General features: G+C 38.6%; 5 protein-coding genes across 8 annotated transcripts; 3 read left to right on the top strand and 2 right to left on the bottom strand.

Annotated features, from left to right (window-relative positions):
• Nucleotides 1-1,903: 1,903 nt before the first annotated feature.
• Nucleotides 1,904-151,741, bottom strand: LOC117375487 (alpha-1,6-mannosylglycoprotein 6-beta-N-acetylglucosaminyltransferase B). Its single transcript, XM_055223459.1, has 17 exons — nt 151,505-151,741; nt 147,086-147,198; nt 121,121-121,268; nt 108,434-108,549; nt 101,705-101,778; nt 98,836-99,003; nt 94,667-94,831; nt 84,673-84,842; nt 42,414-42,545; nt 29,331-29,464; nt 26,678-26,808; nt 21,909-22,064; nt 20,794-20,940; nt 19,177-19,293; nt 16,300-16,374; nt 6,320-6,585; nt 1,904-5,378 (listed from the first exon to the last, which is right to left on the bottom strand). The coding sequence occupies exons 1-17, from the start codon at nt 151,579-151,581 to the stop codon at nt 5,180-5,182; spliced, it is 2,388 nt and encodes a 795-aa protein (XP_055079434.1). The 5' UTR covers nt 151,582-151,741; the 3' UTR covers nt 1,904-5,179.
• A 10,093-nt stretch (nt 151,742-161,834) lies between these two features.
• LOC129456427 (uncharacterized) lies at nt 161,835-169,927 on the top strand. Its single transcript, XM_055223462.1, has 3 exons — nt 161,835-162,002; nt 162,073-162,399; nt 168,235-169,927. The coding sequence occupies exons 1-3, from the start codon at nt 161,933-161,935 to the stop codon at nt 168,594-168,596; spliced, it is 759 nt and encodes a 252-aa protein (XP_055079437.1). The 5' UTR covers nt 161,835-161,932; the 3' UTR covers nt 168,597-169,927.
• A 3,745-nt stretch (nt 169,928-173,672) lies between these two features.
• LOC117375111 (immunoglobulin kappa light chain-like) lies at nt 173,673-178,551 on the top strand. The gene is made up of 4 exons (XM_033971367.2): nt 173,673-173,748; nt 176,183-176,264; nt 176,344-176,655; nt 178,043-178,551. Exons 2-4 carry the CDS (start codon nt 176,192-176,194, stop codon nt 178,411-178,413), a joined length of 756 nt encoding a protein of 251 aa, XP_033827258.1. The 5' UTR covers nt 173,673-173,748; nt 176,183-176,191; the 3' UTR covers nt 178,414-178,551.
• A 32,669-nt stretch (nt 178,552-211,220) lies between these two features.
• Nucleotides 211,221-212,310, top strand: rasd4 (rasd family member 4). The gene has a single exon (XM_033971171.2). The coding sequence runs from the start codon at nt 211,256-211,258 to the stop codon at nt 211,880-211,882; it is 627 nt and encodes a 208-aa protein (XP_033827062.1). The 5' UTR covers nt 211,221-211,255; the 3' UTR covers nt 211,883-212,310.
• Nucleotides 212,311-214,816: 2,506 nt separating this feature from the next.
• Nucleotides 214,817-228,923, bottom strand: prpsap1 (phosphoribosyl pyrophosphate synthetase-associated protein 1). 4 transcript variants are annotated; one of them, XM_055223460.1, is made up of 12 exons: nt 228,528-228,923; nt 227,926-227,978; nt 226,945-227,011; nt 226,695-226,867; nt 226,513-226,628; nt 226,391-226,446; nt 226,113-226,258; nt 225,274-225,315; nt 222,733-222,803; nt 220,121-220,267; nt 218,271-218,439; nt 214,817-215,524 (listed from the first exon to the last, which is right to left on the bottom strand). In XM_055223460.1, exons 1-11 carry the CDS (start codon nt 228,608-228,610, stop codon nt 218,281-218,283), a joined length of 1,113 nt encoding a protein of 370 aa, XP_055079435.1. In that variant the 5' UTR covers nt 228,611-228,923; the 3' UTR covers nt 214,817-215,524; nt 218,271-218,280. The 4 variants fall into 4 exon arrangements, with proteins under 4 accessions (XP_055079435.1, XP_033826592.1, XP_033826593.1 ...); XM_033970701.2 differs by having other exon boundaries at nt 214,817-215,021; XM_033970702.2 differs by lacking the exon at nt 225,274-225,315.
• Nucleotides 228,924-230,933: the final 2,010 nt, after the last annotated feature.

Raw genomic sequence — 230,933 nt, 5'->3', positions numbered from 1 at the left:
ACCACAGCCTCAGAACCAGAAAATAAGTTTGTGTTGTTTTTAGACGTACAGTGTGTTATTAAGTAGACAGAGAAAGAGAGAGACAGAGAGAGGGAAAGACCGAGAGAGAGAAAGAGAGACACAGAGGGACTGAATAAGAGAGAGAGAGAGACAGAAAGACTAAGAGACAGAGAAAGAGAGAGAGAACAGAGAGAGGGAAAGACCGAGAGAGAGAAAGAGAGACAGGAGGGACCGAAAGACTAAGAGACAGAGAAAGAGAGAGACAGAAAGACTAAGAGACAGAGAAAGAGAGAGAGAAACAGAGAGAGGGAAAGACCGAGAGAGAGAAAGAGAGACAGAGAGGGACTGAAAAAGAGAGAGAGAGAGACAGAAAGACTAAGAGACAGAGAAAGAGAGAGAGAACAGAGAGAGGGAAAGACCGAGAGAGAGAAAGAGAGACAGAGGGACCGAAAAAGAGAGAGAGACAGAAAGACTAAGAGACAGAGAAAGAGAGAGAGAACAGAGAGTGGAAGAAAGAGAAAGCGACAGCGGGAAAGACCGAGAGAGAGAAAGAGACAGAGAGGGACCGAAAAAGAGAGAGAGAGACAGAAAGGCTAAGAGACAGAGAAAGAGAGAGAGATACAGGCAGAGAAAGAGAGAGAGAACAGAGAGAGGGAGAAAGAGAAAGCGACAGAGGGAAAGACCGAGAGAGAAACAGAGAAAGGGAGAGACAGAGAGAGAGAAACAGAGAGAGGGAAAGACCGAGAGAGAGAAAGAGAGACAGAGAGGGACAGAGAGAGGGAGAAAGAGAGAGAGACACAGGGAGAAAGACAGACAGAGAGAGAGAGAGTAAGAGAGAGACTAAGAAAGAGAGACAGAGAGGGAAAGACCGAGAGATTAAGAGAGACTGAAAAAAGAGAGAGAAAGAGAAAGACAGACAGAGAGAGATTAATTTGTAAAGAAACAATCCCAAATGCTTTTTTTTTTTTTTTACTTGTAATGTTGTGAGTGATTTAGCCTGTACAGTGAACACAACATCTGCACATCACTGAGTACGTCTTGTTTTCTATATTTGATCAATTTCACATCATTTAAATAATAATAATAATAATAATAACAACAGTAAACATAACAGGCACAGGGATTTATAATAAAGTCTATTTGTCACAAACATCTGCACTGACCCTCATATCTGACATAAGAAGGTGAAAAGTAAAGCAGATTTCCAGATGTTGCAGAGTTAAAGTGAAATCTACACAATCTAATCTTTAAATGAACATCTGTGTCAGGTAAGAGTCTCTAATGTTTAAACAGATTAGTTTTGAGGTAAATCATTATCTACGATTTCATTTAAAGACAAAAACATTCCAAAAGTGGACGCAGTGCCAATCCACCTCTGCCAATACGGCGTCGGTCAAATTCACTGCAGCAACTCGAAAATGGCCACGTTCCTCTGCAATAAATATACAAGCATGTTCTTTCATAATTACTGCATAAATTACCAAATAGTATAATATCGGATTTAGGCTGAGTAATAATGTCTTTTTTAACAGAACATTTACACTTTTATTTACACATCAGTCAGTGCTCTACAGTCATCTACACAACAAATAAATCTACACAACGAGTAGAGTCATTAGCAGGATCCACACTGATTGTGCTGTGAGAGTGCACCTGAAGGGGGAGTGACTTAGCACGGAGAGCAAAGGAAGGGGAGACTCAGAGTACATCAAATGTCTCGTCTTTAATTAAGAGTTATGAGTTTGGCCATTAATAAATGAGTTACTAAGCCTGAATAATTCTTAATAAACAATTTGTTCATCATGAATTAAGTCTTTGTTCATGTTTTATTAAGGCTAATTAAGGTGTAGAAGTCTATGATAGAAAAAGAGTCTGAAAGCGCTTATATTTTTGTCGTATTTTATTAACCAACACATATAAATATTGCGACTACAGAACATGTAAAATAGTACATCTCGGACAAGGCGATAAAGGACTTTGGGTGCAGAATATCCACTATGATCCAAACATAAACATATTTACATCTTTATCCAAAAGGTTTAGATTGCTCTTGATTATCACAACTTGTGTCATGAGTTTAAAAAAGATAAACCCACTCCAAAAATCTCGTACAACAATCATGCAGTTTTCCCTGAGATAATGAAAGTGAACCTCCTTTGGCCCTGGTTTGCACTTATACGTTGAGTTCACACGATTGTAGACTTGACTAATTCCAAAACCACGATGATAAACATACTTTTTATTTAGACTTTTATGTTTTATACCTTTGTAAACCCTCAGTCGTCCATAGTCTCTGTGTCTTATGTGGTTCTGATGCAGCTAAAGATCATTTTAAAGGTATTTCTGTCCTGTAAATGTGACTTTTTTAGTATCAATACCTGCTCAAATAAATATCTAGTTTCCATATTAGTTGTAGTATCGATTAGCATTATTTACGATGCTTTTGGAGTACAGCACGTTGTAGTTTTGGCCTCTTCCGTCTGATGGTCTCTCATTATAAGTGAGAACATGCTGTGCACAGAGGAACATCAGATTTCAACTCCAGACTAGATTGTTTTTGATAAATATAAGATTAGGTGGAGCTGGCGTCTGGAGGGAGGTGGAGCATATGTTGGGCTCTGTGCACAGCAGCGTGTTAGCTGTTAGCTCACGGTGTCTCAGAGCTAACAGTCGCTTTAATAAAAAATCTGAACACATAAAATAAACCTATTAACATTCTAATTAATTAAAATAAAGACCAGCCAGTGATTTTTTATATGCAGAATACTTCAGTGTGTGGTTTATTTTAAGCTAAATTATTTTGTATTATTATTATTATTATTATTATTTTGTAGTATTATGTCGTCGTTGTATTATGTCATTGTTGTAGTATTATGTTGTTATTGCAGTATTATGTTGTAGTTGTAGCTGTATTATGTTGTTCTTGTTGTAGTATTATGTTGTCGTAGTTGTATTATGTTGCTGTTGCAGTATTATGTTGTCGTATTATGTTGTTGTTGTATTATGTAGTCGTAGTATTATGTTGTTGTATTATGTCGTTGTTGTAGTATTATGTTGTAGTAGTATTATGTTCTTGTTGTAGTTGTATTATGTTGTTGTTGTAGTATTATGTTGTTGTTGTATTATGTAGTTGTAGTATTATGTTATTGTTGTTGTATTATGTTGTTGTAGTTGTTGTTGTATATTAGAATTATGGCTCAAAATTAGCATTAGCATTAGCATTGAGACACAAACATGTCTCTTTCTAAACGCAGATTTATTTGTGTAGTGTTTAACATGTTGTCAATGACATCCATGCACAGCTCGCTGTCCACTGTCTCATCTTCTATTACTTAATCATTTTAGCGTGACTCAGAAAGAAAAAAAAAAAAGATAAAACTGAACAGGAAGTAGTGACGCTCACAGTGAGGTAGAGGGCGCTGTTGTGCACAGAGTCAAAGTTGAAGCATATTTCAATAAAAATGCCATTTAGGGACTTTTTATAGAGGAAAAATCAGGTGGAATTCCTATAAAAGTCAGAATAAAATTTGGGAAATTTTAGCCACACTTTTTAATCTCGGAGTTTGAAGTAAAATTAAGTAAAATTCTTCTCAGAAAGTTTGATTTGACTTAAAATAAGTGGGTTAAGTCTTTCCCTTTGCACAAGCGTCACAGTGTAAAGAAAATGGAAGAAAAAAAAAACACAAAGAAAAATCTGAACACTTTTAAAAGACATTTCTATGACAGGATTCTCATCTGCCCTCCACCTTCATTTTAAACAAAAGATTAGGATTCATTTAAATCAATTATTGGAAAAATTCACAGTTTGCCCCAAGAAGGTAAAACGTCCATAGAGATGAATTAAAAAACAAAACAATAAAATGTAAACAATAAAATAAGTGACACAAACTCAAACTTTACCCACATCTTCCCATGTTAAACCTAAATAAATATATTATCACTTTTTTGACTGAATTCTTTACAGCAGTGTCACTTCTTTGCAGTAGCTGTAACTGGATTGACTGTTTTTACAATATAAAGTACTATACTATACTATAAAGTACAATATAAAGTACTGGGAAAACCTTTTTGTAGTGGTAATATGTAAATAAATACACACAAATATCTCGTTGTGATCTGCCCTGACTCAATTACGCTGCATCCAGAACAGATAAATTGTAAAATCAGGTTAAATCATCAGACGTTCTGTGCTGTTCAGTCGTTGTGTTCTTTGGCAAGACACTTCACGCCTCGCCTCGTGTGAATATAGTGTGTGTGTGTGAGTGTGTGTTTGCTTCACTGTGACGCTAAAACTCTGCTCTTCTCTCTGAACGTTGTGAAAAACACTTCGCATAAGGTACGTGAGGAGTGACTGTGGACCCCTGCAGACCATTTAAAATAAACTAGTTCTGTTTTTCACACTTTTACGAGTTTTAACGTCACAAAAACCTTCATTAATTTGGACTCGACTGACTGAAAATCCTAAACGAGCCTGATCTCTATGGGCAATTTACAGTGTTCAGAGGTGGGGAGGTCTCAGTTACAGTAAGTTTTCGAATAAATTGCACTTTCCGAGGTTTCCAGTAGCATAATTTTACTCCTACTTATTATTTCTCTTGAAGTAACAGTACTCTTACTTGTGTACTCAGTTACTCTTCCCACTGTGAGTAAGTCAAGTGAAAAAAGATTCAGCCCTAATTTGAACATTTGTGTTTTTTGCACCACTCCTTCAGATATTCTTCTTTTTCTCTCAGTTTTTCTGCCTTATTTAATGGTTTGTCCCTCCAACTACATTAACTTTAAATTATAGATCAGATGTTACGTCCTGACAGTTACTTCTGCTCAAGTAATATCATTTTGAAGTAACATTACTCTTACTCAAATACAATGGCTTAGAGTTCAATTAAATTCATATGATTAACCGTGATTAAAAAAAAAAGATATGATTTTGTTTTTCTCATTTTTGTGCGTTATTTAATGTTTTGTCTCTCCAATTCCATTAACTTTAAATTATAAATCAGATGTTACGTCCTGACAGTTACTTACTTACTCTTACTATTTTGCTCAAGTAATATTCTTACTCGAGTACAATGTCTTGGCTTCTCTACCCACCTCTGAAGTTACAACACATGAACCCAACCTATAGTGAAGCCCCAGCGTCTTGTGTCTTCATTATTTCCTTCTGGACCTTAGTCTGTGGTCATAGACAGTCTTTGCACAGCGCCACCTGGCCCCTGCGATAGTCCCTACAGGGGCAGAGGCGCAGGTGCTCTGGGCTGGAGCCTGCGCAGCTGAACAGAAGAGGCTCCTGCTGGAGGTAACACTCTTTATGCTTCTCTAAAAAAGCAGGTAAAAGGTGGTTCCTCTCCGTTTCTTCGCCCTCACACTGGAAGTTCAACCTGTGAATGGAAAAAAAAGACAAATATTTCTTATCGTGCATGTTATAAGACAAGTGTGATGTATTATTTGTGTTGTTATCGGCCTTTAAACACACAAAGCGTTTGCGTTTTATGTTTTAGAACTTAAAATAATGACTAATTAAAGCTACAACCTGGATTTATATCTGTTTTTTCTCTCTTATGTCGGTGATGCACAATAACGACATTTTCAACAGATACGACGACCCATAATTTGAAGATGTTTGTCACAGATCGATAACGTGAAACCAGTAATAGATTTTTAAACAAACACGATTTTAAAAGGGCAAAACTTTTTATTAATCTGTTTGTTTTAGTTGGGTCTATATGTTGGTAAAGCCGTATAATCCACACGTATAAAGCTTTAACCATGACATTTACGAGCACATAAATGTCAGCCCACTCCATCTAAATTATACACGACCTATGTCCTCGTAATGCTTCATATCGGCACATTTTCTTCTTCCCGCCGCGTTGTAAAAGCTGATTTGCTGATTTATTTGTTGCGTTTGTTGCATTTCTTATTATTAACAATATGCTTCGTGTATTTATCATAAGAATCTGTGTATTTTGGGCTTCTAATTATCAGATTAAATTATCGAAAACATTTTAAAAAGTAAGAATTATCGCTGTGATGTGATAATTATGCCATTATAATCCAATATCGTCCAGTTATCAGTGACCGGGTTATTATATTATCCCGGGTTTGGTAACATTTTGGTGGTCAGATTGTTGAATGTGGTGTTGAACGAGGCAAGAGTCAGTTTTTTTCTACTTTTTTCATGAAATATCTAAAAAATAAATGCACAAAAGCTGAATCTGAATATTTTTATTAGTGACTAAACTCAAAAACTGACCGTATTACCAAAAAAACCCCCACGCTAAACACCAAACCATAAGAATAACAAACGTGCGCATCTTACGAGTGAAACGCCTCCTTTATGTTGATGTAGCGGTAGAAGGCTGGTTCACAAACGAGGCCGGCCCGTTGGCACGTCCTCACACAGGACTGGTTCAGAGCCGACGCCAGGACCCTGAGAGCCGAGAGAGGGGGCCAGGACGAGGGGGGGGTCGAGTCAGCCAGTGCCCACGACAGAGTGCTGGAGTTGGGCAGCAGACGAAAGGGGCTGGGGGGGTTTCCTGGCCAAGAGCTGGGAGAGTCCAAGGGCTTTTGAGGTGAACAGAAGTCCTGCAGGAGGAGAGAGGATGTGAGAGGGATCGTGATGACAGGGATTTTTTAAAATGTTCAGACCTGGTTTAGTCCTTTTTTTAGACATTAGTTTAGCTCTGATTCAAATCTGGTTCAGTTCCGGGGTTAAATCAGTTGTGTTTTAGATATTGTTTAGTCCTGTTCAATCATAATACACACTATAAATCAATAAAATCAAGTCAAATACATGATCAAAGCGGAGTAAAGCTTAACGCTACAGCAACAGAGCCAAATAGAACTTCATTTTGTACACAATTTGACCACAGCATGAGTCCAGTGATGGTTTATGAGGTTAAGGAGTTTTATCTGTGACGCAACAAAACTGGACATATTTAAACAGAGCATTTTTGAGTGCTCGAAGAGTAAAATTTAGCTTAATGAAACAAAAGTAGTAGTAGCATGCAAGTTGGTTCTCAAAAACTTTATGTACTCCACTTGTATATTGCAATTAATAAATATCTCACTGTAGAATCATAAACTCCCAGACAGAAAAATAATTGTTTTGTAATTATAGCTTGGGTTCTGTGCAACCAAAAATGAAAATACAAAAGTTGAATAAAAAAATAAAGAAGGGGGTGTGGCAAAAGCTTTCAAAACTTTTACGTGTTCTATGTATCTGAACCAAACTGCGCAGGAGTCCACGCAAAAACAACTATTTATGCAGAAAAAAGCACAAAAAATAATGTGTTTGTATAAAGAATCGTGTTTAACCTGCCTTTTTACATATAAGTACCAAAAAATACCAAATCTTCAGCTAAATCGCTCACTCACTGTCGTCTCCTTTCTGCTCTTGTCCCATATTAAACCTTATAATCTAAATAAAATACGTCAACACATTTAGTTTAATCAACACAGGGCTAAAGCTCTAAAGAAGCAGACGTTTGGCAGCCCCTGGATTTGATTCAACCCTCCAGCAGAGTTTATAACGCCAGGTAATAAGCTGGGTTCACATTCCAGAGTTTGATGATGATGATCCATAAACGAAACCAGGCATAAGGCAAAAGTAGAGCTGCACGATACATCGCAAAACACCGATATCGTAATACAGGCTGATGCAACAATCGATATCACGAAAATAAGCATCTCACAGCAACACCAAGTTCTCAACTTTATAGACATTTACTGTTTTTTCTGAAGTAAAGTGCAAAAAAGACATATTTTATTCATGATTTTTCAAACTTGGAGTCATCTTGGTTTAGCCTGTTAAGTTTTTACTGTATTTTCCAGACGATAATTCACTTTTTTCATAGTTTGTCCGGGAGTACGACTTATACTCAGATGCGACTTATATGTGAAATTAAAGTATATAATTTGACATCTTCGTTACTGTCGCACTGACAACTGCAGAAGTGGAGATTTGTAGTGAGATCCAGAGTAAACTTGTTGCTTGTTTTTATTCTTTATTTATCTGATTGACTGTTAATATCTGACGTTAACAAACCAGACACGTGTTCAGTTCTGTCTGTGCTTCATGTCGCTGAATAAATATAAATGTGTTACGTTAGCGTTAGCGTGCTGTACTGATATTCAGCCTGTTGTTCGATATTTTATTCTTATTATTATAACTTGCCTTTGAAGATAAAATGTCTGTTCTTGGTCTCGGTTTTTGTTAAATAAATTTTCCCAAAAATGCGACTTATATATGTTTTTTTCTTCATTATTATGCATTTTTTGGCTGGTGCGACTTATACTCCAGAGCGACGTATAGTCCGGATAATACTGTAATTTGAAAGCAGGTGCATTTTTAGTTTTAACACATCTGAAATTAAAGGTAAAATCGCAACACCAAACATAGTTCTCTAATATCGCAGCTTGTTCTCATACTGTGCAGCCCCGGCCAAAATCGCTTCGAGAGGCAGCACCTCCTCATCCATCTCCAAATAAAACAAATGCAGTTATATTGGCTAATAATAAAATGAGAGTCGCTCGGTAGAAGCAGACGTACGGCCGGCCCTTGGATTAGATTCTCCCTCCAGCGGGGCCTCTTATAAGACCAGGTAATGGCATTCCACTGACACGTCCCTATGGCCTCTAGACCCCCTTTATTAAACAGCCTCCCTCCCAGAGCCCGCAGGCAATAACCCAGCCCCAATCTCTCCATCACGAAGCACTTCCACTGTACAAGCTCACGGGCCGAGACACGAATGCACGGATAAGAGCGGAACAAAAGAGGGAAGAGCTGGAGGGAGGGTTAAATAGTGAACAAAGAGGGGGATGGTTTAGGGTGAAACTATGCCGGTGTGTATATTGTACTGGATTTGAGATGTACGTTTTAATTGTATTGCAATTTTTCAACCTTTTTTTTTAAATTTGCAATTTTACACCACAAAAAAACTAATATAATAATAAAAAAAATACTTGTGGTTTAAATTCTTAGTTGACATATTAGTTGATTTAATTGACATATTATGCGATAAAAACAACATAAAAAATCACATTTCATCTTGTTTTTCTTTGTTTAAAGGTGTAATATTATTCTTTTCTTTTCTATTTTTACTTTATCTGGGATTTTCCACGATACGGCATTGAACTTTATCACAAATTTTGTAAATGACAAGTGTTTTATTCCACAAAATATCTTGAAAAACATGCATTTTTAGTCTAAACACCATCAAATTTCCACAGACCTGACCAGTGACTTAACGCCATAGTGTGAAACATTCCAGAAAAAGCAATAACATTTCCATGGAGCGAAGCAGGTGGCGGACTCTGCACCTTTAAATGACACTAAATCAGGCGAGTGTTTGAAAGAAAAACAGGTGATTCGAAGTGAAATAAAAAATATTTGAAGACTGGAAAACGCTCGATAAAAGCGTATATTTGAAGACAAAGCAAAATGACCAAAATGACCAAACTGAAAGGAAAAAAAATCCAAACACCTTTACCTGAAATGTCACTCTTAAAATCGAGTTTATTGCGCAGCTTCACACGGTTTTGTTTCACCGTGATTGTGCTCTACAGCTTCATATATAAGAGCTGGTGTGATCATAATGTGCTGAGTTGGACGTTCGTTTTGCTGTACTTTGATCAATGTTAAAGGAATACTTGGCGCTTATGTAATTAGATTCTGACATCGCCCGAGCTCCGTGAAGCATTGGCAACACTCCTGGTTTCAGCAGAAGAGAAAATGCAACTAGAAAAAAAAAAAGACTGCACTGTAAGAGAAATAAAAGCACGATATTTCACACCACTAGAACACGACACAGTATTTTCAATTAAAAAGTCCTACATTATGTTAAATTGTTTTTGAGCTTTTATCATATTAGAATCAAAAACACACCTGGAATTGTGTTTTCTTTGATTTGTGCGTGTTTGAGTAATCCTGCTTAAATTGCTCAGTTTCACCCGCTGATGTCATGAGGTGGGAATCCAGGAAGAGGTTTTTCATGTCTTAAAGTCCGTTCAGCTTAAGCACATTCATTCTAAACATTTCTGCACTGAAATACTTCTGACAGTACTCCACAGAATTGAATTGTACTTCAAACAGCTTGACCAGCAGATGGCTTCCTTGTAACTTCTGCTAGTACTTATTAATTTTGCATAATCGAGCAGAGGCACTTTCAGCTGTTTTCCATACTATATAAAGTTATAAAGCTTAAAATATGAATCAAAATAACTCTTTGTACTTGTCAAACTGTGTCAAAACAATCTGAGCTTTAATTAGAGATGGGATGATATACAATAATATCTTTAATCACGATAAAAAAAGGTCTGCAATTAATCGTTCGTGGCCTTTTTTAATACTTGTGATCATCGTACATGATCATAAACGCTTTTACGGCACCACACTGCCTCATGTTTCCGGTTTCAATACAATGTTTAAGATGTAGTTCTGGTGTTTGTCCACAAGGGGGCTCTCCGTTATAGCAGTGAAACTTGTTCGCTTCTGTGCCTGTTCTGAATTGGGGCTAAAGGGCAGTGGATCTGAATCCCAGTGACGCCACACATTTACATCCTCCGCTCAAGAAGGTGAAGTCTGATATGTGGAATTATTATGGATTTGAAAAACAAGACCAATAAGATGAGCCACCGATCTGCAGACGAGCCTGACGAAAAAAAGATACGGCTACGAGGGCAAAGACCAGCGACTTACACGCACATTTACGAGACAAACATCCTGCATCGCTTGACAAACTTGAGCTGAAAATATCCATCGTAAGTAACACGCCACGAGAAATAAACTATTGAATGTAGTTTGTGTTAGAATCCGTGTTAGTCTCGACTTTGTATCCTTAGGTTAGCACGAGCTGAGCAGCATTTAGCACAGCTGATTGCACATCTTGCTAGCAGCGACGCGTGGTTTTGCAACAACCATGAATGGATCTGAACCTATAACCTCCGAGGACCTGGCATTTTAGGTTGTCTAGGCCACAATACAATGTTTTACTCTACAACACATTTTCACCGAGGGCCACATCAGCAATTACATCTGCTCTCAAAGGGCCAGATGTAAAACAAACGTAACTTCTTTTATAACTTTTTAATTAACTGTTTCGGTATTTATTTCTTATTCAGCTTACAAATGTTGCATATTTATTTGCATAGATGTAAAAATAGAGCTGTTTAACGGTGTATTGCTTGATAAAATAACATGTTAAGACCGTCATACCTTTTAATTTATTCTGTTGAGGGCCACATAAAATGACGTGGAGGGCCGCATTTGGCACATGGGCCTTGAGTTTGACACATGTGCTCTACAAGGTCCTGGTGTCACATATGAGGATGTTATACTGCCTTGGTTTAATAATTATCATGATGTAATATTGTTAATTGTGATTATTTTGGTCACAATAATCATGAGTCTAAATTGTAATATCGTCCCATTTCTAGCTGTAATACAGGATTCACACAGGTTACTTGAAATAATGTTCCAGGTCATTTTTAGTCCCCGTTTTTTATACAGTTTCATAGTAAAGATGCAGTATAAGGTCCACAGTTATAACAAATTAATTATATACCAAGACAAACACAATATTTAGTTGTGCAGATGCTCCAAATATATTTTCTGGTGGAAGTGAAATTAGACGGAGAACATGTGAACCCAATCATATCAACTTAGAATAAATGAGCACATAAGTGTTCATGAGCACGAGTTCAAGTGCTCACGACTCTCTGTGTGTGAAAAGAACATTGTGGGCGGCAGTAAAAGTCTTCATTTGATTTGAATAACACGGTAAAAGACAAAGAACCAAATCTATATTTTGGAGGACGTCTGGCCTTTTTTCCTCAATTATCTTCCAGGTTTTCCAGGACATGTAGAAAACCCTGTGATATTTTGTTACTCAATGTTGAAAGAGCCATAATTTCATAGGTAGTAATTAGAAAAACCTGAAAATCTTTAACGTTAAAGCTCTCTGGGCCTGCTACACTTGTGTTTCTACAACTCACTCCACTATAAAAGTCCCCAACACTTGACATAAACATAAATCATTGTTCTCGTTTGTCATATCCGTAATACCGGTCATGTAAGAACCCCGGCGCGCTTGAATACATAATTAAGTCTACTTCCTTACCTCCTATGGTTCGCAATCACACTAAAACAAAAGCAGCGTATTTGTTCCTTCCCGTCTTAATGTTGTTGTGCAGCCAACGAGCTGATTTAAAGCAATGAAATTACCTCTATTTGAAATTATAAAACGTCAATCAAGTTTGCCATTTGAATACTGTCTGGGAAATAATTGCTTACAACAAAAATAGGATGCGTGGGAGTGAAATCTGATCGCCTATCTGGCAGAGTGAGTTGTATTGAAGCGGACTTGGGTTGCACTGGGAGGATAGATTCAGCATTGTGGAGGAAGAAAAGAATAAATTATGGTAAATGTGATGGTCAAGCAGGGTTGCCAGATTTTCAGACAGAAACAAGCAACAAAGTTTGAGGAAAATAGACCAAAACAAGCAGCAACCATCACACAAAAAGACGTAAAAAGAAGCAAGTAGTAGAATGTTGTGTGCCAAAGAGATGTGTACGATAATATTTTTAAAAACTCAACTATGACATGAAAGTGCAGGTGATTTTCTCCCAAAAAAATCTGAAGTTAGTGAAGTTTAGTGCCATTTACAAAGTTACTGCCTTCATTTTGTCAACGTCAAATGTCAAATCCCATTGTCCAGACACCAGTTTTACAACATCAACTCCAACAGACAGGTACTTTTAGATGGGGTTCCACAGGGCTCAGTTTTGGGTCGTTAATTATTTATTATGTGAGGCAATGGATAAACCGAGCTGTATTCTGTATTCACAAAAGAACCAACAAAGTATCACATGTACACGACTCAAGCTAAGGTTCAGATTTGAGATTTTCAAGATTCAAGATTTTCATGAAGCCCTATATATATATTTTTTAAATTCAAAAGTATTCTGAAAGAACAACTAAAGAGAAAAAAATACACCTTATTTTCCGGACTATAAGTCGTACTTTTTTTTCATAGTTTGGTGGGGGGTACAACTTATACTCGGATATGATTTATGTGTGACATACATGTTTTTTCTTCATTATTATGCATTTTTGGCTTGTGCGACGTATACTCCCGTGCGACTTGTACGGTACATGCGACGAAAATACAGTACATGTTTTTAAAAATAAATAACAACCAGGAAGTTTTAAAAAAGTAATAAAAAGTATTGAACATTTATCTTTGCTTCCTGTTTCCTTATTAAATGTTTTGATTTGCTTTTGGGCCATAACAGACCCTCTACCAGAAAAGCTGCACAGCACATTTTTAAGTTTGGAAACTGAAACTTGGAAATGGTTTTACTGTAGAGCAACCTGAACGCAGCACAGATGAGCAGGCATGTGGAATAAGTGAAGTGAAGAGACACTGACAATGTGACCTTGTGTGGAGACAGTTTGTACCAGCCCAGACACAGCGAGCGCGGAGCAGGGAGCACTTTCATTCTACATTACTCTGTATTATGGCGTTTTTTATTACATTTGAATATATTTGCATTGTGTTTTATTACAAAAAACAACAGTAAGAATGAACTGCTTCAAGTCAGGTTTGGATGAGGAGACAATGTCATTTGCATTTCTATTGTGAAAGTTGTCATAGTCCAGTGAAAGAAGCAATTTGGGTGCGTTAGGTTTCAAACGTTTAGTCTGTTCATGGACAACTTTTGGACTGGTTATTGTTCAGTTTGGTCTGCATAATTTCAATGTACCCTGACCCTAACTCTCACAAAATCCCTGCTTATACAACAACCTTTCAATGGCTTATCAGAAAAGAACACGCCCGACTTTGCTGGAACTACAGACGCTGTACCCCCCGCCTTAAAGTCTCATCTTATCCAACCACCATGAGCTGATCGTGTCATCACTCTCCTGCCTCGCTGCTCCACCTGCCTCACTGCTCCACCTGTCGGCTCCTGGCCTCTGACTTCCTGCCTCTTGCTCTGCACATTCCCCTTCATCACTCCATCATCAGTCTCACGTAACAAAGGCGTTTTGATCCACTTTTTGTTGTTTCGATGCGTTTCTACCTTGTGAAACACACAGTTACGTTGATTACGAGTAAAAAAAAACAGAAAATAAAAAAATAAATAAAGTAAAAAGCCTGAGGAGGACGTACATTAAGGCTGAACGATTTGGGAAAAGTATCTAATTGCTATTTTCCTGACAAAGTTTGGAATAACAGATTTAGGATTTGTTTTAATACTAGGCTTTTTGTTCAAAGTTCATATTTTAAATGTTGTAAAGATTGATCGTCAGTTCATATTTCGACGAGAATCACATTTAAACTAAAGCGTGAGCCATTTTTACGCGATTTAAGACGGGGTATTTTTGTTGTTTGTGGAGAAAATCACGACACTTTTGCGAGTTGCCAGTTGCATCCATTTAAATTGCGATTAATCTTGCGGCCGCGTTTTAAATGTACTTTAGATTGGTGTTTAGGATTACACATTCAGCAGCGTTCAGCATTCTCTTTAAACACTTCATAAACACGCACACACACACACGCCGGTCCAATTAGAGCCTCGTCTCCTGTCAACAAAGATGCTGAGACAACTGAGTGCAGACAGCTTTGTACTTCCTGCATACCTTAAATCCACTGTTAGACTACTGCATGTTTCTGCCTTGAATGTTAAATTAGAGTTCAGGTCAGAAAAAAGACAAGAAATATACTGTTACGCGCTTTTAGAACGAGGCAGTGATTCGTATTATTACTGACACTTGACAGTTTTTATGTGAGAACTCTTTACTGGAGCTTCATTCTCACGTATAACACTAATAACTTTTAACACTAACAACATTTTAAACTGAAATCTGAAAAGTATATATTCTTTTCCTTGCGCTTTTTACTAAATACTACTGTAAACTTATTATTTGTGGTTAATTCAGTTGGCATGACATGTTGAAATTTTAGTAAGCAACATTTAAAATATAAAAAAATAAGAAAAAGTACAAACATATTTTATTACTGTCATATTTTTGAGTATTTTTCCATGTCAAAATTGAAATTTATTAGACGCATAATATGTTACTGACACACACTTAAGTCAAAGTATCAGCTGGTATCAGAATATCTCTAGTAGTAGTAGTAGTAGTAGTAGTTAAACATATCTTTAATAAGTACTTCCTCAGCTGCAGACTTCCACCTCTGTGCAATAATTTACTTTTCCAATTAACTTGGACACAGCTCATAAATCAGTTACAGGAGCAGGAGCTTGAGTGGGTCCAGATCTCCTGCTGTGGCACCATATGCACTGACTAATACTGTGTACTTCAAACCACGGGGCTGGTACTGCAGTAATAGTACACACATCGCACTGGTGATGGTGAGCTGTTTGTTCAACCATTCAACTATTCATGCTCATGAGGGGGGTAGTACTTACATTTGCTCAAGTACATTGACTTGAGTAACTTTTTAATAAAAAGGCCCTTTCTGAATAGTTTTTAGACGCCATACTTTTACTCCAAGTTGAGAAATATATTTGATGGTGTAACAGTATTCTTACTTAAATAGGGGTTTTTGTGACTGTGACTAAATCTACAAGTGACAAAAGCTCTGTGCTGAAAATACTATGTGATTTGTGCATTATTTATATTACATTACCTTAAAATGATAAATCTGATGTTAGGGTCAGAGTATTACTCCTAAAATTCACTTTGCTTGAGTAGTTCCTGCATTACATTTTCACTCTTACTTGAGCAATTTCTTGAACCACTGCTTTGTGCTTCTACTTGTGTAATATTATGTTGAAGTAACGGTAACGGACGGACCAGTAGTTGAAACATCTTCTCGTTGTAACAATTACTAGTGGATACTTAAGCATCTGTTTGAATCTTTGCCTTTGGAATCAAATCAAAAACTGAGTTGGCGCAATTATCAAATCACAGAGTGCAATTATTTGTTCCTAGTCATTTTTGGTAACATTAATGCAAACTAGACAAATCTTCTGTTAAAAATGCATAAATCTAAGTTTGCGCTGTGTCCAGTGGCCTCTGTAGTTTTCAGTAGATGGTGACATTACACAAGACTGCCGTGATTCCAGCCAGGCGTTTCTGATCACAAACACCTGGCTGCAGAGGCGGAGTTTGACGTGCGGAGACCCGTTAGTCCAATCACAGTGTTACTTATGTCCAGACCACGCTCTTCTTCGCCCCCTCACTCTTTTCTTCAGTCCTCCAGGTACTTCCCGGTTTATTTGCTGTATTTAAAATGTGGTTGTGGGCGGAGTTCAGGTGTTGCGCTTACCTGGTTCTGTATGTAGGCGTGTACTCTCTCCAGCATGCCCTGACAGGTGTACTCATGTGGCACGAACGGCTCCACCTGCACAAAACCCAAAGACATATTCACACTCGAGAAAAAAATGTAGTTCCTGTAATTTACGACCCAGGCCACTAGGAGTAAATCAGGTCTGACGTGTTCATTAGTGAAACTGCAGAAGGCCCATATCACGTGAGCCTAATAAAGCTAATAGAGCCGATGCATCACGTATGACGGCTTTGGAAATTGATCTCCTCATTTTTAGCACCATCAATGTTAATGTCGGACAAAAGGGCAAGTGCTGGTTAGCGAAATACTGGAATTAAATGGCGGTGACAAGTTATTGTAAATTCTGTTGGAATTCAGAGTTTAATTGGGGCGGCGGGGCAGGTGAAATCACTTTTCTTAAGATGCTGGTTTTGTGGTTTGGTTGGATTTTTGCCGCAGGAAAATTTGAGAAAAGTGACATTGTACAATATGAAAACAATCAATGCATTTATTCAGTCGTCTTTCATGTTTGAGATTTAACCTAATTAAAGTAACTGCTTACGATGTAAATAAATAAATAAATAAATAAAACTATAGAAAATCATAGTAGAAAATGATCTTATATATAGCATGGAAATATATTTTTGCAATAAAGTGAGCCTTTGTTCAGGCTGTTTAAAGTGTTATTTTTGAGTTTTTTTTAGAGAATTAAAGAAATCCAATTGGCCTAATTATAGTTGTTGTCGTTGTTATTTTACTTTTTTATGCAAGTTTATTTATAGAGCACAGTAATTCAGTGTCTTCTTAAGAAAGGTCCATTAAAATCACAATACAAACAAATAAAAAAACATAAATAATCATTTTAAAAAGAGATTTTAAAAGAGAAGAGTACAGATTTCCTTTCAGTTCTACGCACAGCAAAATGAAACTGTTTTGAGGCGGGATTTGAAGTTTATAAAGACCTGTCTCATTTTAAGTATTGCCTCAAATTGTATTATATTTAACACAAAAAATAAACATTTAAATTGTTGAGTTACGAGCTTCATACAGGCCCAGTTTTCACTTCATATGAGTTAACATGTTACCCAGATACTGTTTCTATAGGACATTTAAATTGACAAATGGCTCGTGTTAAAGCTGTGTTCCTTTTAGCGGTGTTATTACTTTATTTCATTTGAGTTTAATGAAATGTATCTGACACTTCATCAGTTACTGCGCCACGCTATTTGCCTTTTGGCCATCTTTGTATAATCGAGACGGAGCGTGAGAAAGAATAGACTCCAAGTGAAAATTCAGTTATGGGAAACACTTTCGGTGATTGTTTTGTGCATTTGCCATGATTGTTTTTAGAGGTAGTCACAAAATGTATGTTCACATATCGTTTATCAAGGCTTCAGGCTAAAGGCTAGGTGTGCGTGGGGCTAACCGTTTATACTAGTTAGCTAAACGTATTAACCAAAGCCAAAGATGTGATTTTATTTGGTTTTACTTTGGTTATAATTGTATTTTTGTCAGGAATTGTGGGAAGAACATGTGGAGTTTTATAATGTGACACATATGAGGTTTGTACGGCTTAATTTGAGCCAGCTATAAAGGAGTATTTAAAGAGATGTTTTTGCTATTGGAATGTTACACAGTATGGCATTAAACTCATTTACCTCCATGGAGACAAACAGATGACGCCACCAGGCCAAATTACATGTCAGATCTGTGGAGAGGACATCTTTTAGCAATAAAACTTTACTGAATAAATGCAGGTTTGATAAGTTTAATGCCACACTGAAACATTCCCGACAAAGCAATAACATCTCCGCAAGACAAGCTGGTGATGAACCCCCCCCCCCGAAAAGTCACATAATGCAGCTTTAATTACTGTTTATGATAAATAACAAAATCTTTACCAAAATATTTGTCAACAGCACTCACGCTGCTCTCATCCCTCTCGTTGTATTCTTGTTTTGCATAATGTTTGCGACAGATTGAGAGCAGCTTGATAAATGATGATGTACTGTTGACAATGCGTCACCGCTGGAAGGGCTAGCCTGTGGAAAAACGCCATGTAAAAACAGCTGCGGCGAAGGCGTATTCACACTCTAGCAATTAGCGACAGGCTGCAGAGAGCTAGCTAAGCAGTCTGCTACATCCCTCCGCCGTGATTTAGAGCCCCATTAGTCGCCGAGGGCTTCAAAAATGGGTCAGAGTTTCAAGTGTGCAAATTAGGTCCGCACCTCGGCTGTGAAAAGTGGTAAATTTGAGCTCATTATTATGAGGGCTTGACATTAACACTACAACCAGCTAGCGAGATGTGAGGTTAGCTAGCCACTTAGCCAGCTGGATTCTGTGTATAATTTTACATCTATTTCTATCTTACTTTAGTTTAGCTTTAGACTATGAACAGTGTCATAAAAATGTTGTTTTTTTTTTTTATTATTGACAGATTAATACAACTTCATCCCAGCAGTTATTATGTTGATGGCCCATTACCATTGCCAAATTTTAAGAAATAAAAATAATAAAACTGACAAACTGGAAAACATGTGTCTTTACTCTGAGCGGGCTTGCATCTCCACAAACCTGACTGTCATTTGGTCTTGATTAGGGCTCATTTCCATGGAAACCTTTTAATGTTTATGTTGTTTAACTTTATGTTTCCACTGAATCATGCATAACTCCAGAAAGTTATCCGGTGTTGTTTAACTGTGTAACTATAATGTAATCTACGTTGTGTTTTAATTTACTTTATTATATCTTATGTTTGAAGCAACATTCAACAAATCTGGCTCTAGTGAAAATGATAAAAGGCTAAGACCTCTACCCTGGCCAGTGAATAAAAATACCATTCCTCGCCCGCTTTTCTTAAACGCAAAATAAACTTACATCAAGGTCCATAATTTCGTGGATGGTTTCGTTGAAGGTCTTCCAGTTCCCAAAGTCGATGGTGATGACATGTGGTCTCCCGATGAACTGCTCTGCGTACGGGTGCTGCGAGGTCACCTGGCAAACAAAAACAAGATCTTTAATGTGACTGTGCGTAACATTTTGATTTTAAATGACATAAATCTAATTGTGAGGTCAGCATGTTCAAATCAAACACAGCTTTTTCTGATAACAATTCTAATGCTGATTTATTCTTGATTACAAAAACACTGCACATGAACGTCAGCTTGTTTAAGTTATACATTGGTCCCTTGTTTATCGTGGGGGTTACGTTCTAAAAATAACCCGCAATAGGCAAAATCTGCGAAGTATCAGCTTTATTTTTAACAATTCTATATGTTTTTGTCTGTAAAACCCCTCACCACACACTTTATACACTTTTCTCACACAGGCGTTCACATTTTCTCACATTTCTCTCTCGTTTAAACTCTCTCAAAGTTCAAACCTTCGTAGGCGTCTTTGTCGGTGCAGAACGTTTCATCGACATTGTGGGTTTTGTCGGGGAGAAAACAAATTGCAAACGTACAGCACTTCAGAGTCACACTGCGATCCAACGTTTATGTAAATTTGTCTGAACACATTCTGTACTGGACAGGAGACACGGCACGGAGGAGACTGATGGACAATGGTCTACAGTCCAACAGCCAATCAGGACGCAGAACACAATGGTCTACAGTCCAACAGCCAATCAGGACGCAGAACACAATGCACGTTCAGACGATGTAAAAAAGCATGTAAGATTGCACTAAAATAACCCACGAAACAACGAAAGGTGAACCGCGACATAGCGAGGGACAACTGTAACGTGTTGTTTTGACCCTCATGATGATTATCCAATCAATCAAACAATAAATATCACTTTATTTGCCACAGAGGTGCAATTTAAAAGCACTCCCTCTGTTCTGAATCCTCACTACCTAAACCCCAGCACCTGCAGACGATCATGACTCAGTGCCTCTGCTGCAGTGTAAACATATCCACATCCATACACTGAGAATGAGAAAAACCTGTATATGTCCTTTATCTGCAGGTTAAAGCTCTGGCAACACAGGCTCAGTTGTGATTGTAGTATCTGTTTTAAAATAGTAAAAGCACAGGCTAGCTGCAGTTCCTAGTTAAAAAAAAGACTGGAGACAAATACAGACCCATAAATAAAACATGTGACTGCAACACTGATGTTACTGGAGACATGCTTTATTCTGACTTTTAAAAAAAATGCTGAATATTTAGAGAAAACGTGTGTGCACCAATTTTTGTCTTTGAGTTGAAATTAAATATTAGTTGCTTGGTTATAACATGACACAAAAGAATAGATGCTTTTTTTTTTTTAAGTTAAGGTAATTTATACACGACATTTAGCAGAACGAGCCAAAGATTCATTAAAAAAACACAGAAACACTTCCAGGTTTACTCCTACAGCTTTGGTAAACTGGATAACCAACATGTACGGATCTAACAAACCTATGTCAGATGTTATTTCGAGGCGCTAGCTGCATGAAACCATTTACAAGCGCCAAATGTAGATTGAGCATATGTTATCGTGTGTAGGACGTGTACCTTCCTGGAGGTGGGCTTCCCTTTGAAGAAGTCGTGGTTATAGGAGCTGTGTGGGGGGTTGAACATGGGCTGCAGGAAGATGCATCCATTGGCTATAGCCTCCAGTGGAGCGGGGCCTTCGTATGGGAAGCCAAATCCTATAAAAAGCTTGACAGGAAAAAAAAGCAGAAGGAGAATGGATGGGGTGTTGTGGGGGCGGGCATACATTAAGCTGCCCGTGTGCTTGTTAACGTGCCAGTTTAGGGCTGCAAGATTAATCGCAATTCAAGTAAAATTGCTATCGGAATGGACGCAATTAGCAAATCGCGAAGGTTGCAGTGTTTTTGGAGTATTTCCTCTGCAGACAACAAAATATCTGCTTATATTGTGCATAAAAGCTGCTCATCCTGTAGTTTAGATCTGTACAAACATATTCTGAAATGTCATCTTTGTATTATCGGTAGTTTGTCAGTTCATATTTCAGTCATTTTGTCAAATCTTCTGGACACAGTTAAAGCTTATGTTAAGTATTGTGCTGTATCTGCTGTATCATTATGATCTATGACACCCGGAGATCATTATGTTATATATTATACATTTTAAATACTGATCTAAAATGACTTAAAGAAACGGTCTGCGTTAGAAAACCGTGCTGCCCAATGGGAGCTGACGCCGCCGTAAACGTCCTCTCAACAAAGAGCTGCACAGCTGTCGGCGCCTCTGATGGATAACTGCACATCACTCTAAAGAGCAACGGATTAAAAAAAAGAAAAAAGGACTATGCGACGCTGCTAAATCCTACACGTATTGAGAAAATTAAACTGGAGAATGAAGTAAGTACAGATCAGTGGGTGTGTTCCAGTGGTGAAAACGGGCTTGATCAGAATAATAATGTCTTCAATATAAAAGAAAGAAAACACTAAACACAAATTTGAGTAGAGAAATGAGAAGGGCAAACAACTATGACCTTGTTAAAAGCTCTAAAAAGTCAAATTTGCATAATAGGTCCGCTTTAAACATAAACTGTAAACCAATCCTGATATTGAAACACAAATAAAAATCACAATGCTTGTCAGAAAAATCACAGTTAGATATTTTTTCCAAATCATTCAGCCCGATGCCAGTTTTCTGTGTACCTTGGCTTTCCTGAGGAGTTGCTGTAGCTCGTGCTGAGGCAGTAGCCCGTGGTTCTTGACAAAGGCGGGCACCTGTGGGGGGCGCTGTGAGTCGTAGTACACGGTGCCGTGGATCTCCATGTGGTGGTGTAACAGCTCCAGGAACTTATCTTTGCCCTTTTGAGAAACAGCTTTGATTACCATCACTATAGTAATCCATCTTGTTGGCATGTGGCTTTTACCGCTCTAATTACTCTATGGAAAATATCCAGTATCAAACAACAGCAGAATGAGTTATTAACCTGCGCTGTGAGAAGCAGCGACCTGTATCAGCTTTTGCTCATATTTTGTGCTTCATTTTGAATCTGAATTGTGTCTTGTAAGACCAATATGCAAGTATTAATTCAACAGTATGGATTTCCCGTCAGGCAATTCCAGGGATAATGGACAGATCGTTATTAATTCAACTGGGGGAGTTGTGGGCTAAGTATTCACCCACAAACCAAACAGAAAGTGGTTCAGATTTCACCTGAGCACATGCTGTAATTTTGCCTTCAACACTTCACACATATTAGCTTCATGTTAGCTTCATGTTAGCTTCATATTAGCTTCATGTTAGCTTCATGTTAGCTTCATGTTAGCTTCATATTAGCTTCATGTTAGCTTCATATTAGCTTCATGTTAGCTCTGCTTGTGTAAAAGTTTCTCTGTGGACCAGCACTAAAGAACATCTCCCACATGTAGAGCCACATGAACCATCTCACACTCTGAGGACTTCAGGGACCGGCCTCCTGCTGGTCCCAGAGTCAGGACTAAACATGGAGAATCAGTGTTTCAGTTTTGTGCAGCTAAAACCTGGAACATTCTTCCTGAAGATGTGACTCAGGCCTCGACTTTAACAATGTTTAAATCCAGTCTCAAAACAGTTCTGTTTATCTGTGCATACGACTGAAAGGGTTTTATCCTGCACTTTTCTCCTTTAATATTGATTTTATGATGATTATTTGTGATTATTTATGTTTTGATTTGTTGTATTGTCATTTTAATGTCTTTTTTTATTCTGTAAAGCACTTGCGTACAAATTGTGCTTTACAAATAAACTTGCCTTGGCTTCTGACTGTGACAGGTAGGGCATCTGGTTAAAAATACCACACAACCATGCAAAATGCTTTGTATGGAAACCACAAGCAGATAATGAGTAACCCTTTTATTTATTTATTTTTTAATACTTGCATATGACAGGTTAATTACAGGCTCATTTCACTAAAACATAGGTAACATAGGTTTAAAATTATACTATAAAATCTTGCCTATTTGCCTTTTACTTTATCTTACTACGGTGAAGTTTATAATTTTACTTCCTGGTTGGACACAGACAGCAGACGTGACAAACAGAGGCAATTCCATAACTGTTACCTAACAATCATAGCGTTAAACAAATCCAAAAGTTGTCGAAATTATACAAAAGTTACACAAAAAACACCTTTATTTTGTTATTTTGTTTGTTTCCACTGCCAGGAAAACACCATCCTTATGCGTAAACCGTCTGCATTTTCAATAGAATTTTCAGTGTTGGTGACATAAAGATATTCTGTTTTATAACTCGCAGCTACTTCCTGTATTTTTGTACCTTCTTCTTCTCAACTTTTTCCACAAACTGCCACTTGACCGATGTAAAATGTGATAAATATTTACCAGGTACTATCCCAAGAAACCAAGTAATAATTAGAAAAGCATGAAAACAACTTGAACACAACTTTTACAGTACATCACAGACATGTCGCTGTACTTACTTCCAGCTGGGTGTATCCATTCGGTGCATGACAAACAAATAAGAAGAAGAAGAAGAAGAAGAAGGAAGGAGCAGAGATTTCAACAGTAACGCAATGCACCCTGACAGAAAGCCACAACAAAAAGTGAATGAGATGCGATTCACAGCTCTCACGAGGCCAGTCAAATGTTCAAACTGTTTAAAATCTCCATGCAGAATTTTTAGCTCCAGTTTTGAGAGCGAGTTGTTTATCTGACAATGTTTGTCTGCACTGGGACATGTCCTGGGCTATGGGATGAAGAAGAAAGGCTCAGCTGGATCCAAGTGACTGTGAGCTAAACCTTAAGGGAGAGAGCGTGCACTTCAAAGTCAGAGTGGTGTCTGCAGAGAAGAGGGACAATGGCTGTAAACAATGACTAATGCGCTATAACAACGCACTGTGTATGCTAGGTGTGTTCTCAAATGTTCAAATCATTTAATACTGTCAACATAAAGCATTTGCCTCTTGTAGACGTGCTCACAGTGGGAAGAGGAACACTTTAAAATTATTGCTCAAGTGCTGCTAAAAAAAGCACTTGGAACAGTATAATTTCTTTAAAAAGTTGGTCAAGTAAATGTAGCTGAGTAAATTTAACCTCTTCTCGCAATTTAACTATTAACCATCTGATATTATAATGGACTAATCAGGGTAAAGTAATGGCCACATGCTTTTAATTATAATGTGACTTGTTAAAAAAGACGCATTACGCTTTTAGTATTATTAAAGTATAACATACATAGATCCTTATTTTACATTATGTTCATTGTAAATCTCAATATTGATTTAAAATGTCCTGTTCACAGTAAAATTTCACCGTAGCCAGCAGCAAATTCTCACTTATTTGATTTTTATTACTGGAAAATGGGTATGTGATGATTTTTAACCAAACGTATATGAACTGGAGTGTGAATTGTTTGAATATTTGCAAGAAAGTACAGAGAAGTAGGTGGAGATAGGGGATAGGTGAAGACTGACGCAGGACTATAGAGGATTACTGAAATATGCATGAACCAATCGAAATACAACTTTGAGTGAGCTAATGATGACGGACCGCCATTGTATCATAGTTAAAAGCTTTGAACCCTTCAAGATTAGTTACTGGTGATCTAACAATATTAACATCTCACAGAATTTACATCATGACCAGATATTAAACCATTTTGATTCTTAAAATCTGCTGAATTTCTGTGTTGAAGTGTCCTCAGAAGATTCTTGGTCTTTTTTTAGAAGAAATTTACTAAATGTCAACATTATCCCAGCGACATTTGATCCCACACACGCTCGAAACAAGCGAATACTTGTGTCCAAACTTATGTATGAACCTATGTACAAATGCAATATGGATTTAACTTGATGCAACAATCCTGGGAAATTTCAAACTGTATATTTTCTGCAGCTCAGAGGCAAAGGGCTTTTTACAGACTTTTACTGAAACTAGTGTGAATGATGCAAGATACAATGACAGTTTTTTGGCACGGTTAAAAGCTCAAAAGAGTAAATTTGACATAATACAGTGGGAAAAAAAAGTATTTAGTCAACCACCAATTGTGCAAGTTCTCCCACTTAAAAAGATGAGAGAGACCTGTAATTTTCGCCATAGTTACACTTCTATGAGAGACAGAATCCAGGAAATAACATTGTAGGATTTTTAATGAATTAGTTGGTAAATTCCTCTGTAAAATAAGTATTTGGTCAAGATTTCTGGCTCTCACAGACCTGTAACTTCTTCTTTAAGAGGCTCCTCTGTCCTCCTTCGTTACCTGTATCAATGGCACCTGTTTGAACTCATAATCAGTATAAAAGACACATGTCCACAACCTCAAATAGTCAGACTCCAAACTCCACTATGGCCAAGACCAAAGAGCTGTCAAAGGAACCACAAACAAATCTGTAGACCTGAATCTGCACGAGGTAAGGAACTCAGTGTGAAGAAATCAACTGTGGGAGCAATTATTAGAAAATGGAAGACATATAAGAGCACTGATAATCTCCCTCGGTCTGGGGCTCCACGCAAGATCTCACACCGTGGGGTCAAAATGATCATAAGAACGGTGAGAAAAAATTCCAGAACCACACGGGGGGGGGGGGGGCTAGTGAATGACCTGCAGAGAGTTGAGACCAAAGTAACAAAGAAAAGGAGAAACAGTAACACACTACGTCAACAAACTACCTTACAGAAAGTGGAGACCAACAAAGGGTATTGAGATGAACTTTTGTTATTGACCAAATACTAATTTTCCACCATCCTACAATGTGATTTTCTGAACTTTTTTTTTTAATCATTCTGTCTCATAGTTGAAGTGTAACTATGATGAAAATTACAGGCCTTTTTAAGTGTGAGAACTTGCACAATTGGTGGCTGAATAAATACGTTTTTGCCCCACTGTATGTGTTTTTAAAGGTGCACTGTGCAACTTTTCCGGTCCACTACCTGCTTGTCTAGATCAGGGGTCTCAAACTCAAATTATCCAAGACCCGCAGGAGGTAGAGTTTGGGTGAACCTGGGTATTCCACAAAAAAAGATTAGTTAAAATCTTCTCAAACGTCATCGCTGTTTTCAACTTACGCGAGGAAATACGCCAATTCTTGTGGATTTCATGGATGTGCATCGTTATTTGTTGAATCTTTTGCGACGGGAGTACACAGCGCGAGTGACACGTGCGTTTGGGGTTTACAGATCTGGCGGAACCTTCTACACGCAACATGGTAAAAGCCACACTAACATTAAACTTTCATATCATTTTGCGGGCCACAAAATATCGTCTTGCGGGCCACAATTGGCCCCCAGGCCGCAAGTTTGAGACTCCTGATTTAGATGTTATTGCTTTGTCAGAAAAGTTTCACGGTGCACCTTTAATTCCATACATTTTATACAATTTTATTCAGTTCAGCGGGCATGATGTAGTCCCTGATTGGTTTATAAATCACTTAAACACATATTTTCTCTTTTACATGAAGTACGTGTGTGTATATACTGACCTTCCACATACTGGCGTCTTTACCGTACACCACCGCCATGTTGTGCACCTTGTTCCTCTGAATAGTGAGTCGCTCCGTCTCGTTGACCTCCTCCACCACGAAGCCCATGAAGGAGTTGTCGGGAGTATGGGCTGCCAAGGACAAAGCAAATTACACAGTGCGGAAGATGTTAAGACGTCCAGTTTATCGCACGGGACAAAAATGCTATTAAGAAGCTGTGGACGAACAGTAAATTCTAGTCAAGGTGAACGTGTAGAATGTTCAGGAATGTTGTTAAAAAGTTGGTTTATTTTATGAGGTCTCGGGAAATGGAAAGTTAAAACTAGGGCTGCAAAATGAACGTCCACAAACAACAAAATATCCTCTTACTCTGCAGAACAAACACTGTCATGGTTCATATTTCAGTGCATGGGTCAATTGGTCAAACAAATGAACTTTTTCAGACAATCTAGAATATAATGAAAAGCGAAGATGACATGAATAAATATTTGTATAATTCTGAGGTTCTGATGTAACACTCAGAAGATAATTAAGTCTTAGATAAGAAAAATAACACAATGGCCCCAGATTAACACTAAATAAACCTCAAGAAACTGTCACGATTATCCTTTATTACGCAACGTTAAGATTTTATGATGTTACTTTAAAAACATACCTGGAGTTGTGTTTTTTATTCATTGACAAGTTTGAATAACTCTTATTATTCGTCCGTCTGCATCTCAAAAGTTCAAAATGATCCGTTCCACCTTTTGTTGTCTTAAAGTGGTAGTTTTAACAGCTCCTTTTACCTTTAGTTCAGTAGAGATTTAGCAATTCCAGGGCTGAAATGATCCAAATGATTCTAGTGAAGGTGTGTGGAGTTTAAAAACACAGCGGAGCACTTCCTGTATTACCACTTGATGACATCACAAGGTAGAACAGAGCGTTTTGAGGGAAGAACACAGCTTAAATCTGCAGGGTTTGTGTGTTAAACATGTGTGAATGAAACAAAACACAACTCCAGGTGTGTTTGTGATGAGGAAACAACATTAGAACATAGAAAACAGCGTAACATGGGTCTTTAAATAAACAAAAAAATATATTCTATTTATGACTTTTGAAATGTTGAATGAAAATGAAGAGAAAACAACAAATATACAGCATTTTTCTGCTATTTAAAAAAAAAAAAGTGTTTTCCTTACATAATTGATTTTTCTGGTGGAGGGTCTACCACCTACAGGTCAGATCTGTGGAGCGGCAAGCCCACTCACAATTATGAAGACATTGTGTTCAAGGTAAATAGCAATGAAAACACCTATAGTTGAATAAATGAGAGAATTCACCCACCAACCAAGCAGAAGATGGACATAAAAAAGCTAAAGCTGTACTGTGGAACATATCAAACAAAGCAATTAGAGGCAAATGCAATATTCACCATTATTTAAAGTAATATTTTCTCTATTTTTCTCAAAACATCACACACTTTGCCGTGACAGGCCTGTTTCAAGAGCTAAAACAATGACTGACTGTGTAAACAAGTCATCTCAGTTTTTCTTTTTTAAATAAAAATGTAAAATCGTATCTAAGCGCATTTTAACGTGGAAAAAAAAAAAAGTCTTTATTCGAGTTGGAGATACAAAAATTGACTGGTGAGAACGTGCTGCTTTTTTAATCTGTTGTTATCACAGCTACTGCAACACTGTTATTTTGTAGAGCCACAAAAATACCATGTACCAGAAAATATCTGCGTGTGGGATGCCAAAGGGTGGCATTATTTTTTTTTCCAATTTTCCAAACTGAAATGAAATCTGACAAGTTTCATTCCAGCTCCTTTCAGTTTGTAATTACAGTGTTTCAAACTGTCTGTTCATGTGTATTGATGTGTTTGAGAGACGCAAAAACAGGCAGAATTTGAGCTGTCAGAGAAGTGATACGCTTCAATTTGTCAGTGAATTCTCTAAAAGCTGTAAATGTAAGGGAAATTCAATGTTATGTACTACTCCTACTATTATACTATACTATACTTTACTGCTTCTAGTGGTACTGTTGTTACTACTACAGTCACTACAGATACTACTTAATCTGCTAATAACATCGTGTGATTAAAATTTCAAGTCTATAGCTCGGAATCAGTATTTTTTTTCCATTTTTCCACAAAGAGAGGAAAAGAGGAAGTTATTACCTTACCTGGGATGTTCCTCAGTATGGCATTAAATAGTCTTATCTTACATTTTTGAGTATATATGGACAAATATGGCAGTTAAACGAACGATGGATTTCAGGTTTCACTTTGGAAGATTTTCTTATTCATGAGTTCAAATCACGTAATTTCTTTCCGTTTTGAAGGACTTGAAGAAGAATTTTGCTGGTTCAAACGGTTGATTTTGATTTGAATTGTTAATCGTTATGGCAACAGTATCAAACATTCATGTCTCTAAAATGTGCATGTAAAAAAATACCAAATAATCAACACAAAAATGACACATCTCATCATCTTTATACACACTCTACATGTAAAATCTGACGTGTGTGTGTGTTCTGGCTGTATGGGTTTCAGAATGAGGAAAAATGAAGGCCGTTGCCATAGCGATTAACACTTTAAATCAAGATAATGAGGAAGCTGAAGCTCATAAATAGACGTTTCTAGTAAAAAAAAGTGTAAACATATACTTACGGAACATGGTCATGTACTGGCGAGCGTTGAGGTTCCAGTAGCCCCAGTTGGTCCTGTAGTTGTGCTGCGTGGCGTACTCCTCGTGGTTATAGGCCGGCTCTGTGCCAAACGTGTCAATCACCCGGATGTTGCACCTATAACAAGAACGGAAATAATTAACACGTTGCACATTTGTAATTCCTTTTATTGAGGGTGGGAAGAGACACGAGATGTGAGACTGGGTCAACACGAATGAGACAAGACGAGATTTTGACATAATTCGTTATAAATAAACTGCGCTATAGTTACATTTTAGATTTATTTAATATTTTCACTGTTGTTGTACCACTGCTTTTTGGAACTACAGCTTCTCAAGAGGTGTAACAAACCAGCGCTTAACCCTTTATGTCCAAGCCAAAGTGAACAAAAACAATCTCAGGAGATCTTGTACCTGCAGCTCGATGTAATGAATAAACAATGAGATGATGCAGAGTCGACTTACCTGAATTCACTCTACACTTATTTACCTATAAAGTCTTTTTAATTTCACTCTCCACGGGGAGGTTACTGCTTAGCACTGAATGTTCCATATTGTGCCATTACACAGTTAAGAAAAACAATGACATCTCCACTGAGACAAGCAGGTGGTGGTAGCAGAAATATTACATGGTGCATCTTTAAAGTAGATCTATTATGCAAAATCAACTTTTCAGAGCTTTTAACCATGTCGTAGTTGTTGTTTCTTTTTTAATTTAGTCTCATGAAGTTGTATTTGAAGTGATTCGTGTTTGAGCATCGTTTTCAAGACGCCATATTGTCGATCAACCCCCGTTTTCACCGCCACCGGCCCACGCCCACTGCGACGTACTAACCTCGAACTTCAATTTTATTTTTTTGATCGATGATACGGACAGGATTCTACAGTGTTGCTTAGTCATTTTAGTACAAATAAAAAAAATATCTGCTACTCTCTAGTGTGCACGTGTCAAACTCAAGGCCCATGGGTCAAATCTGGCCCTCTACATCATTTTATTTGGCCCCGACAGGGTTAATTAAAAGGCATGATGGTCTTAAAATGTCATTTTATCAGGAGATACGCAGTTACACAGCCATATTTTTACATCTAGGCAAATGCATATGCAATATTTGTAACTTGAATAAGCAATACATACAGAAACAGTCAATTAACAAGTTTAAAAAGTAGTTATAGTTATTTTACATCTGGCCCCTCGAAGGCAGCCATTTTGCGGACATGGCCCTCGGTGAAAATGTGTTGCGAGCGGCCGACAGCTCCACGGCTTTGTTGTTACGGCTTTGTTACAATGACGTCATCTCCCACTGGACACCACAGTTTTAGGCACGTGGAAGTCAGCGGGCTTGTTTCTTTTATTAAGTTGCTTTAGATTAATATTGCGATTTAATGTGTAAATTATAACATAAAGATCCACGGGTGTCATAGATTATAACAATATAGCAGAGAGAACAGGTCTTCTTTAAATATAATGATTTAGACAGAGTAAATACAAACATATTTTCATAATTTATGGTATTTATGGTTTTGTTTCTTTTATGCTAATTGTTCAAAATGTTTATAAATTAAATAGAACAAAGATTGAAATTTTGACATCATGACATTTCAATACCTATAAATTCTCGAAAAATCCCAACTTTTACCAGCGGAATGTTAAGAGTTTTCCTGACCCAAACGTCGCAGTGTGAGAGCAGAGGTCTGTGTGTGACCTGTAGCTCAGAGCCATCAGTGTAAATCACAGCCTGTGTCAGTCTGTGTCTGTGGCTGAGGGCGCGCTGACCCTCCTCATGGTCATTTAAGAAGAATCACTCAGCCCTCTGCTCTGACAGCGGCAAACACAGCTCCTGCTACACGACATCTCCAGTCTGGATGGAACGAGACGATTTTCACAAGACGAGACGAGACTGAGTCCATGAGAACGAGACAAAACACGACTGTGACTCTTAATCTCGATGGGAATACTTATCGCACATATTTTTATCTTAAATCGTTACTGCATTTACAATTTGAATTCAAACTGCATTATTTTTTGTTAAAGCTCCCAGTCAATAAATTGATTAAAATAAATACTTTTTAAATTATGGGTATTTTTATGTTCAAAACAACCTTGTAAACATGCATCTCACATACTTCATTGGTTGAAATGTTACGCTGTGGGACTTTAAGTAATCATCAACATGTGACTAGTCAGAAGAACACACATGTCAAACTCAGGCCCAGGGGCCAAATCTGGCTCGTGGTGTAATTATATTTGGCCCGTGAGGACATATAAAATGTGCATTAGAGCTGGCCCGCCGGTATATAGCACATGCACCACTAATACTTCAAATCCCAGAATGCTTTGGGAGTACGCTGCAGTCGAGACCAGCAAGTGCCCCTCCTTTTCTGTTGACACTCATTAGCGAACAAGCTACTGGTCAACTCGGCCAAATTAATTGCTACAGAGAGAGACATAATTTATTTTATTTATTTAAAGAAGAAATTAATACTGATGTGTCTTTTATTTCACATTTAATTTCTAATGTGTTTGTAATGAGTTGTTACAGATTTTGTGTTTAAACAAAAGTAAAGTTTGTTTCCATATGAAAAGGTTACACATTACATATCAAGTGCAGTAAATTTTTGAATAAATATTGAGTTTGGACCATGAATTTGTCTTTTTAATTTGAGTTTGACACCCCTGGTATAAAACAAAATACAAAAAACTACTGTAAAACAACTCACAGTTTTGACAAGATTAAAAGGCAGTATTGTCTGTTTAGGAATTACAAGACGAGCTTATTCTTGTCAAAAGTGTTTTATCGAGTAGCTCTGCGTTTATTAATGTGACGACTCAAAGCATTTTAGTCTGACAGTGTGTGATCAGCGGAAAAACCTCCGAGGAAAACATGCTACATACACAACAGCTAACAAGGAGACGCGTACTTCAACAAGCAAGAATGAAACTACTACAACTCCAGGTAAGGGTGGAAGATAACGATTATATTGAACCGCGGCCTTGTTACGCTCTGACAATGCGTTTTATCTCGGCTCGGTGCTCCTGTGTTTAATGCAGCTCAGACATAGACACATGCAGTCGACTTTTCCCAAACAGCTCCTCCTCTGAGTGACTGACAGACGGATTAAACCAAGTGTGAAGTACAAGACTGACTGTAGCTTTAGTTTCCACTTAGAGGCAGGATCGTTTGAGGTATATTGTTGAGTCTAAAATGCACCAGGGGTTGTGTTTTGCTTCGTTTCTACCTTTCAGTAATCCAGCACGTTTAGTCTGTGTAGCTGTCAAAATGCAGGCTCGTTAAGCACATCGAAAACAAACTACTTTCGTTTTCATTGTGCCAGTCGACAGAACTATACATATAACAAGGATAAAAATTTACCGTTACGCCTAAACTCCTCTTAAAAGCCGCGGTGCCTTTGTCTTTAAAACGTGAAAAACAAAATGAGTTTATTTGAAACAGTTTGCAGTGGTCCAAAGTTATTCCTCTTACCTTACGCATTCAGAGCATCCTAATTACTCACTGTGATGAGTTTATAAATGCGTCACAACTTTCAAAGAGTGTAGTTTCATCACGGTAAAGCTAACAACTAGCGTGCTAACTGTACACGTCCTGTTAATTAGAAGCTGACACCACGTAACGGGCTTAATTTGACTTTAACAGCTGCTTATACGGTATATTTGTACTGGGGCAAGACAAATTTAGCTAAAATACATCGAAAAAATCATGTACAAGGCCTTTAAGTCACACTGATAGAAATACAAGTTGTCCCTCGTTATATCACGGTTCACTTTTCGCGGTGTCGATGTTTCGCGGATTTTTTAAGCGCAATTTTACATGCTTTTTTTTTTTTACATCGTCTGAACGTGCATTGTGTTCTGCGTCCTGATTGGCTAAGGGACTGTAGACCATTGTCCATCAGTCTATTTGGGTCTTTAATATTTTTCTTATTATTTTGTACTTATTTTATTAACAATGAATATTACTTATCATGTTATGTTGGATATACTATTTACTTTCTTCATAATAATATTGGTTCCTACTTATTGTTTTGGTACAGCGCATTTGAGGAGCGCACCGATAAAAATGAAACAAGAGTGAACGTGAACAGGTGATGAGACGAGATGAGTGAAGTTGATGAGTAAAGACGAGCTGTAACTGTCCTGTCGTGTTGGTTTATTTAAGCAAAGAAGAAGCAAGAAAATACATCAGATTAAATCAAACTGTGACCCGCCAAAGAGACTGAACAGAACAATATATCAGAGTCAAATTTACATAAATGTTGGATCGCAGTGTGACTCTGAAGTGCTGTACGTTTGCAATTTGTTTTCTCCCCGACAAAACCCACAATGTCGATGAAACGTTCTGCACCGACAAAGACGCCTACGAAGGTTTGAACTGTGAGAGAGTTTAAACGAGAGAGAAATGTGAGAAAATGTTAAAGCCTGTGTGAGAAAAGTGTATAAAGTGTGTGGTGAGGGGTTTTACAGACAAAAACATAGAGAATAACTGTAAAAAATAAAGCTGATATTTCACAGATTTCGTCTATTTTTAGAACGTAACCCCCGCGATAAACGAGGGACCACTGTACTGCACCAAGGTAGAATATAAAGACAAAAAATAGGCTAATACCGGGATTATAGAGCAATAGACGTACAGGAATTATTCATTTTATGACTTAGAGTATTTTTTATGAGGAAATACTGTTATGATACAAAAATGTCAAACCTAATTTTGATATTAAAGGACACGCTGCCATTACAAAATTAAATATCGGTAGTTTCTTTAATGTTATCACTTGGTTTACACAATTTCTGCTATAAATCAAGACAACTCTAAAAAACATTCATAAAAGATCCAACATTTTTCCTGCTGAAATGAGTCTGTAGTTTTCATAATAGTTTCAGCAGAGGTTAGTTTAAGGTTACGGTGCACTTTAATGTCCGCGTAGTGAAATTTGTCCTCCGCATTTGAGCCGCAGAGCGAGGTTAAGTCAGGACGACATTAGCTAAAGGATTTTACCCACTGTTTTTGGGATTAGATTAGATTAGATTAGATAATACTTTATTGTCAGATCAGAGATCTGAAATTTGTCTTGCACATAAAAACAGTGGCTCCGTTGCTACACATTAACATCACACATGCGACACAGACACGATACAAACATTAATTCAAGTCACTTTCTAGCACTTTGATAGCTATGGATTAAGCTCCTTGTTTATTTTAAGGATTGACTGATGAACAAAAGAATGCTTCAGCCTAACCTTATTAAATCGTGGAACACTGAACCGTCGCCCAGATGGAAGCAATGAATATTCACAGTTCAAAACATGGTTAGAGTCAGAAATGATGTTTCTTGCCAGTCGTATTGTGTTATTGTGATAGGCAGCCTCATACTGACCTTCTAATGGCTGACCCACAGTCTTGGAACAGATCTTGATCAGGTGTTTAAGTCCAGACTTTACTGATGTGGACAAGCAGCTGTACCACACAGCATTACAGTACTGCAGCACACTGAGGATAACAGCCGTATAGAACAGTAGGAGGATCTGACGAGTGGCTCCAAAAGATCGTAGGCGACGGAGAAAGTACAGTCTTTGTTTAGTTTTTTTACAGATGTAGTCTATATGATGTTTCCATGATAAGGTGGCATCAATCATAACACCAAGATATTTGTACGATTCTACCCGTTTGATAATTTCGTTGTTGATAATGGTGGGATTTGCAACTGTCAGTTTTGGGCTAAACACAATTTCTTCAGTTTTCTTTGTGTTTATTTCCAGAGAGTTGTTTTTACTCCATGTGACTATTCTGTTAACTCCCTGTTGGTGCAGGTCAGGGCTATCCGAATCATGCAATAAGGTTAACAGTACAGTGTCGTCTGAGTATTTTAGAACGTATTGATTGTTTGAAGTTGCTCGGCAGTCATCTGTGTATATTGTGAACAGCAGAGCAGAACTAACGCAGCCTTGAGGTGCACCGACATTAGTCAAAATGGCAGAAGAAAGTGCCCTATTCACTTTGACCAGCTGGACTCTGTTTGTAAGAAAAGAGGCATACCAGTGAATCAAGTAGGGGTTGACTCCCAGGCGAGACATTTTAGAAAGTAAAATGTCAGGTTGTATTGTATTGAAGGCTGATGAATAATCTAGAAAGAGTGCTCGTGCATAGCTATGAGATTTATCTAGATGTTTAGTGATAATGTGAACTAATGAGGCAACAGCATCTTCAGTGCCACAACCAGTTTTATATGCAAACTGGGATGAATCCAGTTTGGTATTAGTTGTGGTTTGTAAATGTTTGAGCAAAAGTCTCTCTAGAGCCTTCATGATCACTGAGGTCAAAGCTATGGGTCTGAAGTCTTTATATTCTTTCGGACTTCGAGATTTGGGAAGTGGTTTTATGTGTGAAGTTTTCCATGTTATTGGAACTGTATGTATGTCAATTGAGAGTTGAAACACTGGTTGCCATGCTGGTGCAAGCTCTGTTGCAAAGTTTTTTAAAATGAAAGGACTGCACTTATCTGGCCCTTCAGCTTTTTTGGTGTTTGTAGCTTTAAATGTTTTTCTGACTTCATCGACAGTGATTTTAATTCTGTCTGAAAGTCCTGGTTGAATATTTGTGAGAATTAAATTACATTTCTCAAAGCTATCAGATAATTCAAATCTTGTAAAGTAAGTGTTTAAGTCATTGGCAAAACTATGGTCATTATCTGTTGCAATAGGTTTAATGGAAGATAGCATGCCTGTCATTGATTTCATGGTGTCCCAAACCTTTTTGGAGTTATTAGTTTTGAAAGTGTTTTCTAGGTCTTGTCTATGTTTTAATTTTGCTTCTCTTAATTTAAGCCTTAATTCTTTTTCTGTCTGTTTTAGTGTTACGGTGTCTTTGTTGTTAAAGGCCAATTTCCTTTTGTTTATGACTCCTTTAATGTCCTTAGTTACATATGATTTGTTATTTGGGTATATTTTAATTTCTTTTGTGGGGACGACCAACTGTACACAAAAGTTAATATAGTCATTAATGACAGTTGCCCTTTCGTCCAAGGAGCCCTCATAAAAAGTGCTCCAGTCAGTCCAGTCAAAACAAGCTCTAAGCTGTTCCTTACTCTCATTTGTCCAAATTCTTATAACTTTCTTTTCAGGCTTACTTTTCTTAAATTTTGTCTTATAAATTGGAATCATATGAATCACATTATGATCCGAGTTTAAGATAGGTGGTCTACATTTGGAGGTGTAAGCATTCTTAATATTTACAAAACACTTGTCCAGAATGTTGTTTTTTCTGGTTTGATTTTTCACATATTGCTCAAAACCAGGCAACACAGAGTCCAGGTGACACTGATTCATGTCTCCTAGTACTATGGCTGGGGCATCAGGATACTGAAGCTGTAACTCATGAACACAGTCAGCAATGATGTTGGCTGCTTTAGCAGCTTTACCACTGGGAGGGGCATATACCACAAAAAGTAAAATACATCCAAACTCTCTGGGTAAATAAAAAGGTCGTAATGTTATTCCCAGTATCTCCACGTTTGGGTCGCATATCTGGTATTTTACTGAGTGCTGCCTGCACCAAAGATCGTTTATGTACACGCAGATGCCTCCTCCTCGCGTTTTCCCCGAGTCTGCGTCCCTGTCTGCCCGGACGAGCGTGAACCCGAAGATTTCATACAACGAGTCGCACATCGTCGGCTGTAACCAGCTTTCGGTATAGCATAACAGAGACGCTTCACGGAATTCATTACAGTACCTGCTGTATGCGCGTAATGTGTCCACTTTGTTGCTCAGAGAGCGCAGGTTTGACAGGATAATGGAAGGAAGCGGTGGGCGATTGGGTCTCCGCCGCAACCGGTTCTTAATCCCCCCTCTCCTTCCACGTCTTGTGCTCCGCTTAGTTCTAATCAACTCCCTTGGGACGGTATCCAGGGTCAGAGTGTCGGGGGCAAAGCCGCACACAGTCCGCTCTCGCAACTCCAACAAGGTCTCTCGGCTGTAGGAGCGGCCCGTTTGGATTAACTCCCCGCACCCGCCCATGCTGCTGTCACCCAGGTGAGCCAGTGTTAGCGGTAGCAGTGACAGCCACAGCCAGGATCCACACAGGCCAATAATCCACACAATCAAAAACATCAGTGACGAAGTTGTTCTCTCATCTGAGAGGTCAGTGACCACCGGATGCCGGAGAACGAGCAAAACAGTGATCAGACATCATTTAGTGCCACAAAAACATAAAACAAGGACATAAGCAAACGGAGCATACTGATGTGCAGTGCGCAGCCGAGCAGCGCACCTGAATGAAGGTGTATTGACGTTTTGGGGGGAAATCAACATCGTAACGTGGGTAAAACCTTCGAGAAGTAGCTTTAGCATTGAAAAACAAGCCTCGTCCCAAGCCATTTCGCAAAATAACTCGGATTTAACCTGTCTCACGGTCTCCTAACACATTACCCCGTGGCCTGTCAATCACCGAGCGTTGTTAAGAGCTCGTCGATCAGCTGCAACCTTGGACCGGTGTCAATTCATTTCACTTGAGGCAGTTTATTTTTCACTGAGAAATACGCGACTAGCATGCTAAGCTCTGTTAATGACTGCACGCGGTGGTAAGCTAGCGGACTAATAAATCAGTAGGTGTACAGCGTTGTTTCCTTATTGATAATACAACCCAATTTGCATCCCAAACATTGCACGCCGCACTCGACATAATTATCCCGGTAGCAACATCATATTAATCTTCTGAAGTTCCGTTGTGTTCATCTTAATATTTACCTCCCAGAGTGGTACGTTTGTTGTTGTGTGTGGGATTTTTTCGCTTCCGTTTGGATAAAAGGGCCTCATTTGCATGTACACTCAGAGTTGCCCACCTGGAACCAAACAAAATGATGGCAGATGTATTTATTTTCAAAGAGCGCAGCTTGTAGCCAATTAGCGCGGAGGAAATCTGTTACAGGGAACATTTGGTGGGAGAACAGTGGTACAGCGCTGCTAACGATACACTTGAGCACATGTAACTGGAGAATAAAAGAAAGTAAGAGACTGACAAAGAGGCACGCTTGTCCTTGTATTGATTGCTATAGTTGGAACGATTTGTTTTTGGGGTCAGTACTATTTTTCTTCGTACTGTTGGAGAATCTTTTGTTATTTTTCTGTACTACATTAAGATTCAAGCTCCTTCTGACTCATTATAGATGCAAAGTAATTACTAATGTGTTTAATTCAAGACTGAAGTCATCATCTTTGGCCCACAGAAACATAGAGAAAGTGTCAGCAGTCACCTCCAGTCTCTCTCTCTAAAACCTTCAAATCAGGCGAGAAATCTAGGGGTAACAATGGACACAGACTTGAACTTTAACAGCCAAATCAAATCAATAACATCTGCAGCTTTTTACCACCTAAAAAACATTGCAAAAATCAAAGGTAAACTGTCAAAGCCAGACTTAGAGAGACTTATCCTGCGTTTGTGTCCAGTAGATTAGACGACTGTAACGTCCTGCTCACTGGCCTCTCCAAACGAGCCTTAACACAGAACAGAACATCCAGAACACTGCTGCTCAGGTCCTGACTAGAACCAGGAAGTATGAGCACATAAGTCCTGTGCTCAGGTCTCTGCACTGGCTCCTGTAGCTCAAAGAATAGACTTTAAAGCAGCTCTGCTTGTGTATAAGTCTCTCCATGGCCTAGGTCCAAAGTACATCTCCGACATGTTGGTGCCACATGAACCATCTCGCAATTTGAGGACTTCAGGGACCGGCCTCCTGCTGGTGCCCAGAGTCAGGACTAAACATGGAGAATCAGCATTTCAGTTTTATGCAGCTAAAACTTGGAACAGTCTTCCTGAAGATGTGAGACAGGCATCTACTTTGACAATGTTTAAATCCAGGCTCAAAACGGTTCTGTTTAGCTGTGCATACGACTGAAAGGTTTTCATTCTGCACTCTTCTCCTGTAATTTTATGATGACAAAAGAAACATGGACTGATGGACTTTTATTAGACATAGTAAAGTGACAGGAAAGTATTTGAGAAGTGACAGGAAAGTTTTTTTGTAAAGTAATGGAAAGACAGTGACAGACAAGACAGTGTTTAAAGAGTGAGAGAGAGTTTTTAAAGCCTTTAATTCTGTTATTTATGTATTGCAGCTCATGTTTTGTACATTTACATTACTTTTTTGTGGGGTAATCCTGGTTTAGGGTTACGGTGTTGTGCAATATTATCGTTTATCGTCTATATTTTTCATCAGCAATACTGTTTATCAAACATCAAAATGTGACGGGCCTACGACACAGACTAGTATACGCCCATGAAATACAACGGAACATCCCCGTACGACGCAGATTTAAGGCCACATGATTGTTAAGTAAAAGAAAGTACTGTATTTTCCGGACTATAATTTGCACTTTTTTTCATAGTTTGGGGGTGCGACTTATACTCAGATGCGATTTATATGTGAAATATATGTTTTTTTCTTCATTATTATGTATTTTTTGGCTGGTGTGACTTATACTCCAGTGCGACTTATACTCCAGGAAATACGGTACTATGATTTAATGTTGAAAATGACATCCTATTGTCTACATAAAGTGTGTTTTTTGGTGTTTTTCAAGTGTTGAGTCTATTCCTTACTTTTGAAATCTTAATATTGTGACAAAACTATGACAGAAAACATCATAAGCGAAGAAAATGAGTGACGTCAACTTGCAGAATCTACTTCGAAGGGGTCGAACTATGGTCCAGTGGCCAAATGCAGCCCTCAGACAAACCTGTATTACTGCAACCTGAAGTAATTCTACTACTATAACCTCAACTGGTGGTTTCCAGAGACTCCCAGATTTTCCAATTGATCACACTGCACTTTCCAATACAGTTGTCCCTCACTATATCGTGGTTCAGCTTTGTCACTGTTTCACTTATTTTTTTAAAGTGCAATTTCACATGTTTTTCACAGCGTCTGAACGTGCATTGTGATCTGCGTCCTGATTGGCTGTTGGACTGTAGACCATTGTCCATCAGTCTCCTCCGTGCCGTGTCTCCTGTTCAGTACAGAATGTGTTCAGACAAATTTACATAAACGTTGGATCGCAGTGTGACTCTGAAGTGCTGTATCTTTGCACGATGTCGACGAAACGTTCTGCACCGACAAAGACGCCTACGAAGGTTTGAACTTTGAGAGAGTTTAAACGAGAGAAATGTGAGAAAATGTTAACGCCTGTGTGAGAAAAGTGTATAAAGTGTGTGGTGAGGGGTTTTACAGACAAAAACATAGAGAATAACTGTAAAAATAAAGCTGATACTTCAGAGATTTCGCTTATTGCGGGTTATTTTTAGAACGTAACCCCCACGATAAACGAGGGACCACTGTACATCCAAAATATCCATATTCAGACTAGACCCTTGAGCTTTTTTTCTCAATTAATTTTAGCTTCCACTCGTCTGTATTGGATCTCACATCACAGGCCTAATGTAAACCAAGAAACAAAAATTGAAAACGCTTTTTTTTTTCAACGTAATCTTCATTTGTGGACCTGTTTGGACGCCTCCGCTCCAGCTGAAACTGCTTTCCTTATGTATGCTGCTGAATCAAATATCCAAACGATTTCAATATAAATTTCCATGCAACAGCCAGTGCCATTTCAATTCCAATTTATTCATCCAAAATTTGCACTTTTCTCCAAACTGCAAACTGCTTTTACTGCCTCAGGATTGGCTGAACAAAGTCAAGTCAAGCTCAGCGCACGAGTTTGATTCAAATTGGATTAATCGCGGCTCTATAAAAACAAATAGTCATAAAAAACAGGTGGATGGTTATTTGGAAAATATGCTAAATTGGAATATTGAGTATATAAATTCAAACTGTGATGAAAACAGAGATTTGCTACTAAATCGTAAATTCTGTAGCTGGTTTATAGTTTGCTGTAAAAAGCCCAAACTGGAACGTTACCAAGCGTGATTTGCTGATTCGAGGTACAGTTACAGGTCACGTGTCAGTAAGGATAAGTTTTTCATCGCAAATCCACTGAGCTAACGGAGAAAAAAGGAGGAAAACGGAGCATCCAGGGACATTGTGTCAAAAAAATTAAAATAATGAGGTCGTGAAACTTGTCTAGGGTCAATATTTCGAAAAAAAATCCTCGAAAGTCCATGTAAACAGTCATATAAAATGTGAATAAAGTGAATATTTATGCATCTTTCCTGGTGGATGGTCTGACAGCGGCTTGTCTCCATGGAGATGTTCCACAGAAAGGCATTAAAGTTATACAACATAGTAGCTATATGTTGTTATGGCTAACTCTTTGCGTGCTAACATGTTTTAACGCATTTGTTCTGTAATTGCACCAGATTTTACTGTCTTGGAAACATGAAAACAAATCATTTTAAAGAGTTTGCAGCTGTTCAAACTTATTCCGCACTTTCCTAGCATCCTAATTATTTACAGTGATGAGTTTATAAGCTATCTTCACAACTTCCAGAGGCCAGAGCGGTAACTAGCATGTGCACAAGTGTTAATTTACTGGTTTGTGGATGAAAAAAACACTTTATAATTAGATGCAGACAGAGCACAGGACTCATTTTTATACATCTGTACTGGGACAAAACAAATGAAACTTTATTAAAGGGTCTATTTTCTGATCTGTGTTATAACGTTCTTTCCTCATCGTAAACGTAGCTCTGTTTTGTTTCACATTTTTTACGCGCAAATCCTGCATATTTAGGCTCAGTTCTTCTTTCAAACATCTTCACTAGAATTATTTGGGTCGTTTCAGTCCTGGAATTGCTAATCTCTAATGAACTAAAGGTAAAAATGAGCTGTTAACGTGAAAACTACCGATTCGTGACATCATAAGGTGGAACAGAGCATTTTGAGCTTGACAGACAATAATCAAGCGTCAGTCAAATGTGTGAATGAAACAAAACACAAGCCCAGGTCTGTTTTTGAGGAGATAACAGCAGCATAACATGTCTTAAAGCTCATAAGTGTCGTTTTTTGTGTAATATATGACCTTTAAATGAAAGATGCTTACTGTGCAATGTTCCCAAATATTGTTCGTGTTCACATTTCTGAATATTTTGACTGCCGGTACTGACTTGTGCTTCTTGAGTGTGAGGCTCATATGCTTCTTCATCTGCTTGAGGCCGTGGTAGTCTGTGTAGACAAGGTCAAAGGGCAGAGGTCCAGTGACGGGGCAGTTTCCATGACCGGGGGGTGCACCCAAAAACCTAAAACACACAAACAGAACAGCTGGATTTACACGTCTTATGGAGACATTACAACGACAGACACTGATCCCAACTTTTAAAATAGTACAACTCGTCTAACCTTAATCTATACCTTAAACTTAAAGGCGCTGTCCCTGATTTTTATCGCCTTGCAAATGTAAATAACACAATTAGTTCATTTTAAACAGTTTGCAGTGGTCCAAAGTTATTTCGAACATCCTAATATTCACCGTGAACTTTCAGAGACCAGTACAAACCGAGCACTTCCTGATGATTTGACAATAAAATGCTTCGTAAGAAGATGTAGAAAGTGTCCAACAGATTTATTATTATGACCTCAAGAGCTGCTTATGCAATATATCTGTACTGGAACAAGACAAATTTAGCAAAAACACATGGAAAGAAACTGGATTCAGGGAGTTTAACTCATTATAAGCCACATCTGAACTTTATTATTAGATCAACAACATAATTTAAAGGATTTACATCATGGGAACCTGAATTTTGTTCCCATGAGTGTGAGATTTTAGTCCTCCACAGTGTGACAAATACTCATCTACAATAAAAATGTGTAATACCATAATGTTTAAATGATACTTGTTTTGTTTCGGTCCTGGTTTGATCCTGAGGTGGACATGGTTTGGTCCGGCTCAAATCCTTGTTTAGTCCCGATTTAGTCCCTAATTTGATGTTACGTGTCAACACAACTCACAACTTCGTCAGGTTGTTTGTAAAAATGAGCACTTAAAATGAGCGCGGTGTGAAATCAGCCGAGCTTGTAAAGATTACAGAGGAAAAACAGGACCGGAGTGTGGAGCGGCATTTTCAATAGTACGCCCCCTGACCCGAGCCTCTCTGATACCATCTCCACAAACGGCAGGGAAGAAAGAAAGAGCCAATTGATTTTAGTTGTATTTAGAGAGCTGTGTGTGCTTCTATAGGGGATGCAGACGCCGCATGTGGGAGTGAAGGTAAACACTGAATAGAGCTGAGAATGGCCACGTATTCACCAACGGCAACACAAAAGGCTCAAAAGACACACACATGGTCACTCAGAACTACTCGAACCACAAAAGGCTCAAAAGACACACACATGCTCACTCAGAACTACTCAAACCACTTTTTACCAGGCGCACAACTGGCTTTTAACTCATTGAATATGGTTAAAGTTGGTTAAAAGCGGCACTATGTAACATTTCTGGTGAAGGGGCAGTCACTTGCTTGTCTCTGTAGCGTTAAACTTGGAGGATACAGCAATTTACAGGTCAGATCAGTGGAGACGTGACCCCGCTAACAGTAAGAATGCATGCGTATTTTAAGTATTTGCTGCTCAACCTTAAAATATAGAAAGGTTTCCAGACTGATCAATGTTCAGGAGAGCTGGTTCACTCAGACATATTTGTTGTCTTTGAAGCCGCATCCTGTTCTAATAATAGTTCTTAAGCACACAATCATAAATATAATAAAAGAGATCTGTTAAGTATATAAATAAAAGAATACATCTACATTTAGAAGTAATTAGTTGCATACAGACACTGCTTAACACAATAAACAAACACATAAACAAACATGTGTCATTCATGTAGATATTTTACTGCACATCCATGAATCTGCTGTGTGACATTTTCCATATACAGTGTTGCATTTAGCACCTTTTGAGCACTTTGGCCTTTCTTGACAAATCCTTGGAAATATAAAGTGCAAATAAAAAGCCTCTTTTGTACAGCCTGCTTTCAGAAGAAGTCTGAAAGCACAAAAAGTTATATATATAAAAAAAAAGACAACTTATGATCACCTTTGTCACCTGTTTTGTAGAAAAAAACAACTCCAAAACAATAGTACTTTTAGCAGAAAAAGTCCAGGTATTTTATGCCAATCAACATCCCAGTCTGTGCCAGGTGCTTTGGGTGAAAAAGGATTAAACGGTAACTAAAAGTAAAAAAAAAAAATTTCAACAACAAGAATTAGGAAATGAATCACTCAAGTCAAGTGTGATGATGTAAAAAATATCTGAAGTCGTAGTTTATTGTAATCAAATAAAATGGGTCAAATACTGAGGGGGGACTCAGAGTGTCATTATCAAATAAAACATGTTTTCAGCAAATAAAACATTTTCAAAACAATAACAAGTAACATGGTGATCTAAATACATGGTGTGTTAGCAATTAATACCCCATAGAAGTAAAATACTCCCTCTTTAATAATTAGTATTAATAATGAATATTAATTTGGGCTGCAATTAATGCTTTAAATTTATATATATATGCATGCATATACACTCACCTAAAGGATTATTACGAACACCTGTTCATTTTCTCCTTAATGCAATTATCTAATCAACCAATCACATGGCAGTTGCTTCAATGCATTTAGGGGTGTGGTCCTGGTCAAGACAATCTCCTGAACTCCAAACTGAATGTCAGAATGGGAAAGAAAGGTGATTTAAGCAATTTTGAGCGTGGCATGGTTGTTGGTGCCAGACGGGCCAGTCTGAGTATTTCACAATCTGCTCAGTTACTGTGATTTTCACGCACAACCATTTCTAGGGTTTACACAGAATGGTGTGAAAAGGGAAAAACATCCAGTATGCGGCAGTCCTGTGGGCAAAAATGCCTTGTTGATGCTAGAGGTCAGAGGAGAATGGGCCGAGTGATTCAAGCTGATAGAAGAGCAACGTTGACTGAAATAACCACTCGTTACAACCAAGGAATGCAGCAAAGCATTTGTGAAGCCACAACACGCACAACCTTGAGGCGAATGGGCTACAACAGCAGAAGACCCCACCGGGTACCACTCGTCTCCACTACAAATAGGAAAAAGAGGCTACAATTTGCACGAGCTCACCAAAACTGGACAGTTGAAGACTGGAAAAATGTTGCCTGGTCTGATGAGTCTCGATTTCTGTTGAGACATTCAAATGGTAGAGTCAGAATTTGGCGTAAACAGAATGAGAACATGGATCCATCATGCCTTGTTCCCACTGTGCAGGCTGGTGGTGGTGTAATGGTGTGGGGGATGTTTTCTTGGCACATTTTAGGTCCCTTAGAGCCAACTGGGCATCGTTTAAATGCCACGGGCGACTTGAACATTGTTTCTGACCATGTCCATCCCTTCATGACCACCATGTACCATCCTCTGATGGCTACTTCCAGCAGGATAATGCACCATGTCATAAAGCTCCAATCATTTCAAATTGGTTTCTTGAACATGACAATGAGTTCACTGTACTACAATGGCCCCCACAGTCACCAGATCCTATCAATATGGGCCAACATTTCTAAAGAATGCTTTCAGCACCTTGTTGAATCAATGCCATGTAGAATTAAGGCAGTTCTGAAGGCGAAAGGGGGTCAAACACCGTATTAGTGTGGTGTTCCTAATAATCCTTCAGGTGAGTAATGGTAAATGGTAAATTGTGCCAAAATCTTGTGTCTTGTCTTCTGTTTTGTGCTTTAAGCCTCAGTCACAAGCCCTATTGTTTATGTTACTTACTCTATGTGATAGTAAGTAAGTAAGTATTTCATTTGATTTTTTTAAGCATATCTTTTTAACTTTGTGCATGCCCTTATTTGTATTTGTATTTATTCAGTGTGTTTATATTGCACTTTTTCACCGTATCAAGTTCCTAGTTTGTGAACTGTGTTCACAGACTATGGCAATAAAAGTCTTCTGATTCTGATTCTGATTATGTACATTAATAAACACAATTCTAATTCTAATCATTTTAATTCTCCATGACAATGTCATGTACATGACGTCATTTCCGCTGCTTGTCCGCCATCTTCTGACCAAATTTCAGATCACACGATACAACTGTACTCTCCTGAGCAAAGCAGCACACGTTTGACAAACTCTACAACACTTTTAGAGAATGGAAGATCTCAAAATTTTCAACCGTGGAAATATTCACCGGACTACGGTAAGAACAAGACCATTTCAAGCCCAAGACTGAGCTGACACAAGACACCGCACCCATAAATACCTCAGCAAAACAGTGAACACGTCAACTAAGTAACGTGACTTCTATTTATGGTTTAAGAAAGTATAAAATGAGTCCCACAACACGTGACTGTGTAAATGTTTCACGTATGCTATGCTGAACTGGAAAGAGCTGAGGTTTACCATTGCATTGTTTTTATTTACACTAGTTTCACTTCCGGCCTTGTTTAGATCTCTTCACAAAGAGGAAGAGTCGCCATATTGGATGTATATGAGCCCGATCTACTCCTAGGTTTTTCATCCAAATGAGCTCAAACTCCAGATACCTCATCTACAGATACTGATTATCAATAATCATTCACATTTTGGTGATATGAATTATGTTTTTTGTGTAGCACGCCGTCAGATTAATTTCCTCTTTATTTGATTTCCGCTCATGGCGACAGAGCAGGCACATGATCACGTGGCCAGTGGCGTCTGTAGCATAAAATATCCAACATTGTCAGAATGGCACGAAACTTGGCTAATACATTCCATACCTCAGAAAATGTAAAAAAAAAGTTAATTAGACCACAGATGTATTATGCACAAGGATGCTGGTTCAAAGCCACATACACCACCAGTATAATGCATATAAGTGCTTTGCTGATAGAGCTCAAAATGTAACCACGGGTGCAGAATTGAAACAAGAACAAAACTATGACGGCCCTATGATGGCCACTTGCAGCTTTAATTCAATTTGAGGATAGTTCTGGTTTCATGTTGAATTAGTCCTAGTTTAATTGTGAAAAATCTTCCCCTCAAGAAAATAATGTTAGCCCTGCCTTAACCTATATATTAAGTACCTGATACTTACCTGATAGGAGTAGTACTAGTGATACATACAAACTATTTTAAATACGATTTGATGAGCTCAGACTGTGGCCTTTGTACTACAGTTGTGTTGTATCATTACTAAACTGCTCATATATATATATATATATATATATATATATATATATATATATATATATATATATATATATATATATATATATATATATGGTAAACTGTGCCAAAATCTTGTGTCTTGTCTTCTGTTTTGTGCTTTAAGCCTCAGTCACAAGCCCTGTCTATGTTATTATGAACATTAATACACACACAATTCTACACAATTCTACACAATTCTACACAAAAAACACAATTCTAATCATTTTAATTCTCCATGACAATGTCACATCCATGACGTAAGAATATCATTTTCGCCGCATGTCCGCCATCTTCTGACCAAATTTCAGATCACACGATACAACTGTACACTCCTGAGCAAAGCAGCACACTTTTGACAAACTCTACAACACTTTTAGAGAATGGAAGATCTCAAAATTTTCAACCGTGGAAATATTCACCGGACTACGGTAAGAACAAGACCATTTCAAGCCCAAGACTGAGCTGACACAAGACACCGCACCCATAACAGGGACGTGCGGTCAGGGGAGGCAGGGGAGGCAGAGCCTCACCTGTCATCATGACAAGTAAAAAAAATAAATAATTATAACATCAAATTTATATTAATATTTGTCTACTGATTTTTATGTACAACTCATTTCGAACATTTTTTATTGTCAAAATCGCCGAATTTCCCTATTACCTGTTTAAATACAGTGATGAAACGAGAGGTGCGGCAGCAACGAGTCAAGCCTCACCTCTGAATGCGCCATCCATTACAAACTGGGTTGATACATGCAATTGGCCCGTGCTGCTTGCCATATATCTGCATGTTTCCAATATAATGTTTGCAGATACGTTTATTTGACCTGATTTTCCACTCTGGCTAATGTCTTTATTAACCATTAAAGTTTAATGTTTGTTAGTGACATATTTGGTTTTGCTGATGGAAAATAAAACCGCGGTGAAAAGGCGCAGGGTGAGGCAGATAGTTCTCTGCCGCACTGAAGAGGGCGTACGTGAGCCAACGGGTACGTGTGCTGTTCTTCTACGCAGAGGCGCCAGGCCCAGGCGAGTCAAGTGCGATCCGTTTTATATTTGGCTAGCTACGCCGGACTGCCAAAATGGAAGAGGATTATATATCGAAGCTTAAAAATTTCTCAAAACTGGACTTTCAGTCAAAAGTGGACGTGATTAACACGGGTAGACCAACACCGGAGCTAAAAGGTTTGCTTCAAACTTCGGGACAGAAGATAACGCGCTCTTTTCAAACGGAGTGGTACACCCGAAAAGAGTGGCTGTGGCTGTCCTTCGAAAAAACGTCTTTACTGCTTCCCCTGCCTTCTGTAATCAACTTGTGACAATGTCTGGACTAACACGGGATATTGTGACATGAAAAATTACCACGAAGCCTCAGCAAACATGAGAGATCGACCACTCACATCCAAAGCCAAATTGCTTTAAAAACTTTTGGAAACTCAAGGATCGATTTGGCTTTAAACGAACAGCGGAGGCTCAACGTTAGCATCCACAATGCCAAGGTAAAGGAAAACCGGCAGATTTTATGTTGAAATTCTCAATTCTCATTTGATCTCGGTTCAGGTTGGGGCTGATCAGTTTTTTTCCCACGAAATGCAGGTTGAAATAATGCTGCTTATTATGAATATTATTTCTGTGCATCGTGTCGAGGCGGGTTCGAAAAATAGAGGCAGCTGCGCGGGGCGGGTAATATTTTGCCGTACATGCGGGGCCCCCGCGGGTTGAAAATATCCTGACCCGAGCATCACTACAACACAGGGAGGGTGTAGAGCAAATGCACGTTTTTTTACCTTTACATATCTGTAATATGTACCGTGTGTGTGCGTGCGTGTTTTGTGAAGAATGCTGATGAGATATGAAATACCCAGCAGCCAATTCAATAAGCGACCCTTTTTGGTTTATATATTTGTAAATCTGACACTAAAGGAGTCAGTGCCTCACCAACCATGAACCTCACCGCACGTCACTGACCCATAAATACCTCAGCAAAACAGTGAACACGTCAACTAAGTAACGTGACTTCTATTTATGGATTAAGAAAGTATAAAATGAGTCCCACAACACGTGACTGTGTAAATGTTTTACGTATGCTATGCTGAACTGGAAAGAGCTGAGGTTTACCATTGCATTGTTTTTATTTACACTAGTTTCACTTCCGGCCTTGTTTAGATCTCTTCACAAAGAGGAAGAGTCGCCATATTGGATGTATATGAGCCCGATCTACTCCTAGGTTTTTCATCCAAATGAGCTCAAACTCCAGATACCTCATCTACAGATGCTGATTATCAATAATCATTCACATTTTGGTGATATGAATTATGTTTTTTGTGTAGCACGCCGTCAGATTAATTTCCTCTTTATTTGATTTCCGCTCATGGCGACAGAGCAGGCACATGATCACGTGGCCAGTGGCGTCTGTAGCATAAAATATCCAACATTGTCAGAATGGCACGAAACTTGGCTAATACATTCCATACCTCAGAAAATGTAAAAAAAAAGTTAATTAGACCACAGATGTATTATGCACAAGGATGCTGGTTCAAAGCCACATACACCACCAGTATAATGCATATAAGTGCTTTGCTGATAGAGCTCAAAATGTAACCACGGGTGCAGAATTGAAACAAGAACAAAACTATGACGGCCCTATGATGGCCACTTGCAGCTTTAATTCAATTTGAGGATAGTTCTGGTTTCATGTTGAATTAGTCCTAGTTTAATTGTGAAAAATCTTCCCCTCAAGAAAATTATGTTAGCCCTGCCTTAACCTATATATTAAGTACCTGATACTTACCTGATAGGAGTAGTACTAGTGATACACACAAACTATTTTAAATACGATTTGATGAGCTCAGACTGTGGCCTTTGTACTACAGTTGTGTTGTACCATTACTAAACTGCTCATATGTATAAAAAATATGTATTAAAATGTCTTTTTAGGATGCCATGGACAGGTTCATGATCCCAATTCCTCGGGATCCTAATGAACTCCACGAGTACATGATAACTTGGATCGATCTATGTGCACGGATCGACAAATGGAGACAATATTACAATCTGACTGATGTTGTGATGGTAAGAATATATTAAGTACAGTTAAGAAAATATGTCATGCAGGCTCTATTTTGAACAAAATTGTGGTTTAAATATGTGAAGTCCTAGTAAATAGTAGAAGTAGTGGTGCAGTTAGTTGTAGTAGCAGCAGTTTGAACAACTTTTAAGGAGCACTTTGAAACTTTTCTGGTGGGGGGTCAGCTACGTGGCTGCCCCCAAGAAGATGCTGTTAACAACTCAATGGGAAAGCAGAAGGTGGACCCTCCACAAAAATTACAAATATATGTTTAATGTTCTAACAAAGAAATGTTACTGATTTTGCAGATACATCCAGACGAGTTAGAGGTCGTCCCTGATCATGTGTTCACTGACTTGATCAGATATGTGCCCAAACTCAAATCTCAGTGGGAACGTCAGGAAATGGATGACCTGGTAAACAGCTTTGCAGGTCTGTCCATCTCTGAGCCTCAGAAACCACAGGACAGCTTTGGGATTCTGAGCTACTTGGAGAGTATGGTAAGGACAACGTCCTCCCAGTCAAACAGAAACAAACGAACAATACAGACTACAGATCGGTCTGAAAGACATCGATACATGACAATCCAGTCCAGGGTCCAAGATGTGTGGTAGTTCAAGTCCAAAGTGGCTGCCCATTTGAGTCTATTTGACACTTAAGTCCGATTGCTTCCAGTGGCTTCTTCTATTTGTCTATGAAGAGCTGAGAGTTTCCATCAATATAATGTCCAAGTTTGATCATAGTCAAGAGGTCAGACATCAGTGACTTCCACAAGGAAACAGAGGGAGGATCATCACCACTTTACCATAATACTCTTCCTAGTCATCATTAAAAATGACTGAACAATATGCTCATTTTGTGCCAGTGAAGGTGGAATATGTCCCAGTAAACACATCACTGGGTTTCCTACTGCCTGCTGACCTACGGCTTTACTAATATTGGCACAGACCTTATTCCAAAATGTTTGAATATGAACACATTCACATAAGCAATGGTACCTATCACTTTAGATTTTTAATAATTGAATCTTATGTAAAACTCTGAATTCTTTGTGCCACAGAAAACAGACCAGTCACAGTCCTCAGGCGTGGACAGCCCAGTAGAGCAGTCACACTCGAGACCAGACCAGGGCATTCTCACAAAAGTCCCTTACTACCTCCTCCATGGTACTTTACAATGGGTTAACATGCATCTAAGGAAAGAAGAGGAAAGGAAAGTGGATAAGCTCATCAAAATATTTGAACATCTGTCCATTTCTGAGCCACAAAAACCAGAGGAGAGATCTGGGATTCTAGACTACTTGAACAGCATGGTAAGGATTTTGAATTATACCAAATGGATTGCATAAGTAGCAAGAGTGATAAAACACTGCATGTGAGCTGAATCACATTTAAAACTCTGAAATCTTTGTCCCATAGGAATGTGACTAATGAAAAAAAAACTCCTGGAATGTGGACAGACCTGTACAGGATAATTAAAGTTGTACCTCAGATCCAGCGCTCAAACTGAAGACGACTGAGAAACCAGAGCAGGGTGTTCGAACACAAGTCCCTCACTGCCTCCTCTGTTCTTCTGCACAATATAATGACACATTTGTAAGAAAAAAGAGGAGAGGAAACTGGATGCTCTGGTCCAAAGCTTTGACCGACTGCTGATCTCTGAGCCGGACCCAGAGGAGAGGTCCATGAGCTCAGAGCCACACTACTACTTTTAGACAACTTCTTCTTTCAACAAAAAATTGGAAGTGGATTTTGTTTGTTCCAGCCAGCATTTTTCAAAAGACTTCCTGATTTCTGTGCGTGTACATGTGTGTGCGTGCGTGTACATGTGTGTGCGGGTGTGTACATGTGTGTGCGTGTGTGTACGTGTGTGTGTGCATGTATCACATCATAGGTAATAAAATCTGTAGACACTTCCGCACTCACATTTGTCCCTATAAGTGTAGAACAATCTCAGTAACACATTTTGAAGCAAGGTATACTGATATAGAGAAATCCTGTGATAAACAATAATACTGAAACTACCAGTACTTTAAGCCACATACAAAAAACATTTCTAAATAGACGGTGTCATTGAAAAGGCCTGAGCTGTAACAAATAACAGAATGAACTGATAATTAGCCATAAGACACATGTATTCAACCTTTTACAGATTAAATCTGATCCTACAGCAACTAAAACACCCCAAGTCTCCCCACTTTTGCAAATAAAATGTACACATAATAAATACTGAGCCCCAAAACATATTGTTCCAGCTTTCATATACTGAACGATAAGCTGATAGAGTAATTATCGTACATAAAGGTCAGTCTGTCTCTTCACAGTAGGTCATACACCTGTTAGACTTAGTGCTGGGCGATATGGAAAAAAATCACATATCACGGTATGGATTATTTTATATCACGATATACCACAATACTGTATGTTTTCAGTTATTCTCTGAAAAGTTTTGTAAATGCTGGTGTGAGAGCTTTAAGAGCAGGAGTGTCAAACTCAAATTCATGCAGGACAAAAACTAAAAACTAGGACTAAGTCGAGGATCAAACTAAATATTTACTGAAACATTGCATGTTTATCAGGAGGGGTGGATTAAATTTGAGTGAGGCGACAGGTAGCAGATGCTAATGTCAACAGAAGTGGTGGGGCTGGCACCAATGTATTTGAAAAGCATTCTGGGATTTGTAGTATTAGCAGTGCACGTGCTATACTAGCGCGGCGGCCGGAGGGGCAGCTCTAATACATGTTTGATATGATCTTGAGCGCCAAATATAATTATATCGAGGGCCAGATTTGGCCCACGGGCCAGAGTCTGGCATGTCTGTTTTAGACCGTTCTGTGATGAAATAAAACGAATATGTATGTAATGTAATAACATATTTTGACAGCAATTTTATTTTTATCATCATGTATCACTTAAATGATTTATGGATTGATTTAATAATTGGATACTGTGGGCAACTAGTATCACAATTCATTCTTTACCATGACAGGCAAAATAATAAATAAAATGGAGAGAATAAGTTGTTTGTTGTTGTAAATGTTTTGTACAAAGGCTCATCAAACATAACACAGGAGAAACAAACTCATTTCAATTCACTAATATTTTTGTTGCTTCTATAATATTCTCATTGCAATATTACATAGACATTTTTAGATTGTTTTACTCTTACCAGAGTCTGTAGACGGTGACCAAAGCTTTGTATCCGTTCTCACTCAGGCCTTTATAAACGTAAGATGATGTGGCACATGTGTGTTAATGATGCTGGGATGTTTTAATCCCATGTCTTGTGCTTTATTTTCTGGGGGCTGTAGTTTTTCTTTTCACAACTTGCCCCCACTGTTCCACTGTTCCACAACTCTTATTTTCTGATTCTTCTTCATTCCTTTTCGTGGTCCTTCTTTAGGTGATAGAAGAGGTTTGTTTTGTGTCATCGCTGGAAAGGACTTGCAGCAGTTTGCAGTTGTCCGTCTTCTGCTCTGTGTCGGATTCTTGAACCCAGAATATAACCAAGACACAGATGAACCTCCTCTTTACTATAAAAGTGCTTCTTCTTGGGCTGCCCGTGTAGCTTTCTGTCTGCAGCGACTCTGGGCACAAAACCTCCACCTGTTGCACATCCATCGTTGCACGCTCATAGTGATGTGTCCAGCAGCCCTGACGTGCACGTGTCTCATAGAGCGCGGCCCCGTGTCGATGCGCGTGCAGCGTTAAGAAAAAGTCACGTGACCGACGGCCAAACTGTGTTTAAAAGGTACAGTACCTGCATCACCGTGAAAAGAAGAAAATCACCCTTCCAAAGATAAAAAAAGACCTTCCCCGTCTACATCAACAAAATGGAGCCCGAGAGAAAAAACATTCCGTTGTTGTGGGATCATTTTGATCTTTTAACAGCAAATAAGCTAACTTATCCATTCCATCTATCAGAATAAAAAAAAAACCAAACCACAAAACACACACACACACAGCAATGTGACCATGTGACTCTCAGTATAAATTTGTATTTCATTTTATGCACACTAAATGTCACATCTGTTCAACAGGTCTGTAATATCTATAAAATAAATCAATACAATCATATCAATAAAAGCACCTCCTCAGTGCTAAAGCATTACACAGCAAAGCATGAAAATGTGGAGGTGACAAATACACCCAAAATGAAGGTATACAGACACTGAACAGCTTCCTCATGGGTGCTACATTAATATCTGTTTTATTATTTTATTATTTTTGAACATCAAGCATCTAGGACCAGGCAGTCCTGAATGTTATAAAGGAATGTGACACACATTAATATGTTCACATAGTGTTTTGTGTGTGTGTGTGTGTGTGTGTGTAATGGTAAAGTTCCATTTCAGAAAATAGCTTTTGTTGTAATTACACCCTCACGCCAGTCGGTGGCGCTTTGTTCTGTGAGACGGTTTTGTGGGGTCAGAGGTCATTCTTCTCCAATATGGCAGAAGCAGCAAAGAGAAAACTTCACTGTTGTCTGTCTCATCATTTCCCTGTGTTTTACAGGAACATTTAATCTGCCCAACAGGCCCAGAACCTGGATCAGTTACACCAACCCCTCAGCAGTGTGGAGAGTGAGGGGTTCAGGGAGCTGATTCACCGTGACCCATCATACGTTTTGCCAACCAGAAAGGTTTGTCTAGAAAATGTAGCTGATATTTCTCATGTAATATTTAATTGAAGTATGGTGCTTAACAAATTTATCACACCATCACCTGACTTTTTATATACCTACATACAGTGTTATTAACTTCCTAAATAGAAAAAAAAAAAGTTTCAATTTTCAAATATCATGCCTGAATAATTTTTGTCCAGTGTGTCAGTTCACATTTGGTTATAAAAACTGAATTTCAAATTGGCAAAATACAGAACTTCATAATGCTGGATGTTTTCTTGCTTTAATGACAGGTGGTCTAATACATTTGTTAAGCCCTGTATATTGATTTGATTTAGTTTCGTTTTCAGACTGTCAAAGAAATGAGGGCAAAAAACATGCAGAGGAACTGAAACGAGTAAAAATGGAAGTACAGCAAACTGTGGTAGTGAGTATAACAGCTGACATGTGGACCATTGAACATGGAGGCTTACTTGGCTCTTACCTGTCACTACATTAATGATAATATGCAGTTGTGTACATCTGTGTTGGGAGTGAAACACTTTCCACAAAGTCACACTGCTGACAATTTGGCCCAATTCAAAAGGTGCATAGTGGATGACTGGGCCATAACAAATAAGGTAAGGTGTGTTGTGACCAATGTAGCACCAAATATGAGTGCAGCAACAAGAACTCTCCAAATTCGGCATTCAGTTTGCATTTTGCTTGTGTGCAATACACAAGCAAAATTTAATAGTTAAGAAATCATGTTATCAAATCTCTGAACTTTCATCCATCAGACTCATCCAGACAAATCGTATCCTCCTTCCGATCCAGCACCACAGCCAAAGAAAAGCTTGGTCATGTGCAGCAACAGATGGGACGGCCCGCCCTGAAACTTATCAACGAGGTACGTAGGAACAGCACATATCAGATTCACAGCTACATGATGAGAAAGAACCAGTGTGGGTATCTCTCGCCTCTCTTCAAACAGACTTGACTCCATTTACGGCTGATGAGTTTAACATCTTAAGAGAAGCACTTCTTGTGCTGGCCCCTTTCCATCAGGCCACAGTCTAGTTGTCTGAGGAGAGGAGGGTTACAAGATCAAAGGTCATCCCCATGATGAAAATACTATATTGTGCACTTGAGCGTAACTCTTCACATTTACACACAAGCAGCCACACATCTCCATGACCAACTTAGGCGTCGTGTCACAGACACGACTTCTGATCTGGAGACATTAAGTGTGTTGACCCTATCAACACTTCTAGACCTCAGATTTAAAACACTTGGATTTTGCAGTTCCTCCAAGTGCAGTGAGGCAACTAACCGACTAAAAATGGAGTGTGCTGCAGTATTTGCTCACACAACATCTGAGCCACAGCCTGGACCTTCAGAGCAGTCACCCACTTCAGGCATGTTGTTCAGTCTTATCAGCTTATTTGTGCATTTATTTTGTTGCCAGTATGTACTAATTTAGAGGGGATGACAAAAACTAAAATTCCAACGTATTTTTCATTATTTCAGATTGTGGCAGCAGTTCGATGATGAAGTTGGCAGACAATCCAACACAACAGCTGACTCCATCATTGATCCATCGCTACTTGGGACAGGGAAACTTCTCAAGATCAGAGAATCCATTAAAATACTGGGGGACGAAAACATATCCAAACCTTTTCCAGCTATCTTTGCATTTTTTATGTACCCCAGCTTCATCTGTGCCCTGTGAGCGTGTATTTTTAAAAGCTGGGGAAATAGTGTCAAAAAACGCAATCGACTGACACCAAAACATTGGAACAACTTATTTTTTTCAAGTCAATGACATTTAAATTGGTAAATTACATTCACAACACTTTCACTTTAATTTTCACATAAGATATAAAATAATGCCATACGAAATACAATAACATTATATAATATAGGTCTATTCGCCAAATGCATTTGAAGTGCCCTTTAAAGTGCCCTTTGAACGGTGCATTTAAGGTTACATTGAATAAAGGAATGTGCAGTTATTCCCAGACAATAAGAATAATAATAATAGATTATTATCATTAGAAATTATTATTGCAAACAGCGCCCTCTACTGGTGTTAAAGAGGTTTAGCCACAGATCAAATTAAACCTTGCCCAAATACCGAACAGTTAAACTATGCAATTATTTAAAAAATCAGTGTTCTGTGACTATGAATGCAAAAATGATATTGGTTTCCTCTGTCTGTTTAAACAAGGTATATTTCACCTGTCCTATAACGTTATATTTGACTATTGATATTTAAAGAGAATCATTAATTCCTTACTTTATTCAATCTAAACAGAAATAAACAGCCACGACAATGACACCTTGCCTCTTCTTCTATGAAATAATAAAGAATTAAAAATAAAACTAATTCAGCGACGTAACGTAAGCTACATAAGGAAAGTGCGCAGACAGTGTTTGAAGTACGTGTCCCATTTCAGCACAAATGCGGCTACACGAAAGAGTCCCCTTCGTTGGACGGGTACTTCGAACGGTACTTCGGACAGTACTTTGAAGGGTACTTTGAACTGTGCATGTGGTGAACTGGGACATGGCCAACATTAAGTATCATAAAGCATGTCACAAACCCGCTTGAAAATCAAAGAACATAAAGTAGCATCATGTCGCAAAACAGAGGGTTTTTTTTGCGAAAAATCTTTTTATTCTTCTTTATTTTCACTTATATAAACTTAGAGTATAAATAGTGACAAGACAACACTAATACAATCATCATATGCTATTTAATGATATATTTGCTGTAATAACTGATCAAATTAGGTTAGAAGTGACAGAAACGATAGAAGAGAAATGACACTATAGACACTTTTCTATCCCCATGAAATGATTTGTCATATCGCCCAGCACTAATTAGACTGACGCTCCTTCTTAACCTTATGCAGTCTCACAGAGTACACAGATATAATGGCATGGAGTATCTTGTCTTTTCTCTGCACAAAATTCACCAAAACTGTTTGTTTAATTGGATACATGCAAATCCAGGCAAACTTTAAGGCAAGCATAAAAGGATTAGATAGTGTTAACTCGCACCAGTGACAATTTAACAACGCTACATGAAAACACAAAACGAAACACGCACCACTAAACTCTCTGTGAATCTACACGCAGAGATTAAAGAACAGGGTACATGATATAAGATTTGAAACAAAAACTGGCACAAAGTTCAACATAAATAACTATACAGCTCAGCATATGTGGGTTTTTTGATTGGATAATTCTTTCGGAAATGTAAATCTGCCATAGAGTTCTATAAACCCCTCCACCATCTGAAATTAAATCTCTAAAATGTCAAAATTATATTGTTACAAATTCTATCCAGTCACACATTTAGAGCTCAAAATTAAAGCCCCATCATGCAACTTATAAGCCAATATTTTCGTTTTATTGCACTCAACATATGTCCTAACTATGACATATAACTTTGCATCTCCACAAACCTGACATGTCCATGGAAATGTTGTTCCTTTGGCTGTAATATCCCACACTATGGCATAAATCTTATCTATAGATAGACCGATACATGGTTTATTATTCCGCAAAGGGGGAAACGAAAATGCCATAGACTCACATACAAACTACAGGGTCAGACAAAGTGCTTGTTATAAAAATCCACAGCAGCTGATATATTCACTTAAAATGCTGTGGAGAGGAGGGTCCGAAAGAGAAACAACAGTTCGAAATTTGGGTCTCATCCTTTTGTCGTTTTGTCCTCATCCAGGCCCTGTCCCACCACTGCTGCAGCCTTTTTAATCAGCATAAAACAACACACTGGCCACAATGCTCTTATAGGAGACTTTAAGGAGGCTCCAGCTCACGTCAAAGGATCTGAGTTTCCCCAAAAAGAACAGTCTGGACTGAGCCTTTTTTTAAAACAGCATCACTGTTCCTCATTCAGTTCAGCTCACTGTCCAGATGCACTCACAGGTATTTAGAAGTTTCAACTCTTTCAATAGCTGCCCTTTTTTTTTTTAAATAAGTCAATAATTAGTTCCTATGTTTTGTCTACATGAAGCTGTACAAAGTGGGAATCACACTAGCTAATGAAGCAGCTAATTTCATTCTTTTAGGTCAGGTTTTCACCCTTGGAAATTAGGCCTAAAAGGGCAGCATCATCCAAGAATTTCTGCATATGACAAGAATCAAATCTGTGTCCATGAACGGCCGTGTGCAAAGTCAATAAAAAGGCCAATTAAACACTGCCCTGTGGAGCTCCAATGTTTGTCGACATGGTCTCAGAATATCTGTCAAGTCTCAGTTCGTTTTCACACATGTTAGTGCACTGAGACCGACCCCAGTGCACGCTAGAGATTTAGTTCTGTTTACTCCACTTTTGGGTCGGCCTTGTTCACACACACTGCGTATCATTCACCCCAAACACCACACCAGAGTCCGACTGTGGGGTTCACATCGGCCTGAGCTCTCAGAGAGAATGCTCTTTTACATGAACTAGTGACAGTGTAAAAACAAACCTAAAACCCAAGTAACTTCTACTGTAACTTAAAGCTCATTCATTTAATTGCTAAAATATGTAGTTGAATTGTGTTAAAAACAGTACAAAAATCAAAAAGCATAATGCAGATAGAGCTGCCTCTTCTCCACGGAGAATATTCCAAAGTAGGGTTTTAACTTTCTGTTTCAGTCAGACCAAGTCAAACCATTTGAATATTGATGTTTTTTTACCAGGCACACTGCTGCCTTTTCACTCTGAATACGGTTCTGGTGGAGGAGAAACTTGCTCGTCTCTGTAACATTAAACTTTGAGGACAAGCAGGTGACGCCACCAAGCAAGTTACAGGTCAGATCTGCGGAGAGGTGACCCCGCTCACAGTAAGAACGCATGCATATTTAGGTCCTTTTAAGTAATATAAATCTGTAACTGAATAAAGGCGAGATTCCAGTCATCTTCATGGACACAGCTGGTGCACTGGGTCTGTCTGTGTTTTGTTTATTCAATATTGTTGCACAGAAAAATACGTGTCTCTTTAATGGTACGAGTTTGGAATGGGAATAAAATGATGACTACTGTAATTAAATGGAGCATTCAGTTTTGTTACAGCTGCTCAACCTTAAAATATAAAAAGGTTTGTTCTTTCCAGACTGATCAATGTTCAGGAGAGCTGGTTCACTCAGACATATTTGTTGTCTTTGAAGCTGCATCCTGTTCTAATAATAGTTCTTAAGCACACAATCATAAATATAATGAAAGAGATCTGTTAAGTATATAAATAAAAGGACACAGATTTAGAAGTATTTAGTTCCATACAGACACAATAAACATATAAACAAACATGTGTCATTTATGTTTAGTCCACATCTAAGAATCTGCTGTGTGAAAACCATACATTTTTCATATAAAGTGAAGCATTATTTAGCACCTTTTGAGCACTTTGGCCTTTTCTGACAAATCCTTGGAAGTAAAAAGTGCAAATAAAAAGCTTCTTTCCAGTCTGCTTTCAGAAGAAGTATGAAAGCACAAAAAGTTCACAATTATGATCAACTTTGCCACCAGTTTTCTAGGAAAAATAACCACAAAACAATACTGGTAAAATTGGATTTGGGTGAAAAACTATTAAATGATAACTAAAAGTAAAAAAAAAAAAAACTAACTAACTAAATACTTGTTTTTTGTTTTGTTTTTTTGCAGATTTATGCAACAATATAATTAGGAAATGAATCACAGATGCCCAGTGTGATGATGTGCATAATATCATTTGAAGTAGTAGTACATCAGTAATAATCAGATAAACTGTCTATTCAATGTGCAATTTATCATCGTGGAACATTTGCGCAAACAAGTATTGAACATCGCTTAGTTTATGCCAAGCGGAGCTGAGAGGGGCCTCGGGTTAAGCAGGTGTATGTTGTGGAGGAGTCTCTGAACCCACACGTTTGGTTTAGAAGCAACCCAAAGCAAAGTACGAATAAACGTGAATGTTGTTGAATGGATGGACTTTGTAGGCTCTTAAATGTTTCATAAATGTGTCAGTGAATAATCTATCATCGGTTTAAAGCTTTGAGTTTGACTGCGTTGCTTATCATGGAGCGATGAGATGATGTGAGTCTGTTCGGATCTAGTTTGGAGGCGCTGTGCTTTGCTGCCGCTGAAGGATTGTTAGGGATTTAGGGAATTTGATGATGTCGGCTTTTAAGTTTTCATGTAAATACAACGCGGAGCAATAAAAGGATCATTAGGCAAAATGTGGAATCTTTCTGTAATTGGAAGCAGCTCCAAACGTGAGACGTGCCTCCCCTCTGCTCCGCTCCGTCGCAGACCTGAGCTGTCGATGAAAGCAGGCCTGATTCAGCTCGCTGCCCCGTCTGTGGGGTTCACGCCCGGTGTACACTGACTGCGGTGCGGTTCAGGACTCGCACAGGTAAAATCAATGCACCCTGCCACAATGACCTTGGCGGAGTCCGTGTGCGGTGTCTTTAACCCTCTGATGCAGAAATTACTAAAGCCTTGGTCAAGATTTTTTTTCTGAAGTGTTTTTATTCTTCTCAGGACATGAAACAACATTGTGAACTGCCTGTAAAAATGAATTAACTTGTGTTTTATTGTAAATATACAAACACATGCTTCTTTTTATGCTTTGAAAAACATTTCAACATTTTTTGGGGGAAATTTCAACACTGTTTAGGTGCAATGTTTAGGCCTGAATAAGAAAACCAGAGGACATTTACTTGCAGTTACACCGACTGACCACTGAATTGACCTCAATGGAGTGTGGCAGCAGAGAGCACTCTAGAGGCTGATGTGCAGCTCCACCACACAAACCAATGCATTAAAGAGAAAGTTCTGTTTTAGTAGCTGTCCACTGCAGTGACCGCTGTGCACCAGAGGGTTAATTGTACTTATTGTGCTTTACGTATCATTTCATATATTTATTTGAGAAATGTCCCTTTTCCATCAACAAAATGTGCACACTTTGTTTTCTAGGTCAGGAGTGTTCAGCAGGTCTGCATTTATCTAAATAATCCTCAGTGCATCACAACTCAATAAAACATACCGTTACTGTCATTGAATTCATTTGTCTGGCTTCTTTTCAAGTCATACACGTATTCTCTTTGTTCATTTATTTATTATTTAGAATGATTTGCGTGCCAAATTCAACTTTATTAAATGGTATGGACATGAAAACATTTTATTATTTTAATATTTGTCATTTCATTAAGTTGTTTGGCTCCTTCTCAATTAATTTATTCTCTTTAATATTGCTTAATTTTTTATTTTTTTTATTTTTTTGACACTAAATGTAAATGTTTTCCAGGTTCAAACTGAGGCAGCCAACTCCTGGTTTCCCGTTTTGTCACCTTTTTTTTTTAAGTGTTCATCCAGGTCTGCATTTATCTTAATAATCTTCACTTCATCACACTCAAATCAAATGGTATCGACACAAAACATATTGATTATGATGTGACATTTATTGTTTGTAATTGATAGTTTGGCTTTAACAATATACCACTGCTCCCTCTCATCATTTAAGTTTAATCGAATATCTTTGCTTTGTCATTTTTTACTTATTTATTTATTTATTTTTTAATGTGTTTTAGGTTGAAACTGCAGCGTCTAACTCCTCCTTTCCAGTTTTCACCCTCACATCTGTTGGGGTTTACATTTATCTTCACTTTTAGAACTGAATGTTAGGGACGTGCAAACATATTGATTATGCTGAATTGAAATGTCATTTAATAATCGGTCTGGTTTTCCTGATGTCTGCGCGTGCCAGTTTGCGTGGAAGCGTATTTATCACGTCGTAGGGAGTAAAATCTACGCACACACTCTCACATCTGTCCCTATAAGACTCAATCTATCTCTTCCTAGTCCAGATAATACACCTGTTAGACTGATGATCCTTCTTAACCTTATGCAGTCCCACAGAGCAGCGGCGGACACAATGACGGAGTATCTCGTCTTTCCTCCGCACAAAATTCACTAAAGCTGTTCGTTTAATTGGATATATGCAAATCCGGGCAAACTTTAAGGCAAGCATAAAAGGATTAGGTAGTATTAACTAGCACCGGTGACAATTTAGGAACGCTACACGAATAAAACATGCACCACTAAACTCTGAGTGAATCTACACGGGGAGATAAAAGAACAGGAGAAGTGATATAAGAGCCGAAACTGCCATTATGTGAAAAGTGTACCGTGTAACTTTTCTAGTACAGGGTCCGCCACCTTCTTGTCTCCATGGAAATATTATCGCTTAATGTTTTGGCCTGGTTTATGGTTAAAAATCTGTAATTACTGCGTGTATCAACATGAAATAAAACTGGCACAAAGTTCAACATCTTTTGTGGACCCAATCCCGAACATAAATAATTATACAGTTCAACATGTTTGGATTTTTCTTAAAAAAAAATAGAGTTATCAAGCAACTCCCGACCATCTGAAATTAAACGTCTAAAACTCAATTTCACCAAGGGCCACATCAGCAAAATGACTGTGTAACTGCGTATCTCTTAATAAACTGACATTTTAAGACAGTCATACGTTTTTATTTACCTTGTCACGGGCCACATAAAATGATGTGGCGGGTCAGATTTGGCCCCGGGGCCTTGAGTTTGACACACTCTAGAATGTCATGGTCGCAAAAAAAAATTATACTGTTACAAATTCTATCCAGTCACACATTTAGAGCTCAAAAATAAGCCGGCATTTTTGCTTTATTGCACTGAACATATGTCCTAACTCTGAGTGGGCTTGCATCTCCACAGACTTAGAAATGCTGTTCCTTTGGCTTTAATATCCCACAGTATGACATGAGCGTCATCTGTCTTCATGGAGAATATTCCGAAGTAGCATTTTAACTCTCTATTTCTATGGAATCCTGCCATTTCCAGAAAGTTACAGTGTTGATTTAAAGGCACTATCTGATTTTTAGTGTCTTAAAAACATGAAAAACAGAATAAGTTCATTTTAAAACACAGTCCAAACTTATTCCTCACTTACTTGATCCATTTCGTGCATCCTAATCATTTACCGCAATGAGTTAATAACAATAAGCGCTTTTCAGAACTCATACCCCAAGGCGGAGTTTTGCCATGACGCTAACGCTAACAACAGCTAGCATGCTTATGTGCACTTTCTAATTATCAAACAGTAAAATGCACAATAAAATGCTTTCTAATTAGATCTAGAAAACATGCAGCACTTATTTTGACCTCAACAACTCCTTCTACGACATCTCGGTGCTGGGGCAATACATATTTTGCTCAGATACACTGGAAATAATTATGTACAGACCATATTAGTAACGTTTTATTGTAAACATGGCAAAGAAATAGACCCTCTGTGAAATCCACGCATGATATTACTCCACATTAAATCATACTTTTTAACGAGAGGGCGTCAAACCACGGCGCTTTATATCTTAATGACTTTTAATGGGTTTTAGAATACAGTGCTGGCAGAGGCGCACAACAGCCATAAAAACTCGTCCAGATGAACATTAGTTATACGTCGGGGTCGTACGTTCTGCGCCTTCGAGGGATTCCGAGATTATTTCACGAGGAATAATGTCCACGGCGTTAAAGGACATGTACAGTACACAATTTGTTTACATGTATTCGTGCAAAATTTGTCTTAAGCATCTAATTATAACGTTTCTTATTGTCTGAGAACCAGGAAACGTGTGGTTAGCATGCTACTTGTTGTCTGCGTAATCCCTCAGTCGTCCAGGTCTGATCCGTAGCAAAAGGCGAACTGTCAGACATTTCGCTGCTCATCCGAGGACTGAAGTAGCGGCTTCTTGGACGAGCAGCGAAACATCTTCACTCCTACGACGATTTGTCCATTTGACAGATTTAAATGTCGCCTTTTGCTAGCGCTAGATGCCGCAGTAAAACTCCCATCTGGCCTCTGAAAGTTGTGAAAAGTGTTTATAAACTCATAGCTGTGAATAATTGGCTCTGCGTTCAACAGTAGCCGGCTAATTCCAAGCAGAGACAGTTAGCATGACTATTTCCGGCGTAATGTCTATGAAGGTTTTGCTAAGAGACACAAAAATCAATAAATTCAGACAGATCAGGAAGTGGACTGAGAGCTGTGGGTGGATGTCACTGACAACATTAAGAAAAGAAAAAGAAAAAAACTTGTCGTACGAAAACTTCTGCTTTTAGAAATACACGTCCTTCCATGTCAACACTAACGCTAACGCTAATGCTAATGCTGACTTATTAGAACGTTAAATGCAACATAACAAAATTAAATTAGTTGTAAGGACGACCCAATTATTTTTAGGTGTAGTTTATTTCAGTTTTTATTTCAGTGGCATTATTTAAACATGTATTAGCACTAGCATTAGCATTAGCATTAGCCACGACCCACAAAGATGTACGTTTGTAAACACAGAAGAGTCCTCCAGTGAAGTTTTCCTTGTATTTGTAGAGTTTTTAACATGTTGTGAGTGACATCCACCTGCAGCTCTCCGTCCACCGCCCGATCTGTCAGGATTTATTGATTTTAGCGCGATTTGGCTAAAACCTCACGGACATTACGCCGGAAATGTTCGTGCGGACTGTCCCACTGATTGGAACTAGCAAGTACCACTGCGCACGGAGACAATTAGGATGTTCAGAATGCGTGAGGAAAGAGAGGAATACCTTTGGACCGCTGTAAAACCATTTAAATGAACTAGATTTAGACTATTTAGCTTTATAAAATATAGAAGAGAAACAGTTGCGTTTAACAGATACTACCAATCATGTAGGAGGACGGCCTGCGGGGGTATAGATTTTAGTTCAAAATCAAATTACGTAAGAAAAAAATACCAAAAAATCCCACACAATCCGGCGCAGAGGAGACATCAGTGCATCAGTTCTCATCCAGGCAGTGAACTGAACCTGGAAACTTTGGGTTATGGGGCTAAAGCTGTTTATTGACTTTGTTTTTGTTCTAGTTTAAGAAAATTCTTTTTTGTACAAGCCGCTCCTGAATAAATAAATCAGGTCGTTTTCACACTGCCGCCAAGAAGAAGCAACTTTCAGGGAGGGTATTGACTAAAACGATATTTTTCTACATTTTTAAGGTGATCAAAAGATGGGAATCCAACAGAAATATTCCAAAACACGTCTTTAAATGTATTTGTTGAGGTTTAAGTAACAGACAAATGTGGAATTATTAATATCACCCCCCAAAAGTCCAGAAATATCACTTGAACCTCTTGTTTGAGCTCTATTTGTAGCACTTTTTTTGCAACACTTTTACAGCCAGACTATTTAAAGAGTATGAAGTGTGAGAACCATATGGAAACAACTGCCTCGGAGAATTGTTTTTTTTTCTCTCATGGTTCAACTTCTATTAGGAAAATTAAGTTACTGCCTCCCACTCATTTGGTACTTTTCCAGGCCACATTTAATAAAGTTTAGCTGAAGATAATGGAGGCAGCGAGGTGAAGATGCTGTGAGCTGAAAATGTGACAGTTGGAGCAAAGAGAAAACAACACGAGTTATTTTTAATGTTTAACCAGGTTCATTTTCATAATAACGTCACAGTGAACTTTACTCTGCAGGTTCTTCACTCAGGGTTCAAAATCTGCTCCATGGACCTTCTGTCACGAATAAGAGAAGCCCATGGAAAGTCTGGATGAAATGGTCCAGAGCTGCAGAGTGCAACTTCAGGTCACACTCAGGTCACATCCTTCTCCTGTGTCCTCTGTCACTCAGGTCACATCCTTCTCCTGTGTCCTCTGTCACTCAGGTCACACTCAGGTCACATCCTTCTCCTGTGTCCTCTGTCACACTCAGGTCACATCCTTCTCCTGTGTCCTCTGTCACTCAGGTCACACTCAGGTCACATCCTTCTCCTGTGTCCTCTGTCCTCTGTCACACTCAGGTCACGTCCTTCTCCTGTGTCCTCTGTCACTCAGGTCACACTCAGGTCACATCCTTCTCCTGTGTCCTCTGTCCTCTGTCACACTCAGGTCACGTCCTTCTCCTGTGTCCTCTGTCACTCATGTCACACTCAGGTCACATCTTTCTCTTGTGTCCTCTGTCACACTCAGGTCACACTCAGGTCATACTCAGGTCACACTCAGGTCACATCCTTCTCTTGTGTCCTCTGTCACACTCAGGTCACACTCAGGTCACACTCAGGTCATACTCAGGTCATACTCAGGTCACATCCTTCTCATGTGTCCTCATAAAAAACGCATATTACATAATATACACTTCAATAATTGTTTTAATTGATAACAAAAATAAAAGTGTTAATCACCTTTGACCAGACTGCTAAAGCAAGTTGGAGCTGCTGAGGCTGATGTGCTCAGGTCACATTCAGGTCACGCTCAGGTCACACTCAGGTCACACTCAGGTCACATTCAGGTCACGCTCAGGTCACACTCAAATCATTTTCTGTTGCATCCAATTGAAAATCTTAAGCATTATTAGCCAATAAAAATATGAAGAGAAACTTTTAGTTACCAGTAAAAATATATTAACAAAAAGCAATATATTAAGCCTACGTAACAAATGTAACTCAACATTTGTAACATTTTCTCATATCAGTTCAGAAAAAACGATCCTAAAGTTACTTTTTTAATACATTTACCACTGAAACTGATGTAACGTCAGTAAAACCTCAAGGCAAGATTCAGGAAGATTTCTACATCAAAAAAAGTAAAAAACATTTGTCAAAAACAGCTCTCAGTTCAATTTATTTATTTTTTACAATGGTCAACATGATATGAGGCACAAACATACACACACACAACATACACACATACACATTTACACACTCACGCTTCATACAAACACACACATAACATACACACATGCACATTTACACACTCACGCTTCATACAAACACACACATAACATACACACACTCACATTTACACACTCACGCTTCATACAAACACACACATAACATACACACATGCACATTTACACACTCACGCTTCATACAAACACGCACATAACATACACACACTCACAGGAAAGGGGCGACAGATAAGAAACGTGGCCTTAACCAAAATGACCGGAACATCGCTGTTATCTTCCCTTAAGCGATGTATTATATTTGTATAATGTCCACACGTCCTAAGAAGCTCTGGACGCTTATGGAGTGGGGGGCGTCGCTTATGGAGTGGGGGGCGTCGCTTATGGAGTGGGGGGCGTCGCTTATGGAGTGGGGGGCGTCGCTTATGGAGTGGGGGGCGTCGCTTATGGAGTGGGGGGCGTCGCTTATGGAGAGGGGGGCGTCGCTTATGGAGAGGGGGGCGTCGCTTATGGAGTGGGGGGCGTCGCTTATGGAGAGGGGGGCGTCGCTTATGGAGTGGGGGGCGTCGCTTATGGAGAGGGGGGCGTCGCTTATGGAGAGGGGGGCGTCGCTTATGGAGTGGGGGGCGTCGCTTATGGAGTGGGGGGCGTCGCTTATGGAATGAGCTCTCCCCATTTTCTGCAACAATGAAAAACCGTTATCTCGCCAAAGTAACACTACAGAATTCTGAAAAATCTAAAAGAACAACATACAAAAAAAGAAAAAGGTGCACACTCGCAGCTGACAACCACCAACCGGAGCAATTTCTCCTTTTCACAGCTGGTCACGGGCGCCATGGCAACCCCACTGTCAGGCAAATAAAGCGCGAGACAATCGATCTGGCTGTGGCCATGATTATTTCGGAGGAGAAGGGTGAAAGTGTCCAGTGGAAAGGGGAATTGGCCGGGGCACGTGTGAAGGGTCCGCGGCCCGAGGAAACCACTTTATAGAGGGAGAAGGGATATGGGGTAGGGGGCAGGGGACGTGATGTACCACTGTGTAGGAGTGTACTAAGAGAAAGTGTGGACTGGCATTCTAATCGAAGTGGAAGATGGTGGAGACGCAAAAACTGGTTTGACAAAATGTAGGGTTTTTAATGATTTAATATATACTTAAAAGGTAATAAATATTGCAAAAAATGACATCCGTAAGCTTTTAAAATATAATTGAAGAGAGTTGATTTTTGCTTCATTTATGCTTGTTTCACTTGACAAGCCAACTAATAAAAAAAATATTAAAGACTAACTAGCCCACTACTAAAATAATCATTAGTTGCAGGCCTAGTTTCAGCCCAAAAAACATCATCGGTCTTGTATTTCTGCACTAAAATGACTTTCACTGCAAACACTTGGAAACATTTGCATTGACCGGAGAATTATTTTGGTCGAAGAGTCCCAGCTCGTCTCATATAGTCCGTCTATCTCCAATAAGCATCGTGTTCCTGTTGCTAAATGTCTGCTAAAACATTATTCTGCATGGTTTATGATTATTGCTGCCAGCAGAGGGAGCTCTAATGCAAAACCATTGGCTTAGAATGTTGGGGCTTTGGTTTTAAAATGCGTTTTCCTCTCAAAGGCATTAAGTTCTAAAACATGGAATACAAACACCAAGATAACAAAAAAACATGTTTAAAAGCCAAAAGAAGGGCAAAATAATCCATGATTTGACTTTAAAGCAGAGGTTCACCTTCATTTTTCATTGATTTGACAGAAACGGCTCAATTGCCACCAAACTGTTTGCCAAAGATGGAAGATGGAAAGTAGCAGTAGCTAAATCTGGTGCAAATCATCTTTTCTTTGTAAGATTAATGAATTTGTACATGGTCCCTGTCAAATAAAGAAGAAAGAAAGAAAGAAAGTCATGTACTTAAGGCTAATTTGCAGCTCTTGTTCCTGCAGACTTTTAAAGATAGTAATAGACACAGAAAACACTGTACAAAAAAAAGTTGGTAAAAGGTTCAACTTTTCCAGTGCAAAGTAAAACTCAACCAACCCTGAAAAACAAACAACTCAAACAGTCCTTTGATTCATTCAGGCAAGTTCGTTTTTTAATCGTTCAGGTATGAAAAGCTGTTTTCTGTTCCTAAACGCTGTGGTATAGTCTTAAAGTGGAACTAAACACCTGAAGTCCTCCCACAACCACATTTCAAACAGAGCAGCTAAACTGGACAGTGCCTGGAGGACAAAAGAACAAGCTGCAAATGCACCGAGTTTGCACTAATGTTGCCAAAAATGACTAGGAACCGTAGATAATGCCTTTAAAACACCACATACACAGTTTAGTAACGGAACAAGTGGATTTAATGATTAGTCTCACTTTAAGCGCTGCACTATAAGAATGTTTAGTGAGAGTTTTTCACTTCGATGGCCTCATTTATGCCCATGTTTGATTCATTGGGTTTATCAATAAACTCTGCGCTGCACTTTGAGAATCCAGCACACGAGTTACACGATTAAAGTGAAGATCCGTGTCTGTACTCTCAAGTTATGTGCTCTTTATGGAAAGTATAAATCTGGAGTTTATCACTGCCCTGTCCTGAAGATGATCTGGTTAAAGATGAGCTTTTTTTTCTTACTTTTGTTTTCTTCATTCTCAAAGTCAGACTTCTACGGCTTCTGAGCAGGACACTCAGTAATGACCCTCATTCACACACACGCTTGTCCTAGAATATATTAAAATATTCAAATAAAATGATATTTCCCTGACTCCGACATGAACATGAAGAAATCTGCATGTGGAGTCGATCTTCAGAGCTATGTTAAACACAAACAGAGCTCAGGCCTCACAGACGACAGCTACAGTCCTGCATCAAGATGAAAGTGACGCAGACGCTGTGCAGAGGTTCAAGAGCAGAAGTCCCATTAAGCAGGTCAAATAAATATTTATGTAGATATTCTGCAAATATTTATTTTTCATTGTGTAGTGACATAGTGCTTTTTTTTCCTATTATTTTTTTTTTATTCAGGTCAAGGCTCCACTACACGCTCCAAAAGCCCAAAGGTGAAACAAGGAGGACGCCTCACGGCCTTTTCTGTTTGCTACATGGATCATTTAAGTTCAGCTTTTTAATTCATTTGAAACACTTTAGTTGTTTATAGAAAGCGTAAAAGGTAAGAAACCCAAAAACAAACAAACAAACAAACAATATATACAGTGTTTTCTTCATTTTAGACGTGAAAAAGTATTCGCAGCTCCCAGTGTTTTCTTTTCTGTGGAAAGGTCCAAATGTCTCTACCTCTGTCCTAGGACATTACCGGCTCTGCTCGGTTCAGACTCTGTATCAAAAACACCTCTAGTTCGGAGTCTTTGCATTTGAGGGCGTAAACTTGAAACTCATTGACACAAGGCAAATTTCAACAAAAGCTTAAAGCCAAAAATGTTTCATGACAAAAGCCTCAAACATTAAACAAAGGAGAGCTAAAGTTAACAGTACCTACAGTTTGAAAAGATACTGGGGTCACAAACGCGTCCACAGCCCTGTACACGGTCCCACTCTGGCTCTTGTCCTTCATATAGACTGAGCACATTCTCATCGTGAGCTGCATTCGTGCATTGGGGAATAACTTGGAACATCTTAATATACATTCTCTGCATATTCCCGGTAATTTGCCCAGGAAATTGCCAGATCAAAAATGCTGGGAAATCAGTTCTAACTCTGTTCACACATGACCCTGTTCTGGAAAAATGCAGGTAAATTCCCAGGTCTGCGTGTGTGAACAGTATACTGCACAATCATTACTTTATCAGACACTGCCCTGCACTGGGAAGTATCTTTGTACATAAACTTCAAAGGCTATTTTTAACTACAGTCGCTACAGTTTGAGCTTTTCATGTGGAAAAAGCAGAAAGAAAAAAAACAAAGGCACATCACTCACCAGGCTGCGGGGTGAGAGAGGGAGTGAGGGATGAGAGAGAAAGAGGAAGAGAGAGGAAGAGGGTGAGAGGGGGTTAAGAGAGAGAGATAAAGAGCATCACTATGGGGCCATAACCTGATATCAGCATGTATTATGGCTGTGTCAGGTACAGTTTGATTTCAACCTCTCTGCTCCCGCTGATGAGTTTATAAGTGCACTTTCTGGTTAGTGGATGATAAAAATGCTTTGTAATTTGACACAGATAGAAACCAGCAGTGTCCTGTTGACCTTAACAGAGCTGCACCGGGTTTGTACTGTCCAAAAAAATTAGAAAAACAAAACACAAAACGGAATTAGTTCATTTTAAACGGTTTGCAGTGGTCCAAAGTTGTTCCTCACTGACTTTATGCATCTCAAAATATTTTCACAACGTTTGGAGACAAGAGCGGAGCTGTCACGGTAATGCTAACGACAACTAGCATGCTAACAGCGCACTTCCAGGTTCACGGATTATTAAAAAATTGAAATGGAATAAGACAGAATGCTGCAGACTCATTTTTAACCTAAGAGCAGTTTTTAAAATATATCTACTCGGGCAAAATAAATTTAGCTTTAATTAAAAAAATAATAATAATAATAAAATATAAATAATAATAATAAAATATAAATAAATAAAATAAAAAATTGAATAAATAAATAAATAAATACAAATTAAAATAATAAATAAATAAATACAAATTAAAATAATAAATAAATAAAATAAAATAAAAAATATATAAATCAAATAAAATGGATACAGCCTCTTTAAAATACTTCAACTTGAGCATCTGAAAATATCACCATTCATAATCTGTGTATAGCAACCCAACCAATACATATTTTCTAATTATTCTTCTGGATGAATAAACGATCCTCTCTACATACAGATCTATAAAAACCTCATTTGCAACTCACTGGTTTCTGTTTACTTTTTTGCATCGTTTGGTATGCCAACTTTTTTGCATTTAACATAGAAAAACCTCAGGCAAAACAGTTTCACACGCCAACCTTGAGAACGGGAGTAGTCAGAGCTGTAATAGCGGTGTTGAGCAGTGAATTATCCAGGGCCTAGCGAAGCTGCAGTCAAGCGTGAAAACACACCGAAAATGATATTGCTTCATATTATCCGCAGATGACAATGCTAATAGGTGCTAGCTTTCTTCTTCTCTACACTGTCAGAAGGATGTAGTAAACCTGACAGGCGCGTTGTGTGCCGGTGACACAGATCGTCGCTCCCTTCAGGTGTTCGGTCGTCGCGCTCCATTGCCGTCAGCTAATTACGCTCGTCGCCGTGGAGACCAGATGAGCAGGGCATCCCCGAGTCCGGTGACAGCTGTCGGAGAATTAGCATAGCTCTCCAAGGTACTGAATGCTGTTTTTCATTCAGGGACTCACTCAACAGTTGTGTGACTATACCTTTTATCAGCTCAGTAGGAGATGGTTTGGTTTCCTTTTTTTGGAGTTAAATTGTAAACGAATATTAATAATGCATTGGATTTATATAGTGTCGTTCAAGAAACCTAAAGCACGGTTACCAATCTGCGCCATCAGCCTCTCCGACCACCACTAACACTCACATATCTCATTTTTACTAAGGCAATGTGAGTGAAGTGTCCTGCCTAAGTACACAACAACAGTACTGACTAGAGCAGGGGTGTCCAAACTAAGGCCCCGGGGCCAAATGCGGCCCTCAGACCAGTTTTTATTGGCCCTCAAACCTCCTGCTGAACTGACCTAATTGATCATAAGTAGTACTTTTAACAGCAAATTCAATTATTTCTAACAGTATAACCTCAAACATCACATTGCAGTGAGATACAGATCTAAAATGAATGTGTTTCGAGCTTTATTAATACACAGTGGCTACGTCAAAGCTGTGTTTAAAGTACCAATCTTGTTCAAATCACACAGCATCGGACATTGGCTAGAGGGTAAGGACTTTAAACATTTCATAAACATTACTGAAATCGAATTTACTGATAATAAATACAGTAAAATCTCCTCAGTTTGGGTTGCCAGATTCTAAAACTAGATATAATAAACACAAAATGCTTCAACCACACGGCAGTTTGTTGCAGCTTTAACTCGTAAGTAAACATCAGACTAAGCCAATATTTTGAACTAAATCTAATAAAAATGAAATCTGGAAACCTCTGGCCAGTTCATTTTTAACACATTTTCATCACAAATCATCCTGTAAATGTGTTATTTGTTCCTTAGCATGTCTGTCATAATATTATACATGTATTTTATAGATAAGACTCATGCAGCAACACACGGAGCTACAGGTTTAAAACTATTTGCTTCCTTATCTGCATTATTTCCATAACACAACAGGTCAAAATACATTATTCAAATATTTTACTCTGCAGAGATAAGACAGCGTCATCGCAAATGTGCACTGACATTTGTGCAACTGGAATTTAAATATACATACTAAATAGAGAAAAACAAAACAAACTCAACTCTATTCGTAAAAATATCATATGATTTCCAGTGTAATCCTTCTTTACAGGGTTTATAGCTAGTTTGAAAGCAGTTATAGAATACAAATGTGGTAACTCTTTCTATTCTAACCTTACAATAGAAACTGGAGATGCCGGAATGAAAAAAAATGTAACGATTATTGTGAGAAGAGCCACGGTTTTCGTCTATTTACACCATTCTTCAAGGACGTGAGCGACTTATGAACTTAAACTTTCTTAATAAAAGTGTGACCTGCAGGATTAAAAAAGTACTTTCCTCTAAAGAAGGGGCATTAAACTTCTATTTATCGCTCAAACATAACATATTTAGATCACACTGTCACCTTTTCTCATGCTGACGTTGCTATATTTGCTTTAGTTTAATCCCCGTGCTCCTCGTGCTCACTCCTCCTTCAGAACACTTTTGTGAGCGGTGTCGTACAGCAGGTTCACGGTCATTGTGCGTGCCTTCAGTGTCTCCTGTATCGCTAGCTAACTGCGCCCTAGAGTAGCTTGTTCAGAGTGGAGTGAATCGCCCCACTACAGTTATGACAGTGACTGCAGGAGAGAGCGAGTGAGAGGTCGGGAGAAGGCAACGCACTCCTCCAAAATATGTTTGAGAGCCACGAGTAAAAAGGGCTGAACGATTTGGAGAAAAGATGGAATTGCAATTTTTCTGGCGAGTATTGTGACTGGATGTGATTTTATTGTAATATTAGGATTTAGTTCAAAGTTCTCCTGTCGTTGGACCAAACCAAACCCCTCCGCCTTAACGTAGTGGAGGGGTTTGAGCACCCGAATGGAGCTTTGTTGGTAGAGTCACCCATGGCAAATAGGTCCCCGGTGGCTGGTGAGACTAAGTGCGGTTTAAAAGACCTTTATGATGAGCACCGAATCAAGGCTAGTTATGTCACTCGGACTGGAGTCACCGAGGCCCCACCCTAGAGCCACGCCAGGCAACATGGGGCCGTTCCTCCCGTGGACCCACCACCCGCAGGAGGATCAGTAAAGGGGCGGTGCAGAGGGATCTGGGTGGCGGGGGCCTCAACAACAGGATCTCCACAAACAGAAATTGGCTATTGGTCTATTGCCCCACAACTTTGTCACCACATGATGGAGTCCACCCCGGTGAACGAGAGGGTTGCGTCCCTGTTGTGTCGGACTATGGGTTGAACAACAGTGCAGAGTACCCGGCCTTCTTGGAGTCCCTGGGAGGGGTCCTGAACAGTGTACCGAACCTGAGCGATATTCTGTTATTGGACTTCTGTTCTAGTCCAAAACGAACACCAGGTTCAAGCACAGGGTTGCCCGGTGCATGTAGCACTGACGGACAGTCCGTACAGTGCTCGTTTCACTGTAGATAATGACAAACTCTTACCAGCTTCAGCAGCATCTTCACAAGGTCTTTTGCTTTTGTTCTTGGGTTGATTTGCACATTTTGGACCAAAGCACGTTCAAATCTGGGACACAGAACGCGTCTCCTTCCTGAGTGGTCAGATGGCTGGGCGTTCCCATCGAGTTTATACTTGTGTATAATTGTTTGAACAGATGAACGTGGCACCTTCAGGCATCTGGAAATTGCACCAAGGATGAACCAGACTTGTGCAAGTCCACATTTCATTTCCTGATATCTTGGCTGATTTCTTTTGACTTTCCCATGATGTTACACAAAGAAGCAGTGTGTTTCAGGTGAGCTTCAAATACATCCACAGATGTCTCTAATGAACTCAAATGTCAATAAACCAGAAGCTTCCAAAGACATGACATCATCATCTGGGTTTTCCCAAATTGTTTAAATGCAGAGTAATCTTACTGTAAACTTTTGGCTTTGAAGAAAGTAATCTCTCATTATTCAGGCATTTAGCAAATGGAAATAATTTTGGTAATCCTAATTGAAGTAAAACAGGAAAAGTTTAGTCTGATTTCATTTCAGACGGTGAGGAAAAAAAAGTGTGTGTCCTTTTATACAGTGTATGTAAACTTCCGGTTTCAACTGTTTGTCTGCGGAGGAACGTTCAACAGTTTCCATGGTGACACAAATGCACACAATAGGAGATAACTTTTAAGATCTTCTTGATTGTTTGACTTTCAACAATGTGAGAGTGACTAACTTAAAAAGTGAAGGTTGTAGTTACATTTAAGTCAGTTGTTCATGGTCAGATTTTGCTCAGATCAAAGTCTAACAGAGCCTCAGACAGAGCAGTGCCTCGAGTTGGGTTCATCCCCCAGTGAATGTTGACGACATCAGCTGCAAAATATCAATACACGCACTTCCTCTTTCTTTCTACAATCCATTCATAACCTTGTGCTACAAACTGGACTGTCAGGATTTTTTTGTGCGATTTCACACTCACAGAAAAATCAATTTTATGATGCTTCCATTAATCAGTTTGGGACAGAGCTAAGCGTAGATTTTACAGAAGAAACATTTTATCAATACTGGACCCACACCACAGCAGCAGAGCCATCAGCCTCCTCAGCCTTTCCTGCTCTTCACCACCAGCCTTGTGCCTCGTGACAGCCAGAGCCATTTTCTGATGTTATTCCAAATATTCAGCCTGGTGCAGTTTGAATTATCTGAACAAAAACATTCAAAATGGCAACTGCACTGCTCTTTTGTCTATTAAGAGCAAAGCAGGACCAGACATAATTTCTAACAAAAAAAACAAAAACAAAACTGATCTGCATGTCAATTTAAAATGCATATGACAGATTTCCATGTTTTATTACCTGGTTTGGTGGGATAGTACCTGTACTAAATATTTATCATAGTTTTACATCATTTAAATGGCTGTTTCTGGAAAAAAAAATGAAAGGAAAAGTAGTAAAAGTCAAAGTTAAATCTGTCAACTGGACACAAAGTTGTAGGAGTGAAGTTGTTTCACTGCCCGTCCAAGCCACTTCTTCAGTTCTGGCCAGATTCCCGCTGGACACTGCCTTATATCTGTCTGAAGGGAGGAGCTAACTACACTGTGACTGTTCTCTTTGTTTCCTTTGTTTGCTTTGGGTCTGGGGGTGGAGTTATAGGTGGGGGACAGGTGATGTCTAAGGCCCCATTCCTGCTCAAAGAAGGATCGTCTTTCCTCACAAAAAATAGCTTCTTTAACTCCTCTCTCAATCCCTTTCTTTTCTCTGGCTAAGAAAGAAAGAGTGCAAAAATACAGGAAGTAGCGGTGAGTGTTATGTTGGGATACTTCTAACTACAACAATATAAATTCAAGTAGTCGGTGACATCACGTAAGACTGGCCTGATTATAAACCTCTGGCTGCCGAGGTGAAGCTTGAAGTGTGGATACCTGTTAGACCAGACGGGTCAAACTCAAATTCACACTGGGGCAAAATTTAAAACTGAGACAAATTCACGGCCCAAACTCGACATTTATTAAAAATTGACTGCACCTGATATGCAGAGTTTAACCTTTTCACGTGAAGTTTTTTCATATGTAGCTCAATTTGCTACATTCAGATTTACTCTGCGCACCATCGTACAAGCAAAGCATTCTGGGATTTGTAGTATTAGTGGTGCGATATACCGGCGGGTCAGCACTAATTCACATTTGATATGATCTCACAGGCTAAATATAATTACACCGTGTGCCAGCTTTGGTCTCTGGGCCTGAGTTTGACATATGTGTGTTAGACCAATCACACTACAGACGCCCTTCTCCACAATCACTCTCTTCTTTAGTCTTTAGGTACTACAGCTCTATCCGAAATGTGGTTCTGGGCGGAGTTTATGTATTTAGTCCCACTTTAATAACGTTTTAGTGAAATTAGTCGTCTAACCTGCCATATGCGCTTTACATCAACACATGATTAATCAAGCTGAAAACTATTTTGGAGTGAACGCAGAGTAATACGGTGAGAATTCCTCTTTTTGGCTCACCGTACTGAATATTTTCCATACAACAAATCCATACTGAATCAATTTGCTTCAATCCACCTCGCTCTCTTCTATCTGAATTGACCTAAGATCTTGGTTCTTTACATAACTTAGCTCCTGGCATCTCTAATGTAAAAAACCATAAGATCACTCAAAAGTCAGCAGTCCACATACACCGCACAGCAGGCTATCCAGTAATATGCACAACCGTCTCATCGGGGCCTGTTGTGGAGTGGAGGAATGTACATAGAAACAAGCCTGAGGGGCTACAGAGTCTATACTAGCCTTAAAAATGTGAAAAAACAAGTTATTCCTCACTTATCTAATGCATTCCGAACATCTAATTATGCACCGTGATGAATTTACAAGAGTTTCTCACAACTTTCACACCAGAACGGACTTCAGAACTAGCACGCTAACGGCCATTTCCTGATTATCGGACAATAAAACGCTTTCCAAACAGATGCAGACAGCACGCAGCGGACTCATTTTGACCTCAAGAACTGATTATACAATATTTACGCACACAAATACATGAAAAAATTGAGTGCAGAGCTTTTAACGGCATGTGAGAACGAGAGAAAAGGATGCACTTACTGTTCATTAGTAGTCACGCATTGATAATTTATATAAGTAAAACATTTGCTATTAAGTGTAAGGCCTATAAAATAAACGGAATGTGAGATGTGACGCTTCCAGGGTTATAGATAATACGGCGGAACTTGATTATCTGATTAATAGCGCGCTTTTAATTTTGGAATTACACCCGACATTAATCAACAACTACGCGTAACAAATATACTCCGGTGTCAGGAAAAACAGCTTCGTCACGTCGACAACTTAGCATCTCCGTCGAGACAAGCAGATGGCCAGAAAAGTGACTTAACGCACCTTTAAGTTTGACAGTAACGCGCAAAAAAAAATAAAAAAGTCGATCAATAAATATGTGTCACAAACAGGAAATAAACAACTTTTCCACATTGACAACTTGCAAACTCCGTGGAGACAGGCAGGTGGCGCCCTCTCCGTCAGAAAACTTTCATCGTGCGCTTATACGTTTGAAAGTTACACCCATCATTCAACAACTATGCCTGATAAATATACCCGTCTGGCAGGAAAAACACGACTGAATAACCTCTACTGACTAAGTGCAATTAAATTATAAATAGCCCAGACGCACTTGCTGTAGAACAGACAGTAGTGGTGCATTCAGGGGCCTGTCGGAACTTTTCCACTCCGGCGAACATTGGCGAGGGTGATTCAATGCTCCGTGACACCAATTAGTGGGGTAAATAACAGCCCAGGCAGTAGAGTCAGTCCCGCAAGTGGTATAGTGTTATCAAAGTGATTTATTTTCACCGTTTCAGCTGTGGAATCAGAGGAGCACGTTCAGAGTATCAATGGTCTGGCTCCTCCTCTTCTTCTTCTTCTTCTTCTTCTTCTTCTTCTTCCTCCTCCTCCACGCTCCAGTAACAAGTAGGTATCATAAAAACATAAAGCCGTGACTTAACTTTCAGGTTATCAATGGTCTGGCTCCTCCTCCTCCACGCTTCAGTAACCAGCAGGCATCATAAAAACATAAAACCGCCGACTAACCGCAGCGAAGGAAGAGGAGACTTAATAATTATAATGTGCACTTTTGCTATAGCGGCGTAAAGGAAAGTGCAACAAAACAGAGCTGCAAGATTAATCGCGCTCCAACGAATGCAATTAGAAAACTGTAAAGGTTGGGATTTTTTAAGATAAATTATTTCCTCAAAATACCCTGTGTACGGCGTAAAAAAAACCAAAAAAAAAACAAACTGCAAACCCTGTACTTTAAATCCGCACAAAAATGCTCAGAAATGTGATTTTTGTATTTGTTTGTCGGGTTATGTGTCAGTGTTTTGTCAATTTCACTGGACATTAAAACAAAAATTGCAAATCTAATCACAATTTCAAAACCACAACGGTAATAAAATACTTTAACACACAAATATTAAGGAGTAACTAAGTGTGAAATAAGTATGAGTAACTATACACAACACAATCGCTAATTAAGTGTTATTTAAGGTCACAATTATGTAGTTATTACGCCTGAATCATTATGAATTAAGCGTTTGTTCATTATTAATTAAGTCTTTGTTTATGCTTTATTAAGGCTAAATAGGGTATAGTTATTATAAAGTTCTAAAATACTAGTACTTTCTCTAGTACTGCCTAGTTCTGATATAGATAAAGCTCTAAAAGTTTTCAGGAAATTGTCATATTTGGGATTTTATTTAAGGAGTAACTAAGTGTGAAATAAGTATGAGTAACTAGACACAACGCAGGCCAATTCATCGCTAATTAAGTGTTATTTAAGGTTGCAATTAAGTAGTTATTAAGCCTGAATCATTAATTGTCTGTTCATTATTAATTAAGTCTTTGTTCATTATTAATTCAGTCTTTGTTTATGCTTTATTAAGGCTAAATAAGGTATAGTTATTATAAATTGTTACTTAAAACACTTTTCAGGAACTTGTCATATTTGGGATTTTATTTCAATATAAACGTAGCCGAGTCAAATATTTAAAAAAATTACGTAACAAGAAGCAGTTGCAATTTTCTGCCTAGCCAATAGATGTCACTGTAGTACACGGGTGATGCAGTAGTCGCTTGACGTCGCACGCGTGATGTCATAAAAGCGCGACAGCCAAGCGCCTCAGTGAGAAACGGACAGAGAACAGTGCTGAAGTAGGAAAAATGTTAGTTTGAATGGGTTTTGAGCACAAAAATAATCTTTAATATTGATAACCAATGCTGTAATGAGCGTCTCGTTTTGAGATTATTCATTTAGTTTGTAGAACCGAGGATTGACTCAGATTGACTCAGATTGATTCAGATTAACCATCATGTGAACGTAACAGAAAGACGGAGCTGCGTGACGGCGCGAGGGTTAAACTCAAATTGGATGTAATTGCTCAGAATGTTTCAGAATGTTTTATTATTTTGTGATCTTGTACGTGTGTGATTGATTCAGACGGGAGATCGCACTGTCCAGGGATCTTTCGTGCGCTGGGTTTTTTTCTGTCCGCCATTTTAAAGCGAGCTGAAGTTCACCGTTAACCGTAATTCCATTTCTAAGTAGCGTTTATTCCATGTTTTGTTATATGTCTTCTATCTTTAGTCTTTATTAATGCTGTTCTCCTGATGGGAACAATCGGGAAATTAAAGATCCACATTATTTTTTGGAGTTGCTGGTGTCTGGTCTATTCATTTTACACCTGACCACATATATAATTACTCAAAAATACTCAAAAAAAGCCTCAATAGTAGTTTCCATTCATGCCTGGTAGCATTTTTGACAAATCTATACTGCGAACATACAGCTACTACTCATTTTACTCATCTACAAGTACAAAAACTTCAATAACTTCACAAGTAAAACCTATTTCCAACCTCAAAGTACTGGAAATACAACATATGCAGTAAGCACCTAGAACTTTGAATACAATTACACGTTCAGACATAGATTCTCTTATGTACGTGATTGTTTTGGGTGTACAGGGCGTGACCGGAGCAGCGGGTGTTGGTGATCTTACACCGGGGACAGAGGAGATGCGTTTAAGCCCTGGGCAGGAGCGGCGAGCGGTGGAAACGCCGATAGCTTATCTGTGATCAGGAAGTTATCGGAGCATTCGCTGGACGGCCGCGGGCTGCTCGGTCTTTTTCAACAAATATCACGTGTAGGGCTGACGTGGGACAAATTTAGTCGACAAGATGTTATCAGAATGGAAGTCGTTTTTGAGACATGCAAAATTAGATCATCAAGTATAATATAAAATGTGTAAAATAGAACAAAACTAATGAAAAAAGTGAAATATTATCGTGATCATTTGGAACTTTGTGTTTAATTTTACACATTTACTAGCATGTTTTAGCGCATTTCCAGTCAAATTAAATCAGATTTGACCAGAAAAATAAAAACTCTATATCCTGACATATTAAAAACCGTGCACTTGCGACGTTTTTGAGCAAATTTTGTCTTGCCCCAGATACAGATATATTGTACACGCAGCTCTTCAGGTCAAAATAAGTCCGTTGTGTACTGTCTGCATCCAATTATAAAGCGTTTTATTGTGCGAGAATCAGGAAGTGCACTGTTTTCATGCTAGTTTTGACAGCTATCGTCTCTGAAAGTTGTAAAAAGTGTGGTGAAAAAGTGTAGGATTGTCAGAGGAGGAAGAACTCTGGACCTCTGCTAAACTGTTTTTCACGTTTTTAATAAAGTTAAAATCTGGTACAGCTCCTTTATTTTTTTTTCATATCGTTTACTTCTAATATAGTGATGTCATATTGTCAAATTTGAGTTATATTGCTACTAAATGGTCACATCACATTGCTAGCTACTGATGTGAAGATTGGGATTAGTTCATACCGTTGACTGTTGTGTCCTTGAGCAAGACACTTTGACCCCCACTTTCAATAGTTTAAATGTCGTGTCCTCATCACAAACAGGCCCGGAGTCGTGTTTTGTTTCATCCGCACATGTTAAAACACACAAACCCTGCATATTAAGGCATTTATCAAACAGAAAACACTCTGTTCCACCTTGTGATGTCATCATGTGTTAATACAGGAAGTGCTCCACTGTGTTTTTAAACTCCACACACCTTCATTTCTAGAGTCATTTGGATGATTTCAGCTCTGGAATTGCCAAACTCTACTCGACTAAAGGTAAAACGTAGCTGCTAACTTGAAAACCACCACTTCATGACATCACAAAGTGGAACAGAGTGTTGTGAGCTTCGGAGATGTTACAGACTAATAATAAAATGTTACTCAAACACAACTCCACGTCTGTTTTTGAGGAGTTAACAGCACAAAAACATGGCTGGTGGTTTTGTGTAATATAAAACCTTTAACTGTTACACTTTTTCATCAGCTTTTTTCAAAATGTACATACAATTACATACTCAGTAGTTGAATAAAGTACATAGTAAAAATATTATTTCCAATGTTTTATCCAGGCTTTTCCAACGAGCGGCAGTGAACTACAAATGACTAACTGCTAAAGCTATATTTAGAAGACGAGACTAAACGATCCAACACGTACAGTACTTGTGAAACTGTGTGAATCCCATTTATAAACGTGAACAGACTGCCCTGAGATGAGACCCCGCCCACTGGTTAAGCTGTAAAATCGACTCCGAGAACTGCACGGTGACATTAAAAGCAGATACAGCGCAAAATGTATAAAAAATAAAACATCTACTGCACATTTTACATAGTTTTTTAACTAGCGTGACGACTAGCTTAGACATTCGCAACCACTTAGGCCTGTAAAAATCACAGAATTTTGACACGTGACGCGCAGCTGAAGTAAATATAGATGATAAACAACACTGAAACGAATTTATGCCACTGACACAAAAACCCAAGAGCAGATTTAAACCACAAAAACTATTCTAAATCTACAATATTGTTAAAAAAAATTATGAGCTGCAATAAATAAACAGCAGAATGAAACACTTTTAGTATTTAGTTTGCATCTGTAATGAGTCGCTGAAGTCGTTAATTCAACCTGTTACGGCTTAAATCTTGTCATATAGTCAAAAAATAATCCAAAATGTCCCAATATTGCAGGGAAATTGTGCACAGGATAAATACTGACGCTCAAAAATGCGGTTCCAGCTTCCATATACTGAATGATAAGATGATGAACTTACACAGTATCACAATATCAAACGCAGCACAAAGCGAGCAGACAAAACGTTTAGAAACTACAACAGGTAATACAGAATATGGCAACCAGGGACTAAACAACTGACGAACAATGTCTTATTTAACTATCAACGAAAATCTCTTCTACAACGGGGACTGAATAAGGGAAACAGACTGGGAAAATGAACTCAGGAACAGGGATAAATGATAAATGCAAGTTCAGGATTTCAGATATAGGGCTTGAGAGTTGCTTTTGACTGTTCAACAATCGAGCACGAAGCGACAGAAGAGAAGCAGGATATATAGACGACCCTGAGCTCAACAAAACGAGAGGCAGCTGCAGGGAAAACAGGGAGGCAACAAAAGAAGGGCCGGAGCAGGCTGAAAAACGGAGCCGGAACTAGGGAAAAAACATGCAAACAGGCAGGATTGTGACACAGAGTATTTATCTTTTGACAAATAAAAATATATTGTCGTACCTATATTTTACTAATTGAATGTTAAAACTGTCAGTGTGTGTTTTTTTTCACATAGTTTGTCTTTGCATTTTGGACTGAATTGTGTGTATTGATGACACAAATAGAGAGAGATTCCTTTCCAGAACTTATGACCAACCAGTTAGTAAAATAATTATAAAATTCACCAAAATAAAAATAAAACCCTTGAAAAAAACGAGGCAAGATTTTTAGTAAAACCTTAAATATAATTATGTTTTTGTGAAAATTTAACTGGTCATATACACTTTATAAATTCTACAATGTCGTGACCACAGCCTTTGGGACATTTCTGCAATTCCTCCAAAAAACTAATTAAAAAGCTTTACTCACTGCTGCAGTTCTTTGAGGGACACCGAGATCTTGAGGTCGTGTCCGAGCACGTGCAGAGTGGCCAGGATGTCGGCCCATTGCACCATCTCCCCCAGAGGACCCCCTTTGAGCACCTTCGGGCTGAACACGTCCCCCGACTCCTCCGTCAGAAAGCCCACGTGCACCAGGATCTGAGGGACGCCAAGAGAAAACGAATTTAAATTTCACTTCTATATGTTACTGCGAGATACATCATAGGACAGGGTTTTAAAAAATGATAACGTGTGGATTGATTTAAAGAAGCGTAGGGTCTTTCATCTGACTTCCATCGCTACGCCCGTCACAATAATGGCTATATCGACTTATATCGTTGAATATGTGGAAGCTGGAACAATATTTTTGGGGTCAGTATTTATCGTGTGCACATATTCTTTGCATTACTAGGAAACTTTTGGTTATTTTTTGGCAATATGGCGAGATTTGAGCTGAAGACGGTTGAATTAATAACTTCTACGACAGTGTTTCATTCTGCTGTTTATGTATTTTAGCTTTTTTTGTAACAATACTGTACATTTAGGATAGTTTTTTGTGGTTTAAATGCGCTCTTGGGTTATTACTTTAGACTTTACTTTATTGTGACAGGTCTAGTTATTGGTCGCTGTATCGGTCCGTTGTGGTAAAGAAGGAGCTGAGTCGAAAGGTAAAGCTCTCGATTTAAAGGTCAGTCTTACGTTCCCGTCCTCACCTATGGTCATGAGCGCTGGGTAATGACCGAAAGGACAAGATCGCGGATACAAGCGGCCGAAATGAGCTTCCTCCTCAGGGTGGTTGGCCTCGGGGTCCCACCGGAGGAGCTGGAGGACGTGTCTAAGCAGGGACTCCCCAGACGTCCCTCACCCCCCGACTGCTGCCCCCCGCGACCCGGCCCCGGATAAGAGGAAGAAAATGGGGCTAGTTATTGCTTTTTTTCTAAAATGTTACACAATACGGCATTAAATTGATCAGCTCTGCAGCTAGTGCCACCAGACCAAGGTCCCACGGCTCCAACGACGCGAACTTGGAAAAAAGAATGAGATCACCGGAGATAGATGGAGAAATTAAACTTTTTGTCCTGGAATATACTGTAGACAGACAGACAGATAGAATGATAGACAGACAGATAGAATGATAGACGGATAGACAGACAGACAGATAGAATGATAGACAGATAGAATGATAGACAGATAGAATAATAGAAAGATAGAATGATAGACAGACAGAAAGATAGACAGACAGATAGAATGATAGACAGATAGAATGATAGATAGAATGATAAACAGATAGAATGATAGACAGATAGAATGATAGACAGACAGACAGATAGAATGATAGACAGATAGAATGATAGAATAATAGACAGACAGATAAAATGATAGAATGATAGACAGACAGACAGATAGAATGATAGACAGATGGAATGATAGACAGACAGATAGAATGATAGACAGACAGACAGAGATAGAATGATAGACAGATAGAATGATAGACAGATAGAATGATAGACAGATAGAATGATAGACAGATAGAATGATAGACAGAATGATAGAATGACAGATAGACAGATAGAATGATAGACAGATAGAATGATAGACAGAATGATAGAATGATAGACAGATAGAATGATAGACAGACAGATAGACAGATAGAATGATAGACAGAATGATAGATAGAATGATAGACAGACAGATAGAATGATAGACGGATAGACAGACAGACAGATAGAATGATAGACAGATAGAATGATAGATAGAATGATAAACAGATAGAATGATAGACAGATAGAATGATAGACAGATAGAATAATAGAAAGATAGAATGATAGACAGACAGAAAGATAGACAGACAGATAGAATGATAGACAGATAGAATGATAGATAGAATGATAAACAGATAGAATGATAGACAGATAGAATGATAGACAGACAGACAGATAGAATGATAGACAGATAGAATGATAGAATAATAGACAGACAGATAAAATGATAGAATGATAGACAGACAGACAGATAGAATGATAGACAGATGGAATGATAGACAGACAGATAGAATGATAGACAGACAGACAGAGATAGAATGATAGACAGATAGAATGATAGACAGATAGAATGATAGACAGATAGAATGATAGACAGATAGAATGATAGACAGAATGATAGAATGACAGATAGACAGATAGAATGATAGACAGATAGAATGATAGACAGAATGATAGAATGATAGACAGATAGAATGATAGACAGACAGATAGACAGATAGAATGATAGACAGAATGATAGATAGAATGATAGACAGATAGAATGATAGACAGACAGATAGACAGATAGAATGATAGACAGACAGATAGACAGATAGAATGATAGACAGATAGAATGATAGACAGAATGATAGAATGATAGACAGATAGAATGATAGACAGACAGATAGACAGATAGAATGATAGACAGACAGATAGACAGATAGAATGATAGACAGACAGATAGACAGATAGAATGATAGACAGACAGATAGACAGATAGAATGATAGACAGACAGATAGACAGATAGAATGATAGACAGATAGAATGATAGACAGAATGATAGAATGATAGACAGATAGAATGATAGACAGACAGATAGACAGATAGAATGATAGACAGAATGATAGATAGAATGATAGACAGATAGAATGATAGACAGACAGATAGACAGATAGAATGATAGACAGATAGAATGATAGACAGAATGATAGAATGATAGACAGATAGAATGATAGACAGACAGATAGACAGATAGAATGATAGACAGACAGATAGACAGATAGAATGATAGACAGATAGAATGATAGACAGAATGATAGAATGATAGACAGATAGAATGATAGACAGACAGATAGACAGATAGAATGATAGACAGAATGATAGATAGAATGATAGACAGATAGAATGATAGACAGAATGATAGAATGATAGACAGATAGAATGATAGACAGACAGAATGATAGACAGATAGATTGATAGACAGATAGAATGATAGATAGAATGACAGATAGATAGAATGATAGATAGATAGAATGATAGACAGATAGACAGACAGATAGAGATGGATATTTTTTATTGCAGACTCGTGGTTCAGAGTAAAAACATTGCAGTTAAAATTGTAGTACAAATAAATTGATAAATTTCGTGTAGATTTCAACTCAAACTCAACCATCAAGTTGTAATTTTATGTGAAAATAAAAAAGGTCTGGTTATAAACTAGGGCATTAAAGACTCCGCTCTATAGAACATGATTTGGGGGTTTCTAGGAGCAACTCTGTGAAAACCATTTGAATATTCACTTTGATTAACACAAGTTGATGTTTTGGAAGGTTCAAAGACTCAAAACAAAACTTTAAATGAAATCCACACAGCACGGATCCAGCTCCAACGAAATACAATCACAAACTAAAAACAAAACTGGAAAGGAACTCGGCTATGGAATAATTGATATGCATAAGGCTACACGACACCAGCGTTTTAACGGCTTACGGCGAGACTAATTTGTATGCTGTTAAACCTCTAATGAAATTAACTTTATTTTAACAGATGGTGGCGTTTATTTTTGCATTCTATTTCTTCTGGCTCTGAAACTTCAAAGATAGGTCGACTCTCTGGCCATGCACCCCGCCAGGCAACGCTTTGATTCAGCTTTGACTCTTACCAAACTCGCTGGAGGTGAAAACATACTTTGTGCCTGTCAAAATGTTTCTCCCAAGCTAAGAGTAAGCAGCGGCAGATTTCAATATTTATATCATTAAAGGGGGTGTACCCGATTTTTTTCATGCATTTAAAGAGTTGTATTACACTTAACTGTAACATATAACATATTTAGATCAGCATGTTAGCTTTTATTCTTTTGAAAATGCCGTATTTGCTGTATTTTTAAAACAAAGTATGGTGTTAGCATGTTAATGTTTGTTAGCTTTGATGTAGCTCATGGGCAGCTCCCTGTTGAGTCAGCAGTGAATTCATTTGTTTATGGAATTTGTGAATAATCTGTCATACTGTCAGTACATGGACTGAAAGAGTCACCTGACTTTTACACGGGTGCCCAGATTTGACTCCTCCCCCAAGGCACAAGTCCTTGGGCAAGACCTGCTACTGCCTCAGTACATCTCAATGAGGAGAGCGAATCAAACTTAAAAGATGCCAACTCAGACGTCGCTCGGCCAAACGAGGTCTGCGTCAGGTGCTGAGGAACCGAGGACCTTGACGAGGAATGGGCAACTGGTACAAGACAGAAATGAGAATGTGAGAACAAGGCTCTGTTGGAATCCTACTACTCTGTGCTAAAATGGATACTTCGTGGTGGATAAACAACAGAGCAAAGCCGCTGTGGTGGACACTGCAGTACCAAGTGATGGGAACATGAGAAACTAGAGAAATACCAGGGGCTCAAAGAAGAGCTGGAGAAGGTCTGGAAGGTGAAGGTCTGGAAGGTGAAGGTATCCATGGAGCCCGTGGTCATCAGAGCACACGGGGCAGTGACCCCCAGACTGGAGGAGTCGCTACAGCAGATCCCAGGAAAAAACATCAGACATCTCAGTCCAGAAAAGTGCAGAACAGGAACAACAAAGATACTGTAGAACCCTCAAGCTCCCAGGTCCCTGGCAGAGGACCCGAGTGTGGAAATATGATGAGACCACCTGCAGAAGGTGGGGGTGAGATATATATATATATATATATATATATATATATATATATATATATATATATATATATATATATATATATATATATATATATATATATTAACATGTCAATTTAGCTGATTGTATTGTAAGATGTGATGTCTTTTTGTTAGATAATGATTGAAAAATGCATTTAAAACTTAATTATATAGTTCTCACTGTGAGGTCAGAGTGTCTGCGGTTCTATCCCTCATATTATTGTCTTGGGTTCTAGAGCAAAACACCAACATTGAACCTTGGAGTGGCCAAGTGGAGGGAGAAAAGTATTCCATAGATGTGACTTACAGTATATTCTATCTATCTCCATAGAGACACCGCCAAGGCCAAGCCACAGATCTGATCTGTGGAGAGGCAGCCCCACTCACAGTAAGAATGCATCAGGTGTTTTTGAAACATAGAAAACACTTGATACTGGCAAGAATAAAGACCAGGGATGAACCGATACTGGTATCAAATAATGGTGCTGATACAGACACATTTGCCGGATCAGGTACTGCTCTGCCTTTAATTGGACATACAGCACTAGGACGACTTACAGGTTGATTCTGACATCTCATAATGTTTGAACTTTTATTCATATGAAGATGTTCAGTAATTATCTGAAGGTTAAATATATAATAGAATTGGATCTCATAGTTCAGTAATAACTGAACCATGTTTTAAGGAAATAAGTGCAATTTTCTATTAATCCTATTAATGACATAGTGTGGAACATTACAGGAAAAGCAATAACGTTTCCACAGAAACAAGCAACTGGAAAAAGAAAAGCACAACTCACATAGCAACAGGCTAATTCAGATCGCTAACAAAATGCCTGGAAGACAAATGCATTCCCGTTCGAGTGTTGTTTAAGTTTCAAGCCTCTCAGGAGTTTTCGAATTTTCTGAACCACATCTTTTTTGAGTGACATTTACAACAGCTCCATCACATATATTCCAACAACAGTGCAGAAATGTACGGGGGCACTTAAGGACGCTTTTCTAAGTTAGAGTGTGCAGTGTGCAATTCAAAACCCAGTTATTTTTTTTCTACAGTGATTGAGCCAAAAATCTAGTACAAGGCGATATGAGAATGCTTGGCACCCTGCAGAATAAGTAAGAATAACTATGGACATGTTCAAAGAGGAAAGTAGACCTGGTTTAGAACATTTATGCCAGGAGAATTTTGCAATGTACAAGGACGAGTTCAAAGGGCTGTTATAATGTGTTCTTCAGGGTTTTTTTTTACCCTTTATACTTTTAAACTCATTGGAATATGTGTTTTATGTTGATGAATGAATGCAAGTAGAATGTGACTGAAAGATGAGAGCTAAAGAGCCTTCCAGGAGAGACATGTGTATACTAGTGTGCACAAAGCCTGGTGCCGATATATGTTTTATCCCATTCAAAACAGGAATAGTATCATTTGTAGCAGCGCAGAACTCTGGTGTCATTTGCCAAAAACAGCCCTGGTTAGCTAACGGCAACTCTCCCACTGAAAATGCATTAGAGCTAATGTATGAAACAGTACCAGCCTTTACAATGCAAACACTGGAAGGAGCTATTCTTGGGATTTAGGCATATGGATCCATTCCTGATTTGAAGGATTTGGCAAAGCAACAGCCCTCTGTTGTTACAGCAATAATACAATCCAAAGTGCTGGGGTGGGCTGGGTGCCACTTCTTACATTTACCTACACTTGTCTTACTTACTGTCTTATCAGTTTTATGGTTTGTGTTTAGCAAAATAAGACAAAGTAATCACACACAGAGCGCTCCTACATTCTGTCAACAAGTGATCTGATCTAATAAGATTTTCATCTACGGTTGCCAACTACACCAGATAAAAATACAGAACACACGCATATATGTTATAATGATGCATATAAAAGGCCCTAAAATTGCCTATAATTACATATTACTGTTTTATTGTGCTGAATGAATTGTACAGTATATTGTTTATGAACTATTGGTCATATTGTTAATGAAATGAAAGACTCTGGTTGGTTTCACACTCAATCCCTGCACTCTCCTCCCTTCACCTGCGTCTTGTATCGGCTCAGTCTAATGCAGCACTTCTACAGTTTGGCACAGATGTGGATCTGTACTAACGCTGCTCATTCACATGAGCCTTTTTCCAACACGAGCCTCAAACGTGTGACTTTCTTACCTGCAGACCAATGCTACAATGTCAGATTTCCTCACACCCTGGTCCGATTATTCTGTCATCAGCTCCATTTAATTTTGTGACCAAATGAATCCCATTATGACGCTTTGGTTAGTTTATAAAGACAGCTGTCAGTAAGTAGGCGACCATCAGAACCATAGACAACTCTGCACAGACCGAGCGCTAACGGTACAAAGAAGCAATGACAATAACCCCCAATAAAAGTAGTTTAAAAAAAAACAAAAAAAAACAAACAAACATCAAAAAGCACTTTCTGGAGTAGGCAGGACATCACTTTGAATAGAGTGTTTCAAGCTTTTGAGAAAGAGAGGACTAAATATACAGGATCCTCATTGTGCACTATTACCCAACATAATGAATGAAACAAAACACAACTCACAATTTTAACATGATCACAAAAGTAAGTAAGTCTAGCACAGTATTGACCCGTTAAAAATTAGTAATTCGATGTACGTGGTCTGAAAAAAGTAGAAGACTCTGCAGGAGAGAGGCGGGCTGCTGGGCACTTTGCAAAAATGTCCCTGTAAATGTCATCCGCCGAGGTATAATCGATGCCTTCTAAGAGTTAGCCCTATCATTATCTGCTTATGTGGGAACAAACTGTGCACCACGCTGAGAGGCTGAGGAGAGAAACAGCTAAAGTGTAAGTCCAACAAAATGTCACGGCAGATTCGCTGACATAAAAGCAACAACTACGGCGTCTGATCCCAAAACATCCTGCACTTTCAAAACAGAGGGACGCCTATCAAACCAAAGGAGATGAAACCGTCTTTTTGGAGGAGCGGATAGCTTTCAGCGAACGTTTTTACTCTTTTCATGCACTAGAGTTGGGTTTTTATACTTTTATGCAGCGTGGGAACTATAGGGTTGTAAAAAGTATGGAAAATCAGACACTAATGGATACTAAAACAATAACAAAGAGCGGATTTAAACGACAAAATATACTCTAAATGTGCAATATAGTTTAAAAAAATCATGAGCTAAAACCAATAAATATCAGAATGAAACACTTAAGTACTTAGTTTGCATCTGTAATGAGTCACTGAAGTTGTTAATTCAATGTTCTTTATCTCTGTTAGGATAAATAACTATGCTTAACTACAGTGGTCCCTCATTTTTCACAGGGGTTATGTTCTAAAAATAACCCGCAACAAAAATCTGTGAAGTATCAGCTTTAGTTTTACAATTATTCTATATCTATATATCTATTGCAGCTGTAAAACCCCTCACCACACACTTTATACACTTTTCTCACATTTCTCTGTCGTTTAAACTCTCTCAAAGTTCAAACCTTCGTAGGCGTCTTTGTCGGTGCAGAATGTTTCATCGACATTGTGGGTTTTGTCAGGGAGAAAACAAATCGCAAACGTACAGCACTTCAGAGTCACACTGAGATCCAACGTTTATGTAAATTTGTCTGAACACATTCTGTACTGTACAGGAGACACGGCACGGAGGAGACTGATGGACAATGGTCTACAGTCCAACAGCCAATCAGCACGCAGAACACAATGCACGTTCAGACAATGTAAAAAAGCATGAAAAATTGCACTAAATAAATCCGCAAAACAGCGAGACCACGAAAGGTGAACCACGATAGAGCGAAGGACAACTGTATTCTGCATAACCACTGCTATAGTTTATTATTGTATTTCTATAGTTTATTATTGTATTTCTGTAGTTTATTATTGTACAGTGCTCATGTGAAGATGAGGACTACATTACAGCTGCGTGATACAGATATATGTTCAGCACATATAAAGAATATTCTATATCTATCTATACAGCTAATCAAATAACAAAGTAGGACAGTGACTTCCTGATAGGCATGAGCTGACTCATGACTCGTCACCATGGTCAAGGCAGCAAAATACGCTTCAGCAATTGGAGCAAGAGACAACTCCCCCGAGGATGCTCGTCGCAGTCTGATAAGACTGTGCCAAGAGGCCTGGCCCGTGCGCCAACGAAGAGGCGCTAAGTCTAAACCACGGTGGCCTCTCACTATAGTAGGCATATAAAAGTCACTGTACAGGTGGAAACATTCAGTCTGTGTCTGGGAATGTCAGCTGCACAGACCTTCTACAAGTATTGCTCTTCACTGGTTGATTAACTAAATTCTTCTTTACAGAGAATTTCATCTCTGGGTCAAGGTTATTTTTCTCTAAACAGAAACGAAGAAACACGAGAGGAAAGGTCTCAAATCTCATCATATAGTCAAAAAACATTATTGTTCCAGCTTCCATATATCGAACAATAAGTCAATATAGTAACTACGGTGATGATACCAAAAAAGTCACATCAACAGGACAGAAATTAACCTTTTCTGAACAGCTTTAGAATGATGTTGAGCTGTATCAGAACAAGTATAAGTCTAGTTTATAACCAAGGACCACTATGAACATACCTAAACCACTGAGGGATTACACAGATGCAACACCACATGGGAATATAAAAGAAAGTGCTATGATTTAATGCTGAAAATCACATTCTATTGTCTAGAGAAAGTGAGTTTTATTATCATTGTGGTATCAGAATTGGTATAGAGTAATGAGTCTATTCCTTAGTTTCGAAATCGAGTTTGAAATTTCATTATCGAGACAACAATCCTAACGCTCCAGTGATGTGACTTTAATGACCAAAACTAACATTTTTCTTTTTCAAGCGCTTAGTTTGGATTGTAACATATTTAGTAGATCATCACTTTACATTTTGTCAATTGTAAACTGCATTATTGATATAAAATGACTTATAATAACACGTACTCAAGCCTCAAATGTAGGTTCATACAGAATTACTGAAATATGAAAAACTCAGTCGATGCGAGTGATCCATAATTAGAAATGACTGAATCTCTCTCTTGATTAAAATTTGACTGAAGTGGCTATACACTTTTTTCCCATAGAGTTGAACTAATAGATGGATAAATACGTTGTTAAAGCATCTATTATTGTCAAAATGAGACTGATGTGTGCTGTGTAATATGGTTTTTGTTGTTAGTTGTGGTGCGACAGTTGTAAAAAAGCGCTAAAAAACCCATTGTGGTGAATAATTAGGATGCTCCGAATGCAAAAGGTAAATTAGTCAGTTTAAGTTTCAGTTTTACCCTCTTTTTGTCTCTCCACCGGTTGCGCAGTTTGTCGTCGAATCGTCTCGCGGCCGACGCCCACTGCGCAGCTAGCATCTGGATCCTCCTCTTCATGAAGTTCAGAGATTCCTTCCGGGTGCCCACCTGCTCCAGAAGAGGTCCCACGTCAAACTGGAACTGGGCCTGAGAGGACGGGAAGAACAAGGAGAGGTCAGGGAAAATGTGCGGAGTGAAAGGTCAGATCATGTTCAGAGTTTAAATAATACAAATAGCAACTCGACCTGCAGACGGTGGGAAAGGTTAATAAGAAAATGTATGAAATAACATTGTGAAGGTGAGATAATTCATTACACTGTCTCGTCACGTATTACCATTAGTCCAGTAGGTTATGTGCCCAAATTAAACATTTTCAATGATAAAATGACTTTAGTGTGACAAAAACAGACAGATAAAAAAGCTAAACATTTAAGGAATGTGTTGCTTAGGGACCAGGCTGTGCAATTAAGTGAATTTCAATAAACATCCAGAATTTGGAGGGATAAACGTGACTATTCAAATGTCCTAAATGGTGCTAAATGGATTAATCGCAATCAAATCAAAACAGCAATTTGAATGGATGCAATTAGCAAATCACAAAGGCTGCAATTTTTGAAGTACCATCATTTCCTTCACAAACAACAAAATATCCAGTTTTATTCTAACCTGTTTAACTGCTAACCTTGTAGTTTAGATTTGTACAAACATGTTCAGATCTGTGTTTTTGCCAATTCTTCTGGACAAAATGCAGTTAAGATATTTTTCCCAAATCTTTCAGCTATCATGTATGTATTTGAGCGTGTTCAGGAGGTCTTTGTGTTCCTTAAAATATATAAATTGTAAGTTAAGTTGTTTTTTTTATTGAGGAAAAAAAGATAATACAGAAAACTAGGGAAAAATAAATATATAAAATCGTGTAGCTATTATTGTAAGTGAGAAAACCATTATAAAAAGCCTAGGGGCCAGTCTCCATGCCTGAGGAGAACCCTGCCTGTTTGTATTTTTATATTTACCTCTCACATACAGCCCCTCATCATCATCACTGCGCTACTCCAAGTATCCAGTGACCCAACTATCTTTAGTGCACACTCTGCTAAAACCAGACCAGAACCAGGGACTCAATCAATATGCAGCCATCTCGTAACACAGGTGAATTATTGCTTTCGAGCGCAACTCCCATATAGCACGGCGCTACGCAGAGCCCCCCGGGGGACCCTGTGGGATTAGAGTGAACAGACGCTCGCAATTAGACCCGGACCGCACAGTCGATGCATCGAGGAAGAGGAGAAACAGGTTCCGCAATATACGTAAATTGTTCCGTCACGAGACATGTACATGACTCAGTGCTGGAATTTTTGTGAGATTTGCAACTCGAGCCGTTACCTGAATTGCGAAGAGCTTAAACAATACTACAAAAAAAAAAAAAAAAACATTTAAGGTGCACTATGTAACTTTTCTGATGGAGAGATGGTGTTGCTTTGCCTGGAACGTTCAATAATATGACATTATTCATCCAGACGAGCACCAAACAAAGTTACAGGTCAGATCTGTGGAGAAGAAAAGCAGAATGTATTTTTTAGCCTTATAGCTTTACTCTGCTGTGTTTGATTTTACGCCAGCTGTTAAGTTTATTAGTTCTATAGCTAATTTCTATATAAATATGTCATTAATGTAGTAATCATTTAACATAATATCGGATTATCAGTGTGTATATGTTAGCTTAGCCTAGCCTAGCGTCTCATTTTAGTCTTGTACACTTTCTGTCACAATCATAACCTTGCTAGCATTAAACAACTGCAATTCCTTTTTAATGTGAGATGTGTTGCCTTATATCGGTCTGAAGGGAGGAGCTAACTGCACTGAAACTGTAAACAGCTGTTGTCTCCGGTTTGTCTCTCGTTTTCAATCAGCTGTTGCCCCTTGGACCCAAAAGTGACACAGAAAAACCCTATTTCCCCTGCAGCTCCATAGTAACACTATAATTTCCTCATTACAGGACAAACCTGTCACGATCCGCACTTTTCCTGCTCCATGTTTTGTCTCCTGCCCTGTTCCTTCCCATTCCGTTCCTGGAACCTGGCCCGCACCTCGCCTCCTGCTCACCGCCAGATCAACCCTCGTTACTGTACTATTTGTCACTTCTGTAAAAAAAAAAACACTGTAAACCTTCCCTGAGTTCTGCATCTTTTGGTCCAATCTGCCTGCCATTACAACAAAACCGGTTTATTTTATCTCTTATCTCCTTCCCCAAATAGAAGGAAAAATACATTTGAATAAACAAAATATTAGAACCAGGAAGTGTCAAACATCGATGCAAATCTATACGCCGTGCAGACAAAGCGCTAGTGAAACAGCAGCAGACAGACTCGGACATGACAGGCGGCGAGGATTTAGATTTGCATTCTCCCCGAGGTCATTGATCAACTGCACTGAGCTGCGCATTTATTTGAGTGGAAGTGATGGATTCGCTGTTCTCACTGTAAATACGATGTGGACATAGCCCGCAGCGAAAAGTATTTCAAATCTCTTAAAGAAAGTTATGCTTTTTCTTAAAGTGGAAGGAGTCGCGCTGTGTTGCTGTGTTGCTAGTCTGTTTTCTTCCTTCCTTTCCTTCCTCTTCTTATTCCTGTCCTATTTCTGTGCTGTTCAACCTCTCATTTTTCTTTTATTTTAATCTCCTGGGTCATTGGTTGGAGATTTGTGGTCAAACTGTGGCCTCTTCACTATGTAACTTTTCACCTGGTTGTCTCCATGGAGATGTTTTGCTTGGAACGTTCATAGAGTGATTCGTTCATGTTTGTGGATGTCAAGATGAAGTGTTTTTCAATTACCATGAATATTTATAGGTTAACAGCAGGAGTTTAGTACCTACATTATACTGTAAAAACGTGTCTTCATTTGCAGCACTGAGCGCAGCACGAGTCACTCACACCGTCTCCTCCTCGAAAAGCTGCAGCCAAAGTCTCTATATGATCCAACGAGGCTATATCTTCGTGATGATGATCTATCGTAGTTTGTCCAAGTACAGGTAAAAAGTAGTGTCCATTCCTCAAAATAAAGTGGTCGAAAAAGCGTCACAAGGCTCACGGGCCATGGAACAAAACAAATGTGCTTTAAGAGCTCTATGTTTGATGTAAACTGTGATCTGAAAGTGAAAGTATTAAGTGAAGCATGAAGCTGTGATGGAAATATAAGTGAACTCATGGTGAAGCTCTGTTTCCATCCTCCAGGAAAGTCTTTGTTGTCTTATCTGTCCTCAGGTGTAAAAGTTCATTATCTCATGGGTGTGAAACAAAAGTCACTGCTTTGAAATGTATGTAGCTTTGTCATTCTGGTATAAACACTCAGAGCTCAGATGTTCGGGACGGACAGAGGGAGACTAAGGACCAGGGGGACAGATGCTTTAGAAGAGAGACTTGGGACGCTGAAAGACGACCAGTCTGTGTCCAAGGGAGGACTCTGCCGTAACAGAGAATAAACCTTTTTTGTATTTCAAAACTCACTGGGCTTCACAAATTGATTACTTTTCATCTATAATTATAATTTCTCCACAACACAGTCATGAGTCAAAAAATTGATATCATGACATCCCTGTGCATGTTTGAGTAATCGTTATTCTCCTGCCTTCAAGACATCATTTTTCCTGTGGTTTTCAACTGTGGTTTTCATTGTCAGGTTACACGGCCACAGCTCTGTACGTACATACTAATCCAATTTTATTTGGTTAAAAAAAAATCACTGGAGCAGCCGACAGCGTGTAGCACTTTGAGACGATGTTTACGGCGATGTACCATAAAGGGAATCATCTCGCAATTTTCTAAATCAGCAAACTCTTTCTTTTCTTAATTTGTTTTAGATCAATTTGCAACTTAAAAAGTCCAAAATGATCCACAGGTATCATAGATTATAGCTACATAGAGACAAAAGCACACACAACATGTCTTCTTTAATTCCATATTGAAAAACACTAAAGGTAAAGTAAAATATAATACGGGCGTCTTTAAGTTACGACTGGAAAGAAAAATAAAACTACTGGATTTGCCCAAATAAGTATTTTGTCTGTTATGAATAGTACTATCATCGTGGTGCACTGATTACCACCATCTCTCCTCTTCCCTCGTCTCTCATCCATGTCGATAAATGAGTTGTACCTTTTGTTTGGGGTGAGGCTTGGCGGTGGGAGGAGCGCTCACGTTCCTCCCGGGCAGTAGGGGGCAGAACCACTCCACTTCGCTGAGGTAAATCAGGAAGGAGCAGTCCGAGCCGTCCACTCCGTAGAAGGCGTAGCACGGGTCAGAGGTCCAGCGAGCGCGCATCCACTGCAACAAAACCACAACAAAAACATAATAAACGTTGAGATTTATTAGAGTTCGGTGCAAGTTATTGTTTTTTTTTAAGCTGCACTATGGAACTTTTCTGATGGAGAGTCTACCACCTCCTTGTCTCCTTGAATGTTCCACAATATGTCATGAAAACAAGTCTCCAATGTGGCACAACAAGTTTACACGTGATTTATTTGCGCGAAAAACATTCTGAGCGGTGTCATTTCATCGCGGATCTGATCTGTGACTTGGCCTGGCGGTGTCACCTGCTCGTCTCCATGGGGATAAGTTTAATGCCATACTGTAGGACATTCTAAGCAAAGCGGTAACATCTCCACGGAGACAAGCGGGTGGCAGATGTGCTTCTTATTTCTTGACAAATATTCCAAATCTAAATAACTATGGAGATGGTAGAAAAAGTCCAATAAAATCATAGCATTATTAAAGATGCACTATGTAACTTTTCAGGCAGATGTGTCATTGCTTTGTCTGGAAAGTTCCACAGTACTGTATGTCGTTGAAATCGTCAGTCTTGCATTTATTCAAACACAGGTTTTTATCGTCGAAAAAAAATAAAAAAAACACCGGGGTGACGTCAACCGCTTGTTTCCATGGAGATCGATGAAGGTCAATGCCGTATTGTGAAACATTCTACGGAAAGCGACGACATCTAAATGGAGAAAAGTGAGTGGAACTGAGAGACCCTCCACCAGAAAAGTTGCATAGTGGATCTTTAACTGCCTAGTCACACTAAATACTGATTCAACTTATCGTTCAGGAAATGACAGATGGAACAATCAGTTTATCGTTTTATCGCGGGAAAATGTTGGTTATTTTTCTGTTGTAGGATTAGTTTTGCGATGTAGAAAGCTGAATTACGACGACGGGGGGCGTGGCTCGTTGTGCTAAAAGAGGCACATCTGTTTTCAGTTGGACTATCCTCACCCCGTCTATATAAGCCCGACTCTCACTCCACTGCACTGCCAGATAATTCAGCGTAACGTGTTTGTGTTTTTTCCAACTCTGCTACTATATCAATGTCATTTTTATACTTTTTGTCCTGTGCTCAGGTCATCGCTGCTCGCTCGTCCGCTCTTTGTCTCCACACCCCGCCTTTTGTTAAATACTAGGACTGTCACAATAATTACTACATCAACTTATCATTTAATATATTATAAATGGAACTATAATTTTTGGAGGTCAATATTTATCGTGGGTACTTTTTCTTTCCAGTAGTGGGACATTTTTTGTTATTTTTCTGCAATATGATAAAATTTAAGCTGTAGAAGGTTGAATTATGAAAAAAATTACACAAACTAATACTTAAGTTGTACATTCTGCTGTTTATTTATAAAGCTCAATAATATCCAACAATATTGTATCGTATTTTCCGGACAATAGGTCGCACTTTTTTCATAGTTAGTCCAGGGGTGCGACTTAAACTGATTTAAAATATATTTGAGAAAGACTGAACGAAAGTGAAAGATTCATCTACCTCTAGAGTTGGTGGAGTTGTTCAGACGCGACACTGAGGATAAACAATTCAATGTATTTATTGATTTGTAGTGAGATCCAGAGTAAACTTGTTGCTTGTTTTTTCTGCTTTATTTATCTGATTAACTGTTAATATCTGACGTTAACAAACCAGACACGTGTTCAGTTCTGTCTGTGCTTCATGTACCTGAATAAATATAAATGTGTTACGTTAGCGTTAGCGTGATGTACTGATATTCAACCTGTTGTTCCACATTTTATTGTTTTTATTATAACTTGCCTTTAAAGATAAAATGTCTGTTGTTGGTCTTTGATTTTGTAAATAAACTTCCCCAAAAAACGCGACTTATAGTCCAGTGCGACTTACTGTACATCTTCATAATTATGCATTTTTTGTCCGATGTGACTTATACTTATAAATACAATATTTTCACACGTATAGGCCAGAAAATATCGTACATTTGGAGTACTTTTTGTGAGAAAATTTGCTTTAAGGCTTGGTTTATTATTACCGTTTACCGTCTATATCACGTTTGTCAAACTCAAGGCCCGGGGGCCAAATCCGGCCCGCCATGTCATCTTATGTGACCCGCGACAAGGTAAATTTAAATGCATGACTGTCTTGAAATGTCAGTTTATCAGGAGTTACGCAGTTAGACATATTTTTTTATACCTTTGCAAATTTGAGACGGACTAACTCACCTTTTAACATCAACTTACGACTCCATTTGCAAAACTTTTAACTCTTTTAACTGTCAAAATGTCAGATAGCCTGGTTTATTAACAGCTCTGCAACTTGAACTATCTTCATAAAAACAAAAAAAATCAATGTATAGCTTTCTTCACACACAGGCAAAGACCTCATACATAAACATACAATAACATTAACATATGAAAGAGTCGTGTTGCAGGCGTTCATCCTATAGCTTCAAGCACAATTACTTTACACCGTCTATTGTTAATCTTCACCTACCACAGTTCAGTACCCTACTTTCCGCCAACTCGTGCGCTCCTCCTACCGTATTTTCAAGAACGCTCCGATAAAAACGCTACCATTTCTCTTCGCTTTCCATTCGTAGACGTTTACGCTACGATAACAAAGCCGTTTTTTTAGATAGAGAGTTTATGTAGCACCAAGGTTAGCGATAAAAAGGGTAAAGATAGGAGGAGGACGAGGAAGAGGAGAAGGAGGAAGAGGGCTTACATCCATTTTGGTGGAACAGTCGGGGAAGAGGGGGTCTTTGGGAGTCTCGCACTGCTTCGATGGCGCGTCAACGTCTGGAGGAGAGAGAAGAAGAAGAAATATATTATAAATCACAGGCTAAATATAAACGAAATATTGTGACGACTCAACAAAAGGTCGAAGAAATGGAAAGGAAAGGTTAGATTTACATAAAAACACTGGTAGAAAACAAACGGAAACTTTGAAATATGACTCAGTACAAATTATAGCAACGGATTTATGTACGGTTAGAAAAAAAATGAACCGCAAGCAGGGATTAAGGGCCCTTACGCTCCTCGTGTCACAATGACAGCGTACTTTATTTTAATGTTTAACTTAACAAAATCAGCAGTAATAAAAAGTGAAAGAGTGAAGAAGAAGACAAAGGAGAAGACGAAGAAGATGAAGAAGATGAAGAAGAAGACGAAGAAGAAAAAGAAGACAAAGAAGAAGACGAAGAAAAAGAAGACAAAGAAGATGAAGAAGAAAAAGAAGACAAAGAAGATGAAGAAGACGAAGAAGAAAAAGAAGACGAAGAAAAAGAAGAAGAAGAAAAAGAAGAAGACGACGAAGATGAACACAAAGACGAAGAAGAAGATGAAGAAGAAAAAGAAGACAAACAAGGAGACGAAGAAAAAGAAGAAGAAAAAGAAGAAGACGACGAAGATGAACACAAAGACAAAGAAGACGAAGAAGAAAAAGAAGACAAACAAGAAGACGAAGAAAAAGAAGAAGATGACGAAGACGAACACAAAGACGAAGAAAAAGAAAAAAATGACAAAGAAGAAGACGAAGAAGAAAAAGAAGACAAAGAAAAAGAAGATGACAAAGATGAACACAAAGACGAAGAAGAAGGCAAAGAAGAAGACGAAGAAAAAGAAGAAAAAGAAGAAGACGACGAAGACGAACACAAAGACGAAGAAGAAGACGAAGAAGAAATCTAAACTAGTCACGACAACCATCAAGAAAAAAAGTTATGTAAAATTTCTATCTCGGCGCACAGGACAAGTTACGAGTCAGGTTTGTGGAGACTGAACAAGTCAGTCACTGGAAGGAAAAGAAATTAAATACAGTATATCATGGTTCACCTTTCTCGGACTCGCTGTTTCGTGGATTTTTTTGTGTGCAGTTTTTGATGTTTTTTTACAGTGTATGAACGTGCATTGTGTCCTGCGTCCTGATTGGCTGTTGGACTGTAGACCATTGTCCATCAGTCTCCTCTGTGCCGTGTCTCCTGTTCAGTACAGAATGTGTTCAGACAAATTTACATAAACGTTGGATCGCAGTGTGACTCTGAAGTGCTGTATGTTTGCAATTTGTTTTCTCCCCGACAAAACCCACAATGTCGATGAAACGTTCTGCACCGACAAAGACGCCTACGAAGGTTTGAACTTTGAGAGAGTTTAAACGAGAGAAATGTGAGAAAATGTTAACGCCTGTGTGAGAAAAGTGTATAAAGTGTGTGGTGAGGGGTTTTACAGACAAAAACATAGAGAATAACTGTAAAAATAAAGCTGATACTTCAGAGATTTCGCTTATTGCGGGTTATTTTTAGAGCGAAAAACGAGGAACCACTGTGCTTTAAACTACAAAATCAAAAATAAAACGTGAAATAAATCTAAACTAGTCACAACAACCGTCAAGAAAAAAAGTTAATTATAAAATTTCAATCTCACCGCACAGGAAAAGTTATGAGTCAGAAAGTCGAAAGAAATTAAATAAAAGGCTTTTTGTAGTACGAATATTCTCTGTATTTGCTGAAATGTTACACAGTGGGCTTTAACGCTGTGATTTCAATCCATTTTAACCAAGACAATATGAATAACTGTAGAGGAATGACATAATAAAAGTAAAGTCAAATCTGTCAACTGGATTTTAGATTTTACTTTTGGCGTTTACTTTGGATCAGACCTGGACGACTGAGGGACGACACCGACGTTGTACAGGGATTACATAAGTTTGTCCGGAGTTATACGGCACTTGTAGCAATAAACGAGTGAGATTTTCCACAGCCTTGGATCTCCTAATTAGCCTTGAGCCTAAATGGGAGGTATTGATTAGCCGGGACGTGTCTCCTGTCCTGGGCCCCCGCCTGCCCCCCGGCCCCTGGATAAACACGGATAAATTAGCGGAGAGGAAAGATGCTAGCGGCTAACGAGCTCCTGCATAATATATCCTCACTGCTCCGAGGTCCAGTTCCCGTTCAGAATCAGATTAGTGTCAATCATCTCCTCTTCTCATCCTTCCCATTCCCTCTTATTCCTTCTCTCCATTCTCTCCCTATCACTCGTCTTCCTTCCGCCTCTGCTTTGTTCCTCTTTCATTTTCTTCACCCCCTCTTCCTCATCTTTCTCTACTCTTACTATTCTCGTATCCTCTCCTTCATCCTCTCCTTTCTTTCCTCTATCTCTCCCCTCTTGCGTTCTCTTTAATCTTTCTTCCCCTCCCCCCTTCTTCCTCCTCTGCTTTACTCTCCTTCCTCCTCCTTCTATCTCCTCCTTTTTGCTTCTCCCTATCCTTCATCTCACTTTTTTTTCTTCCTCTTTCACTCTTCTTTTGCTCTACACCCTTCCATTTATACTCCTCATCTTTCTCTCTCTCCTTCCTTCCCTTCCTCCTCTCCTTTCTCTTCTTCCTCTTTCCTACCTCCATTTTGACCTCTCACCTCTTCTTTTTCCTTTCTTCCCTTCCGCCTCTCCTCCCTGTCTCTTTTCACTCTCTTCTCTTCTTCCTCCTTCCTCTTCTCTCTTTCCATCTGTCACATCCCTCCTCCCTCATTTCTGTCGCTTGTTACCTTTGTTCTATTCCTCCTCTCCTTTCTCTTTCTTCTTTCTCTTCTTCCTCTTTTTCATTCCTTTCCACTATTCTCCTTTTTGTTTATTACTTTCCCCTTCTCCATCCCTCTTCCTCTTACTTGTTTATTCCTTCTCTCCTCTTTCTCCTTTTCTTCATCTCTTCTTTTGTCTTCCTCCTCTGCTCCGCTCTTTCTCTTCTCCTCTTGTATCTCCCTCATCTTTCTCTCTCTCTTACCTTCCTTCTTTTCTTCCCCTTCTTTCTCCTGTTCCTCCTTTTCATCCCTTTTCACTATTTCTCCTCCTTTCTTAATACCTTCGTCTTCTCATCCCTCTTTCTCTTACTTGTTTCTTCCTACTCTTTCTCTTTCTTCTCTTTTATTCCTCCTTTTACTCTTCCTTTCTCCATTCTTCCTCTTCTCGTTCTCTCTTCCTGTTCACTTCCCTTCCCCCTCGAACTTTTTTTCCCTCTTTCACTCTCTTCTTCTTTCCATGTTTCTTTTTGTTTCTTTCCTCTTCTTATCTCCTCCTCTTATCTTCCTCTTCCCATTCTTTTCTTTTTTGCTTTCTTCATATTTTCATCCACTATACTTCTCTCACCTCTTACTTTTCTCTTCCCCCCTTCCTCTTCTTCACTTCCTCTCCTCTGTCTTCACTCATGTATTCTCATAATCACTTTTCTCTCTCTTCCTCTTCATCACCACCTCCCATGTCCTTTTTACTGTCCTCCTAATTTTCTCTCTCTTGCTCTTCCTCTCCATCTCTCCTCTATTTCCTATCTTCCTCTCCATCTCTACTTTCTTCTTCTCGTTCTCTCTTCACCGTCTGTTTCCTCTCCTTCCTCTCTCTCCCTCTCCATTTCTCCTTTCCTCCCTCTATCCCTCCGTCCATCTCTCCTCTCCTTCCTCTCCCCCTTCTTTCTCTCCTCTCTCTTCCTCTCCCTTTCCATCTCTCCTCTCCCCTCCATTTCTCCTCACTCTTCCACTCTCCCTCCATCTCTCTTCTCCTTCCTCTCTCTCTCCCCCTCTGTCTCTCCTTCCTCTCTCTTGCACTCCCCCTTTCTCTCCCTACCTCTCCATCTTTCCTCTCTCTTCAACTTCCCCTTCTATCTCTCCTCTGTTCTTCTCCCCCTTCGTCTCTCCTCTCCTCCTCCCTCTTCCTCTCTCCTCTCCTCCCTTTCTCCCTCTGTCTCTCCATCTCTCCTCTCTCTCTCCCTCCCTATCTGTCTCTCTCCTCTCCCTCTCTGTCTCTCCTCACTCCCTCTCTTCTCTCACTCTCTCTCCGTCTCTCTTCTCTCTCTCGCCCTCCGTCCTCTCCCTCTCTCCCTCCGTCTCTCCTCTCTCTCCCTATCTCCCTCCGTCTCTCTCCGTCTCTCCTCTCTCTCCCTCCATCTCTCCTCTCCTCCCTCTCTCCTCTCCCTCCCTCTCTCCCTCCCTCTCTCCTCCGTCTCTCCTCTCCTCCATCTCTCCTCTCCCTCCCTCCCTCTCTCCTCCGTCTCTCCCTCCCTCGTCTCTCCCTCCCTCTCTCCTCCGTCTCTCCCTCCCTCTCTCCCCCGTCTCTCCTCTCCTCCTTCTCTCCTCTCCCTCCGTCTCTCCTCTCCTCCCTCCCCCTCTCCTCCGTGTCTCTCCCTCCCTCTCTCCTCTCCTCCCTCTCTCCTCTCCTCCGTCTCTCCCTCCGTCTCTCCCTCCGTCTCTCCCTCCGTCTCTCCCTCCCTCTTGTCCTCTCAGACCCACAATATGGCGTCTAATTAAGGCTCTTTTCCAGTGGACGAGCTTCCTGCCAGGCCTCATAGAGCACAATCACACACAAAGAATTGGAGGATTTTTTTTTCTTTTTCTTTCTTTTTTTTCTGATTAGAATGATAACCACAAGCCGCTTTTCCTGTTGTCTGTTCTCGTCTCTTTTAAATTAAATCAAGCACAACCTAGCAACAGGCAGAGGAACCGAGGATCATTTGGTACAGTTAAAAAAAATATCGACCTGATTTTTACTGTGGCCAAAAACTACACCTCACTCACCTTATGCACTCGGAGCATCCTAATCACTCACCACAATGAGTTTATAAGCACATGTATGAACGTAAAGCTGCACTATGTCACTTTTCTGATATAAAAATGTACCGCTTGACCAAGAACGTGATGACATTAAACATTATTATCTTCCATTTCCTATTCAATTACTGGTGTTTATATCACTGTGATGGATCACTTCTCCACAGATCTAACCTGTAACATGGCGTATTGACAACCTATTTGACTCCGTGGAAACAGACGCCTTTAGCAGAGGGCAGAATGTCCAGTAAAGTTACTCAGTGCACATTAAGACACACACTTGTTGTATATAAGGCCGTCAGCTCCTGGTTGATCTTTTCTCTTCCATATTTCGTTTATTTATTTGTCTTGATCAAAGCGACGAGTCAAAACCTACATGTGTTGGTCGATATATTGGGCCAATATCTGCATTTTTAACTACCTTAACCTCCTGGCGTCCTCATATGTGGACAACACGTTTTTGGTTTGTCTAGGCCACAGTGCAAATTATTAGATGAAGAATAACAGCAACAATAACAGCAACAATGTAAATATATTAGATTTTATTTTATTTAGAATATTTTATTTAATTTTTTTTGTTTTTCTTCCTGCTCCTGTCTGCAGCTCTTCACACGAGACACATTGTTCCAAGAGACACAATTGTTGTTTCTCATTTTGTTTTTACTCAGGACAAATGTTGCTGTGTTCAGGGTCATAATAAATAGTTTTTGCAAATCATTATTCAAATGTTTTATCAAAATAATGTCACATATGAGGACATTTGATTTGCATAATTTTTTCTCAGAAACTACATAATGTAAAAAGATAATTCTTTGTGTTTAGACTCATCAGGTCCCAGTCAGAACAAATAACAAAGAGAAATGAATAAAGCCATGAAAGAGCTCGGGTCTCAGGAGGTTAAATCTGTGTCTTGTTCTAAGTACAGCTGACATCCTGACATACTGAACAAACTCCCCGATCCACTGAACAAACTGTCTGATCCACTGAGAACAAACTCTCCAAACCGCTGAAAAAACTACACAATTCACTGAGAACAAACTCCACAATCCACTGAACAATCTCCCCAATCAACTGAACAAACTCCCCGATCTGCTGAATAAACTCCCTGATCCACTGAGGACAAACTCTCCAAACCACTGAAAAAAAGCTCTCCGATCCACCGAACAAACTCCACAATCCACTGAAAAATCTCCCCAATCAATCCACTGAGAACAAACTCCCCGATCCATTCACTCCTCTGTGAACCGAAATTGCAAAGTACCAAAAAGATCCTCGACCTTTACTCAGTCGCCTTTTCTTTTGAAACACCAGACAGAGAATCAGCTCCAGACTCTGAAACCGTCTGTACATTTGAATAATTTTACCAGAAATCTGAAAAAGTACATTTTAGATAATCAAATGTGTCACATCAGTCTAGTTCATTTGTTATGTTCTGTTTCACTGTAAAAAACCTGGGCATAATTATATTTTTTATATTGGTTTGGACTCGAGGAAACATCATGTACTGGACATTGGGACATTTTATTGTATTTTCCTGTTAATGCTGATGATGAACTGCACAGAGAAAGAAGCAGTAGCTAAATCTGGTACAAATCATCTTTTCTTTTGTAAGATGAATGAATCTGTACATGGACCCTGACACATAAACAATAAAGAAAAAAGAAGGAAAGAAAGGAGTATTGAGAAGAGGGCACTACGCAAAATGTGACTCCACAGGTCACTTAGGAACTTGTGAGTAAATTCAGCAAATTCAAATGATAAAATTTGGGGGAAATGATCAAAATCCACTCCACAAATCGACCTGAAAAACATCGGCATCGTCTGCTCTGGGAAAAGACTCATGGTTGACTTGTTCTAACGCCCCTCACCTTTGCTGCTGACCACGTTGCGTTGCTGGAGGATCTTCTCCACCTTCACCGTTGTGTCCGTCATGGTCTGAGCTATGGACTTGATCCGCTCCATCATGGGCTCTATCAGTTGGACCCTGCACGGAGCGAGAAAAACTCAGAGAATTAAGATAGAATTTCAAAAATATTAGGAAAATACAAGATTGAAACTTGTCCTGAATTTTCAAAATATCAGTTTTTCTCCATCTTGGGCGTCTTATTAAAGAACAACAAAATAATCTAGCATAATGGAATAGTCATTTATTGTTTTTTTTATTGACGTTATCAAAATTGTATACGGTATGACATATTACTTTTACTCGGATAGACAGTTCAGCGCAGTTTTTAGACTTAAGACAAATGTTACTGACGCAAAACTGAAATTAAATGGACACAGAAGCTCAAAAAAACATTAAAAAAATTATCTTCTTCTATTATCTCTTATTACCGTAAATTTTGGACTATAAGCCGCTACTTTTTTCCCACGCTTTCAACCACAGCCTATACAACGGTGCGGCTAATTTATAAATTTTTACTGGCTAACGGCCATTGGGGGGCGCTCTCAAGGGAAAAGATTATGCGCTGAAGAATACGCTAGTTTTGATTTTGAACTGTCATTTTCTGCATCACATGAAGAACACATGAAGAAATGTGTATGATGCAGCTTTTAAGATAAAGGCAATGTATCTGTGCATCGAAGAAGGAAATAGAGCCACTGCACGTAAGCTTGACCATGGAAGAAGGAAATAGAGCCACTGCACGCAAGCTTGACCATGGAAGAAGGAAATAGAGCCACTGCACGTAAGATCTGCATCAAAGAAGGAAATAGAGCCACTGCACGTGAGCTCAGTATCAAAGGAAATAGAGCCACTGCACGCAAGCTTGGTATTAAAGAAGGAAATAGAGCCACTGCACGTAAGTTTGACCATGGAAGAAGGAAATAGAGCCACTGTACGTAAACTTGACCATCAAAGAAGGAAATAGAGCCACTGCACATGAGCTTGGTATTAAAGAAGGAAATAGAGCCACTGCACGTAAACTTGGCATTAATGAATCGATGGTGCGACGCTGGAGGGGGTAGCGGGACTTAGTCAATGTAAAAAAACGAGATGGCCCGTGTTGGTGCGGTTTAATTTTCTAAACCTGCAGGTATGTTCATCCTGTATCGATGCCGTGTCGGTGCCGATTTTCAGTCACAGTTTGAAAAAAGCGTGTTTTAAATTAAAACTCAAAAAAACTCCTTGTACCGTCTTTCTGTGTAAATATCTGTATAAGTAGTAGGTAGCAGCAGTAGTAGTAGTAGTAGTTTGAGTAGTATACATGGAAAAGCAACAGTGTAAGACAGTCAAAAGTAAGTTTATTTTGGGTATCTTGTTTTAGAATAGAATAGAAGTTTTACCACAGCGGTATTGAAAAATGGATCAAATGCAGACAGGAAATGTATCTTAACTTACAACGTATTCACAATTTTTACACACGATAAATCAGCTAATACAGATAATGATCTAAACACAAACAGATTTTAGCGCGGATGCACATTTTCAGAAGCTTTTTCAATAATATTCACCATTCTGTTGTATTGACCCATAGCCTCTACAGCTCAAATTAGCGAGCTAGCTGCAGTATTTGTATTTGTTTGCCCTGCACTCGGAGCGTAAACGAGAGGATGAAAGGCTAATTGCCTAAAACATGAAGCGTGAAATTAAAACCACAAAACAGACAAATAAACAGATAAAAAGTCCAGTCGCTGACAGTTGGAGTAAGTGTCCAAGAAAGACTTTCAATAATCCACGCTATAAAACATGCTAGAACTCAAGAAGGTAATGTGGTGACGTGTCTTGCTCAAGGATACAAAACAAGCATTAGATTGTGCAGGATTTGTATTGCCATTTTATTTTACACTACCAGTCAAATATTTTTCAATGTATTTCAATGTAGAAAAAAAAAAAAAAAAAAGAAAAAGAAAAAGGTTAAATAACTCAATTCAATATATTTTTTAAATATTTTTGCAATTCAAATCTCCAAAGCAGCTGCCCTTTGCTTTGTTGAGAGAGCTGCAAACTCTTGGCCTTCTCTCATTGATATTCTTGATGAATTCACATGAAATGGTTTTCATATCTCAGCTGCGCCTTTTCAGGGTCAAGAAATGCCAAAAGTGCAAAGCAGAGTTCAAAGCAAAGGGCGGCTCGTTTTACAATGTGCAAACGTGCACATGTAAGATTTTATTTATGTTTTTCTAAGAGTCTTTGCACCAACTGTGAAAAATGCCTCGTGTCCATAAGAGATTTTTTTTTTCTTCGTCTTATGATTTATCTTGTACAAAACTGAATTCCCCAGTTTCATACAAGATAAAGTTGACGTTTTATGTACCGGGTAAAGGGCACGGTCGTATTATATAATTATTAGTCCTTTACATTCAGGCTGGATTCAGAGTGATTCATCACTGCTCCGATTTCTGAGTTTATGCCAAAGTTTTCTTTGTTATCGTGAGGTGTGTCTTATCATTTATCTGGGAGTGTACGTATTTGTTTCTCTAAAAGGTGGAGTGCCTGATATGGATATGATAAAATAATGAGTTTATAAGAGCTTTTGATAAAATTTCTGAAACCAAAGCAGAGTTCTGCCATCAGGGCAATGCACTTCCTGGTTCTTGAACAGTAAAACACTTTATAATTAGCCCCCCAAATAAAACAGGAAACTATGTTCACGTCAGTTTCAAATGTCAAATGTCATATTTAGAACAACATTTACAATCTATTTACTTACGTTGCCCTAAACCGACCGTCTCGTTACGCTGTTCTCAGCCTCATTTAAAAGTGCCAGGTGTGGGCTGGGTGCACCAATTTGTCTAACAATGCAGTGTTTCCCTGAGATTCTGGTTTGGCAGGAGTTTGGTGGTGTGTGTTAGAGGAGACAAATATAGACCTATATAATAAATAGGCTGTCATTTATCTTACTGTTATATGTAAATTATCATGTATTTAATATCGTTTAAAACAATTAATGGCTGTAAAACACCTTATAAACACCTTAAATGAGCTTATAGTGTGTTTAATTTTACTTTAAGGCCTTAATCATTTGTAGTAATGAATTCTTAAGTTCTGACTTCATACAGTTATTTACTGTGTACTTCTGAATAAAAGAAGTAGGAGCCAAAATCTGTCACACTGCAGCAAACCTCACTTTCATCCACTCAGAGCTTTATAACCCATGCACAGCACACACTTCAACGTATCTGTCAAACAAATGACGCAAACTGACTTATTTATACGACCAGGTTTGCCTTGTATTTTGTTTACTTACAAAGTGCCGCTAAGCATTATTGTGCATTTTATTATCATCTACAAACTTTAGTCTAACTTACTCCTGAACTGGGACAATTTCTGCACCTGTCTCTGTCGAACTTGCTGCAGAATCAGCGCTGCTCATGACCTGAGAGCGGAGCCAAGCAAACTATGGCGTAGCAAAACCCGGAATGGACTGGATTAGACGGGCAAAGTAAACTACGGACTGGACTTCTATGAATACAGTAGTTTCTTATGAAGCAGTGGAACAGATTTGGTAAAGACCTGCATTTTGACGATACGTGGTTAGCGCCGCATAATTTGATTGACAGAGTGAGAGCAGCCGAGTAGGGTGCGCTCTATAAACGCCTTTATCTGCCAATATAATGGTAGGGGAAACACTGCAGAGTATAGTTTTCCGTTGCCAGCCTGAAGGAAACTACAGTACAATTTGATATTGTAACTAAGACGACCAAAGCATATATCTTCCCTGTTTTCAGTCCGAGCCGCACAGAGAAATAGCAGTTTATATGTGTTTAAAATGTGTTTAAAATGTGTTTAAAATGTGCAAGAAGTTCATTAACTGGTGTTATAAAGTGGCAGGTGTTGCAGAGTGTTCATGCGTCCAACGGCAGAGGGGAAGAAACTTAATCTTCTTCTGAGAGGTTCTTGTCCAAATGGAAAATTAACAACCAAATCTCGATACACAAAAATAAATAAAACAATCCCCAAATTGTGGAACCTTAAAGGACATGTCACAGAATCTCACAAGTCTTAGCATATTGTGGCAAAAAGTTGCTCTAAAAACAGCTACGCTTTGTCACCTTCTATAGTATTTTAGAAGTAGTCCCAAAGTGGCCAATTACAGGATACACTTCATGACTGAGGTAGAAGCTGGAGGTAGAAGCTGGAGGTACATCAAAAAATAAAGTTGGTGATATTTGGACCAAGACGATGTGCACAAGAAGTGAAAGAAAATGCTTTACCAGAAGGTGAGTTTGTGAAATATATATATAAAAAGACTGATATTCTGCAGAAAAAAGATCACAAAAGCATTTATTTATTTATTTTTCTTTCACCTATGCTATAAGATAAGATATAAGCTATTTGATATAAGATAACATAATTAATAACTAACCCTAACCCAGAAATGAGCAGAATTTATTAATTTGTTTTATTACTGCAGTTTAAAATGTCTAAAACAGGGGTGTCAAACTCAAATTCACAGGGGGCCAAATTAAAAAGTAAGACACATTTTTGGGCCAAACTCAACATTTATTGAAAAATTGACTGCACCTTTTCATCTGGAAACAAACTTTAGTTTTGCTTAAACACAAAATTTGGAACAACTCAAGCTTGATATTACAAACATATTAGCGCACTAGCAAAGCATTCTGGGATTTGTAGTATTAGTGGTGCATGCATTATATACCCACGGCCAGCTCTAATGCACGTTTGATATGATCTCACGGGCCAAATATAATTACACCACGGGCCAGATTTGGTCTCCGGGCCTGAGTTTGACATGTACGGTCTAAAATACATTATAACATTATGATCCACTGGTATTTAGCAGACAAAATTACGACATGTGTACTTCAAGTCTTTGTGACGCCAGCTCTTTACTAACTGATTTTATGGATGTCTGTCAATCAAAACTGAAACATTTCACGTTTGATTAAAGTCTGCATAACTTTATATTGATTTTCGCTGACCTCACAGACACTATATTAGCCCGTTTGTCAGATCCAAGATGGGGGGTAATCGAACTGACACTTTTCAGCCTTGTTGCAGCGTTTTGAGTATTCTCTTCAGGGCCATGACTCTGTCACAAAGAGTTTATGCACTGTATGACCTTAAATATAATATCGCACTTTGGGGAGCGGACTCTACAGGAACTGCTTTAAAAATGTGAACACTCTCAACCGCCAGGCGTAAACTTCTGTGACTAGGAACTTTTCTGGCAAAACAAGGCAAGTTTATGTGTACAGCACAATTCATAAACAAAGTACTGGTAATTCAAAGTACTTTAAAGAATAAGAAAGTACCGGTTTAGTCTGTTTAGTCCATGTTTAGTCCATGTTTAGTCCTGGTTTAGTCCTGGTTTAGTCCTGGTTTAGTCCTGGTTTAGTCCTGGATTAGTCCTGGATTAGTCCTGGTTTAGTCCTGGTTTAGTCCTGGTTTAGCCCTGGTTTAGTCCTGGATTAATCCTGGTTTAGTCTATGTTTAGTCCCGGATTAGTCCAGGTTTAGTCCAGGTTTAGTCCAGGTTTAGTCCATGTTTAGTCCTCGTTTAGTCCTGGTTTAGTCCATGTTTAGTCCATGTTTAGTCCATGTTTAGTCCCGGATTAGTCCCGGATTAGTCCCGGATTAGTCCAGGTTTAGTCCAGGTTTAGTCCATGTTTAGTCCAGGTTTAGTCCATGTTTAGTCCATGTTTAGTCCCGTTTTAGTCCCGTTTTAGTCCATGTTTAGTCCAGGTTTAGTCCAGGTTTAGTCCATGTTTAGTCCAGGTTTAGTCCATGTTTAGTCCATGTTTAGTCCATGTTTAGTCCATGTTTAGTCCCGTTTTAGTCCATGTTTAGTCCAGGTTTAGTCCAGGTTTAGTCCAGGTTTAGTCCATGTTTAGTCCATGTTTAGTCCAGGTTTAGTCCCGTTTTAGTCCCGTTTTAGTCCATGTTTAGTCCAGGTTTAGTCCAGGTTTAGTCCAGGTTTAGTCCATGTTTAGTCCAGGTTTAGTCCAGGTTTAGTCCCGTTTTAGTCCCGTTTTAGTCCATGTTTAGTCCTGCCTCTGACCAGCAGGAGGCCGGTCCCTAAAGTCCTCAGAGTGCGAGATGGTTCTACAACAATACAGTTCCGGTTCATATGACGTCATATGGTAACTGTACTATACTAACTATATCGAAATTTACACCTGAGGCATTAGAACTGAACACCTAAGTTTCGGTTTCTGCCCCTCAAACTTTCCCCTTTCTTAAGTTGCGCGGTTCATATGACGTCATATGGAAACTAGCCAAAGGGAAGTTTATACCTGAAATTTACACCAGGACGAGTTGCAGATAAAGCTACATACACGAGTACATTTCAAAAACAATTTACACCTGAGGCATCACAACTGAACACCAAAGTTTCGGTTTCTGCACCTCAAGCTTTCCCCATTTTTAAGTTGTCTTTGTATAACTAATGTCTGTTTGCGTATTATCTTCACCCCCCCACAATAATACACTTTCTGTAGCTTACGGTAAGTCATTCCTGGAACTTATTTTGAAAGGCCATCGGTTGTTCCCAAGTCTCTCTGCTGAAAAGTCTTGAGACGCACTGGTGAAAAATTAGTACTCCACATGTGGCATAGCGTATTTCCTCCCGTTAGACGCATGTCAGGTGTTGCTGATGTAGATTGTCTGACCAATTAATGATAATGCACTTATGCGTATGCTGATGCACTTAAATAAAAATTTGGGGGTGAGGGCTGCACGATTTTGGAAGAGTCTAATTGTAAGTAATCCCACGAGCTGTTCCGATTAGATTTGTGATGTATGTTTAAAAAGAAGGATTCTGTCTGCCACGTCATTTTATGTGGCCCGTGAGAAGGTAAATTAAATGGCATGACTATCATTTTAAAATAAATCTGTGCTGCTTTAATGTGTACATGAACCATAAACTAATTAGATTTTCCCAACAAGTGGAAATGAGAAATATTTGCAAATAATCATCCCAAAATGTTCAGGGAGAGGAAAATTGTAGGAATTTAAAGCAGTTTCTAGAAAGGTGAAGGTGAATACAAGTTTGTGCTTCATGGAGAAAAACCTGTACGTTTTTTGTGTTTTGTGTTGTGAAAGAGAAACAAACTACGTCGGAATTTGGACTCCAAACACAGAGCCAGGTATGCAAAAGTCAGCCTTCAAGAAAAACAACTTTACCATAATTAAAAGTCTGTTTTTGAAGCAGCGCTGAAGGTCTGTGAGCAGGTGTGCCCCGATACACACTTTTAAAAATGTCTGTGTAACTGCGTATCCCCTGATAAACCGACATGTAATATTTCCAACTTGAATAACTAATAAATACAGAAAGTGTTATTTAACAAGTTGAAAAGTATTTACATTTATTTTACATGACATTTGTTTACATTTAGTGACATTTACACTGCCTCACAGTTACATCTGGCCCTCGATGGCGGCCATTTTGCTGATGTGGCCCTTGGTGAAAATGTGTTTGACGCCCCTGTTTTAACCTCCTGAGACCTGGCGTCCTCATATGTGGACAACATGTTTTTGGTTTGTCTAGGCCACAGTGCAAATTATTAGATGAAGAATAACAGTATACAATAACAGCAACAATGTAAATATATTATATATATTCATTTTTAACAGTTTTAGAATTTTTAGAATATTTTATTTAATTTTTTTTGTTGTTCTTCCTGCTCCTGTCTGCAGCTCTTCACATGAGACACATTGTTCCAAGAGACACTATTGTTGTTTCTCATTTTGTTTTTACTCAGGACAAATGTTGCTGTGTTCAGGGTCATAATAAATAGTTTTTGCAAATCATTATTCAAATGTTTTATCAAAATGAGTAAAATGTCCACATATGAGGACATTTGATTTGCATAATTCTTTCTCAGAAACTACATAATGTAAAAAGATAATTCTTTGTGTTTAGACTCATCAGGTCCAATCAGCCCAAATAACAAAGAGAAATGAATAAAACCTGTCATGCAAGAGCTCAGGTCTCAGGAGGCTAATGCAACCTTTGCGATTTGTGATTTCGATTTGACGGTGATATACTGTGCAGCCTCATACGTAGCGCTGCAGACTTTGGGAATTGGTTGGTTTGCTGGTTTAGATATCTCCTTCCACAGTTTTAATAAGAACCAAATAAACCGGCAGCTAGTGTGTTTGTTTAGTTTTTCTCTTCTTATCATTATTGTTTTATTAATATGCGCCGCAGCAGGTAGGTAAGACTCCCCCGTGGGTTTGAGAACAGGTTTTCTTCAGCCTGTCTGCTTCGGCAACAGGCTGATGTCCACTTGGGGCACTCCGGGCTTGTATGAGAAAAGACATGTTGCTATGGCGATGGCCGCACACCTGACAGTTCGCTGCCAGCGCTCTCTCGCTCGCTCTCTCCAGCCAGACCTCCCCATTCAGACAAACTGTTTTAAGCTCCCCACGAGAAGAGTATAGGCATCCAAAATAGTTTCAGGGTAAGTGTAAGTCTTTCCAACGCAGAATGATTAATATTATATGAATACTGTACGTGTCTGAATGATTTGTGGGGTGTTTTTGTGTGAGTTCTCTAACTCCAAGTGAACAAAAATAATCTAGACTGTAATGAACTGCAAAAATCTGGGTTACGCCTCTACAAACATGTTCTGAAATGCATGTATTTTCCAGAGTACAAGTCAGACCGGTCAAAAAATGCGTAATAATAAAGAAAAAAACATATGTAAGTCGCGCTGGACTATAAGTCGCATTTTTTGGGGGAATTTATTTTACAAAATCCGAGACCAAGAACAGACATTTTATCTTTAAAGGCAAGTTATAATAAAATGTCGAACAACAGGCTGAATATCAGTACATCACGCTAACATAACACATTTGTATTTATTCAGCGACATGAAGCACAGACAGAACTGAACACGTGTCTGGTTTGTTAACGTCAGATATTAACAGTTAATCAGATAAATAAAGTATAAAAACAAGCAACAAGTTTAGTCTGGATCTCACTTCAAATCAATAAATCCATTGAATTCTTCGTCCTTGGTGTCGCTTCTGAACAACTCCACCAACTCTGAACAAAAGCTCCAGTCTTTCTCAGACTCTTAAATTAACATAATGTTGAAATTTTAAATGGTCAATGGTACAGGAGCAGTTGTTAGTGTGACAATAACAAAGACAATAACAAAGAAATTATATCCGTTAATAATTTCACATATAAGTCGTACCTGAGTATAAGTCGCACCCACGGACAAACTATGAAAAAAAGGCCACTTATAGTCCAGAAAATATGGTAGACCTCCACAAACATGTTCTGAAATGTATGGGATTCTTGTATTAGTTTGTCAGTTCAGATTTCAGTCTTCGCTCCAATAAGGATTCTCTTGGAGTGGTCAAAATATCAAAACAAATATGGCCGGGACTTTCTTGCTGTGAGTCGAGAGAACGTTTTACATTCAACTTCGATATTAAGGAATTGATTCAATACTCAACGCCAATTACAACACCACAATGGAGATAAAACATGCTCCTTTTTCAGTGATATCATTTAGTTATTTTAGTTATTATAGAAGTTATTTTCAGCACAAAAAACAGTGCTTTCTATAAGTTACCGAGTGGTTCAAGATTACTCTCAACTAAAAGGTCAAATTTTGTCACGTTTATGGGATTTTTTCAGTATCAATTCTTCGATACTGGTTTTAGTATTGATTCGTATCTGATTTTCGATACGTTTCACAACCCTACGTGCTTCCCATCGTACCAACATTGGACATCTACTTGTGGCTTTTGCAGACAGTCAAAAGGATATCTGCATAGCCAAGAGACATCCTATCACACAGATTTAATTACCAAAGTCAATTATTATTTAAAAAAAAACGCCGAAATGTTCATTGGAGCTCATTATGAACCAAACTAATTGATATTTTACAGCTGCATTAACTTCATAAGCCCCTTGAGCCGTGCTCGCTCTTCACTCACAGAACAGGCAATAAAATACAGTTTAATGCGTCGACCGCCCACGTTGTACTACACATGTGCTCACTGCAGAGAGGGAGTAAAAAACTAGAGACGAATGCAGACCCCATCTCACCACAAAAAGGATCAAACTAATTCTAAAAGTCACAGTAAAAAGTGGGATATTGTAATACATATTTACTGAAATGCGTAGATAAATTTTGACCCTATTAACCTAATGTGTTTTATAATTTGTTCTTTACTTTTTTACTTGTACTTTTCTTGTTTTTTTGTATTATACTGTAGAGCAGGGGCGTCAAACTCATTGTCACTGAGGGCCACGTCAACAAATTGCCGCCGTCAAGGGCCAGATTTAACTGTGCGGCAGGATAAATGTCACTAAATACAACCAAATGTCATGTAAAATAAGCTCAAAAATAGCTCTTTCTGTTGTTAAATAACTCACATGTCAGTTTATCAGGGGATACGCAGTTACAGACGTTTTTAAAAGTGTACACACCTGCTCACAAACCTTCAGCACTGCTTCAAAAACAGTCTTTTAATTATTGGACAATCTGTTGTTTTTCTCGAATGCTCACGTTTGCAAACTCGCCTCCGTGTTTGGTGTCAAAATGCCGACGTAGATTGTACTTTTTCACAACCGACTCCGCCTCATAACACAAAAAAACATACAGGTTTTTCTCTTTGAAGCACAAACTTATATTAAACTTTCTCGAAACTGCCTTCCATGTCTACAATTATCACCTTCCTGAACATTTTGGGATCATTATTTGCAAATATTTCTCGTTAGTTTATGGCCAATGCACACATAAAAGCAGCATGGATTTATCTGAAAATGACAGTCACGCCTTTTAATTTACCGTCTCGCAGGCCACATAAAATGACGTGGCGGGCCGCGTTTAGCCCCCGGGCCTTGAGTTTGACACACATACTGTAGAGTTTATACTTTTTTCTGATGACACAGTGATTAGAAGGATCAGCCATCATTCCTCAAGGTCAGTACTGCAGTTCAAGCCCCGCTCCGACTCGTGCATGTGGTCACTGTGCCATCGGGTAAACTCCTGCACTCAGACACGACACGTATGTTTTTGTACGTTTTGTGTGATTTGTGGTGATCTGAGGGGTTGTAGGTACAGATTAGCAGCTCCTTAGTCTACCTTATGTCTTTAAAATACACTGCTCAGCCAAAAAAAACAACTAAGAACTGGATTTAACTAAGCAAATAGGTCCGAGCCTCCTGCAGTTGGTCCGGTCGAGGTTCAGCAACAGTCTGTGACCAGGTTATTCCATCAGTGGCATATTCCAAGATGACAATGCCAGGATTTATCGGGCTCAAATTGTGAAAGAGTGGTTCAGGGAGCATGAGACATCATTTTCACACATGGATTGTCCACCACAGAGTCCAGACCTTAACCCACGTGTCAAACTCAAGGCCCGTGAGAAGGTAAATTAAACGGCTTGACTGTCATTTTAAAATAAGTCCATGCTGCTTTAATGTTTGCATTGACCATGAACTAATGACATTTTCCCAACAAGTGGAAATGAGAAATATTTGCAAATAATGATCCCAAAATGTTCAGGAAGAGGAAAACTGTCGGCGTGAAAGGCAGTTTCAAGAAAGGTGAATGTGAAAACAGGAGAAAAACCTGTATGTCAGCATTTTGACACCAAACACGGAGGTAAGTATGCAAAAGTTAGCCTTCAAGAAAAACAACAAATTGACCAATAATTAAAAGGCTGTAAAAGTTTTTTTTGAAGCAGAGCTGAAGGTCTGTGAGCAGGTGTGTCCCGACCAGATACAGACTTTTAAAAATGTCAGTTTGAGGGGATACGCAGTTACACAGACATGTCATATTTGCAACTCGAATAAGTAATAAAAACAGAAACAGTTATTTAACAAGTAAAAAAGTAGTTACATTTATTTTACATGACATTTGGTTATATTTAGTGACATTTATACTGCCGCACAGTTACATCTGGCCCTCTTGATGGCGACCAATCTGCCTGACATTGAGAATCTTAGGGATGTGCTGGAGAAGCTTTGTGCAGCGTCAGACTTGGCCATCATCAATGCAACATCTTGGTGAAAAATTAATAAAATATGAAATAAATGAAATAAATCTCGTGACATTGCAGAAGCGAAATCGAAACAATGCCACAGCAAATGTGTGACGTAATCAAAGCTAAAGGCGGAACAACCAAATATTAGAGTGTGTGACCTTTTTTTTGGTGGCGACTTATTTTTTGGCCAGGCAGTGTCTTGCAGCTCGCCACTGTAAGGACTTTTGGCATCTGGACAAGCCCTTATCACTAATGTGTTGTCATCATTAGAACCTCCCACCGTAGGTTAGAGAAAATTGTTAGAGAAATTCGATTTTTGTGCTGTACTGAGGCACTCACTGCCAGTCCAATCCTTGTTATCTTGGCCTACCCCATCAGACATATAATACTCCCTACAATGAAAGTAGAGCCAGACTGGACTGGACACGACTATCACAGTGTCTTGTGTGTTCATGTCTCTCGGTGCTGGGTCCTGTACTTCTCCTACGTTACAACTCCAGTGTCACGCGTGTTCTCTTCAACTCTCGGGCTACTCATTTATTCAACACGGATCAACACATTCAAGCGCACAAATTGCCTCGCTGTGTGTTATCTCTTCACGTAAACATACAAGTGTGCAGTGAAAGTGTATCTCGCACCTGTCTAGAGCCGCGCTGAGTTCCTGCAGTTTGTGGGAGGTGTCGCTCCTGTTACCGAGCCCGGTCAGAACGTCTAACTTCCTCAAAATGACCTCCATCATGTCCGAGATCTTCTTCAGACCTTCTCGAGACTCCTGCCCCGCCGGGTCTGAGGAAAAACACACAACCAGCACAAACTCAGTCCCAGACACAAAGAGAGGCAATATAAAGAGAGAATCTGAAAAGCAAAATTGAGTTGAACGTAGGAAATGGAAAATAAAATGAGCAATGTTCAAAATAATACAAAAAGAAGTGCTGCACGGTGTAGCTTCTCTGCAGGGAGATGTTAGTGCTTTTGCTTGGAATATCGCACAGTAGGGCAAACGTAAACTTCTTTATCTTCATGGAGACGAGCAGGTGTCACCGCCAGGCCAAACGACAGATCAGATCAGCGGAGGGTGAGAACTCAGAGGGTAAATTTAACGCCAAACTACATTCAAGCAAAGCGATGTATTCCCCCGCGGACAAGCAGACAGTCAATCCCTCTCCAGAGAAGTGACATAGTGCATCATAAATAAACCAATTGACGTTTGAAAATTGCTAGTGGACCATTTAGAAATATCTTTGACAACATGAAAAGGTCTGAAAGCTTTTCTTTTCATAATGCATTTCTTCAGGCATTTCCTGCTGGATTCACCGCAGCAAACTGTCCATCAAAGTAATATTGATTTAGATGTCAGTTTTACGTGAGATGCCCTTCCCTTTGTCAACTTTCTAATACTTCTTGGTACAGCAACAGTGCAGTTATGTCAAAACAGGATTAGTAAAGTAGAAGTACAAATAGTGGTCTAGGAAATGATCACGTAGGAGCATAAGAGCATTTGGAGAAACACATCGTTGTAACAGTAACTGGATGTAGTTTTCCTCCTCTCCAATAAATTCTTGACATTTTTTATGCACCGATCCAGCTTTTTCAGTTCAGATTCCTACGTTGATACTTTAAATTTTAGGATTCTATACCCGATTTTGACCGATACCCCTGTAGGGATTGCAAAAGGCACGTTTTTCCAGTTAAAAACACAGTTACAAAATATCCCATTGTGTTACGCAGTTGTTATTTATCCTTCAAGTAACTACTGAACAACTTTGTGTGAATAAAAGTTCAAACATTTAGAGACGCACTGGGTCAAAATCATCCTGTAATTAGTCTTATCGGGTTCAATTAAAGGCCTGGCCAATGTATCGGCTCAAGTGATATCACGGAACTGATATTTTTTCAGTATTTGCACCGATACTCAATACTGGTGACTTTTACTTTGACTTTTTTACTTTAAATTTTAAAGTAGAACTAAACTGCGCAATTCTCCATTCTCTTCACCCACCAGGTTTTCTTTTTTTTTTTCTTTTTTTTAAATCAGCCACAAGAACAGCCACCTTTCTTGGCAAAAACTATTCAAATGTATCACAACTAAATCAAATAAAGGTTGAAAAGAAATGCCACCGGTACGCAATCCTTTGGAAAATGATTTTGTAGCGTGGGTTTTTTAACGAGAGAAGAATAGCACTTGTGAATGGCTGGCACATGTTAAGAAAACGTTTTAAAATAGCTTGATAAGTTTTTAAATCCTTTCCTTCCTCCCTTCCTTGTGTTTTTTTTCCTTTTTTTCTTCTTTTTCGATACGTGTCAAGCTGACAGTTTTCTACAATCCAACTTTGCCAGCAATGTCTCCTTTTGAATAATTCAAGGCTGAGGCAACAATGTGTCTTACCCCAGAAAGAAAGAAAGATCAGATTTGCAGCCTGACAGCGGCGTTTCAAGACATTAGAATTGGATACGTTTAGTGAGTGTTACTAAGACACCCAACAGCAACAAAAGGTCCTTCAAGTACTAATGATAAAGTGGCATCAAAGTTCAGCTGTTACTTCATCAGAAATCGCACTGAAAAACAACGACCTAACTAATTTAAACAATGATAATTAACTAAAAACAATATATTTAGCCTATGTCTAGTGTAATTAATGTGAATATAAGGATTAGATTTCACCAGGACTCTAAACCAGGTCTAAACTGCGACTACGCCACTTATAACAAGTCATAACGAGGATTAAACCAGAACTAAACCAGGACTAAGTTAAGTACTACACGACTTTACTCGATTAGTTTAACTACACTTGGACTAAATCAGAACTAAACCAGAACTGAACTAGAACTAACACAATATCAACACGATTCACTTTATAATTTTCTGGGTGGGATATCCGCTATTTGCTTGTCTCCATGGTGATGTTGCTATGCTTGGAATATCCGCAGTATGGCATTAAACCTGGGCTAACTCACATTCACAAGTGTTTTTATTACTAACAATAAAACATAAATACAGTTTTCCCTTGCTATATCTCAGTTTTGCGATGTTTTTAGTGCAATTTTACATGCTTTTTTTTTTTTTTACATCGTCTGAAAGCGCATTGTGTTCTGCGTCCTGATTGGCTGTTGGACTGTAGACCATTGTGTTGTGCGTCCTGATTGGCTGTTGGACTGTAGATCATTGTGTTCTTTGTCCTGATTGGCTGTTGGACTGTAGACCATTGTCCATCAGTCTCCTCCGTGCCGTGTCTCCTGTCCAGTACAGAATGTGTTCAGACAAATTTACATAAACGTTGGATCGCAGTGTGACTCTGAAGTGCTGTACGTTTGCAATTTGTTTTCTCCCCGACAAAACCCACAATGTCGATGAAACGTTCTGCACCGACAAAGACGCCTACGAAGGTTTGAACTTTGAGAGAGTTTAAACGAGAGAGAAATGTGAGAAAATGTTAACGCCTGTGTGAGAAAAGTGTATAAAGTGTGTGGTGAGGGGTTTAACAGCCAAAAACATAGAGAATAATTGTAAAAAATAAAGCTGATACTGCGCGGATTTCGCCTGTTGCGGGTTATTTTTGGAACGTAACCCCCGCGATAAACGAGGGACCACTGTATATAAAAGTAAAATACAGTTTCTTGCTGTGCGTTTGCTTCTCTACAGATTGGACGATACCAAAACTTGAACGTCGGCACTGATACTGAAACGTTTGCTGGACCGAGTATGTGCTCCATGATATCGCTTAAACCGTGGTTGTGCCTTTAAATGGATGTAATAAAACTATTTTCAGCCTGATTTTCTCCTAGAACGTCTCATATTGTTTGAACTTGTTTTCATACAAAGCTGTTGAGTAGTTATTTGAAGAAAAAATAACAGTTGCGTAACCCAGCTGGATCTGTTGTGTAACGGTTAACTGCGTCTTTCTGTCTCAACAGTTAATATCGAGTGATCGGTAAAACTTGACCTGCTCGTCTCCGCGGAGCTAGTCAATCGTAAAGCCATACTGCGAAACGTTCTTGGCAAAGCGATAACAACAACAACAACAACAAGCCGGTAGCAAATCCACCGTGCCCCTTTAAACTTGTATTCAAATCCCCTTAAAACCTACAAAACAAGCTAACCATCCAGTATCCAGTGCAATACGATCTATAAATGATTTCACTTGCAGTTTCAGGATGTTTTTTTTCCTTTTCCCTGAGTTTTGCTTGCAGTGCCTTTGCCGCAGTAAATCTAAACAGAGCCTGAGGGTAGAATGTGGGTAGCAACAACTCGTATTTCTCAGCAATACTCCTGCTAACCCACTCGCATCCATACATCACCATTACCCAGGGCTAGCGCGTCCTACACGCTCCATTTTTAGACTTTTATATATGTCCGCAATCAACTCCTCATCAGCTAGCTTTTCTTTTGCCTCGCGGGATTTGTTGGCTAGCTAATGTGTTTTGCTAACACGCGGACTGCGGCGTCTAAGCGTGACGCCTCTATCTCTCACCTGCTGGTTAATAATGGGCTCGCTTAAACCGTGGATAATTTCCTGTAATGACTTCCGTTTCTAAACTGCCACTGTCCGGTCGATAGTTAACGGATACAAATTGGATCTCGGTTTGTAGAGGCGAGCTACGAGGGCGAGGGACATGGAGCACTTGGAAGACGACGTTATAAGGGATGGTTAGCTAGTGTGTTATTTCGTTGTTTTTTTTAATTTATAGTCGCCCATGTTAGAGGTAATATTGGACTGGTGCTACGGAAGTTTTATCGCTAAAAAGTCATACACCTTTAGCGATAAGACACATTTTGGACACACCCTCTTGTTTTTTTCATGTTTACTACTTGCTACATTCTAGATACAAACAGAAAAAGTCTCAAATGTTCAAAGTATCCGCGCTTTGCTTTGTTGACAGAGCTGCAAACCTCTGGCCTTGTCTCACTGAGCCTCTGGATGAGAGAGTTTTCACTTCACACTTGGACTGTGTCAGGGTCAAGACATGCCAAAAGTGCAAACAAGGGTTCAAAGCAAAGAGTGTCTATTTTTTATCAAAAAAATTAACTCAAACAAGTTATTTTGAGTTATTTTTAGTTTGCTACATACAATCAATGCATCCAAACTTTTAACTGGTCATGGAATGTTTGTTGGAATTATAAAAGTAAATTAGAAAGTTATAATAAAAAAAACAATTAATTATCTATTCTGAAAAATATTCGAGCTACGTGTCAATCAAAACCTGGAGCGAAGCAACTTGTCTAATCACCATAACCATAAAACATTAGCCAACTATTAAAAGATACTAATAAAGTGTATATTTCTCCTGCACTACCACTGAACAGCGCTGCTCCGAGGTGAGATTGAACCGCTGACCTTTTGGCAAATTGCTCTGACAATATTTACACGCTGATTTTGTCCTAGAACTTTGCATAATGTTTTTATTCACACAAAGCTGTCCAGTAGTTATTTGAAGGAAAAACGACAGTCGTATAACCCCGTTGGTTCTATTGTGTAATGGCTAACGAAGGAAATAAGTGTCATTTTCTGTCCCTGCACTAATATTAGTTATAATCGGGTGATCAGTAACTGGGAATGGTGATGTCCCCGGTTTGTCTCCATGCAAAGATATGAGCACTATCTGTCACTCAAAACCTCGTCCAGTCCACTCGGCTTATGAACATGAACCACAAAAACACGAGCCTGCTATTAAATGATACTAATAAAGTGTATTTCTCCTCTACTACCACTGAACAGCGCTGCTCTGAGGTAGAACTGAACTGCTGACTTTTGGGTGAGTGGGCAAATTGTTCTGACAACTGAGCCACTGCCTCTGGTCCACATGTGTCAAACTCAAGGCCCGGGGGACAAATGCGGCCCGCCATGTCATTTTATGTGGCCCGCGACAAGGTAATTTAAATGTATGACTGTCTTAAAATGTCAGTTTATCAGGAGTTACACAATTACACAGACATATTTTTTATATCTTTGCAAATTTGAGCCATTTTGCTGATGTGGCCCTCGGGGAAATTGAGTTTGACGCCCCTGGTCTGGTCTGATGCTGATTTCTTTTAGGGATGGTCCCATCGATGTAATAAAAATATTTAAAGGCTGATTTTGTCCAAGAACTTTGCATAATGTTTTTATTCATACAAAGCTGTTCAATAGTTACTTGAAGGAAAAACAACAGTTGCATAACCCAACTGGATCTATTGTGTAATGGTTAACTAAGTAAATAAGTGTCATTTTTGTCCCTACACAAATATTGGTTATAATTGTTTGATCAGTAACTTGGCGGGGCGGTGGAAGGATATGGCCATTATTATCTGTCACTCAAAACTTGAAGCGAAGCCACGCGTCCAGTCCACTCGGCTTATGAACATGAACCACAAAATATTAGCCTACTATTAAATAATACTAATAAAGTGTACAGTTTTCCTCTGAACTGATGACCTTAAGTTAGTGGGATTTCCTTTAGGGATGATCCGATGTGGATTTTTATTTAGTCGATACCAGGATCTATATTTCTTATTATTCATATTTATATTTGCGTTTTAACATTTTACAGCCCTCCCACCCCTCACCTCTGGGCACTGGGTAAACGCAGAAACAGAAAAAAAGTACATATACATACACACATACATCACTATATATGCACACATATACACATATACACATACGGGTATATAAAAAAGGAAAATATATCAAATAAAAAATAAATGATCATTATTATTATTATTATTATTACTATTATAGCCAAGTATGGTAAAATAAGTGGTAAAATTAATGGAAAGAAATACTACGGGCACAAAAGTTGACCAGAAAACAAAACACAAACCACACAGCCCACAAAAAAAATTATAAACAAATAAACAGAAAGAGATATTTGACTTGCCGTTGTGGCCAATACCACGAAACAAATATTTGCAGATGTTTATGTCAGTATTTTTTAAATGACAGAGAAGTAAAGTTGTAGTTCCTTTTTGTACAATATAGAATAAATTTATTGGGTGTAATCCAAATCCGTTTTTGTGATGATTGTGTAAATGTGAAGCCACCTTTTTTGCATCATTACTTTTTTATTTCCATTAGAAATATTCCGTAGAAAAAATCTCTACCCTATATATCAGGAAATGTTACAGACATATGGATTTAGACTTGTACCTAGTTTAGTCTGGGCAGGATTCAGGTTTAGTCCTGACATTCACAGATTTATATCACCCTGTGTTAGTTTCCTCTTTGTGCTCCCGCTCCAGTTCCCCATCATTATTAAGCAGAACTGCAAGAGGAATCACATTTCACTGAGACAAAAGGTGACAATTTGAAAAAACACAATTAGCTAATCGTGGAGTCTTCCATTTTTAACAAACATTAAACTATCCTTTCTTATTCTTAGGGCTGAACAGTTTTGGAAAGATTAGAGTTTCCATTTATGTTTATTTATCGGATTCTGCTCTAAATTGACAAAAAGACTGAAATATGAAGTGACAACTAATACAAGAATCACATTTCACAACATCTAAACTACAGGATTAACACATTTTTATGCAGAAATGTTTGTGGTGGAAATGATGGTACTTCAAAAACTGCACTTCTTGCGATTTGCTAATTGGCTCCATTTAAATTGCAGCCCTACTTAGTCTGCATAACAACTGCTGACCCTGGACTTGAAATCTCATGTTCTGAAATACCGTAAATTTCGGACTACAGAGCGCACCTTGATATAAGCCGCACCAGCTAAATTTGAAGAGAAAATCAATTTTGTCCATATATAAGCCGCACCTGAATGTAAGCCGCAGGTTTTCATATTGTAACATGAGATATTTACACAGAAAGACGGTGCACTGACACGCTTTTTTTTAAAACTGTGCCTGAAAATTGGAACCAACACAACATCAACACGGGATGAACACATCTGCAGGTTTAGAAAATAAAACTGCACCAAAACGGAAAATCTGCTTTTATTTCCTCTGAAAACTTTTGTCGTCTTTTACATTGACCAAGTTGGATTCATTGATGTCGAGCTCACGTGCAGTGGCTCTATTTCAGGGGTCGGCAACTCGCGGCTCCGGAGCCGCATGCGCCTCTTTCAGCCTCATACTGCGGTTCTGCGTGGCTTGGGAACTAACACAGACACAGCTCACAGTCCTGCGTAAAGAGCCCTGATTTTCAGACGTTGTGCGCACAGGGGTCAGGAGCAACTTTCGCCCGTCCCTAATGACACACTAATAAGCTCGTCCGTAGATGTATCATGAAAATCCTGCTGGAAATCGCCACAGAAATCTATTTGATGTAGTAGCAAGTTTATTATCTGCTCTTGTCTCCGCGGTGACGTATCACGTATAACACATCAGACATGTCGCCCAAAAGTAGAGCCACAAGTGAGTGAAAATGAGCCAAAACAAAAGTCTTTGGAGATCTTTTTAACAAAGGGGAAAAGGACAACTGAGGAGCCAGAAGAGGAGACTACGACCTCCAAGAAAAAGAAAGATAAATTTAACAGACAATGCCTACTTAAAATCTGGGTTTGTCGCTGCAGGTGACTCACGCGCACAGAGTCCGCTCTGCGTAACATACGGGAAAAGCAAATAAGGCAATGAAACCTTCAAAACTGCTTTGGCACATGGAGAATAAGCACCTGGGATAAAATGATACGCTACGAGTTTTTTTGTTGTTGTTTTTTTAAAGAAACTGCGGAGTAGAGTAGACATAATCACATAATCAGCGGGATGCATGATGCAGCGGTTTGGTGAGTTGTATTTTTTTAATGCACTTAAGTTGTTTTTGCCATATTTATCTGCCACGTGTAGAAGGCTTGTCCGTGAAAGTAAAACCTACATTATTGTTGTTATACAGTGTTATCTTCATTTTAGATGTCAAAAAGTATTTGCGGCTCCCAGTGTTTTATTTTACGTGGAAAGTGGGTCCAAATGGCTCTTTGCGTGTTAAAGGCCGACCCCTGCTCTGTTTCCTTTCTGTTTCTTTATCTTAAAAACGGCATCATATCCATTTCATGATGCGCAAAATGATCGTTCAAAATCAAAACTAGTGAATTCTTCAGAGCAGAATCTTTCCCCACGTCTGTCTCACTTTTACGTTTACAGCTAGAGAGCGCCCCCCAGGGGCCGTTATCCAGTAAAATTCCATATATAAGCCGCACTGCTGTAAAAGCCGCAGGGCTCAAAGCGTGGAAAAAAAGTAGCGGCTTATAATCCGAAATTTACGGTACATGTAATTACAATCAGAATGCTTGTTAGAGTAATTGCAATTAGAGCAAGTTAGAGAAAACCTAGCTAAATATGTGGAGGATACCATGTCAGGTTAAACACGCGCCCAAGGGATCCACGTCTCGGGTACTTCCTGATCACGACTAAGTACCTACCAAGCCTATTGTGCATGTTCTGGGTTAATTTCACTCTTATCTCCCAAACCCCTGCACATGTACAACCCTCACACTTGCTGACATTACACATTGAACATGTAATTCATCACATTTTGGCATTACGCATCATATCACGGTGATTTATCCGTCAATGGCGACGCTTGGATTACTGGCGAGTCATGCTTCATTTGAGTTTAATAAGTCCCACTGCACTACATCCAGAGCCGATAAATATATTCTGTCATGGTCGATGTGAAACGCGGAGGTAGTTTTCTTTGGGGTCAGAATCTCGCTGTCGCACCTGTCAAATGCAAAGGCCGTTTTAATTTTCACTACTTTGCACGGCTTACTTACTTCATCACTCTTAATTAAAGTATTCATTATGGAAAATAAATTAATAATAATAATAATAATAATAATAATAATAATAATAATAATAACAATAACAATAATAATAATAATAACAATAATAATAATAATAATAAATAATAATAATTAAATAATAAAAAATAAGAATATAAAAATAAAAAACACGGAGGTAGTACTCTAAAAGATAAAAAAAATAAAATAAATAATAATAAAATAATAAAAAAAATAGTCATAAATAAAATATAAAATATAAAATAATAATAAAATCGTTTAAAAAATAAAAAAGGCAGAAGTAGTTTTCTTGGGGGTCATAATCTCGCTAATTTTCACTACTTTGCACTGCGTAGTTAATTTGTCACTCTTATTTAAAGTATTCGTTATGGAGAAAATAATAATAATACAAAATAATAATAAAAAATAAATAAAATAATAATAATAATATCATCATCTTGTCACTTTTTTCCTGAATTCTCCTTTATGGTGTCTGACAGCCTAAAGAGGGAAAACAGAGGGAGAGTTTTACAAGATTCAATTAAAAATTCAATACAGAGTTTGCATTGATTTTTGTCTACGTTGCGCAGACAGATCGCTCCAGCTTATTTACTGATGTCGTTGTCGCAATACTAAAATTTCAATACCGAGGAAAAGCCTAGATTCTCATTATGAATGTTGATACCAAAATGACGACACTTCTTAGAGCAGACAACTATTTATATTTATGTTTTTTTGTTGTTTTTTTTTCAGTACTGATACCTGCTGAAATGAACATCTAGTTTTGATACTAGTTTTAGTATCAATTAAAATCTGGTCAGTTTTATGATTTATCGTAACAACAGTGAAAGTACTTGGGAACAGGGCTGACAGATATTGATATTTCAACCTACGATAATTATGTATGATTACTTAAATTGAAACATTTACAATCAAACTACCGTATTTTCTGGACTATAAGTTGCACTTTTTTGTCATAGTTTGGCCGGGAGTGCGACTTATACTCAGATGTGATTTATATGCGAAATATATATATTTTTCTTTATTATTATGCATTTTTTGGCTGGTGCGGCTTATACTAAGGTGCGACTTATACTCAGGTGCGGCTTATACTCAGGTGCGGCTTATACTCAGGTGCGGCTTATACTCAGGTGCGACTTATACTCAGGTGCGGCTTATACTCAGGTGCGGCTTATACCCTGACAAATACGGTACTTGATTTACTTCTGTTGGAATAAACTGAAAGAAAAAAAATCTAAATCTAAAAAAGGAAGAAAGGAAAAGGAAACAATAAAAGAGAATGGAGACTCAACCTTGAAACTGAATATCAAAACTAGTTGTAACTTCATCACTAAACTCCCCCAACCCGCCCCACGCTCTGATCATTGTTTTATTTGTTTCTTGTCCTTTACTTTGTACCAGGTTTATCTTTTTCTTGTCTGTTTCTTTGTCTCCTCTTCATGTTTCAATCTTTTGTCAAGTCCTGTTATGTTTTGTACTGCACTGTTTTCTTCTTCATAAAAAAAAAAAAAAAAAAAAAAATTCTAAAACAAGACATATTTTAAGACAAAATAAAGAAAATCTAACAAATGTACATTTTAATTCTGAAAAAAAAATCTCTGTCAAATGGAGAATCTTGGCGCAACTAGGATTTTTAGCAAGAAGGATGTGACATTAACCAATCGCAATATTATTATTTTCCTAAAGACAATATTTTAGTTAATGTCCAGGGGGATTATCGTTAGTTTGGTGAAGCGAATATCAGGCTCAAGGGTCCGTGTAGTAAGGTCACAGTCGGAGTTGTAAAGTTAGTAAATGAAAGGGAAAAGGGGAGAGAGGGTCCCGTTCACGCCTGAACTCTGACGGAGCGCTTGTGTTTACCGTTGGTCGCCTCGTGGAGAAAGATTGATCGCCTTCGCAGCGAGAGAACAGCTCACTCTGAGATCTAGATTTCAAAACATAAGACACGCTTCATATCAGCTGCAGCTCGCGTTTGGCCGTTTGACGATTCTGAGTTTAATATCAGTTTATCCCCGTTTCTGTGAGTCCCAATATTTCTCCCACAATCCAATCTTTTATCACATATGGAGAAAATTGTGCGGTGTAGAGGCTTAAGAGGCTTTAGCAGGTTAGTAAAACATCAAAGTGAAAGACATTTTACCATTCGCTGAAAACAATAAATCATCTAATTAACGGCAGCCTTTGAAATGTGCTAATTATGACCATTCAATTTGCAGTTTCGAAAGTCAATTTATCATTCAGCTCTACTGGCGGCACACATTTGGACTGCACGCTGTTCTTGCAAATATGTGTAGAACAGTCTGTGGGCTATAAAAAGGCTTGCTGGGTTCGTGATAGATGATAATTCTATGCAAAACAACAAAATGCAACTTCCTGACCCAATTTACGCTCGTTCTACACGCGCTGGAATGAGCCCTGTCTCGCACAAACGTCGCACTTTCATCAGACTTTTCTATAAACTCTCATCTTGTCTGATCAGAGGCATCGTGTTAAACTGTCCCAAATCATTTCAAAGGGGACATATCGTACTGTCCCTTATTCTTTCAATAGACTGTATATCGATGGACGTAGCCAGCCCGTTAGCCGCCGCGTTCCAAACAGGAAATGAGCGCGGCTTCTCATTCTTCCCTTATGTTTAATAATGTTCGTATTAAACCGCTCTGCGTGATCCTGGTGTTCTGATTTCACCATTTTGTCCATGAATCAAGATATTATCATTAAAACAGACCAATCGTAAGCATTAGCAACAGATTTGATTGAAAGCTACTGCCTTGTTGCTAAGCTAACCTGATTGGCTCTATGGTTGACGCGCTCGGAATTACAAACGTAGAATCGTGCTCCAAATTAGCCGCTATAACTGCTAGCGTCGACTGGATTCATTTGGTTGGAGCTGAACGCTACGGATGACGTCACAGTGAACTTCTAGACCTACGTAAGTTTAGGTTCTTCTTATCAAAATATATTCATTGTTGTAAATTTTCTAACCAGAAACCGAAATTCAGCGTATTTCATTCCCTTTTGTCCTTTTATATAACTTCTCTAAACTATAGTACAAACCCAAAAGTCCCGAAAACAAAAGCACTTTGCACAGATTTTGAAATATAAAAAGATAAGATAATATCTGCCTTTATTAGTCCCACAGTGGGGAAATTCCAGTGTTGCACCTCACAGTTCAAAAACAACAGGAAAATGGTAACATGCAATAAAACAAGATAATAGATAATAGCTTAAAATAATTAAAAAATAGACTTAAAAAATAAAATATAAATAGACTCTAATGTAGCACACTGTTTCGATGGAGCAAAATACAAAATACAAAAAAATATATATATATTATGTACAATAAAAGTAACAAGTAACAAGTTGTTTTTTTTATTCAGTCATGTTTTATTTGTGTAAACTGACAAAATGATTATTTGAAATGACTGAATCTCAATTTGATCAAAATATTTTAAACAAAACCACAATTGTATCTAGCTACTTTTGATAGTTCGTTGTATTTAGAGTATCAAAAACTAAACTGTTACCCTGCTTAGATTACAGATCACATCTGTGGAGAGGCAAACCCATTCAGAGTTTAAATAAACGCTAGGTACGCAGGTAAAGCAATAACATCTCCCCAGAGACAAACACTTGGGGGACCTCCCATCAGAAATAAATAAATACAACAACTAATAAACGAATACAACAACCCCAAGTATTTTACAATGTTTGGCGAAATTACAGGTTGGAAATTTGTGAAAGTGAGAAAAGGATTATATCATTGCTCAGTTGAGTCAAGCTTGTGTGAACTTTGTGACAATCTTCCCTGCAGTATCGTATCGTACATGCACAGGAGCAGTTAGTGGGGGTCGGAGAGTTGAAACACAGAAACAGAGTTAGACTCCCTAAAGTGTAAAAGTGAACTTCTTCAGTCGGGAAGGATCCTCGCTGTTTCCTACTTTTATTCGGGAGTATTTCAGAAGTTGGACCACAGCTTCTTTGGCAGGAAGAAAATGAGCGGAGACAGACTAAATTTCAGGCCGAGATACATTCACTGTCTGTTAGGCGACTTGTCAATGCTTTACTTTTGGTGAAAACTCAGGAAATGCAGATTGTTCCCTGAAAAATAAAGCAATAACATCTCCATGGAGACAAGCTGGAAGCAGACCCTTCACCAGTAGGGCGGCGGCAGATATTTTAGGTTGGAGGAGCTATGGGGACGCCAAGTTCCTCAATGGGGGTGCGCACGTAACATGTTAATTTAAGTATTTTATGGACGCGAGAACAGCCCCTCCTCCATGTTTGAGTCGCCGTTTTAGACCAGTTTCCGTAGCGTATTTTCCGGAATATAAGTCGCACTTTTTTCATAGTTCGGCCGGGGATGCGACTTATACTCAGATGTGATTTATATGTGAAATATGTTTTTTTCTTCATTATTATGCATTTTTTAGCTTGTGCGACTTATACTGCAGTGCGATTTATACTCCAGTGCGACTTATACTCCAGCGCGACTTATACTCCAGTTAGCGCTTGTAGTGATTCATAAAAACGTAATATGGATTTTTTTGTATTATTGTAGTGTAATTTTGAACAGTCTGTAATTTCCATTTGAACTTTTTCGTGTAGCAAAAAGCACCAGCCCTGTTCAACACAAAAGTATCAGTACATAATATTTCATCGTTAAGATATAGTTTGCAGCTCGTCTTTGGTCGGACAATGGTTTCACGTTTGATCTTTATCCCCGTCTCATTGTGGGATCACATTTTTAAGCTAAAACACAATATTTATTTTCCTCACAATCCAATCTTTCATCTCAGATAGCCAAAATTATGCATTGGCAATTTAGTTTTTTTCTGAAAATAAATCATCTAAATGACCGCAGCCTTTGAAATGTGCCAACTACAACCATTCACGCTGCAGTTTCAAAGTTGATTTATCATTGAGTTTTACTGGTGACACATATTTGGACATGGTGAGTGGGGTCACCTCTCCGCAGACCTGACTTATAGAGGTAGAGAAGTTTAATATGCTGTGGAATATTCCAGGCAATGCAATAACTAAACTGATATACCATCAAAAGTCCATATTTAACGCAAAATAGGATCTTTAATTACTGTCACTGTCTTGTTACTGTCAAGTCCAGATAACGATTAATCAAAATACAGTTAGATTTTCATCATCGACTAATCACAAATCACGATTATTCTGATAAATCGTTTTCCCCTAGTTACTAACCAATGTAAAAGCGTTTGGCTGGCTTGTTCAAATGTCAACTAGCTTCACAGGACTGAAATGAGCAGTGCATTATTTACACTCCGGCTCTGATGGATCATGGAGCTCACGCCTTGACAATGAACCATGTCAGAAAAGGTTCATTCAAATGCATCATGTGCCCACATTCAGCCAGGCATGAAATCCAAAACGTCCCACCGCTGTCAGAGAGATTTCAGCTGCAGAGCTCTGTGTACGGGCCCTCACTCAACACCGCTAACGCGCTAAAAGCAGGAGACAAGGCTGAGACGAACTGATAGATTATAGATAGACAGATTCATCTATAGGTTAGGTTAGTTTATTTGGCATTTGTTAAAGAGTTAAAAAACACATTGGAAAACAAGCGTAAGAAGCTCAAAGTGCACCATGAGTCATTAAAAACTTTAAAAAGGTACTGTATTTTACTTCTATGGGGTATTAAAAGGTTGTGGGTCAAGAGAGTCTGTTTTCTTTCATGAAAGTAGAATATATTTTACTCAACAAGACCTGCTTTGCTGCTACTTTTTTTTTTAAATCTATTTTTCAGGCAAACACCACAGCCATGAACCAACAGTACGCCGTAGATTTTGACCGCAAACCAATCAGCGCGCATCAACACAAACATCACAGCGGCTGGAGATAAGATTCATATGAGAATAATGTGTTAGAAGATGATGAACAGTTACAGACAATTGAGACATAATCTTTAGCGTTAACACAAAGCCACCACAGAGCTGTATGTTTTTAGATTAGTTTAAGATTTCCTGTGGACGGTTTTGGTCTTGGTCATTATGTCAGTAAAGTTGCTGTGACAGACGGGTACATTGTAGAGAACTTATAGTAGATCCATGGTAAAGTTGCTGTAAATGACGAGCTTTAAACTGCGCCCCGTGGAGCACATGTCGAAGAATATTTAGGCGGAGTGTGAGTCGGCGTGAGAATATTTCCAGACGTACTATTGGCTGATAGCAGAGTCGAGCATTGCGATGGCTGTCCGCTAAAAGTTACAGATGTGACACGTGCGCCGTATACGTACACTCTCTACGTTCACTCAATGCGTAAAAGTGAACACACCAATAAAACGCCTTGTAAAAAGTATTGTGTAATTTTAAAAAACAGAATGAATGATCCAATCACACTTTTAATTACGATGTTATTACAATCCAATAATCATCATTTTACTGTCTGGCTCAGTCTGGTCATTTGAGATTCTTCCTGCCTTTACCGTAGCCGGAAGATCTAAATGCAAACTAACAGTAACATTTGCACCGGTGGGCCTATTTCTTTGCTCCGCCTGAGCTACAACTGTACTTCTTGTTTAGTTCATTGTGACATTATATCCCTGAGGTAAGAAGACCACACTACTGGGGGTCTTCACCGTGCTCATTATAAAGCCCCAGTACACCTCTGGAGCCTTAAAGATACGCGGGATCAAAAGCCTCCGCCTGCTGTGTCTTCAGTTTGGGCAGAAAGACATCTCGACTGTAGCCCTTTCAAACCTGTTCACATCATTAGTGTCCTGGACTAGGGCTGTCACGGTAACCGAAAAATTGCAACACCACGGCACGATCAGCCACACCGCACAAGGGCTGAAGTGACCAGAGTAACCACATTTTGCGTTTTAATGTAGCGCCCTACCCACCCTCGTCTTTTTTACTACTCAACTATGAACCAATTCTTGTTTACACGACTCTAAGCTGCAGAGACACTGAACATATGTATCAGGAGAGAGTGGTGAGAGAGGAAAAGGTAACTCTGCCCCTTTAAGAAAAGCTGCGTTGATGCTAGCGCTAAATGCTAGTGTGCGGACTAGAATGCAAATCCTCTCACCAGGCAGTTAAAAAACTCTGAAGTACAACCCCAGTGTACATGTATTTTTATGGGCCTATGTGCAGGACTGGGCTGATCCTTTAAGGGGCCCTCGCCACTTCAGTGCCACATGTTCATATTTGACTAAATGAAGACATCATCACCACCACTGATAAAAAGACTGCACATTCTAGAGGCTCACAACAGCAACAACCACAAGTATAACAGTATAAACATTTAAGGAAGAGGGATCTGCCCAAGAAAATTTTAATTCTGGACATTTTTTTCTTGGTTTCTGGTGCATTTTAAATGTGTTCCACTTGACTAAATTGGGCTTACATTTATCAGTTCTTTATGTCATAAAATGCAAAATGGGATAGAGGAGCCAAACGATGTACTTAAGAAAGAGTACACTTACTTCAAAATCATATCACTCAAGAAGTACAAAGTAGTGATCCAAGTTAAGAGTTGCATAAGAGAAACAGCCTGAACTTGACATCAGATTTATAATTAGATCATTTGGACTGAACATTAAAAAGAGGATTTTAGGATCAAATTATTTTTATGTTTGTCAGATTTTGGATGCTGTGATTTCATATAAATGCACATATTAATGAGCAGGATGCACAGATACCGATACCGGTATCGGGTGCCAGTACTGTACTCATCAAGGCGCTGTCGATGCCAAGAGCCGATACCACTGTGTCTGTGCTGCCTCTTGTTTGACTCACAGCTCACCTCTCCACAGAGCCGCTCTGGACATAAAGCTGCACATTAAACACAGCTGTGATCATATGTCACATGAAATACACAAATATTTAGGACTCTAAAGGTTTTTCTAGTTTCCGGAGGACATCAGCTCCTGTGTTTACAATAGTAGCATGCTAACGTTGGCGCTAGCGTTAATTTGCTTGTGCTGCAGTGTAACTTATTGTAATTTACAAACACATTCAGCGACTGAACAGAGCGAGTTCAGAGCTTTAAAAAGACGAAAAGCATCAACATATGAGTCAAAGTGTGACCATGGGAAAAGTAACAAAACACTCACTGCTATGCTAACAGTGGCGTATAGCAGTTAGCTCGTTAGCGGTTAGCTTGTTAGCAGTCAGTTAGCTCGTTAGCAGTTAGCTCGTTAGCAGTTAGCTCGTTAGCAGTTAGCTCGTTAGCAGTTAGCTCGGAGCGCAGTCTGCAAAGAGGAAGTGATAAATATTAAAGCCAAATGCTTCAGTGATTTCAGCGGATGAGAATTCTAAGATGAAAAAGTGGCTTTACTATAAAAATCCTATGAAATGAATTAGATTTACTGTTATAATGAAACACCAGTAAAAATAATGTCTGGAAACGGTACTTTTACTCAGTATCGGCGAGTACTCAAAATGAAGTACTTGTACTCGTTTTGCTCAAAGTGGTATCGGTGCATCTATAAGAGCACAGGTCGTTTTGTGTCATAATCAGCGTCGTCTGACACAGGAGCAGAGACGCTTTAACTTCACTCACATCATCTGAGACACAGACAAAACACGAGCCACAACTAAAAAATAGCCAGTGTCATAAACAGACTCACCTATGTCCTCTGTCCCTCTGAGCTGTGTCCTCTGTCCTCTGAGCTGTGTCCTGTCTGTCCTCTGTCCCTCTGAGCTGTGTCCTCTGTCCCTCTGAGCTGTGTCCTGTCTGTCCTCTGTCCCTCTGAGCTGAGTCCTGTCTGTCCTCTGTCCCTCTGAGCTGTGTCCCTCTGAGCTGTGTCCTCTGTCCCTCTGAGCTGTGTCCTGTCTGCAGACATATACATGTCCAGCCTCTGTTTTCTCTGCAGGTCCACTGATGTAAAATGAAAAGACATATTTTGAGTCTTCTCTGAAAAGTTCCTCTTACCCCAAAACAATCTTCCTCTGGGCTCCTCATGCCTTGTGCTGTACTTTAGATAAACTTAACTTCACTAACTTTTAGTCTTTTAGTCTGTAAAACACTCACTCAAATGTCCCTCTGCTGCCTCAGTCTCCCAGAATGCACCTGGAGGGAGTGTCCCTTCACACTGGTGTAAACATGTAGCTGTCCACACCACTGCCCGACTCAAAAACTATAGGCAGCACATTTCTAGTTACTGGAAATAAAACACGTCTAATCGTTTAAAATGGACATGTAGAATAGTATAAACACACAAGTGCCATTTAGTTTTTAGAAAAAAATCCCAATCATTATTATCAATATAAATGTATGGGCTCTTGGGGGCCCTCTGGTGGCTTTGGGGTCTGCTTATAGGCCGGTGTGCGAGACCACATACACCGAGGCGCCGAGGCATGTAATGTTACCACAGAGGAAATTCTTCAACTGCAACAGTCCTATTTTACACCTTCACAGACTGATGGAGGAGAGGCTGCACTGGAAATTCTGTTTCACATAATATTCTGTTTGTTTACAGGTTAATGACAAGAGATGCCAGCGAGGGATGCACCAATAACAAATATCTGTGCTGATACTGAAAACTTTGTTGGACTGTGTATCAGTTACATGATATCAGTTAAGCCGATATCCCGGTTGTGCTTTTAATCGCATGTAATAAGACTTTATTTATTTATTGGCTGATTTGAGCTGAGAATGTCATAATCTTTTGGTCATACAAAACTGTTCAGTAGTTATTGGAAGTATAAATAACAGTTGCGTAACATAATTGGATCCCCTGTGTAATACCTTAACTGTGTCAAATAATCGATATCGGTATGTGAGCTAGAATGAAAATGTTTTGAATTTCCAAATCAGAAATACATGTTGCTGTGTGTGAGATATAACTTTTTTCACTGATGCCTGTCTCTGATATGTATCTTTCCTGCTGTGGTGAGAAGTATCAGGGGGGCTTTAATACTTCATCTATCATACAGCTATCACAACATTAGTGTTCAAATCATTTTAAATATGAGTTTGCGTTTGGCTCGACTCTGCAGCCAATAACAGACCTCCAGAGTGCAGCCACACTCTCTTGATTGTGGCTGATGTCAATATAGATTTTGAAAAATCTTTGAGATCAAATAAACTGTTTATTTGTCCAGGAATTTAGTTGTGTGCTCATTTTGCAAAATGGAAGGAGCCGCTGCCCAGTCTGAGCAGCATGTGTGCTGTGGTGTGTCTGTCCTCAACTGCATCCAAGTTTATTATTCACAAAACGAATATGAACGCTATGTGTACAGTCTGCTACTGGATATTTTTGTTTTATTTTTAGCACACGGTGATATCAAAGAAAGTAGTGTTTTTAATGATCGTGGTATCAGAATATCAAGTCTGCTCCTTAGTAACTAAATTGTAATTAGTATCTTGGCAACACTAAAATGAACTACTGTAAACTGGCTGACTATATCATTTAATACTCTATATATTAAGTTATATTAAGTTTATACATTTCAATAACAGGATTTGGTTGTAAAAATTGTTCAAACTTCATGACGTGTTTCAGATTCACTGCTGTAACATGAAGCACCATCATGTATGTGCACATCTTAAAGCAGAAAGCAGAAAGTTAAAACCATACTTCGGAACATTTTACATGGAGATAGATATGTAATCTGGGATATGGCAAAAGGATTTCCATGGAAACAAGCAGCTGGACCCCAAGTTAGCGTCAGGTTTGTGGAGAGGCAAGTCCACTCACAATAAAGACATGTTTTTCTATGCAATTTTTAAAAAAAGCTTACGTTTTAGCTTATGTTTTGGTTAAAATGTTACTTTAAAATAGTATAACTCCCAATAATTCACTAAATATGAGCTGTCCTGCTAGAATACAGACACTATTTAAAACACGACCTCCAGCGTGGACGTGTTACACCTTTTAACTTTAGTAACACGGAGTTAGCATAGCCGTCCTTCTAATCCTCTGCATGTAAATAAGTACTATCAAGGTGCTGCTTCAGTGAACTACTCATCCCAGCTTATTTATTAAGTCAACTCCCCGAGCTGCTAATCCTTTTCTGAGCACGTACTACACACAAAACAGACACATATAGACAAACATGGCGGCGCGCACACATGAGGCGTAGTAATTTACATAGCACTGGTCTTGCGCTTAACGTCAAGGCACGACTTAATGAGCTCGAGGGCCGTATCCTTCCACCCAGCGGCAGCTCGAGGGCGCTTAATTAATCAGATGGCACTCTGGTTTATTTTTAATGTATATATCCTCGCAATCTTACTGTAAAGGCTCGTGCTGTGCGTGAAAATGTGAAAATCAAGCTCGTGGTCTATATTATTCCTCATTTGCCTTATACATTACGAGTGTCCTAATTATTCACTATGATGAGTGTATAAGCTCTTTTTTTCACAAGTCTCGTTAGAACAAGGAAGAGTTTTGCCCGTGACGGTTAAGCTAACAGTCCCTCCGGCGTGTCCTCGGTTTGGGAGCGCCTTGGGGTCCCGATGGAGGAGCTGGAGGACGTGTCTGGGGTGAGGGAAGTCTGGGAGTCCCTGCTTAGACTGCTGCCTCGGGTTAAACAGAAGAAAATGGATGGATGGTTAAGCTAACAACAACAAGCTGTCAAACAAATTTAACTACACTTGCATAATTATTGGGAGGAACTGTTTTGCCGATGTGACACGTAGCTCCCTGATGTTGTCACACAATAGAAAAACGTACTTTGAAACAATGACATAATATATCATTAGGTAGGAGTTAGAGACACGCCTTGAAGACACGTTTGACCAGGTAACCGACTGATTGGTAACTATAAAGAAAGCCACGGAGAACAGGATATGTTGCGATCACAAGACCAAACAAGCCCCACCCATGAATACTTCAAAATATCACAACAACAAGGAGTCTGTCAAATGCAGAGGGTAAATTTCCTGACGTGGACTATTAAATGTTGAACAACTATGATTGTTCCATATATGACATATTGCATTGAAGTGTGGGGAAGTGCTTGTAAAACATACATTGAACCAGTTTTTCTTTTACAGAAGCGTGCTATTAGAATTATCAATGGAAGTGGTTATAGAGCACATACAAATCAAATTTTTATTCAGTTAGAAATGTTGAAATTTAACGAATTGGTGGAATATAGCATTCTCAAAGCCATGTACAAAGCTCATCTAAAAGTATTACCAGAGAAGTTGCAAAATAAATTTCTAAAGAGAGAAAGTAGATATCAATTAAGAGGAACTGATTTATTTTCTAAGCCAGAGTTTAGAACAAAACTAAAGGAAAGATGTATTTCAATCAAGGGAGTCAGTCTTTGGAACAGTCTTGAAAGTAATATTAAAGAATCCAAGTCCAATTATATGTTTAAGAAAAGCTTGAAATTATCATTATTAAGAAAGTATATAACTGCTATGTGACAGGATGATTTTGTGGGGTTTTTTGTTTGTTTTTTTGTTTTGTAAAGTAGCCGCACATCTAAGTTTGATTTTGTATAATGTAACAGTGCAATACACTGGAAGGAATAAGAGTTAGAGTTGATAAGGGGCAGATATTATAAGCTTTTGCTTCTTTCTGTGCCCTTTCATTCATCTATTATAATTGTACAAAAGCTGAAATACTGTATGCAGATATGCTGCATTGATTTGTTTTGTTTTAATGAATGAAATAAATATAAAAAGAAAGAAAGAAATGTACCTCAAAGTCTCTATTTGTAACTATATCGGCCGACCTCTTCTGTATTCTCACATACCACCACTAGGGGCTGTCTGCTTTACTGCGGTCTGATAATGTGCCAGTTTTGACCTGACAGAAGAACAGCAGACAGCACAGGTGAAGCGAGGGCACGACAGGTTTCACATCTGCCATCTACTAGTGAAAAAAAAACAAAAAAAACAACAACAATCAAATAAACTTAAAGACGGCATCTTTAACCTTAACATTATTTATAGTTTCTCTAATAATTATGACAAGTAAACTATTAAAATAACTGTAATAATTAACTTTATTCATAAATATTCTGTATCTAAAAGCCCTCAGTCTCCATATTTCAATCTTTATTTGGTCAAAAAATGTATCTAAATCTCAAAGTGCAACAGAAATATTCGTTTTATGAGTCGATTAATAAAAAATAACAGCTGATTACGCTCAAATAATCGACAGTTTCAGCCTTAGTCTAAATCAAACTTTTGCTAATTCCTCCATAAAGACGCACTGCTTTGCTCATGGGACAGTTTACTTGAAGTTTACTGTTAGATTTCTCTACCAGTAGTACTTTGATTTCCCATAGGACTGACTCGGCCACTGTCAAAACCAGTTTGTCAAATACTTTTTTCTGTGCAAAAGTAGCCATGCTGGGTAACAGGTTTGAAGACAAAACGTATGAGCAACCTTGTCTAAATGAGCCGAAAGGGAGCAAAACTGATCAAAATATACTCAATTTTGCTTTAAGAATACAAATAATGTGTCAGTGTGTGAAAATGTGTGAGTGTTTTTGCGCCTGTAGCAGCTATTTGGCAAAAAAGTTGTTGTAAATATCTTAAATCTTCTATAAAGTGCAATATTAAAGGGACATATTGTGCAAAATCTACACCTTAGAGCTTTTACCATGTTGTAAATAATAATAATAATTAATAATAAATAAACGCCATTGCTTGAATCTACCGGTATGCGCCCTCTGCTCTGTCCTCACCTCGTGCAGTACTATGTGATAACGTTTACGATGTACTTTATGGAGCAGGTGGGAATCAGTTCAGCGGTTTTCCAGAATAACATATCGATCCACAGGTGTCACGGATTATAACTATACAAAAGCACAATATATCTTCTTTAAGGCTTTTAAATCTGCGCGTTAGCCTTGGTTTTTCACGGTAGGGCTGTGCGATATGGCGGGAAAAAAAAGAACAATTATTTATTTCATCTTATCCAGACTGGACATGTGGGATTTGGGATTGTTTTTAACGGATTATAAAGCACCGTGTGACCTCTTTGTGTATGTTTTAGAGCTTTATAAATTGTTTTTATTGATTGATTGGCCGCTAAATGCATCAAGAGGCAGAAGTGGGCGTTTTCAAGGACAAGACGATCTAAATATGTGGGAATGTACAAATTAAGGATCCAGCTTTTTCAGTTCTGATACCGATGTTAGTACTTTCAGTTTAAATATTCGCCGATACCAGTGAAGGAACGGCAAAAGACACTTATTTCTTAACCTCCTAGGACAGCGTACAAGAAGAACAACAATGCAAACATGGTCAATTTAGAATACTTATAATATTTATAATGTTCAGAATACATAATTTTTTGTAAAGGCATATATCTTCCTGCTCCTGTCTGCAGATCTCCACATGAGACACTTTGTTCCAAGAGGCTCAATTGCTGTTTCTCATTTTGTTTTTACTCAGGACAAATGTTGCTGTGTTCAGGGTCTTAATAAATAGTTTTTGCAAATCCTTATTCAAACGTTTTATCAAAATAATTAAAATATCCACATATGAGGACATTTGTTTTACATCACTTTTTGTAAATGTAAAAAGATTCTTTGTTTTTACATCATCAGGTCCCAATCAGCACAAATAACAAAGAGAAATTAATAAATCGTGTCATGCAAGAGCTCGGGTCTCAGGAGGTTAAAACACATTTAACTTATTACACAAGAGATCCAACTGGTCCAGCAATTTTTTTCAGTATTTGTGCTGATATTTGGTTTATTGACTTTCCATCTAAACCTGCAGACTGAAAGGCCCCACCTCTTTTCAGTTTCTAGTGTTAAAAAATGGCAAAGTGTCATTTTTTTTAACCCTACACATGTGACCTGGACTTATATTTTTTTTAAATATTCACAGTGATCAGAGGAGAGAACCTTTCTAAGCGTCCAATTCTCAAACACGGGACGGTGCAGGATTAGTCAAACAAGCATAAATCAACCGAAAAACAACTTTGAGTAAGTTTATGACGAGGAAACTCTGTTGTGTCATGGTTAAAATAAAAAAAAACTTGATTCTACATAATTTGCAGGTGGGTAAGAGTAAGAGTAACGTTACTTAAAAATAATATTACTCAAGTTAAGCGCAGAGTAGTGGCCTCAGAAATTACTCAAGAGTAAAAAGGTATTTGGGAAAAGTACTGCTCAAGTAAGAGTAACTTGGGAAGAGTAACCCAAACTTTCACTCAAGTAAGAGTACTGTTACTTCAATAAAAATATTACTCAAATAGTATGCTACAAGAAGAGTACTTTAGAAAGATACTCAAGTAAATCAGCAGACTGTGGTCCTGAGCTGCTCTCTCGACGGTGTTCGTACATTCTCTTATGAAGTGGCTCTTTAGTTTCTCCAGTGTAACGCTCACTGCTTCTTCACTGAATGGAGTCGACACATTACTTTGTTTGTGACTCGCGGTTTTGTCATTTGGGTGAACCAGTTTTTGTCTTAAAGTGATTGTAGGTTTGAAATACACAGGAATCTCAAACTGTCTGAAAATTCTCTGACGTTTTTCAGACACACCCGCAGTGTAAGGGATGGTAACACCTCTCCTTCTAGGTTCAGATTCCCTGTTGTCGTGTTTTTTTTTAGCTCTCTTAGATCTATTGAAGGCCCATTTTGGATATCCACAAGCAGAGAGGGCTTTCTCCACGTGTTGCTCCTCCTTCACTTTTCCCTCAGTGAGCTCTGTGTTTGTGCTGCAGTGGATGGTGTGAATCAAACAGCAGATATTGGTCAGTGTGTGTGGGCTTCCTGAAAACTTCTACCTAGACAAAAGACAGTGTCCAGCAGTAATCTGACCTGTGCAACTCTTTACACTGAGTTAAAAGCCAAGTTAAAAAAAAAGAGTTTCAGAAGAGATTTAAAAACAGGAAGTGAGTCGTCCAGTCTAACATTCAGTGGAAGTGCCGTCCAGAGTCTTGGAGCAGCCACTGAAAAAGCCCGATTACCCCTAAGTTTCCTTTTTGGCTTAGGGACCACGAGGAGAACCCAACCTGCAGACCTGAGAGAGCGGGAGTGTGAGGCACCAGCAGCTCAGACAGATACAGAGGGGCCAGGCCATGCAGACAATTAAAAACAAATAGAAGAATCTTAAAATCAATGCGAAACTGAACAGGTAGAGATTTGAGAATGGGAGTTATGTGATCAAATTTCCGAGATTTAACTTCGCCTTTTCTACGGATCAGACCTGGACGACTGAGGGATTACACAGATATGTTCAAAATATAAAGCACAGATTTGATTTAGAACATCAGGAATTCTATATGTACCTTCAAGTGAGAGGCTGTTATCAAAAAGTGATCAGCCCAGAGCTTCAGAGTGAATTAAATACAATCACTGTGATACTTTGGGATGCGTATAAGAACAAAAGTACAAAAGTGATATCTAAATGGTGAAAAGGTTTAGGGGTCAACAGGAAAAATACATCGTTATAAATTAGGGATAAATGGATGAAAGAATTTAAAGAAGAAATAAGTGATGATAACTGGTATAAAATGTTGGAGACAATGTGGGGAGTATAATGTGTTTTGGCAGTGCAGTAAAATATCACAATTTTGGGATACTTTGGGCAAAAAAATGGGGAAAATATTTGGTTACACACTACCAAAAACATGCATAACGACGTATTTTGTATTTTGGGCAAACCACTGACGCACAATTGACTATTATATAATCAAGATATTATTGGCAGCATCAAAAAAAAAAGGCATTACACGCAACTGACATAAGGAAGACGCCCCCTATGCTTCGCAACTGGAAGGACATCGTGGAAGAAATTCACGTTATGGACAGACTTACACATATTCTAAGGTTACAAAAAGAAAAAAAATGAAGAACACTGGGAAAAATGGACAGATTATTCATTGTTCTATTGGCATGTCTTTTGAAAACAATAAAATATAAGACAAAAACAAGTTAGCTTTGTGTGTGTGTGTGTGTGTGTGTGTGTGTGCTAGCATACGTACCTTCTGCCTGGACGACGAAAGGGGAGGGGGACAGTCGCTTGCCGGAGAGCTCGCCCCCTAGAGACGTCATTAGGAAGAACAAGCTGAAGACGCCGATGCCCAGAACAAAGAGCCTATGGCGAGAGGAGAGACGAGGGACAAAAAGACACAGTGAGACGAGTAGCATCGATTTAACGTGACGCTGGGGGCCGAGGACGGACGGTGGACGTAATATGTATGATTAGTGCGGTGATTAGGCGCACGGTGTACGTCTGGATGGGAGTTATCCGCTTATCCGTCGACGTGAGGGTGCTATTGCTTTGCTTGGAATGTTTCAGAGTAAGGCATTGAACTTATATATCTCCATGGAAACCAACAAGAGACGGTCCCAGGCGAGTTGGTAGTTTTCAGATCGTAGAATGTGATGATGTCTCAGAAGGGCCAGTTTTTCTGTTAATTATATTGTAGTTTGCCATGAAATATTGTGAACCTGATCGTTTCTATCAGTGACTAGAACCACAAACCCGCTATATTACGACAAAAATCGCAATTTTAACTAAACTTTATATACAAACTTTATATTACAAAAGCCTTGGTCAAGATTTTTTTTCTGAAGTGTTTTTATTCTTCTCAGGACATGAAACAACATTGTGAACTGCCTGTAAAAATGAATTAACTTGTGTTCTACTGTAAATATGCAAACACATGTTTCTTTTTATGCTTTGAAAAACATTTCAACAATTTTTGGGGGAAATTTCAACACTGTTTAGGTGCAATGTTTAGGCCTGAATAAGAAAACCAGAGGACATTTACTTGTAGTTACACCGACTGACCACTGAATTGACCTCAATGGAGTGTGGCAGCAGAGAGCACTCTAGAGGCTGATGTGCAGCTCCACCACATAAACCAATGCATTAAAGAGAAAGTTATGTTTTAGTAGCTGTGCACCAGAGGGTTAACTTAATTTTACCTGCCCCCATCTCTATTAAATATTATCGTCCTACAGAATGTCGAGATGTTGCGATGATGTCTGTGAAAGTTTCCGACGGAGACCAGGCTCTATCGATACTTTCCACGGTGACGCGACGCAAACTCATCCAAAAGAGCCCGAGAACTCGCAACGCTGATTTAAACAAGACATTTTCAGAAGCCTAACGTCAACATAGTTCACGGTCATGTTTAGGTGTTTGATGTTCAACGGGAAAAGTCAGAGTGACGACCTGTAAAACCGTTGGCTAATGCTTGCTAGCTTCTGTCTGTCATGTTATTAGAGAGGGACTTTTTACAGCACAAATCAGCTCATTTGTTGTGCGTCAGTTATCAGTCCAGGCGCTAAACTTACAGGCGTAAACTGATGGACTATGGCAGGGGTGTCAAACTCAATTTCACCGCATCAGCAAAATGGTTCGTCTCAAATTTGCAAAGATATAAAAAAAATATCTCTGTCTAAATGTGTAACTCCTGATAAACTGACATTTTAACACAGTCAAACATTTAAATTTACCTTGTCGCGGCCACATAAAATGACATGGCGGGCCGCATTTGTCCCCCGGGCCTTGAGTTTGACACATGTGGACTATGGGCTCTGATGTTCTGCTCGCGATCTGAAAAAGCCCGGTTCTGCGTATTCATTCACTCATAGAAGCAAAACTACGCTGCGTCTTCTTCTGTGTATCTCAGAGAAATTGTGTCGTGCTTTTCGTTCCACTTTTAGCGTCGTTAGCACAAGAGCAAATCCTTGATAAATGAGGGAAAGATAGATAGATGGGTAGATAGATAGATAGATAGATGGTCAGATAGATAGATAGATAGATAGATGGACGGACGTTCAGATAGATAGATAATAGATAGATAATAGATAGATAGATGGACGGACGGACGGACAGATAGATAATAGATAGATAGATAGATGATGGATAGATAGATAGATAGATGGACGGACAGATAGATAGACAGATAGATGGATGGATGGACAGATATATAATAGATAGATAGATGGATGATGGATAGATAGATAGATGGATGATGGATAGATAGATAGATGGATGGACGGACAGATAGATAGATAGATAGATAGATAGATAGATAGATAGATAGATAGATAGATAGATAGATAGATAGATAGATAGATAGATAGATAGATAGATAGATAGATAGATAGATAGATAGATAGATAGATAGATAGATAGATAGATAGATAGATGGATGGATAGATGGACGGACAGATAGATAATAGATAGATAGATGGATGATGGATAGATAGATAGATGGATGGACGGACAGATAGATAATAGATAGATAGATAGATAGCAAAAGTCAAAGTTAAATCTGACAACTGGACAAATCGTTGTAGGTATGAAGACATTTGGCCGTTTCTTCAGTTCTGGTCAGATTACTGCTGGACACTGACTTAAATCTGTCTGAGGGGCGGAGCTAACGACACTGAAACTGAAACTGGAAACAGCAAGTGTGTCTGAAAAACTTCATAGAATTTTCAGACAGATTGAGATTCCTGTCTTTTTCAAACCTACACTCACTTTAAGACAAAAACTGGTTCACCCAAATGACAAAACCCCGAGTCACAAACAAAGTAATGTGTCGACTCCATTCAGTGAAGAAGCAGAAACTAAACACAAACCTCCTCAAACCTACAACGATTTGTCCAGTCACACATTTAAACTTTGTCTTTTGCTACGGATCAGATCTGGACGACTGAGGGATTACACAGACAGACAGATAGATAGACAGATAGATAGACAGATAGACAGATAGACAGATAGATAGACAGATAGACAGATAGATAGATAGATAGATAGATAGATAGATAGATAGATAGATAGATAGATAGATAGATAGATAGATAGATAGATAGATAGATAGATAGATAGATAGATAGATGATAGATAGACGGATGGTCAGATAGATAATAGATAGATAGATAGATAGATAGATAGATAGATAGATAGATAGATGGACGGACGGATGGACGGACAGATAGATAGATACATAGATACATAGATACATAGATACATAGATACATAGATAGACGGATGGATAGATGGATGGACGGACAGATAGATAGACGGATGGACGGACAGATAGATAGATGGATAGATGGACAGATAGATGGATGGACGGACAGACAGACAGATAGATAGACAGATAGACAGACAGACAGACAGATAGATAGACAGATAGACAGACAGACAGATAGATAATAGATAGATAGACAGATAGACAGACAGACAGATAGATAATAGATAGATAGACAGACAGACAGACAGACAGATAGATAATAGATAGATAATAGATAGATAGACAGACAGACAGACAGACAGACAGATAGATAATAGATAGATAATAGATAGATAATGATGACACCATCAGACAAAGTTACAAGTCATATCTGTGGAGAGGAAAGCGTGCTCGTGGTAAGAAGTGGGTTTTTCAATGTTTTTTGGTGTTCAATAAAAATTAAATAAAAAACGCCTTCATTTGACATAATTGGGGATTATTTTTGATTGTTGTTCCTTTTTATTTTATGTCACTTTGTCTCTGTGCAGCACTTTGGAAACAATTTGTTTATGAAATGTGCTGTATAAATAAAGTGGATTGGATTGGATTGGGGAAAAATACAGTATAGGAAGGTTTAATGCCGTACTGTGGAGCATTCCAGGTAAGGAAATAACATAGTAATCGTGCCCAGCCTAACATTGTAAGGCAAAGCGAGGCGAGGTAAGTTTATTTGTACAGCCCGATTCGTAATTCAAAGTGTTTTACAGAACACAAAAGACATTAAAATCACAATACGACAAATCAAAACATAAATAATCATCATAAAATTAACGTTAAAGGAGAAAAACGCAGAATAAAAACCTTTTAGTCATATGCACAGCTAAAAAGAACTGTTCTGAATGTGGATTTGAACATTTATGTGGCCCAAACCTTGTGGCCCAAATCGTATAGAACCTACATGAACCCCATGGACAACTGGACCATTTTGGCCCATTTATGAAGCCCACAGGCCCAAAGATGGACCTCACTATGCAATGATGACTGGAAATGTTACATAGTGCACCTTTAAAATAGAAATGGAGGATATGTTTGGGTTTTTTTTGTTTTGTTTTTGTCAATATGTCCAAATGGCTTATGGTTTATGATTAGTATCTAGGTAATTTCTGGGCCACGTGACTTTCCACCAAAACTTGCAGGAAGAAACATGAAAATCAATCAATTTATTCAGTTTGGAGAAATGATTGCATCGCTATGTGAAAAGTGGAATCTTATTGTATATATTTTTTTACATTTATTCAATTAAACCAGGTTAGTTTAGTTGGAGAGACTTTAAGCCACAACCCAACTCCAAACCAAAATATTAGATCATTCATTCATTATTTCACGTGGTTCCTCTCTCACGGGGTAATTGAAGCTTCATCTTACCTGAACGGTTTGAAAGTGAGCAGACTTCTCCTCAACATCATGCAAATCTCTCCACAGCTGCTGGTCGCGTTGGTCATTTTGCGCTGGGAGGAAAACCGTTCCTCCTCAACATCTCTGCGCCACTCCTCCTTTTTTTAAACCTCACACCCAACAGCGTCGTTACCATAACTTTCGACCCAACCCAAACGATCCTGCAGCAGACCCTGGAGAAGAAAAGCACCGACAACCCCAACTTCCCGCGCTCACAGTCTGCAATTTATGCGCACATGTCCGGAGAACTTGTGCGTAAAATCCCCTTCTGAGCTGCGCGCGTGGAGCATTTACGAGCCAAAGCAGAAGTCCAAGAGTGAGCCACGTGTCCAGAGTCCAGAGAGTGTCCCTGATGTGAGAGGATGTGCTGGATGTGCTCCGTGTTTGGTGAAGAGGAGAATGAGCAGAACCGGGCAGCGGCGCGTCCTCGTGTCACACAGAGAGAGAAAGACGCGGGTGATTCAGCGACACACAGCGCCATCTAACGACGCACAGGGGACTAGAGCTGCGTTTCAGTTTAGAGATTTAGAAAGGGACAGAACTTTTAAAAGAAGGAAAGAAAATAGTCCATGAAGTTTATGTTTTTTGAGAGTTTATTTATGTGTCATTGTAGTTGGCTGCAAAGTCTTAAATTAAACTCAAGGTAAACCATCCATAGAATAAATCACTAAATAATAAAACAAAAAGCATTTAAATTCTTGCATTCTTCATATTACTTTAGGCTTACTTATAAAATAGGCCTGAAGAGCTACAAAAACAGAATAAAGATAAAGTGGTGCCTTTAAAAATCTGTGCACGTGTGAAACATTTTACTGTGGAAAGTGTTATATTTGGTAAGAGAATTTCAAACTTCTAATGTAAACTTGTTCTAGTCCTGGTCTAGTCCTGGTTTAGCCCCAGTGTCTAACGTGTTGTGTGTGTGTGTGTGTGTGTGTGTGTGTGTGTGTGTGTGTGTGTGTGTGTGTGTGTGTGTGTGTGTGTGTGTGTGTAGGGGTGTGTGTGTGTGTGTGTGTGTGCCTGAATCTAACACATAAGTTGTATTTTTCAGGACCACGGGCAGCGCCCAACAGATTTAATCAGCTCAATAGCTACATCTAGTGGTGAAATTCTAGACTACTCTTATCCATTATGAAGAAGTGGAGCTATAAAAATTGGGATAAGCTACATAAAAAAAAGCAATTGCCTTTATAAGAATCTGCAGAAATAACCTAATATTCAGATAAGATGAGATCCATTCAATAGACTTTTCATGGGTGTCAGACAAACAAGTCCTTCCTGATTTGAAGCCGGGACGTCACGAGACTCACTCTGGGGCACAGCGCATCAGAATGAAAAGACCGAGCCCATGCTGTGCACAGGAGATAAGTGACATATGCACAAAACAACACGAGAAGCGCCCTGTGATGCTGACAGTATGAGCTGCACTAAACACATGTGTTTTTTTAGTTAACAGTTATGTCAGAGTGAGGAGTGGATCCACCTGTAACCAGCGGGTCAGGGATTAAAAATCTATTAGTCCTGCAGACACTTGGCTTTTGCATCTGTGTGTGTTTAGTTCAGCACAGAAGACAAGCCTTTAAGTGCAAATGGATTCACACCCCAAATGAAAAAAAAGAGAGAAAAGTGCATCATGTTCTGTGCACCTGGAGCAGAAATGTTATTGCTATAGTTACAAACACATAGGCCTAACTATAAAAATGATGTTCCAGCGTGAAAAAGGAAGTCACGTGTGCCTAGTGCAACACCACCGGGGTGACCTGCGCGCTGTTTCTCAGACTGAACGGTCCTCACTGGCGTAAAGTGAGTAATGAAAAGCAGTGGGAACAGTTTAGAGTGAATAAAGATGTTCTACAATGTCCAATTTTTTACTCACTTATTTTTATTTCAAAATCTGCCTCACATTCACACAGTTAAACAGAAAATAAACAACTATGATCGCACGTGTTGCATGTATATTCTATGGCGTCAGGTACCGCGATCAAAAGCAACATAAGACAAAAGGACAAGCCCGGTGTGAAGCTGCAGAAAAATACATGTTAAGTTTAATAAGAGCAGCCTGTCTGATAATAATAACAAAGGTAAAAGTCTGTCTTGGAAGATCATTTTCAGTTTGGCTGCTGCATGTCTGTGGAATCCCTCAGTCGTCCAGGTCTGATCCACAGTAAAAGCCAAAGTTAAATCTGTCAGCTGGACTCAACAGAACTGAAGAAGCGGCTCAGACGTGCAGCGAAACGTCTTCACTCCTACAACTTTTTGTTCAGTTGACAGATTTAACTTTGCTTTCGCTTAGACTGCTGTATGCATTTATTAATCTCCACAAGATGACAGGAAATCACATCTGTTTTGTGCACAAATTCCTTTCCTCATTGAAAAGATCTAATATTTTGACTTGAATTGCTTAATTGCTATGACGACGGAGACAGCTGCCTAAAAATGACCTATATAAACATGTATTTTCAGTTTGTTTTTTGTGTTTTTTTCTCTTTTTGACCTGTTTTTTTTTGTGTGTAGGAGTTTTCATGTTTCAAGTAAAAAGAAAAACAGGATTCTAAAAACTACCACAAAGCAACAACAGCATCCACAGTTGCTATAGAAACAATATTGGCTTTTTCCCAGTTAGTTTCAGCAGCGAGTGTGATGGAGGAATACAGTTTGTTGCAGACTGTGCCAATAGACATTTAGCAATAAATAAATAACTTGATACATACACAGACTGCATTAAAGTTGCTATGGTTTGTATTATTTGAATTATGGAATAGTATCAGATTGGAAACGTGTGTGTGACTCGGGTTTTACTCAAATTTTGCTCAAATACAAAGGAAAGAATCAGGTACGGGACACTCAAAGGAGACATATTGTGCTTGTAAATGCTGTTTAGTTATAATCTATGACGACCGTGGATCATTCTGGTATAATTTGGGCATTTCGAATCACAATATTGACCTAAAATGACTAATAGAATCAACAAGTCTGCTGCATTCTGCATTAAAAACTGCGTTACCTGCTATGAATGAGCCACCAATTTTTTTACCGAATGACTACGCAACGCTGCTGAACCCTACTTGTATCACGATTAAGAAAATAAAACTGGAGAACGAAGCAAGTACAGAGCAGTGAAAACAGAGCTGATCAGCAAAATGGCGTCTTAAAAAAAGAAATTAAAGATTGCTCCAACGTGTATAAATCATTCCTAACACAACGTATGGTGAGTAAATAAGAAAAAACAACTATAATATGGTTAAAACCCCTGAAAACGTTGCATAATCGGTCGCTTTAAGTCGTGGTTTAGTCCTGGTTCGTCCTCGTTTAGTCCTGCATGGTCACATACACAGCCTATTTGTGAGTATTGCCATGAACACAATCGTAATAAAAGTCAAATATTATCCATTACTCACTATTTTATCTAGAATTCCAGTTTGAATCTGACCTCTCTGCTCCTGCATTATTCATATCGCTCCATGGAGGTTTTTGTTTTTGTTCTTTGGTTCAATATCGCTCGATTTTGCAAGCGTGTGACTCTAGTATCCGCACGCCGCCATCCTCCCACTATTTGAACTGTACTCCCCGAGCTAAGTTAACTTCACTGCACATTTACAAAAAATACGTAGCGCTCAAGGACAAAATTGTTGTTGGGAGTTTTTGTTTTCCTCGTGTTTTAAAGCGTAACTAAGTCAAACTCCAAAACAGACGATTTGCGGTCAACTCTCGGGGTTTGTTCTCGTTCTCGCGATAGATAAAGTACTTCACGACGCGCGGGTATAAACACAGGTGACGGAGCTAAGACACACCCTTTACACTGTCCACAGCTCACTACAAGAATAAAAGCCCAGTGTTCATTTGTGAGGCATTAATCAGGGCACGACCAGCTAAAAACAGAGGAAATGTTTGTCTAAGGACGAAAGGAAAAGAAAAACGTGAATGAGACAAGGTCAGAGCGCACACGAGTCAACCTGGGGAAGGCGTTTGAGGAGTGACGAGAGCTCAAGGAAACAGATCTCTTAAGTTTTACACGCATTACTCGTGGCATCATTGTTCTAGCTGTGTAAATGTAAATATGTGCAGCTAGTGTCGCTTATTGTCGGTGCGTAAACAAGAGCAAAAGTATCTCTGATGTGTTATTTATGGTTAAGTTCATTCTTAGCATCAAACGGGGATCAAACCGCTGACTGATTTTCCAATGTGAGCGATTAACTAAGAAGTGGAGGAGGTGAAGAGTGTGGAGCGATTACAGTGCATTCTCACAAAAAACCCGTAGGGGGAGCACTACTGTTGAAGTTACTTAGTTCTGTTTTCAAATAAATAAAGCTGAATATAATATAATATATAGATGATGAAAATAAAGGTTAGCAAAAGTTGTAGTAAAAGCTAAAAAGCTCACACCTGCGGACGCTCCACCCGGCCTGGGATTCTCTGGCAAATAACAGCATAGGAGAGGAGTCAACCCGTCACCAGACTAGGATCTGAAAACAAAAAACAACAAAAAGTAGTAGTAGTTGCAGTAGTAGTAGTGAGCATCATCTTACAACATGAGAGAACACCCCAAATTCGTGAATCCATGCTACTTCTACTATGTTAAAATAAGTTAAAGTTAAATATAATATACGTCAGACACATTGGGGCGTAGGTTATGTTCATATTCTAAAATTTGATGATATCATGTCTCGACATGAACGAGCGTACGAGCGATGTGAACGAGCCGAAGTCACGAACAAGCCAGAAACTCTGGGGAAGCATAAACATTATCATTTATCATTTATTTATTATTCCCTTCCCTCCTTTGCAACCGTTCCTCCTGGTTGCGACGCCGTCATTGCACAAAGTCTCATAGGGCGGTTCCTCAGTTGCGCGTGGTCGATGGGCAGGTCAATGGGCAGGGCAGGACCTATGTACCCTGCCGCTAAAGGCTAAACTAATGACATGCTCCGTTGAGCTCGGTCTATTGACTTCAATGGGCGGCCATGTTTAGGCCCCGGGGCTTGTGGAGGGCGTGCCATCTGGTTCATTTAAAACATTTTTACACCAAATATTCTTTCGCTTTTCATGTAATGTTCCACAGTATGACATTCTCTATCTTGCTTTTATTCGTTTACAGATGTGTGACAGTTAAAAAAAAAAAAATAATAATGGCACAGAAACACAATACACCATGTTTAGAATTATTTTATTTGCTTCTATAGTGTAATTAGGAGTGCATTTTGGGTAAGTTAAAGCATTATAAATATGTCAAGCAGATCTAAGTATCATATGAACCCCCGATGCCCCGCCTCTAGGTCACGACCCCCACGTTGAAGACCCCTGATTTAAAGCCCACTATTTGTCTACACTGTGCAAACTTGAACTTCTCTCTGGCTACACTGGTCTGACTTTGTGTGGTCATCTCCTGCTTTCCTGAAATACGGGGCAGGTCTCACTCCAACAATACCTCCCACTCTCCATTGGTCCTCACAGGCAGCTATGTCGACTACTGCCTCTGGTTGATGCTCTTGGCTTTCGGGACTACAGTACTCTTTCTGATGATCCTGTGGAATGTGCAAGATGGCAGTCTGCAGCCCACGGTGAGCAGTGTGCAGGCCGAGGTGAGAAGTCTGCAGGAAGCTAGAGGTCGAGAGTAACCACGGCAACGAAGCGTACACCTGCCTGTACAACTTCAGGGTTCATGGACAGATCCCTGAAGGTGTGTAAGGCCAACCAGCTTTTCCTCTGCGGGCCTGTGCTTTGAGTCCACCCTGGGCACAGTCCCTCTAAAACCTTCCTTCTACCCAGCCTGACTCATGGAGCTCATGAGTCAGGCTGAGTAGGGCTGGGTCATGGTCACCAGCATCTGGTCTCAAGACCAGGTGAGGGCGACCGAGAAGGGACAGTAGAATGTGCAGGGAGTGGAGCTAAAAAAAAAAACAAAAAAAAAAAAAACAACAAAGCTTAATCTGTCAACTGGACAGATCTTGTAGGAGTGAAGATGTTTCGCAGTGGCCACCAGCATTCGGACCAGAACTGAAGAAGCAGCTTGGACGAGCAGCGAAACATCTTCACCCCTACAAGATTTGTCCAGTTGACAGATTTAACTTCGTTGTTTGCTGTGGATCAGACCTGGACGACTGAGGGTCTACACAGACAACAAAAAAAACAAAAAAAATTTCTCTGACATGATATATTTTACTGTAGTTTGAGTCGGACCAGGATTGAATTCATTTGCATCCAGGTCAGGCTTGAAAAAATAAATGATCATGTGATGTCAGAGAGATGGGACAGGCACACAAACAAACAAACAAACAAACAAAAAAGAAGCAGACTTTATTTAATAAAAATTAAAAAATAAAAAGAATGTTGTGTTTTGTGTTTCACAGTAAACTAATATACACAAATTAAATGTATAATTTTAAGTGCAAGAAAAGTTTTCATGTTTTCAGTTAAAACAGTTATAGTTTAAAGGTTTTGTAATAGATTTTTATATTATTGAAAAGTGTAAAAAACTAAACAAGTTCATTTAAATGATTAGCAGTGGACCAAAGTTATTTCTTGCTTCCCTAATCCATTTCGAGCATTTTAATTATTCCTCATTAGTAATTAAAGAGCTTTTCACAACAAAGAGAGATAGAGTTAGCCGTCACGGTAAAGCTAACAACAGCTAGCATACTAACCATGTAATTCCTGATTACTGGACAGTAAAATGCTTTATTATAAGGTTATGGTTAAGGTTAACGTGCACTTTATTGTCCAAGAAGGTAATTTGTCCTCTGCATTTGACCCATCTATCAGTGCCACTGGAGCAGGAGCGGCGGGCGACGCAGTGACTCGCCCGGGACACGTCTCACATCTCCATGACCTTGTTGCTAGACTTGGTCAAATCTGCTTTAGCTGGAGGATTGGACCTTTGATGCATGTTTTGGGTTGATGGGAGAAACGAGACGGCCCAGACACAGGGAGAACGTGCAAACTCAGCATAGAAAGGCCCGGGCGACCTGGGAACGCAACGCAGAACAGCAAACTGGGTCTAGACTTGTGCCAGAGCTTGTGAAATGTTGTGATTTTGCCTCAACAGTGTGAGCCGGTATAGGCATGACATCTCCAGTTAAATTGTGGCATGTTTCTTCTTTTTTTTTTATGACATTACACTTTAACTCTTGCCTTAGGCCCATAGTGAAATGGAAGTGTTTGGCAATTCAAAATATCTTCTATGAGAAAAAGGTCGCTTGGCAAATCCAGAATAATATCTCTTTGAGTTTTTTATGCAGATGGATATCAGTCTGGTCACATCTCGAGCCAGAACAAAACACGTTGATGCATTAGATTAACTTTTTTATTCTGTCCAGTGATACACGTGAAACAAAGGAGCTCATTGGTCACTCATGACTTTGAACTAAATCTACTTTCTCTCACCTCAGATTAATTGCTGATGTTTTTTTCAGAATGAATGAATGAATAAATACACTTCGCTGCCTCTTGTGGCGTTTTCTGGGTCGGCGTATAACTGTCACATTCCAGGTCAAGTCCCAACACAACCACACACACCGCGCCGGACCAGCTAAACCAGCGAACGAAAACAGATGATCACGTTCTCTTCTGGTTAATCTTACATGTTGTACAGCACTGTTGCAATAGGATCACACTTAAGCTGAGTCATCTGTGTGTACATGAAGATTCCCTAAGGCTCAGTTGTTTTAAGTGGTTGTGTTGACTCAGTTTGTTGACTTACTCGGCACACCTGTTATTTCAGTGGGAACGACATAGGAACATGCAATTTACCACGTGTCACGAACGCAGCATTAGAACATTGTTAACGTAAATTCATGGCTTCACTGTTGGAGTCTATCAGTTCCACTAAAGTGTGTAAACAAGTCTACTATATGCTATACTTTGAACGGTACATGTGTATATTAAATGTACTTTTGTAGCTTTTTTCCTCATGTACATTTTAGCAACAGTAAAACTTCACATTGACCTCTCAGACTTGCTTATAAACTCATTTTGGTGAATAATTAGGATGCTCAGAATGCATCAGTTAAGTGCAGAATAACTTTGGGTCGCTGCAAACTGTTTAAAATGAACTTGTTCTGTTGTTGTTGTTTCTTTGCTTTTATTGTACTCTCCATGAGGGGAAGTTTCTGCTGACAGTTGCCGTGGGGCAGACTGATGGAAACAAGGCTGATAATCTGCACCATCAGGCCCTCCAACCAACGATGCACACTAGTCTTCACAGAGTCATTCAGATTAGGAAGGATCAGCGTCATTTGCTTGAAACCTGTTGCTCTAGTTTCTCTCTCTAAATCCTTTAAATCAGGTGAGAAATCTAGAGGTAATAATGGACTCAGACTTGAACTTTAACAGCCACATCAAATCAATAACATCTGCAGCTTTTTACCACCTAAAAACATCGCAAAAGTCAAAGGTTTACTGTCGAAATCAGACTCAGAGAGACTTATCCTGCATTTGTGTCCAGTAGATTAGACCAGTGGTCCCCAACCTTTTTGTCACCGCGGACCGGGGGGCTAATGCTAATGCTAATGCTAATGATTACACATGATACACATTTGACCCACAATTAAGTCAATAGCAGAATAAACCACGCTTACCGATCAGGAACAGCATCCAGTCCATCAAAACATCAGGTCCTCTGCTCCTGAGTCCACCATGAGATCTTCATCTCCGGGTCCGAGATGCCTCTAGTTTAACTTGTACAAACATCCACAGTGTCCTCGGTCGTGTACTTCCTTTGTTTTGTCCGTTTCGTCATGTTTAAAACGCAAAACTGCTGCGTAAAATTACGCAATACGCGCGGATCTTTATATCCAGTCTCGTGTTTTTACGCGGAGAAGTGACGGAACAGATTTCACTTTCCTGCAGCAGATTGGACATGGAGGCTCTAACTTCCTTTGTGGACATAATTTCTTGACTGGATTATATTCTCTGGACCTTTACGGAACGAATGAGACCAACTTTGTGTGAATATGTTGATGTTTGACAGAACCAGAGCCTCAATGGTAAGTGAAGTCCAGATTCACACTTTGTGACTTCTCTGTAAAAATGTCTTTCCTGTCAGCACTGTGGAGATTCGAGGTGTAAATAGTTTAGATATTCAGAAAGATGAATGCCGTAGCTTTCATTTGATGTGTAGATTGTTCGTGTGGGTGACGCAGAAATACACGTACATTGCTGTAAAGTTGTAACGTGTAACGCGGGCGGGCCGTCGGAACGATAAGTGGTTAAATTGTCGGCGCTCAAGTGACGGAAATGTAACCGAGAGAATCCGGTCATTTTTCAAAATAAAAGATTTTTCAAAATAAACAATTGTTCAGACTCTGATAATAAATACAACAGAAATAATTAATTATTTCTTGGACGGCCCGCGGCCCGGTACCAATTGATCCACGGACCGGTACCGGTCCGCGGCCCGGTGGTTGGGGACCACTGTATTAGACGACTGTAACGTCCTGCTCACTGGCCTCTCCAAACGAGCCTTAAGACAGAACAGAACATCCAGAACACTGCTGCTCGGGTCAGGATTAGAACCGGGAAGTACTTCATACATGTGTCCTGTGGCTCAGGTCTAGAACCAGGAACCAGGCTCAGAGAATAGACTTTAAAGCAGCTCTGAGTGAACAAGTCTCTCCATGGACCAGCACCAAAGAACATCTCCCACATGAGCCACATGAGCCATCTACACTCTGAGGACTTCAGGGACCGGCCTCCTGCTGGTCCCAGAGTCAGGACTAAACATGGAGAATCAGATTTTCAGTTTTGTGCAGCTAAAACCTGGAACATTTTTCCTGAAGATGTGAAACAGGCCTCTACTTTGACAATGTTTAAATCCAGGCTCAAAATGGTTCTGTTTATCTGTGCGTATGACTGAAAGGTTTTATTCTGCACTTTTCTGTTTTAATAGTAATTTTATGATGATTATTTGTGATTATGTTTTGATTTGTGTGATTTTTACGTCTTTCTTATTCTGTAAAGCACTTTGAATTACCTTTTGTACGAATTGTGCTATACAAATAAACTTGCCTTCCCTAAATTCAAACAAAATGAAAAAAACAGAGAAATTAAAAGTACTACTATGACACAAATTGTTTAAAAAATATATGTATTTAACTGATTATGTATTTATTTATGTTTATGTTTACGTTAGCGCAGCATCCTCCTCCTTCCTCACACATCTTTGGTCTAAATCGCACCATTAAGTCTGTACTTCACATTCCAGGACATGTCTCTCCTTGTACAAAATCTGCAAGTTCCACACAGGTTTTTTACGGTCCAGGTTGTCTGGGGGGGGGAAATGCTTGAGTAATCACTTTGTACTTGGTTATCCTCCCTCAAGTACAATGTGACTGAGAGCGAACGAGAGAAAGTGGAGTACGCAAACACATTATATTTGGTCATTTTAGTTTACTGCAGGTCTGAGCGATGGCTTCTGTACGGATTCAGCGTGGCGTGTTTGGGATCTTCTGTCTACTTTCTACTCTGAGTATCGCAGGTACATTTAAATAATTTACCTTCTGCTGTATTGCTCAAGAAATACTGAAATGAGCACTTTTTCTTTTCAGATGCCATGGAAATGCACACCATTCCTAAAATCCTGACACAGTGCGGACGAAATTTGACTCTAAACTGCGATGTAACTGCAAAAAGCGATTTGAACATTAAAAAGTTTTACTGGATGGAGAAGAAAGACATTTGCGAGTACACGGAGGAAAACCAAACCAGCAGTGATTTTGAATGTAAAGGTTTAAGTTACACCAACCCCGCTGGAAGAATCTACAACTATTCACTGACTATTATCAACATACAACCGAAGCACAAGGGGACGTACCACTGCAAGCTGCGCTCCAATGAAGGCGTGCTCAATGACAAGACCATAGTACGAGTCCAAAGTAAGTACAGAATTGAGTCTATGACAATATTTAGCCAATCGGAAGTAACTAGATACTTAAAGGAACTCTGTAGTTTTAAAAAAAAGTACTACAATCACAACTAACTTGCAGATTGAGGACACATACACGTTTTTTGTTTCTTTGTTTGCTTTTTTTTGCAGTGGTGTGATTGTGAAGGAAGCGATTGCAGACCGGGTAGAGAGTAGAAAGACGTTTTAGATAAATGAAGAAGCACATACAAAGGAGTCATCCAGCACTTATACCCCCCAAGAAAGTTAATATCTATAGAAGCCTGGTCCTATTTACATACTGTCCGTGCAAGGTCAGGTCATAAATGGATGTACCGCTGTTAGGTGTTTACGTGAAGGTAGAATATGTCACTAAAAAGACGCTCGCAGTCGCTGAAAAGATGGATTACAGCCACGTCATGTCAGCTGAAACATGAATACCTGGATTACATAACTGAAGTAGTAGATTCCAGATTCTTAATATAAGCACGTGTCGGGTTCTTAAAGAGGAACAAGTTTAACTCAATGTTTAAGACACAGTATTCAACACAAGATTTAAGAGTAAAAAACAAAAAAAAATCATGCTTTAAGTGGCACAGTGACACGTTCATGATCGTCTGCAGGTCCTGGGGTTTAGGTGACGATTCAGATCTGAGTATTGAAACTGGCAACCCAAATTAGAGGCTGTCATGTTCAATGTTTTTGTAATTAATCCACTGGCTTTGCTTAAAAAAAAAATCATGTTTGTACCATTACGCGCAAAAAATGTGCATATTTGGACATTCATTACTATTATTATTTTGTTTGTCACTATATTTTACTTTCTTTGGGCGCATTATTTCCAGACACTTCTGCTTTAAATACTGGTATAAACATATTTGGATTTTTTTTAACCCTTTAAATGCCATTTGTTTTTAATAAAAGGACCAAATTATTTTCAAATGTACAAATTATTAGTTATTTTTCCATTATGATAAAAGATAGCAGATACTTTTGTGCTGTTTTCTGGGGCAGGTCAATAACTGGCAGCAGCAGTAGTTTTTGTGCATTGTTATTTTTTGTGTATCAATTATTCACATTTGTATCATTCAACGCTTAACATCCCCTCATGAAGTTTTCTCCCGTGGAAAAATGAATGTATATATGAACATTTAACTGAGCTTCTGATTGAAAAGTGATAATTTTACTGCTCTCCTCCAGATTATAAACCTGTTTCTCTGAGCTGCACCACGCGCTCTCTCTCTGCTGCTCTGGGCTGTGTGTGATGGACCTGAACCTGGAGTGTGGAGAGCAGCAAATACACAACTGCAGCACAGGGTCAGTGAGGAAGGCAGTGTGTTGTGATCGTTTGTGGCATAAGGCTTTTATTTGACAAGAGGGATCAATGCTTGTCCAAACAATAAAGAAACAAAGAAACATAAAGAAACACATGTCCTAACCTCCAGCAGAGTTTGAGAGACCATCTTTTCCTTGTTGAGTTTCACTAACTCTCTGGAGTCTACAGCGCAAAAGGAAATACTAAAGACAAATGTGAGTTTACGTATTCACCAGTGCGTAGTGAGGAGATTTTATACCTCACATGAAGTCAAACTTAAGTAACGTAAAGGAGAAATAATATTAGTTTAAGCCTTCTCCAGAGTTTCATACCATTCCTTTACAATACAAACAATGCTTTTGTCATTTGCACAATCACTGATTCATCTGTGTATCAAAAGAGATGTTCTTTTTGTGCACAGATGATCAACCAAATGAACCTCGCCCATCCGCCGTCCTGGTGTTTGATGTGAAGGACTGTCCCAGACGCAGCCCAGAGAGTAAACAGGTTTACGTCACCTACAGTCTCTGTGGTGAACATCTAAAGGACTATTTTATGCAAATTTGTATAGGCTTATTGTCACATGTGTGTGTATAGAGTCTGACAAACATGCAGTGGTTCTGGTCATGGCACATGTTTAGTCTCTGTGTGTTGTAGTGTTTCTTGATAAACACTAAACATGGATGAGAGGGGAAAAATGTACAAAAAAGCACTAAATTGTCTTAATTGATAAATGTTTATGATTAATGATAATTTTGGACAGGAGAAAATACCAAAAAAGCCAATCTGAAATAAACATTGATGACAAGTAGTTGGTGACGCTTGAGGAGATGTCCCCATGTGATTTTAATGAATTTTAATGGAGAAAATCAGGTTTGTTTGCCATAGACATGATCAAAACTGTATAATCTGGAGGAGAGCAGTAAATATGAATATCACTTTTCAACCAGAAGTTATAATTTATTTATTTATTTTACCTTTATTTTACCAGGTAGGTCGGTTGAGAACCAATTCTCATTTTCAACGACGACCTGGCCAAGAAGCAGAAATTTCAACATACAACAGAATAACATCCACACAGGCAAAGACAAGACACAACAACAACACTAAGACAGTTACTATTTCCCACTATTTACATATATACACACGGGTGAGCAGAGTTTAAAAACAGAGTTAAAAACAAGTACATTGGTCACGTACTATAGATTTTATTGAGTTGATGAATGAAGCTATTGGTATAATAGTACTAAGTTTTAGAGTTTTTTGTAGATTGTTCTCGTCGTTGGGTGCAGCGAACTGAAACGATGATCGACCAAAGGATGTACGGACTCGTGGGGCGATCATGGTGATAATGTTACTGGAACGTATAAACTTTCATATACACAAATACATGTATTACATTTCCATGGGAGGACCTGAAACACAGTTCCCCCCATAGAAATGTGTTTCAATTTTCAGTTTTAATGTGTTCAGTGGAGCATTTTGTGCACTAAACAATACAAAATGACAATGCACAAAAACTATGAGCCCAAGGAAAGTAAAATAATATAATGAACAAAAAAATATCTGGATGCCCAAACACAGGGCACATTTTATGCACTTAACAACAGAAACATGACAATTTTATGAACACAGTGTACGGACGATCTGACGCTGTTATTGAGCAGAAAATATAAACACCATCCAAAAAGCCCACCTCATACCCAAAAATCACTGACAGATACAAGGACGCTCATGTTTTTGACTGCAGGAGAAACAAAGAGCATGTTTTTTGTGACAAAGTTGGTTTGGTCACATTTTTGGTCACATTTTTCTTAATTTACCATACACAGTTTAACAGATTAACATTTACAATCCTGTTTTGTTTATTTAGCTACACTTCAGTTACATAACCTCACAACACACTGTTAATTCAGTCAAATCCATATATATTCATGTTCACCTGGTTCAGCACATGGTCCACTCCAGACACAGAGGAGGTCCAATGTCCAGCATCTTTGTAGTTTTTGGTTGAGTTCATGGACCAGACAAAGTGGAGGGATAATCTGTTTGTTTTTTTCTATGTATTTCTGTGCTGTATTCAATTTAAATCATCTTGTGTTTATAGCTTTATTTCAAACACATTAGTTAGGGGACTTAAACTTGCCTGCTAATGTTAAACACGTATTTATCTGTACAGAAAAACTGACTTAGTGGACCTTGTGAGTATAAAATCTGCCTGTTTGAGTTCATTAGGGCGACTGTAACAACCGATAACGTAATAACAGCCAATAATGTAAAAACTCGAGTGAGGCAATAATGTTACAGCGCCTTGCCAATAATGTAATACTTCAAAAACCCAAGTGTTGTCCTGGTTACGCTGGAGAAAGTGTTCTGCCGTCCAGGATTTCATGTCAGATACAGTTTAAAACACACCGGGCCTAAAACTGAACCTTGGAGCACCCCGCATATAATTTTAAGGACCAAATACTAACATAAACACAAAAATACTAATACCACTATTAAAATAAATGAATAAAGTGAGTGTAGAGTTTTAATTAGTCACTCGTGCATTTGAGTTGAACCGAATTTGCACTTGACTCTTTTCCTGCCAGCCCTTTTTTTTTTTTTTTTAAATAAAAGCATCCTCGAGTATACCAGTGTTTTTGATTATTTTCAGCAATTTTCAGTTGTGTTCCAAAACAAAGGACATCTGCTGGACATGGAAAACGCTCAAGTTATCACTTTATTGGCAGGTTAACACGTCGTGGGCTTATTGCGTTTAAAGTTGGCCAAAATTATTACGTTATTGTCAATTATTAAGCTTCTTATTTTAGTTTAGTTGTTTACTGGAGAGTCATCTTTTAATAAATTCAGTCAAGTAACACGAGAGACTTTTTATGTACGTTTGTCTCCTACCACATTGTTCCAGCTTTCCCACATTTTTATTTAGTATTTAGCTTAAAAAGTTAAATATTGCAGCCTAAATATGCGCTTTTTTACACCATTTTTGCAGTAATATTACTCAGTCGCAGCTGAATTACTCAACTGTTGTTTTCCAGACATCATTTTAAAGCCGCGCTGTGTTATTTTCGTGGTGGAGGGTCTGCCGCCTGTTATTTGCTTGGAATGTTGCACAATATAGAATTTAACTCATCTATTTTACGTGCACTGCCTTGAAAAGCAGGGGTGTATAGGGGTGTATTCTTTTTTTTTCTTTTTTTTCTTTTTTGAACTGAATAGGAAGCTCTAATAAAGCATTTCACTCATGTCCTAATGGAGGATAGGGGTGAGATTTAATACATTTTCTTCTTCCCACTCCATTTTGAACTTATATAAGGACTAATTTGTGTAATATGCTTTAAGTGTACTGCATACATGTGCTCGAAATAAATTAATTATCTAAATTAATGACATGAAAGCAATAACCTTGATGAAAACAGACCTTTTACCAAAACACATATATAGTACCAGTTCAGTTTTCTCAAAATACCAGAATGTGCAGTCAGTTAATAGAAAGTGTTTTCAGTTAAACAGGACTATACGGGGAGAAAAGTACTATACGGGTAGAAAAGTACTATACGGGTAGAATGTTGACACAGTTCTTAGCAATCTCGGCACACAGAAACAAAGCCCCGCACGGGTGGTGTGTTCTTTTTTTGTACCACCAACAAAATGGACAATTTGCTACTGATTATTTTCACCGAATACTTTCATTACTTGGATAGTTATGAGGATGATTACTTTGTATTTTTCTCTGCAAAGGACAGTGTAGTATTACGTCACAAACTATGATTTTCACGTTTGTCGATAGGGATTATTCAAACTGTTATTTCAATTTACTTATAGGGATGGGACAAGTTTACACACAAAACATTATTTAGTGAGAATTTTTTTCACTTCTTTTGGCTTAAGCACTGGTTTGTTACGTTTCTTTGGAAGCTGTAGTTCCAAAAAACAGTTTGACAGTGACAGAAAAAAAAATCTGTAAAATAAATCTAAAATTAAACTGGATTACACGGTTTATTTATAAGAAATTATGGGGATTATTGGATAGGTTCTTGCACCTTTGGTAACTTTACATCAAAACTAAGCAGTGTTTAACATAATTTAGCTGTTTTTCTATGACAATCACAATAAAATCTTGAGTTTTTGATTAAAATCTTCTCAGTTTTGTCCCATTGACCCGATCAAACAAATCTTTAAGTAGTGCAAAATCGTGTATTTTCAAAGGATAGACACAAAAATTAAAATAAAAAGCGATGTTATATCTGAAGGAGCAGTGCAAGAAACACAAATGTTCAGATTTTATATTTTCAACGTGACGCTTTTGCCACTTGTAGACTTAAAAAGGGAAGACGATCCAAATCTTACAGTGGGAAGAGGAACCAAAACTTTTAGCTTTTTAAGTAGGAGTAAAAGTATGCTGCTAGAAAAGTACAATTCCTCAAGTAAATGTGACCACCACCTTGTCTCTCGTCTCATCTTGTGGAAATTTATTCATTCATGTATTTTATTCTCTTTACTTTTTAGACTGCGTCGGTAACAGCAGCAACGATGTGTCCACCACCGACGGGTCCTGCACATTCAAAGACGTCTACCCCGAACCGATAATCCACTGGAACCTGGGACACGAAAACCTCACCCACCTGGCAGTGACGAAGGTGACGGAGAACGCAGACGGACTGTTCACGGCAGTTAGCACGCTCACGCTAAAAAAGGACCCTACCAACCCGAACCAATATAACTGCTCCCTCTTTTTCTCCCTGGAGAATGAGAAGAACGAGACGCATGTCCAGTGGGCGAGATCTCAAAGCTTCTCAGATGGGCACAAAGTCATCGGACAGTGGTTTGGCGTGATGCTAGTGTTGGTTTTAGGGATAGTACTTGTGTAGAACAATCTAAGAAAAGATTTGGTTTTCAGGGTACTGCTAGATTTAAACTATTTCAGGTGTAAATTAAACCAAGAACTTAACCAAATGAGGAGAAGATGTGGATAAAATGACAATAAATAAGGTGTCCTGTATCACTTTTTGGTAAAACATGGCTAAAATTTCAAATTTCTTTAAAGGGGTGCCTCAAGGGTGCGTGTTAGGGCCACTCCTATTTCCCACTGATTTTCATTATGCCGGTCAAGACTGATTCTGATTCTGATTCTGAGATTTCTGTTGTTTGTTAGATGTCCGTCTCCTTATGTAAAGCGACTTTGGGTATCTTGAAAAGAGCTACACAGGTGTAATGTATAGTTTTTGTTTCAGAAATACCTTCAATTGTGACAATGCGACGCTTCATTGCTCTGTCAAAAGTCTTGCTAAAATAAGTACTGTCATCATTTGATTTACTTTCCACATAATGTTACTGTAATAAAAATCATGTCGTAATATTACCTGTCTAAACCGGTTTGGGCATGGTTCCCTTATTGCGTGTTTGTCCTGTTTTAACTAGTTTTGTTAGAAATATTTCCAATTGTGAAATTTAAGTTTGGCAATCGAGATTTTATTCATAATTAGGGCTGTGCAATGAATCATATTTTAATCGAGATAAAAATGTTGTCATTTTTAATTGGCAGTGATCAGCTTGGGGCATTTTAATGGAACTTTTTTTTAAAATAGTTCTTTTCAGAGTACTTTTCTAGTGTCATACTTAACAGTACTTAAGATATGATTTAGTTTTTGTTTTGTTTAGTGTCTATTCTTTGAAAATACCAAATTTTGTGCATTATTTCATGTTTTGTCCGTCCAATTATACAAACTACAAATTATAGATCAGCTACATCTCGACAGTTACTCTTTAAGTTACTGTTACTTGAGTAGTACTTCAGTTGTTCTACTACTTTGTACTTCTACTTGAGTAATATCATTTTGATGTAACGTTACTCTTACTCAAGTACAATTTTTGGCTACTCACATAAAACCACGTGGCACAATGTTCAGACGTAAACTTGGATTTTTTTTTTACGGTAAATGGCACTGATTAAAATTTAGCAAAATAATACTAAAATAATTGTGATTGATGAATATTTTTTTGAACATTTTTGGTTCTTTGACTAGACTTTTTTTTCTTTTTTTTTGCCATATCACCCAGGCCTTATACTTAAATCGACCAGAATCATTGTGATGTGAAAAATAGTAGATAGAGAGGAGTAGATTTTAACTTGTATCAAGAAAACATGGAGATTTTTGTAAAAAGTGTGTTTTTTTTACGAAATAAAACAAGCTCATTTTTATACGTGGGGATTCATATTTTAAGCTTGATAAAACTAAACGTGACACTACAACATCTAATTAGTTAAACGGCGTGTGATGAAAGCTTACAGCGTTCATTGGTTTGGCACATAACTGTCACATTCCACGCCAGGTCCGAACACATCCACGGTTGCTAGAGGACGTTGATATAAATGTTGAATAAAAAACGATCATTACTGACTAATTCTTATTCTGGGGTTGAGAAAAGTTATGCATTTCAATGGGATTTCACACATACCTGATTTCTTACACACATAATAATAAGTTCGCTCTTTACAAAACAGTTTCACCAGTCTCCAACACGCCTTTTCCAACCTTCGTCTTCTTTTAAACACAACCAAAACGAAATATATGATTTTCAATGGAAATTTACCTCAGATTCCCTACCACGCCAACATTTCATCCCTAGACGCACACATCTACAACTAGTAAATTCTTACAAATACTTAGGCATATGGCTTTCTTTTGACATTCACATTAACACATTACTTTCCAAAGTCAAATCAAGAATCAGCTTTCTATATCGCAATAAATCCTCATTCACCCATTCGGCAAAACACACCCTTGTCAAAATGATAATCCTCCCTATCTTCGATTACGGTGACATCATCTACAGGTCAGCATCAAAAACTCTCCTCCATAAACTCAGCAATCCGTTTTGTCACAGCTGCCCCTTTCACTCCCCATCACTGCCATCTGTACTCACAGGTTCACCGGCCGTCACTTCACTCCCGCAGATTCATAAACTGGTACAAATTCATCTATAAAACATTAATTGGTAAAACCCCTCATTATCTTCGCTCACTCATCAATATTTCTAATAACACACATAACCCTACGTTCCAGTAACATTATCACCATGATCACCCCACGAGTCCGTACATCCTTTGGTCGATCATCGTTTCAGTTCGCTGCACCCAACGACTGGAACAATCTACAAAAAACTCAAAAACTTAGTACTATGATACCAATAGCTTCATTCATCAACTCGATAAAATCTATAGTACGTGACCAATGTACTTGTTTTTAACTCTGTTTTTAAACTCTGCTCACCCGTGTGTATATATGTAAATAGTGGGAAATAGTAACTGTCTTAGTGTTGTTGTTGTGTCTTGTCTTTGCCTGTGTGGATGTTATTCTGTTGTATGTTGAAATTTCTGCTTCTTGGCCAGGTCATCGTTGAAAATGAGAATTGGTTCTCAACCGACCTACCTGGTAAAATAAAGGTTAAATAAATAAATAAATTATAACTTCTGGTTTAAAAGTCATATTCATATTTACTGCTCTCCTCCAGATTATACAGTTTTGATCATGTCTATGGCAAACAAACCTGATTTTCTGCATTAAAATTCATTAAAATCACATGGGGACATCTCCTCAAGCGTCACCAACTACTTGTCATCAATGTTTATTTCAGATTGGCTTTTTTGGTTTTTCTCCTGTCCAAGATTATCATTAATCATAAACATCTATCAATTAAGACAATTTAGTGTTTTTTTTGTACATTTTTCCCCTCTCATCCATGTTTAGTGTTTATCAAGAAACACTACAACACACAGAGCACACAGAGACTAAACAGTTTTACAGTTTCGTACATTATTCATGCATTTCATACTGTTTGATGTACGATTGTAGCCGCAGCTGCCCTGGGATCGACTGACAAAAGCGAGGCTGCCAATCGGTGCCATTCCCCCCCCCCCCCGACCACCACTAACACTCACCTCACCTCATTCACATCAGGAAATGTGAGTAAAGTGTAAAGACGCAACAGTTTTTGCCACTCGTTTCCCGCATTAAGAACACCCAACGCTTGTGTTTTTATTTAAGCGGTTATGTCGACTTATTTAACTTATTTACACGTGTTATTTCGATAGTACTTCGTTATATGCCAATTATAAGATAGCCAATATACTGTAGGTGTAACGAACGCATGGAAACATCCATTTAAACATTATCTAAACGTCCTTAATGCAGCTAAAATGTTTCAAATCAAATATAAAAATGTATTAACTTGCTGTGTTAGTATATACAGTTACATCTGCAAATACTGAGTCACAATATATATAAGGATACACTGACTGAATGCACTCCTGACCCTGAACCGTGGAGGCGTCCAGAACAGACGCCCGAGACACCGCAGCTGCCTCCTCTCCAAGGTCGTCCCATGTGACCGACCTCCTGACTCGATCTCTAAGCAAGAAAGAAAGAAGAAACTCATGAAGAAACTCATTTTATCCGCTTGTATCCGCCATCTTGTCCTTTCGGTCGTCACCCAACGGAACATAGATTGACCAGTAAAAAAAAAAGCCTTGCCTTTCAGCTCCTTCTTTACTGACCTTCTAACCTCCTGATACAGCGAGAAGCGGAGAATCAGGTGTTTATGCCGGATGCAGAACACTGGACCAGCTGTACACGTTGCATGGGGCGCTCAAGGGTTCATGGGAGTTTGTTCAACCAGTTCACACATACAAACAAGGATCAGTACAATAAGAGGTCCACCAAAAGTCATGTTACACTCATTTTTCCACTTTTTTTTTTTTGTATCTACAGCCACCCACTATGTATCTTTTAAAAGTTTCACACTCTAATATTTGGTTGTTCCGCCTTTAGCTTCGATTACGTCGCACATTCTCTGTGGCGTTGTTTCGATTTCGCTTCTGCAACGTAACAGATTTATTTCCATCCAGTGTTGCATTCATTTTTCACCTGTTGCATTGATGCTGGTCGAGTCTGACGCTGCTCAAAGCTTCTCCAGCTCATCCCAAAGATTCTCAATGGGGTTAAGGTCTGGACTCTGTGGTGGACAATCCATGTGTGAAAATAACGTCTCACGCTCCTGATCCACTCTGTCACAATTTCAGAAAAACTGACGAATCCTGGCATTGTCATCTTGGAATACGCCCGTGCCATCAGGGAAGAAAAAATCCATTGATGGAATAACCTGGTCATTCAGTATATTCAGGTGTCAGCTGACCTCATTCTGCTGAACCCAGACTTGACCAACTGCAGCAACTTCAACCTATTTGCTTAGTTAAATCCAGGTGGTGACTTTTTTTTTGGCCAGACAGTGTATAAATGCGTTGGTTTGGATTTTTTATGTTAGAAAATGCTATTTTTACCACTTAGAGACGGCATTCGACCACATCTCTCACCACCCGTTGTGTTTTTAAATGCACCTCTACAACAATCACCTCAAACCTCAATAAACAAAGGTCAACTCAACATTACAACAAAACGTACACTCAAAAAATGTAACTCTCATTCAACCAAGGGCTAGCAAGTTGTGACAAGTTCATCACAGCACTATTTTCATATCAAAACACGCCCATTTTGAGACTCTCCATCCCTCTTCTTGCATGTTTTGTGTGTTTATTCTTCTCTTCTTTATCACTTAACTGATGTAATACTACGATAAACATTTACCACAGACACTCTCTCACCAAACCAACTCATTACACAAACATGAAAACCCGTCATACGCACTTTAATATTCACGTAATGATTTATTTTTGGTAATCCTGAACATTCTCTAACAGCACGTAACACTTGACATTCTTTTGACTTCTTATTTTCTTTACTTGTTTCAGTCGGAAACCATGACGCACTATATTTTTGCATACCACTGTCTGCAAGACTCAACACGATCCACAGAAGCGAGTTCGTCGAGTTGGGGGTTGTCCGAGGCTAACTTCTTGGGAAAACAGAGCGTACCTTTGTAGCCCTGCCCTAAAAAGAGACACTATAGTAGTTCCTGCAACTTCACAGCAGCATTTGAATTGGACCAAGCCACCAGCAGAGACAGGTGAGGTGGAATTCTATATTTTCTATGTAGTATTACCTAAATTTAGAGATATAATTTTAAAACTTTCCATGAATATTACAAAAAAGTAGTAAAATTGTATGTTGTATATGTCATTTTATGTGTAAAAATCATCCAAATTTTATATTTTACATAAACCTGAAAAGGAAAAACTATATTACATTTGTTTTTCAAGATTTTTATTTTTATTTTGAGATAATCTTTCAGCAAAAAGTCTTCAGTCTTCTTCATCAGATCTTTTTTTTTTTTTTTCACCCTTTGGACCACAGCACATAATCTGAACACTTGTTAGAGGGAAGACGTTTTAGATTTTATTTAGTATTTGAGTGAGTTCATGTCACGACTGAGACAAAATGGTGCATGTAGCTGCAACTTTAACTGGAGGTTTTAATGAGAAAGGGAGAAAAACACATTTTCCAGACATGATTGTGTCACGTCTTAAAGTGAATGTGATGGGTTTTTATGTTTATTTGTTTTTTGTTGGTTTAGAACGTGTAGTAAATATTTAGAATAGTTTTACATCAGTTTAGCGTCAGTGTGTGGAAAAAGGTGTAAATTCTAAACTGGAAAACTCCGGCTCTACTTATGTGTCATTGACATCAAACATTATGGTTGCTAAGTAACAATTATTGAATGATCTCTGCTTATGTCAGACTGTGCTCGCTGTGCCAGAGATGCAGAGCTGGACATTTGTGTTTCCATTTTTGGACATTTTATTAATCTAAACACTAAAATTGGGAAAATCCTTTAGTAAAGGTCAGTCACTGATTTATTGTGAATTTAGTGAAACTAGCAGCCAATACATGTAAATGTAACAGTCAAAACCCAGTGAAAACTACAGAATAAACATTTATTTTGGTAATGAGGTTTTTAAATTGTAAAATTACATTATTATTAAGTGTCAGAAAACTATTTTTACCACTGAGTTTGATTTCAGTCATTGATCATTCATAAAATATTTGTTTAAATCCGTTTTGATGGAAAGACGAGTGTTTAATGAAGTGAACGTTGAGGGCGGATCTGCTGTGTGTGTGGGGACCAGGGCATGTTGTCACACAGAGTCAGTTGTCACACTGCATTTTTTTCAAAAACAAAGTTTGATCAGAAAAGTGAAATATCAGTTTTATGTTTCTAGTTTCTGCACTGATGTCCTGAATATGACCTCATTTGACCTTTGTTTGTCTGAGATGTCTCCACAAAAGCATTGTTCATGCTAAACATGCCATGTTTAGTTATAATGTCCAAGAAATTTAAATAATGTAGTAAATACATACGTTTAAATATTTAAAAACAAAACAAATATATCTTTTTTGTAATGATCAATGAAACCAATGAGATGAATGTCACTTTAGCCACAATCACAGTCGTCTCATAGTTAGACTCTGTTTAAAAAAAAAACTCTACCCACATGAATAATGTTCACATATTAATAAAGAGATTTCTCTAGTGACACTGAGTCAGTTTGACAAAAGTGTGAGCACAAAAACACAGTTAACAGGGTCACAATGGCTCTTTGTCACTCTGACACACACACACGCACGCACATGCACACGCACGTATACACACACACTCACACACACGCGCACACGCACATGCACTTGAAAGGAACTTGTTTGTATAAACAATTAGCGTACACCCTGAAGCTATACAATGATCATAAATAATCACATTAATTTTAGTTTTAAATGAGTGTGACAGCTTACTCTGTGATTGGTCGTGTTGTCACAACAGTCCGACCTGATGTTTGAACTTTCACTACTCTGGGTGTGTACAAAATAGAGAGATAGAGTGAAAAGACTAAAAATAGCTGAACTGTTGTTCTTTCGTTTGGTTTGCACTGTACATTTATGTTGTGTTCAGTTTCAGAGACAGGAATGAAAAAAACATTCCCCCACTCTCTCCTATATCTGATGGTCAATGTTGTTGCAGTAAAAATCATATTTAACATAAAAAATCCAAACCAACACAATTCTATAAAAGATACATGGTGGCTATAGATAGAAAATCTGAAAAAATGAAAAAAATATGTAGAAAAATGAGTGAAACGTGACTTTTGGTGGACCTCTAAACGCACTGATTCTAAAAGGAGAATACTCAAGTGTCTTGTCCTGATGTGGCCCTTGTCCTGTCACAATACGCTCCATAGACTCAGAACACTGACTAGATTATCTCTGGTGTCATATCTGCTGTCTGTGTCCAACCATCAAGTACAATTATACACCTTACCAAAACAAACAAACAAAAAAAACAAAAACGCAAACGCATGTACAAAAAATAGGTAAGACTTTTTGTAAAACCTTAAATGTTTTGTGAAATTAGAGGCGTCACGTACACTTTAATGTATATTGTCATTTTATTTTGATCCATTTTATTTTTACAGTATCATAAGTGTAATTTGTTGTTGGTTGTGATGCAGTTAAGAGCCATGGCTTCTCTGCGGTTTCCCCTTTTTGCCTCACTTGGACTCTTGGGTCTCCTTTCGACTCTCAGTGCAGTGGGTAAGATCCATTTCCAATCTCTTTTACTTTTCCTATCATTGCAATAACTCAGGAACATGTCTTTTTTTTTTGGATCCAGGGGGGCTTGAATTGCTCACCATTCCTAAAATTTTGACAACCTGCGGAGAAAATGTCACTCTAAGATGCGACGTAACCACAGACAGCGCTCTTGAGATCACAGAACTTAGCTGGAAGTTGAGTAAAGATATTTGCACTTGGGGCCAAAGTTCAAAAGTCGCAGGTATTGAGTGTATGAACGCGAGCTCCACGAACAGCTACAACTATTCCCTGACCATCTACAACGTCCAGCCCAAACACAAGGGGACGTACCACTGCCAGCTACGCTCCAAGCAAGGGTCGGCGAATGGCCAGACCATCGTTCGAGTTCAAAGTGAGTACCACAATATGCGAGACGTGTGAAAACTGAATTCTGTCAACCGTAGAGAACACATTAGGTCACTTATTCAAGGCTCGGTCAGGACTACCTTACCTTAGCACTGTCCACGCCTGTCTTTGTTTTGCAATAAAGAAAGTAATCATGATCAAAGTATGCTAAGACCCATCAGGGCGAGGAAAGACGATGCAGACTATGACTCAGGAGACAGTTCACAGTAGGTAACGCAACGGAACGAACAAATAACAGACAATCCTTACTGTAGACGAATGGGGTGTGTTGGTTTACTTTAGCTAACACTCACTCAGATATTTAAAGGCATCGTCTCACTGAAGAGGTTACTTGGAGGAATGGTGTGGCGTATTTACTCTTAAAAAGTTAGTCCAGTCGACAGAGTTCACACAACAACAACCAAATTTGAATAATCGTGCACCAAAACCTGTTAGTCTACTCTTGGATAGCTGGGTCATAACTATATATAACCATAGTTTTGTTTGAAATAGATAAGCATCTCATTTCCTCTGAGCGGTTTATTTTCAGTTATGCTGGGAACTGCGTTACTCGTTATTTGCTCTTCCCCTGCGCAGATATACATAGAAACTTCAGTAAGTTTCATTTGCACTTTAATGTAGCAGAGTCAAGAGAACCAAGACAAAACATGTGCTCAGTGGAGAGGCTGTAATTTGTCATCTCCGCTGATCTAAAATGAGTTATGTCCAAAGGTCCAAACACATGTCTAATATTTTCCTGGCTGTTTTTACCCCATGTGTTTGAACGCCACAGGTCGTCTGTGCCTAATGTAAGTCACACTATGTGGTTACAGTCTCCAGTTATTGAGACGCCCTACAGACTGACCCTACAGAGGGACCCTACAAAGGGACCCTGCAGACTGACCCTACAGACTGACCCTACAGAGGGACCCTATAGACTGACCCTACAGAGGGACCCTACAGACTGACCCTACAAAGGGACCATACAGAGGGACCCTACAGACTGACCCTACAGAGGGACACTACAAAGGGACCCTATAGACTGATCTTACAGACTGACTCTACAGAGGAACCCTACAAACTGACCCTACAGACTGACCCTACAGAGGGACCGTACAGAGGGACCCTACAGACTGACCCTACAGAGGGACCCTACAGAGGGACTGGCTGTTTTTACCCCATGCGTTTGAACGCCACAGGTCGTCTGTGCCTAATGTAAGTCGCACTATGTGGTTACAATCTCCAGTTATTGAGATATTTGAGATTCGATTCCCAGGTTTACTTAAATTTTGAGAAATCGGTTTAACTTGGACTAGGCCAGTTAGTACAAGTTTTCCCAGACGTACATGTAAACGTAGTGACGTCTAACCTTTGACTATGTTTGAATTTTTCAGAGTGCGTGAGTAACAGTACAGCAAACGTGACTTCGACTAACGGAACCTGCATTTTCAACGACGTCTACCCCAAGCCCGAGAAGATCTCATGGAAACAGGGAAACGACGACAGCATCGGCAACTCGGCCATTACTAAAATCACTGAGAACGCGGACGGAAAGTTCACAGCTATAAGCACCATCAAGCTACGAAAGAACCCATCCCTCGGTCTCTATAACTGCTCTCTGCTGGTGCCCACGGAAAATGAGATGAACGTAAGCATGGTGCAGACGCTGAGATCCATGACGTTCGCTGGAGGAGACGGTCTCATCGCGCACTGGGTTAGCTTGATGCTAGCGATGGTTTTAGGGATAGTAATAGTCCAAGCATAAGACAAGAAAAAATGTAAAGAAAAATAATAAAAATACATTATAAAAAGTCTTTCTTTGGTGTTGCTTTGATTCACTGCGATTTAAAACCAGGACTTGCAAAATAAACCAATCAGACAAATGTGGCTTTTTCTTTGCAACAAGGGAAGACGAACAAATCAAGACGCCATTTTGAATCTGTAACTATACGTGCTTATGATTTTTTAATATTTATTTGAAATATAAAGTGTACAATAAAACAATCAAGAGCAAGAGTCTTGTTGTGAAGTACTGGCAAGCACAAGAGTTTAGCAGTAAAGTGCATTGTGTAACTTTTCTGGTGGAGCGTTTGCCATTGGCTTGTTTCCATGTTGTTGCTTTCCCTTAAAGTGTTGTTTTTATTTATTTAGAGCTGCTTTTTTGCTTAGAAAACATGCATGAAAAGTTACATAGTGTACCTTTAAATACCCATAAGATCCACAGTTGTTAGTGCATTTCCAATTTAAACTAAATAAATATATAAATGAGTAAATAAAAAATAAAAAAATAAAAATAAAATAAATAAACAAGTAAAAATAAATAAATGAGTAAATAAGAAATAAAATAAAATAAATACATGAGTAAATAAAATAAATAAATAAATGAGTAAATAAATAATAAAAATTAAAAAAATAAATACACGAGTAAATAAAATTAAATTAAAAAATAAATAAATGATTGAATAAAAATAAATAAACAAAATAAATAAAAATAAATAAGTAAATAAATAAATAAACACATAAGAATCTGCTGGAGATTTAAGGCTGAAGTCCATATGCTACAAAGTGTAATTATTGGCCAAGTTTCTCTACTAAATCTGTTCTTCATCTTGTGCATGTCCCTTTAAGACCAGCTTCAATGGTGTCAAAATGGAGAAATTCGGACTATCGCCATAGAGATAACCAATTTAAAATAAATCTTATATAATCTGAATGGGGAAAATGTGTCAAAATGTTGTAAATAACCACAGGCTGAAGCTGAGGCGTTAGATAAAGTGCAGTGTGTTCTAGTTACCTCTGGAGAGCAGCACATCCTCTCATTTGAGCAGGACAGTGGGACATTGGTCTGAAGTGCTCTGGTAACTCATTTGCTTCTACAGTATTTAGATTTAGTGCAGACGACAATATGTTGCTGTTGCCTGCACTATAATCACATTTTAAGTGTAAAATGTTTGTGTATTTGATGACCACATGGGGGCAATCTGCTTATTACTTTTTTCTGTGTAGGTCAGATCACAAAATCCTGAAAATAAATTAATACAATTTTAATCTAATCAAAAGATATTATATTATTTTGAATTTAACAAACAAAAATGACTTAAATTAAAGCTCTATGTGATTTTTTTCCTCATGTATTTGTGCAAATGTTGTCTCGTCCTGCACAAATATCTTGCATAAGCTGCTCTTGAGGTCATAATAAGTCGGCTGAGTGCTGTCCGCATCTAATTAGAAAGCGTTTCATCGCTTTACTGTAAAGGTAAAGCTCCTCACTGTTCTCTGAGCGTTGCAACAAGCTCTTATAAACTCCTTGCAGTGAATAATCAGTAAAAAAAACAAGTACGGCACCTTTAAAAATCACATGAATAACACAAAGTGGGACATTTCCTGAGTAGTTTTAGAATGACCATGACCTATATCAGAACTAGACCACATAATCTTAAATAAACGGCTATTATTCTTTGTTAAAAATTCTATTCTGTTTAAAAAAGTGTTTTTATCACAAAATTGTTGGTATTGTGGTATAGAAATGAATATTTGGGAGTACTGAGCCTTTTCCTTAGCATTCACATTAAGTTTGAAATTGTAGTATCTTGATAATGTTTGTGCACAGAGTAGGTTTTATGTTTATATCGTACAACAACAATAACCAATTTACACACAAACAATTAGCTTAGAGCGCAACGCAGCTAGCTAACAATCGATACGATCTATAGTAAAGATCCAATTCATCGATGAAGTGCATGGTGTCTTTGTTATGATAATGATGGAGATGCTCAGGTCACGTGACACAAGTGAAGATCCAATAAAACTGAGTGTAAAGGGAACAGCTCAACCCTATAAGACCCCGAGAGAGGGAGCCAACAGAGGGAGACTAGAGACTGACCCTACAGAGGGACACTACAGAGGGACGCTACAGAGGAACCCTACAGAGGGACGCTACAGAGGGACGCTACAGAGGGACGCTACAGAGGGACGCTACAGAGGAACCCTACAGAGGGACGCTACAGAGGGAGTCTAGAGACTGACCCTACAGAGGGACACTACAGAGGGACGCTACAGAGGGACGCTACAGAGGAACCCTACAGAGGAACCCTACAGAGGGACGCTACAGAGGAACGCTACAGAGGAACGCTACAGAGGAACCCTACAGAGGAACCCTACAGAGGAACGCTACAGAGGAACCCTACAGAGGAACCCTACAGAGGGACGCTACAGAGGAACGCTACAGAGGAACCCTACAGAGGGACACTACAGAGGGACGCTACAGAGGAACCCTACAGAGGGACACTACAGAGGGACGCTACAGAGGAACCCTACAGAGGGACGCTACAGAGGAACCCTACAGAGGGACCCTACAGAGGGACGCTACAGAGGGACCCTACAGAGGGACGCTACAGAGGGACGCTACAGAGGAACCCTACAGAGGGACCCTACAGAGGGACGCTACAGAGGAACCCTACAGAGGGACGCTACAGAGGGACGCTACAGAGGAACCCTACAGAGGAACCCTACAGAGGAACGCTACAGAGGAACCCTACAGAGGAACCCTACAGAGGGACGCTACAGAGGAACCCTACAGAGGGACGCTACAGAGGGACGCTACAGAGGAACCCTACAGAGGGACGCTACAGAGGAACCCTACAGAGGAACCCTACAGAGGGACGCTACAGAGGGACACTACAGAGGGACGCTACAGAGGGACACTACATTGGGACGCTACAGAGGGACGCTACAGAGGGACGCTACAGAGGGACGCTACAGAGGGACACTACATTGGGACGCTACAGAGGGACGCTACAGAGGGACGCTACAGAGGGACGCTACAGAGGGACGCTACAGAGGAACCCTACAGAGGAACCCTACAGAGGAACCCTACAGAGGGACGCTACGCAAGATTCACAGATCTGGTTTGCAATTAGCCATTTTAACTGTATTTTAAAGGTGTGGTAAGTGTTAGCCGACCTGATGGTTGTGGGTGTGAGGTTCCAATCCGAGGCAGCACGAACAGAAAAAGCTGTTTGCCCAAAGGAACTTTTCCTGAGGGGGATGATGCCGTCTCCTCGTGCTGCTCCTCTAGTTCTACTGTGGCTGGTGGTTCTGATGGAGACAAACTGACTGAGTGGTGGAGATGATAGACCGTGAATGATTTTACAGATTAGGCAGAGATTAGAATCTTTGATCATGCTATCCAGTCTGAGTAAATGGTGTTTTTGGAGTATTGGACACGAAAATTGTTTGTTTTTTTCTCCAGAATTTTAACAGTTCGCTTGTAGAGTGATTGCAGAGGTTTCAGTGTTGTGGTATTTGCCAGGGACCAGACGGGTAAACAGTATGTAATGTGAGAGAGAAAGACCCTACAGCGAGACCCTACAGAGGGACCCAACAAAGGGACCCTACACTGGGCTAATGGAAAACACTAGAAGAGCACATGCTTCAGTGGAGAACAGGGAAATCAATAACAACAATGAAGTAGCAGAACAAATCAATACATTAGAGTATCTTTTGTGTGTATTTGTATTGTTCTAAATGCAACACTTGTGAACAGCTGGTGTCAAGACTGTCATTTTAAAGTTGCATTGTGTCATTTTTATAGTGGAGGGTGCGTCTACCAGGACCTGGAGATGTTCTAGTTTGCGTCGCAGCGTTTTAGAGCGACTAACATTGAGCCGGGGGCAGGTCTTTGGTGGGATTGTTTACATTTCAGATTCTAGGTTTGTTGACCTAGTTTGTGGTTAATATCTCTGTAATTACTGGGTCTATCCACATGGCACAAAGTTCTTCTCCTTCTCTGTCAGTGTAAGTAAAAAGAAGTGAAATTAGCGTTTTACAATAGCTTCAGAAAGTGGCGCCATGATTCAACCGCAGACTGTAGGGTTGTCGGGAAAAAAAGGACTTAAAATAAATAATATCTGTAACTCTCCCACAGAGTCTCCCGTGGCTTTAGCTGAAATATTCCACAGTGCAGCATTAAGCTTATCTCTATGTACACAAGTAGATGGTTACAGGTAAGATCTATGGAGAAGCAACCATGCGTTCAGTAAGAATGCATCGTTTTTTTTAGGTATTTTTGAGCAATAGGCCTTAAAGGAATAATGATAGACGATAAATAGTTTAAATGCTGTACTGTGGAACATTCTAGGTGTCAAACACATTTTCACCAAGGGCCACATCAGCAAAATGGCTGCCGTCAAAGGGCCAGAAGTAAAATAAATGTAGCTACTTTTTAAACTTATTCATTAACTGTTTCTGTATTTATTACTTATTCAAGTTACAAAGTTGCATATGTGTTTGGAGAGATGTAAAAATATGGCTGTGTAACTGCGTATCTCCTGATAAAACAACATTTTAGAACCATCATACCTTTTAATTTACCCTGTCGAGGGGCACATAAAATGATGTGGAGGGCCACATTTGGCCCGCAGGCCTCGAGTTTGACACATGTGTTCTAGGCAAAACAATGACAACTACATAGTGCTACTGCCGACCCATCTTTTATACACAATCAAAACATTCAGAGCACTTTTTTTTTCTATCTGAAAGCATAAATTGTATCCACGATAAACCACTCGGACTCCACAACAAAAGTAGTCTTATTGGTTGCTATGGCGACCCATGGAAACACAGCGGTGCTTCACATTATGCCTGATTTTTCTCCTCTCATTTTTTTCCATCTTCCAATCTCCATCTGATGAGCTTTTAGAGATGGTCTGAATAGCGTTCTAATTGAGGAGGACTCTCAGCGTTGTTCAAAAGGAGGAGGTGGAACTGTACGCGAGCCTGAATCGTCTTTATCTTCTTTATCATGAAGTACAGCTTGTTCCTACGGACTGGACGTAGCGCACGTGCCATTGGTCATGCGGCAGGTGAGATAATGGATGTACTTGTGTGACTGCAGACCCACACTCTCCTGTTCTGATTGTTCACACATAAAGGCGAATTAAAAGATGAGAAATGATCATACGGGAAAAGAAAAGTAGATTCACACATTCACAGGTGCAGCTACACGGGCACGAACCTCAATCTGTGCTTTAAGAGGGCAACTCAAGTCATCAAGTCTCCCAAATGCTATGGAATGTATCATTTTGAGCTTTGGGGATGCAAACGGGATAAAAAAACAAGGATAACTCAAATGTGAAAAATGTGTAAATGAAGCAAAACACAATGAATGAACGATGAACAGCTTTAAAACATGGATAAAAGCTCAATATTTCCTTTAAAATGAACTTAAAATAAGGCTGTAGTCATCAGTGAAAAGGAAAATTAAACTGTTCAGTCACTTCTCACTCACATCATTTATCATTTCTGCTGTGGTCCACATAAATCCTTATAATCCCAGTTGAATAATTAGCAGATGTAACATATAAAAGTTGAAACTGTTGATGGATTAATCAACTAAAACTGGGGTGTCAAACTCAATTTCACTGAAGGCCACATCAGCAAAATGGTTCATCTCAAATTTGCAAAGATATAAAAATATGTCTGTGTAACTTTTAAGACAGTCATACATTTAAATTAACCTTGTCGTGGCCACATAAAATGACATGGCGGGCCGAATTTGTCCCCCGGGCCTCGAGTTTGACACATGTGAACTAAGACAACACTACCTGCGAAACACAAATAACTAAATTAACGTGCAAAAGCAATTTAAAGCAACTGTAAAATAATGTCTGCACTTTTTTTTTTTTGAGGTGCTGAGACTTTACCGACAGGACAGAGCTGCCTCTTTTTGAGTTTAAAATCTGCTTTTATAATATATCTGTACTGGAGCAACACACATTTTACTTGACAGATGGAAACAGTGTGAACAGATTATGTTTTGTCTAGAGCTGCAACAATGAGTCAATAATCGTGACTTTACATAACTATTATTAAAATGCAACTGCAATCATTTTTATAACAGTAATCGGAGTTTACAGCCTCTAAAACACAAAACAAAGACAGTGGCATTTTTAAATCATCGTTAGTTGCAACCGTGATTTTGAATATGTTATTCTGTTCATAATTTCTTCTTTATCGATTACAAATTGAAATCAGTGCAACGCTCCTCGTAAATCTGTGAAAAAAACTCCCTTCTCGACGCGCTGTTTTACCAAAAAGACTCAAAACAAGTATTAGACTTATATTTGCTCTGATCAGACACACAAACGAAGAGCTTCTTTAGTTTGTCAGTGCCTTTCTCCAACTTTCCTCTTCTCTCAGCGGCCTTTTATTTGGACACATGTCATCTATTTTACATTGTCGTAATACTGGTGTGGGGTGGACCAAAGAGGTGCAGAACTCGGAGCAGATTTACAGTGTTTATTTACAGTTTGTGCAATAATAGACAGGTGTTCATTAAACCGACAAGGAGCGAGGAGCAGGGTGCGAGCCAGAGCCCAGGGATGCGCCGCGGAGAGCAGAGACAGGAACATGGAACAGCCAGTACCAGAGCGGGAGACGTGGAGCAGGCCAGGGTCCAGGACAAGACAATGAGGTGAAGACGAGGAGTAGACTGTACCAGAGCAGGAGCGCGGGGTCAGGAGCAGAGCCAGAGACCAGGAGCTGGGACGTTCGAGAGAGACGGAATCTGAGGGACAGCAAAATCCAGCCAGCACCAAAAAGGCAGGTAACAAAGAGTACAAAAAAACGGCGCTGGAATAGTCAGGTTTGACACGCGGACGATCTGGCACCGAGCGTCTGGTCCCGGCTCCTCTTATCCACAAGCAGGTGGCGTTGATTGCCCTGATGGAATGCAGGTGCGCGCGGGAGGAACCAGGAATTCCGCCCAGCTCCAGGTTCAGGCCGGCGAGGGAGGGGGGAGAGCACACAGGGAGACAACACAGGAGCAGAAATACATGCCTCAGGACAGACATGATTTCAACATATGACTTAATCCTGCATTTTAAACAACGGCACTCTGTATCTTTTCACTCAGACATTTTCTGTTTTTCATTTCTGTTACATAGGGTTCTTCGTTTTCACCGCACCATGTTGGTTTCATACACAAAATATAAGCATACAGTTTATTAATGGGAAAATAATCATAATTTTATTCACAAAATCCCACCGAACCATGAACTTAGATAAGACACATTCCTTATTACAGCAGCCAGTTCACCGTATCCGTGGCATTACGTCTTAAAATCCTCTCCCTGACTTGCTCTATTTTCTAAAAGGCCACTGTTCCTCGACGGTGAAAGGCCTGGTGGGGTTTCCGGGTAACAGCCACAATCCCAAAGCTCTGATGTGAGGAGATGTTTGAATGAAGCGCAGATGGATCGGCAGCAGACTGACTTCAAATGCACGGGTTATGTAACATTCTCATTATTTTATATAAGCTGCGAGACCGTGGCTTCTATAAAAACGAGGTTGTGTGCTGACGGTAAATGTGTCAATTACAAAAACTGGGATCCCTATGGTACGGATTAAATGAAAAACGCATTTATTGGTTCTATTTATGATTATATGATGTAATAGACTGTGTAGTATTTGCAGTTTACATGTACTGGTCCAAGTATGTAATATTTTAGGTGTGTAAGAAAAAATATTTAAAGTAGTTGGAAGAGATACTACAGTAGCCAATTCTGTCATGTATTAAAGTAGAATTAGTTCAGGTATATTGTAAAATCAGCTCCTGAACATGAGATCGCTGTGCTGTCTGCATCTTATTATAATGTGTTTTTTATGTTGCTAAAGTTGTGAAAAGTGCTTTATTTTAGATTTTTGACAGTTTCAGCTGCACTCACCGGAGAAGCATTTTAAAATCTTGATATAGATGAGGGTAAATATGCAGTCCACAAGAGCAAAACAAATCCTGGGTCTACCTGAGGCGACCTGAGAGTCTGTTTGTCCTGAAAATGTAAAAAAAATCTATCACTTCTGCTCCAGTGTGGTGCTGGTGTTTACATGTGTTATATTTATGTTATTTAAGTTATGGCTGGATTAGAACAACAGGAACCAACTCACATTCTGAGGACTAAACCAGGACTAAACCAGGACTAAACCAGGACTAAACCAGGGCTAAACCAGGGCTAAAACAGGGCTAAAACAGGACTAAACCAGGACTAAACCAGGACTAAACCAGGACTAAACCAGGACTAAAACAGGACTAAACCAGGACTAAACCAGGACTAAACCAAGACTAAACCAAGACTAAACCAAGACTAAACCAAGACTAAACCAAGACTAAACCAAGACTAAACCAAGACTAAACCAGGGCTAAACCAGGGCTAAACCAGGGCTAAACCAGGGCTAAACCAGGACTAAACCTGGACTAAACCTGGACTAAACCTGGACTAAACCTGGAATAAACTTTCCTATAACACAATACATTACGAGACAAAAGTTTTCACAGCTAAAGCATTTGCCGCAGAATCAGAACATTTGGAACTTGGAGTCAAAATTTGTCCCTATTTTCTTCCATTTACCGTTGCACTCAGCGTCTTGGCAGGAGTCTACTTTACCCGTCAGCTGCCAATTATCAGGAAATGAGCCAAGTGTGATTTACCTGGTTGTTGATCATTTCAGAAGCCATCACTGAAACTTTTTTTTTTTAACAGAGTGAATATAGTCACAGGAAATGGACCACTGAAGCCTTGAAAATAAAATATTCTGCTGTGTGGAAATAAATTATGGTAATAGTGTTTGGAAAAGTTACAAAGCTTCAATTTCATGAAGACTGCAAATGGCATCCGACAAAGAGTTCAGAGCAGCACAGACCTTTACAGTGTACGTATTATATTTCAGAGTGTACGTACATAGAAATTCATAACAGTGTCAATGGACTCGGCTGAACCTGCGCTGATTCAGAGGCTTTTTAAACTGAGATAAGAACAGATGAATGAATGAATAATGCATGTTTAAACTGGGGTATCTGATTTTCAAACTGTGAAAAGAAGAAAAATGTATTCAAACCTGTACTACTAACGACGAAATAGTGCTACTGCAGCCTCTGAGTGAATCCTGGAAGTTCTGAGTTTTCACATGAGGCACAACCTGTTCATATTGAGAATGAAAAAAACATGTGAGGGAAGGAGGGATGCAAAGATGCGGTCGCTGTATCGGACCGTTGTGGTAAAGCAGGAGCCGGTTCGAAAGGTAAAGCGCTCGATTTACTGCTCGATCTACGTTCCTACCCTCATCTATGGTCATGAGCTTTGGGTAATGACCAAAAGGACAAGATCGCGGATACAAGCGGCGGAAGAAGGAGCTGGAGGGCGTGTCTGGGGTGAGGGAAGTCTGGGAGTCTCTGCTTAGACTGCTGCCTCCGCGACCCGGCCCCGGATAAGCGAAAGAAAATGGATGGATGGAAAAAAAAAACATGTCCATTATACGCAACTTCAAGCACTGGCAGCTCAGACTACATCCCCAACTTTTAGCATTGCACCAAAACTGTTACCAACATCAAATATCGGCGTCGATCTTCAAAAAAGTTCAGCCAATATCCTATAATTTGGTCTATAACTGCATGTAGTAAAATTATTTATCATGTAGGCCCGGGACAACATGTTTAAACTTTTATTCATACAAAGACATTCTGTAGGTTTTTGAAGGATGAATTAAAAGTTATACAACACAACTGGATCTATTTTGTAATATCTTAACTTGTTTTAAGGAAATAAATGTCGATTCAAGTGGGACTAAACACCTAAACTCCTCCCACAGTCATATTTCAGATAAAGCTGCTAAACTGGGCAGCACTTAATAGTAATTGTAATTGTAACACCAATAAAAAAAAAAAACAACAAAAAAAAAAAACAGGTTTATGATTGTGGATATTATACAATCTATTTGATACAGGAATACCAGACATCTTTGGTATTTTCGATTCTAAAAACAGCACAAACATACAGTATGACAATTCAAAACAGTCCAACGGAGCCACGTTTTGTTGTCAAATCCAATCTCTGGATTATGTTGGAATGAAATGTCTCTTATTGTCAACAAACACTGCACCTCTGACAGTATTATGGACTCATGTGGCGCAGCGTTTACAGCACAATTACAGCAGCATAATGGCCCAGAGGGAGGACTCAGAGGGAGGATGTGCACTCTTTGTATTGCACCTGCATTGCAACATGGGGGGAAGGAAAAAGTTTACTTACAAGGACACAAAATGCAAAAGAACCACCACTTTATCCAAGCCAAAACACGCACAATATGTACAGTCCTGCAGATAAGACAGTCCTGATCAAGACTAGCAACAAAATGGTGGAGTTGGGTCCCGAGCAGCGATGAAGGATGGGTCAAATGCAGAGGATAAATCTCTTTTTACAGGTAGAATAATGTGTATCTTAACTTAGCTGTGTGTATGATCAAGTTTGTCACATTTCACAGTCAAATTACCTGCACAAAAGTTAGAAAATGTCTTAATTAATTTGGGTTTGGGGATTTAATACTACACAATTCTCACCTTAGAGTATTTTTGTGTATTTAAGTTATTGGATTGGTAGTGTGGAAGTTTATATTCTCTAACAAATCCTAAAGTTCCCCACAGTGCAATGACATACAATGATACGAAAAATGTGTAATGTGTAAACTAAAAACTGTAATTTCTCTGAGCAACAAATCTTACCATTCTGCAAAAAAAAAAAAAAAAAAAAAAATTAAAAAATTAAATAAATAAATGAAATAAATTAAATTAAATTTCAAATAAAAAAAAATTAAAAAGTAAAAATAAAATAAATCAATAAATAAATAATCTTGAGATCTTGTACAAGTTTATGATATAATTGTCAGTGAACAAAATTTACAAATTAGGAACTAACTAACTAATAATGAATATCTAAATATAAAATGTGATAAAATAAGGTGATACAATGTGGCTAATACTGTTACATTCATATAAATTAGATTATTTTTTACATAATTCATTGCCTTTTCTCAACTATATGATTCCCTCAAATGACATCTGTGTAAATAAGTTACATAATGACCAGACTGCAGACCGGAGGTGTGTGGGGTCTCTCTTAAGTGGTCCAGAGATCATTAAAATAACTGCTGGAGGTGAGTACGTGGGTGGTACCGTGACCTCGCTGTGTTTTCGTTTTCTTTTCTTTACTTTTTTTAAACAATAAAAATGCATTACAGTCTTTTAAAAGTACCAACATAACTACACCGTGAGTAACCGCCCACACAGAGCAATGGCTTGGTTGTAAAGTGGGAGGTTATGAGGATGGTAATTTTCAAATTTGATGAAAAATGTTACAAAAAAACCTCTTGTGTATCATGTAATTAGCTGATTTTATTGTTTGTTTTTTTAAAATCTGCATGGATATGTGGGTGGTTGCGTTAGAACAAAATGAACTGTGAAAAAAAGAGCGGTTCAAGTGTTGAGCCCTGAGGGACACCTTACAGAGTTTGCAAATAATTCTATGATAATGACAACTAATTTGGCGGTATTCTTTTTGTTTATGTTATGTATTTAAACAAAACTGGGTCAAATTAAACTTATCAAATTTAGAATAAAGATAAAATAATTTGCAATAACTACGCCTTGATTAGCCTGAGTAAAACGTGATAATATTTAACTCATAATGAACAAATAGTTTATTAAAAGTTGATTAAGAATGATTTAGGGCTAGCAACTACTTAAAGAGTTTGTTTAGGAGTTAGAGTATTTGTTAAAGTTACAGTATTTACAACTTTCTGGACAGAGAGTTGTGTGCGTTTTATGGAAATAGAAAATTAAAACCACACTTATACTTGATTGATGAACATTCTCCAGGGAGACAGATATATTTATACCATACTGTGGAAGATTATAACCAAAGAAACAACATCTCTATGACAATAACATTTCTACGCAGGAGTTGTGTTTGTGGAGATGCGAGTCGGCTCAAAATAAGGATGCATGTTATTGTTTTTCAGTGCAATAAAACATCCATTATGAAAAAAACATGTTTTCTATTTCTTGAAAAAAAAAAAAAAAAAAAAAAAAACATATACTGTTGCTATACATAGTTACTAAGCCTGAATCATTCTTTATAAAGTATTTGTTCATTATGGATTAAGTCTTTCTTCGTTCTTTTAAGGCTAATTAAAAGTAGTTATAATGTAAATATCAACATGTGGGTTTTACTCCAAAATATGCAAATCGTCACAATAATAACACCATAACAAACACTCGAGAACAACCACAAACGTTCAAATTGTACATTTTTACAACTCCACAGACTCCACAGTGTGTGAAAAAGCAGCGCTCCCTTTACATTAGATGACTCCCCATTATCTCGCTGCATTAAACGTCCAAACAAAAAGCTGAGGTCACGTGCCCAAACCCAAACACTCGGAAAACCAGGCCCCTCTTCCTCCTCCTCTTCCTCCTCCGAGACGCTTCTTTTTACATCTTCTACACTCTACTGCTCGTCTGCTCTGCATGTTCTGCCCTCGGTGTTGAACTCAGTGACTTGTGAAACAACAAAGTACTTTTTTTTTTTTTTACAAATCAATCATCAATAGACTTTAAAGCAGTAAACTCTTAACATTATATCTGTATCAGCATTATGTAAGCCTTTACTCTTCATCGAACAACGACTTTATCAGTTGACTAATTGTTTTATTTAGACTTTAAGGATTTATTTGGGATAAAACAGCAGAAAGGAGGAGTTAGTGAGTAAGTGTTTTAGCTGAAGATCTGATATTTATAGTATTTATGCACTAAAAGTTAAAACACATTTTATACTCTCATATATACAAAAGACGTCAACTATATGATGCAAGATATATAGAATTATGTAGCAAACAAAGAAAGTATTTAATTTTTTATATATTTTGCCGACAGCTCTGCAAACCCTTGGTCTTCTCTGTTTCTCTGACATGGTTTTCACTTCAGTTTGCTTCGTCAGGGTCAAGAAAAGCCAAGAGTGTAAAGCAAAAGCAGTGATCAGAGCAAAGTCCATGTGCGTTTGTAGTTTTGATGCCTTCAGTGAGAATCTACAATAGTCATGAAAATAAATGATCTGACTGATAGTTTATGCTAAAAGGCAGATAAAACTCTCAGATTCTCGTTTCACATTCAAGTTGACTCTGTCTTTATGTAACTACATTATTTTCCAGTACTTTTTTCTGCATAAACACTTGTTTTTGCCTGGACTCCTGTGCAGGTGTAATCTTGTGAGTGCAGACACATATTTAAAGATATGTAATAATTTGTCACTTTTGACATGCAACATTTTTAGTCGACGACTTTATCAACATCTTTAGTTGACCAAGAATTTCTTTAGACAACAGCAGCTCTAAACATTATCGTCGAGGCGTTTCGTTACATGACTGAAAACATTACTGGTGGAATGTTGTTTGTGACTCAACCTCTCCCAAGGCGTCGCGTTGCATAACTGAATGTCAATGATGCTTTATTTAACCTGTATCCATAAATTAGGGCAAATACAGGAACACACCTGCCAGTCCAGACATGAAGTGAAATGAATCCAGTCCAGCCGCACACACGTCTGTCTGATCTCGCTCCGACCTGATGTTTCCATGGCGACATGGACTCATATGGCAACAATAGCAGCTTTTTCTGGCAGCGGGTGACCCGAGAGGTGTCTTTTTCTGCAAGTTTATTATAGCTATTTTTGAGTTTACTTAACTTGGTCCAACTTACTCACAAAACAACCAAGAATTCTTTCAGTTCTTTTGTCCATCATCAAAACATGTGATACAATGTGATTATTCTGTGCTTTCCTGTTATATACAACATTTCCAAGGAAACAGGCAGGAGGAGGCCGTCCTCCAGGCTGAATGAGTCAAGTTTGTGGAGATGCGAGCCTGCTCACAGGGCAATAAACAACCAAAATGAAAACAAAACATGCTTTTATTTTAGTTTTATTTTATTAAAAAAACACTGACTTTAAGGGCGTTTCCCCTATTCAAAATATATTTTGTAGTGTTAATCACCATGGCAACAGTCCAAATGGATACATATCAAACAAACACAGATGCGTGTTTTAAAGTGTTAAATACTGTTATACATGAAACGTGTTTCTGTCGTCATATTTAAAATTTTTATTTTGAAAATCTAATCCTCATTTTGTTTCAACTAAAACACATTTTTGCCAGTCGCCTTCATGGAAAGACCTGATGACACAAATAGCAAATATATAAAATAGATAAATAATAATAAAGCAGTTCAGAATTCCTTGGACGTTCTCCAACAGAAACTGAGTAACAGGAGCTTTTCCCCTAAAGGTCAGGCCTGTGATTATGCACGGCTCATATGTCATGGTTTGCATATTGCATTATAAAAGAAATGAATTATTTATATAAAAATGTTATACAAGTGATAAAAATGCAAACTTAAAAAGGAAAAAATATATCTTGTACATGCAAAGAGTATAGTGCTGAGCTTATTGACTGGAGGAATCGATATAATGTTCATTTAAGATAAGATAAGCCTTTATTAGTCCCACAGTGGGGAAATTCCAATATTGCACCGCACAGTTAAACAGAAGGAAAATGGTACATGCAAGAAAACAAGATAATAAATAGCTTAAAATAATTTTAAAAATAGACTTAAAAATAAACTAAAAATAGACTCCAATATAACATCTTCGTAAAGCTTTTTTTTTTTTTTTTTTTTTTTTTTTTTACAGTGGTGTGTTTGGGGTTTTTTTAAACGAATGCCCTGTGTAGCATTTCAGGCAATAAACAGACATTTAATTACGGTGACCTGGTATCTTGGCCTGGATGTTTGAAATTCTGTATCATTTGTTGACAGTTCCTAATTGGGTTTGTTTAAAAGAACAGTATGTAACCTCCATTCTTACTGTTTTATAAAAAATTACAATCACATTCACAACTGAACCTGTGTTGTTAGTGTTTTAACCTGTAAACAGAGACACATACAAGTTTGTGTCATTCTCAGTGTGTGGACAGGCCTCGTGTGAAAGTTTAAATAGTGAGGATCCAGATCAGAGAACGGCATTTTAGATTTAAAACAATTGGATTTTAACATTGAAACTGGCAACCCAAATGAGAGCTTCATGTGCGGCTCATTGTGCTTCCTGTTTGGATCATCATGAGGGTCAAAACACTAAATTATAACAAACAAAATGGACCTCATGTGGCATCAATGTTTTTGTAATTAAGAATAAATCAGCATTGCGATGGTTATAAGGGAAAGATATATTTGATTTGAACATGTTTAATTCATATCTGAGGACAAAGACAGGTCATGTTTCTGTAATTTAAAATCAAAATCTTGCGTACAGTTGCTTTAATAGTCGAACAAAACAAAACTATGATCATATATTTGTTCTCTCTTTTTTTGGGTAAAGTTGTAGTAAAGAATAAGTGATTGTACAATTAGCTCTGGGGCTATTCTGACATTTTACTAATCAGGTTTATTTTTTAATAATAATGTAGAATTGAATTACCTATTCACAGCTTCAGGCAGGGCACCGTGCTCTGAGTCAAATCAAATGTGTTTTGTGTTACATAAGCGTGGGCCATCCAGGTCAAATGCTCTACATTAAAATTAGCAAAGATTTGTCAACCAGCGTCAATGGAAAAATGGGTTCAGCTGCTGTTTAAATGTAAATACTCATGAGTCATTTTAATAAGGTGTAAAAAAGTCTACTTATGTACTCAAAAAGAAAAAAAAATGAAAAATGAATTTGTGATGAATGAAAAATGGATAATATTAAGTTGTTTAAAAATGGCAATGAGAATCTTTTAAATCCATTGAAGAACAAAGATGTCTGTGTAATCAGTCATCCAGGTCTGATCCAGAGCAAAATCCAAAGTTAAATCTGTCGACTGGACAAAAAGTTGTAGGAGTGAAGACGTTTCACTGCTCAAGCTGCTTCTTCAGTTCTGTAAACAGCTTTTGTTTACAGTTTCTGTATGTAGGCTAGGTCTATGAAGCTACACTAAGTGTGCACTGTGTCTGGAACCTGCATAGCATAATCACTCAGCCTTAACGGGCTACTGGCTAGCTTTATTGTCCTCTTTGTTCCCTTTGTTTGCTTTGGGTCTGGGGATGAAGTTATAGATGGGGGACAGGTGATGTCTAAGGCCCCTATTTCTGTTCAAAGAAGGATTCTCTTTCCTAACAAAAGTAGCTTCTTTAACTCTCCTCTCAAACCATTTCTTTTCTCTGGCTCAGATCTGAACTTCACTGTCTTCAAAGGAGTGATTAGTGTCTTTGAGATGGAGATGAACAGCAGACTGGGGTCCAGAGGAGCTCTCTCGACTTTTTTCTAACACAGGAATGTGTCTAAGCCATAATTTCTCACAGATCTGTGATTCCATCCTCAGAAAGCAAACAAACAAAGAAAACAAAAGAAACAAAAGAGTAGAATAGTAGGGCCATTAAAGGTTAACGTTGAAACTGGAGACAATAGCTGTTTCCAGTTTCAGTGTCGTTAGCTCCTCCCTTCAGACAAATATAAGGCAGTGTCCAGCAGTAATCTGACCAGAACTGAAGAAGTGGTGAAACGTCTTCACTCCTACAACATTTTGTTCAGTTGACAGATTTAACTTTGGCTTTTGAAGAACAAGCAAAATAGACTCTGGTTATAGTCTCTAATTCCTCATTCACTACACAGCCCCTCACTCTTTAGCAGACTCTATAGTCCCTCATTCGAGCACGCAGCTCACTACGTCTGTTTAACTCTGATAAAACATGATTTCTGTCATAAATACTGATCATATTCAATTGACACACAAATATTTATGGACTAATAATGATCATACACATTTTTGTAAAGGTGGATCTCACGTAAACTGATTGGATTATACATTTTTTTTACCTGAGATGTGGAAATTAACGCTCTTTTAACAGCTCGAGCTAAGGCAAGCAGCTAACACCAGCGACTTCGCCTCATAACGGTTTATTTAATCGTGTTTTATTCATAATCAGGATCAACAGTGTGATAAACTGCTCCTTTCTGCTTTCATTCAGTCGTGACCAGTTGTGCTGCTGTTTTTCCAACTCTCACAATGATGCCTGCTACTTTTCGAGGTGCATTGTGGGAAATTTTGATTGCACTACTTTTTCACCAGCTGGACATTCGGACACAAAATTGCCATGATCCCTAAATGGCGCCCGAACTAGGGAATAGTGTGGACATGCGGACGCAGCCTGTGTATTTATGAACACAATACAAACTGCCCTCAGAAAACGAACAATTTCCAGTGTGAAAAGTTTAGAACTAGGTCAAGTCAGAAACCTACAGCTACAACAGACCTAAATCCCAATAGAGAGAAAAAAAAAAAATGTATTCCACAAATTACCTGCAGTTATTCTGACACAATCTTTCTCGGAAAAAGAAAATCGGAGAAATTCTAAGAAGATGTTTGACTTTGCCCTTTGGGGTTTTCAAGTCAACAACAGAATACAGAATGAAGCAAACAGAAAATGCATTTAGCAAAATCACAATCCAAGGACACCGATGAAATCATACATTTTCAGGCAATTTATGACCTAATCATCTACTATGGGACCTGACCTGACTATCGCCATGGAAACTAGTACAAGTGTTGAACCTAAAAGACAAAAGGCAGAGCTAAAAGATCGCCTGGGAAAATCATGTTTGTTTTTTTTGTAAAGCAGGTCGTATTGCACTTTTTAGAATGTGTGTTTCAACAATAAGCTTAAATAACAGTTATTTCAAGAAAAACATTTGCACCAGAGGTTTCCCAGAAGCAGTAATTGAAGTTTATAGATCAGTGTGTGGAGCGCTTTGAGGTAACTCTGTCATACCAGGTGATGTGCAGCTGTGGGCGTTTGAGTGGACTAAATGTGTCTTATACAATGTGAAATATCTTTTGTCACTCATCTAGGCATCTTCTTCAGTTCTGACAGAGTTCTGGTAAATCACTGTCTTATATCTGCCTGACAACACTCTAGCTGTTTACAGTAAGGACGATCTGTTATTAGTCCAGTGAACTACCTTAAGGTGCAAAAAGTCACATTGTGCACGATCGTCCAAGCCCCTAATGAACAATCACACATCTATAAACAGATGTAAGAAAGTGACTCACCAGGACCCTGTCAGAAGCTACTTGGATGAGTGGCGAAATATATTCACTCATTCAATTTATTTTTATATTTTCATTATTTATTAATTTTAATTTTAATTTAATTTTATTTATTTATTTTTATTTATTTATTTATTTTTTATGCTTATTCAAATTGGTCTCTAAATTTGATACCAGTTTTATTATTCATTAGTTTGTTTTTTTTACTAGACCTGTCACAATCGTTCAATATATGATGGATGGAACAATCATTTTTGAGGGTCAATATTTACTGTGAAGACTTTTTCTTTGTACTAGCAGAGAACATTTTGCCATTTTTCTGTTCTACGATAACATTTCAGCTGTAGACGGCTAATAAATAACTAATTTTATTTATTGCTGTTGATGTTTTTTAACCATATTGTACATTTAGAATATTGTTTTGCTCATAATTCTTCTGTGTCAGTGGCATAAATTAGCTTCAGTATTATTGTTTAATGTCAAAATTTATTATCGTGACAGTGAAGACCATCTGCCCAAAGTGTTTTATGGGTTACGTATGGGCAATAGTGCACTAGAAATACAGCAGTTTGTCAATGAAAGCACCATAAATCTACTCAATAAGTGAATTTTAAATATCATATAGCTTACAACCATTGAAATGCATGTAATATTTAGCTGTCTTATTCAAATTAAAGGCATAGATCATTTATATCAGCACCAGTTTTTGTGTAATTTGAAACATGTCGCTCCTGGAAGGCTCTGTTAAAGTTTATATGACAGGTTAGGCCACTCATTTCACTAAAATACAGTAAACATCATTATATTTCAGATTTTACTAAAACACTGGCAAATTTTTTCTTTTTTTTGGGATTAAGTTTATAGTTTCACTTCGTGGTTGGACACAGGCAGCTCACAATAGTCAATTTTGCTTAATATAGGACCTTTAAATGGCAGTTTGACAGAAGAAAATGTAAAAGAAAAGCACAAAAAAACATCAACATGAAAAATTCTATCTAAAATGTGGGGACAATTTATGCACAAGAAGCAATTTTTTCTGACTTATTTTGATTTAACAAAATAAAGGTGTCGTCATTAGTCTAATCATTTACATAGAGGAAATTACGTAACTGTTACCTAGCAACCATAATGTAAACAAATCCCAAAAATAATGATTAGACTAATAAAAATAAATGAGAAAAAATTGAATTAGTCAGAAAAAATAGCTTTGTGCATAAATTGTCCCCACATTTTAGATGGAATTTTTCACGTTGATGTATTTTTGTGATTTTCTTTTCAATTTTCTTCCCTCAAACTGCCATTTAAAGATCCCGTATCATGCAAAACTGACTTTTATGAGCTTTTAAACACGTTAGAATGTTGTTAGAATATGTTTAACACAATAATCCTGCAAAACACATGTGAATGAAATAAAAAAAACACAACTCCAGGGATGTTTTTAACGAGAAAACATTATATATAGATGAGAAAATAGCGTAATATGGGCCGTTTAACTGATGTAAAACTATAATAAATATAACCACAGGTACTAGCCCATGAAAACCAAGCAATTATCAGGGAACCATGTAAACTGTCACATGCGCTTTGACACAGGAGCCCACGTACCTCGCGCTAGTATCCATCTGCGCCTCTGTCACCTCGGCCCGTCTCATTACTCAGGACGTGATGTTCCGAGGTGGAGGACACGACAGGAGAGCCAAAGTTAGCCAGAGGGCGGGCTTTGGGAAGGGGGGTGCTCCCAGAGGTGATCTTGTGCATGTCCATGTGCTCTGATCGGGTTCCGAAGGACAAAAGGCTCAGCTTAGGAGACAGGAGAAATCAGAACAGGGCCTTCTGTCTATTTTCAGTGTGTTATGGTGGAGCTGGGCTGACATACATCGGGTGGTGCGTGCGGGATAACGAGAACCACTTTACTGTGAGTCCAAATAAACAACTTTTTTTTATTATTATTTGTGTTTTATTGCAAAAATAGAGAAAAAATTATAATATCACACGCAGTGCTGTTTTTTTTTTTCTGTTGGAGTATGACATCATCACAGTCTAGAAAACCGAAAACGACCAATACTACTGCACGAGTACTTTAGATTTAGTTTAACTGTATCACAAAATACACAGTAAAAACATGAAACATTCGGCACAGTTCAGAAAGTACATTGCTCTTTGAACACGTCACTGTTCCCCATTATCTACTGTCGACTTTTGAAATGTTTCTTTGAGCCAGTTCTAGTAGTAATAGTGGTAGCCTCGTATCTATCTGTTTGTCTGTCTGTCTATCCATCTATCTATCTGTCCATCTGTTCGTCTATCTATCCATCTATCTATCTATCCATCCATCATCCATCCATCTATCTATCCATCCATGCATCCATCTGTCCATCCATCCTCCATCCATCCGTCTGTCCATTCATCTATCCATCCATCCATTCATCTGTCTATCCATCCATTCATCTGTCCATCCATCCATCCATTCATCTGTCCATCCATATGTCCATCCATCTATCTTTCTTTTTTCTCCCCATGACAGTATTCAGAGCATTACTGAGGTTCAGAATTCACTCTTAAATGAACCATAATTGTAGTTTTGTATATTTATATCGTCCTTTTAATACATTTCTTCCTCTAAGTCTCTGAATTAAACAGATAAACCGTGTTACTTAGATGTTGATCAGTTCAATTGACAGTAACAAAAAAAAATCATAATACTTGGAATCTATGAACCGTGATGGGCTGTTATTAACAAGAGTTTGAGGAAAAGAAAGTTTAAGGTGAGTCTAAATGTGCGTCTGTGTAATGTCTCAGTCGTCCAGGTGTGATCCAGGATGTGAGGACAGAGTAGAGGGTACACAGGGTACACAGGGTACACAGGGTACACAGGGTACACAGGGTACACAGGGTACACAGGGTACACAGGGTACACAGGGTACACAGGGTACACAGTAACACACACTGGCCCTAATGATAATAAACTGCACTTTTAGCTCCAGTATAACGATGTTTCTTCATTAAAAACACCTGCACTTTTTTTTTGTTTAGACGGGTTGGAGAAATCCTGCAGATTTGGTTCAAAACAGGTGACAGACTCTACCAAAAAGTTACATAGTTCACCTTTAATCTGTACTTAAATAGACCCCTATTACCATTAGCTGTACTTTTGTCTGACTTTTTTCTTTTTTATCTACATTGATGAATCTATAATAAAATATTTGATATGTCCTAGTGAGAATCTAAGAATAAATAAAGGTCTGGTGGACGGTGCAGCTGTACTTTCTACTCCACTACATTTCTGAACAGGACTGAAGTAAAAAGTACTTCTCATATGATTTCAAGGGTTATTTTTATCACATTTGTGGAAACACCCTGACTAAAATTTTCAAGTTCAAGCTTCAATTTTGAGAAAAAACTAAAATAAACACACACACTTTATGAGAAAAATGAAAAAAATGATTCGTTTTGCAACTTTTGACCAAAATATGTCTAATTTTTTATAAATATCACTACATTTAGCACGTGATATACTTTTACTTTTTACTCTTGAAGTACATTTTTAAACAGGTACTTCAATATTGTCGCTTAAGAGACTTTTACCTCTGTATCTGTACATCATCCCCACTGACGCCAACGTGTCCAAAATAGAAAACCTCATAATAAAACTATAAGACGTGTATAAGACGTATAAGCTGGACAGCAAATATTACTTCAGCTTCTGCCTAAATCCGTTAGAACAACATCACCGGAACTTCCTGCTGTTAAACCGACCAAACATATTCCGAGCGACACATTTTCTTGACAATTTCTTTCCTCTCATTATTTTCAAACCCACACAATTCTCCAAATGTCTGAAAACTTTGCAAAACAAGATAACAACAGATAGAGAAGTCAGCGCCCCGTCTCCTCACACCGACCGTTAGACAAAGCTCCTGCGATGTGTCGTCTGAGCCGTCCCACAGTGTAATTGCACGATGGGTAAGTCAATAGAACAGAAGGTACACAGCGACTGAGCACGACAACAAGACACGGCCAGTGCTGGATCAAGTACTCGCTTTTGTTACTTAAGTAAAAATACAGATACAGGGGCTAAAGATTATTCAAGTAAAAAGAATCACATGAAAAAATCAATTTAATCACATGAAAATATTTACTTTTAGAGATTTTTAGAACAATTAAAGCATTGCATATAATGATTTTGATGAAGAATTTAGTTGATTTTAAGTGATTTAAATGTTTTTTGTTGTTTTTTTCGAGCGGTTTTTGTGTATTTGTGCATTTCGTTTGGTTTAAGTTGAGTTAATGTTGCAACTTTGAGCAGACACTGTTGTCAAAGTCGTGAAGTAAAAGTACAAAAGTATCCACTGTAAAAGCACTTAAGTACATTTTTTAAGTAGCTGTATTTTACTTAAGTGTTGTACTGTTACTTTTGTGCTTTGTTCCTTCAACCACTGCTGGGTAACTTGACCTATTTATTGCATAACTTTATAAAAATACACAAGTTCACGGGGCATCAAAACATTTAGTGCCGCAGTTTGAAATTGAGGTCAGAATTCTGTGGTTCAATTTGCTGCTTAACTGTCAAAATGTGGCTGTTTTGACTTGTTTTTCTCCTTTTTTTTTTGTTTTTGTAAAGGTGCATTGTGTAACTACTTGGGAGATGGTACCGTTCGGCCTGGAATGTTCCACAGTAGAGCGTTAAACATCTCTAGACACGTATCTGTCCTTGGAGATGCTTGGCCAAGTTACAGGTCTGACATTCATTTAATCATTTTTTATTTTATTCCATTATTTGTTTTCTATTTATTTTGCATCAGAAATATTGTAATTGACTAAACACTAAACAGATAGATTAGTTTAATGCCCTAATATGGAACATTTCAGGTAATTGCATAATGGTCGTGTCAATAGAACAAAGTGTACACTGGGACTGAGCATTACAATAACACAAGATTAAACAGTGAAAGTGGCTTGTGTTTATTATATAGTTATACAATAAATAAGTTCTGCTTCCTGCTGGTCTCCATGGAGAAGATGATTTTTTTTTGCCTGCAGTTTTCTACAGTGAAGTGATAAACTTTTCGACCGTTATCTCCTTGGAGACAAGCAGGTGGCAGCACTTGGCCAAGTCACAGGTCACTTACTTTAATTATTTATTTAGTTAGTTATAAATGTATGTATTTATCTATTTATCTATTTATTTGTTTTTCATTTTTATTTTATTTATTTATTTAGTTATCCATTTATGTATTTATCTATTTCATTTTTATTTTATTTATTTAGCTGGATAATTAGTTAACTATCTATCTATTTAGTTATTTATTTTGTTTTTATTCGTTTATTTTTTATTTATTTATTTTATTATTTTTATTTATGTATTATTTAGTTAGCTATCTATTTATCTATCTATTTTGTTATTAATGTATCTATGTTATTTTATTTGTATTTATTTGTATTTATATTTATTTATTTATTTATTTTAATCTATCTTTCAATTCATTTTTCCAGTAAAAACATTAATGCTAGATATATAGACAAATGCTATTTTTAATCCTACACTATGAAACCTGACACTACATTGTGATAGTGAAGAAAAACAAAAAAGAAACTTTTTTTTTTTTTGCCTGAAATGTTCCAAACATTAATATCAGTTCAAAGTAGGGCTGCAAAAGTAGATACTAAAACTAGAATCGAAACTTGATACTTATTTGAGCAGGAATCAATCGAAAAAGTCACATTCTTAGGACAGAAATGAACCGTTCCTGAATATCTTTAGAGTGATCTTAAGCTGTAAGACCAAATAAACTAGTACTGCCTGGACGACTGAGGGATTACACAGATATAAAAGAAAGTACAATGATTTTATGCTGAAAATGACATTATATTGTGTAAATAAAGAGTGTTTTCTTGGTATCAGAATCAGTATTTCGTATCGAGTTTATTCCTTAGTATAAAAAAAAAAATCAAGTTTGAAATGTTAATATCACAACGAGATTAGTTAAAATATTATAAAAAATATTGCAGATTTATGACAAAAACTGACAGGATTCAACATTAGTCAATTTCCTGTTTGGTCGTTTTTTTTTCCGAGAGCCGTGACCCACCCACAGAGTCAGACGGACACTCCTATAGAATCATTAGCAATTACCCACTTAACTCAGCAGCAAAGAGCAAAAGAGCCGTCCCACGTGTCTCGGGTTTGTAGGTCAGCGGATCGTACATGTGTGTGCGTTTAATCATATGCGAGTGTGTGTGTTTAGGTTGTGAGTGCGGGCGGAGGGCGTTTGCTAAAGGACCTGAGCTGTTGACTTTTCTGAGTACGCTCACGAGTCACATGAGCGCAAAGGAGACCGGACTTTTAATCTAGTTTGGAAAATGTCTAACGTGCAGCTACTTCAAATCTAACTGAATGAATCAAAACAAATCAGCAGTGAAAGGTTTTGTTGGATGAGAGCCATATGGAAGCACTTTCATAACCGAGTTGTTTATGAAGTTTCAGGGACGGTTTGGGCACTTTACAACTGTAGGTGTTGTCAAAAATATCGAAAATTTGACACGAATTGATGCTAAAACTAGTATCGAAACTAGATATTCATTTAATACTAAAAAAGTCACATTCCCAGCACAGAAATGTAGTTTTTTTCTAGCCGTGCAGCACTAAATCAAAGTGGTATCTTGATTTATTAACGCTAAAATACGTAACAGGTGCACGACGTTGGATATGGAAGACGTGGGGACTCATGAAGACGCCATGCGGGTTTATCAGGACGTGTGGACAATAAGATAACGGTGATGTTCTGGTGGTTTTGGTTAAAGCCACGTCTCAGGACAAGGTTGTAAAACACTCACCTTGTTCGACGTTGCCTAAAGTTTCTTAATGTTTAACGCTGTGCAGACTAGAAGAAGACCAGCCTGACAAACACATACACTGGGAGACACTGTAAAAGTCTCTCAGAGAATCGGTGCAGTGTTGACTTGTTGCACATAAACACTGAACATTTAACACAAACCAACCTACTTTACTATAATATTTTAGCGCTGAAACCTTTCCAAGCCTCTACAAAGACATCGCAGTTTAATTTTATTGATGTAAAAAGTGAGCGAGGCAGAATAAGAGACACTATAAAAGTTATGCACATCTCAGGACTCTCTTCTGTCCTTTCCGTAGAGTCCATTGCGTCGTTGTTCACTTTACCTGTGTGGAACTCGGTCTCCTGGTCCTCTTTGACATTCTTACCGAAATGAACCTTTCCTGAACAGTTTTCTAAAGATCTTGAGCTGTATCAGAACAAGTATAAGACACATAGACTAGTGTACGCAGATGGAACGCTACGAACCGACTGGACAATTGAGGGATTGCAGAGATATAAAGTCACAAGGGAATAGAAAACAAAAGTACTTGTCCTCACGACTGACTTACAGACGGTAGATCGATCGGTGCGTCGAGAGCGGAGTGTTTGCCGTGGTCCAGGGGAAGAGCGGGAGTAGCAGAGTCTGAGACGAGACAGACAGTATCGGTAGAGAAGAGCCTGAGTATCGGAGACTGAAGAGCTGAGCGGGTCCAGGGAGCGGGATCTGGTGAGGAGCAAAAGTATCCAATTCAGCAGGAGTCAAAAAGCGACAAAACATGAACTGAGCCAAGCGAAGTGTACCTCAAAGATACGTGGACGATTTGGCGCCGGGTGTTAGGTCCTGGCTCCTCTGATCCTCCCCAGGTGCAGCTGATTGTTGATTAGCTCCAGGTGTGTGAGGGAGGAGCCAAAATCTCCACCCCAGCTCCAGGCTCAGACACAGAAGGGAGGGGGGAAAGTGCAAAAAAAAGGCAGGACCGACAGGGATCATGACAGTACTACAATTTAATGCTGAAAATCAACTTCTATTGTCGAAATCCATTTTTTCGTGGTGTCAATCAGTATTGAGTATCAGCATCTCTTCCTTAGAATCGAAATTCAGTTTGAAATTTTCGTTTTGTGCTGCAAATAAGGTCTTGTGGTCATTAGCTAACGTGTAATATTATGTATTTGTGTATTTGTGCATTTACTTATTTTATTTTTCTTAGAGAGTCAATGGAGAAAACTGGAAGAGAAATTTACTTCCAGAGCCTCAAAGTGGGAAGAGAGCTGTTCTTCAATCATCGTGCAATATCAAAATGAGAAATGCACTGAGATAAGTCGGGTTAACCATGTTTACAATATCAAGGCATAAAATCGAGTGCAGAGTCTTGTTGTCTGTGGTAAAAATCTCATATGATGCACTATTTGACCCTTTGAAACTACTTTTAAGCACCTGAACCTCAACAAAATAGGGAATCCATACAGATAATGCTTGAAACAATAACCTCTAAACAAGCAGTTCAATCTAAAATGAACTATGTTTGCTTTGCACGATGGGACTTGTTAAGTAACAGGGATTAGGACAGTTACAATTACATACAAATGAATGCAACGTGATACTCAGCGATATACGAACTCAAATATGACACACCCTAAAGTCCTTATTCAACATTTACACTTCCAAGAGTACGACTTTCTACTCTGAGGAAATGGTTTGTGTAATTAATCGCTAATCAAACATCTCGTGCACTCAAGGAAACTGACCTTTCTTAAGTAGCACTGACCATTTATCAAGAATTCTGTTAAACTCTTGACCTTATTCTGTCCCACGCACTTTTTCGTCAATGCAACTAAACCGCGCTGTCCTTGTAGAAGCACTTCTGGTTCAGCGGAAATCTCGTGGAAAGGTTTCAGCGCTAAAATATTATATAAAGTAGGCTGGTTTGTGTTAAATGTTCAACGTTTATGTGCAACAACAAGTCAACACTGCACCGATTCTCTGCGAGGCTTTAAAACGGCTCTTTAGTCCCTAGAGAACTTATTTACTGTCAAGATCGGCAGCTTCTTGCAAAAATAAGACAGCCCGAAAGACGATGGCCGGAGAAAGGTGAATACTGCAACTTTTCAGCCATCATTTTGTGCTAAAACTTTGATTTTAATGAATGGAATAGAATATTTGGTCACTGTTCTGGGACTTTGAAGTAGTGTAATCAGATATTTGTAAGTTACACACAGCTGAATTGCAGTTGAAAATGGAGTTTCATGTTGTAGTAAGAAATATCATCAAGATTATCGCCAACAAAACGCTAAAAAGAACACATTTTATAGCGTGTGCAGTTTAAAGAACACATAGAAGTGCTTGTGTCGGCTCTATAGTACAATCTATGGCCCCTGTGCATCGTTATGTCATAATTTGGACATTTGAAATCGCAATATTCATCTAAAACGACTGCCCAATTGGAGCTGATTTTGTTGTAAACGTCATCGCAGCTAAGAGTCGCGTTGCTGTCGGTCTCTTGTTTGAATAGCACTGGAGCAAGAGCAGATTTTTGTTTAAACTTTGTACCAAAATGACTAAGCGACACTGCTGAACCCTACGTGTGTCACTGATTGAAAAGTAAAATTGAAGAACAGTTATTACAGTAGAATGCGTGTGCACCAGGGGCTGTGAAAACGAGGGTTGATTGGAGCGATGACGTGTTAAGTACAAGAGAATAAGGATTACTCAAAGGTGCACGACTCTAAATACAACTTCAAGAGGGTAAATGAGAAGAAGAAACAGCTCTAACATGGCGGAAAGCTGTGAAAAGTCGATTTTACCTAATAGATCCGCTTTAATACTGAAAAAAATCCCATGAACATGACAAAATTTGACGTTTTCTTGAATAGTTTTTGAAATTTGGAGGTTTATTAACACCAGTCTAGAACCACATGGCAGCTCAAAATGACATGACGTGTTTTTTTTTTCCATCAAATTGACGACGTTATCAGGGAAAAGAAGCCCATTTTACTTTAGTTTAACTTCTTGCCACAAAACTTTGAGTGCACCGGAGCAAAATGTCAGGGTTAAAAGGCATGGCTGACTACTATGTTTAATGAACTGTGCGTTAGAGAAGCAGCTTTAGCGCTCGGGGAATATGAAATGATGGATGGTACGAGTCCAGACAGCGGTCAAACTCCAAAGACATGCCTCCCCACTGATGCACCAAAATATCAAATAGGTCACTTTGATTTTAAGTTTGAAGGTAGGATACAAACTGCACCTACTGCTGGGTTTGAGATGATAGATTTATACAGATGGAGGGCAGCGAAAAGATTGTTAAAATGCAGTAAGATCTTAAGTCTGGTCAATAATAGAAATGATCAGGTTCAACATTTTGGACATTTCATGGTAAAGGACGATGTAATCAACAGGAAAAACTGGCCCGTCCCTCCATGAATATTGTTTTTCCAAGCTTTTTTGGTAGAAGAGATAACGTGTCCTACCACAGCTCTGCAGATGACACTCAGATCTATGTGTCACTGCAGCAGGTGAATATGGACCAGTGGATTCACTTACTGCATCCAACAGATCAGTGTGTGGAGGAAAAACAACTTTCTCCAACTAAACTCAGACAAGACTCAAGTCAACATCTTTGGTCCACAGAAACATAGAGAAAGTGTCAGCAGTCACCTCCAGTCTCTCTCTCTAAAACCTTCAAATCAGTCGAGAAATCTAGAGGTGATAATGAACTTTAACAGCCACATCAAATCAATAACATCTGCAGCTTTTTACCATCTAAAAACATCGCAGAAATCAAAGGTAAACTGTCAAAACCAAAGACTTAGAGAGACTTATCCATGCGTTTGTCTCCAGTAGTTTAGACGACTGTAACGTCCTGATCACTGGCCTCTCCAAACGAGCCTTAACACAGAACAGAACATCCAGAACACTGCTGCTCGGGTCAGGACTAGAACCAGGAAGTACTTCACACATGTGTCCTGTGGCTCAGATCTCTGGCTCCTGTGGCTCAGAGAATAGATTTTAAAGGAGCTGTTTTAATGACATATGAACCATCTCACACTCTTCAGGGAGGACGTCAGGGACCGGCCTCCTGCTGGTCCCAGAGTTCGGACTAAATCAGGACTAAACATGGAGAATCAGTGTTTCATTTTTCTGCAGCTAAAACATGGAACATTTTTCTTGAAGATGTGAGACAGACCTCGACTTTGACAATGTTTAAATCCAGGCTCAAAACAGTTGTGTTTATCTTTGCATGTGACCGAAAGGTTTTTATTCTGCCTCTTCTGTTTTAATGTTAACTTTATGATGATTATTTGTGATTATTTATGTTTTGATTTGTGTGATTTTAATGTCTTTTTTAATTCTGTAAAGCACTTTGAATTACTGTGTGTACGAATTGTGCTGTACAAATAAACTTGCTTTGCGTTGCCATTAGATAAAGTACAATCATCAAAGTATTTAAAGCTCCAGTATCTTTCCGCAGTACAGACGTATTTTTAAGCAGCTCTTACCGTCAAACTATGTCCACTGTGTGCCGTCTGTGTCTAATTATACAACGTTTTATCATCTGAAAACCAGGAAGTGCACATTAGCATGCCAAACTCCACCCCTCCGCCCTTTTAAACTCATCATGGTGAATAACTCGGACGCTCAGAACGCAGTAAAAACCCAGTACACCGCTTTTACGAGGATACTGTGAGTAAAAAGGCTAACTCTGTATTAGTTTGTGTGAGTTCTCGGGTACAACTTCTACATGAACTACTGGAACTCGCCGTTAATTACTAAAGGTTTCCATGACGATGATCCCTCGCCAATTTTCCGTTGACATCATTTAGCATCTAATGGCGTGCCGAACCCCGTGTAATACTTTCACAAAGGACTCATCTGAAAGTGTATCCTTTAGCAGAACCATTATGTCGTATTTGAAGTGCGCTTGATTCTCGTGACTGCTAAAGGACCGTGAGTGACAGATATAACCGTCGCGGCGCATATACTCGTGTCCGCCCCTTAAGGTAGTCGAATCCGCCGTATCCTAGCGACGTACGACAAAGCCTACCACAAATCTGAATGCCATAATCATAGTGACAGAGAGACAACTGTTCAGAAAGACGAACCTTTGCAGCAAAACATGCAACTTCTCAATGAGGTTTTTATGGAACGTTCTGATTAGAATAGAACGATCCGTCGGTTAGTCACCTCAACGTGTGAGCGAGGCGTCAGTCGAACAGTGACTAAAGCTGCCACGTTTCTAATGTGGTGGAACGATGTGAAAATTAAAGAATAAAACGACACTGCAATGTTTGTCTTCTGCATGGAGTGCTGTTGTTATTGTTTTCTACGTCACAAAAAATAAGAAAGACATTAAAATCGTAATACAACACATTAAAACATAAATAATCACAAATAATCAGCATGAAATTAATATTAAAGGAGAAAAGTGCAGAATAAAAATACAAATTTCAGTCGTATGCACAGATAAACAGAACCGTTATGAGCCTGGATTTAAGAAAAGTCGAAGCCTGTCTCACATCTTCAGGAAGAATGTTTCAGGTTTTAGTTAAGTATAAAACTGAAAAGCTGATTTCCCATGTTTAGTTCTAGTTTGGTCCTGGTTTAGTCCCGGTTTAGTCCATTTTTAGTCCATGTTTACTCCTGGTTTAGTCCATATTTACCGCTAGTTGACCCCTGGTTTAGTCTTGGTTTCGTCCTTTTTAGTCATTTTTTAGTCCTGGTTTAGTCTGGTTTAGTCCTGGTTCAGTCCTGGTTCAGTCCTGGTTTAGCTCTGGTTTAGTCTTGGTCTAGTTCAGGTTTAGTTGTGGTTTAGCTCTGGTTTAGTCTTGGTTTCCTCCTTTTTTAGTCCTGGTTCAGTCCTGGTTCAGTCCTGGTTCAGTCCTGGTTCAGTCCTGGTTCAGTCCTGGTTCAGTCCTGGTTTAGTCCTAGTTTAGTCCTGGTTTAGTCCTGGTTTAATCCTAGTCTAGTCCTGGTCTAGTACTGGTTTAGAACTGGTCTAGTTCTGGTTTAGTTGTGGTTTAGTCCTGGTTTAGTCCTGGTTTAGTCTTGCTCAATGACACAGCAGCACTCTCCACATTACGACAAATACTATCTCCAAACCAGCTCCTTTAAAGTATCATGACACGTGAAAATACATATACATTTGATACAAGCTTTAGCCCAGATGCCCTTCCTAATCCAACATGTTATCGTGTTTTGAAGTTGGAAAAGTGATGTTTTGTTTTTGTTTGTTTTGTTTTGTCTGTATCTGCCTAAATGTGTTATGTTCCTAAATGTTTCCGCTCACTGTTTGTGTTATTTTACAATTTATTCAGTCTTAGCACTTCACAGTCAAACATATTACACACACACACACCCCCACACACACACAAACACCCCCCCCCCCCCCCCACACACACACCCCAACACACCAACACACACACAAACACACAAACACAAACACACACAAACACAAATAAATAAATGCTGTTATTCATGGGTTTCAGATCACTGTTTAAAGGATCATTTTTTTTGCTCTTTTCATCGTCCAAATGACAGTTTTGTTTTAAAATGTGTTTTGTGAATATTGTGGCCAAACGAGTTGAGACAAATATCAAATTGTGATTTTTCTGACAAACATTGACATTTGATTTGTGGTTTCTGTTTAGTTACAAACAATGGTACAAATACATCTTTTTTTTGTAAGATTAATTAATTTGTACATGGTCCCTGAGAAAGAAAGAAAGACAGACAGAAAGAAAAATAAATAAAGAAAAAAACAAAGAAAGAAAAAACAATAAAGAAAGAAAGATGAATACATGAATAAATTAAAAAAGAAAGAAAGCAAATAAATGCATAAATAAATAAATAAATAAATACACAAATAAAAAAATACATAAAAATAAGAAAGAAAGAAAACAAATAAATAAATACATAAATGAATAATAAATAAATAAGAAAGATAAATAAATAAATACATAAATGAATAAATAAATAAATAAAATAAATAAAGATAAATAAATACATAAAAAATAAGAAAGAAAGAAAACAAATAAATGCATAAATGAATAAATAAATAAATAAAGAAAAATAAATAAATAAATACACAAATTAAAAAAAAAATCAATAAGAAAGAAAACAAATAAATAAATACATAAATTAATAAATAAAGAAAGAAAGATAGAAAGATTTTAAACAAGTCCAGAAGAATCGACAAAATGACCGACATATGACCTGACAAACTAATTCCACAATGGCATTTTGTTGTTTGTGGGGAAATGATGGCACTAATCACGTTCATTCAAATTGCATTAATCTTACAGCCCTAATCGCCATGGCAACTGTGCTCATTTTGCATCCGTCCACACCCATGGAGCGGCGATCTCCTCCATGACACATAATCAGACTGTAATTCAATCACTGCTCCTTCTGTTACATTTGGCACATCACTGTTTGGACAACTTTTATTTTTTATTCTGCACTTTTCTCCTTTAATGTTAATTTTATGATGATTATTTATGTTTAGATTTGTTGTATTGTGATTTTATTGTCTTTTTTATTCTGTAAAACACTTTGAATGACTTTGTGTATGAAGTGTGCTATAGAAATAAACTTGTCTTGCCTTTTCCCTCTCTCCTGTCCTTTTCCCTCTCTCCTGTCCCTCTTTGTGTCTCTTCTTGTCTCTTCTTATGTGAGAGTTTGTTTCTCTCTCCTGATTGGCCGGCTGCAGACGTGGGCGTGGCCAGCGCGTGTGCATAAATACCCTGCACGCACGAGCCCCGCACAGATCCATGCATCTGTTCTCTCAGTCGTTCCTTCCCTCGCACTGAGCCATGTCTTTAGAGGTGAAGGAGAAGACGGAGGTGCGCCTGGTGTTCCTGGGCGCGGCTGGAGTGGGTAAGACCGCGCTCATCCAGCGCTTCCTGAAGGACACATTTGAGCCCAAACACCGCCGCACTGTTGAAGAACTCCACCGCAAAGTCTACGAAGTGGGAGGAATCAAAGTCACCATCAACATCATGGACACGAGCGGCAGCTACTCGTTCCCGGCCATGCGTAAACTGTCCATCCAGAACAGCGACGCGTTCGCCCTGGTGTACGCCGTGGACGACCCCGCGTCTCTGGACGCCGTCAAACAACTGCGAGAAGAGATTTTAGAGGTGAAAGAAGATAAATTCACTCCCATAGTGGTGATTGGGAACAAAATCGACAGGCAGAATGAAAGACAAGTGTCCAGTGAAGACGTGCTGTCCACAGTGGAGATGGACTGGAACCACAGCTTCGTGGAGTCATCCGCCAAAGACAACGTCAATGTTCTGGAGGCGTTCAGAGAGCTGCTGCAACAAGCCAACCTGCCCAGCAGACTGAGCCCTGCACTGGCCAGGAGAAGAGAAACTTTCCCCAAAGACAGTAACAAACATCCGCCCATGAACAAGACCAACAGCTGCCACATCTCATGAACATCAGCACCTGCCAGATCATGAGCTCTGCAAAAGACTGACGACACCTGCAGACATGAACATCAACAGCTCTCAGATCTTATGAACTCTCTGCTAAACTCAGTACAACAGCTCTTAAATATCATGAGCAAAAGACTGAAGACTTTTGTACCGCAGTGGTTTGCATAGACTGTTTAGATACAACTTTGCCTTTGGTTATAAATGTGTTTCAAACAGATTAGACCGGCTTATATTTATGTCATACTTCAGGCTTGTATTATTACAGTGTTGATAAAAGTGCAATAACTGTGATTTTGTTATGCAAAGTGACAGACACGTGGCTTTTGTCAATAACATGGGTCATACTGTATTACACAAATATCTACAATATAAAACATGAGTGTGTATTAAAGTGTACAGGCTATTTACTGTTACTCTGTATTTCAACTACGTCAAAGAATAAATTATTATTTTTTATTAAAGTATACGTTCTACTTGTGTAGGCCTACTTTGAAATCAATGTGTGTGTGTGTGTGTATACATATATGTGAAAATATATTATAATCTAAATGAAAAGAAGGGAACTTACACATTTTTCTCAGCATGGTCAGGTTACTGCATTAGTGACAAGTTGATGCTGGAAAAAAATAAATAAAATTATATATTTACTTCAGATCTACCACACCAGACAAGACATAACTGTGATCGCTCTGTTGTTTATCTCCATCACAGTGTCCGCTTGGTCCATCTCCATTCTATCAGTCTGTATCTGAAGTCAGGATCTTGGCTCGATCATTCTCCACGACCTTTGGAGGCGTTTCCCACCTTGACCTCGGGGTCTCCAGTCCGTACTCTGCACAGATGTTTCTGCACACTCCATGTATGTTTCCCTGCAGTTTTGAGCTGAATTGTGCCAGGGGCCTCTTTGCACAGCCTGCACCTTGGGTCTTGTCTGGTGTGGTAGATCTGGGCCTCTATTGCTCTGGTGCTCAAGGCTCCTGTGCTTCAGTCCAGCTCTCTCAATCCATCGGTGTGATTTGTTGATATGAGCCACTTCAGTTATGTCCTCGTGCAGGGGCTTGTCCTTCCATGACGGTTCCTCCAGCGCCTCTTCCTCTGTGCTCCACCATCAGAGGAAGAGGCACGTCCTTGATGCACTTATGTATCTTGGGTGCTTCATCCTGGACTGTGGCTCTCACACTCACTAGTCCTAGTCCTAGTCCTTCCTTACGGCCCGTGCACAGTCTCATGGTGCTGGATTTGGGATGAAACTCTCCACGCATGATCAGGAGCTTTCAGGTCTTAACATCTGTGGTCTGTATCTCCTCCTTTGGCCAGTGCATGATCTGCTGGGCATCTGACGTAGCTGTTTATTGCCTGGGTCTTGTATGTGTATGTGTATGTATATATATGATGTCACTTTAGCTGTAAATATGAAAAAATATATGTATAAATTAATAAACACCTTCAGAATAAACTACATTATTAATTATGAATGATGCTGTCTGTGGTTATACTGCCCTCTGGTGGACATTGTAGTCATGAACATTATAGTTTAGGGGCTTGAATGAAGTTGATTTTATTCATCACTTTATTATGACGTAATTAACATCCAGCACCATTTATGGCACATGTCAGAAAATAGTCAAAAACCAGGTGAAAAACATTCTCAATGATGTGAAACTGTATCGGGCAAAACTCAAATGTGAAATACTTAAATCAAATTATAGCCAAATGTTCCACACGTGCACGTTTCAACTTTCCACACAGAATTCAGAGCAACAAAAAGCCATATTATAAAGCCTTTCATAATAAGTAATTTATAACATGTGTGCACTTGTTTGCATCCACCTGTACAAATTCCCTAACATGACCACACATCTAGAAAGTAAAAAAGATCTGCTTCCTCTTTCCACAAACGTTCACAGACACGGTGCATTGTTTCCCTGAGTGTTACGAGGAAGTTCCTTTGATTATCGGGTTTGAAGTTCCTCTTTACACGCGGTTTTAATGCGCTGCAGCAGACCGCCCGGCTCGGCACGGCACAGCACGGCTCGGCTCGGGCACGGGGCGACTCCGAGGGCAAAGCACCAGGGACCGGGGACCAGACACCAGGGCTCCAGGCAGCTTCACCAGGTACTCACGTCGTGTCAAATGTTTTCTCAATGACTTGTGATGCTTTTGTTTCAGTGACTGTCACATAACCACATGACTATGCTCCTAGACTTGGTCAAAGCTCCTCAGTGTGGCATTAGTTAACTGAGAAGTTGTGAACAAGTGTAAGATCATTAAAAGGTCCATTACAACAGTGACTGGACTGGCTCTCAGAAGATGTGTAGAAACTAAAATTCAACTGCAATTCATACTTTTGATTTGCTTGTCTGTTTTAGAACACGGAGATGTCACACTTTTGTACATTTTTTTAAATATTTCTTATGAAAACGCAAAGTAAACTGACAAATGTTGAACCTGAATGTTGTAATGTCATCTTAAACGCAGCACTATCGAACATCATTGTTTCTAAAGTATAAAAGAATGAGTGGATAGTAGGGGAAAATAGTAATATAATAATACAAATTAAATATTACTCATTAAAAAAATAAAGAGAAAGAATAAAATTTGCCACAAAATAATATGCAATTTGATTTTAGAGACACTGGTGCTATTTTTTTTTTTTTGCAACCATGACGTCATAAACTGTGCTATATTAAACATTACCACAAACTCCACTGTTTCTGTGTCTCACTTTTTGACCTTTGACCCACTTTTCCAATGCATTAAACATCTACGCACAGATTTTGACCTAAGTAAATATGTATGTTGTATGTGTTAGCTCAATAATGTACCTGACAGACACAAAAACAGGTTTGTAAATAAAAAAAAAATCGTGATATCTAAAATTTTCATTATTAGCGAATCGCATAAGAGTTTTGATTTGAAAGACCACGAGGCAAATGCAGCTCAAACGCTTTTATTTTGACGTACAACAGCAGACAAATCTCTGAAATGTAGGACTTGGAAAAATACAGACTGGCTGACAGTTGACAATGACCAGAATAGATCAAGAGCTGGTGCAGTGACAGAATGGGGAAGAAAAAAAAATATATATCAAAAATACAACCTTGTACCACCTGCGCCATCTGACAGGAGGAATCTGAGACTGTTAATACAAGAAAATGAAGAAGTTTAGACAGAGGAAGGACAAGTTTTAAATGTCAACAAAAGAACAGTGACACAAAACACACAAATGGCTTAGAATATCCCTGAGCACAGAAATACTCACAAAAAAGTAGCAACCGCCATCTGTCAATTAGAATGTACTTATTTAATAGTGTTTTATATGACACAAAACACATAAATAACTACATGTTAATTAGTCTTAATAAAGCGTGAACACAGAGTTAATCATAATGAACAAATTATTCAAACTGAGGCTTAGCAGCCCCTGATATGATCATTGTCATATTTGTGTTGTTATTGGCCTTTAATCACACACTCGAGTACTTTTAAATAAAGGCATATCTCATCTTATCTTTTGCTTTGGCATTTTAGTTGTAAGTTGTAGCAGCTATTTACAGGTAATAGACGCCATGTTCCTACCAGTGCACTCCCTGTACTGGGAACTGGGGTTAGGTCGCCATCCACTGGCAGTAGAAGGAATTACTATTGAATAAGCAAACAAAAAACAACAACAAAAAAAATCAACTATTAGGGTTAGCATATCTTTTCTGACTTGCTAACACAAGCATGCAATAGGAATGAACATGATTTGGCAGCAGAAGTGCAGTTTTTAATGTCCATAAATCAAAATCGGAGCATAAAAGACCCTGGACCTTTACCTGTGCTGTAACAACACTGGTAAATTCAAAATTGTGAGTTTTTTTAAGTGCTAAGAAGGAGCAGGCTTACTAAATAAGTGCAAATTAAGCATAATACAAATCCAGGTATGTTTTTTGATGCAGTAACAATGTTATAACATGGTTAAAAGCTCAAAAAAGTCAATTATTTTTCATGCTTTATTAAGGCTATTAAAAGTGTAGTTATTATGAAAAAATCTGATCTTATTTTTGTCATTGTACACCGACTGTTGAAAATAGTCCACATACGTCTCTTTATTTGCAGTTTGTTACATATGAAAAATATACACAATAATTTTAAGCAACCTAATATATTTTTTAGCACAAGGCAGAAAATCTTTACTGGAAGTGGCAGAAATGTTTAAGATTAAGACTTCACTTTTGTTACTTTTGCATTTGTGTTAAAAATATATATCTTTCTGCTTTACATTCAAAACACTAGTTCTACCATTTCCACATAGTTAAATACGCACAGTGGGTTTCTTCATCCCATTAAATGCTAACACAGTGAGGTAAACAGTAAACAACAAACTGCTACTGCCTCCGACACCATTTGTTTGTTTTTTTCACAGCAATATTCATGTACATACTTCCATGTGGCAGAGTGTGCAAAAATCCAGCAAATGAAACAAGACACTTGAATGTTGTAAACGCTTTAAGATAAGCTCCTTTATAATATTGGAATTAAAATCTAACTGAAAATATTATAATTTATTTTTATTTATTCATTTTTTCTACATTTTATTTTTCTGCATTTATTAATTTTTTCTGCATTTTATTTTTCTGCATTTACTAATTTTTTCTGCATTTTATTTTTCTGCATTTTTTTTTTTTTTGCATTTTTTTTTTCTGCATTTATTCATTTTTTCTACATTTTATTTTTCTGCATTTATTCATTTTTTCTGCATTTTATTTCGATGGGGTATTACCAGGTGACACATAAATATTCAAAACAATAAAAGTTAACACAGTGATCTAAATATGTTATCAGGTTTGTCAAGTTGTTGTGTACAGTTTTGTATCATGCTTTTGTATATTTACGGAGAGTTGTCGTGTGGGAGTGTGGATGACTGGCTTTTGGGCTGAGTATTGCACACAATCTTACAGCTAAACGTAAGGAGGGTTCAGATAAGGCCTGGGACACCTAAAATAATCAAACATGAATGAATGACATCTAAAACCTTGTGTTTTTAATGAGGAAACAACATTACGACATGGTAGAAATCTCAAAGTTTGCATAATAACCCATCTTTAAAGGAAAAACATGTACTTTTTCATATCTGGACACGAGAACCAATGAGGGTTCTTTACCGTTTTGATGAGGACGACTGACTTTTTCAATAACAAGGTTGGTTATAAGGATTACACACGGGATATAGGCACTAGATTTTCTTTACCAGTGTTTTTTTTTAAGCAGGGATGAGCGATATGTCAGTAAAATTCATGTCACAATCTTCTGAGACACGCATCATTACAATTTCAGCGTTATCACAATATAGTGTCTGTTATAAATAAGAGTTAAGTAAAGTCATCTGCTGCACATTTTAGAGTAAGTCTCCCATTCATTGTCATGCCCTCAGTGACACGTGGGTCGGTTCAACCCACGTGTGACTCAGCGCATGACATGTTTTGCATATAGACTTGTCAAAAAATAAATGTGTCGTCAATGTCTGTCTGTAGCTTTTGTTGTGAGTGTATGACTTCAAGGGAGGGGATTTTTTTAGAGGTTAAATCGCATCTCAGCACAGAATAAAGGATGAAATTACGATCCTTGTGCAGTGGGTTTAATACTGTGGGATAATCGTACAAAAGTGAAGATGTGACAGTGAATCGGACAAAAACAAATCGAAAAGGACAGGAAAGAGCCCGGTCCTGGCAATTTAATGTCTCCAACGGTTCCTGTTTGGTTGGTTAGGTCCATACTTCTGCAAAAGCAGCGAACCACAGTGACCAGGGACCATCTACAGTTGACTGAGTGACGTCACATAACAGGAAGGGCACTCGTGTTTTAAAGTTTTCCAAATTTAACAACACAGGCGTATGAATGAACTAGTCATGCAGTGGGAAAGGGGATTTTTACAACTATTACTGCATAAACTGGAAAAATCTGGTAAAAAAAATGTAGCTTTGATTAGATTTTGAACACTTTTTTGACTGAAAATGTGTCTCATGAACAATAGTTGATTATTATGGAAAATGTGAATGGGAAATTTACTCGATAGAAGAAGTGGGTGGGGATTTTTTGTGTCATATCGCTCAGCTCTACTTTTAAATATTTATACTATATATTTTTTAACTCACAAACTGCCCAACACCTTTTGCTGCATTATTTCTCCTTGATTTTTTCAGATAAGCAGCATTACATCAAAACTTAAGCTTATAACTTTACTCTTACTGTCTTGTCTTCTGTACCTTTTAAAATTTACACCATCCAAAAACTTCCGTGTCTTTTCATTTTGTTTCGTTGTTACTTTATGTAGTGTTTTGTTTGTGATCCTGGCAGGCATAGTATCACTTCATATCTGTACAGTTTTTCTCTTAGCTGGACCCACCTCCGCAGGTCTAGTCGTCCGTCGTGATGTTACGGAACAGGTAGGCCATGGACTCTCCGTTGTGGATGCGTCTGATGGCCTCAGCGAGGATCATGCTCACGTCCACCGTCTTTATTTTGGGACACTGCAGCTTCTGGACTTCATGTGGCACAGTGTTGGTCACCACCACCTAAAGGGGTAAAAAGTTCAGTACTGTCACTTTAAATAATGCACATAAAAGCACTGAAACTGGTTCTGAATAGTTGACGTGGAAGGATATATTTGGAAGGTACAATTTTTGTGGTTGAGAAAGGGAAGTGGCATCTGAAACTACACAGAAACGTTTTTAGTTTCATGTGTGTTGGCTGATAAAGTTGTACTTGAGCAGATATATGGTAGATATATTACACTGTATTCAACATCGTTATATATCAAATTGGGATTGCATTTTGATTAAAAGTATAAGAGCATTGGTAGTGGGATGGGGAAATAAATATTTGCAATCCTGTTTCCTTATTACCAGGAAAAGATTAACCGTGTCTAGTACAGTCTTCAATCTAAGTTAAAGATTAACTATATTACCACAAAATCAAGTAGATATGGAAAAAAAAAAAACAACTGAATACATCTTTCTAAACAATTAAGAGTAAAATTAGCAAAATTACATCTTTAGTAACTAAGCAAGTCAATAGGTCCAGATGAAACATGGTAATTACTGAGCTGCGTTACCTATTTTGGAATTAAGGATGCACCGATCCAGCTTTTTCACTTCTGATAATATTTGAGTATCATATTTTCCGGACTACAAGTGGCACTTTTTTATAGTTTGTCCAGGGGTGTGACTTATACTCAGATGCGACTTATATATGAAATTATTAAAATATATAATTACACATCTTCATTATTGTCACACTGGCAACTGCACGAGGGCGCTCTAGACTTGTACCAGTATCTACTCCTCCTGTACCATTGAAATTTTCAGCATTACGGTAATTTTAAAAGACATCTGAGAAAGACTGAACAAAAACGCCCCTAAAAGAAAATCATATTCTGCGGAGTCTGATCACGGCCACACAGAAGAGGACGTGACGCTCCATCTACCGTCGGAGCAGGTCGAGTTGTTCAGACGCGACACCGAGGATGAAGAATTCAACAGATTTATTGATTTGTAGTGAGATCCAGAGTAAACTTGTTGCTTGTTTTTTCTGCTTTATTTATCTGATTAACTGTTAATATCTTACGTTAACAAACCAGACACGTGTTCAGTTCTGTCTGTGCTTCATGTCGCTGTTACGTTAGTGTGTTGTACTGATATTCAACCTGTTGTTCTGTATTGTATAACTTTCCTTTAAAGATAAAATGTCTGTTCTTGGTCTCAGGTTTTGTAAAATAAATTTCCACCAAAAATGCGACTTGCACGTTTTTTTCTTTATTATTAAGCATTTTTTGGCTGGTGCGACTTCTACTCCAGAGCGACGTCTAGTCTGGAAAATGCCAGTACTATAACTTTGAGAATCTGCCGATACCAGACATAACCCGATATCAACCGATACCAGTGCGGAGACTGAAATTGGCATTTATATCTTTGAAAAAAAACAAGACAAACCTGATCCAATTGTTTTATGTAATGTGTTTATCTCTCCAGTAACTACAGAACAACTTTGCATAACTAATAAAGATTGCGAGACCTTCTGGGCCAACCACGAACAGTAAATCGTCTCACAGCGAAGAAGTTTAGGTTTTTTTCCTTGATGGTGGGACCTCGAATGTAATGGAAACATTTAAATCAGGTAATAACAAAAATATGACTATTATAACGTCCAAATATTTATACTCCTGATGAAAAATGAGTGACCCAGATGCCCTCTCACCTCATCGATGGCAGACTCCTCTATGAGTCGGGGAGCGTCTGCAGACAGTAAACCATGTGTGGCCATGATGTAGATCTTATAGGCTCCTCTCTCTTTGAGGATCTCTGCGGCCGCAACAAAGTCTCCCACGTCGTCTATAATGTCATCCTGTCAAAACACAAACGCTTAACTTTAATATATAAATCTTCTAAACGTAATTAAATCCACCCACAGCCACATTTCAATTGCTTTAAATATACTGTGTCCATGTTAAATCAGGATTGGATGATATTATTTCAGATGGAGGGCAGGGGGGTCTTTAGACGGTAAAACAAAAACAGTGAATCGCCCTGTTATAATTTGTAAACGTTTGGGGGAACACATGCTAAATTTGCTACGTTAATCTTGTGGATTTAAATCATCGGAATCATTTCTCCTCATTGGTGCTGACAAGGAATACATTAAAGTATCTGTTAGTTTTCGTTTCAAGTGCAAATAGGCCGAGTAATTACAGCGATATTAATCATAAAACAGGTCAAAACATCCACATTTTGACATTTAAAAAGCAAATGCTGACATGCCTAACGTTGCCTAATGTTAAACTATGGGCAGTTATTAAAATGATGTGTTGTCAGACGAATGCAAACTATGATTTATAAGAACTCTAAAAATATACAGTTCCCATGAGACTGTAAAGATGGGGAAGTATGATGCTAAAATGCAAACGTACATGTAAACTACAGAAAGTGACTGTTGCCATTACACAAAGTGGCAGATTTATTAGAGGGAGGTTTCCCGTTAGCCACGACCGCAGCTGTTCTCAGACAAACATTTATTTGCTGAATTAAACTGTGGCTGTAAATATGTGTCGGGAGTGCTTCGTTATTTACCACAGACCACCACATTGAACGCACTCCCTTCCACTCCCTTTCCCTTGTCAAGTTTATCGCACTAATGTAGGTCCTGTTTACTTTGAGTTATGGTTATGTTCAGCTTGTTGAGTAAACTTACATTAGGTGTGGAGAGTAGGGCTGTGCAGTAAATAGGATTTTCATCAATTACTAATTACATAAAAGGGTGTAATGTGGATGATCAAGGCATTCTTTTTGCCACTTAAGGACGAGAACAATGACTTTTAAAAGATTATTCACAAAACGTATAGATTAACTTGAAACATAAGGCAAGAGTGTCCAAACTTTTCTCATTAAGGGTCACATATAAAATAAAGACAAAGCTGAGGGCCGATTGAGGGCCATAGACTGGTCCACAATACAGCGAATACTTTATTATAACAATTTAGACTGAACCACTAGACCTTTATTCACGCTCACATCCTCAATGGGACATGTTAAATATTTGATATGAGCTTGTTAAAGTAGATTATAAATGTACAGTAAAATGTAGTGTTTAAGGTAATATGGGCCAATTCACCTGGAAGCTTGGGGGCCGAGAAAAATTGGTCTGAGGGCCGCATTTAGCCCCTGGACCACAGTTTGGGCATGCCTGATATAAGGGATATACGTCATCTACAGGTTATTTTTTTTATTTTGTTCCATAATCAAGTAACTATGTGTTTGATCTTCAAACTATCAGACATTTTTAAACATACTGAATTAATTCAAGTCAAAGTGATAAATTTAAAAAACAACAGTTAAAAAGGTGCAAAAGTATCGAAAATCAGATAATAATCAATCTAAAGTAGTATCGAAACTAGACACTTATTTGCGCAGGTATTGATACTAAAAACATCACATTGACTATTGAGTGTTTTTCTTTTTTTTTTTTTTTTAATCATCATCGTAGTATCAGAATCAGTATGGAGTATTGAGTCTGTTCCTTATTATCAAAATATGTAGTGCTAGTGTTAGTCACTATAGTTACATTTAAAACTAACTTTTCTGGCATGTTCCACACAGTATGGTATTACAGTTGTCCCTCGCTATAACACAATTCAGCTTTCGTGGTCTCGCAGATTTTTTTTAGGCAATTTTTCATGCTTTTGTACAGCGCCTGATCGTGCGTTGTGTTGTGCGTCCTGATTGGCTGTTGGACTGTAGACCATTGTCCATCAGTCTCCTCCGTGCCGTGTCTCCTGTCCAGTACAGAATGTGTTCAGACAAATTTACATAAACGTTGGATCGCAGTGTGACTCTGAAGTGCTGTACGTTTGCTGCAATTTGTTTTCTCCCCGACAAAACCCACGATGTCGCTGAAACGTTCTGCACCGACAAAGACGCCTACGAAGGTTTGAACTTTGAGAGAGTTTAAACGAGAGAGAAATGTGACAAAATGTTAACGTCTGTGTGAGAAAAGTGTATAAAGTGTGTGGTGAGGGGTTTTACAGACAAAAACATAAAATAATTGCAAAAAATAAAGCTGATACTTCACGGATTTCGTCTATTGCGGGTTATTTTTAGAACGTAAAACCAGGGACTACTGTAAACTAAGCAAAAAATCTCCATGGAGACGAGCAGGTAACGCCCGCAAGTTCTGTGGAGAAACAAACCTGCTCTTTTGACTTTAATTAAATGCAAAACAGATAAGTTTAATGCCATGCTGAGGAACAATCTAGGCAAATCACCTCCTCAGCAGAAAAGTTACATGGTGCAGCTTTAATACTGACATTAACTTACCACTATAATGGCAATTCTTCCTCCAACATCTCCGACTACAGTGATGGGAGGCTTCTCTTTGGCCATCATCACTGAAATGGAAAACATACAAGTCGTCAGGTAAAAAAATAATAAAACATGTACCGTATTTAAATCAAAGTCAAAATTCATCTCAGGAGATTGGGTAAAATGGGTTGAGAAAATGCTTTGTGCCAAATCTAACTCTTATAATTGTTGGATTTTGGGGGGGATATTATTGAAAGTAAATCACATTTATTTCTACACATAGTAATAACTGACCCCATTCTACCCCACACCTGGAGATTGAACTGCGATGCCAAACCGAGTAGAGCACATGCCATGCAAAACCATCCAATGCAATGGGAGGAGGGGGGCGGGTTTTCTGCCCAGGATACCCAATCAGAAGTCAGTGCTTGGACACACACGCACACGCACACACACAGGCACGTCATTGACCCAATACGGCTGTGGCAGGAACAATACAGCTGTCTGCATACTGTACGTGACCAATATGCGACGGGCAACTTGATCTTACAAGCACTGAGAACTTCACACCAGACAGGTCAGGGTTAGTTTAGCTGGACATCGCTGCTGCAGACGGCCACCTTTACATGCACACGCTACAGCTCAAAAAGACATTATGGTGTACGGTAAAAACTGTATATAATAGGTTGATTTTATGTGATATTTTATAGCTAAAGGACAAGTAAAGATTCTCTGGTATAATATGTCTTAACTATCAAAATATAGATGTTTTGGCCTTCAAAGGAGGCTTTAAACTGGGGAGGGCCTGGAGGACTAAAGGGGGAGATCGGGGGGTCTCTAGAAGACTGAAGGAGGGAGTGCATAGGGACTGAGTGTGGAAGAATAAAGGGGAGAGTGTGTGGGGGGGGGTTTGGAGGACTAAAGTGGACAGTGAGGAAGGGCGGGGTCTGGAGGACTAAAGGGGAGAATGAGGGGAGAGGATGGGTTTGGAGGACTGAAGGGGTTAGTGAAGAATGGGAAGGAGGGGTGTGGTCTGGAGGACGAAAGGGGAAAGTGAGGAGGAGCAGGGTCTCTAGAACTAAAGGGGAGAGTGAGGGGAGAGGAGCGGCTTGGAGGACTAAAGGAGTTTGTGAAGAACAGGAAGGAGTGGTGGAATCTGGAAGACTAAAAGGGAGAGTGAGAAGGGCAGGGTCTGTAGGACTAAAGGCAAGAAAGAGTGAGGAGGAGCGGGATCTGGAGGACTAAAGGGGAGATTGAGGGGAGAGGATGGCTCTTGAGGGCTAAAGGGGCAAGTAAAGAATGGGAAGAAGGGGCAGGGTCTGGAAGACTAAAAGGGAAGAAAGAGTGAGGAGTCTGGAGGACTAAAGAGGAGACCGTGTGGGGGGGGGCTGGAGGACTAAATGGAAGAGTGAGGAGGGGCAGGGTCTCCAAGACTAGAGACCCCGCCCCTCCTCACTCTTCCCTAGTCCTAAAGGGAAGAGTGAGAAGGTACGGGGTCTGGAGGACTAAAGGGAAGAGTGAGGAGGGGCAGGGTCTGGAGGACTAAAGGGGAAGAGTGAGGGGAGTGGAGGGGTTTAGAGGACTAAAGGGGTTGGTGAAGAATGTGAAGGAGGGAAGGGGTCTGGAGGACTAAAGGAGAGAGTGAGGAGGGGCTAAAGAATGTCATGATTCCAACTTATGCCCTCAGATACCACATTCTTACCCAATCTTGAGCAGAATGTAACCTGAGGACTATCCACAGATCTATTTGTGCCGTTTAAACTAAACCTGAGCGTGTAAGCATGTGCATGTAAACGTAGCGTAAAAGGGTGAGAAAGAAGGCAATCAGTCAGCCCATCTGATTGTGAAGGAGCATTAACGGAATAAATAGATGGTTTGTTGAATACCACGAGGACCACAGCTTCAGAACCTGTCACACATTTGCCACAACTAACTAAAAAAAAACTACATTAGGATAAAAAAAAAGTCCTTATGTAAGTGTATCAATGTTTTCTGATACACTTTTGGTAACACAGTAGCAACTTAAGGCTGAGCTGGGTTGAACCATTCATTTTGTAGACCTCCATCATACCATCATCTCGCATTTTAGATTAGCTTTCAAATCATGCTCAGTCATCATTACATGCAAAGAACAAATGTTAATCAGGTTTAAAGTAACAGGCTTTCAATGAGTGCACCATGTGTTGATTGGCAATATGAGTCCAGATATGAAATAATTTGAAGTTGAAATAAAAAGAAAAGTAGTTTGGCATGGTTTGTATAAGGTTCGTTAAGAATTTGGAAGACAAATTGATCACAAAAACAGGTCGGGTTTTGGGCATCTTGTTGTATTACCAGTCCGGCATCCAGTCTGACGTTTGCGATGGGGAAAATGTCGTAATCGTAACATTGATTTGATGGTTTGTTTCTGCCGTGTATGTGGATACCAGACTGGCAAATGACAAGATGCAACGCAAACCCTGCTTGACATGCACAGATCCAAAAAATAAAAATAAAACTGAAGAGGAGTCAGTCATTTCAGAAGTACTCAGAGGTAAGTTAAGGTTACGGTCGTACTTGGGAGCTCTATGCCAGGGAACGGAGCTTGTTGTTTGCCTGCTATTATCAACAAATAAACACCACGTTAACAAAAAGCACATTTATCTGACATAAACATGTGAAGCCAAGACTGGAAAATCCTCTGAAAATAAAAGATTACATCATTACTGATATTTCATTTTTGTCTATTTTAAAAGAGGATTTTTAAGTCCAGGTTATCGGGTTTCTCTTGTAGTCTGACAGAAGTGCTTTACATGTCTTGGTTACTTCCTGTAGCTTTTGTCTCAAGCGTCAGTATTGGTGTCGGGGGTGTCTCGGTTTTGTGAAACAGTAGGAAAAGCGCCCCCTACTGTTAGACAAAAGCTAAAGGAAGTAGCCAAAACTGGTGGGTAAACAAACAGTTCTGGTGGACTAAAAGAGAAGACAACTTTACAAAGAGTTAGAGTCTATGAATGAACACAAGCTTACAGATACAGCCCAAAATTATACTGGACAAAATGCCTGGAAGTCATTTGCCAAGGACACAGTCTTTTAAAATTTTAGTATCTGGTTTTATATGAGCTTTACACGATGTAGACACTGCAAATATGAATAAAACTGCACAAGAGCTGTGTTAAGACTATCGTCAGTTTAAAATGAGACAATGAGCTGTAAAGCCAAAGTAGATATTTAGTACTTGACTTTGCCAGTTAGTATTTCTGCTTCATGAACAAACAATAACGCATATGTACATGCAGCGGCACAAAAAGGCAGATTTGTAAGTATTATAAAATGATATGAAGGATCTGTACAATTGAAATGTAGTGACTGCATGTCAGTGTGACAGATAAGAGGAAATATGTGGTAGTGTGTCTTACAGGGCAGCTCAAGGCCAGTGTGTCCGGTGGTGTTTCGCACACAGGGAGGGGAGTGTCTGCCATCGGCCATGTCTGACTCGGAGCACTGAGCCTCTCCATGGATCACAGCCAGCCCCAGCCTGAGACGCTCTGCGTACGACTGCGCTCTGCACACAGGAGAACACACTTAGCCTCTCACAAACAGACATGTGAGGTAAACTATCAACAGATCAATGTGTCAACATAAATATTTCTTGCATAAGTCATTTCAGTATGTGCTCTCTGTTGCCGTTACTCACCTCTTGGCTGCTGCTGGTGACTTTGCAACAATTATTGCATTTCTGTAATCTGGAATCTGTCAATACAAAAGAGTTTGTACTCAACCTCAAACTCTAACCTCAATATGCAATATTGATGTTACCTCCTCTTGAATGTACTGTATCAAAAATGGGGAGGCACGCAGGTTGTCCACAGGAAAGCTGAAGAAGCCTTGGATTTCCTTCTGGTGTAGGTCCATGGTTATAATGTGAGTTAGTCCTACCAAACAGAAGAAATTACATTAATGCTAAAACTCATGTTTTACATAACCTAACATTTACGTACCAGCTTTAGCTAGCATGGACGCTAACAGTTTGGACACGATGGAGCCCCTCTTCCTCATCTTGCACTGTTTGCTGTAGGGAAAATATGGAATGACTCCGATGATGTTCTTTGCACAGGATGTTTTGAGAGCGTAGGCCATGACCAGCAGCTCCATGATGGCAGTGTTAACATCTCTGTAAGGATAAAATAATTAACTAACAAGATCATCTAACTTGTGAAAATAAGTACAATCATTAGGTTTTGCACTTACCTGGGGATAGTCTGGATGATAAAAATGGTCTGGCCACGTACAGACTCCTTGACATCCACTCTAGTCTCTGTTACATAAAAAACAACAACATTTCTTTATACATATTACCTGTGAAAAAGATCAGTCTATTCTACTGTTTATACAAAGAAGATACAAGATAAAATTGAAATGCTTGTTTTGATGATCATCAATAGGGACGGGACATTTAATTTGTTCATGATATTGTTTGTGGGGTGAAAATTTTATACTGTTGATTAAGTTAAGCCATAGGATTAATAGGGTTAAGGCCACAGTTATGAACCATTTTGTCTATTCTATTAATCTTTTGAATTCTGAAAAGTCCTCAAAATGTAATCCGCAAGTTATCAGGAAGCTGAAATCCATGAATGGAGTTATCACATATTTTTGGCCATGGTGCCCTGCCCTAATATGCCTTTTTTTTTTTTTTTTTTTTTTAGATATAATAAAAAAAGGCTGCATAAAATAAAAAAGCAAATTAAAAAGAGAACAAACTTGGATCCAGTGATACTGAATATTACAGTGCATCCTAGAGATAAGCGAGCTGAAAATTTGGACTTTTTAGCATCAGCTATCGGCCTTAAATCTCCAGCAGAGGCCAATATTTAGTTTTGATCAATCCGCTGCCTAAAAAAATGCACACACACTTGAAAACGAAGAGATAACTGCACAAAATGTGACAACAAAATACTCAAAATCAACATTACAGATTTGCCAAAAATTACTGGCAAAGCTCATTGGCTTCAGCTGGATTCTAAACAATCAGATAGAATGAAGATATTTATTTACCAGCACATTCATCAAACCTTTGACAGACTGCAAAAATATTATTATTATGATAGTAGTCCATTAATGCAGTTTGATTTAGGACAGCTTTGTTTGTAGAAAATATAAGAAATGGATGCTTTGAAAGAACCCAGTGTGTGCAAAATTGTGAAACTAAGTAAACTAACTTGTCCTCACCTCTGTTGGATTCTTGAAATACCACAGATTTCCCAAGTTCAACTCCAAGTCGCCTGTAAAACATGAACACACCCAGAACATAAATATTAGTTGATAACATTAAACAGACGTGATGTTGCACTATTGTGGCCAAAATTATAGTACTTTTTTTTTTTCCTAAAAGTCTAAAAACAAGCTGAACAAACATTGGTAAAGCAATACTGTATGCTTGTGGTACTGTCATGAACATAAAACTATAGATGTGTTTGTAGAAGGATAAAAAATGAGGAATGTTGCAACAGTGAACAATTAAAAAAATAAGTATTATATCTTTTGAAAGCTGAAAAAGTCCCAACATGTTGCAAATAACAGTAAGTTGAACCTGATGACTATTTGGATCTGTATCAGTGTTGGTAGTGTCAATAAGTGACACTTACACACCCAAATAATGGTATTAAATAAAATAATTGCTAAGGATTGCTACTGCCAGCATAATCCCAGTGTAAACCTGAGGAAAAGACTGAAAAGGTGAAGAAAACGACTGTAAAACCACATATTTAGAGATGCTGGAGTTGATTTGAACAGTTTGCAGGGGTCCAGATGATGCCACGTGACGTACTTACTCGGTTATCTTTTTGGCCAGTTCTGTGCACGCTGCGGACGAATTTGCGGAAAAAACGCGGTAACCAGTTTTGGGAACATTCATCTTGGCTGTGTGCAATTGGATAAATAAAGAAAATGACGAAAACTCCCGCTATAGCACCTTTACAGTTTCAGTTTTCGGCAGAATTTCTTGGTAACTGCCGTTGTTTTGTTTAGCAGCGCATAAGCTAACCGGTTTACACTAGCTAACATATAGCTAAACCGCACAAACTGCTCCAAAACGCCAAACTATTACGTCTACAACATTAACAGCAGATTAACCAGACATTTCCTTGTTGAAATGGCTGTTTCTTGTCTTGATCGGACGGACAGAGGGACAGTTAGCACCTGTCACACAGATGCAGGTAACACGACTGCGTAACAAGCAACTGCGTTTAATAAAGCTAGAGTGACATGGGGTCGGTTGTCGTGGCAATTAAGGCGGCCATCTTGTGACTGTGACAGCAGCTAAAATCGATTAGAAAATAAAGTAAAACCAAGATAGAAAACTATTTAAGCGTTTAAATGGATAAATAATGGTATATTTGGAGTATATTTCCCTGTATATAATGCAGGGAACTTTTTCTTTAAATTATGAAAATGAACATCCACACTGCACTCGTCTATATAGAAACAGAATTCAATTTAAATTCGTTTGAAAATGGGTTCAGATACATTACAATTGAAGAATGAAGGATTTATATTATGTAAATGTGAAAAGAATCTATATTTTCAACATCAGTATGGTAGAATATGGATCTTAGAAAATACTACTTGTTATTTATTTATTTAATTATTATTATTATTAGTTGTTTTGGGGTTTTTTTTTTTTGTTTTACAGAAAATAAAATTAAAAAGTCACAACTCCTCAATTTACAAGTTCTTGAGTTTTACAGTTACAACATGGCTGCTAGAAATGGATGTTGGTTACTATACGTTACCATGACGATATCCCTTTAGTTTTATTATTTACAACTACGAGGATGTACGGAAGCTTTAATGGCTCAATCTCGCTCACTTCTCTTCGCCAAAGGTACGTATCTACAGATCCTAAAAATGTTATTTTTTCCTATCCACTAACAACTAAATAAGTAAAAATATAATAAATGATTATAGGATATGCATGACTTTAGCAATGATTACATTTCTGTAGCAGTTTGGGCATGGACTCACCTGGTGGTCGTAGTAGATGTGGTAGTAGGTGCTGTGTGTAGCTTCCATTTGAATGTTTCATGCTTTAAACGAGCACATATGCAGTGAAAAGCATGATGCAATATTTACAGTGAGTATTCAGATCGAAGTGCAGTATAAATACACGTGGTTGTGTTAGCCATCTTAGTTATTTATCCTTTCCTTTGTCTCCTCTAACAACGAGATTTAATTTCCCAATGCGTGTTATTTATTTATTTATTTATTGTTTATTTGTGGGTTTGTTTGTTTTTTGTTTTTTTAGCTTTTTGTTTTATTATTATTGGGGTTTTTTAGGGGGGAATCATATGATACAGATTTAAAAGCAGTGAGTGTCTACACATATGAGCTTACACCTTGTAGTAATCCTTGTTAAAGAGATAGATATATTATTTCTCTTGTCTTTGCGATGAAGAAATAGGCTGGAGACAGTGGCAGAGTATACATTACATTGTTTTTCCTATGAATATATAACATAAATAATGGTGTAGTCATACTGCAGTTGTCCACTAGATGTCGTTGTTTATTAGCTGCGTCACTGCTCATCACCTGAAAATGCAAAACCACAGTGTAAGAGAAGGGAAAGTGCAAAAAATAAGAATAAGGTGAAGAGTATGTCAGGATTTGTTTAACTCTTTACAGTTTGGGTCATTTAATTAATTAATTTCTCATGATTAAATTAGATATCTGATCAATGCACATTTTTCATAATATTTTGTGCATTACTATTAGGGCTGTAGACCTTTAGTCGTTTAGTCGATTAACTGATGGCTGGCTGATGGTGTCTTAGATGATAACATAATAATTTATATGGGACAACAGATGAATGGAAAAATTACTGAATGAGTTAGCTCAAGAGTTGATTTTTGGTATTTATATGCAAAAAAGATAATTACTTCATTTGACTTTTTCTGCATAAATATTTGTTTTTGTACGTATGTATCTTGTGAATGCAGTTGGGGTCAGGTGCACTGAGATACGCAATAGTTTTGAGAGCAGAACGTGTCTTTAATGGACTACAGCCCTAATTACTACGTGTTGATATGAGGTGTATGATGTATGATTTTTGGAATATTTCATAATTACAAATAGCTGTAGTCCTTTAAGTGTTAATCGTTGGTGTCTGAGTTGACCACATTTTAAATTAGTCGCCTGCACAGAATCACAGTCAGAACTACTTATTATACTCACTAGTTTTG

The sequence above is a fragment of the Periophthalmus magnuspinnatus genome, chromosome 8 (genome assembly GCF_009829125.3).
Source record: "Periophthalmus magnuspinnatus isolate fPerMag1 chromosome 8, fPerMag1.2.pri, whole genome shotgun sequence".
NCBI lineage: Eukaryota > Metazoa > Chordata > Actinopteri > Gobiiformes > Gobiidae > Periophthalmus > Periophthalmus magnuspinnatus.
This window is presented reverse-complemented; position numbering and strand designations above follow the sequence as displayed.

Coding starts and splice junctions, on each gene's coding strand:
- LOC117375487 (XM_055223459.1), bottom strand. CDS start 151,581: ATGACCAACGCGACCAGCAGCTGTGGAGAGATTTGCATGATGTTGAGG. Junction 99,004..101,704: donor ACTGTTCCACCAAAATGGAT/GTAAGCCCTCTT, acceptor GTTTTGTTGCAG/TGGATGCGCGCTCGCTGGAC. Junction 19,294..20,793: donor GGAAGCCCACCTCCAGGAAG/GTACACGTCCTA, acceptor TTTGTTTGCCAG/GTGACCTCGCAGCACCCGTA.
- LOC129456427 (XM_055223462.1), top strand. CDS start 161,933: ATGGCTTCTGTACGGATTCAGCGTGGCGTGTTTGGGATCTTCTGTCTA. Junction 162,003..162,072: donor TTCTACTCTGAGTATCGCAG/GTACATTTAAAT, acceptor TTTTCTTTTCAG/ATGCCATGGAAATGCACACC. Junction 162,400..168,234: donor GACCATAGTACGAGTCCAAA/GTAAGTACAGAA, acceptor TTTACTTTTTAG/ACTGCGTCGGTAACAGCAGC.
- LOC117375111 (XM_033971367.2), top strand. CDS start 176,192: ATGGCTTCTCTGCGGTTTCCCCTTTTTGCCTCACTTGGACTCTTGGGT. Junction 176,265..176,343: donor TTCGACTCTCAGTGCAGTGG/GTAAGATCCATT, acceptor TTTTGGATCCAG/GGGGGCTTGAATTGCTCACC. Junction 176,656..178,042: donor GACCATCGTTCGAGTTCAAA/GTGAGTACCACA, acceptor TGAATTTTTCAG/AGTGCGTGAGTAACAGTACA.
- rasd4 (XM_033971171.2), top strand. CDS start 211,256: ATGTCTTTAGAGGTGAAGGAGAAGACGGAGGTGCGCCTGGTGTTCCTG.
- prpsap1 (XM_055223460.1), bottom strand. CDS start 228,610: ATGAATGTTCCCAAAACTGGTTACCGCGTTTTTTCCGCAAATTCGTCC. Junction 225,316..226,112: donor CACTGGCCTTGAGCTGCCCT/GTAAGACACACT, acceptor TGTTGATAATAG/CAGGCAAACAACAAGCTCCG. Junction 222,804..225,273: donor CCCTGGCATAGAGCTCCCAA/GTACGACCGTAA, acceptor TTTCCATTTCAG/TGATGATGGCCAAAGAGAAG.